The sequence below is a fragment of the Bufo bufo genome, chromosome 6 (assembly GCF_905171765.1).
Source record: "Bufo bufo chromosome 6, aBufBuf1.1, whole genome shotgun sequence".
Classification (NCBI taxonomy): Eukaryota; Metazoa; Chordata; class Amphibia; order Anura; family Bufonidae; genus Bufo; species Bufo bufo.
The window spans coordinates 125,840,530-126,128,887 of record NC_053394.1 but is presented as its reverse complement, the minus strand read 5'-3'; the positions used below and the strand labels follow the sequence as shown (position 1 = coordinate 126,128,887).

The window sequence follows — 288,358 nt, the reverse complement described above, 5'->3', positions numbered from 1 at the left end:
TGGCTTCACAGGCAAGGATATTGTGGCTACTAAGATTGCACCTCAATCAACAATTTATAGGATCATCAAGAACTTCAAGGAAAGAGGTTAAATTCTTTTTAAGAAGGCTTCAGGGCGTCCAAGAAAGTCCAGCAAGCACCAGGATCGTCTCCTAAAGAGGATTCAGCTGCAGGATCGGAGTGCCACCAGTGCAGAGCTTGCTCAGGAATGGCAGCAGGCAGGTGTGAGCGCATCTGCATGCACAGTGAGGCGAAGACTTTTGGAAGATGGCCTGGTGTCAAGAAGGGCAGCAAAGAAGCCACTTCTCTCCAAAAAACCCACCAGGGACAGATTGATCTTCTGCAGAAAGTTTGGTGAATGGACTGCTGAGGACTGGGGCAAAGTCATATTCTCCGATGAAGCCTCTTTCCGATTGTTTGGGGCATCTGGAAAAAGGCTTGTCCGGAGAAGAATAGGTGAGCGCTACCATCAGTCTTGTGTCATGCCAACAGTAAATCATCCTGAGACCATTCATGTGTGGGGTTGCTTCTCATCCAAGGGAGTGGGCTCACTCACAATTTTGCCCAAAAACACAGCCATGAATAAAGAATGGTACCAAAACATCCTCCAACAGCAACTTCTTCCAACAATCCAACAACAGTTTGGTGAAGAACAATGCATTTTCCAGCACGATGGAGCACCGTGCCATAAGGCAAAAGTGATAACTAAGTGGCTCGGGGACCAAAACGTTGACATTTTGGGTCCATGGCCTGGAAACTCCCCAGAGCTTAATCCCATTGAGAACTTGTGGTCAATCCTCAAGAGGCGGGTGGACAAACAAAAACCCACTAATTCTGACAAACTCCAAGAAGTGATTATGAAAGAATGGGTTGCTATCAGTCAGGAATTGGCCCAGAAGTTGATTGAGAGCATGCCCAGTCGAATTGCAGAGGTCCTGAAAAAGAAGGGCCTACACTGAAAATACTGACTCTTTGCATAAATGTCATGTAATTGTCGATAAAAGCCTTTGAAACGTATGAAGTGTGTAATTATATTTCACTACATCACAGAAACAACTGAAACAAAGATCTAAAAGCAGTTTAGCAGCAAACTTTGTGAAAACTAATATTTGTGTCATTCTCAAAACTTTTGGCCATGACTGTATAGATGTACACTAGCTATCAAAGCTATAAACGAGTCTACAGTAGAAGTCTCATATTCTTTCAGTCAGTGGCTATGCAGCTCATATAGCTGTGTGGTTACGTGCCTTGCCTCTGTTACAGAAGGTCGTGGGTTCGAGTCCCAGCAGAAACTTTTCTGAAATACACAAGCACTGACTCCATATATGGACATACAGCGCGGGACACAGGCCGGAAGAGGCTGCATCGCTGACATGGAGGTAAGTATAAGTGTTTTTTTTTTCTTTTTTCTAAATATCCGATTGCCAAATGGGGGGAGCGGGAGGCACTTGATACTGGCACATGGGGGGGGATTTGGCACCTGATTACTGGCACATGGAGGGGGGGGTTGGCACTATGATACTGGCACATGGGGGGGGAGAGAGGCACTTAATACTGGCACATTGGGGCGGAGAGAGGCATTTGATACTGGCACTTTTTGGGGGGGGAGATGGCACTATGAGACTGGCACATGGGGGGGAGAGAGGCACTATGATACTGGCACTTTTGGGGGGGTGATGGCACTATGATACTGGGACATGGGGGGAGGAGAGACGCACTTGATACTGGCACATGGGGGGGTTGGCACTATGATACTGGCACATTGGAGGGAGATGGCACTATGATACTGGCACATGGGGGGTGGGAAGGAGAGAGGCACTTAATACTGGCACATTGGGGGGAGATGGCACTATGATACTGGCACATGGGGGGGTGGTTAGGAAGGAGAGAGGCACTTCATAGTGGCACATTGGGGGGGGAGATGGCACTATGATACTGGCACATATGGGGGGAGGAGAGAGGCACTTAATACTGGCACATTGGGGGGGGGGGGATGGCACTATGATACTGCAACATATGGGGGGGAGGAGAGAAGCACTTAATACTGGCACATTGGGGGGGGAGATGGCACTATGATATTGGCACATTGGGGGGGAGGTGGCACTATGATACTGGCACATTGGGGGGGGAGAGGCACTTGATACTGGCACTTTGGGGGGAGGATATGGCACTATGATACTGGGACATGGGGGGGGGAGAGGCACTTGATACTGGCACATGGAGGGGTTTGGCACTATGATACTGGCACATGGGGAGGGTAGGTGGGAAGGAGAGAGGCACTTGATACTGGCACATTGGGGGGTTTGGCACTATGATACTGGCACATGGGGGGCTGGGAAGGAGAGAGGCACTTGATACTGGCACATGGGGGGTTGCACTATGATACTGGCACATGGGGGGTGGGAAGGAGAGAGGCACTTGATACTGGCACATTGGGGAGGGAGATGGCACTATGATACTGGCACATTGGGGGGAGAGATGGCACTATGATACTGGCACTTTGGGGGGGCGAGATGGCACTATGATACTGGGACATGTGGGGGGAGGAGAGAGGCACTTGATACTGGCACATGATGGGGGGCATCTATGGGGACACTTACTGGCACATTATTGGGGGGCATAATAGGGGTCTTTTATATGGGGGGCTCTGTGTGGTACTAGTATTATCAGGGGGTTTATCTGTTTCTGCAGTATTGTATTGGGGAGCACAGCGGCACAGTATTAGGGGTAGTAGGATGATTTGTCCAAAAGATGCGAGAATTATGGAAAAGTAGTAAACTAAGATTTTTTTTTTGTCAAACTGCAGAGACGAAAAATGGCTGGTCTGATCTGAAGGTCTGAAAGGAGAAGATGAGGAAAGAGAACATCTACGTCAAAAAGACGTCATTGGATGTAAGAGGTATGTGCGCTGTATTACCCTGTATTTCCAATTTGTTTTCTAATCCAAATCCGAATACTTTGTTAAAAAAGGACTCTATTTTTTCATATTGAAAGAATATTGAGTTTGGATCACTTTGTTTCTTACACCGTTCACACAATTCTTATGTACAGGATTCGTAGGATGAGAGATTCGAGAACCTTTTCGGATTTGGATTAAAAAAAAATTGGATTCGTCCCACCTCTACTTTAAAGTAAAGTTCTTTGATTATTCTTAGTTCTGACCCAATTGGATGGCATAATGGTCTACTGTAGTGTTTCCCTACCAAGATGCCTCCAGCTGTTGCAAAACTACATTTCCCAACATGCCCTGACAGCCAAACGCTGTCTGGGCATGCTGAAAGTTATAGTTTTGCAACAGCTGGAGGCATCCTGGTAGGGAAAAGCTGATCTACGGTGATAATATGAAAAATGGGGGTTCTAGAAAAGAGCTATTGTGGGGCAAAGTTCATATTCGTGTTTACACACGTGTTTTAAAATGAATGCTTTCCCCTTTTATAAACAAGTAAATAATGACGCAATGCTGTGGGGCTGGTATTCAACTTTTTCCAGGGCTGTTTTTTATCCCCAGTCCGGCCCTGGGTAGAGGTAACAACAGCCCAGGTGGTTTGATTCAGCAGACTTTATTTTGAGCACAGACGGTGCAGGCAGAGACATAATCGCGCACATCCTTGGACAATGTGGGCCACCAGTAGTGACGAGACACAAGTTCTGTGGTTTTTGCGGATCCCTGGGTGAACGGCCAGTTTGGAGTTGTGCCCCCAAGCTAAAATACGTCTCCTCTTGGCAGGTGGCACAAATGTCCTCCTGGGAGGGATGTCTTTTATCAAGACGGGAGCCACTGTGATCAATCAGGCAGGATCTACAATGTACTGAGGCTCCTCCTGCTGGTCGGAGAAGTCAAATGACCTAGACAGCACATCCGCCTTGATGTTCTTCTCAGCCGGGTGAAAGTGCAGCTCATAATCAAAACGGGAGAAGAAGAGAGACCATCTGGCTTGACAAGGGTTCAGACTGTCACAGTCGTTACCTCTGGCTGTGACCTTCCGTTCTTGCTCGTTCGGCACTCCTCGCTGAAGTTTCGTTTCTGTGTGTTATTTGTGGTTCTGTATGGGTTAACTCCCCTGTGTGCCTATTAGGAGTTAATCCTCTGTCTGCTCCATGGGTGTGGCCTCTCTGCTGCACCCATGGAACCTGTATATAAGGCTGAGGTTTCCTCAGTTCTGTGTCAGCTTTCCTGGTGTGTGTTGTCTTGTCCTGCTCCTTGTTTGTACTCACTCTCCCATGCTGCTGACCCATGGGATCTGTGTCTGTCTGTGCTCTGTGGGTTTCCTACTTGTTCATTGATGTCCTCTTTCCTGTGTTTCTGTTATCTGTTCTGCCAGTTATGTTTTAGTTACCTTGTGTGTATTCATGTCTCTGTTCAGCAAGCCCTTGCTGCACCTTTCTTTGCAGCAGAGTGCCATGGGTAAGGCCATGCAGTTTACTACTGGTGGAGCAAGTCCTTCTCTGCTCATTGTCACTCCTGTTTCCTTGCTATGTACTCCAGCTTGTGTTATTAGTTGCCCTGTTTGTATTTGCCTGTCTATGTTATGCTTGCCTATGTGCCGTCGGTACCTTCTGTTTTTTTTTTTTTTTTAAGTTTTGAAAATACTTTATTTTGAATCATGAGCAGAAAATACATCCGCCCCACAACGGGGTACTTGTTGCACATATCATACATCAGAGATGCAAACATATTTAAGTACTTACAATCATGGGAAAAGGGGTGGGGGTGGGGGGGAAGAAAGTAAAAGAGAGGAAAGAGAAGGGGAAGGGGGAGGGATAGGGATTTCCTACTTTCCCTAACTCGCTTGCTGAAGAGCCCTGTCTAATTCAGGAGGAGAAACCTCTATATTTTTTCCATGGGGACCACGTAGCCTCGAACAATTGTGTTTTCTTGGACTCCCACCCTGCAATCTGTTCCATTCTATACAGTGCATCACATTTCACAGTCCATTGGGAGATGGACGGGGCTCTACGACTCTTCCAATTGAATGCTATCAGAATTCTCGCAGCTGCTAACAGTTGGCCTAGCAAGGAGGTGATATGTCTATTACCTTTCGCCTCACCCAATAAGCCTTACAAACACCCTTTAGCTGAGGGGACAAACTTTACACCACTAATCTGTGAACAAATTGTGCAAATCTGTGTCCAGTAACTAGAAATAACAGGACAAGTCCACCATATGTGCAGTAGGGATCCTTCTGCATTAAGGCACCTCCAGCATCTTGAGTCACATTCCGGGTAAATGATATGTAATCTTTGGGGCGTGTAGTACCACCTAGTAATCAGTTTATACAGGTTTTCCTGCAATTTAACGCATCTGGATACCCTGGGTGCATTAGAGCAGATCTGCACAACCTCCCTGTCTGAGAAGTGAATATCTAAATCTTTTTCCCACCTACGGATGAAGCAATATGAGTCAGGTCTGGTCTGGGAAACGAGCACAGAATACAACTTCGCTACCTTTTTCCCAGGGGGTACCTTGGAAAGTGTCATTTTTTCAAATTGTGTCATAGAGGCAGTTGGAGAGATTTTCTTTTTTCCCAAGTATTGTTTAATATACAATTTGTGGATAAAGGATAACATTTGCAATTTAGGATGATTGTCCCATCCATCAACTAAATGACCCGATGGGTCTAATAAGTCAACTAACTGGAAGGACAGCTCTTTAAGATTCCCTGGCAGAGTAGAGCCGAAAGTTCCCCCAGAGCTCCCCAGAATGTCCCTCACCTGAAGCACAGGCGACACCTCGTGGCTTGAAAGTAGCACCTTAGACAAGTCAGAATGCTGTATCTTCAAAGTATTTTTTGTCATGAGGCTAAGTGGCTTGATCTGCTGAGGCATATCTCTAGGGGGCGAAAGAAGGAATGATCTCAGAGGGATCTTTGTATCACCTGATTCTGTCAGGATGTCCAGCCTATTTTCTGAACTCCTAATCCATTCCAGACATCTCATCCCCTGAATAGCCCTATAATACTCTGCCATATCAGGAAGACCCATCCCCCCTAGTCTGTTTGGCTGTATCATTGTTGAATGAGGGATACAGGGTTTGGATTTTTTCCAGAGAAATCTTGAAAAACATTGTCTCAGTTGAGCGAAAAAGGATTTTGGCAGGTGGATAGGCAATACCGACATGTAATACAGTATTTTGGGGACTAATACAGACTTGATCAATGTACGCCTTCCAAACCACGAGGTGAATGGGATGCTCCATGAGTCGATAGTGGCTGAAATTGACTTGTGTAGATTACTGAAATTGTCTTCAAATAGATCACATGGATCTGAGGTTATGTTTACCCCTAAAAATTTAATAGAGCGCGTTGTCCAGCTATATCCATAATGCTTTTCTAAGGTCGACTGTAACTCCTTACCTGCCGTGACATTTAAAGCTTGGGATTTCGTGGGGTTAATAAGGAAGTTGGACATTGACCCAAACTTCTGGAACAGGTCCTGTATAGCAGGAAGCGCCTCCGTTGGATTTGTTATGATAACCAAAAGATCATCGGCAAAAGCCGCCAACTGGTGATAGGTGCTTCCCACCCTCAGCCCCTGGATTTTATCCTCCTGACGTATTGCTTGGAACAAGCATTCTACTACAAGGATAAAGAGCAGAGGGGACAGGGGGCAACCCTGCCTTGTACCGTTGCCAATCGTAAAGCTGGGGGATAAAGTTCTGTTTACCATTACTCTAGCCGTGGGGGAAGCATACATAGCCATTGTCGCACTAATGAATTGAGGCGGAATCCCGAACTTAGCTAGGGCCAGAGGCATAAAAAGCCAGTCAATGCGATCAAAAGCCTTTTCTACGTCTGTCCCTAGGAGGACCAGAGGGATGGATTTTTCCCTAGCTTGGTGTATAATATTGACTATCCTAGCAATATTCATCCTTCCTTCCCTGCCGGTCACAAATCCCACCTGTTCCACATTGATCAGTTTAGGTAGAAAGGGTTGTAACCTGAGAGCAAGCATTTTGGCATACAACTTCAGGTCTGCATTTAAAAGCGAAATAGGCCGGTAACTGGCACAGGATGAAGGATCTTTGCCCTCCTTCGGCAGGATGGTAATTAGGGCAGACAACATATGTGTCGGAAGTGGGTTACCTTTATACACTTCATTGTATACTTTAAGCATTCTGGGTAACAGTATTGAGGAGAAGGTGGTATAATATCCCGCTGTTAATCCATCTGGTCCAGGACACTTGTGTCTAGGGACTGAGCTTAATGCCTTGTTCAATTATTGCAATGAAAAGGGCTTAGCTAGGGACTGAGCTTGATCCTGTGAAATAACCGGGAGTCGTAATCCTGAGAGCCACTTTTTAATGTCTTACAAGGAGTAATAAGCAGGTGGCTCACTCTGATTTATCACGGTAGGTGCACAGGTTCAGAGAAACACCCCCTAGTTCTGATTGATATAGATATATATTGGATAGAACCAGCACTCAGAACAATAAGAATTCACGTGGAACTAAAATAAAATATTTATTAAACAATATACACTGTGTGCACCAGGTTAAAATATATATAAAGGAGCATATATAAAACATATCGATAAAAACATATATCAAAAAAGAAAATATATCAAAAACACAAGAACACACACAGCCCGTGTAATTGACTGTGACACAGAAGGCTGCATCCGTATCTTCCCAATTGGGTATGACTAGTTGAATCACAGCCGTCTGTGGCAGAGCAAACCAGGACTGACCATATAGCATACAAATTTCATACAAATTTCATATATTCTTGGGTGTATACAAATACAGGGAGTGCAGAATTATTAGGCAAGTTGTATTTTTGAGGATTAATTTTATTATTGAACAACAACCATGTTCTCAATGAACCCAAAAAACTCATTAATATCAAAGCTGAATATTTTTGGAAGTAGTTTTTAGTTTGTTTTTAGTTTTAGCTATTTTAGGGGGATATCTGTGTGTGCAGGTGACTATTACTGTGCATAATTATTAGGCAACTTAACAAAAAACAAATATATACCCATTTCAATTATTTATTTTTACCAGTGAAACCAATATAACATCTCAACATTCACAAATATACATTTCTGACATTCAAAAACAAAACAAAAACAAATCAGTGACCAATATAGCCACCTTTCTTTGCAAGGACACTCAAAAGCCTGCCATCCATGGATTCTGTCACTGTTTTGATCTGTTCACCATCAACATTGCGTGCAGCAGCAACCACAGCCTCCCAGACACTGTTCAGAGAGGTGTACTGTTTTCCCTCCTTGTAAATCTCACATTTGATGATGGACCACAGGTTCTCAATGGGGTTCAGATCAGGTGAACAAGGAGGCCATGTCATTAGATTTTCTTCTTTTATACCCTTTCTTGCCAGCCATGCTGTGGAGTACTTGGACGCGTGTGATGGAGCATTGTCCTGCATGAAAATCATGTTTTTCTTGAAGGATGCAGACTTCTTCCTGTACCACTGCTTGAAGAAGGTGTCTTCCAGAAACTGGCAGTAGGACTGGGAGTTGAGCTTGACTCCATCCTCAACCTGAAAAGGCCCCACAAGCTCATCTTTGATGATACCAGCCCAAACCAGTACTCCACCTCCACCTTGCTGGCGTCTAAGTCGGACTGGAGCTCTCTGCCCTTTACCAATCCAGCCACGGGCCCATCCATCTGGCCCATCAAGACTCACTCTCATTTCATCAGTCCATAAAACCTTAGAAAAATCAGTCTTGAGATATTTCTTGGCCCAGTCTTGACGTTTCAGCTTGTGTGTCTTGTTCAGTGGTGGTCGTCTTTCAGCCTTTCTTACCTTGGCCATGTCTCTGAGTATTGCACACCTTGTGCTTTTGGGCACTCCAGTGATGTTGCAGCTCTGAAATATGGCCAAACTGGTGGCAAGTGGCATCTTGGCAGCTGCACGCTTGACTTTTCTCAGTTCATGGGCAGTTATTTTGCGCCTTGGTTTTTCCACACGCTTCTTGCGACCCTGTTGACTATTTTGAATGTAACGCTTGATTGTTCGATGATCACGCTTCAGAAGCTTTGCAATTTTAAGAGTGCTGCATCCCTCTGCAAGATATCTCACTATTTTTGACTTTTCTGAGCCTGTCAAGTCCTTCTTTTGACCCATTTTGCCAAAGGAAAGGAAGTTGCCTAATAATTATGCACACCTGATATAGGGTGTTGATGTCATTAGACCACACCCCTTCTCATTACAGAGATGCACATCACCTAATATGCTTAATTGGTAGTAGGCTTTCGAGCCTATACAGCTTGGAGTAAGACAACATGCATAAAGAGGATGATGTGGTCAAAATACTCATTTGCCTAATAATTCTGCACGCAGTGTAGAATATCATATGCCACCGTATAGGATGCAAGGTATAGAGTGTTCGGATGTGATCCGTAGTTCACACGATATGTGAATTGTCCATCTGCTATAGTCGTCTCAAAGGTCTGAGTACGCTATATGTGAAAAATCGACTGTCCAGCAAGTCTATTACAACCGCACTTGTGTCGCCTTTCGTTCAGCGATGCGGTGCAAATCCACTTAAGTTTATATTGTATGTTTACTCACTGTATCCCATGTAGGCTCACTACCGTTCATTCCGCGGGAGGATTACTGCCGTGGCGTCCCACGCTTCAACCTTTCTCCGCTGTAGTTGTATCAGATCCGGTTTTTGCTGGGATCTCGTCTCTACTCTCGCGAGAAACCTGTGTCGTATATTTCACTTTCGTGAGTCCTACACCAATTCTTTATCTTACGTGAGTAAAAATAGATGGATTTTTCGTCCTTCAGTACATGGCCATGCACCGCTGAGATGGTTGTTTCACAGGTAGTACGCCCAGACGCGTTTCGAAATGTCATATCTCTTCCTCAATGGGTAACCTGTGAACTGTGGTCTCTCGTTTTTTATGTTCTCCTCTTAATTGGCTGATTAATTTCACCTGTTCCGAGGATTATGTTGTGGAGTATAAACCTTACTCTCCGTTAGTCTTTTCTTTTTCCATACAACATTGTATTGTTTTTTCATCATCATCCTCATTCGGTTGCAATCTTGCGATACATTTGTAGCAATATCAAATGTCTCTGCATATACAGTACAGACCAAAAGTTTGGACACACCTTCTCATTCAAAGAGTTTTCTTTATTTTCATGACTATGAAGGCATCAAAACTATGAATTAACACATGTGGAATTATATACATAACAAACAAGTGTGAAACAACTGAAAATATGTCATATTCTAGGTTCTTCAAAGTAGCCACCTTTTGCTTTGATTACTGCTTTGCACACTCTTGGCATTCTCTTGATGAGCTTCAAGAGGTAGTCCACTGAAATGGTCTTGCAACAGTCTTGAAGGAGTTCCCAGAGATGCTTAGCACTTGTTGGCCCTTTTGCCTTCACTCTGCGATCCAGCTCACCCCAAACCATCTCGATTGGGTTCAGGTCCGGTGACTGTGGAGGCCAGGTCATCTGGCGCAGCACCCTATCACTCTCCTTCATGGTCAAATAGCCCTTACTTTCAAAGTTTTCCCAATTTTTCGGCTGACTGACTGACCTTCATTTCTTAAAGTAATGATGGCCACTCGTTTTTCTTTACTTAGCTGCTTTTTTCTTGCCATAATACAAATTCTAACAGTCTATTCAGTAGGACTATCAGCTGTGTATCCACCTGACTTCTCCTCAATGCCACTGATGGTCCCAACCCCATTTATAAGGCAAGAAATCCCACTTATTAAACCTGACAGGGCACACCTGTGAAGTGAAAACCATTTCAGGGGACTACCTCTTGAAGCTCATCAAGAGAATGCCAAGAGTGTGCAAAGCAGTAATGAAAGCAAAAGGTGGCTACTTTGAAGAACCTAGAACATGACATATTTTTAGTTGTTTCACACTTGTTTTTTATGTTTATAATTCCACATGTGTTAATTCATAGTTTTGATGCCTTCAATGTGAATCTACAATTTTCATAGTCATGAAAATAAAGAAAACTCTTTGAATGAGAAGGTGTGTCCAAACTTTTGGTCTGTACTGTATATATATATATATATATATATATATATATATATATATATAAACTATATAGACGAATAAAATATATATAAAAAAAATCAAAAAGACATTTCATTATTGTAATTTAAAATAATCTGAAGACAGTTTTGCCGAATAATTAGTATCTTACAGTATAGGGAAATGCTTCTATTTATCGCGTATTTGTGTATCGACATTGCCTGGTTCTATTTTATGTTCTGCTCGGATTTTGCGAACACTTTTACAAGTGTTTATCCACACATATATTCCGATATTATTATCAAATACCTTTTTTTTGGGATGTAATTATCAGTAATCATCTCAAGAAATATTTTTTATATAACAGCCTCGAAAAATATATCGATCAAGATCATCTTGAGGACAGATTGACTCAGTGTTGGAATAATATTAAGATTTTATACTTTCCAAAAAATTTTAAAAGATTTTTAAAGAGTGATAAGGGCCAGGGACTATTCATAGGATTCAGATATATTGGGCAGACTAGATGGGCCAAATGGTTCTTATCTGCCGACACATTCTATGTTTCTATGATAATAATCATTGTTTTTCACCCATCTCTCTTTCATGTGAGTGGTCTTCTATGGGTGATATATTTCAACACTGGTCCATCATTATTCTTCAATTTCAATGTTGTTTATATCAGCATTTATCATGCGGTTTATTTTTACTATTGCGTTTTTATTTTTTTTGGTTTTTTTTTATTGCATTTTTCAGGGATGTGTATAGGATGGTCTTATCTACCTTCTACTTGAGGGATTTTTTCGATTCATTGTGTTGCATTTAATCAGGGATTTTTTGTTTTCCGTTTTTATGGATATAGATCGGTACTTCCTTTCTCAACTTTATATCAGGTCTCTATTTTCCCATCTATACTGCTCTAAATAAATTTATGATTATGATTAATCTTGTTATTATTATATTTTCGTATGTTCCTCCAATGTTGTCTTTAAGTCTCATGATTTTATATTCCTATATTTTTTATATTTCAAATAAAACCAAAGATTTCCAAATCTGAATTTAACCGTGCGGGGAGAAGGCTGCCAAAATCGTAGATTCTTCTGGAATCAGCCCGTGACATTCTCATAATGTGATTGCCTCCTCTCCAGTGTATGTCCACCTTTTCCAGGGCCACGAACGAGAAACCTCTAGGGTCACTGTTGTGTGACACTTTAAAATGTTTAGATAGAGAGTGGTTTTCGTATCCTTTTCTGATATTGTTTAGATGTTCCGTAATTCTCACTCTCAGGGGTCTCTTGGTTCTGCCAATGTATTGTTTGTGGCAAGGGCACTGGAAAAGGTAGACAACACTGGAGGAATCACATGTTAGGCAACCCTTAATATCCAAAGTGAATTGATTTTGAGTAGATTGGACCCTACTAATCTTTTTCGGGAATGTCGAATTCTTACACCCCAAGCATCTCCCGCATCTGTAGAACCCATTCATATTCAGCCATTTTTGAAGTGTGGGTGCTTCTTTTTTCTTGTGATTAATTATCGAAGGTGCTATTTTTAAACCTAAATTTGGTGCCTTTGTGAAAGTGATTAAAGGGGAAGTGTGCACCATGGGTCCAATAACCTTATCTCTTAATAAAAAGTGCCAATGTTGATTTATAATGTGACGTATCTGTTTAGATAGTAAACTGTAGGGTAAAATTAACCTTAATTCGCATTCCTTATTTGTGTTTTTGTGGGTGTTTGGCTGAAAGAAGGTCTCTCTCTCTGTTTCTCTTATTTTTTCTAGAGCATCTGTCAGGACTTTTTCGGGGTAACCTTTACATTCGAATTGTTGTTTCATTTTTAGGGCCTCAATTTCAAAATCCACTTCATCGGTGCAGTTTCGCTTTATACGGTGGAACTGGCCCGAGGGAATATTTAACAGCCACTGGGGTAGGTGACAGCTCGTGAATGGTATATAACTATTTTTCGCTGTTGGCTTATAATGGGTATTGCACCTATATTTGTTGTCACGTTGTGTGATCTGAATGTCCAGGAATTCTATAGATTCCTCTTTTATTTTGGACAGAAAGATCAGGAAATTGTTGCAACTGATGCGTCGTTTTTCTCCAAACAAACAGGACGTCGTCAATGTAGCAACGCCATAGGGCCAGGTCCGTCCCCAGTTTGGGGGTGATGTTTTCATATTCCCACTGTGCCAAAAATAAATTTGCATAACTGGGGGCGAACCTGGTCCCCATGGCAGTCCCACATAGTTGTAAAAAATGATCGCCCTCAAAATAAAAATAATTATGATGGAGTATGAATTGGATCCCCTCCATCAGAAATTCTATTTGTTTGGTACATAGGGTGCCGTCCATTTCTAGTTGTGATTTTACTGCTGCCATACCTTGGTCATGTCTTATACTAGTATAGAGGGACTGGACATCCAAGGTGCCAATGATCCAGCCTGGCTCCACGTCAAGACCCTCTAACGTTCCAATAATATCCGTGGTGTCTCAGATATATGACTGGGTCTTCCTCACTACAGGCTGTAATAATACGTCGATGTACTGAGAAAGATTGGAGGTCATTGACCCTATGCCGGATATTATGGGACGTCCAGGCGGTTTCTCCAAGCACTTGTGGATTTTGGGCAGGCAGTAGAAGACAGGAAGTCTCCCCTGCGTGCCCAAAATAAAGTTGCGTTCTTGATCGGACAATATCTTGTCCCTTACAGCTCCATCACAATAGCTAGTGAGACTTTTTATTAAATTCCTGTCCTGGGTCTGCTTTTAATTTTTTATATGTAGTTGTGTCTCCCAGTTGTCTGAGACACTCATCAATATACTGTGTGGTATTCATGACCACTATGGCCCCCCCCCCTTGTCTGCGGGGCGTATTGTGATGTTTTCTTGTTTCTGCAGTTCTTTAATGGCACGGATTTCTCCCCCTGTTAGATTGTTCCTTTGGTTCTGTCTATCCTTGATCTTTCTCAGGTCATTCTCGACTGAGCTTTGAAATGTTGCCATATCATGACTAGGGATGAGCGAACCCGAACTGTATAGTTCGGGTTCGTACCGAATTTTGGGGTGTCTGTGATACGGACCCGAACCCGAACATTTTCGTAAAAGTCCGGGTTCGGGTTCGGTGTTCGGCGCTTTCTTGGTGCTTTTTGAAAAGCCAATCAACAAGCGTCATACTACTTGCCCCAAGAGGCCATCACAGCCTTGCCTACTATTGGCATGGCTGTGATTGGCCAGTGCAGCATGTGACCCAGCCTCTATATAAGCTTGGGTCACGTAGCGCTGCACGTCACTCTGCTGATTCAAGCATAGGGAGAGGTTGCTGCTGTGACGTTAGGGCGAGATTAGGCAGATTAACTCCTCCAAAAGACTTCATTCTGTGATCGATCTCCAGCTGTGGATCATTGAAGTGCTAATATCGACTTGCTCACTTTTTTTAGGCTGCCCAGAGCGTTTTTAGATCACTTTTTTCTGGGGTGATCGGCGGCCATTTTGTGGCTTGTGGTGCGCCAGCACAAGCTACCACCAAGTGCTTTTAACCATCAATAGTGTGGTTATTTTTTGCTATATCCTACATCAGCTGCAGGCTGAGCCTGTGTCACCGAAGTGCATTTAACCATCAACAGTCTGGTTATTTTTTGGCCATATACTACATCAGGTGCAGGCTGAGCCTGTGTCACCCAAGTGCATTTAACCATCAACAGTGTGGTTATTTTTTGGCCATATACTACATCAGGTGCAGGCTGAGCCTGTGTCACCCAAGTGCATTTAACCATCAACAGTGTGGTTAATTTTTGGCCATATACTACATCAAGTGCAGGCTGAGCCTGTGTCACCCAAGTGCATTTAACCATCAACAGTGTGGTTAATTTTTGGCCATATACTACATCAGGTGCAGGCTGAGCCTGTGTCACCCAAATGCATTTAACCATCAATAGTGTGGCTATTTTTTGGCCATATACTACATCAGGGGCAAGTTGAGCCTGTCACCCAGCGCCTAAAAAATAGACCTGACATTTCTATTCAACCAAATCTTTACTGTTTTAGCTGGTCAAGTTATTTGTAGTGACCGTAAAAGCACAGTTTTTGTTCTGGGTTGAAAAACTATTCCCAAATTTGCCATTCTCAAAATAACTAAGTATTTTATGCTATATGAGGCCTACTTGAAATCTATCGCAAAAAGGATATCTTAGATTCAAGGTGCTGATAGTGTCATTCAGAAAAACTTAACACACACGCTACCGTGCAGATACAAGTCTAATTCTGTGATTAAACGTATACCTGTCACACAGCGCAAAAAAAAATAGGTCTCACATTTCTATTCAACCAAATCTGTACTGTTTGAGCTGGTCAAGTTATTTGTAGTGACCGTAAAAGCACAGTTTTTGTTCTGGGTTGAAAAACTATTCCCAAATTTGCCATTCTCAAAATAACTAAGTATTTTATGCTATATGAGGCCTACTTGAAATCTATCGCAAAAAGGATATCTTAGATTCAAGGTGCTGATAGTGTCATTCAGAAAAACTTAACACACACGCTACCGTGCAGATACAAGTCTAATTCTGTGATTAAACGTATACCTGTCACACAGCGCAAAAAAAAATAGGTCTCACATTTCTATTCAACCAAATCTGTACTGTTTGAGCTGGTCAAGTTATTTGTAGTGACCGTAAAAGCACAGTTTTTGTTCTGGGGTGAAAAACTATTCCCAAATTTGCCATTCTCAAAATTGTGGTGAACGGGAACAATGAGGAAAACATCTAATAAGGGACGCGTACGCGGACGTGGACATGGTCGTGCTGGTGTTAGTGGACCCTCTGGTGCTGGGAGAGGACGTGGCCATTCTGCCACAGCCACACGTCCTAGTGAACCAACTACCTCAGGTCCCAGTAGCCAGCAGAATTTACAGTGATATTTGGTGGGGCCCAATGCCGTTCTAAGGATGGTAAGGCCTGAGCAGGTACAGGCATTAGTCAATTGGGTGTCCGACAGTGGATCCAGCACGTTCACATTATCTCCCACCCAGTCTTCTGCAGAAAGCGCACAGATGGCGCATGAAAACCAAGCCCATCGGTCTGTCACATCACCCCCATGCATATCAGGGAAACTGTCTGAGCCTCAAGTTATGCAGCAGTCTCTTATGCTGTTTGAAGACTCTGCTGCCAGAATGCACTAATGCACAACCACTTATTTTTCCTGATGATGAGGACATGGGAATACCACCTCAGCACGTCTCTGATGATGACGAAACACAGGTGCCAACTGCTGCGTCTTTCTGCAGTGTGCAGACTGAACAGGAGGTCAGGGAGGAAGACTGGGTGGAAGACGATGCAGGGGACGATGAGGTCCTAGACACCACATGGAATGAAGGTCGTGCCACTGACTTTCACAGTTCGGAGGAAGAGGCAGTGGTGAGACCGAGCCAACAGCGTAGCAAAAGAGGGAGCAGTGGGCAAAATCAGAACACCCGCCGCCAAGAGACTCCGCCTGCTACTGACCGCCGCCATCTGGGACCGAGCACCCCAAAGGCAGCTTCAAGGATTTCCATGGCATGGCACTTCTTCAAACAATGTGCTGACGACAAGACCCGAGTGGTTTGCACACTGTGCCATCAGAGCCTGAAGCGAGGCATTAACGTTCTGAACCTTAGCACAACCTGCATGACCAGGCACCTGCATGCAAAGCATGAACTGCAGTGGAGTAAACACCTTAAAAACAAAGAAGTCACTCAGGCTCCCCCTGCTACCTCTTCTGCTGCTGCCGCCTCGGCCTCTTCTGCTGCTGCCGCCGCCTCGGCCTCTTTCTCCGCCTCTGGAGGAACGTTGGCACCTGCCGCCCAGCAAACATGGGATGTACCACCAACACCACCACCTGCGTCACCAAGCATCTCAACCATGTCACACGGCAGCGTTCAGCTCTCCATCTCACAAACATTTGAGAGAAAGCGTAAATTCCCACCTAGCCACCCTCGATCCCTGGCCCTGAATGCCAGCATTTCTAAACTACTGGCCTATGAAATGCTGTCATTTAGGCTGGTGGACACACACAGCTTCAAACAGCTCATGTCGCTTGCTGTCCCACAGTATGTTGTTCCCAGCCGCCACTACTTCTCCAAGAGAGCCGTGCCTTCCCTGCACAACCAAGTGTCCGATAAAATCAAGTGTGCACTGCGCAACGCCATCTGTGGCAAGGTCCACCTAACCACAGATACGTGGACCAGTAAGCACGGCCAGGGACGCTATATCTCCCTAACTGCACACTGGGTAAATGTAGTGGCGGCTGGGCCCCAGGCGGAGAGCTGTTTGGCGCACGTCCTTCCGCCGCCAAGGATCGCAGGGCAACATTCTTTGCCTCCTGTCTCCTCCTCTTCCTACTCAGCTTCCTCCTCCTCTTCTTCCACCTGCTCATCCAGTCAGCCACACACCTTCACCACCAACTTCAGCACAGCCCGGGGTAAACGTCAGCAGGCCGTTCTGAAACTCATATGTTTGAGGGACAGGCCCCACACCGCACAGGAGTTGTGGCGGGGTATAGAACAACAGACCGACGAGTGGTTGCTGCCGGTGAGCCTCAAGCCCGGCCTGGTGGTGTGCGATAATGGGCGAAATCTCGTTGCAGCTCTGGGACTAGCCGGTTTGACGCACATCCCTTGCCTGGCGCATGTGCTGAATTTGGTGGTGCAGAAGTTCATTCGCAACTACCCCGACATGTCAGAGCTGCTGCATAAAGTGCGGGCCGTCTGTTCGCGCTTCCGGCGTTCACACCCTGCTGCTGCACGCCTGTCTGCGCTACAGCGTAACTTCGGCCTTCCCGCTCACCACCTCATATGCGACGTGCCCACCAGGTGGAACTCCACCTTGCATATGCTGGACAGACTGTGCGAGCAGCAGCAGGCCATAGTGGAGTTTCAGCTAAAGCACGCACGGGTCAGTCGCAATGCGGATCAGCCCCACTTCACCACCAATGACTGGGCCTCCATGCGAGACCTGTGTGGCCTGTTGGCCAGTGGCGATGACGCCGTTATCAGCGTTACAATACCACTTCTATGTCTCCTTGAGAAAACACTTAGGGCGATGATGGAAGAGGAGGTGGCAGAGGAGGAAGAGGGGTCATTTTTAGCACTTTCAGGCCAGTCTCTTCGAAGTGACTCAGAGGGAGGTTTTTTGAAACACCAGAGGCCAGGTACAAATGTGGCCAGACAGGGCCCACTACTGGAGGATGAGGAGGAGGTGGAGGAGGATGAGGAGGAAACATGTTCACAGCGGGGTGGCACCCAAAGCAGCTCGGGCCCATCACTGGTGCGTGGCTGGGGGGAAACACAGGACGATGACGATACGCCTCCCACAGAGGACAGCTTGTCCTTACCTCTGGGCAGCCTGGCACACATGAGCGACTACATGCTGCAGTGCCTGCGCAACGACAGCAGAGTTGCCCACATTTTAACGTGTGCGGACTACTGGGTTGCCACCCTGCTGGATCCCCGGTACAAAGACAATGTGCCCACCTTACTTCCTACACTGGAGCGTGATAGGAAAATGCGCGAGTACAAGCGCACGTTGGTAGACGCGCTACTGAGAGCATTCCCAAATGTCACAGGGGAACCAGTGGAAGCCCAAGGCGAAGGCAGAGGAGGAGCAAGAGGTCGCCAACGCAGCGGTGTCACGGCCAGCTCCTCTGAGGGCAGGGTTAGCATGGCAGAGATGTGGAAAAGTTTTGTCACCACGCCACAGCTAACTGCACCACCACCTGATACGGAACGTGTTAGCAGGAGGCAACATTTCACTAACATGGTGGAACAGTACCTGTGCACACCCCTCCACGTACTGACTGATGGTTCGGCCCCATTCAACTTCTGGGTCTCCAAATTGTCCACGTGGCCAGAGCTAGCCTTTTATGCCTTGGAGGTGCTGGCCTGCCCGGCGGCCAGCGTTTTGTCTGAACGTGTATTCAGCACGGCAGGGGGCGTCATTACAGACAAACGCAGCCGCCTGTCTACAGCCAATGTGGACAAGCTGACGTTCATAAAAATGAACCAGGCATGGATCCCACAGGACCTGTCCATCCCTTGTGCAGATTAGATATTAACTACCTCCCCTTAACAATATATTATTCTACTCCAGGGCACTTCCTCATTCAATCCTATTTTTATTTTCATTTTACCATTATATTGCGGGGCAACCCAAAGTTGAATGAACCTCTCCTCTGTCTGGGTGCCGGAGCCTAAATGTGTGACAGTGGCCTGTTCCAGTGGTGGGTGACGTGAAGCCTGATTCTCTGCTATGATATGAAGACTGATTCTTTGCTGACATAAGGCCAGATTCTCTGTTACGGGACCTCTCTCCTCTGCCTGGGTGCCTGGGCCTAAATATGTGACAGTGGCCTGTTCCAGTGGTGGGTGACGTGAAGCCTGATTCTCTGCTATGACATGAAGACTGATTCTGCGCTGACATAAGGCCAGATTCTCTGTTACGGGACCTCTCTCCTTTGTCTGGGTGCCGGGGCCTAAATGTGTGACAGTGGCCTGTTCCAGTGGTGGGTGACGTGAAGCCTTTTTCTCTGCTATGACATGAAGACTGATTCTGTGCTGACATAAGGCCAGATTCTTTGTTACGGGACCTCTCTCCTCTGTCTGGGTGCCGGGGCCTAAATATGTGACAGTGGCCTGTTCCAGTGGTGGGTGACGTGAAGCCTGATTCTCTGCTATGACATGAAGACTGATTCTGCGCTGACATAAGGCCAGATTCTCTGTTACGGGACCTCTCTCCTCTGCCTGAGTGCCTGGGCCTAAATATGTGACAGTGGCCTGTTCCAGTGGTGGGTGACCTGAAGCCTGATTCTCTGCTATGACATGAAGACTGATTCTGTGCTGACATAAGGCCAGATTCTCTGTTACGGGACCTCTCTCCTCTGCCTGGGTGCCTGGGCCTAAATATGTGACAGTGGCCTGTTCCAGTGGTGGGTGACGTGAAGCCTGATTCTCTGCTATGACATGAAGACTGATTCTGCGCTGACATAAGGCCAGATTTTCTGTTACGGGACCTCTCTCCTCTGTCTGGGTGCCGGGGCCTAAATGTGTGACAGTGGCCTGTTCCAGTGGTGGGTGACGTGAAGCCTGATTCTCTGCTATGACATGAAGACTGATTCTGTGCTGACATAAGGCCAGATTCTCTGTTACGGGACCTCTCTCCTCTGTCTGGGTGCCGGGGCCTAAATATGTGACAGTGGCCTGTTCCAGTGGTGGGTGACGTGAAGCCTGATTCTCTGCTATGACATGAAGAGACTGATTCTCTGCTGACATGAAGCCAGATTCTTTGCTATGGCATGAAGAGACTGATTCTCTGCTGACGTGAAGCCAGATTCTCTGCTATGGGACCTCTGTCCAATTGATATTGGTTAATTTTTATTTTTGTAATTTTTATTTTAATTAATTTCCCTATCCACATTTGTTTGCAGGGGATTTACCTACATGTTGCTGCCTTTTGCAGCCCTCTAGCTCTTTCCTGGGCTGTTTTACAGCCTTTTTAGTGCCCAAAAGTTCGGGTCCCCATTGACCTCAATGGAGTTCGGGTTCGGGACGAAGTTCGGATCCCGAACCAGAACATTTCCGGGAAGTTCGGCCGAACTTCTCGAACCCGAACATCCAGGTGTTCACTCAACTCTAATCATGACCAATCTCATTTTTTGGAAATTTTTTCGATTTGTTCCTTAAGTTTGTGTGTTGTACTCCTCCCCTACTCTCATTATCATCTCTCACTTGAGGTTCTACTATTATAGGGTTTTTTTGAAAATATTTTCTTAAACATAGTTTCCTCATAAATTTTTGCAGTCCTATGTATGTGTCAAACTTGTTGAGTTTAGATGTGGGTGCAAATTTCAGTCCTTTGTCTAGGAGTTTCATCTGTGTATTTGTGAGTACTGTGGAACTTATATTAACTATTGAATCTAGTGCAATTGTTAATTTCTCCTTCTGTCTCTGCCCCTTCTTTCTCTGTCCTCTTCTTGTTTTTCTGCCTCTATGGTCGCTTGTATGATTGTTGGTGATACATTGGGGATAGGTTCCGCTGTCTCAAATTGTACGGCTGAGCTGGTGGAGTTTGTCGTGCATGTTTCCTTAATGGTGTCTGTGGGTGTTGGATTGGTCTTGGTGAAGGTGATCTGTGTCTTATCCGTGGTTTGTGGTGTGGTGGGGTCGTGTCTAAAAAATACTTGTCTTGTAAAGTTTCATATCTATTGTGTGTTGGTATATTATATCCTCCCTGACTGTAGTTGTTGTTTCTCCCACCTCCAACCCTCTCTCCTGTGGATGTAATCCTCTCTCTGTATTTGATGTTACCACTTTTGTCTGTGGTGGATCAAATCCAGATCTGGGATAGTTCTTTTGTTTTTTTGTTCATTATTTCCAATTCTGTCCTATCTAGGCCTTTGCATAATTTTTCTTCCCATTCTTCGAATTCACTATCTTTGGGGAATTTTTCAAGTATCTGTTTGTATTTATCTATCTCAATATTTAAATTTTCTAATATTTCTATTCTCCTTTTGATTATTGTATGTATCAATGCGATAGATTGTGAGAATAGTAGATTCTCCCATTCTTTGTTGAATGAGTCACAGCAGAGATCTTGTGCTGGTGTTTTAGTGAGCATCAGGCCTCTAGGAATTTTCCCTTGTTCTATAAATTGTCTGAGTGATCGTACCTCCCAGTGTTGTCTTAACTGTTATTGTAACAAATACTCTAATTCCTTAAATGTTTCTGCTATTGTAGGTTTGTTGTGATGTTCCATATTATTGTTCCCTTCAAAGTTATAGGCTTCAGATGTCTGCCGTTTCAATTCCACGTGGTTCCAAAAGTCCATGATTAAATCAGAGGAGCTCTAACTGCTTAATTAGGGGTATAGAAATGTTTTACAAGGAGTAATAAGCACGTAAGATAAAGAATTGGTGTAGGACTCACGAAAGTGAAATATCCGACACAGGTCTCTCGCGAGAGTAGGGACGAGATCCCAGCAAAAAACGGATCTGATACAACTACAGCGGAGAAAGGTTGAAGCCTGGGACGCCACGGCAGTAATCCTCCCGCGGAATGAACGTAGTGAGCCTACATGGGACACAGTGAGTAAACATACAATATAAACTAAAGTGGATTTGCACCGCATCGCTGAACGAAAGGCGACACAAGTGCGGTTGTAATAGACTTGCTGGACAGTCGATTTTTCACATATAGCGTACTCAGACCTTTGAGACGACTATAGCAGATAGAACTACGGATCACATCCGAACACTCTATACCTTGCATCCTATACGGTGGCATATGATATTCTATTTGTATACACCCAAGAATATATGAAATTTGTATGCAATTAAATATATCTGGAGCGCAGCTATATGGTCAGTCCTGGTTTGCTCTGCCACAGACGGCTGTGATTCAACTAGTCATACCCAATTGGGAAAATACGGATGCAGCCTTCTGTGTCACAGTCAATTACACGGGCTGTGTGTGTTCTTGTGTTTTTGATATATTTTCTTTTTTGATATACACTTTTTAATGTCCTCTGACCTTATTTCAATTTCCGTCGCACTACTAGTCTCTCTAAGGTTATATAGCGAGCTGTAATAGGTACAGAACTGCTTTGCAATAAGGTCAGTTGACGTAAGTGATCTAGCAGATGCATCTTGAATAGAGTGTATATAAGATTTGACTCTGCGTTTTTTCAGACTAGACATCATAAACTTTGATGCCTTGTCCCCATGCGCATAGTATTTAAACTGCGCCGACAGATAAACGTGACGTGAAGCCTGATTTTGGCTACCCAGTTGTTCAGTATGTTCTTAAGCTCCGCCCTTAACCTATTCAGTTTATCTAATACTTCTGGTGAAATCTGTTTTTTTGTGCAGTAATTCCAATGCTTGTATCTGGTCCTGCAACAACACAATAGAGGCTTCCCTTTTTTCAGCGCCATAAAGTGCCCTCTCACAACCGCTTTGTGAGTTTCCCAGACCAGACCCGGGGACATATCCTCCGTCTCGTTGAGACTGAAGTATTCCTCCAGATGCTTACGAATACCTAGAACATAGTCATGTTTGCTCAGCAAAAATTCATCTAATCTCCAGGTAAACTGCGTTCTCGGAAGAGACCTAACCCTAATCGTCAAGTATACAGGGGCATGATCTGACAATAGAATACTACCTATTGACGCATGAGAGCAATCGCCCAGAGACCCTGAGGGGACAAACAGGTAGTCTAACCTCTGATACGACGCGTGCGCCACTGAATAAAATGAATAATCTTTCGAGGTAGGGTTCAAGGCCCTCCAAACATCCACTAGTCCCATATCGGCTAATTTTTTCTTAATTCTCCTAATAGTGACTTGGGATAATGAAGAAAAACCCGTTGATGTATCTAGTTGTGGATTCAATGCTGCATTGATGTCACCCCCTACTACTACTATACCCTCAGCAAAATCTTGCAGTTTAGCTAAAGTTTTTTCCATCCACACTGCTTGACCCGCATTGGGAGTGTACAGATTGCCTATTGTAATGTTCTGGTTACCTAATGACCCCTTCAAAAATAGGAATCGGCCCTCTTCATCTTGGAGGGTTGAATGCACCACCAGCGGAACATTTTTATGAATCGCTATAGAAACCCCTTTCGAGGCCCCAGATGGAGAAGTACTATGGAACCACTGGTTGTAAACCATGTGTGATAGACGTGGAACATGTTTTCTCTTGAAATGGGTCTCCTGCAAGAGAGCGATGCTCACTTTTTGTCTATTAAGAAGCTGGCAAATTTGAGTGCGCTTGGGTGGTGCATTCAATCCTCTCACATTATAAGTGCACAGTTTTAACTCCGCCATACTTTAGATATAGTAATCATTACTTGCCCGTAATACATCTTATCAATATTCCTTTGGGATATTGCTTCGGAAGTAGGAAGAAGGGATAGGAAAGGGAAAAAGGTGAAAAAGGGTGAAAAACATACTGAACATATAAACATCCTTGAGATTACCAAAGATAAAGCCTCAATGACCCACTGTCTGGTTTTAACAGTGCATTTGAAAACCTGAAATGCTACTGTGGTCATCAAGAGGGGGTAGAGAGGACCAGGGGAACGGGTCCTAAATGTGAAGAACGAGTATAGAAATGTTAATGGCAAGACATATTTATAAAATCGCATGACATTATAATCAGTTATGGATTCACTCTGCGGTTAGATGAAAGAGAACCCCAGGGGGTAATGCTGATACTAACGCCACACTGGGAACATGAATATAATCTACTGAAAGGGGTTGTGCATAGAAAACTTAGCTCCCTACAGTCCAAGGTGACTGACAACTCACGGGAATTCAGGCACAGATACAGGCTCTGACAAGCCCTTAGGAAAGTCCCACATCAGGTGAGGAACATAGCGAGACTCTTCACTCGATATCCATTCCTGGTGCCTCCTTCATGGGGTCTCCCGATCTCCTCCCCCTGCGGCGATCTTTCGGATGGTTTACCGGGATCCACGGCTTTACTCCATGTAAGTCCGGTAAATTGGTCAGGTCCCTCGCTGAGTGCCAATTAGGGATGTCCATAGAGTCCACTCCCAAAACATCGCATACTAATGGGATATCTGCCGGAGAACGCACCGTTAATTTTCGGCCTGGCGCATTAATCAGCAATCCGAAAGGATGGAGCCAGCGATAATTAATGCTCTTGCCTCTAAGAACATCCAGGAGCGGTTTCAACAACCTTCTTTTCTGAAGGGTGATCGGGGATAAATCTTGAAAGATCTGTACCTCTGCGTCTCCAAAAGGAATAGCTTTTTTGGATCTGGCTGCTCTCATTATCTGATCCTTAGATAAAAAGCTGGATAGCCGGCAAATCACGTCCCTTGGAGGTTCTCCCTGTTTTGGAGGGGGGCGCAAGGCTCTATGTATTCTATCCATGGTGAGATCCCCCACAAGATCGGGGCCCACCAGCGCTGTGAACATTTCAGTCACCGCACCCCGCAAGGCCTCAGGCCCTATATCTTCCGGTATACCTTTCAGTCTGAGATTATTGCGGCGACCTCGGTTGTCCTGATCCTCCACCATCTCATACAGGTGATTAATGTGTGCCTGTGTTCTATTTAGGCTACTAGTCACCGCCGCACTATGCAATATAATAGCCTCTTGCTGATTTTCCACCTCTTCCACCTTTTCCTTCACTTGCCTGAGATCCCGCTTAAAGTCCTGCAGGTCTTTACGGAGGGGGGAAATAGTGTCTGCCAGGAGATCCTTCATAAACCTCCGTGATATCGGCAGATTTTCTCCTTCTAGATCCTGCTCATGGTCACTTTCTCTGTCAGAGTCTGCCGAAACCTCAAACGCTGCAGAGGTTCCCGCTCTCGACGCCATCTTGGGAGCTTGCTTGCCTCCTGCCGTGCTATGTTTGCGGACATATTTGTCCATTTCCCCGTGCCCGGAGCTGGGTTTGATCGGTCCCAGGGTGTCCTTAGACCTTTCTCTCAAAGTCTTGCCCATTTTCTAGCTTGTAAACGCTCAGTAGAAACTCGTTTTAACAGGACCCAGAGCAGAGCTCACAGCGGCATGTGTGTCTCGCTCTGCTGCCAAGCTCCGCCCCCCCGTCGGTACCTTCTGGTACCTGTTGTCCATTTGTTCCTGCTGTCACTGTCTAGTTCATGCTCCAGAGTGGACCCTGGCAACTTCCTGCTGCAAAGCCCAACCCTACCATCTGTGGCCCTAGTGAATACCAGGAGTCGCTTAGTCACGCCCCTCTGGAGTATTACTAGACAGTGGCGCAGTGGGGGTTTTCTCCCACTGTGCTGACGGTACATAGAGCTCATGTTTTGTCTGTGCTGCCTTCCCTGGTTTTTGTTTGTGCAATAAACTCTTGTGTGTCTGTACCTGCTTTCCATTTGTTTATTGCTTGACGACGCGGAGGTCTCTCCTGGGACCTCCAACTCGTGACACAGACGCTGGGCAGACTGCAGATATGTGAGGTTCTTGTGATTGGTGAAGATTATCACTGGATTTTGGACCCCCTCTAATAGATAACACCACTCCTCCAAGGCAAGTTTTATGGCCAGAAGTTCTGTCTCCTATACAGTAATTCCTCTCAGCAGGTGAGAAGAGCTTGGAGAAGAACCCACATGTAAACATCTTGCCCTTGGAACCTTTCTGTAATAAAACAGCACCGGCTCCTATGGAGGAGGCGTCCACTTCTAAAAAGAATTGGCGGGAGACATCGTGATGACACAGAACAGGTGCAGAAGCAAAGGACCTCTTTAATTGGATGAAGGCAGCCTCTGCCTCGGGAATCCAGTCTTTGGCATTCACCCCTTTCTTAGTAAGAGTGGAGATCGAAGATGTAAGGGATGAAAAATTCATAATGAACTGACGGTAGAAATTAACGAATCCAAGTAAGCACTGTATAGCACGAAGGCCCTGTGGGCGGAGCCAGTCCATTACTGCGTTCAATTTTTCAGGATCCATCTGCAACTCAGCATCTGAGTTTAGTGAAGACCTTAGCCCCCTGGATCCTGTCAAAGAGTTCGGAGATAAGCGGAAGAGGGTGTTGATTTTTGACTGTGACCTTATTCAGACCACGATAGTCGATACCAGGCCGTAAGGATCCATCTTTTCTCTGCACAAAGAACAACCCAGCAGCGGCTGGAGAAGTAGATTTCCGGATAAACTCCATCTCGAGATTCTCCTTGATGTACTCTGACATCGCTTGGGTCTCTGGAAGTGAGAGTGGGTAGAGTTGACCACGAGGAGTGGCACCAGGCAGAAGGTTGATCGGACAATCATATGGACGATGCGGAGGCAGGGTCTCGCCTCTTTCTTACTGAATACATCTGCAAAACTGGCATACTAGTGCGGGAGTCCAGGCAGATCTACAGGTACAGTAAGCAAGGAAGCAGGACAGACCTCTGGTAAGCAGGTGGAGTGACAGGATGATCCCCAATGCAGAATCTGACTTGAGTGCCAGTCCACAACTGGAGTGTGCTGATTATTCTTAGTTCTGACCCAATTGGATGGTATAATGGTCTACTGTAGTGTTTCCCTACCAGGACGCCTCCAGCTGTTGCAAAACTACATTTCCCAACATGCCCTGACAGCCAAACGCTGGTTTGATTCAGCAGACTTTATTTTGAGCACAGACGGTGCAGGCAGAGACATAATCGCGCACATCCTTGGACAATGTGGGCCACCCGTAGTGACGAGACACAAGTTCTGTGGTTTTTGCAGATCCCTGGGTGAACGGCCAGTTTGGAGTTGTGCCCCTAAGCTAAAATACGTCTCCTCTTGGCAGGTGGCACAAATGTCCTCCTGGGAGGGATGTCTTTTATCAAGACGGGAGCCACTGTGATCAATCAGGCAGGATCTACAATGTACTGAGGCTCCTCCTGCTGGTCGGAAAAGTCAAATGACCTAGACAGCACATCTGCCTTGATGTTCTTCTCAGCCGGGTGAAAATATAGCTCATAATCAAAATGGGAGAAGAAGAGAGACCATCTGGCTTGACGAGGGTTCAGACGCTGGACCGACTGCAGATATGTGAGGTTCTTGTGATTGGTGAAGATTATCACTGGATTTTGGGCCCCCTCTAATAGATAACGCCACTCCTCCAAGGCAAGTTTTATGGCCAGAAGTTCTGTCTCCTATACAGTAATTCCTCTCAGCAGGTGAGAAGAGCTTGGAGAAGAACCCACATGTAAACATCTTGCCCTTGGAACCTTTCTGTAATAAAACAGCACCGGCTCCTATGGAGGAGGCGTCCAATTCTAAAAAGAATTGGCGGGAGACATCGTGATGACACAGAACAGGTGCAGAAGCAAAGGACCTCTTTAATTGGATGAAGGCAGCCTCTGCCTCGGGAATCCAGTCTTTGGCATTCACCCCTTTCTTAGTAAGAGTGGAGATCGAAGATGTAAGGGATGAAAAATTCATAATGAACTGATGGTAGAAATTAGCGAATCCAAGTAAGCACTGTATAGCACAAAGGCCCTGTGGGCGGAGCCAGTCCATTACTGCGTTCAATTTTTCAGGATCCATCTGCAACTCGGCATCTGAGATGATGTATCTGAGAAACAGTACAGTAGATTTTTCAAAGATGCATTTCTCGAGTTTGGCATAAAGTCGATTCTCTCTCAGCCGCTGTAAAACTAAATGTACATGCTTCCGGTGAGTGGTCAGATCTGGAGAGTAGACCAGTATATCGTCCAGGTAAACTATCACGCAGACATAGAGCAGATCCCGGAAGATATTGTTTACCAACTCCTGGAATACCGTGGAGCATTGCGCAAGCCGAAAGGCATGGCAAGGTACTTGTAGTGTCCATCACAAGTGTTGAAAGCAGTCTTTCACTCATCGCCCTTTCGGATGCGGATAAGTTTGTATGTGCCGTGCAGGTAGAGTTTAGTGAAGACCTTAGCCCCCCGGATCCTGTCAAAGAGTTCGGAGATAAGCGGAAGAGGGTATTGATTTTTGACTGTGACCTTATTCAGACCACGATAGTCGATACCAGGCCGTAAGGATCCATCTTTTTTCTGCACAAAGAACAACCCAGCAGCGGCTGGAGAAGTAGATTTCCGGATAAACTCCATCTCGAGATTCTCCTTGATGTACTCTGACATCGCTTGGTTCTCTGGAAGTGAGAGTGGGTACAGTTGACCACGAGGAGTGGCACCAGGCAGAAGGTTGATCGGACAATCATATGGACGATGCGGAGGCAGGGTCTCGCCTCTTTCTTACTGAATACATCTGCAAAACTGGCATACTAGTGCGGGAGTCCAGGCAGATCTACAGGTACAGTAAGCAAGGAAGCAGGACAGACCTCTGGTAAGCAGGTGGAGTGACAGGATGATCCCCAATGCAGAATCTGACTGGAGTGCCAGTCCACAACTGGAGTGTGCTAATGAAGCCAGGGAGACCAATGACCAAGGTTTCGGGAGTGGTAATACATTTACGGAAGCTACTGACAGAGGCCTTTCTAGACAGAGGGTATGAAGCCGGTACTGATTTACAAGAGCTTGCTGAATGAATTTACCGGCTGACCCAGAGTCCAGGAATTCAGGCACAGACAGTGTGACTAACTGGTGCGAGAGAGTCACCGGAACAGAAAGTTTCGGGGAGGACTTCTCCTTGTCTAGGACCACCTCTTCAACTGATCTTAGACATTGACGTTTCCCGGCCTCTGTGGGCACTTACGCACAAAGTGACCCTGGCCTCCACAATACAGACACAGGTTCTCTGCTTTGCAGTGTAAACGTTCCTGGTCAGACAATCAAAGGCGCTCTATTTTCATAGGCTCTTCAGATGGGGTGGACGCTAGAGGAAGGACTGACCTCTGGAAGGATGCAGCCAAACGAGGTGGTCTTCTGGTGTATGAGACTTCCTTAGATCGTATCCTGAATCGCATATCTATCCTTGTGGCCAAAGAGATCAGGTCATTCAGAGTAGACGGACGGTCGCGACCAGCTAATTAATCCTTAATCTGGTCAGAAAGGCCCTCCCAGAACACCTCCAGTTGAGCCTCATTGTTCCATGCAAGTTCGGCAGCCAGGGTACAAAACTGGATGGCGTACTGACCCACAGATGAGGAACCCTGTCGTAGACGCACCAGAGCTGATGCAGTGGAGGACGTGCGGCCGGGCTCTTCAAGGACCAGCTGGAAGGTAGCCAGGAAAGACTTCAGATGAACTGCATCATGACATCCTGATGTTCGCTCTGATGCCTCACTTCATGTAACAATTCCTGAATGACAGGCTTGGAGTGACCAGCGGGGTCCATGGCCTCAGTGTACTGTCACAAACAAGCGGGTGTGAACCCACTGTGCCACGTGTCCCACCTTCTCTAAGGGCGTTGTCTAAGTGTACCCCTCGAATCTTCACAGTACCCTTGATGGTGGGGATAGGCTTTCCCGAGGGGAACACAAGGTCGCTACCTCTTGAGGAGGGTAGGCACATGAGGCAGCTGGTCCAGGCAGACCAGGAGGTACCTGAGAAGGTACCAGAAGTACAAGCATAGTCAGGCAGGCGGGGTCGTTACCTGAAGCAACAGTGCAGGACCGAAGGATGAGGCAGAGGCGTAGTCATACAGGCAAAAGGTCAGGGCAGGCAGAACAGGAACATGTCAGTAAATCGATGTCGGCAACAGGAGAGTCAAGACAAGCAGACAGGGATCAGACGAGTAGCAGAATCCAGGTATAAGTCAGGAGCACACATGAGTATCAGGAGCTTAGTAAACACAAGGACCTTGACAATGAGGCATCTGGGAAGGGGGCTGAGCCACTTTAGTACCTGCAGGAGAGCTTGGGTTGGTCAGCGAGGTCACATGACCCAACCCATGCAGCCCAGGGAGTGATGTGTGCCGCCCCTAGGGCAGTGTAACAAGAGACCAGCAGCAAGCATGCTGTGGCCAGGGCTGAGTGGAACCTGTGGAGCAGAATCTTCAGCACAACAGCGACAGAGCCCAGGAATGCAGCGGTGGATGGAAGGATCACGGCGCCCAGGTACACGGCGGTAAGCGGGGGAACAGTGGCGTACAGCAGCCGCTGTTACACCCGCTAATCCATAGCCTCAGTCGTGATTCATCGGGAATGGAACACGACCACTGAGGAGATTGATTGGCCCCCCTCGGCGACTTTGTGTTGATGGGACATCACACTTCTGGTCCAGCAGGGAAAAGAAGCTGTAGAGACTGCAGTTTGGCGCTGTACCTGGAAAAGTTTGATGTTTTTTTTTTTATTTATTTTTTTATTTATTTTATTTTTTTATTTTACTCTGTGCTTGGCCCATGGAATTTATCTTCCACTCTTGGACAACTCCTTATAATGCACTGTTAAACTTTTTGCATTTGGATCAAAAACACACTTCTACTCTGCCTTTTCTTGTCATGAACCTGGGGCTGGTCTCTGGGTTGCGCTTCAATTTAGCATTTGCTTAAGGCCTCATGCACACGACAGTATTTTTTCACGGTCCGCAAAACGGGGTTCCGTTGTTCCGTGATCCGTGTCCGTTTTTTTTTTTCCGTGTGTCTTCCTTGATTTTTGGAGGATCACCAGTAATGAAAAGTGAAAAAAAAATCTAAGTCACGTTGAAAATGATAGGAAAAAAACGGACACGGATCACGGACGCGGATGACAATCTTGTGTGCCTCTGTGTTTTTTCACGGACCCATTGACTTGAATGGGTCCGCGAACCGTTGTCCGTCAAAAAAATAGGACAGGTTCTATTTTTTTGACGGACTGGAAACACGGATCACGGACGCGGATGACAAACAGTGCATTTTCCGAGTTTTCAACGGACCCATTGAAAGTCAATGGGTCCGCAGAAAATCACGGAACAACGGACACGGATGCACACAACGGTCGTGTGCATGAGGCCTTAGACTGGGGTCTAAAGGTGGCTATACATCTTAAATAAATGTTGGACAGTTTTGGCTGGACGGCTGACTACCTAATGTGTATGGAGGTGTCTTGATATGTATGACCAGCCTACCACAGAATAGTTGCACAGGACAATTTTTTCCTATAGTTTGAAGGAGTCTTTGTAAAACTTTATTCACTTGCACCAAACTGCCCTCAGTCACAGGATCTAGCACAGAAGATCTGCACAAGTTTTGTGTGAATTTAGATAATCCATTCTTCAACCTTAAAGGGGTTGTGCACGATCGGAGGAGTTTTTGTCGTCCCTGCAAAGGGAAGATGAGTTACCTGTCTCCCTCTGCTACGCTCCATCGATGTCAACATCCGGTTTGACATCCCTGCAGCCAATCATAGGCTGCAGTGGTGTTTGGCTCCCCTTGCATCATGACAAATGGATTGGTAACATGATGGAAGGGGAGACGGACAGTGCTGCTGCCTGTAATTCGCTGTGGCAATCTCAAACCAGATGTTGACATCGATGGGGCCCAGGCCTGCAGGAGAAGAAGGGGGGAGCTGGCACCAGGTAGCGGGTAAGCCATCTTCCCTTTAAACTGGGCATAATGATCATTTGGCCAACAGCTGTCTCTCCTTTCTCCCTAAGTTTACTTTCACACTCGCGTTTTGGCTTCCCGTTTGTGAGATCGGTTCAGGGCTCTCACAAGCGGTCCAAAACGGATCAGTTGGCATTCTAATGCATTCTGAAAGGAAAAGGATCCGCTCAGAATGCATCAGTTCAGTCTCCATTCCGCTTTGGAGACGGACACCAAAACGCTGCTTGCTGCTTGTCTGATGAAACTGAGCCAAACGGATCCGTCCTGGCACACAATGTAAGTCAATAGGGACTGATCCGTTTTCACTGACACAATCTGCACAATAGAAAACTGATCCGTCCTCTATTGACTTTCAATGGTGTTCAAAGACGGATCCGTCTTGGCTATGTTAAAGATAATAAAAAATGGATCCGTTCTGAACGGTTGCAGACGGCTGCATTATCTGAACGGATCCGTCCATGACGGATCCACACAAAATGCGAGTGTGAAAGTAGCCTAACAACTCCTTCATACACATGCACATTCAGCTTGACCGAATGTGTATATGTACTCTATGGGTAGAGAGAAGAAAGTCGCTACCACAAACCCCTGGCGGGGGCTTATCTCCTGGGAGAACAAAAGGTTTGGGTGAAAATATTAATTTCTCCCATGACATCATCTTTCTGAGGGAAGTCAGGAGATCCCCATACAGACTAGAGTATTGGTTTAACCCCTTCCCGACCCATGACGTACTACTACGTCATGGGAACCACTGCGTTCCCACAATTTGATTTAATTTACTCATGGTGATCGCGCGGGCACTGGAGCGGTGCGCGCGCTCACTGCAGGGGCCCGGCAGTACCTGGTAGCCGGACCCCTGCTGTATCCGCCGGCATTGCTGTAAAAGCCCATGCCGGCTGACCGCGACATAGAAGGGGTTTGTGTCGGGTGAGTGATCGCATCGAGTCCCCGTGCTGCTGTGGCGAGGACTCGATGCGTGACAAGGCAGCCCGATGCCGTGCAGAGGCTGCCCAATGCCTTGCACGGCATCGGGACCTGCCTTCTACGGGAGCCGAGGAGATCCAGCCTCAGGCTGGGTCTCCTAGGCAACCTGTTAGTGTATGACTCAGTGTCATACACTAACAGGCAATGGATCACAATACAGATGTATTGTAATGCATTGCAGAGGAGATCAGAGCCCCAAAAGTGAACATCAGAAATAAAGTAAAGTAAAAAAGTTTAAAAAAAAATGTGTTTTTAATAAAATTAATAAAGTAATAAAATTAATAAAGTAAAAAAAGAGAAAAAAAAAGCCCCTTTCCCCTTATTTTATAACAAAAAACAAAAACCCACACATATTAGGTATCGCCGCGTCCGTAATGACCTGCTCTATAAATATATGACATGATGTACCCTGTCAGATAAGCACCATAAAAAATAAAAACTTTTAAAAAAAGCAATTTTTGTCACCTTACATCACAAAAAGTGCAACACCAAGCGATCAAAAAGGTGTATGTCCCACAAAATGGTATCAATAAAACTCATCCCACAAAAAGTGAGCCCCTACCTAATACAATCACCCAAAAAATAAAAAAAACTATAGCTCTCAGAACATGGAGACACTAAAACATCTTTTTTTTTGTTTCAAAACTGCTATTATTGTGCTAAAGTGAAATACATTTTAAAAAAAATACATATTAGGTATCGCCACGTCCGTAACGACCAGCTCTATAAAAATATCACATGACCTAACCCCTCAGGTGAAAACCGTAAAAAATAAAAACTGTAAAAAAAACAACATTTTTGTCACATTACATCACAAAAATTGCAACAGCAAGTGATCAAAAAGGTGTATGCCCCCCAAAATAGTACCAATCAGACCATCACCTCATCCTACAAAAAATGAGTGCCTACCTAAGAGAATCGGTTAAAAAATGTAAAAGCTATCACTAATTTTTTGCTTCGAAACTGCTATTATTGTGCTAAAGTGAAATAAATTTAAAAAGTATACATATTAGGTATTACCACGTTCGTAACAACCAGCTCTATAAAAATATCACATGACCTAACCACTCAGATGAACCATTTTTGTCACATTACATCACAAAAATTGCAACAGCAAGTGATAAAAAAGGCATATGCCCCCAAAAATAGTACCAATCAGACTGTCACCTCATTCCACAAAAAAAGAGACCTACCTAAGAGAATCGGTCAAAAAATAAAAAAGCTATGGCTCTCAAACTATGGATACACTAAAATATCATTATTTTGGTTTCAAAAATGCTATTATTGTGTAAAACTTAAATAAATAAGCAAAATTTTACATATTAGGTATTGCCACGTACATAATGATCTGCTCTATAAAAAAGTCACATGACCTAATCCCTCAGGTAAACGCTGTAAAAATAAGTAAATAAAAACTGCTCAAAAACAACCAATTTTTTGGTCACCTTGCCCCATAAAGTGTAATAATGATTGATCAAAAAACCATATGTACCCAAAAATGGTACCAATAAAAATTTCAACTCTTCCTGCAAAAAACGAGCCCCTGCACAAGACGATAAATAAAACAATTAAAAAAATAGGGCGTTCAGAAAATGGAGATACAAAAATCTAATTTTTGTTTTAAAAAATGCTTTATTATGTACAACTGAAACAAACATCATAGAAAGTAGACATATTTGATATCATTGCGTCTGTAATAATCTGCTCTATAAAAATTGTGCATGATCTAACCTGTCAGATGAATGTTGTTAAAAATAAAAACGGTGCCAAAACATCAATTTTTTGGTTACCTTACCTCACAAAAAACATAATATAGAGCATTTCAAAATCATATGTACCCCAAAATAGTACCAATAAAACTGGACCTTATCCCGTAGTTTCCAGAATATGGTCACCTTTTTGAGTTTCTGCTGTAGGAGTGCATCACAGGGGCTTCAAATGGAACATGGCATCTAAAAACCAGTTCAGCTAAATCTGCCATCCAAAAACCATATGGCATTCCTACTGCGCCCTGCCGTGTGTCCGTACAGCAGTTTACGATCACATGTGGGGTGTTTCTGTAGACCGCAGAATCAGGGTAATAACTATTGAGTTTTATTTGGCTGATAACCCTTGCTTTCTACTGTAAAAAAATGATTAAAATGTAAAATCTGCCAAAACAGTGAAATTCGGAAATTTCATCTCCATTTTCCATTAATTCTTGTGGAACACCTAAAGAGTTAGCAAAGTTTGTAAAATCTGTTTTGTACACCTTGAGGGGTGTAGTTTCTAAAATGGGGTCATTTTTGGGTGGATTCTATTATGTAAGCCTCACAAAGTGCCTTTAGACCTGAACTGGTCCTTAAAAAGTGGGCTTTGGAAATTTTCCGAAAATTTCAAGATTTGCTTCTAAACTTCTAAACCTTCTAACGTCCCCAAAAATTAAAATGATCCAAACATGAAGTATACATATGGGGAATCTAAAGTAATTACTATTTTTGGAGGTATTACTATCTATTATAAAAGTAGAGAAATAGAAATTTAGAAATTAGTAAATTTGCTAATTTTTCCCAAATTTTAAAATAAAAAATATTTTTTTTTACTCATTTTTACCACTGTCATGAAGTACGATATGTGACAAGAAAACAATCTCAGAATGGCCTGTATAAGTAAAAGCGTTTTAAAGTTATTACCACATAAAGTGACACATGTCAGACTTGCAAAAAATGGCCTGGGCAGGAAGGTGAAAACAGGCCAGGGGTTGAAGGTGTTAACCCTCTGTTCTCAGACGGTTCAGTCAACAATACACTAATGTTTATCGGGGGCCTTTAGACTCCACCATAGGGTATAGTTTTTTCAAATAAAACCCAGTGGTAGCAGTTAACAGAAGGACGGGTTGGGGGAACAGAAGCAGTCAGACAAAGAAGAAGGTTGAGGCAAGAATTGTTTACTCAACAAACAATAGAAAAGGAACCGTGACAACAGCAAGGTCTGACATCAGTCAAGGTTAGTGTTGGCTAAGAAGACAAGTTATGCAGCACAAAGCCAACATTTCCAAATTTCATATGGAACAAAGAAATCTTTTGTTTGAAGGCGTTTACACAGGCTGATTATCATCCAAACAATTGTTTGTAGGAACATTCATTCCCAATTATTGCCCAGTGTAAAATGTTTTGAGATCGGGTTGTTTGTTGGTTGATCACATCTTTGTTTTCAGCTGTAAAAATGGTCATTTGTCAGTCGCACATTTCCCCTTGTAAACAGGGAATGTGCTGCCAACAGTAATGGAAACTAATGGGAATGTTAACAATCATGAGTTATAAATGATCGTTTGTGCTACTGGTCATCCACAAAAATTGCCAGTTGCAAAAGTTCCTTTCAATAAACGCCAAAGTGTCTTGAGCCAGAAGGTACAGGAAACCACTGACCTGTACATCGGGACTTCTTGTATATGGCTGAACACATGAGTGCCTAATTGAAACATAGTTTTTTTTCTGTCAGATTCTGTATGAATTAGTGGTATGTGAAAAAACATGGCACTTGCAATCAGATGCTATATGTACTGAGGTTTTCAGTCTAAAACATTTACTTCTGGCAAAGAACGTCTCCATACCTATGGCAGCATTCTGTATTGGTCACTTTATAGATGGGAATATTCCAATAACTGAACAGGGAAGCTGTGAGGAAACCAGTGCTTTGTCCACATGGCTGCATCCACAACAGCTTAGTAGGAAAGGAGTGATAGACTCATGACCAACCAACCATCCAAGTGGGAAACATGATTCATATACAAAACATTGGCTTCTGTTCAACAGGTATGGTAGTCCCTTGTCAGTCTATTTTGGTGGCTTTAAAGGGCATCTGTCAGCAGATTTGTACCTATAAAACTGGCCGACCTATTGCATGTGCGCTTGGTAGCTGAAGACATCTGTGTTGGTCCCATGATTGTTCATATGTGTCCGCGTTACTGAGAAAAATTAATATATCCAATCTTCATATATGCAAATTAGCCTCTAGGAGCAACGGGGGCATTGCCGTTACACCTACAGGTTCTGCTTTCTCTGCAATTGCTGTGTCATCTGCACTTTGACAGGACCAGACAGTGGAAACGTGATCACACCTGGTCCTGTCAATCAAAGTGCAGAGGGCGCGGCAGTTGCAGAAAGAGTAGAGCCTCTAGGTGTAATGGCAACACCCCCGTTGCTCCTAGAGGCTCATTTGCATATCTGAAAACATAGTTTTTGTCAGCAATGCAGTCACATATGAACATGGGACCAACACAGATGCCTTCAGCTGCCAAGGCCCTCTTCACGGGTTGGTGATTGTGCCAATTATCAGGAAGGAGAATTCTTAGGAACCCTTGTTGTAATTGCCCTGTGTGAAGACATGACCGATGACTGATAAACAATCTAATTCATCAAGTGAAAGCATTCTTGATCCAGACACCTAAAGCATTGTTTCTGGGCAGCAGATCATGCTGTCTATGAAGGATCTGCTGCCCAGAAGCAATGATTCTGTATGGGGATGGGTGATTGCAGCAGTGATGATTTATCCCTATTGCTGCATGTAAATGTAGTTGTCACTAATGGTTCTTTCCCCTTTATTTCCTGCTGATTTGGCTTGTGTCCAGGGACCTTAAGAGGTGGGGGGAAGTAAAGACCACTAAGCCACATTTTGTCAACCCACCAGAATTTTTCTTTGAGGGTTTTCCAGGACTTAAATATTCATGACGTATCCATCAATTTCAGACTGATCGGGGGCTAACCCTTAACAAATCAGTCAGCTGTTTAAAGGGGCCAAAACATTCAGACGACCACTGCAGTCTTTTTATAGTATATGGAGTACAGCGTCATGCATTGTAAAGGGTCTTTGCCTGGCGATGCAGTTCAATCCCAGACTGAGCTTTAGAAAGGCTATGTGAACAAGGGACCTGACCATACAGTCTGAGGAAGAGGCCATAGCACTAACCTGTCACCGCCGGCTCTGGGAGAGATCTTAGAAGTTCAGATAGACGGAAGACTCAGGAGTCGATCTGACAGATCTCTATTGTTTTCATTGTTACTGACAGGTTTCCACTCCTTTGCAGGTGTTGCTCATTATCATACAGCTGGCCCCTTTATATGTTCCGCCTTTCACTGGTTTCCCTGCGGCTAATAGTTCTTCTGAGGAGTGCTCTGCTTGTGTGGTCATTCTCCTGTTCCAATTGCTTCTCCAGCTAAGTCCTTTCCCTTTTCTTGTTGTGTCTGTCCTGACTAAGCCTCAGGGAGACACTGGCTCCTTCAAGTTGGAAGTAGCTGGTTGCCTCTTTCCCTGTTTCCTAAGCTGAGGGTTTGGTGCAGTGTGTCAGCAGTCTTAGGTTCCCGTGCATGTGTATTTCTAGCTTTGAGACTTGCACATGTGGTTAGCAGCTTAGGGAGAGAGTCAGAGTTTTCTAGGAGGTGACCTCTTTATTCCCTAGGCTTGGGGCCTAGTCTGTAGTTGTTTTGTTGTTGTTCCCTTTGGTTGTCTTTCCTTCCCCGTACTACCCGTGACATTATTAGCCGCCGAATACAGTTACTGTTTCCCCTGCTCTGTGTTGTCATCGATCCTGTCTCTGCACTGGTGGATCGCATACAGGGGTTGTCGCTGGAGGTAGCAGACCTCCGTGAAACAGTTGTAAGGTGTCAGGCGTCTGTCTCCGCCAGTGGGGTCCAGACCTGCTCTGAACCTAAGATCGCTCTCCCGGACCGATTTGCCGGAGGAAGTGACAACTTTGTTCGGTTCAGGGAGTCATGCAAACTTCATTTTCGCTTACGCCCTCACTCCTCTGGTGATGAGAGTCAAAAGGTGGGGATCGTTATTTCTTTATTGAAAGGTGATGCTCAATCCTGGGACTTTTCTTTGCCGACCGGATCCCAATCCCTCCGGTCGGTGGATAGTTTTTTTAGAGCCCTGGGACTTATTTATGACGACCCAGATCGAGTTTCTCTGGCTGAATCTATGTTGCGCGGCTTGCATCAGGGAAATCAGTCTGCTGAGTCCTACTGCTCTGAATTCAGGAGGTGGGCAACTGATCTGAGTGCAATGACCCTGCCCTCTGGAGTCAGTTCTGTCAGGGGCTGCCATGTCTCTTGCGGTGCGAATTGATAGACGTCCGAGGGAAAGGTGCAAGACTCTGTATTAGACGTATTACCTGAAGGGAGGTCGGTCTCCTCTGACACTCGGGGTACTGAGACACCTGAGCCCATGTTTGGAGATGAACCTATGCAATTGGGACAGGTCTCTCCAGACCCTGGTGATAAGAACTTCAGGGCTAGAAAGAGACTCTGTTTTTTTTGTGGTAAAGAGGGTCATTTTGTTAATGTTTGTCCCTATGTAAAATATCAAGGCGAGAATAAAAAAAAAGGAGTTACCAATAAGTTTTGTTCTCTAACTCTTGGCAGAGTAGTGGGGGAATCTGAGAACATGCTATTGTCTTTTACTGGTAGTACCCGTTTTCTCCTGCCTGCCAGGGTGGCGCTAGATTCCAAGAATATTGATGTGGAGGTATTTTTGGACAGCGGGGCAGGGGTAAACCTTGTGGATGACCAGTTTGTCCTGATGCATGGTTTTAAATCTAATGCACTGGACAAACAGATCTCAGTGTTTGCTATTGATTCTGCCCCCCTTTCTCAAAAATCTTTGACTCACATGGTGCAGGATATCCATTTAAAGGTGGGGGATTCTCATGTTGAGGGTATTTCTTGTTTTATAATGAAGGGTCTGCCGGTCCCTCTGGTTCCACGGTTGCCATGGTTGTCCAAACATAATCCTGTCATTGATTGGCAAGCGAGACAGATCAAGGGCTGGAGTGATAACTGTATGGACAACTGTCTTGTCACATCTCTTGCTGGGATATCCACTAAGATGTTGCCCCCGTTTCTCTCTGATTTCTCTGATGTGTTCGCTGAGGGTGTGGATCAGGAGTTACCCCCTCATAGAGAATATGATTGCCCTGTCAATCTGATTCCAGGAGCGAAGTTGCCAAAGTCTTGGTTGTATAACCTGTCTGAACCCGAAAGAGTTGCTATGCGAAAGTATATTACTGAGAGTTTGGCAAAGGGACACATCAGACCATCTAGTCACCTATGGCGGCAGGGTTATTTTTTGTAAAGAAAAAAGATGGGACATTGAGACCGTGTCTAGATTTCCGAGAGTTGAATCGCATCACTATCCGTGATCCTTATCCCCTTCCCCTGATCCCAGATTTGTTCAACCAGATTGTTGGAGCTAAGATGTTTTCCAAATTAGACCTAAGAGGGGCCTTTAATCTGGTCAGGATCAAGGAAGGGGTCATTTTGAGAACCTGGTCATGCCTTTTGGTTTGACCAATGCCCCGGCAGTATTTCAACATTTCATCAATGACATTTTTCATCATTTGGTGGGAAGGTTTGTTGTCAAATACCTGGATGACATATTGATTTATTCGCCCGACATGGAGAGTCATCAGGATCAGTTGAGACAAGTCTTGCTGATCCTCCGGGAGAATAAGTTATATGCCAAGATTGAAAAATGTGTGTTTGCTGTTCAAGAGATTCCTTTTCTGGGTTACCTGCTTTCCGCTTCGGGCTTTCGTATGGATCCCGAAAAAGTCAGTGCGGTCTTGGAATGGGATCTGCCCGAGAATCTGAAAGCGCTTATGAGGATTTTGGAGTTTACCAATTACTACAGAAAATGTATCTTGAATTATTCCACTGTTGTCAAACCTCTGACTGACATGACTAAGAAAGGGGTGGATTTCTCTGTCTGGTCGGAAGAGGCGTTACATGCTTTTTCCACTAAAAATAAATGTTTTTCTTCTGCTCCCATTTTGGTGCAGCCTGATGTGTCTCAGCCATTTATTGTTGAGGTGAACGCATCAGTAGTGGGAGTTGGTGCAGTTCTGTCACAGGGTCCTTCTCCTGGCAAATGGCGCCCTTGTGTTGTTTTTTTTTTGGAAAAAACTCTCTTCTGTCGAGCGAAATTATGATGTTGGCAATAGAGAGCTGCTGGCCTTTAAGTTGGCCTTTAAAGAATGGCGTCATTGGTTAGAAGGAGCGATTTATCCTATTACTGTATTTACCGATCATAAAAATCTGGCCTACCTGGAGTCGGCTAAACGTTTGAACCCAAGGGAGGCCAGATGGTCTTTGTTTTTTACCAGATTTAATTTCATTGTCACTTTTCGCCCTGGGGTCAAGAATGTCAAGGCGGATGCCTTGTCGCGTAGCTTCCCTGGCGGGGGGGGGGGGGGTTTGGGGTGATACTGAGGGGGGGGTTTGGGGTGATACTGAGGATCCTGGTCCGATTTTGGCTGATGGGGTGGTTGTATCCACCCTCTATCCTGAACTGGAGGTGGAGGTGTTAGAAGTTTAGAGAGAGGCACCTGATTCCTGTGCCCCAGGGAAGTTGTTTGTTCCTTCTAAGCTTCGTCACAAGGTGTTTAAGGAACATCATGATACTGTCCTTGCTGGACACCCTGGGAGCAGATCCACTGTTGATCTTATTTCTCGGAGATTCTGGTGGCCAGGTTTACGTAAGAGTGTTGAGGGCTATGTGGCAGCTTGTGAGACCTGTGCACGTGCCAAGGTGACTCATACTTGGCCCTCAGGATCACTTCTTCCTTTGTCCATCCCATCCTGTCTCTGGACGCATTTGTCCATGGACTTTATCACCGATTTGCCCAGTTCTTCTGAGATGACGGTGATTTTGGTGGTGGTCGACCGCTTTAGTCAGATGGCACACTTTATTCCATTTTCTGGTTTACCCAATGTCAAAACTCTGGCTCGGACATTTGTTGATAACATTGTAAATTTACACTGCATTCCCTCTGATGTGGTGTCTGATAGAGGGACTCAATTTGTTTCCAGATTCTGGAAGGCTTTCTTTACTCGCCTGGGGATTAGTTTGTCCTTCTCTTCAGCTTTTCACCCTCAGTCGAACGGACAAACTGAACGCACTAACCAGAATCTGGAGACATATTTGAGGTGTTTTGTCGCTGAGAATCAGGAGGGAGTGTTCCTCATTTTTGTCGTTGGCTGAATTTGCTTTGAATAACCGTCGTCAGGAGTCCACTGATAAGTCGCAATTTTTTGGTGCATATGGGTTTCACCCTCAGTTTGGTACGTTCTCTGGACATAATTCCTCTGGTATTCCTGATGAGGAGAGATTTGCTTCTTCCTTGTCATCTATGTGGTGGAAAATTCTAATCAATAAAAAAAAAATGGGTGATAGGTATAAACGTAAGGCCTGACAAAAAACGTGTGTCTGGTCTGGACCTGAATGTGGGTGATTTGATGTGGTGAGGGCTTCTGTCACTCCACTAAACTCATTTTTTTTTTTTGTCTCCTTAAAATCCTTATGCTGCGATTTCTCAATATATAGGGCTATTACTCAGTTTGGTTCAGTAGTTATATAAAAAAACTGACTTTTATAATATGCAAATTACCTCTCTAGCAGCAGGTAGGGCGGCTACCTGCTGCTAGCAGCCGCATCCTCCATTCATAATGACGCCCCCTCCTCATGTTGATTGACAGGACCAGCCAATGCGCTCGTCCTCTGACTGGCCCTGTCTGCGTTTTAAATGTCGCGCCGGTCTTCAGTTGGCGCAGGTGCACTGAGTGGAGGACGCTCGCTCGGCCGCTCCATCCTCAGTGCGCCTGCGCCGATGACGTCACATGTACACCCGGCGCAGGCGCACTGAGGATGGAGCGGCCGAGCGAGCGTCCTCCACTTAGTGCGCCTGCGCCAACTGAAGACCGGCGCGACATTTAAAACGCAGACAGGGCCAGTCAGAGGACGAGCGCATTGGCTGGTCCTGTCAATCAACATGAGGAGGGGGCGTCATTATGAATGGAGGATGCGGCTGCTAGCAGCAGGTAGCCGCCCTACCTGCCGCTAGAGAGGTAATTTGCATATTATAAAAGTCAGTTTTTTTATTTAACTACTGAACCAAACTGAGTAATAGCCCTATATATTGAGAAATCGCAGCATAAGGGTTTTAAGGAGACAAAAAAAAAAATTAGTTTAGTGGAGTGATAGAAGCCCTTTAAGTTGAAGGTGCCATCCTGGAAGTTAGGTCTAAGATTTATTGGTTCATACAAGATCTCTGCCATTATTAATCCAGTTTATTTTCGCCTTGAACTTACGCAGGCTTGGAAGATCCATAATGTCTTCCATAAATCTTTGTTAAAGAGTTATGTGGAACCTGCTGTACCATCTTCCTTGCCACCTCCTCCTGTCATGGTTGACGGTAATCTGGAGTTTCAAATTTCCAAAGTTATTCCCTTCAATACCTCGTTCATTTGAAGGGTTACGGAACGGAGGAGAGAATGTGGGTCCCGGTGACTGATGTGAATGCCATTCGGCTGCTGAAGGCTTTTCACAGAGCTTACCCTGATAAAGTTGGTCCTGGGTGCCCGGAGGTCACCCGTAGAAGGGGGGGTTACTGTCACCGCCGGCTCTGGGAGAGATCTTAGAAGTTCAGATAGACGGAAGACTCAGGAGTCGATCTGACAGATCTCTATTGTTTTCATTGTTGCTGACAAGTTTTCACCTCTTTGCAGGTGTTGCTCATTATCAGTCAGCTGGCCCCTTTATATGTTCCGCCTTTCACTGGTTTCCCTGCGGCTAATAGTTCTTCTGAGGAGTGCTCTGCTTGTGTGGTGATTCTCCTGTTCCAGTTGCTTCCTAAGCCAAGTCCTTTCCCTTTTCTTGTTGTGTCTGTCCTGACTAGGCCTCAGGGACACACTGGCTCCTTCAGGTTGGAAGGAGCTGGTTGCCTCTTTCCCTGTTTCCTAAGCTGAGGATTTAGTGCAGTGTGTCAGCAGTCTTAGGTTTCCGTGCATGTGTATTTCTACCTTTGAGACTTGCACATGTGGTTAGCAGCTTAGGGAGAGAGTCAGGGTTTGCTAGGAGGTGACCTCTTTATTTTCTAGGCTTGGGGCCTAGTCTGTAGTTGTTTTGTTGTTGTTCCCTTTGGTTGTCTTTCCTTCCCCGTACTACCCGTGACATAACCCAAACATCGGCAGGATTGTCAGGAGTCGGACCCCCCCTAGTTGATCGGATATTGATGATCTATTCTAAGGATCGATCAAAGGAAGAACGGACCGGCACTCGCTGTTAGTATATAATTTTGTGATTTATTGTCACATTCCAGTGACGGTGTTTCGGCATACAATCTGCCTTTATGAAACTGAGGCACATTTTGATAAAGGCAGATTGTATGCCGAAACGCCGTCACTGGAATGTGACAATAAATCACAAGATTATATACTGACAGCGAGTGCCGGTCTGTTCTTCCTTTGATCTACATGGGACTCCTGCCCTGGGACACGCACACCGCCACTCTATCTCCCGCAGTGCCGATCCATATATTGTACACTATTCTAAGGATGTCATAAACATTTAAGGCCCTGGAAACTCTTTTAGGCCTCCTGCACATGAACGTGCCGTATTGCGGACCGCATTTGCAGGTCCGCAATACACTGGTGCCGTTCCGTGGGCATTCCGCATCACTGATGCAGACCCATTCCCCTCATTGGGTCCGCAAATCCGGAGATGTGGAATGGAAGCACGGAACGTGGGGTTTCGTCCCGTACTTCCGTTCCCGAAAAAGATAGAACATGTACTATCTTTTTGCGGAATGGCCGGATCACAGACCCATTAAAGTGAATGGGTCCGCAATCCGCTGCCCCACAGACGGTGTTCGTGCATAACGGCCCGCAAATTGAGGCCTTAAAGAGGACCTTTCACTAGATTAAAAAATCTAAACTAACTATACAGACATGGAGAGCGGCGCCCAGGGATCCCCCTGCACTTACTATTATCCCTGGGGGCGCCGCTCCGTTCTCCCGGTATAGCCTCCGGTATCTTCACATGTTAGGCTCCACCCAGTGGAACCTGCCGGCGTCTCCTTCTCCCATGCTGTAGCGCTGGCCAATCGCAGCGCTCAGCTCATAGCCTGAGAGTTTTTTTTTTCTCTCAGGCTATGAGCTGAGCGCTGCGATTGGCCAGCGCTACAGCATGGGAGAAGGAGACGCCGGCAGGTTCCACTGGGTGAAGCCTAACATGTGAAGATACCGGAGGCTATACCGGGAGAACGGAGCGGCGCCCCCAGGGATAATAGTAAGTGCAGGGGGATCCCTGGGCGCCGCTCTCCATGTCTGTATAGTTAGTTTAGATTTTTTAATCTAGTGAAAGGTCCTCTTTAATGTGTAGATAACCCTATGTAATTTGCAGTAGTGTATGATGTGTCCTCATCAGTGACCTTAAAAATGATTTACATTTCATTATAATTTTTATAGTATACACAAGACATTTCTATAAATCTTTTGAACTGTGAGGACTGATGCACAAGTCTAAATAAGTCTAATTAAAATTAAGCTGTACAGGGCCACAATAGGCATTTCATAGAGGTGCATGAAGCCTCTATTGCACCTCCATATGATTTTATACTGAATTTTCTCTGTCTGATCCTGTACAGAAGCATGGCTTCTAGGAGGGACTCTCTCTGTAGACATGAAGTCCAATAAAGTCTGTGCCGCAGTGCACAGAGGCTGCAGGGCTCCAAACCCATTCAAGCTTTGTGCCAGGGTGCATTAGGTTCAGTGAAATGATTCCTAAATTAGGCAACTGAGAGCTGTCACACCACGGAGGGAGAAGTCAGGATTCTAGAAAAGTCCTAATAATCACTTGTATCGCTGGCAGTTCATCTCTTAGTATGAGTTTAATGTGTCCGAGGGCCTGTAAGATCTTGGACTGTTTCCAGTTGGCCTTTATAAAAGCTGGCTTTAACAAAGACTGTTTTTATTACTCTAATTATCTATTTTCATGTAATATTGGCACAAGTATTAACATTAGCGAGGTAATGTAACCATATAAGCTTAAAAAGTGTTTATACAAGGCAGGCGTCCAAATTCATAAAGCCTTTCATGTCTTTACCATTGTTGAATATTAGCTAAATGACATTGTGTTTCCAAGTTGGATAACATGGATCAGTCACAGGAGATACACTGAGACGGCACAACGCACTTCTGCAAAGAGCTAATTCTAATTATATAGCAATTAGTTATTTTTCTTTTGACACTGCAAATGACTCAACTGCAAGATTTATTGTTTTCCTGCAGCTCTCAGAATGAGTTGTGGATGGCATGTAATGCACCCTTCAGCTGTCATCTTCTTCACGTTATTATTACATATTGTGCCGAACTGTTTCTTAGTTATTACTGTTTGACAACCTGCACGACAAGCAATATGGTCTCCCATTCAACTAGCACAAGAGTTTTCGCTTTACTTGGCTCATGAATACCAGATCTGCTTAGTGATGCCGTAATACACTCACCCTGCTTCAATCTGATTGGACATTCAGGATGTTAAAGGGGTTTTCTGGGGAAAGGTGGGGGTTAACGTCGAAAATAATTCTCACCCACCTCACTGATCCACTGCTATTCTGATACTGTTCTAGTCGCCTCCTGGTCCTAGCTCACTACAGTACAAAGGAAATGACTGGAAATGCATGATCAGCCAATTATAGGTCACTGCTGATGCCAGTGATTGGTTGAGTGGGTAAGTTGTTTGAGTTGGTAAGCAACAAGTACCAGAACTGGAGCAGTGGGGATCTGTACGGTGGCTAATGATTATTTTCTATTTTTAACCCATACTCTCTTTTTTCTTAAAATCTCTCTGGAAAACATCTTTAAAGAGATTGTCCAGGATTTTGACATCGATGGCTGTATATCAAGGTATCTTAGTGGTTCCTTTCCCTTTAATTGCTTGTAATGTAGTTGGTTAGCGGTGCCTGATACCTGGCTGTGTTCCTGAAGTCTGAAGTAACTGTACGTGTGTACTGCACACTGAAGATCTTTAGGTGAGGCTAGGATGGATCAGAGACTAGAAAACATCTAGCTATGTAACAAATAGCCTACCTCCATAGAAGACATTATCAGGGGAAGATCTCTCTTTGTATCATATGGGTGTTACATAGTTACATAGTTAATACGGTTGTAAAAAGACTTAAGTCCATCAAGTCAACCAAGTCATTTACTTAAGAATTCATCGAAACCTTTTTTAAACTGTCCACTGTTCCTTCTGTGACCACGTCCGGAGGTATTCCATTCCACAGATTCACTGTTCTTACATTAAAGAAACTTTGACGCTTTTGGAGACTAAACTTTTTCTTCTCCAGATGGAGGCAGTACCCCCTTGTCTTTTGAAGGGATTTTACATGGAACAGCTTTTCACCATATTTTTTGTATGGCCCATTTATATATTTGTATAGGTTAATCATGTGCCCCCTTAGACGTCTTTTCTCAAGACTGAATAAATTTAATTATTTAAAACTTTTTTCATAACTAAGACCCTCCATGCCCCTTATCAGTTTAGTCGCTCTCCTTTGAACTTTTTCCAGTTCCAAAGCATCCTTTCTATGGACTGGTGCCCAGAAATTAACTGCATATTCCAGATGAGGCCGCACCAGCGCTTTGTAAAATGGTAATATTACATCCCTGTCCTGCAAGTCTATGCCTCATTTAATGCATGGCAATATCCTGGTAGAAGCAGCTAATTGACATTGTGTGCTGTTCTTTTAAGTTCTTTCACGTTCTAGTTGAAACGCTCCTTCAGCCGTCTAACCATTCTTTCCCCTAGGGCAGCTGCACCCTCCCCATTAAGGTGCAGCCCGTCCCTACTGTAGAACCTATAGCCAACAGAGAAGTCAGTCCAGTTCTCCATGAACCCACACCCTTCCTTCTTGCGCCAGCTTCTGAGCCATTTATTTAACTCCCTAAGCTTGAGCTATTTCTTTAGTGACACTTGTGGCACTGGTAGTATTTCTAAAAAAAACATTACCTTGGAGGTCCTGGACTTGAGCTTCTATCCAAGTTCCCTAAAATCATTTTTAAGGTGAAAAGTGGAATTTGATTGGTTGCTATGGGAAAATAAGCCAGTTCTACTTTACATTAGTTTGATAAATGACCTCAATAATACCTATTGGAATTGCCTTGTCAGCGGCAGGACTGAGTAGGCAACCATACATGGTAGGCCTACAGGCCCTGGCTGGCATAGCAACCCTTTGGCACCCAGCAATCGCATCAAAGGATATATATACAGTATCTCACAAAAGTGAATACATTTTTGTAAATATTTTATTATATCTTTTCATGGGACAACACTGAGGATATGACACTTAGATACAATGTAAAATAGTCAGTGTACAGCTTGTATAACAGTGTAAATTTGGTGTGCCCTCAAAATAACTCAACACACAGCCATTAATGTCTAAACCACTGGCAACAAAAGTGAGTACACCCCTACGTGAAAATGGACAATTTGTGCCCAATTAGCCATTTTCCCTCCCCGGTGTTTTGTTGACTCGTTAGTGTTACAAGATCTCAGGTGTGAATGGGGAACAGGTGTGTTAAATTTTGTGTTATCACTCTCACACTCTCCCATACTGGTCAGTGGAAGTTCAACATGGCTCCTCGTGACAAAGAACTGTCTGAGGATCTGAAAAAAAGAATTGTTGCTCCTTTCCTTTCTGTGAAGTTCTAAGAACAGCCAAGCAAGTGTGCATTTTTGGAGTTGTAGTTTTACCACAGCTGGAGTGCCGGAGGATAGCCATCACAGGCCTAGACTATAAGAAGATTGCCAACACCCTGAAACTGAGCTACAGCATGGTGGCCAAGACCATACAGCAGTGTAACAAGACTCAGAACAGGCCTCGCCATGGTCGACCAAAGAAGTTGAGTGCACTTGCTCAGCGTCTTATCCAGAGGTTGTTATTTCAAAATAGACGTATGAGTGCTGCCAATATTGCTGCAGAGGTTAAAGGGGTGGAAGGTCACCCTGTTAGTGCTCAGACCATACGCCGCACACTGCATGGCTGTCGTCCCAGAAGGAAGCCTCTTCTAAAGATGATGCACAAAAAAGCACGCAGTTTGCTGTAGACAAGCAGACTAAGGACATGGATTACTGGAACCATGTCCTGTGGTCTGATGAGACCAAGATAAACTTATTTGGTTCAGATGGTGTCAAGCATGTGTGGTGTCAACCAGGTGAGGGGTACAAAGACAAGTGTGTCTTGCCTACAGTCAAGAATGGTGGTGGGAGTGTCATGGTTTGGGGTTGCATGAGTGCTGCCAGCTGTGGGGAGCTACAGTTCATTGAGAGAAGCATGAATGCCAACATGTACTGTGACATACTGAAGCAGAGCATGATTTCCTCCCTTCGGAAACTGGGCCGCAGGGCAGTATTCAAACATGATAGCAACCCCAAAAGCACCTCTAAGATGATCACTGCCTTGCTAAAGCATGTCTCCAAACCTAAACCCTATTGAGCATCTGTGGGGCATCATCAAATGGAAGGTGGAGGAGCGCAAGGTTTCTAACATTCACCAGCTCCGTGATGTCATCATAGAGGAGTGGAAGAGGATTCCAGTGGCAACCTGTGAAGCTATAGAGAACTCCATGCCCAAGAGAGTTAAGGCAGTGCTGGAAAATAATGGTGCGATATACAAAAAGGTTTGGCAGCACTACTGTCCCACATAAGGGAAGGCCATTAGAAAAAATACCTTAAAGGTGATGGTGCACGCAGATGGGGACCCTGGATGGTGATCCCAACGTCAGAATAAGAATACAAAAAATCTGCAGCACTCGTCAGTGTGATAAATCCAAGGTGGTTTATTCCATATACAGCAAGGTGGTGCGACGTTTCGACCTAACCAGGTCTTTCTCAAGCAACAAAATGAATTTAGTCTGTGTGTGTTTTATACTATACAAAGTGGGTGGAGCCATCACTCCCCCAGGTGAGGTGATTTATCCAAATACGCATACATTCGTCATCATAATAATGAGGATCACTCCCGATCCAATATAGTGAACAATCTCAGTGACATATAGATATAAACACTCCTATATAATAGTAACATTGTCTCCTACCCTAAGGTGACGTCCCCGGGGTTTTACTCCATGTCCGCAATGTTCTTGCAGCGCGCTGAACCCAGCGTCTCAAAAGTTGTACTGCACATGTGTCCCCGCCTGTCGTCAGCCAATAGAAAATTTCCTAGGTATCGCGTCAACTGTTGTCAGCGTCCGCAAGCAGAAGTGCTTCCCGGCACTGCATCAGATGAACAACATCATGACGTAGGTAGTTACCATGGGGACGCGGCTATCAACACAACGAAATCATGGATAGTCCGCGTTACTCCACGTACTACCCCCTCATTATGTAGATGGCATAAGGGTAAATGGCGGTGGGTGAAAGGCCAATATCTTCAGTCCTTAGGCATTAACATTTCAAATTACCCTATTAAATCACGGGTTCGGATCCCTAAATATTATACGTGGTTCCTCCAGGTGGAGTACCGATTTTCATCAGTGCTCCCTCCTTCCTGAGGATACCACATACCCATTCATACTACTCCCTTTGAAAATGTCCATGTCCCCATCCAATGTATCAGATGAGACATGTATACACTTTTCAGGGTTATTTTCAGTCGCTAAGGGTACCACACGGATCGATCACTATAAAGTGACAACAGTCCAAGTGGTCCACCGCGGCTGTCCATTCGTACATCATTATATGTTCAAAGGCCACGGACCAGAATCGTGCACTTACCCCCACCAGTCAGACCCAAGCACCATAGAGCATCGAAAAATCAGGCTGAGCTAAAGCGGGGTCAGCATGGAAAAATTTTTTTGCGGATCAGGGAGAGTCCCGGTGAGGTCCATCCTATGGGGCGACAAGAATAAATATATAAAAAGAAGTGTTAAGTGAAACCCATACATAAAATCCTCACAACAATAACCTTTGTTGGGCACAAAACTTAGTTACTAAAAACAAAAAAAGTTTGTTCATCTATACTGTGAGAAAGAACCGTAGGAATCCTTTACAGGAAGACTCCCAAATTGAAGTCCCTGTTGAGTCCCCTCGGTTCCCGTGTATTTAGCCTATAGATCCACTTAAGTTCCAATTGTTTTAGAAGGGTTTCTCGATCTCCCCCCCTCCTAAGTGGTGGTATTCCATCTATTACCTGGAACCTTAATTGTGACACGTTGTGTCCCAATTTGTGGAAATGTTCTGGTACTGGAAGGTCCAAGGCTTCCTTGCGGATTTTGGACTTGTGCTGTGTAATCCTCTTTTTGACCTCCTGTGTGGTCTCCCCCACATAAAGGAGCCCACACGGGCACTGAAGGATATACACAACATGAGTTGAATTACAGGTATAGAACCGTCTGATCTCATATCTCTTTCCTGTGTGCGGATGTACAAATGTTTTACCCTTTGTCATGTTATTACAGTGGCAACAGCCTAGGCATGGATAACATCCTGTTTGTTTATGCTGTTGTGCATTCGGGGGTTTGTCTGCATGTACCAACTTATCCCTGACATTAGGGCCTCTTCTGTACGAAAACAAGGGAGGATTTTGGAATTCTGGGGTATCTGGAAATGCCTGAGTAAGCAAAGTCCAGTTTTTTCTGATCACCGTGGCAACCTGTCTGCTCACTGCTGTATATCTAGATACAAAAGGGATTCTAATTTGTATCTTTGTTTTATTTTCATTTTTCTTGAGCAACATTTCCCTTTCCATCCTACGTGCTCTATCCTGATGTTTGTTCGTCAGTTGTAGGGGATACCCTCTCCTGATAAATTTCTGATTCATTTCTTCTAATCTGACCTCCACCCTTTCTTCATCGCTAACAATTCTGCGGACTCGCAGAAATTGGCTGTATGGGAGCGATTTTATCATTGCCCGTGGGTGTGAGCTGTCATATTGTAGGATGTTATTCTTGTCAGTATTCTTTATGTGGATATCCGTGCCCAATGCATCCCCCTGTACACACACCAGTGTGTCCAGAAATTGCAATTGGGTCTTAGAGCTGACCCTAGTAAATTTCAGTGCTGGGTGGATGTTATTCAAATGCTCATTAAATGCCCCCAATTCAGATTCCGTACCTGTCCATATGAGAAAGATGTCGTCTATGTATCTCATCCAGCCCCTCACCAAACTGAAGAAGCTGGATGGATACACAGACGAGCTCTCCACATAGGACATATAGATATTAGCATACACCGGTGCAGCATTAGACCCCATCGCGGTCCCCCTGTTTTGCACAAAGAATTGATCCTTAAATTTAAAATAATTGCACGTTAGTATGATCTCTAGCAACGCCAGAATGAAATTCACCATAGCAGGTGTATACTCTGAGTTGCGTAAGACATACCTAACTGCTTCAAGTCCCTTGTCATGGTCAATGCTGGTATACAGACTAACCACATCGAATGAGACCAGTGTGTCCCCTGGCTGGAATGTCAACTCTTTTAACTTAAGTAAGAAATGGGTAGTATCCTTCACATAGGACGTTGCATTGATGGCATATTTTTGGAGTACTCCATCCAAGAAAATGGCCGATCGTGAAAGGACAGAGTTGATCCCAGACACAATCGGGCGCCCTGGTGGATCAACTCTGTCTTTATGAATCTTCGGCAGGGTATACAGAACCGGTGTCACGGGATGCATTACAATAAGATAGTCATGTAATGAATTATCTATGATATCCTCAGCGTATGCATCGTCGACCAGGAGCCTAATTTTACGAGAAATCTCAAATTTCGGGTCATGGTCGACGAGGCGATACACTGAGGTATCATCAAGTTGTCTCTGTATCTCCTGCTCATACTTTACCGTGTCCATAATAACAATCGCTCCGCCTTTATCGGCGGGCTTGATGGTTATTTCATCCCTATTGCTGAGTTTTTTAAGTGTTTCTCTTTCTGTCCTGGTTAAGTTAGATTTAAATTTAATCTGAGATTGTTCTCTTAATTTTTGCATACCTTTTTTGACCAATGCAATGTAGGCCTCAATAACATCTATATTTGGCGGGGGTTGGAACCTGCTTTTTAATGAGAGATTGAACTCTTTAAGGGTCATAATGTTGTCCCTATCACCCCTCCCCTCCTCAATGATATTGCCATCCTTCTCAGAAAAAAAACCTTTGAGCCTTAAACGTCTAAAAAACATATACAGGTCAACCTCATATTCAAACCAGTCTATGAACATAGTAGGGCAGTAGGATAAGCCCTTATTGAGCAAAGTCAGTTCGGGCTCGGTAAAGGTGAACGAAGATATATTTACCACAAGCATATCTATTTCGGTCTGTTCATGGCTTGTTCTTTCATTTTGTTCAAATGTCCCGTCCGGGTCTGGCCCACAGGAGGTTTCCTGGATCTGGTCATTACGGTGCTTCCTCCATCGCCTATGTTTTGTTCCTCCCCTCCTTTGTCGTCTTGTCTTTTCCGGTCGAGTCCTTGTCCTAAAAAAGGAAGTTCATCGCTGCAGTCCTCTGATGATTCTGTAGCAGTCATGTCCCGGTCTGATCTTTCATTATGTGGCTTGCGTCGAGGTTTTGATTTAAATTGCACGGTTTGATTCCTCTGTCGTCCCATGGTTTGCTTTCTATAGACATCTCCTCTCAAGTAATCATCCAGATCTCGATGCCATTTTTGTCGTTTGGTGGTTTCTATATTACTTCGGTATTTAGTCAAATCTGTGTCCAGTTTAGCTTTAATTGTTGATATTTCAGCTGCAGATAGTAGAGTATCTAACTGGCTCTCTAGCATATCGATACGTTTCTGATTAGCTTCTAGCTCTATCTGTAAATACTCCATGTTCAGGAGCATGATGTCCATGGAATATCGATTGGAAACCATTTCAAATTTTGCGCAAAATTCCTTATTATTAGGCAAAAGGATAGGTCTCAGGTGAGAGCGGAGGCCCCTAGGAATTCTCCCAACTTTGTAGTACTCCCGGAGAGTCGACAAATGGAGTTCATGGGAAACCCATATCTTTCTTTCCTGTTCCAATTTCCGCTTAATTAAATCTGACGTGGGTTTGTTCAGGAAGGAATCCTCTCCAGAGGTCTCCCCCAGGATCCTAATCACTTCCTCATCAGTATAGACTGAACTTCCCGCTGTTGCCATTATAACAAATATTTGTAGAAAAGTACTCAAAACAAATTGAATTGTCCGTTCTTCAGTGTGCACGCACAAAAATTGGCCACAAAATACGATATACAAAAAGGTTTGGCAGCACTACTGTCCCACATAAGGGAAGGCCATTAGAAAAAATACCTTAAAGGTGATGGTGCACGCAGATGGGGACCCTGGCTGGTGATCCCAACGTCAGAATAAGAATACAAAAAATCTGCAGCACTCGTCAGTGTGATAAATCCAAGGTGGTTTATTCCATATACAGCAAGGTGGTGCGACGTTTCGACCTAACCAGGTCTTTCTCAAGCAACAAAATGAATTTAGTCTGTGTGTGTTTTATACTATACAAAGTGGGTGGAGCCATCACTCCCCCAGGTGAGGTGATTTATCCAAATACGCATACATTCGTCATCATAATAATGAGGATCACTCCCGATCCAATATAGTGAACAATCTCAGTGACATATAGATATAAACACTCCTATATAATAGTAACATTGTCTCCTACCCTAAGGTGACGTCCCCGGGGTTTTACTCCATGTCCGCAATGTTCTTGCAGCGCGCTGAACCCAGCGTCTCAAAAGTTGTACTGCACATGTGTCCCCGCCTGTCGTCAGCCAATAGAAAATTTCCTAGGTATCGCGTCAACTGTTGTCAGCGTCCGCAAGCAGAAGTGCTTCCCGGCACTGCATTAGATGAACAACATCATGACGTAGGTAGTTACCATGGGGACGCGGCTATCAACACAACGAAATCATGGATAGTCCGCGTTACTCCACGTACTACCCCCTCATTATGTAGATGGCATAAGGGTAAATGGCGGTGGGTGAAAGGCCAATATCTTCAGTCCTTAGGCATTAACATTTCAAATTACCCTATTAAATCACGGGTTCGGATCCCTAAATATTGTACGTGGTTCCTCCAGGTGGAGTACCGATTTTCATCAGTGCTCCCTCCTTCCTGAGGATACCACATACCCATTCATACTACTCCCTTTGAAAATGTCCATGTCCCCATCCAATGTATCAGATGAGACATGTATACACTTTTCAGGGTTATTTTCAGTCGCTACTAAGGTTCCAGGTAATAGATGGAATACCACCACTTAGGAGGGGGGGAGATCGAGAAACCCTTATAAAACAATTGGAACTTAAGTGGATCTATAGGCTAAATACACGGGAACCGAGGGGACTCAACAGGGACTTCAATTTGGGAGTCTTCCTGTAAAGGATTCCTACGGTTCTTTCTCACAGTATAGATGAACAAACTTTTTTTGTTTTTAGTAACTAAGTTTTGTGCCCAACAAAGGTTATTGTTGTGAGGATTTTATGTATGGGTTTCACTTAACACTTCTTTTTATATATTTATTCTTGTCGCCCCATAGGATGGACCTCACCGGGACTCTCCCTGATCCGCAAAAATTTTTTTCCATGCTGACCCCGCTTTAGCTCAGCCTGATTTTTCGATGCTCTATGGTGCTTGGGTCTGACTGGTGGGGGTAAGTGCACGATTCTGGTCCGTGGCCTTTGAACATATAATGATGTACGAATGGACAGCCGCGGTGGACCACTTGGACTGTTGTCACTTTATAGTGATCGATCCGTGTGGTACCCTTAGCGACTGAAAATAACCCTGAAAAGTGTATACATGTCTCATCTGATACATTGGATGGGGACATGGACATTTTCAAAGGGAGTAGTATGAATGGGTATGTGGTATCCTCAGGAAGGAGGGAGCACTGATGAAAATCGGTACTCCACCTGGAGGAACCACGTATAATATTTAGGGATCCGAACCCGTGATTTAATAGGGTAATTTGAAATGTTAATGCCTAAGGACTGAAGATATTGGCCTTTCACCCACCGCCATTTACCCTTATGCCATCTACATAATGAGGGGGTAGTACGTGGAGTAACGCGGACTATCCATGATTTCGTTGTGTTGATAGCCGCGTCCCCATGGTAACTACCTACGTCATGATGTTGTTCATCTGATGCAGTGCCGGGAAGCACTTCTGCTTGCGGACGCTGACAACAGTTGACGCGATACCTAGGAAATTTTCTATTGGCTGACGACAGGCGGGGACACATGTGCAGTACAACTTTTGAGACGCTGGGTTCAGCGCGCTGCAAGAACATTGCGGACATGGAGTAAAACCCCGGGGACGTCACCTTAGGGTAGGAGACAATGTTACTATTATATAGGAGTGTTTATATCTATATGTCACTGAGATTGTTCACTATATTGGATCGGGAGTGATCCTCATTATTATGATGACGAATGTATGCGTATTTGGATAAATCACCTCACCTGGGGGAGTGATGGCTCCACCCACTTTGTATAGTATAAAACACACACAGACTAAATTCATTTTGTTGCTTGAGAAAGACCTGGTTAGGTCGAAACGTCGCACCACCTTGCTGTATATGGAATAAACCACCTTGGATTTATCACACTGACGAGTGCTGCAGATTTTTTGGAAAATAATGGTGGCCACACAAAATATTGACACTTTGGGCACAATTTGGCCTTTTTCACTTAGGGGTGTATTGAGTTTTGTTGCCAGCGGTTTAGACATTAATGGCTGTGTGTTGAGTTATTTTGAAGGCACATCAAATTTACACTGTTATACAAGCTGCACACTGACTACTTTACACTGTATCAAAGTGCCAAATCTTCAGTGTTGTCCCATGAAAAGATAGAATAAAATATTTTAAAAAATGTGATGGGTGTGGGTGTACTCACTGAGATATTGTGTGTGTATATATATATATATATATATATATATATATACATACATACTACAGTGGGGATAGTTTTCCCACCTACAAATTAAGGAGAGGTTGTAATTTTTTATCGTAGGTACACTTCAACTGTGAGAGACAGAATGTAAAATAAACTCCAGAAAATCACATTGTATGATTTTTAAATAATTAATTTGCACTTTATTGCATGAAATAAGTATTTGATCACCTACCAACCAGGAAGAATTCTTTCTCTCACAGACCTGTTAGTTTTTCTTTAAGAAGCCCTCCTACTCTGCACTCATTATCTGCAATAATTGCACCTGTTTGAACTGGTTACCTGTATAACAGACACCTGTCCACACACTCAATCACAATCCAACTTCTCTACCATGGCCAAGACCAAAGAGCTGTTAGTTTTTCTTTAACCCCTTAGGGACACATGACGTAGCGATACGGCATGTTTCCCGAGTCCTTAAGGACACATGACGTACCGGTACGTCATGTGTTGTTCCGATCACCGGTGGGCGGTGATCGGAACAAGGTGCCTGCTCAAATCATTGAGCAGGCACCTCGGCTAAATGCGCGGGGGGGTTCCGTAACCCCCCCCCCCCCCGTGTCGGCGATCGCCGCAAATCGCAGGTCAATTCAGACCTGCGGTTTGCGGCTTTTACCTGGTGCGGCGGTGGTGCCATCGGGTCCCCATGGGGCTGTGGGGGGGACCCGATGGCATGGAAGGCAGCGCGATGCCTTCCTGAGGCATCTGCGCTGCCTTCCGGTGAAGAGCCTGTGAGATCCAGCCCCCTGGATCTCACAGGCCCCGGAATCTGTATGAGTAATACACACAGTATTACTTATACAGCCAATGCATTCCAATACAGAAGTATTGGAATGCATTGTAAAGGAATATACCCCCAAAAGTTCAAGTCCCAAAGTGGAACCAAAAAAAAAGTGAAAAAAAAAGTTGACAAAATAAAGTTTTCCCCCCAAAAAATAAAAAATTTCAAGTAAAAATAAACAAAAACGTCATTTTCCCCGAATAAAGTAAAAAAAAATTGGTAAAGAATAGGGGGAAAAAAAAGTATACATATTAGGTATCGCCGCGTCCATATCGACCGGCTCTATAAACATATCACATGACCTAACCCATCAGATGAACACCGTAAAAAATAAAAAATAAAAACTGTGCTAAATAAACCATTTTTTGTCTCCTTACATCACAAAAAGTACAACAGCAAGCAATCAAAAAGGCGTTTGCCCACCAAAATAGTACCAATCTAACTGTCACCTCATCCCGCAAAAAATGAGCCCCTACCTGAGACAATCACCCAAAAAATAAAAAAACTATGGCTCAGAATATGGAGACACTAAAACATCATTTTTTTTTTTTTTTGAAAAAAGCTGTTATTGCGTAAAACTTACATAAATAAAAGAATTTTTATACATATTTGGTATCGCCGCGTTCGTATCGACCGGCTCTATAAAAATATCACATGACCTAACCCCTCAGATGAACACCGTAAAAAAATTAAAATAAAAACTGTGCTAAATAAACCATTTTTTGTCACCTTACATCACAAAAAGTATAATAGCAAGCGATCAAAAAGTCATATGCACCCCAAAATAGTGCCAATCAAACCGTCATCTCATCCCGCAAAAAATGAGACCCTACCTAAGATAATCGCCCAAAAACTGAAAAAACTATGGCTCTCAGAATATGGAGACACTAAAACATGATTTTCTTTTTGTTTCAAAAATTATATTATTGTGTAAAACATACATAAATAAAAAAAAAGTATGGAGGAGTGGGCCAAAATCACTGCTGCAGTGTGTGCAAACTTGGTCAAGAACTTCAGGAAACGTCTAATTGCAAACAAAGGTTTCTATACCAATATACCAATTTTTCTATTGTATCAAATACTTATTTTATGCAATAAAATGCAAATTCATTATTTAAAAATCATTCAAGGTGATTTTCAGTTTTTTTTTGTTATTTGTTTTTTTTTTTAGATTCTGTCTCTCACAGTTGAAGTGTACCTATGATAAAAATTACAGACCTCTCCATTCTTTGTAGGTGGGAACACTTGCAAAATCGAGTATCAAATACTTAGTTTCACCACTGTATATATATTGTGGCGATCAGCTCAAATGGTGACTTCAGATATAGTTCAAACAATAGTCTTTTTATTTTGTCCAAAACGGATTCAACAAATACTCTCTTACTTCAGCATGTAAACACACAAAAAACATAGTCCATGTGAAGTGGTCTGACTCACAGTCCTCTGTAGTTCCTGGTTTCAACCACCAGCTTAAGGGTCCATTCACACGTCTGCAAAATGGGTCCGCATCTGTTCCACAATTTTGCGGAACGGGTGCAGACCCATTCATTTTCAATGGGGCTGGAATGTGCTGTCCGCATCCGCATTTGCGGATCCGCACTTCCGCATCCGTGCTTATGTTTCCGCAAAAAAATATAACATGTCCTATTCTTGTTCGCAATTACGGACAAGATTAGGCATTTTCTATTATAGTGCCGGCGATGTGCGGTCCGCAAATTGTGGAATGCACATTGCCAGTGTCCGTGTTTTGCGGATCCGCAAAACACTTACGGACGTGTGAATGGACCCTGAGGGGGAAAAGACTTGGCAATAGCAGGCTTCTCCGCTGAAACACTCCACACAGCTGTACTCCCAGTCTATCACATATCCAGACTAGGAACCACACCCCCAGCTCTCCTGGGATTCCTAGCTTACCGTATATAGGCCAGCCAAAACCTGGTCTGGAGACGTGGGAGTAGTCATCCCACCCTGCTCTTTGACTACTCCAATGAAACCCGGCCTGGATCAGCTGCAGCCAGCAGCTAAACTACTACTAACAAGGGTCAGTAACCTAGGATTACTAACAAGTGGTTACCAGTTCATTTCACTGAGGCCAGGCACCTCGTCGACACGTATCTATCATCTACTATGGCACCTTGTGCCTTCTCACAATATATACATACATACACACACACACATGTATATACATATACAGCACCTGCAAGTGAATAGAGCTTGCACAACTCCTGTGCCGACGCCATCACAGCACTGTATTATTACATTGCTAAGTCAGAGCTGTTTCACATGAGCGAGTCCATTGCGGGAATCACGCTCCATGTGTGAACGTGAGCCCTCGTTCAGGACTTTCATGAGCGCACGGCATTATACTAATTTATAATGCTGTGTTCCTCTGCATGACCTTACTTCTACAGGATCATACTGACAGCTTTAAGTCACTATGATCCTGTAGGTCAGGAAGAGGCAAATGGTGTAATGCGGTGTGCTCCTGCAAGTCCAGAATGGAGGATTACGCTCACACACGGAGTGTGATTCCCGATATGGACTAGCTCGTGTGAAAAAGCCCTTAACTACCTACTTGCAGCTTATAGTATAACTGTCACTTCAACTTTCTTTTAATTTGTAAGGGAAGTGATTATAAGTACAGTATTTTAGTAACATACCTTCTTAACTCATTTTGTCTATTTTATCTGAAAAAAATAGAAGAAAAAAAGAAATTTTCCACTAGCAGTGCTCTAAATAAGCATTGAACCCATTGTCTACTGTGCACGTTGAGGAAGGCTTAGTGTTACATGCAGAGGTAAGCCCCTCAGCCTGCCTATAGTCTCCCTGCTGCTTCTTACATACATATATGTATATAACTGTCCCTATGATATATTATGTAAAATTCCTTCTCCAAGAAGGATATTATGTAAAATTCCTTCTCCAAGCTTTATGTAAAATTCCTTCTCCAAGCTTCTGCTCCGTGACTATTAGGGTCCATTCACGTCCGCAAAATGGGTCCGCATTCGTTCCGCAAATGCATTTCAATACCGGATCCGTCTTTCCAGTTTTCATCCGGAAAAACGGATCCGGTATTTTTTTAAAATTATTTTTAAAGGTCTGCGCATGCGCAGATCGGGAAACCAGATCCGGTTTTTCCGAAACACTTAGTACCAGACCCAACATTAATACATTTCAATGGAAATTAATGCCGGATTCAGCATTTCGGCAAGTGTTCAGGAATTTTGGCTGGAGAGAAAAATGCAGCATGCTGTGGTATTTTCTCCATCCAAAAAACGTAAGAGGGACTGAACTGATGTATACTGAACGGAATGCTCTCCATTCAGAATGCATTAGGATAAAACTGATCAGTTTTTTTTCCGGTATAGAGCCCCTAGGACGGAACTCAATACCGGAAAAGCAAAACGCTAGTGTGAAAGTACCCTTAGCCTGTCAGTACAGCAGAGTCAGAGAGAAACAGATATAGCAGAGTGGAGTTTGCCTGCCAGTTTCATGCTAAAGCCTACTGGGACCAAGACAAAGCTTGATGAACGTTTATTCAAGTAAAGCTGCTGTTCAACTACATACAAGGTCTGGACTCAATCTTTCTTTCAAATCCCTCAATTATTCCCCCTATTTATTACTTCGGAGCCAAAGCCTGTGGTCCAGCCGTATCCAGGTAGGAGCACCGTGACACACATAAAAAGACATTTTAGGCCGCACTATACCACCAGGCCTTCCTACACCTGGGTCGCCTAATAGTAGGGCCCTGGGAGGAGACGCCTGTTTCATTTACACATGGAGATGAGTTGCCCACAAACAATGATTTTAAGGGCCGCATGAAAGATGTGATCACCCAATCTGCGGCACCTTTATGCAGGGCAATTATCATAAATGAACGTTTCTACTCATCCCAGATAATTGTTCTGATCCTCGGCCAGTGTAAAAGGGCCCTTAGAAACGTTCCCTTATGCCTTATGCTTGTGGTTCTCCTGACTTATTTTGTCATCCTTTAGTACATGCACTGAGTAATTATTGCTATCTCTAATTCCATAGGTCAGTGGCTGATTGAAATAGTAATAGTTAATGTTTACCAAAGTTTATGGCAGAGCTTTTATGGGATAGTCATACAAACGTCACTAAATAGAGAATAAATTGCATTTTCACACATCGAGTAACTATGGTTCAAAAAGACATTTCAAGGTTTGTCTAACATACATGTTGTACTGTAAAAAAAAAAAAATTCTATAAGTTTAATGCATATGTCACTAAGGCCTCATGCACACGAACGTTTTTTTTTGCGGTCCGCAAAAACGGTTTCTGTTGTTCCGTGATCCGTGTCCGTTTTTTCATCCGTGGGTCTTCCTTGATTTTTGGAGGATCCACGGACATGAAAAGTGAAAAAAAAACTAAGTCAAGTTTGCATTGAAAATGATAGGAAAAACTGACATGGATTACGGATGCGGATGACTATCTTGTGTGCATCCGTGATTTTACACGGACCCATTGACTTGAATGGGTCCGTGAACCGTTGTCCGTGAAAAAAATAGGACAGGTCATATTTTTTTCACGGACTGGAAAAACGGATCACGGACGCGGAAGCCAAACGGTGCATTTTCCGATTTTTCCATGGACCCATTGAAAGTCAATGGGTCCGTGAAAAAAAACGGCACAACGGCCACGGATGCACACAACGGTCGTGTGCATGAGGCCTAAGTCTGCAGTAAGGCCTCATGCACACGGACGTTTTTTTTTTGCGGTCCGCAAAAACGGTTTCCGTTGTTCCGTGATCCGTGTCCGTTTTTTCATCCGTGGGTCTTCCTTGATTTTTGGAGGATCCACGGACATGAAAAGTGAAAAAAAAACTAAGTCAAGTTTGCATTGAAAATGATAGGAAAAACGGACACGGATCACGGACGCGGATGACTATCTTGTGTGCATCCGTGATTTTACACGGACCCATTGACTTGAAAATGCACAGTTTGGCTTCCGCGTCCGTGATCCGTTTTTCCAGTCCGTGAAAAAAATAGGACCTGTCCTATTTTTTTCACGGACAACGGTTCACGGACCGTGAACCGTTGTCCGTGAAAAAAATAGGACAGGTCCTATTTTTTTCACGGACTGGAAAAACGGATCACGGACGCGGAAGCCAAACTGTGCATTTTCCGATTTTTCCATGGACCCATTGAAAGTCAATGGGTCCGTGAAAAAAAACGGAAAACGGCACAACGGCCACGGATGCACACAACGGTCGTGTGCATGAGGCCTAAGTCTGTGGATAAATATATGATCGGTGGGGGTCCAACCACAGGGTTCTTATGTTCCCCCGTTTAAATAAAGCAGATGTCGCGGGGGGCGTGGCCTGCATGCTGATGGTGCCGGTCGCATAGCGCTTCTGCTCCGGGCTTAATCGCTAACAAGCAGCTCACAGCTACTACTCCTGCACTCTGCCGAAGCAATTTGAAGCCCTACACGGTGCTCCAGACATGGGGAAGGTCAGAAAGCGCCCTGCTCCAGCAAAATTGACCGAATTCTTAGGTAAAATGACGCCAGTAGAGTCCGGCCAGAGAGGGACTCCACCTCCAGCTTGTGCGTCGGCCTCTCCGGCGGGAACGCCATTGCCACCTACGCACGGCTCTGCAGACAGACGCGGGACTGAGCGGGAAACCCTCGAACCTACTCAGCTCACAGTGGACATTATGCGCTCCATGCTGGACAATCTACGCACTTCTATGAAAGAGGACATGCTAGGGCTTCTGAAAGACCTCCGAAAAGATATTCAGAGCATTGGTGAGCGCACGTCTCACCTGGAGGTCAAGATGGCATAGTTCGCCACCTCCCACAACACCCTTATTGATGCCCATGAGGCTATGGAGGATGATATTGCTAAAATAACAGCAAAGCTGCAGGACCTGGAGGACAGACATAGACGGAACAACGTTAGGATCCGCGGGATCCCTGAGTCTGTCGAAGCAAGCGAGCTGGAACCCCTCCTGCAACAGCTAATCAAAGCAGAGCTGCCTGAGTCCACAGAAAGGGACTTAATAATACAGTAGATCGCAGAGTGCCTAAGCCTAAGGGGCTTGATTCATCTCTCCCTCGTGATGTTATTGCCCGGATTCACTTCTATACCATCCTAAGGGTCCTGAGGCAAAATCCGACCCAAACGAAGGACTTTTCCGGCATAGCGGTCTACACAGATCTATCTGCAGCTACCCTTGTAAAAAGAAAAGAATTCGCTCCGATTACCGCTGTGTTAAGACAGCAGCAAATAAAGTATCGCTGGGGGTTCCCAGTGAAGCTTCTGGTCACCTACAATGGAGGCTTGCAGATCCTCAACTCACCACAAGTGGCGAATCGGCATCTGATCGAATGGGGCCTCATCAACGAAGATTCTCACCAGGCAAAGGAAACCGCCCCGCGACCAGACAAGATTCCTTCAGAATGGGACGTTGCCTGATACGTGAGTTTACTCCAGTCGGGAGTAGTCGATTGATTGACTGCAATCATTAGTGTTAGTCCGTAGCAGGGAGCTTTGGTTCTCTGTCCCAACTGGACTTTTTCTGTTTGGTCCCTTGACCGTTACTTACTTGGTCGGGCTAGTTAAGCCTTGATTACCATACTGCATTTAACTTTAACTTTTCTTTTTAATGTGTTTAATTTTCCTTTTTGGTTGGTTCCTGTGAGTACTATATATGTACTATGTGCTCTATGTGTTTCAGCTTTTGAGGGCTTATATGATGAAGCATGGCGATACGTGTTACAGGGTAATTCTATGTGTAAGAAATGGGGTTAAAAATCTTCTCACTTAATGTTCGCGGGCTAAACTCTCCATTCAGGCGCACGCAGCTCTGGTCAGAAGCCCTTAAAGAGGACCTTTCACTAGAATAAAACATCTAAACTAACTATACAGACATGTAGAGCGCCCAGGGATCTCCCTGCACTTACTGTTATCCCCGGGCGCCGCTCCGTTCTCCCGGTATAGCCTCCGGTATCTTCATAGTTAGGCTCCACCCAGTTGAGCCTGCCGGCGTCTCCTTCTCCCAGGCTGTAGCGCTGGCCAATCACAGCGCTCAGCTCATAGCCTGAGAGGCTTTTTCTTCTCTCAGGCTATGAGCTGAGCGCTGCAATTGGCCAGCGCTACAGCATGGGAGAATGAGACACAGGCAGGTTCCCCTGGGTGGAGCCTAACTATGAAGATACCGGAGGCTATAATGGGAGAACGGAGCGGCGCCCGGGGATAACAGTAAGTGCAGGGGGATCCCTGGGCGCCGCTCTACACGTCTGTATAGTTAGTTTAGATGTTTTATTCTAGTGAAAGGTCCTCTTTAAAGCTAAATGTGATGTGCTCTTCATTCAAGAATCACACCTGATGGAGAAAGATGCTTTTAGATGTAAACACAAGAATTTCCCTGTAATACATCATTCCCATACTAGAAAAAAGAGGAAAGCAGGGGTATTTATTGGAGTAAAATCTACAATCACCTTCTCCCTAAAGAAATGTATAACGGATTCAGCAGGGAGATATATTATTTTAATATGTACTCTAGATGGTAGACCATTTACGTTGGTGTCTGTATATGCCCCCAATGTCGGATAGGTGGCCTTCTGTAGGAGGCTATTCAACAAAGTGGAGAAATTAGCGAAAGGGGAGGTGATAGTGGGAGGAGATTTTAACATCCCGATTAATGCAGAGCTAGATTGTAAATCCGCGCAGGGGTGTCGCCGCGCAGAGCTGCAAACAACTCTGTATGAATCCGCCTTCCATGACATCTGGCGATATCAGCATAGTGATGAGCGAGATTACACATTTATATCAACTGCGCATCTATGTCAGTCCCGTATCGACTACATTCTAGTATCCAAAAGCCTTCTGCATAGGGTCACGAGGTCCGACATTGGGGGAGCGACGTGGTCAGACCACGCCCCAGTGAGTATTGTTATTGAGGATGGTCTCCCTAACCCTCCCTGTCCACAATGGAGAATGAATACTTACCTGCTTAAATGCCCTGAAAGAGTTAAAAAGATCACAGATACTTTGCAAGAGTTCCTGCAATTTAATGATTTACCTGACACTAGTATAAACACCCTATGGCTTACACATAAGGCATTCATGAGAGGGATCCTGTTACAGCTAGCGGAGAGAATGAATAAAAGTAGAAACAAAGCTTTACAGGATGCCCTAACCCGACTGCAAAATGCGAAAAAGAGTCATAAATTAATTAACAACCCTTCAACATTAGCCTCTCTCCAAGAATGTAGAACTTCACTCAGGACCCTCCTTTTATATCGCCAAGAACTAGGTCTGAAGCGAATGCAAACAAACTTTTATCACACAGGAGATAGAGCAGGAACGTTATTGGCGCGTAGATTCAAGAGCAGAACAGCTGCAGCCAGAATAACCAGACTAAAACACAATAACAAAGTGTATACACACCCTGAGGAAATAGCAGATGCCTTTGCGTCCTACTACTCCTCCTTATACAACTTACGGTTGGATAGTAATACCACACAGCCGTCTGTGGAGGCAATTTCGGCATATCTAGATTCCCTCAAGCTCCCCAAAGTGTCTTCAGATGATTTAAGCGTTCTGAATAGACCAATTACCTCTGCAGAAATTCTCACCGCTGTTAAAGCAACCCCATCTAATAAGGCCCCAGGGCCAGACGGACTTCCAGTGGAATATTATAAAACATTCCAAAATACGTTACTTCCCCATTTGACTAAAATGTACAACGCATTCCTGACTTCTGGAGATATCCCCACTGAAATGTTAAAGGCCACTGTAGTTACTTTACCCAAGCCAGGCAAAACTCCTGATGCCCCTGAGAATTTCAGGCCAATTTCCCTGTTGAATGCTGACCTCAAAATGTTCGCTAAAATACTGGCCTCCCGCCTTAATGAGGTATTACCTGCCCTGATAAATCCTGACCAAGTGGGCTTCGTGCCAGGAAGGCAGTGTAGAGATGGCACAAGAAAGATGATAAATTTAATTCAGATTGCAGGGTGGTCCAGGATCCCCACGATCTTTTTCTCCTTAGACGCTGAAAAAGCATTCGACAGAGTGCACTGGGGATTCCTGGATCAGACCCTCAGGAAATTTGGGTTTAATGGGCATATTTTACGGGCCATCTTAGGTTTGTACTCAGCACCTAAGGCGAATGTTTTGGCATCAGGATTCTTGTCTGCACCGTTCTCAAATACTAACGGGACTAGGCAGGGGTCCCCATTGTCGCCTCTGATATTCGCATTGGTGATGGAGCCATTGGCGGAAAAAATACGCAATTGTACTCAGATATCAGGGATCACAGTAGGGAAATGCTCGCACTCCATAGGTTTGTACGCTGATGATGTTATCCTGACACTCTCTAATCCCTTAACATCACTTCGGGCAGTCAATTAAATACTTGACCAATACTCCTCAATATCGTATTATAAGCTAAATATCAGTAAAACCAATGTACTTCCTATTAATGTACCAGAAAGCTTACATCATGACTTAAACAGAAGTTATCCTTACAACTGGGTCACTGAATCAATACAATACACTGCGTGCAGAATTATTAGGCAAATGAGTATTTTGACCACATCATCCTCTTTATGCATGTTGTCTTACTCCAAGCTGTATAGGCTCGAAAGCCTACTACCAATTAAGCATATTAGGTGATGTGCATCTCTGTAATGAGAAGGGGTGTGGTCTAATGACATCAACACCCTATATTAGGTGTGCATAATTATTAGGCAACTTCCTTTCCTTTGGCAAAATGGGTCAAAAGAAGGACTTGACAGGCTCAGAAAAGTAAAAAATAGTGAGATATCTTGCAGAGGGATGCAGCACTCTTAAAATTGCAAAGCTTCTGAAGCGTGATCATTGAACAATCAAGCGTTTCATTCAAAATAGTCAACAGGGTCGCAAGAAGCGTGTGGAAAAACCAAGGCGCAAAATAACTGCCCATGAACTAAGAAAAGTCAAGCGTGCAGCTGCCAAGATGCCACTTGCCACCAGTTTGGCCATATTTCAGAGCTGCAACATCACTGGAGTGCCCAAAAGCACAAGGTGTGCAATACTCAGAGACATGGCCAAGGTAAGAAAGGCTGAAAGACGACCACCACTGAACAAGACACACAAGCTGAAACGTCAAGACTGGGCCAAGAAATATCTCAAGACTGATTTTTCTAGGGTTTTATGGACTGATGAAATGAGAGTGAGTCTTGATGGGCCAGATGGATGGGCCCGTGGCTGGATTGGTAAAGGGCAGAGAGCTCCAGTCCGACTCAGACGCCAGCAAGGTGGAGGTGGAGTACTGGTTTGGGCTGGTATCATCAAAGATGAGCTTGTGGGGCATTTTCGGGTTGAGGATGGAGTCAAGCTCAACTCCCAGTCCTACTGCCAGTTTCTGGAAGACACCTTCTTCAAGCAGTGGTACAGGAAGAAGTCTGCATCCTTCAAGAAAAACATGATTTTCATGCAGGACAATGCTCCATCACATGCGTCCAAGTACTCCACAGCGTGGCTGGCAAGAAAGGGTGTAAAAGAAGAAAATCTAATGACATTGCCTCCTTGTTCACCTGATCTGAACCCCATTGAGAACCTGTGGTCCATCATCAAATGTGAGATTTACAAGGAGGGAAAACAGTACACCTCTCTGAACAGTGTCTGGGAGGCTGTGGTTGCTGCTGCACGCAATGTTGATGGTGAACAGATCAAAACACTGACAGAATCCATGGATGGCAGGCTTTTGAGTGTCCTTGCAAAGAAAGGTGGCTATATTGGTCACTGATTTGTTTTTGTTTTGTTTTTGAATGTCAGAAATGTATATTTGTGAATGTTGAGATGTTATATTGGTTTCACTGGTAAAAATAAATAATTGAAATGGGTATATATTAGTTTTTTGTTAAGTTGCCTAATAATTATGCACAGTAATAGTCACCTGCACACACAGATATCCCCCTAAAATAGCTAAAACTAAAAACAAACTAAAAACTACTTCCAAAAATATTCAGCTTTGATATTAATGAGTTTTTTGGGTTCATTGAGAACATGGTTGTTGTTCAATAATAAAATTAATCCTCAAAAATACAACTTGCCTAATAATTCTGCACTCCCTGTATCTGGGAGTTGAGTTGACTAGTTCATTGTCTGATATAGTGCCCCTTAACTTTAAAAAATTGAGAGCCGAATTGCAGAAAGATTACTCTAAGTATAACAAAACAACGCTCTCGTGGATAGCAAAAATTAACACAGTCAAGATGCTTATACTCCCAAAAATCCTGTATGTATTCAGATGTATACCTCTGAAAATCCCTAGAACCTGCATTAAGCAATTACAAAGTGACATGCTCAGTTTAATCTGGGGAGGAACCCATCCAAGGATTAATAAAAATGTGTTATACCCCTCCCTCCGTAAAGGTGGTTTAGGAGTCCCAGACTTATACAGTTATTACTTAGCTAATTTATTAGATCAGGCTATGGAGTGGTGGTCCCCCATTTCACCCCATAGGTGGCTTAGCATCGAAAAGAATTATGCTAGAAGGAGACCCCTAAAGTCACTACTGGCAGCTTATCTGTTAAAGCCCTTTACCTTTTTTATGCCCCTAGGCACAATGCAAGCCTCCATATTTGCATGGACCCATGTTTTCAAAACCAAAACACCTTTTCCTTTGGAGAAGAAACATTTTGCCATCTCGGCCATTGAATATCATATCCCTACACTCCAAATCACAAATTGGCTGAACTATGGGATAAATATATTGGGGAGCCTGTTTGACCATTCCATCCTTAAAACTTTTGAGATGTTGCACTCCACATATAACCTGCCTAATTCTCTCTTTTACCAGTACTTGCAGATTCGTCACTTTCTGTCCTCTCTCACATTAGATGCAGTAGTGAATGAGAGTTTATTTTTCATAGACCCTTTTGGACCCAGGATTTTGAAATTATATGGTTCAAATAGCCTAAGGCTACAAAGCTCCTGTTTCTGGTCAAGTAAAACGTAACGTTTATTTTTTATCAATAAAAACTAATACAGAACAGGAGAAAGAAAAGAAAGAAAATACTTTTAAAATGTAAAGGTGCTGTGATGATACTATCGGCAGTAAACTGGGATAATTCCCATAAGTGCGTCCTAAATTGCTTTGGGATGATTCCCTCTAACGCCGCCTAAATATCACTGCTGCCACAAAGAGTGTTCAAGGATAACCTCATGTATATCGCTGGGAAGAATTCCCTATTAGCGCCACTCTAAGTGCAGCTTCTGCCGCTAGTGTGTCCAAGTATGGTGAGTCTGCAGTTATCACCACTCAGACACAGTATCTATCACTCTCCTAATATTAAAAGATCAAACTAGAGCTCCCCCAACATGTTTCGCCACTAGATGTGGCTTCATCAGGGGATGGAGCTACTGTCAACACGAGCGCTTCATGCGTAGATGCTTATAACTGCTAGGGGTGGGCCGTTAGTCGTCCTCTGTCCAATCCCTGCTCAGAGCTCGTGTGGCAGCATGATCATCCAATCCGGTGCCTTAGGAGCTACACTTCCGTCATATATTCGCGTCACCTCCTCGAGTGCGCATGCGTCAGGACTTAGAAGTTTTCCTTATTCCTCAATATACCTTTTGCGCATCCGTGAAAACTTCTATTCGAATCCTATTCGGCAACATCTACTGCGCATGCCTCCATGCTTAGAGATATTTGTCTCTTGTTCTCCGGTGTAGTTCCCAATGTCTATTGGGCATGCGTGAATACTCTGCCTCCGATTCTTTTTCTTAAGTCACTGATACGCATGTCTTGGGACATAGGTTATTAACACTGCTTTATTCGCGTCACTCCCTCGAGTGCGCATGCGTCAGAACTTAGAAGTTTTTTCTTTATTCCTCCAACTCTCTTTAGCGCATGCGTTAAAACTTCTATTCGAGTTCTATTCGGCAAAATCTACTGCGCATGCCTCCATACTTAGAGATTTTTGTCTCTTATTCTCCGGTGTAGTTCCCAATTCGTTCGTCCCCTGTTTTTTGACATACCTTCTCTTTGATGTAAGGTTGCGCTTGCTCTCCACTTTTTTAATCTGGGCAGGGTCACCACGCATGCTCCAGTACCTTAAAAACCACACCTCTGTTATATTCATTAGCTGCAAGTACTAGCTTCAAGTACTACATTAAGTACTAGTAAAGAGATATTGCAGGAGACTGAAGAGATTCAAGAGATACTGCAAGAGATTGGCTTAGAGTCTCCAACTGGCTCATCTGTGTTGTTTTTGCTGATCATTGCTTGAGAAGAGGTAAGGAATTCGGTCAGCTGTTTGCTATTGTGCGTTTGCTAATGAGCCTAGCTCACTAAGGTGTTACATTTGTTGCTGGGGGAGGAGTTTGGGAAGGAGTGTGTGTATATATAGAGACAGACTCATTAGCTGGCCTAATTCATTAGCTGCAAGTACTAGCTTCAAGTACTACATTAAGTACTAGTAAAGAGATATTGCAGGAGACTGAAGAGATTCAAGAGATACTGCAAGAGATTGGCTTAGAGTCTCCAACTGGCTCATCTGTGTTGTTTTTGCTGATCATTGCTTGAGAAGAGGTAAGGAATTCGGTCAGCTGTTTGCTATTGTGCGTTTGCTAATGAGCCTAGCTCACTAAGGTGTTACATTTGTTGCTGGGGGAGGAGTTTGGGAAGGAGTGTGTGTATATATAGAGACAGACTCATTAGCTGGCCTAATTCATTAGCTGCAAGTACTAGCTTCAAGTACTACATTAAGTACTAGTAAAGAGATATTGCAGGAGACTGAAGAGATTCAAGAGATACTGCAAGAGATTGGCTTAGAGTCTCCAACTGGCTCATCTGTGTTGTTTTTGCTGATCATTGCTTGAGAAGAGGTAAGGAATTCGGTCAGCTGTTTGCTATTGTGCGTTTGCTAATGAGCCTAGCTCACTAAGGTGTTACATTTGTTGCTGGGGGAGGAGTTTGGGAAGGAGTGTGTGTATATATAGAGACAGACTCATTAGCTGGCCTAATTCATTAGCTGCAAGTACTAGCTTCAAGTACTACATTAAGTACTAGTAAAGAGATATTGCAGGAGATAGTCAGGAGGTAGGCTGGAAGGTGGAAACAATACAAAAAAAAAAAGGTAAGATTTGTTTGATTTGTTTGATTTAAAGTTACAAATTTTTTTTTTTTTTTTTTTCTCCTCTTTAAAATGGCAGACTTGGTTCAGTGCAGGAATTGTTGTGCATTTATTTCATGTTCCACTCTTTGGAGATTCGGATGCTGTCAGATCTGTAGACAGTTCTCCTTACTGCAGCAGGAAATTGCATTTTTGAAAGCTGAAATATTTAAATTATCTGTTAAACAAACTCCAGCTAGGACTGCTGCAATGCCACTGCCACAGAGGACCCCCAGAAATGGCAGATGGGTTAATGTAGGTTCTGGAAGTCTTAGAGTGGTGGATAGAAGACATGTCCCACAGTCGGTGGTTCTCCATAATTCATTTGCAGCACTCTCAGAATGTAAGGACAACATGGATATGGACTCAAGCACAGAGGGTGAGAAACCATCGACTCCTATGTCTAATGTATGCAACAAAAAAGATAAAGTGAAGTCTCAAAGGATGCAGCTGTTGCTGGGTGATTCAATCATAAGAAGTGTGGAGCTTAAAGAAAATGGTTTTGTGAGATGTCTCCCTGGGGCTACTGCTAGAAGAGATAGAAGACGTATTATTAATATTGTTAAGAAAGCAAAGCAGGAAGGGGACGTGGATGTTCTTGTCCATCTAGGGACAAATGACCTGGCTTGCAATGAAGTGTCAGAGGTGAAAAAATCTTTTATCACACTTGGTAATGACGTACAGGATTTTGCATCCACCATTTCATTTTCTGAAGTTCTGCCTGTGCATAATGTTCAGAATGATAGGCAGAGGCGCATAAAGGAGTTGAACATATGGCTTGGTAAATGGTGTCAAGAGCAAGGATTTGGCTTTGTTTCTCATAATAGCTCTACTTGGAATAGAAAGGAACTGTACAAAAAAGATGGTTTGCATCTTTCTCTCAAAGGAACAAATGTACTTAGTGAACAACTCCAAGAATTTGCGAAAGAGTATTTAAACTAGGAAGGGGGGGCAAAAGAGTGAAAATAAAAGAGTCCAATTGCCCCCCGAAACAATGCCAGAACAGGTCAGAAGCACAGAGGTTAAGAAATGATAAGCTCAGAGTCCTGTCTACAAATGCTCGCAGTTTAGGTAAAAAAATCAATGAACTTGGGTCAATAATGGCATCTGAGAATGTAGATTTAGTGGCTGTTACGGAGACATGGTTTAATGAAAGAAATGAATGGGACATAACCATACCAGGGTACTCTTTATACAGAAGAGACAGAGAAGGCAAGAAAGGAGGAGGAGTGGCCCTGTATGTGAAAGATAGCATTAAATCTAACCTAATACAAGTTGGTGAGGCCAACATAGAGTCAGTTTGGGTTACGTTGCAGTTTGCTAACCATGCAGTAACTCGTGTAGGTGTGATATATAGACCACCTGGTCAAGTTAAAGAACTAGATGATCTACTAGTTGAAGAAATAGCTAAAATGACAATGAAAGGAGAAGTTATCATTATGGGAGATTTCAATCTTCCAGATATAAACTAGAAAACCAAAATAGCAAGTTCTACCAGGAGTACAGATATTCTAAATTCCCTACTGGGGTTATCTCTACAACAAGTGGTTGAGGAGCCAACCCGGAGGGAGGCCATTTTGGATTTGGTATTCACAAACGGGGATTCGGTATATGATGTCATTGTAGGCGAAACCTTGGGATCTAGTGATCACCAGTCAGTGTGGTTTAATATAATAACTGTGAAAGAGTCCCACCACACAAAAACAAAAGTTTTAGATTTTAGAAAAACAGACTTTTCAAAAATGAAATTAGTCATAAATGAGTCCTTATCAGACTGGAACGGATTCCAGTCCAGGAGAAATGGGACTACTTAAAAGGTGCATTATTGAAGGCAACAGAAAATTGCATTAGACTTGTCAGTAAAAGCAAAAAAAGGAGGAGACCAATGTGGTACTCAGCAGAAGTGGCCCAAATCATTAAAAATAAAAAGCTAGCATTTTGTAATTATAAAAAAACCCAGAGCAATGAAGATAAGGAAATCTACAAGATTAGGCAGAGAGAGGCCAAGCAAGTTATAAGAACTTCTAAAGCGCAGGCAGAAGAAAAACTAGCTCAGTCTATGAAAAAAGGGGATAAGACATTCTTCAGATATATAAATGAAAAAAGGAAATTAAAACAAGGAATAACTAAATTAAAAACAAAGGACGGAAGGTATGTAGAAGAGAATAAAGGGCTAGCCGACTGCCTTAATGAATACTTCTGTTCAGTTTTTACAAAAGAAAAAGGAGAAGGACCTCCACTAGAAAGAATGACTATTAAATCGTTTGATGCATGTATCTTTACAGAGGAAGATGTTCTAAGTTTGCTGTCTAAGGTGAAGACAGATAAGTCACAGGGGCCTGATGAGATACACCCAAAATTATTAAAAGAGCTTAGTGGTGAGCTGGCAAAACCGTTAACAGATTTATTTAACCAATCATTAGTAACAGGAGTCGTCCCGGAAGATTGGAAATTGGCAAATGTCGTGCCCATTCACAAGAAAGGTAGTAGGGAGGAATCGAGCAACTATAGACCAGTGAGTCTGACATCAATAGTAGGCAAATTAATGGAAACCCTATTAAAGGATAGGATTGTGGAACATCTAAAATCCCATGGATTGCAAGATGAAAAACAACATGGGTTTACTTCAGGGAGATCATGTCAAACAAATCTTATAGATTTTTTTGACTGGGTGAATAAAATAATAGACGGTGGAGGTGCAGTAGACATCGCATATCTAGATTTTAGTAAGGCTTTTGACACTGTCCCACATAGAAGACTTATCAATAAACTGCAGTCATTGAGCATGGACTCCCATATTGTTGAGTGGATTAGGCAGTGGCTGAGTGACAGACAACAGAGGGTTGTAGTCAATGGAGAACATTCAAAACAAGGTAATGTTACCAGTGGGGTTCCACAGGGATCTGTACTGGGACCGATTTTGTTTAATATCTTCATAAGTGATATTGCAAAAGGCCTCGCTGGTAAGGTTTGTCTTTTTGCTGATGACACAAAGATATGTAACAGGGTTGATGTTCCTGGAGGGAAACGCCAAATGGAAAAGGATTTAGGAAAACTAGAAGAATGGTCAGAACTCTGGAAACTGAAATTTAATGTGGATAAGTGCAAGATAATGCACCTGGGGCGTAAAAACCCAAGGGCAGAATATAGAATATTTGACACAGTCCTGACCTCAGTATCTGAGGAAAGGGATTTAGGAGTAATTATTTCAGAAGACTTAAAGGTGGGAAGACAATGTAATAGAGCAGCACGAAATGCCAGCAGAATGCTTGGATGTATAGGGAGAGGTATAAGCAGTAGAAAGAGTGAAGTGCTTATGCCGCTGTACAGAACACTGGTGAGACCTCACTTGGAGTATTGTGCGCAGTACTGGAGGCCATATCTCCAGAAGGATATAGATACTCTAGAGAGAGTTCAGAGAAGAGCTACTAAACTAGTACATGGATTGCAGGATAAAACTTACCAGGAAAGGTTAAAGGACCTTAATATGTATAGCTTGGAAGAAAGAAGAGACAGAGGGGATATGATAGAAACTTTTAAATACATAAAGGGAATCAACTCGGTAAAGGAAGAGAGCATATTTAAAAGAAGAAAAACTACCACAAGAGGACACAGTTTTAAATTAGAGGGGCAAAGGTTTAAAAGTAATATAAGGAAGTATTACTTTACTGAGAGAGTAGTGGATGCATGGAATAGCCTTCCTGCAGAAGTGGTAGCTGCAAATACAGTGAAGGGGTTTAAGCATGCATGGGATAGGCATAAGGCCATCCTTCATATAAGATAGGGCCGGGGGCTATCCATAGTATTCAGTATATTGGGCAGACTAGATGGGCCAAATGGTTCTTATCTGCCGACACATTCTATGTTTCTATGTTTCTATGTTTCTATTTGCAGCAAGACTTGCCTGGCAGTTTGAATTTTGCCACCTTGTTCTTCTTCATTGTCCCTATCTCTTTAGGAAAAATGCACAGTCGTGGTGTAATATGCATACTACTTTTGATATTTTTTATGTATAGCTATACATCTTTTATATGGATTATTTTTACAAAATGGATTCTACACCATTTATAGTGCTAGATCGAATCACAATTCACAAGCACCACTATGTATGCTTCCAGGAGCCTGTATTGATGTCAAGCTATATCTAATAGTATCTCGATAGGGACACAATGTTATGGCTTGTCTGCTGTCCATATATGTTCTAGAGGCTTAGTTGTTACATATCTTTAGTTCTACAAATTAAAAATCTTCTTATTATATTAACTAAGGGATTATTGTGAGGTCTTTTGTTGGTATACTCTTTCCTTTTTACGCTTTGCGGAGAAAGAGTGGGAAAACATCAATTCCTATTTTTGTTTTCATCAAATAAAAGCCGTGAAGGAGAACCCTTCATTTAGTCCTTGTGGACTCATTGTATCCAATCTATGTATCCACCTAGCCTCACTCTGCAACAGTTTTTTATCAAGGCTACCTCCTCTTGGTCCTAGAGATAATTTCTCTATACCCCAAAAGCGCAGTACTGTACTCTTGTTGTTATGAAAGTACTTAATGTGTCTGGCTATTGCTGTGTCTTTACCTGTTTCTATGGTACTTAGATGGCCCGATATTCGACGTCTCAACTCCTGTGTGGTCTTACCCACATAGAGTTTTGGACAAGGGCAAGAGGCTAGGTAGATCACTCCTTGTGTTTTGCAGGTGATCAATTGCCTTATCTCATACTCTTTTTTATCCACAGGGTTAACATATTTCTTGATGCGTGGAACATACCTGCAAAAGGAACAGTCCCCGCATGGAGTTGATCCTCGGTATTTCTCATCTCTTCTGCCGGATTTGGCTCCTTCTTCCATGAGGTGGCTGTGAACCAGTTGGTCCTTAAGATTGGGACCTCGTCTGTATGTAACTGACGGATTCATGGTGAGTACCATATTAAGGTCTCTGTCTGATCTTATTATATGCCAATGTTTTTTTAGGATACTATAGATTTCATTATTGTATCCATCGAAGGTCCCTATGCATCTGATGGTGTCATTTCTTTTGGATGGTGTATCTTTTAAAAGATCTTCTCGCTTTGTTTTATTAGCTCGATTGTATGCATTTTTCAAAGATCTTTTAGGGTAACCCCTTTTGCTGAACCTTTGAAGCAGTTGTTGGCTTTCCCGGGAAAAGGAGGCTTCATCCGAGCAGTTGCGACGTGCTCTCAAATATTGGCCTATAGGAATCCCTTTCTTAAGGGAAACTGGATGCCAGCTGTTCCAATGCAGGTAACTGTTTGTCGATGTTGGTTTCCTAAAGACCTCTGTCACCAACTGTCCTCCCTCTGTTTTTCTTATTTTTAAGTCCAGAAACACTATCTCATGATCTTGAATTTCATGTGTATATTTCATACCTATATTATTTCGGTTTAGCGTCTGGACAAACTCCTGAAACAGTGTACGGTCACCATCCCACAGAATCAAGATTTCGTCTATATATCTGCCCCAAAATATAATGTGGCAGACATACGACGACATCTCCTCCGTGAAGACGTGACAGTTCTCCCACCACCCTAAAAATAAATTTGCGTAGGTTGGGGCGCAAGACGTCCCCATCGCAGTGCCATTGATTTGTTTATAATATTGTCCTTGAAAGACAAAAAAATTGTGCTCTAATATAAATTTAAGTGATAATAATACAAAATTATTGTGCCTATTAAAGTTTTGACTGCGGGTGCTCAAATAATATTCAACTGTGTGTATCCCCAGTGAGTGTTGAATGTTGCTATAAAGTGATTCGACATCAAGACTGGCTAAATAGGTGCCTTCTGTGATTGTGATGTCGTTTATTTTAAGAAGGAGGTCTTTGGTGTCTCTTATGTAAGAGGGTAGGGTTGTAACGAAAGGTCGTAGGATTTGATCGATATATTCACTTAAAGCTTGTGTTAAGTTGTCATTGCCAGACACAATGGGTCTACCTGGTACTGGTTTTCTATTCTTATGCACCTTCGGTAATGAGTAGAAGGTAGAAATCATAGGGTTTTTATTAAAGAGGTATTGATATTCTTCCTTGGTTATTACATTAGTCTGGAGGGCTTCCTGTAATAGATTTTTCAGGTCATTCAGATATTCCCTTGTAGGGTCATTAGACAGTAATTGGTACGTCTGCTTATCTCCTAGGAGTTTTAATACCATATCTATATAGTCATTTCGGTCTTGGATAACTGTTCTGTATTAGTTTTTATTGATAGAAATAAACGTTACGTTTTACTTGACCAGAAACAGGAGCTTTGTAGCCTTAGGCTATTTGAACCATATAAGTGAATGAGAGTGACACAATCAACAGGATACTTAGAGCTGACACCAATTCCCATTCCAGCCTCTCATTCTGGTATGCATCTCTGCTGTCAATAGACAAAGAATGTAAAAAGCCTTTTATGGTTAGTTGGGAGGCTGAAATGGGGAAAGAATTTCCACTGGACAAACGGACAGATGCTATGCACTGGTCCATGAAATGTTCAAAGTGTATAAACCACACAGAGCAGAACAGGAAAATTCAATTAAGGTGGTATCTTACGCCAAATAGATTGGCTCATACTATTCCGAACTATTCTCCATTGTGTTGGAGGGGCTGTGGTCAAATAGGCTCTCAGTATCTGTGGTGGGCGTGTCCTACACTAACTCACTTTTGGGCTTCAGTTTAAAGGGTTTTAGAAGAGATAACTGGGATCAAAAGAATATTAAACCCGGATCTAGCAATTCTTAGCACTGGCTTGGTGGAAATTCCCTATGACAGTAGAGTTATATTAGCGCATATCCTTTTTGCATCAAAAAAAGTGATTGCTCGCCAATGGAAAGGTTTACAGTCTCCGCTAGTTAGTGAAGTTTTCAAATTGGTAAACTACCATATGCAATGTGAATTTACATTCGCCTCCTCGTTGAAAGATAGAATAGCATTGCATAACATGTGGTTACTATGGTTGTCCAGTTCGTACGCGGACCCACTTCCACACTGCCTCCTATAAGTGTAACACTCTGGGGGAATCTATCTATCTAGCTTCTAGTCTTCTGGATGCTAGTACACGGCCTAATTGCACATGAATGACGCCAACGTATGCTGCATACGTTTACTGCAAACTGTAAAGTACAACTGTTTAGCATATATTCCCTATGGTTAATGCAACATCTTCAACTTGACAAATCTTTTGTACTCATATATGGAACCCTTTTATCTATTATTTATTATTATTTGTTATTTTCCTGTATGTATAATATGTCTATTTTGTTAATTGACTCAAGCACAAAACCATTTTTTCTCTAAAAATTTTATTGATGAAAAAAATAAAAAAATAAAGCAGAGGTCGCATATGTCTGCTGCCGCTCCATTTGATTTTATGAGACTACCTGAGATAGACAAGATCAGCTTTCCTCCGCAGTCTCAAAGAGTTGAATAGAGCATCAGCAGACATGTTCAACCACCACTCCATTCAAATGGGGGATTATGGGACCCCCCATTTTTCATTTAGAGGTGTGGCTTAACCTATGTGTGCACCACATTTATGTAGCCGAAATACGCCTATATTAGGCTTCTCCCTGCTCACGCCAGGTCTAAAAAAGTGGGTGTGGAAGGGCTGGCAGGCCCGTCTGATTTACCATTTTCTACTCTTGTTTCAGGCGTAGAAAAAAGTTTAAATGTAAGACAGCTCGGACGCTGTCTTACATTTTGAACTGGCAGAGGATCCATCGAAGTTATGTAGAGGCTGGCGCCTCTTCATAACTTCTGTGGATGCACCGCCAGCTACAATGGGCCTTTATTTAGACCGGCGTCTAAAAATGCCAATAAGTGTGCCCCTAAGTCAGGGGTGTACATAGAAATCACTGGGCCCCATAGCAAGAATCTAAATTGGGCCCCCTAACCCCGCCCACCTCCTGGCCCATCCCACCTCCTGTCCTGACTCCTCCCCTGCCACACCCTCATTTGCCAATAAAGAAATGTATAGGGGGTCAATATGGTGATGTAAAAAAGTAAATAAAAACATTTTTTCAAAGTTTCAATTTATTTTTACACTATTTAGACATAAAAAAATACTATACATATGTGGTATCATTGTAATCGTACTGGCCCAGAGAATGAAGGGCACAGGTCAGTTTTGCCACAAAGGGAATGCAAAACCTGTAAAACAGTGGAGAAATTTTCAAATTCCTCCCCATTTTGAATTTTTTTTGCCCGCTTCACACTACATTGTGAGCCATATTAAAGTACAACTTCTCCCGCAAAAAATAAGGCCTCATACATCTATGTGAATGGAAAAATAAAAAAGTTATGGCTCAAGGAAGATAGAGAAGAAAAAAGAAAATGCAAAAATGAAAAAAACCTCTGGTATCCTGTGGGTTAAAGGGGCAATCTAACCCCTTTTATGCCCCCTAAAATGCCCAGGGACCGCATACAGATAATTTTGGGGAGCATTATAGGGGTTGGATAACCCCTTTAACTCCTTGCTGCTGAGCCACCAATCATATCACCCCCCCCCCCTTCCCCCCCAAAGGTGACTGATGTGTTAGGGGCTGGGGGGGAATATGATTGGTGGCTATGTGCACACTCAGCATCAGCAGCAAGGAGTTAAAGGGTTTATCCAACCCCTAATGCCCCCCTAATTGCCTGGAGGGGGGTTGAGGAGTAGGAGGAAAGCACACTGTCCTCCTGAGTCCTCTATGATCCTCTAGTAGCCCCCCCCCCCCCAAAAAAAAAACTCCACTGCTTGCTTCTGCCCTCAAGAATACCCATATCCAACCAAGTACCATAAAGACCGGTCCGGAGCGGACGGTTCTGCAGTCCGGGGGAGGGGGGGCTGCACTCACTGCCACTGGCTGATCACTTCACTTCAGGCAGACAGGGAGCTGTCGCGTCCACCAAGGGGGGGGTGGGGGGAGAATACAAGTGGGAAGGCCCGCCTCAATGCCCCATAATGATTCTATGAATGAGCAAACGGTGGGGGCGGGGCCTTCCGTGCACTCCGGGCACCCCTGTGCCGCGGGCCCCATAGCAATGGCGTGGTCTGCCTATATTGGCAGTACGCCACTGCCCTCAGTGTCTTTTGGAAGGCATACTGCGACTGAGCATAATGTGAAATCAGAGATAGCTAAACCTGGGGCATGTAAGCCCCTCCACAGGATTGCGCAAATCCACACAGGGATGGCCACTTATGAGGGGGGTTTACAATAGCTTTGCCTATTTTCGTTCCCGGACAGCCCACATTTGTGAGGACTGTCTCTGAAAATTAAGAACTGTCCCTGCCAATTCGGGACAGCTGGCAACTATGAGAAAGCAGTGCTGATAAGTACACATACAGCCATCATCTTTATTGCTTTTGTTCTGACAAGAGCAAAAGCAGAGTGTTCATGCCTAAGGAGCAGAGTGCAATGCAAGTCAAGGGAGAGAGCGAGTTGCTATCTCTTAAAGGGACAGTGCTATATTTGGTTCCACTTAAAGAGACAATGTGACAAAGTGACAAACTAACTTGTTGCCTCTGATGCCAATGCCTTAATTGAGAAACTATAACCACTAAGCAGATTGCAAGTAACGTTGCCTTGTTTAAGTTACAGATGTGTCTGCCTGATTCTTTCCACCATCCAAGAATGGGAAGATAAGCATACCACTCAGGGCCCAAAAGATCTGTTCTGTAACATCTGCCCCCATTATATGCTTATGTAGTTCGTTATCCTTTCTTGTGCTACTTTTACATCTGCGTTTTGCTGTACGGTTCTGAGATCTGTCACAGAATCTCAAAACTGGAGTAAAACGCTTTAAGTTTTCTCCCCATTCATTTTTAATGGGGACAAAACTGAACGAACCTGAACGGAGTACACCAGAATACATTCCGTTCCGTTTGGTTGCCTTCCCAAGCAGCATTTTTTTGTGTGTCATGGGATGCGAAGCAAAACAGATCCGGCATAAAACACAATGCAAGTCAATGGTGCCGGATTTGTTCTTTCGGACACAAAGAAAACTGATCCGGCGCCCATTGACTTACAATGGTTTTAGTGCGAGATCCATCGCGATCATTTTGAAGATAATACAACCAGATCCATTCTGAACGGATGCAGACGGTTGTATTATTGAACGGATGCATTTTAGCTGATCCTCTGCCGAATACAGCAAAAAGACAGATGTGAAAGTAGCCTTAGGAAGCCATCACATACAACAATAGAATAGAACTGAAGAATTACCCTGGTTTAAGGAGAGCTAAGCTAAGAGATTGGCGTGTACTCCTTACATAAATACTGCATGCACCACTCACCCAGGCCATGCACTAGTCATAACACAGTGGCCCAAATTTACTAGTCCTAAAGATGGTGTAAGCTTAGTCAGGCTGTCTAGACTTGCACCAGATTTATTACAGGGGCTCAGGCTGGATGATAAATCTGGTGCAGGAACAGGCACTTTTCTCTGACTCTTTACCAACTATTTGGTTTACTTAGAGACCAATTTTTATTACAGAATTGTGCGCACTTTTGTGCAAAATGGTGCCTATTAGGCCCACGCCTTTCCTGTGAAGTGCTACCCCTACACACTAAGCCCCATCCCCTTCTTGCGCATGTTGGGAAAAAAGTGTCTAGAAAGCCTAGAGGAGTCAAATTGCACCACTTTTCAGACAGATTTTTGGCACAGACGCATTAGTAAATCTGAGCCAGAATGATAATTTAGCCTGGAGTGTTTCTTTAATATACCATGCAACCCAGCCCTTTAAGAAATACATTTCCAAGTAATATGAAAAACATTTGAATACTTAATACTGTAATTATATGCCATGGACCCAAAGACCATTCACAAAGGGAGTTGCCACCCTTGCAACAAGTCAGATATTCCAGGATCAACTGTGAGTGATATTATTGCAAAGTGAAAGTGTTCAGGAACCACAGCAACTCAACCGCAAAGTAGAAGATCACGTAAAGTTATGTAGCGGGGTCACGAGTGCTGAGGTGCATAATACATAAAAGTTGCCAATGCTCTGCTGACAGTACCTGCCGAGCACCAAACCTCATCTGGCATTAACATGAATGTAGGATACTACCTGTGGGTCTACCATGTTGTCTTAGTTGGACATTGTGAATTTCTATCTTGTATTTCTACCTCAAAGTTCATCAGAGAGTTAAAGTAAAGAAATAGCTTGGTTACTGAATAACTCTGTACTAGAAAATAGAGGTTCCCAGGTGATCAATTAAAACATAGGTTTTCTGATTAGGACTAACTAGCCATGGATTTTTAGGCTGGGTTCACATCACGTTTTTGCCATGCGTTTAACAGATACAAAAACTATATACGTTAACAGATCCCACAGACAGATACCATACAGTGGCATCCGTCACCATAGAGTTCCATTGTAAAAAAACTTATACGTTAACATATATGTATGTTACACAGTATACATATATATTAATGTTTTTGCCAGAGTCTGCAGGAGGGAAAAACGCGGTGTGCTACGCTTTTGTATCCCTTTTTCCCCCCCAACCTATACATTAAACAGATGGCAAAAACATGATGTGAACCCGCCCTTAGTGACATATTTATGTACCCAATAGGTTCTTCTAGATATGTGATTATTGGACACTTGTCAGCTTCTTTAGTTTATGGCAGACACTTTTAATGACAATGAGATCAGCGGAAGATGGCTCAAAGGCTAAAATACATTAGATATTCATTCTCATACACGCTAGAAAACTTTTGGCCAATTAACTGAAGTATAAAGAGTCGAAAGTTTCCTTATGCATATTGATGTCACATAACAAGGATTTTTAACCAATCAAGAACTGAGAAGGGTACAGGAGTTCCTATTCTTATGCATGGTAATGTTCTAATGTTCAGAGAAATTCATATTAATGTATCAATGATGTATTATGATGTGAAACATTGGTGTCTGTGGACTGCGATAAACTTGAATTATACCAATGATTTTCCTTTGTTCTCTGGGGTATAAAAGTTGGTGCAGAGCGAGATAGGGTACTATTGCCATTGTCATTACTACCTCATTACCGTGTTCTGCCTACCACCTATGTTTCCTGTTACCTGCCTTGCTGCTCTGTCTTTAAGAAACATGTAAGATCTTTCCCAAGAACAATTTGTCTTAAGAATTTCGGATAGCTGTGGATGATTTCCAACAATCAGCTCAAAGACTGTCCACCAGGAGTTTCATAGCATGGGTTTCGATGGCCAAGCCAGGTTCATGCAAGGCTTATATCACCAAGCAAAATCCCAAGCATCAGATGAACTCTGGAGCAGTGTAAACTACAGAATGATGACTCTGTTTGGCAGTATGATGGATAAGTCTGGGTTTGGTGAATGCCAGGAGAACATTACCTGCCTGAATGCATTTTGCCAGCTGTAAGGTTTACTGAAAAAAGAATAATGCTATGGGGTCGTTTTTCCAGGGTTGGCCTAGACCCCCTAGTTCCAGCGAAAAGATATCTTAACGCTTTAACATACCCATACATTTTGGACAATTGTATGCATCAACTTTGTAGGAACAGTTTCGGAAAGGCCCTCCAACATGATAATGTCCCAGTGCACAAAGTAATGGTTGGGATGAGAATTGTCTGGTAGAACTTGACTGGCCTACACAGAGCCCTGACCTCAACCTCATTGAACACTTTTAGGATGAACTAGAATGGAAATTGCAAGCTAGACCCACAAGTCCCACAAACAAATGTGCTACAGGGAACAGGCTGAAAGGCATGCTGCGCCCAGGGCTGGCATAAAACTGTTTTCGGGAGGACGGCGCCTACAAGATCAGAGCCCAGGACTGTGGCGGAAAACAGGGAGCCACCAGCAGCTGACCACCACCACTACCTGCCCCGCAATGTAGCTGGATGCGGACAATGACGGAGGAGGCCTGTGCATAAATTAAAATAAAAAGACAAACGGAATGCTGTGTGTCTAGACTTTGCTTTCCAGAGCCCAGGAAAAAAATGCAGAGATGGGGTAATACAGAACTGCCATCTGATGTCCTCTGCATGCTCCCAGCCTCTGGTAAGCAACAGACCTAAAGCAGCATGTTGCTTACCCTAATAAACAGCTGGACAGAGAGTCAATGAACCCCCTTACCCAATGGGCACATTGGCAGTTACACTCCCTGCTGCTGCGATTGTTACAGCACTGCCTATGAAGGCACACAAATTAAATCTGAGTTGAGTGTGAATTCAATGTGTTAATGATTCTTGTGCTAACCCCATACCAGTTTACTAGGGACATCTAGTGCCTGCTAAGTGAAAACACATTTCACAACTACCTGCAAACAGTAATGACCCCTTAAATGCTCTCACCGCTATATAGGGGCTCAAGAGACATTTCCGAAAATACTCATGTGTGCCAGCAGTAAAAATGCATACCTTAGAAAAATATATTTGGCAATTCCTCCGCATGCGGTCCGCAGACAACGGCAATCCCCAGCAAAAAATGCGTATAATGCAGGATGCCGATGCGGACCGCATGCTCCACAAGAACATCTAAGGCTACTTTCACACTTGCGTTCGGGGTTCCGCTTGTGAGTTCCGTTTGAAGGCTCTCACAAGCGGCCCCGAACGGATCCGTATAGCCCCAATGCATTCTGAGTGGATGCGGATCCGCTCAGAATGCATCAGTTTGGCACCGTTTGGCCTCCGTTCCGCTCAGCAGGCGGACACCCGAACGCAGCTTGCAGCGTTTTCGTGTTCGCCTGGCCGTGCGGAGCCAAACTGATCCGTCCAGACTTACAATGCAAGTCAATGGGGACGGATCCGTTTGACGTTGACACAATATGGTGCAATTGCAAACGGATCCGTCCCCCATTGACTTTCAATGTAAAGTCAGGAGTCCCTATTAATATACCATCAGATCGGAGTTTTCTCCAATCCGATGGTATATTTTAACTTGAAGTGTCCCCATCACCATGGGAACGCCTCTGTGTTAGAATATACTGTCGGATCTGAGTTTTCACGAAGTGAAAAATCAGATCTGAAAAAAACAGTTATGCAGACGGATCCGTTCTGAACGGATGCAAGTGTTCGCATTATAGGAGCGGATCAGTCTGTACAGACACCAGACGGATCCGCTCCGAACGCAAGTGTGAAAGTAGCCTTACAAAAAATTATACATTGTGCAGATGAAAAAACATACACAATTCACTGAAAAAAATGCACCAAAATGATACGCAACTGACAATACTAGCTAATTCCTCAGGCCGATGTTAAAAGCTGACTGAGATGTATGTATGTTTTTTCATCTGCACAATGTATCATTGTATTTGAGCTCTTTGAAGGGCCATAGTTATTGGTCGCATTGCTCTTCATTTTTACAGTGTGACCGGAGCCAGATCAGCAAACAGTTATAGAGAAGAGTCAACCCCCAGAAGAGCTTGTAAAGTGCGAGCCACCACTAGAAGCTGGTCTCTCATCTCAGGGTAGTGCAGCTTTAATATTATGTCTCGAGGAACATTAGGATTCCTTGGACGTCCCAGAGCTCTGTGAACACGATTCCATTCTAAACATATTAGATTCCACTTGGGGCAGTAGTGCTTGGAGCAAATTAAGAACTGTGGGATGTAATGCTGTTATGGTCTCTGGCATACCTGCTATCCTAACATTGGCTCTGCGATTACAGTTTTCTAAATCTTCCAATTTATATTCCAGCTCCTCCAGTCTATGTACATGGTTGTCCAGGCAGGATTTCTCCACTTCCATGGCATCCACCACCTCATCTACCTAGTTCCTGAATTTGTACATAAAGAAGAAGCCATAGTGGTACATTGATTAATGTCAAAAAATATTCAATACTGCAAAATATGACCTATAGGTGGAGCTCTAAGTCCCAGAAAATAGCAGAGATGATAACCATGCAGTTGAAATAAAAATGGAGACGTGGATACCACTTTATCGCGAATATCGCCACTTTGAAAATTCGCGAATATTTAGAATATAGAGCTATATATTCGTTATATCGAATATTCAACATTTTTTCCATCTGAACACATGATTCCTCTCTGCTTCTTGCTTGTGGGCCAATGAGAAGGAAGCAATGTCAAGTTCACAACAATACTTAGTGCAGCAATCAGTAATCTGTAGTCAGACCCGCTAAAATGTAAAGTTGCACGTAGTGAGAAAAAATATTTTAATCACTGCCGATTAGCGCAATCGCGAATATATTGGAGACCTTGACTCTATCTGCAAATAAAGCTATTGTAATGTTCTGCCGTGCCAACCATTTTCTCCAGTCTCCGGAAACTTATACCAGCTTAAAAAATTTAGCCAAAGTGACCCACGCCTGTATTTCGCTTTACGAATTCGCATTACACGATTTTTACATTGCCGATTTATCGCATTCAATAAAATAATCTCGAATCCTCGAAATTCGCGAATATATGACGAATATTCTACAAATTATTCATGAAATATTGCGAATTCGAATATAGCCCCTGCCGCTCATCACTAGTACTAATCAAGCTGCAAAGAAAAAGGGGGTCAGTCAGCACATCCCAATGCGCAGGGGCACGTTGCTATGGCTTAAAACAACACTGTAAAACAAGACATGCAATGCAACAGCTCTCTGCAAACCAAATAAAGTACAAAAATGCATTATAATTGCTAATGCTATACTTCTAAATTAGAGATCCTTGGCAAATACATTTTGTACAAAATTATTTGAGCCCGTCTGCCGCACATCAAGGCGATCTCTGTAAGACGGGTGCCTAGCACTAGTGAGTGCTTGTACAAAATGTATTTGCCAAGCATCTCTAATTTAGAAGTATAGCATTAGCAATTATTATGCATTTTTGTACTTTCAAGGACGGCAGGTCCGGACAAACTGGGATCCCAAAAGTGGCAGGCCGAGACTGTGCACGATGTGATGCGGCCAGGCCTGGAATATGCAAGAGGCCACATCACTACACCAGGGAGGTGCCTCTCCACACCGCTAGGCCTCACCTCAACAAGGGCCAAAAATGAAGGACCGATGGTCATAGGAGGCTCCCAGAGGTCAGCACACCAGGAGGGATCTGGATGAGCATGGATATGAACTGGTAGCACGGAGTTCTCATTAATCTGCGTCCTGCTGCCATGCCCGCTAGCTCTTATTTTGTAACATTTTAAAAAAAGATGCATATTTCAAGTTTTTGAGAGAAGCCTATGGGAGAAAATCCCAGAAAAAAACGCTATACCCAGGGCATAGGGTGTTTTGATGAAAAAAATGCCAAAAACAGCAAAAACACAGGACCATATTTACAACAAGGCACATGAGGGCATGTGCCTCGGGTGTCAAGAAGGAGGGGGTTGGCTACTGTGTACCCTCAAGTCAATAGGCAGCTTCAGCTAAACTTAATGAGGACCTTTCACCGATTCTTACCCTATGAACTAACTATACAGATATGTAGAGCGGCGCCCGGGGATCTCACTGCACTTACTATTATCCCCGGGCGCCGCTCCGTTCTCCTGCTAGGCCCTCCGGTATCTCCGCTCACTAAGTTATAGTAGGCGGAGATACCAGTCCCTAAGTTATGGTAGGCGGAGTCTGCCCTAGCGCTGGCCAATCGCAGCGCAGAGCTCACAGCCTGGGAGGTTATTTTCTCCCAGGCTGTGAGCTCTGCAATGCGATTGGCCAGCGCTAGGGCAGACTCCGCCTACCATAACTTAGGGAACGGAGATACCGGAGGACATAGCAGGAGAACGGAGCGGCGCCCGGGGATAATAGTAAGTGCAGAGAGATCCCCGGGCGCCGCTCCACATGTATGTATACTTAGTTCATAGGGTAAGAATCGGTGAAAGGTCCTCTTTAATATAGGGCGTGAGCACAAAATGGGCCTTGGGCAACATAAACTCTAAATACGGCCCTGTGAACATCTCAATAATATGATATAGAATTTAAAATAACATCTGGCTAAAACTTACTATTAGAACACCACGACAAATACTGCAAAATGCTGTTTGTGAATCCACACACCCATCATCATATTTTTTTTAAAACACAGATAAAACTATCAAAGACCATTTTGGATTTTTAAAGAAAAACACTACTGTCGCTAAAAATTGCACAAACCAACGCCAATTAAATACCTTGAAAAACGCAGTAAAACATTGGCCTAGATTTACAAATATGTCGACACCTAGAGTCTTTCTAGAAAGTGGCCCAAATTGGTGCAATTTGCCACAACTTCTTTCCAACTTGATTTAAAAAATATGGGGCTTGGTGAAAAGGTGCAGGACCTAGGATGCAATGTTTTATGGCAAAATTGCACAAACAATTCTGGCGTAAAAATTCTTTCTCAAGTTAAGCCAACCAATCGTTGGTGTCGGAGAAAAGGTTGAATCCCCGCACCACATTTATCATCCAGTCTAAGCCCCTGTGATAAATTTGGTGCAGGTCTAGACAGCCTGTCTAAAGAGTTTATTACATATTGCCTGATGTGGCAGACGATTGTCTGGAGAAAAGTGTTCCCTCTTGGCAATCGCCTGTGCAGCACGCCAGACCCGCAGGGTATTGCGATAGTGAGGTCACGGTTATGGGCAATCGAGGGTTACTCACTATTGGAAGGAGAACCCTGGGCAGGCATGCTGCAGTGAAGGAGAGGTAGACACATGTTCCTCTGGGGCACACTCTGTATGTAGAGACCTGGCCTGATGGTGTGTGAGGTGCCCTGGATGTTGCAGGTGTTTTGAGTGCCTGAGGCAAGGTCCCTTTAAGGATCGTGACGCCAGTGCCTGTAACGGTGGCACACCGGTTTTCTAGTAGCAGTAATTGAGGTACACAGGTGGTGTAGTGAACCAAACGTTTCTTTACTTTGGAAAACAGTCCAACTTTGTACAGACAGTTTACAGTTGATAATGATGCAGTCCCTTATATCACAAATGCCACAGCAGGTTTACTTCTCAATATGGCAGGTATAAATCTTGCAAGATACTTGGAGGGTAAACAGTTAATACTTAGCAGACCTATGCTGCACTATCCCCTTCAGCTATTCTAGCTGGCTGGATCCCAAGGCCCGGATGCCTAAATGCTGGCTTTAATCCTTGGTAAATGAATCCTTCCTCCAGTATTGGCTCTTGCTTTATATTAAAGTCCCTCTGCTCATCAAGTTACTTATCTGAACTTGTTGTATTGTCCTTGCTTGGTAGGGAAGCTGCAGGTTTCTCCCAGGAGGTAGATTCTTCTTCTGGGGTGACTCTACTGAGCTAACTTAGCCTCAGGAGCTTCAGGCTGACTAGGTTACTCTTCTAGCCACCTGGAATGAACTAACTCACCCCTGTCTGGGCCTACCTATATATACTTAGGGCTCTCTAGCTCCCTCTAACGTCTAGGAGGCTAAACTACACCCTAACAGGCCTGACACCCAGATAACACAGGGAAATGCATATTAAACATCACATTAATGCAAAAGACATGTTAACCCTTGTGTAGCACCCACCTTTACCTAGTGGGACAGTACACCTGCCCACTAGCGGAGGAGGCCGCTGCTATTACATGCAGCGTTCTCCTCCGCAGCATGAGGAGGAGTGATCACTATGCCATCGCTCGTCCCCATGCTGTATAGTGGTTTGCCAGCAGCAGATCGTTATTAGACATCACGATTTGCCATCTGCAGATTATTTTTTAACATGTAAAAAGATTTGGATTGCTCGATGATCTAGCATTTGCTCGTTCATCAGGCATTCGTCAGCAGTATTACACTGCCAGATGATTACTAACGAGTGTTCATACGAACGCTCATTAGCGATCATCTGCCAAAAAACAGCAGGTGTAATACAGGCTACCATGAATGGAGCTTTGTATAAGGGCTCATGCACACGACCCTATGTATTTTACGGTCCGCAAAAAATATGGATGATGTCTGTGTGCAATCCGTATTTTCCGGAACGGAACAGCAGGCCCCTAATAGAACAGTACTTTTCTTGTCCATGATGCGGACAATAATAAGACATGTTCTATTTTTTTGCGGAATGGAGATACGGACATACGGAAACGGAATGCACACGGAGTAACTTCTGTTTTTTTCAAAGACCCATTGAAATAAATGGTTCTGCATACAGTCCGCAAAAAAACAAACGGAACGGACACGAAAGAAAATACATTTGTGTGCATGAGCCCTAAGAAGGGACCTGGGTTCTAATCGTTTTTTTCACATATTTTTTTAGAAAGCCCCTTCATGTGCTGCCACAAATCCCACACAATTTTAATCCAGATTGCGGCAGTTCAGCAATGCAATTGCAAGTACACATGACACACATGAAACCCATGGGGCACATACACTGCTCAAAAAAATTAAGGGAACACAAAAATAACATATCCTAGATCTGAATTAATTTAAAATTCTTCTGAAATACTTTGTTCTTTACATAGTTGAATGTGCTGACAACAAAATCACACAAAAATAAAAAAAATGGAAATCAAATTTTTCAACCCATGGAGGTCTGGATTTGGAGTCACACTCAAAATTAAAGTGGAAAAACACACTACAGGCTGATCCAACTTTGATGTAATGTCCTTAAAACAAGTCAAAATGAGGCTCAGTAGTGTGTGTGGCCTCCACGTGCCTGTATGACCTCCCTACAACGCCTGTGCATGCTCCTGATGAGGTGGCGGACGGTCTCCTGAGGGATCTCCTCCCAGACCTGGACTAAAGCATCTGCCAACTCCTGGACAGTCTGTGGTGCAACTTGACGTTGGTGGATAGAGCGAGACATGATGTCCCAGATGTGCTCAATTGGATTCAGGTCTGGGGAACGGGCGGGCCAGTCCATAGCATCAATGCCTTCGTCTTGCAGGAACTGCTGACACACTCCAGCCACATGAGGTCTAGCATTGTCTTGCATTAGGAGGAACCCAGGGCCAACCGCACCAGCATATGGTCTCACAAGGGGTCTGAGGATCTCATCTCGGTACCTAATGGCAGTCAGGCTACCTCTGGCGAGCACATGGAGGGCTGTGCGGCCCTCCAAAGAAATGCCACCCCACACCATTACTGACGCAATGCCAAACAGGTCATGCTGGAGGATGTTGCAGGCAGCAGAACGTTCTCCACGGCATCTCAAGACTCTGTCACATCTGTCACATGTGCTCAGTGTGAACCTGCTTTCATCTGTGAAGAGCACAGGGCGCCAGTGGCAAATTTGCCAATCTTGGTGTTCTCTGGCAAATGCCAAACGTCCTGCACGGTGTTGGGCTGTAAGCACAACCCCCACCTGTGGACGTCGGGCCCTCATATCACCCTCATGGAGTCTGTTTCTGACCGTTTGAGCAGACACATGCACATTTGTGGCCTGCTGGATGTTATTTTGCAGGGCTCTGGCAGTGCTCCTCCTGTTCCTCCTTGCACAAAGGCGGAGGTAGCGGTCCTGCTGCTGGGTTGTTGCCCTCCTACGGCCTCCTCCACGTCTCCTGATGTACTGGCCTGTCTCCTGGTAGCGCCTCCATGCTCTGGACACTACGCTGACAGACACAGCAAACCTTCTTGCCACAGCTCGCATTGATGTGCCATCCTGGATAAGCTGCACTACCTGAGCCACTTGTGTGGGTTGTAGACTCCGTCTCATGCTACCACTAGAGTGAAAGCACCGCCAGCATTCAAAAATGACCAAAACATCAGCCAGGAAGCATAGGAACTGAGAAGTGGTCTGTGGTCACCACCTGCAGAACCATTATTTTTATTGGGGGTGTCTTGCTAATTACCTATAATTTCCCATTTGCACAACAGCATGTGAAATTGATTGTCACTCAGTGTTGCTTCCTAAGTGGACAGTTTGATTTCACAGAAGTGTGATTGACTTGGAGTTACATTGTGTTGTTTAAGTGTTCCCTTTATTTTTTTGAGCAGTGTATATTAAGACCAGCTTTTTACACCAGTCTTATTTTACTCCTTGTGCTGCCATTAGATTTGTCTAATTTAAATTGGGTGCATCTGTGGCAGTCCTTACGCCTGGCATAGTTTTTAACTAACAATTACTTCTGTTTCCCGACACTTCCCACCCCCATCATGCCCAACTGGCGGACACGACGTACAACCATCCGTACGACTAAATCTTATTGCACGGCCAGTTAAAAGGGGGCACTTGAAACTATTTGAGGCCTAAAATAGTCACAAGTTCCTTAGTAAACGTGCACCCATGTTCTTCACTTGCATTTACTGCGTGGCTAAAAACCGTATTGTAAAACCATGAGCCATGAAATACGTGTAAGCCGGGTGCATTACACTTGGTTAAGCACAAATGTCAACCCTTGGAATTGCCAGAGCTTTACTGTTTTACACTAGCAATACTTTGTTTCCCCTGCAGGGGGTGCTCATGATATAACCAGCTTGGTGCAGTAAGACAGAAAAACAGAAAATGCAGGTTGCTTATTTGTTTCAACTTAGTTGGAGAAGCTCATAGGGTCAATGTATAGTAAAAGATTTACATCTAGAAGACTAGCCCCAAAATGAGTGATGAGCGAAGTTTTCAAAAATACGATTTGGCTGCTTCGACGAACTTTTACAATAAATTCAATTTGTTACAAAGTAATTTGTCACGAATGGCATTCCATTGTATGTAGCAGGCGCAATGATGGGGAACAGCGATGGTGCTGCCCCCTGTCATTGAACCACTGAAATGCTGCGTTCAATGCTGATCATGGTATCTGAGAGACACATTGAGGCCTTTCAGGGGTTAATCAAGGGTAAAAAAAATACATATTCACCTCATCCATTTAAGTGTGGAGAGGCTGTTGCGGCCATCTTGATTGAAGAAAACGTGTCAAATCTCGCACTCGGTGAGGTTTTGACAGCACCACGTCATCACTCTGGGTGGATGCGGTGACGTCATCACTGATGTCACCGCACTGACGCGGTGAAATCACACATCAGCGCGTGCAAGATTTGGCATGTTTTCTTCAATCAGGATGGTTGTAATGGACTCTTCGCGATCAAATGGATGAGGTGAGTATGATTATTTTTTTTTACTGCCATTTCAGGAAAAATTGATTTGTTACCACGAATAAACAAATAAATTACCCAAGCTTCACCGGCACACATGAGACTGACGGGGGACCGGAAACACTGGCTGTCCAAAAAAAAAGTCGCCACCAAAAAAAAAAGGTCACACACTCTACTTTGTTGGACCGCCTTTAGCTTTGATTACAGCACACATTCGCTGTGGCATTGTTTCGGTAAGCTTCTGCAATGTCACAAGATTTATTTCCATCCAGTGTTGCATACATTTTTAACCAAGATCTTGCATTGATGATGGTAGAGTCTGACCGCTGCGCAAAGCCTTCTCCAGCACATCCCAAAGATTCTCAATGGGGTTAAGGTCTGGACTCTGTGGTGGCCAATCCATCTGTGAAAATGATGTCTCATGCTCCATGGACCACTCTATCACAATTTGAGCCAGATGAATCCTGGCATTGTCGTCTTGGAATATGCCCGTGCCATCAGGGAAGAAAATATCCATTGATGGAATAACCTGGTCATTCAGTATGTTCAGGTAGTCAGCTGACCTCATTCTTGGAGCACATACTGTTGTGAACCTAGACCTGACCAACTGCAGCAACCCCAGATCATAGTACTGCCCCCACAGGCTTGTACAGTAGGCACTAGGCATGATGGGTGCATCACTTCATATGTCTCTCTTCCTACCCTGATGCGCCCATCACTCTGGTACAGGGTAAATCTAGACTCATCAGACCCGATGACCTTCTTCCATTGCTCCAGAGTCCAATCTTTATGCTCCCTAGCAAATTGAAGCCTTTTTTTCTGGTTTGCCTCACTGATTAGTGGTTTTCTTATGGCTACACAGCTGTTCAGTCCCAATCCCTTGAGTTCCCTTCGCATTGTGCGTGTGGAAATGCTCTTACTTTCACTATTAAACATAGCCCTTGTTTTTCTTCGATTTGATTTCACCAAAGTTTAAGTAATCGCCGATCACGATCATTCAGGATTTTTTTTCCTGCCACATTTCTTCCTCGAATGCGATGGGTCCCCACTATCCTTCCAGTTTTTAATAATGTGTTGGACAGTTCTTAACCCAATTTTAGTAGTTTCTGCAATCTCCTTAGATGTTTTCTCTGCTTGATGCATGCCAATGAGTTGACCCTACTGAAACAGACTAACATCTTTTCCATGACCATGAGATGTGTCTTTTGACATGGTTGTTTAAGAAATGAGAAGCAACTCATTGCACCAGTTGGGGTTAAATAACTTGTTGCCAGCTGAAAGATAATCGCCCATGCATTAATTATCCAATAGGAGGCTCATAACTATTCGCTTAGTTAAATCCAGGTGGCAACTATTTTTTGGGACAGGCAGTGTATAAATGAAAGCAGAAGACTCCATACACTGTGTAGTTTCGGGGGAAGGCGTATTGAAGTTCAGCTTGCATTCAGTTGAATGGGAGCTGAGCTGCAGTACCCCAGCACGGCCACTACACAGTGATTGGAGCTGTCTGCATTTAGCTCCGATATACAAGGCAGCCCAAAACAGCTGATCGTGGGAGGGCCGGGTGTTGGAAACCCCCGATGATATTGATGACTGGGCCATTAATATGTGTAACCTGGAGAACCCCTTTAATGTAAAATACTGGAAAATCCCTTTCACTCGGAAACAGGCTCTTTTTTTGTATCTCTGTGGACTGCTCTGTGTAGAGATTAGTGTACAGGTGTTGTATATCTTTCCTGCAAGCTGATTCCCTTTCTTTACTTCTATAAGGAAGGAAAAATAAAACCTAACACAGAGAGAATATCTCCACAACCAGGGGACTTCCAGCCCAATTCTGCAAATATTCATTTGTTTTAAACATTCTCCTTTAAAACAGTATTTATGAAGCAATATAAAACATAAGCGTAAAACATTGGTTTCTACTAATAAACAAAAAGAACTCAAGATGCCCATAGCTATTACCATAGAACCTACTGTATATCATTCTTCTACTATGCTGTCACAGTAAGAAATACTGTATGTCCATTGTTGCATTATTCAGAGGATGACCTTCTAGATACAAAGTGAATTTCTAATAGCTTAACGGGATATTCCGGTAATATTACGAATGGAGGATAACTATTAGATTGCTGGGGGTCTGCTCCATTGACTTCTATAAGGCCAGATGGAAATAGATAAGCGCTGTACTTGGCTTTCCCCAAGCAGTCCTGTAGAGATGAATGGAGTGGCAGTGCACATGTGGCCCTCCTTCTCATGATCGGTGGGGGTCCTAACACCCATCTAATAGTTATCACCTATCCTGTGGACAGAGGATAACTTCAGAATGCCGGAATTCCCTCTTAAAGGGGTTTTCTCAGCTACAATAAGTATAGGTAATTAACTTTAAGGCGTGTAGAATGAGGAAAAGCAAATCAATTCATATGAATCTATTCGTTCATCTGAATTAATTTTATGTCCCCCTACAGACAATTCTCTAAAGGGTAGATTAACATGGCCGCACATCTCGCTCGGCCATGATATTTTCGCACGTGCTTCTCTACTGTAGGTATTGGCACATGTGCAAATGATCTGCCAGGTAAACTGAATTGGCGATTGTGCATTTAGCAGTACATGCAAATTTCTTGATGCGGATTCGTTTTGATCTGATTGGGTATGTGCTGATACTCTCAGTACTGGTGCATACGCAAGATTACTAAGGCCGTGCAAGATGTGCAGTCATTTTAATCTTCCGGCAGAGGGAGCGTCCATAGCTGTGGGGACTCTCTCTCACTAGCGTAAATTCATCCAAATGAACAAATCCATTCTTATCAATCAATTGGCTCATCTCTCGTAAAGAACAGTCCAATAGTAATATACTTTAGTTACTTGTTTTGTCACTGTCTCAAGAGTATAACTCTGGTCACATGACCCCATTAACCAAACAAGATGGTGCTTTCACCAATGTCACGTCCATTTCTTCTCTTCTGTCTTCTGGTCCAGAGTATGTTCCCGCCATGGGCAATCAGTAGGCAGTGCCATAATTCTTCCTCCAGTCATGGCTATGGACCCTTGTTAAAGAACATATGTGCCTTGACTAGGGAAAGGATTCCCCCACTGCCTACATATTGGCCATGGTGGTGATGCACTCTATACTGATTGAACTGTGTAGTTTAGAGGATATCTTGGATACATCTTCAGCCTAAGTGCTGTATGTGCTCATCTGACATTGGTATCATTAAGGGTGGGTTCACATCAGCGTTATGCATTCCGTTATGGCTTTCCGTTATAACATGGTTATAAGGGAAAATAACGGAATCCATAAGACGGAAGTCAAAACGGAAGCCTTTAAGAGGCATTCCGTTTTGATCCTTCATAATACAAGTCTATGGGCAGCATAACGGATCCATTATGCAGGAGTCCAGTCCTGCATAACGGAAACTAGGACGGATCCGTTATACTGCCCATAGACTTGTATTATGACGGAATGCCTTTAAAAGGCTTTCCGTCATAATAGAAGTCTATGGGAATCATAACGGATCCGTCCTGGTTACAGTTATGCAGAACGGACAACAAAGTCCTGTCGACAGGACTTTGTTTTCCGTCTTGCATAACGGGAACCAGACGGATCTGTTATGATTCCCATAGATTTCTATTTTGACGGATCAAAACGGAATGCCTCTTAAAGGCTTCCATTTTGACTTCCGTCTTATGGATTCCGTTATTTTCCGTTATAACCATGTTATAACGGAAAGCCATAACGGAATACATAACGCTGATGTGAACCCACCCTAAGTTGCAATGGACCATACAGCAATAAAGTCAATCAGCCTATGGGGCAAATTGCCAGCTTGACTTTGATCTGGCCATATATAACTCATAATTGGCTCGACTTAAAGGGATTGTCCAATATGGATATTTATGGCATATCTACAGTCCAATTCAAACCTCTGGAACACACTTCTGTCTCTAGAATGGGGCCTTATCTCTCTCCTCCGCGAATAGAGAGGCGGCTGCACAGGTGTAGCTACGTCCATCCTTTTCTATTGGAACTTATGAAAAAGGCTAAGTAAAAGTGTTTGGCTGTTTTTGACTATTTTTATCTTTTTCCTATTGGCCCGCAAACACCTTCATTCAACTTGGTTAATAATTGTTTCTAAGTAGGGAAGGAAACTTCTGTGAACGTGAGGTTAACATGCAAATAACCTAACATGGTCATCCTGCTCACTTGCAGTTGCCTATAGCTGCTCTCATACTATATACAGCATTTATACTGTTTCCACTTCAACGTCATACAATTATTGCAGATAATGTCTAATCTAGGAGAAACATCTAAATTATGCTATATGAAAAAAATTTCCTTTTAAAATACTATGGGAGGAATATACTAAAATCAACCAAGCATTAATTTTAAACAGAAAAGCTCTAGATTAAAATGATACACGAGCTCATGCCTCAGTACATTTGACTCTTCTGCTCCTGTCCATAGATTTAAATCTACATCTGCCATGAGTAAGAGTGGATTTCCACTAGAATGTATACTCATTGTTAATCTGTAAATCAAGCGTGTAAAAAATTGTAGAGAACAGACAGTGCCAGCTTGGTGCAGGGTTATCGTGAGACCTTTTTTATCCTGGTAGGAAATCAAGAGTCGATAGTATACAATATATATAACATTCAGTCAGGTTTCATAATTTAAAGTGTATTATCTGATATACAAAACAAGAAGTGAAAATTGAGAAATTATTTTCTCAAATTTGCAATGTACGTGCGATAAAGCAACAGTCAATATTAATGAAATTGCCTTATTCATGGACACGTAAAAGGGCTACTTCACATTAACCCCTCGCCCCCACCAACTGTTTTCAATTTAGGAATTAGAGATAAGAAATAAAAATCCAGCACAAATCTTAACACAATACAAATGAAACTAATTAGAAAGACGACATGATGAAGTAGATGAACCAACCAGTAACATTTTGGATTCTCTACGGTGGCATAGGGGTGCATAATGTTTTCTGGTCTCAGGGCCACATTATAATACTGAACAACTGCAATAAAACTTAAAAGGGTATCATCATCTGACACATTTATGGCATATCAAAAGTATATGCCATTAAAGACTGAGAGGTGCTGGTTCTACTTCCATGATACCCACTTATTGTGATAGACCAGGGATGCCCAACCTGCGGCCCTCCAGCTGTTGCAAAACTACAGCTCCCAACATGACCTAATAGCTGTAGGCTGTCCAGGCATGCTGGGAGTTGTAGTTTTGCAACAGCTCGAGGACCGCAGGTTGGGCATCCCTGTGATAGACAGTGAGTGTGGACCCAATGTGCCAACTAAACGGTTTGGTTTTGTGCTAAGCCTGAAGCGTGGTCCCCTTGTATTCACCCAATAAGGGCTCATGCATATGACCGCTGGATGTTTTGCGGTCTGAAAATTGCAGTTCCGGCCATGTGCATTCTGCATTTTGAGGAACAAAACGGACAGTCCATAATAGAACATTCCTATCCTTGTCCATAATGCGGACTTAATGAGTAATTTCCATTTTTTTTGTGGCCCCATTAAAGTGAATGGTTCCGAATACAGGCTGCAAAAAAAAAAAATATATAAATAAGTTTGTGTGCATGAGTCCAAAGCTCTATACAGGGATCGGGACTTTGCTGCAGGGAACCAACCAGGCCACTACCTCCTGGAGTAAACCCGGTGTAGTTGGCAGCTGACTGACAAGGATCAGACACACCAGTGCAAAGGACCAAGGAGTCAGGCAGGCAGCATACTAGTGTATACAAGAAAGCAATCTGAGGTTAGGGCAGGCAGCGTTCTTATGCATCTGAGAAAGCAATCTGAAGTCAGGCAGCGAAGAATCGAGTCCAATAACAGGCAGGGTTCATACACAGACTTCACTAGGACTAGCAAACTCAGGCAATGAGGTGGAGGAACCAGCCCAGCTAAATAACAGTGATGAGCGGCAGGGGCAATATTCGAATTTGCGATATTTCGCAAATATTTGGGCGAATATGTCATATATTCGCGAATTGGACAATTTGTGACCTCCAGTCATTATTTTCTTGATTGCGAAAATCGGCAATTGGGAAATTCACGATACAAATTAGCGATACGAAAATTCGCGATCAACACTACTCCTTAAGTCAAAGATATTGCAGCCTTCTCATTGGCCCACAAGCAAGAGGCAGTGAGGGATCATGGGTACTGATGAAAAAAAATCTAGAATATTTGCGATTACGAAGATAAAGCACTATATTCTAGATATTCGCAAATTTCCGAAGTGCCAATATTCGCGATAAAAATTCGCGATTACAATATTCGAGATCAACACTACTAAATAAGAGGCTGATCAGCACCTTAGCCAGCAGCTGGACAGAAAGCAAGGTGAAAGGATTAACCCTAACTGCGCTGAAGAGAAGTTCATTGAGCAGTATTCCCAATACACACAAGGAGAGTGGAGCGACGCCTGCGCCTGCCTGGGAAAGAGGGACCGTAGCAGACACAGGCCACCAGCGTAACACCTATCGGGAGAATGGAAGCCCCTTCTCCCTCATTTAGCACTGCAGAGAAGAGGAGAACCTGCATTTGGCTTTCTCCACTGAGGAGATTGTGGTATTGGTATTGTGTCTCTTTATGTGTCATGGGGCTCCTACCTGGATACTGCTGGACCCCAGACTTTGGCTCTGAAGAAAAATAAAGGGGGAATAATTGAGGGAGGAAAGAAAAATAGCTTGAGTCCAGAACTTGTGGTGAAATTCAATGGCAGCTTTACTAGATAAACGTTCTTCCAAACGATTGGCAGGCTTTGTCTTGGTTCCAGCAGGCTTTAGCATAAACTGGCAGGCAAACTCAACTCTGCTTTCTCTCTTTCTCTGCTGTACTGATGTAACACCCCACAGTGGTGTTACCACTCCTGCACCCGGCTTCTATCTGTGTTTGCTAATATTAATGTCATCTATGCATTTTATTCCTGGTCATCCACACTGTGCATTCCTAATCTGTTTGCAACTGTTATGTTCAAATGTAATGTACCTGGTTCACAAGCAGGTGGCAGAAAATATGGCAGAGCTGCAGTTAGATAGAATGTTCCATTTAGGAGGAGTGGGCTAGTCCCAGTTCCTGCAGGAAGGGTGGGGACCAGTGAGAGTTAGTCTAGCTTACCCCCTGCTTGGGGAAGGTGTGCAGGGCACATCTCTGCTGGACGTGCCGAAGCCAGCCGGAGCACCCTCAGCTCTGCTGGCCATGGAGGCCAAAAGCATGGAGCCTCATGAGCCAGACGGAAAGTTCCCTGGCCTAGTATAGAGACAGACCATAAAAAGAGAAGTGCAGCATACAAGAAGAAGCAAAGTCATACAGTCAGCCTGTCAGTACAACAGAGCTGGAGAGAAACAAATATAGCTGAGTCGAGTTTGCCTGCCAGTTTCATGCTAAAGCCTGCTGGGACCAAGACAAAGTCTGTAAACCGTTTTGGATAATCTTTATGCAAAGTAAAGCTGCTGTTCAACTACATACAAGGCCTGGACTCAATCTTTCTCTCAAATCCCTCAATTATTCCCCCTATTTATTGCTTCAGAACCAAAGCCTGTGGTCCAGCAGTATTCAGGTAGGAGCACCGTGACAAAATAAGAGACGTTTTAGGCCGCACTACACCACCCATCATTCCTATACCTGGGCTGCATTACATAGAGGGCCCTAGGGGGAGGTGCACGTTGCACTGACAGGCTTGCTTAAAAACTTTGTTTTCCTTCTTTATGAGCACTAAACTTTACTTTAGTCTGGTTTATGTAGTTCTGATCTGCTCTGGTATCCTTGAATGGGGTGTCGTTGACTGTTATTCCCTCCTGACACTCAGTAAACAACTTATTTTCAGCCAAAGAACTCTTCTTATTGCTGATTTCTTATATGGTGGCCGAAGAACTATTCCTCTGGCTCCTATGGTTTTCAGACCTCTTTCTTTATGGAAAGAGGCATAAGTGAAAAAAAGTGACTTGTTAAAAATACCTTTAATAAATGATCAAGTGGGTATAGGTATAAATATACCAACTGTGAACAAGCTACGTTGGCCGAGAGGACTCAGTAAGGGAGTAGCAATCCCTTGGACAAAAAAACAAACATAAAGACACCGTCAGCACAGGGGTTATAAAAATAGGTAAACAGAGAAAAAAGGAATGAATAATTACTTATAGCCCGGAGATGCGGGGCTAAAATTAGGCACTAGCTACCCCTAGAGTCCCTAGAGGTCTGCTGTGCCCAGGGCGACCCCCTAAAGGTGGAGGTTCCCTGTCCCCGTACCTAGTGCTAACAGGTCCCTGGAATTCCCTAGTTACAAACAGTTCCAGGAAATAATAACTTTAAATACAATGACGAATAAATGGTGCTCTATATGGATGTATGTCACCATTATTCTCAGGTGAGCAAAATCCGCTGGTCACTAAATTGTTCCCAACAGAAAGGTGGTCACCAATAAACCCCGACGCGTTTCGCCCAAAGCTAATTAGGCTCATCAGGGGGTACAATGAAGTATGGTACTTAGCTTTTGCAACCGGATGTTTAAGACCATGATACTTTATTCCGCTGCCGGTCCCCAAGAGGAGGAAAGTGACCCTCTTTCCGCTCAAAGGTGCCTAAAAACGAGTAAATAAAAGTGTAACTGATATGATAGCCTCGCAGAGGTACGTCACTAAGGCAGATCACACGGCCATGCACGTGATGCCCACACAGAACTCACAGCTGGCCATCAACCAGAAGAAGGCCACATAGTTACATGTATTATAGAGTTACAGAGGTAGACAGAACAGGGGAAAGACTATGTAAAATTCCCAATATTCCTGATCTATAGAAGAGGGATAAGGCCCAGTGAAACTTACAGGCGGTAGAGATGAGGATTCATCCAGGCAGAGGTCGATCTATAAGGGTCCAAAGCTGACCCCTGCTATGGTGAAGTCAATTATTTGAAGACTAGCGCCGGTACAGCAGCGCTTCCGGACGCTCAGACACGATTTCCGGTCTTTGGAGCGCATACTGGAACGCAGGTGATTGCGCGTCACTTCCGGGATCGTGGAACGCAAGGTGGAACGCATGACGAAACCGGAAGTGACATCGCATCAGCTGCCAGAACCCGGTGGAACGCATCAGTGGAGCGCAAATGCTCCACCTAGGACCACAAGCGCTGCTGGAGCCCTATTAGGAGATCCCTCAGGTGGGACCCACTCAGGAAACAGCAGCTATTAGGGGGGAACAAAATAAAGTCTCCCTAACCTTAGACAATGGTCCAAGAAAAAGGGGGCTAAGGGACCATTGTGGGAGTACCTCTAGTACGGAAAAACGAGCACAGGTCACATCACCCCTGTGGACGTTGTTAAAATGATGGGCCACTGGGGTATCTTTTTGCTTCCTAATATCGTTTAGGTGCTCACAGACCCTTCTCCTGAACTCTCTTTTGGTTTTACCAATGTAGTCAAGAGGACAGCTACACTGACAGATGTACACGACTCCTTTGGTTCTGCAGTTAGCAAAGTCCCGGATGGTAAAGGGACGTTGTGTCACAGAACAGATAATTGTTTTTGAGGTATTGATGGAGCTACAGGCTTTACACGATCCACACCTGAAGACACCCAAGGGCTTTCGATCCAGCCAGGTGCCTACTTTCTTGGGGCCCTCGTAATGACTCTGAACCAGGCGGTCCCGCAGGCTTCTCCCTTTGCGGTAGGTCACCTGGGGGTATGCCCTGATTGCCTGCGTTAGGTCTGGGTCCATTGCGAGTACTGGCCAATGTTTTTTTAAGATGGATATTATTTCTTTATTGCTGGAATCAAAGGTGGAAATCAGACGAATCTGACCCTCACCCAGGGTTTCTTTTTGTCTAGGTAGTAGTAGATCCTCCCTTTTTATTGATTCCGCATGATGGAAAGATTCTTTAAGGAGTGGCAAGGGGTAGCCTCTCTGCAATAATCTGTTTTTCAGCTTATTCGATTCAAAGTAAAAGTTACTTCCTGAAGAGCAGTTTCTGCGAACCCACAAATATTGGCCCCTGGGAATACCCCTCTTAACAGCCAAGGGGTGATGACTCTCCCAGTGCAGAATGCTGTTGGTTGCCGTTGGTTTACGGAATACTGAGGTGATCAAAGTCCCCTCAGACTTCGTCACTACTACATCGAGGAAAGTAATCTGTTCCATCTGTGTCTCAAAAGTAAAGCTCAAACCGATATCATTTTGGTTAAGGGTATTTAGAAACTTATGAAACGCAGGTATACTGCCCTCCCAGATCAGAAATACATCGTCGATGAAGCGAGTCCAAAAGGTAATGTTCTCGCTCCACCAACGATGCTGATCTGGGAAGACAAAATGGTCCTCCCACCAACCCAGGAGGAGATTGGCATAGGTGGGGGCACATGAGTTCCCCATTGCCGTCCCCCTGAGTTGGTGGTAAAAGGAGCCATTGAACAGAAAAAAATTGTGTGTCAAAGTGTAATCAAGTAGCCTCAGAATAAAGTCATTGTGCTGATTAAACTGAGTGCCCCTGGTAGACAAAAACGAAGAAACAGCCTCTAACCCTCGCTCATGTGGAATAGATGTATAGAGAGACTCTACGTCTATGCTTGCCAAGATACTGTTAGGGTTGATGGATAACGTCTCGATTTTTCGAAGGAAATCCATCGAATCCCTAGTATAGGACGGTAAAGTTGTTACAAAATCGCGAAGTACTTTATCAAGGTAGATACCAGTATGATGTGTTAAGGAATCAATACCTGAGACGATGGGTCGTCCCCTCAGGGGCTGTAACCCCTTATGTATCTTTGGCAAGCAATAGAACGTAGCAGTCTGGGGAGCCTTGGGGAGCAGAAAGTCAAATTCAGTTTATGGCCATCAGAGCTTAGGGTGCTCTGGTTGGCATAGGCAGGCCTCAGCATGCCCCTGCTCACACTCCTCCTGTCTAGCTTAGAACTAGAACTAACTGGAAACTTCTGCCCTACCCTTCCGACAGGAAGCAGGACGGGCCCACTTCTACCCAGAGGGGAAAGAATGAAATGGTGAGTTTCATTCTCTCTAACTATAACTCTGCCATTTGCACTGCCACCTGCTGGTGAACCAGGCACATTACATGTAATAAACAGTTGCATAACAAGATTAGGAATGCACAGTATAGGACCTGTACAAAAATACATAAGATGGCATTTAGGTTAGACCATTAAAGATAGCAGCAGGGTGTAGGAGTGGTAACACCACTCCCGGGTGTTACACAAGTGTGAAACTTGCCTTAGATAAAATATGCTGCTAAAAAAACGCCATAAAAACTTCATGCGATATGAAAAAAATGCAAACAGTTTCTTTTTTGAGTGAACAATGCTCCAGAGCGATTTTATGAGGCCTTAGTGATACTGTAGTGTTACAGTTCTAGATATGCAAGTCTGGCACAAATGTTACTTCGTAACTGGCAACTGTAGAAGGCAGATGCAAGACTATAGTGAAAAGTCAGCATTTATTAAATGCTTTTCCATCAGTTCTGAGATGACAACGTGCTGCTGACTCTAGATACATAATTACTGAGCACTTCTCGTTCCCTACAGCCATTTTCAATAGGAAATGCTGGGAAGTGGCTAGATCATAAGTTGCATAACGGAAATTAAAGGGGAAGTCCTATGACAAATGTCAAAAATAAAAATCAGACATCATATAGTACATGACTATTTCTTTCTAACAAAGCTAGAACCAATCCTGTACCGCTCATGGATCCAGGGATCGCCCCACTCATTGCTCCAATTATTTAGGGGGCATGTCCTTTCTGCCACAGCTGGTGGCAGATGAAGGATGGAACTGAGTATGTACATCCACCTCTGTGACGCGGACAAAGAAATTATAAAAAGAAGAAACAGCAGGTGGCGCTATATAGATAGATTTCACTCAGTGGCTATACTAAATTACATGCAATAAAAAAAAGGTAATCTAGGTGCTGATTTGCAAACCGCTGAATATTTTTAATGGGACAACCCCTTTAAGGGATGCCAAGTGTTCAGACAGTACTTTGTGTTTCCACGACATTAGTTGGCATTACTGTTATGCTGGGGCCACAGAGCACTGTGATGCCTGGCTATGGTTATTACATCTTTCAAACACTTATTGTAGCAGGAACTAGGAAGCTTGTCTGATTGGGCATGCAAAGTGAGAGAGAGTGCTTTGTCTCAATTTTGCACCATTTTCAATATCTCTGCTTGCAGTCAGTGCATGAAAACATTTATTAAGAGAGATTTGATAATCCTGCCTCAAAATAAATTTGGTGCCCAGCTAGACACTTCTGTTCAATGTTACAACACCTATTTTTTGGTCTAATTTGTGCCACTATTTTGGAGCAATTTTAGTGCATGTTGTTGCATTTTAAGCCACTCCCCTTTACAGTTAAGCCATGCCCCTCATAGTTTGAGGCACATTGGATTATTATTTTTATGCCACATGCTTCATAAATAGGTTGAAAGCTAGAAGCACCAAGTTTTGGCACATTTTATGACAAGGTCTAGGTGCAATCACTATAGTAAATTTGCCTCATTGTTAACATTCGGAGGCCAGAATTCTGTCCTGACCTGGTCTTGCCCTCCTAGATTATAATTTGTAACACCGAACCTCCTCCAGGTGTCATTTTGGACATAAAGACCCACATTTACTAATGTGAGTGTATGTAAATTTTGGTGGAAATTGCAGCAAAACATGGCGCAATTTTGTGCTTCTAGGTTTAGAGAAACTTTCTGCGCCTAGTCTAAAAAGGAGCGTGACTGAAAGGGAATCTGTCAGCTAGGTTTGGCCTATAGAGCTGAGGACATGTGCTGTTAGATTGCCATTAGCACATCCACAATATACATTTTCCATAGCTCTTAGTACTTTTATTCAGTAAAATTTTTTTTTTATATATATATGCAAATGAGGCTAGTAAGGAGCCCAAGAGGCTGTTTCTAACATTTCAGGAGCCCAGCCACGCCCACTGTGAAGGAGCCCAGCTCCTCTCCGCATCCTTCGAATCTCCTCATTGCTACCGCAACGTCACACAGTTAGAGCGCCGTAATCTAGTGCCGGCATAGTATTCCTTCCCTGTGCTGGCATCAGCCTCAGGGAATGAACTGCGCATGCGCGAGATTACAGTGCTCTAACTGTGTGATGTCGGGGGAGCAAGGAGGAGATTCGGAGGATGCAGGGCGGAGCTGGACTCCTTCACAGTGGGCGTGGCTGGGATTCTTACTAGCCTCATTTGCAAATATATATATATAAAATCGTTTTTTTTACTGAATAAAAGCACTCACATCTATGGGAAATGTATATTGTAGATGTGCTAGTGGCAGTCTAACATATGTCCTTAGCTCTATAGGCTAAACCTAGCTGACAGAATCCCTTTAAAGGGGTTGGCCCATCTCGAACTTTGGTGGCACATTGTTAGGATATGCTACCAATGTCCAATAGGTGCAGGTCCTATCTCTGAAACCTGCACTTAACTCTAAAACGGCCCCCAGAAGTGAAAGAGAGTGCACCACGCATGTGCGGCACACTCTCCATGCACTTCTATGGGAGTTCCAAAAAAAGACAAGCAAGAGTGTTCAGATTTTTCCACAACTCCCATAAAAGTGAGTGGAAAGTGTGTAGAGCAACCACGGCCACCTCTCCGTTCACCTCTGTGGGAGTTTTGGAAATAGCCGAGACAACACTCCCCTAGAAGTGAATGGAGGGTGGCTGTGCTTGTGCAGTGCTTCCTTGTTCATTTTGGGTCCCTCGTTCTAGAGATTGATACAGATCCCAGAGGTGGGACCCGCACCCATTGGATATAGCATATCCTAGCAATGTGCCTCTGAAGTGTGAGATGGGTCAAACCCCTAATGGAGAGTGGCATGGTTTAGCTGGAAAGGAGCATGGGTTTGGCTCTGCAGAATTTGATGGAGTTGGCTTCCTCTCCCTCTGTTGCTCACCATATGCAACAGGGGCCTCCGCCAGGCTCTCTGTCTCCTAATAATTTCCTGGGGTAAAAAAGTATACAGTTTACCAGAGAGTCAAAACTGCATTCAGTACCTATGGCTGCACCATCAGCTTAGGTATACACTTGTTCCACCTCCGATTTACTAGACCTTGTGGAGCACTGTTAATGGACTATTTTGCTTTTCTTTTTTTAAATTTAGATTCAACTTTATTGTCATTGTGCAAGTACTAGCACAACAGCAATGAAACACAGCTAGCATCCCTATACAAGTTGTCACATACGGGAAATGCCCGGTCACGTGACCCGGGTGCGAATGTCAATGGTCGATCTATTTCACTCACTCAATCTCTTGATCCCCTACACACAGGCCTCAGATTGAGCCTCGATCACACCCCGACACAGCCTTTCATGCACCCCAGCACTCTGCCACCATCTATGACATTTATATCGATACAACGATTAATTTAGGGCTCATAGAAAAGCCCACAGCGCCCCACTCGCAAGCAGGCTCAAAGTAGCACAGGCCACACTTATAGCAAATACACAGTAACGTAAACCGCACTCATACACTTAAAAAATGGAGGTTACTGGGCTCGTTCAGGGCACAAGGCAAAACCGTTAAAGAAGTGCTTTAATGTACTAAAAGGGTACAGTACTTAGTTACAAAAAGTTACAAGAAATAAGACATACATAAACGTGCACAAAACACTATAAAATAAAAGGATAAAAAGCAGAAAAGCTCTTACTCAACGAATTGTGCTGTCAGAGTGTAACTGGCCAGCTAAAACCTGTCCTAGGTTGCTAATATAGCTTATATGTTTATACAGCTAGACCTGCCAATAACCTATAGTTCCTATGTTTATATGTTAAAGACAAAAGCAGAGTTAAGTACTGTGACTTCATGTTTTTGGATGTCATATAACAGTTATATATTGTGTTCACAGAACCAGAAAAGATAATATGCCTTTAACCCCTTAAGGACACAGCCTTTTTACACCTTAGGACCAGGCCATTTTTTGCAAATCTGACCAGAGTCCCTTTAAGTGCTGATAACTTTAAAACACTTTGACTTATCCAGGCCGTTCTGAGATTGTTTTTTCGTCACATATTGTACTTCATGACACTGGTAAAATGAAGTCCAAAATTTATTTATTTTTGCACGAAAAAATACCTAATTTAACAAAAATTTGGAAAAATTAGCAAATTTCAAAGTTTCAGTTTCTCTACTTCTGTAATACATAGTAATACCACCAAAAATTGTGATGACTTTACATTCCCCATATGTCTACTTCATGTTTGAATTGTTTTAGGAATGATATTTTATTTTTTGGGGATGTTATAAGGCTTAGAAGTTTAGAAGCAAATCTTGAAATTTTTCAGAAATTTACAAAAACTCAATTTTTAGGGACCAGTTCAGGTCTCAAGTCACTTTGCGAGGCTTACATAATAGAAACCACCGAAAAATGACCCCATCTAAGAAACTACACCCCTCAAGGTATTCAAAACTGATTTTGCATACGTTGTTAACCCTTTAGGTGTTGCACAAGAGTTATTGGCAAATGGGGAGGAAATTTGAGAATTTCATTTTTTTGTCTAATTTTTCATTTTAACCCATTTTTTCCACTAACAAAGCAAGGGTTAACAGCCAAACAAGACTGTATCTTTATTGCCCTGACTCTGCCGTTTACAGAAACACCCAATATGTGGCCATAAACTACTGTACGGCCACACAGCAGGGCGTAGAGTGAAAGGTGCGCCGTTTGGTTTTTGGAAGGCTGATTTTTATGGACTGTTTTTTTGACACCATGTCCCATTTGAAGCCCCCTGATGCACCCCTAGAGGAGAAACTCCATAAAAGTGACCCCATCTAAGAAACTACACCCCTCAAGGTATTCAAAACTGATTTTACATACGTCGTTAACCCTTTAGGTGTTGCACAAGAGTTATTGGCAAATGGGGATGAAATTTGAGAATTTCATTTTTTTGCCTAATTTTCCATTTCAACCCATTTTTTCCACTAACAAAGCAAGGGTTAACAGCCAAACAAGACTGTATCTTTATTGCCCTGACTCTGCTGTTTACAGAAACACCCCATATGTAGCCGTAACTACTTTACGGCCACACAGCGGGGCGTAGAGTGAAAGGTGCGCCGTTTGGTTTTTGGAGGGCTGATTTTGCTGGACTGTTTTTTTTACACCATGTCCCATTTGAAGCCCCCCTGATGCACCCCTAGATTATAAACTCCATAAAAGTGACCCCATCTAAGAAACTACACCCCTCAAGGTATTCAAAACTGATTTTACAAACTTTGTTAACCCTTTAGGTGTTGCACAAGATTTAATGGAAAATAGAGATACAATTTCAAAATTTCACATTTTTGGCAGATTTTCCATTTTAATATTTTTTTTCCAGTTACAAAGCAAGGGTTAACAGCCAAACAAAACTCATTATTTATGGCCCTGATTCTGTAGTTTACAGAAACACCCCATATGTGGTTGTAAACTGCTGTACGGGCACACGGCAAGGCGCAGAAGGAAAGGAATGCCATACGGTTTTTGGAAGGCAGATTTTGCTGGACTGGTTTTTTTGACACCATGTCCCATTTGAAGCCCCCCTGATGCACCCCTAGAGTAGAAACTCCAAAAAAGTGACCCCATTTTAGAAACTACAGGATAGGTTGGCAGTTTTGTTGGTACAAGTTTAGGGTACATATGATTTTTGATTGCTCTATATTACACTTTTTGTGCGGCAAGGTAACAAGAAATAGCTTTTTTGGCACTGTTTTTTTTTTTGTTATTTACAACATTCATCTGACAGGTTAGATAATGTGGTAATTTTATATAGCAGGTTGTCATGGACGCGGCGATACCTAATATGTATACAATTTTTTTTATTTATGTAAGTTTTACACAATGATTTCATTTTTAAAACAAAAAAAATATTTTAGTGTCTCCATAGTCTAAGAGCCATAGTTTTTTCAGTTTTTGGGCGATTATCTTAAGTAGGGTCTCATTTTTTGCAGGATGAGATGACGGTTTGATTGGCACTATTTTGGGGTGCATATGACTTTTTGATCGCATGCTATTACACTTTTTGTGACGTAAGATGACAAAAAATGGCTTTTTTTACACCGTTTTTATTTTTAATTTTTTACGGTGGTCATCTGAGGGGTTAGATCATGTGATATTTTTATAGAGCCGGTCGATACGGACGCGGCGATACCTAATATGTATACTTTTTTTTAATTTATGTAAGTTTTACACAAAGATTAAATTTTTGAAACAAAAAAAAACATGTTTTAGTGTTTCCATAGTCTAAGAGCCATAGTTTTTTCAGTTTTGGGGCGATTATCTTGGGTAGGGTATGATTTTTGTGGGATGAGATGACGGTTTGATTGTTACAATTTTGGCGTACATGCGACTTTTTTGATCACTTTTATTACCTTTTTTTGGGAAGTAAGGTGGGCAAAATTTCAATTTCATCATAGTTTTAAATTTTTTATTTTTATGGCGTTCACCGTTCGGGTAAAGTAACATGACCGTTTTATAGATCAGGTCGTTACGGACGCGGCGATACCAAACATGTGTAGGGAATTTTATTTTTTTCATTTTTAATCAGTGATAAATGTGTTTTTTGATTTTTACTTTTTTTCACTTTTTTTCACTTTTTTTTGACCCAGACCCACTTGGTTCTTGAAGATCCAGTGGGTCTGATGTCTGTATAATACAGTACAGAACAATATATCTTGTACTGTACTGTATTTTACACTTGTCTGAACAAATCTATGCCTTTTAGCACAGATCTGTTCAGCACCATGGACAGCAGGACGCCTGAGAGGCGTCCTGTTGCCATGGGAACCTTCCCCGTCTGCTCAGTACTGGTCAGAACTGCGCAGACGGGGAAGGGTAAGCACAGGGCTGAGGGGGGCTCTCTGGGGGCTCTCTCCCTTTCCCATCGGGGGGCTGCAAAGGCACAGCAGCCCCCCGATGGGAGAGGGAGGGAGCTCCCTGCGCTGTTAACCTTTTCCATACAGCGGTCCGTACGGACCGCTGTATGGAAAGGGTTAAACGGCTGACATCGCATCGCAGATACCCACACCCTGGTATACCCACTGAACACCAACGATCATTCAAGGGGAGGCGGGCGGGGGATCGCGATCCCGCCTGCCGCACCGCCCGCCTCCCGCACCGCCCGCACCGCCCGCAACCCTCCCCCTGCACCTCCCACCGGGCTAAAGTCACTCACGGGTGCAGGGGGGGGGGGATACAGATATATTTTGGACATTATAAAGTTTCTGATCCTTGCGGTCAGGGACCGCGGGGATCAGAAACTGCAAAAAGCGCATCAAACCGCAGGTCTGAATTGACCTGCGGTTTGTTGCGATCGCCGACATGGGGGGGTCACGGGACGCCCCCGCGCATTTAGCCAAGGTGCCTGCTCAATGATTTGAGCAGGCACCTTGTTCCGATCACTGCCGGCCGGGCGGCAGTGATCGGAACAACACATGACGTACCGGTACGTCATGTGTCCTTAAGTACCAGGACATCATGACGTACCGGTACGTCATGTGTCCTTAAGAGGTTAAGATTCATTATATGAATGTAAGGTAAGGTCAATGACACAACAGAAGACACAACAGAAAGCATAGCCATAGAGTTAAACTGTTGTCACAGAAGCAGGAGTCTTGACCAATCACAGCCAGCCTCACACTGAGCATGAGTCTTGACCAATCACAGCCAGTCTAACACTCAGCCTGTGTGGGAAATTCCCCTAACTGGAATCATTATACACCAGAGGAGAGGAGCTGAACAGACATTCACTCCACTAAGAGCTGTGTTTTATGGAAGCAAGAGGCCAAAATAAGTATTTAGAACAGTTATATAATGTTCCTATAGTTAATGTAGTGATTAGAACTGTATATTGAACCAGTATATGTTTACTTACAGTTCCACCAAATTGCATACAAATTGCAAATTGCATGCAAACTGCGAACTGCTCATACCAGATCATAAGCAATTGTATAGAGCAAACTGCAAACCAAGTTGAGCAAGTGAACTATTGGTTAACCTCAGATATACCTCTCAGAGAGATCATAAAGTGCTTAAATAACTTAAAGTGAGAGTACAGATACTGAAGAGAGAAATATATCCACCATTTTATGTTAAATGACAAAATTGAACAGTTGAACCACCATCTTATGCATACCGCCATTTTGTGATACTTTATTCAACACGTGCTATGTACATGGACTATCTGCTGCGGAGGTAGCAGTGTTATAGATGAAGAAAAGTTGAAGTTAATAAAGAAGTTATTTCAAGCATTTGTTGTGCTCTTTAAACCTACTGTTTCCATAGAACGGCGCTAGAAGAATTACAGAGTAACAAACAGTCTGGTTAGACTAAAAAGTTAGAGATATAAAAATTCTTCTAATGCCACAGCGCAAAAGGCACTTCATAGTGCTGCGCCTGCCACACAGAGTCCATTCTGGATTTTCCGGGGACAGGAGGAAAGTGGAGCACAACCCAATGTTGATCAGATCCCCAAATTGTATCAAAGAAATGTTCCCAATAGTTAGTTTTTATCCCCATTCGGCAGAGGGTGGAGCTGAGAGGAGTCTCCCTCCTATTCTGTCCCAGCCTTCTGGGATGGCCCTCATTACCTGTGCATGCTCCACCTCTCTTACTCAGCTGGCAGACATGAAAAATTAAAAAAACATGGCTTCCCGTCCACACTAATGGATATTCGGGACCCGACATGTTTTACTAATGTATATTATATCCGGCTAATCATTTTGATACCACACATGACCGTTGTGGTTGTCCCAGAAGGTGAGATACTGGTTATGTGGGAATGCTGGCTGTCAGGGATGGGATGTTAAGACCCGCTACGATGCCCACATCACGTGGAATGCAATGATCACAATTATTAATATGTGAATTATAGCAGAGATGAGTTATTGCTTATGAGATATTTTCTTCATCCTCTGGCACTGTATTTGAAAAGCTTCTGGACCCCTGCAGGGTGAGGTTCCAGGCTGTCTGAGTGTCTGCATTTCCAGAAACCACCTTCATTACTACTTGCAAAGGGCCAGTTTTTTAACATTCAGGTGATGAACTGATTTCCTCCAAGGGCAGTGCGTATTCCATCTGCACACCCAGACGGAACGGTATCCGTTCTGAACAGATACAGATCTAAACTGTAATCCATATGCTGCAGTAACTTTACGTTTAAATCAGGATTCAGCGGCCGCTCATCTCTACTAGTACCTTAACCTTACACCACTCAGCTAGCTTTGGTAACAGGGCCAGGCTACAGCCTACAGGCACTGCCTGTTAGTTGTTACCGAGCGAGCACTGATTTCTGCAGGTCAGAGGATACGGATTACAGTTTAGAAGAAATGTACACTCCTGTGAGCGGTCACAGTGGGGATCAAGAGTCTGGTCTCGGGAGGGGGACTTCCAGATTATTTTCTGTCCGCCGCCACAAAACAATGGTGTTTATAGAACAGACTACACAGTGTAGAGGTATACTGTATATTGTGTGGCACAGTATATGCTATATGTGTATGACATAAACATATTTCACATGAAAACTTGGCTTGGCCCTTGGGGATCTCGGACACCACTTCAGCACTTGGCTGGGGGGCTCGGTGGAGCGGATGTTGTGTTTTATCCTAATGAGAAAGATTTCATAATAAGGATTTGGAAAAGGGGCAGTGGGGTCGCAGAGCAGGGAGAGGCTGGTGCTGCTACTAGGGGCTCATACTATGGGGGGAGTAATATCATGTGCCAGTAATAAGTTCCCCAAATAATGTGCCAGTAATAAGTGCCCCCAATCATGTGCCAGTAACAAGAGCCCCCCCATCATGTGCCAGTAATAACAGCCCCCCATCATGTGCCAGTAACAAGAGCCCCCCATCATGTGCCAGTAACAAGAGCCCCCTATCATGTGCCAGTAATAAGAGCCCCCCCCCCATCATGTGGCAGTAACAAGAGCCCCCCCATCATGTGGCAGTAATAAGAGCCCCCCATCATGTGTCAGTAACAAGAGCCTCTCCATCAAGTGCCAGTAACAAGAGCCCCCCATCACGTGCCAGTAACAAGAGCCCCCCCATCACGTGCCAGTAACAAGAGCCCCCCATCACGTGCCAGTAACTAGAGCCCCCCCATCATGTGCCAGTAACAAGAGGCCCCATCACGTGCCAGTAATAAGAACCCCTCCATCATGTGCCAGTAATGAGAGCCCCCATCACGTGCCAGTAACAAGAGCCCCCCATCATGTTCAGTAACAAGAGCCCCCATCATGTGCCAGTAACAAGAGCCCCCCATCACGTGCCAGTAACAAGAGCCCCCCATCACGTGCCAGTAACAAGAGCCCCCATCACGTGCCAGTAATAAGAGCCCCCCATCACGTGCCAGTGGACCGTGAAAGTCAAGTGAGCGTGTGGACACAACCAGGTGTTGAATATATAGATAAGGTTTATTGGGAGACAATGCGTTTCAGGGTACTACGGACCCCTTTATCAAGTCTAAAAGGGAGTATAAGTGAAAATAATAAAAATATTTTTGTGGTAATAAAACCAGAGTGAAAGTTGCAACAAACCAAATTTGGAGTGGTGCTCAAATATAAGACATAATAAATAAGAATAAAAAAATGGACAGCTTAAAGATGGACAGCAATTTTTTTTATAAATAAAAATAAAATACTAATATATACATATATACAGTATATATATATATATATATATATAGTAGGAAGGCGCAAGGGTCCGTCATTAACTGAAGGTACGTGTCACCGAGGTTCCTGGCCTCGGTGAGATAGGAACCGGTAATTTTGTGTGTCAGCGGCAGCTAGTGCTCGCTGACACTGTTTATACTTAGTGTGGCTGTAAAGCCGATCCGGGCCGGTCCTTATTGGGAGCAGCCAAAGTGCAGGGTGGGTGGCTGTTCCCCACGTTCCAGGCCAGGATTTGGGCTGGGATTTAAAAACCCAGCCAGCAGCTCAGCTGGGTGTGGAATGATCCTCCAAGTGATAGTGGAGATGTGGGAGCTCTGTGTTCGAGAGCTGAGGAGTTCCGCCATGCTGCAAGGCTGAGAGCTGCATGATGCAGGTGCCATAAAGCCTGCTGTGGTCTGCCAGGTGACATGTTTTGTTCTGTGGACTCTTGCTATGTGAATTAACACCAGGACCCTGCAAAGTATTGTTTTTCTTTTCTGCCTGTTTGTGTTGAATAAACACTGAACTTTTGCTTTTCAACCGTGGTCTTGCCTCTGTATTGCGACCGCTTACCCTGCCTACCAGAGCAAATCCCTACAATATATACACACATCTATATGAAAGGAATAAAAATGTGTGCCGCAGTCCAAATGTAGGTGAACAGTCCATGAATACTTAATAATACTTACCGTGTTTTTCGCCCTATAAGATGCACTTTTCCCCCCCAAAAGTGGGAGGAAAATGGCAATGTGTCTTATGGGGCGAAGGCTGCCATTTTTACACTGATACACCACTGACCGCAAGCTGCACAGCGCGGCCGGTGTGTGTATCAGCAAGGAGGGACTGGGGGCCGGCCTTTAGTTTTGTAATGGCAGCGGGGCCCAGTGCAGTCACTGTATTCTATTGCACCGGGCCCCGCTCACTGTACTAATGGTATCTACTGTAACTGCAGGCAGGCAATGGTTAACTATAGATATGTTTGATCCAGCAGCCTGTACTTACGATCATAGCAGGCTGAAGGCAGGAGGGTGGGCGGGCGGCCACTGGCAGCGTAACTTCCTATGTCACGTGCCTGCTCCGCCCCCACTTTATGAATCTAGCAAGCTAGATAATCTCAATAAAAGTGTGTGGTTCATTGGAGCAATACATAATTCAAAACAGCTGTTGAATCAATGAATAAATAATTAAATAAATAATAGATGTTTGAAAAAACAAATGGAAGCGCCCTCCATAAAAAGCCTGGTCCCTCTGGTAATAGTTGGGACTAAAGCACTTATTAGGATCAAGAAAGAAAGTCTCTGTTAAGGAGGCAGGGAACGGTGGAGGTCACAGTTAAGGGGACGGTCCACTATTGAGGTCAGTAAGGGGGGCGGGGTGTTGTGTAGGTCACATTTTATTGGAACGGAGCTCTGTGGAGGTCACTGTTAAGGGGGCAGGTTATTGTGGAAATCACTGATAATGATACGGGTTACTGTGGAGGTCACTAATAAAGGGGTGGCCGCTGTAGAGGTTATTGTTAAAGGGGACGGTGCTGTGGATGTTACTGTTAAGAGGGCAGGCCACTGTGGAGGTTAATGTTAAAGGAGCGGGCACTGTGGAGGTCACTGTTAAGGGAGGAGGGGACAGTGGAGGCCACTATTAAAGGGGAAGTGGGGAACTGTGAGGTCACTGTTAAGGCAGAGGGGTAGTGTGGCAGTCACTGTTAAAGGGGCAGTAGCTGAGGAGGTCTTTGTTAAGGGGGAAGGGAATGGTGAAGGTTACAGTTAAGGGGATTGTAACCTATGGTCAGTGTTAAGGGGCAGGTGCTGTAGAGGTCACTGTTAAGGGGATCGGACCCCTGTAGAGGTCACTGTCAAGGGGGTGGGGTTCTGTGGAACTCACTGTTAAAGGGGCAGGCTGCTGTGAAGGTCAAAGTTAAGGGGGTGGGCTGCTGTGGACGTCCCATTTTAAGGAGATGCGGCACTGTGGGTGTTAAGGGGTGAGGGGGTTGTGGAGGTCACTGTTAAGGGGGTGGGGTACTCTAGATGTCACTGTTATAGTGGATACTGTCAATATCTTTTAACGACACACACACACATTAAATTAAATAGATGAAATATACCCGTGCAAAGCTGGGTCCTTCAGCTAGTCTAATATATAAGGCTAAGTGTATGTGTCTATGTATGTCTGCTAAAGGAATCTGCACCGTCGCATTTACAATCATGAAATTTGGTACACAGGTATATAAGGTGTTCAGGAAGGTTTTAGACCGGTTCTCAGCTCTCTAGGATGTACCGTTCCTGAGATATTCCCCAAAAAATGCAAATATGGCATATCACATGGCATATCACATGACCTACATTAGCCAATAGAAGTAGCCTGCAGGTCTTTCTCCTCATATCCCAACTGCCATACAGGTTACATGACCCTTATCAGCCAATAGAAGCTCGCAGGCCCTTAGTCTCCACATACACATAGTTTTACACCAGGTTTCCATAACAACCCAGCTATTTTTCTTAATTGCTGTAGGTCAGCTTTAAAGGGGAAGGGCGCTGTGGTTGAGACTTTTAACGGAGCGGAGTGCTCTGGAGGTCACAGTTATGGGGGTAGGTAGGGTGGCAATTTAGGCCACCCTCAAAAGACGGACTTAAACCCCCCCCCCAGGTCCCGCTGAACCACTCACCCGACTCCGTTAGGCCATGCCCCCTCCCACTCCGCAGACAACGGGGATTGAAAAAATGAAGATAAAAATCAACTTCTGTCAGCTGTAGGGGTGGGAGGGAGGGTGACGTTCTCCCTGTAGCTCATGCTTAGACAGCACAGTGCTGCTGTCTGAGAGTGAGCTGTTCAAAAGGACATCCCTGTGTCTGTCCAGGCCCTGCGCCGGATGGAGTACAAGGAGTCCGAAAGCTGGACTGTCCAGCCTAAAATTGGACCTCTGGCCACCCTAGGGGCAGGCTGCTGTGGAGGTCACAGTTAAAGGGACGGTCTGCTATGGAGGTCAGTGTTAAGGGGGCAAGATGCTGTGGAGGTTACTGTTAAAGGGGCGGGTGCTATGGAGGTCTCTGTTAAGGGGGCAGGGAACGGTGGAGGTCACAGTTAAGGGAGGATGCGACTGTGGAGGCCACTATTAAAGGAGGAGCGGGGTACTGTGAGGTCACTGTTAAGGCAGCGGAATGCTGTGAGGTCACTGTTAAGGGAGCGGGGTACTGTGGCAGTTACTGTTAAAGGGGCAGTCGCTGTGGAAGTCTCTGTTAAGGGGGCTAGGAATGATGGAGGTCAGTTAAGGGGACTGTAACCTATGGTCAGTGTTAAGGGGCAGGTGCTGTAGAGGTCACTGTTAATGTGGCGGGCCCCTGTGGAGGTCACTGTCAAGGGGGTGGGGTGCTGTAGAACTCACTGTTAAAGGGGCAGGCTGCTGTGAAGGTCAAAGTTAAGGGGGTGGGCTGCTGTGGAGATCCCATTTTAAGGAGAGAGGGCACTGTGGGGGGGGGTGAGTGTTAAGGGGTGGAGGGCTGTGGAGGTCACTGTTAAGGGAGGCGGTACTGTAGATGTCACTGTTATAGTAGATACTGTCGATATCTTTTAACGACATACACAAACATTAAATGAAATAGATTAAATATACCCGTGCAAAGCCGGGTCCTTCTGCTAGTATATATATATATATACAAAATGATACATCTAAAAATTAATCTTTGAGTTTAGTATTACCACCGATTCTGGAAAAAAGCTTTTGCCGTTGTCGGATGGCAACAAATGTTCCTATACCGTTTCCCTGATGAAGTAAAAATAATGATTCCAGTGAAAACCATCCTCTAGGATTCTTCTCGTCCTACTCAAACTGTGTGATACATAGATACTTTCACATGATGGTAATTCAGTACCAATAATCCGCTGGGAAGATTTTACAACCCTCTGAAGAGTTTTACGGTCAGACACGGAGCCATTTGATTTTGCCCTACAGATGAAGATTTTTTTTGTATGATCTTTATAGTAAGTTAATCATTCTTGCAAGAAAGTCTTTGGATTTTTACACAGCGCCTGACTGGAGCCTATATAACGATGCTAATAGTGATACTGTTTTTTTTTTTTCTTCATGTGAACTAATGAAACTTGGCCAACCACAGTAGCTGAAACTCCAGCTCTCTTGGTGAGGGGGCTGTGCTTAGAATTTGTCTGTCACCACTAAGTCTCAACACAGGAAGTACTGGAGGAGAGAAAATCAGGAAGTGTACGATGTACAGTATTACAGTAACTATCGGCTCCCACCGAGCAACAGCTGTCTGCTCTCGGTCATTTTAATACCTGCTTCTTCTGACTCTGCTACAGTGAGGCTCTTGGTTCTGCACATCTCTGTGCTTGGTACTGGGCTGGGATGATACGAGGAGGCAAAAGTAAGAGTTTCACAGAAGATGCAGAATGACAGCATTCCAACATGAGGCTATGACAAGGATAATGATGATATCCCCTTGAAGGCTATTGAACTTAAATGTAATTTTTTTACGATTTCCAAAATGGCATCCAGAGGTACGTACTCTATTTCATTTACTGTAAATCTTTCTCTAAAAAAACAAACATATTTCCTCCTTTGAAAGTTCCCCTTTCTTCATTTAGCTCAGTGCATCTGAGAGTGCGCTAAAAAGCTTGCTTCTTGCTGAAAAACTGAATCTACGGTACTAATAAGATGTTGGGTGTGTAAGGACATAATTTGTTCGATTAAATAAAGTGTTTTTAATATAGAGAAATTATATAAATATCTGAACTGTATTGCAATTAACTTGGCTACTAACAGTATCTTAAAGGGGTTCTCTAAAGCCCCTCATCATTTAATTAGTGGAGCCATTGTCAGACTAGGTTGCTTAGGGCCCACCAGTAAAATGTATTTTGGGGGCCCATCGTAAGGATACATTCGCATATTACCTGCTCACACAGCAGCAAGATGCTACCAGGTGATTGAATATGGGGGTCCCTGCAGCAACTATAAGGTAGGTAGATCCTGGGGAGAAGAGGACACTGGCAGCTTTCCTCTATAGCTAGAAGTCATCTCAGCTCTGATCGTGTCTATAATAATCTACCATGTTTTTTATATGAACACAGGAGGTGCTGTACATTGAATATATGTATGTAGTGCAGTAAGTCTACTGTGTTATGTGCCACTTGTGCTGGGGGTGGGAGAGTAGGGGCCCACCTTGCACAGGGGCCAGTCCGCGTCTGACGGGGTTCCAAATGTACCTGGCACGGCAGCTCTGATCCATTTACATCAGTGGGAGTAAGCTGCGATACCAGCCACAGAAAACCGTATAGATGAGCTTCTGTTTGATCAAGAGGTCCCATCATTCTGCTGACTGATCTGAGTCGGGTCTCCACTGATCAAAAACAGATGGCCCATCTTTAGGATACTATAGGAAATCAATATTTAAAGTTCTGGAATTGATCACATTGCAGTATCCTAAAAAGCCACTTAAGATGGGCGAACACGGCAGGCAATTATCAGGAATGATCCGTTCATTCTTAATAATTGCCTGTTCTTCAGCATAGCTGAGAGCAGCATTTCCTTACAGCAATCACCTCTGCTGTATGTTGAAGTTCAATTGCTGCTGCGATCACTTAACCCTATAGACCAGTGATGGTGAACCTTTTAGAGATCTAGTCCCCAAACTGCAACTCAAAACCCACTTATCGCAAAGTGCCAGCGCGGCAATTTACCCTGAATACTACAGTCCAATATAGTGTATCTTCCATGTACTTTATCATTCAGCTATAATAGCCTGCCTACAGTCAGTGCGCTGCCTGTGCCGTTCATAGTGCACACTGCGCTGATGATGGCAGGAAACGTCTAAGGCATATTGGTACACCATAGACTTTTTCCAGGGTGCGGGTGCCCACAGAGAGGGCTCTGAGTGCCGCCTCTAGCACCCGTGCCATAGGTTCGCCACCACTGCTATAGATCATAGGTACGCAGCTGGTGACTCAGGGATGCCTTGATTTCAAATGTACGCAGATACAGTTGCATATAATGGTGTGCTCGCTGCTTCACCATTCCCCTGACATTGGTGGTTCACTTAACCCCTTCACGACTGCCTACTGGATATATACGTCCTACCTGCACATACCCCATGCAGATAGCACGTATATAAACATTCCAGCACTTATCAGCGCTGGGATTAAAGCTCCTGATCCTGCAATATAGCAGGAGCAGGTCGGGTCTCGGCTGTCAGACACAGCAGGGACCCTGAGGAGAAGACAGGAGCGGTTTATTACCTCTTCTGCCTTCTCCTGTGCTTGCAGGAGATCGTGGAGTAGCGCAGGGAGGGAGAGCAGGAAGCGTCTCGAGTCCCGGCGTTCACGTGACAGCTGGGTGTCTTGGCCAGGAGCAGAATTGCAGGGTCTAAGGAAACAGTGATCAGCTCAGCTTGTGTGTAATGCCCCCACAGGGGGCTGTTTTCCCCTATAACTGGGGCTCCTGGAAACAGTGAAAAAGAAAAGTAAAAAAAAAATCTGTGTCCTCCAGAGGTCTTTAATGACCTCCTGGGGGATATATTATGTGCCAAAAATAAATTAAATTACAAGTAAAAAAAAAAAAAGAAAAAAGTAAAAAAAAAATATTCAAATGCCAACAGAAACCGTCGCCATAGTCACCCGCTTCACAGAAACCTATACATGTTATATATCAAAACGGTTGTCTCAAAATAGGAAACCCATTGCAATAATTAATTTTTGTGTCAGTTTTAATATTTAAGAAATAAAAAGGTATAATTAAAAAACAACTTTTTAATAAGAATTTGTGGTTTTCCCCCAAATTAGACCTAAAAAAAGGAAAAACTAAAAAAAACATGCTAATAAAAAGTAAAATACATTGCTAAAATTATTTTGGTAGTTAAACAAATACCAAATTTAGGGTCACCAAACCAGCAGGTGCACAAAATCACAAAAAGTTTCCTGGACATTCAGACCTTTTTTAAGCCCAGTCCTGAAAGGGTTAAGGGTGCATCAATGTGTGTTGGGGGCCACTTAAGAGGACATCATATTGTGTACGGGGCACTTAAAGGGGTTATCCGAGACTAAAAAATGTCCCTCACACTGAATATACTTATCTGGCTCCCCGTTCCTGGTCCCCGCACCACCGCTGCAGCTTCTCCCCATGCGCGAATGAAAACATCCGGTGTCGGGGGTGGGGAGAGCAGCCAATGGCAGGCAGGAACGGGGAAGAGCCTCCCTAGCGTCACCCGCAGACTCTCAGTTGACAGTTTTATCCCCACACCTGTAGAAATCTGGTTGTGTCACTGGCACTATTATTGTGCAGTCAGGTATATATATTTGCCCCACCAGGACTTCCTGATATCGGTGGCCCAGTGAAGAGGATGCACTCTGGTCCCTAATACTAGAACATAGTTTGCTTAGTAACTACATAGCATGGGCTCCTGGCTGATGTATTTCCCTACACTGATACACTGATAGATTTGGTGCACTCTAGGTTTGCCTGCACTGGACGCACCTGGATCTGCTTCTCAATAATCATGAGGTTTTTAGCCTCTGTCAGTGCTGAAACATGCGTTATTCATTAACTGCTAAAACCAATAATATTACGTTAAGTAACTTTTCACTATATAATGCTAAAGCTTTATTTACGTAAAAACCAGGATTCCCTGAAGCTGATGGTACCAGTCTTGAAAACTTAACTCCTTATCTACTGAATTCATGCCAGCCAGCAGTGAAAATGAAATGCTGGCTAAAGACTTCTGCAGTTTGTCAAATTAAAGGAGTTGTCCTACAAAACATATTCAACATTTTTCCAAACCAACACCTAGATCTGAATACTTTTATAACTGCATGCAATAAAACATTTTGTATAGCCACTGAGTGAAATTTATCTGTATGGCGGCATTTGCTGTTTGCTCTTTTTCTAGTTTCTCTGTCCATCTCACTGAGGTGGACGCACATGCTCAGCTCCATCCTTCAATTTCCACCAGCTGAACCAGATAGGACACATCACCTGAGAAAGGAACCCCCCATCCCCACACACACTCCTGAGCTTCCAGATTGAAATAAATCTAGCAGAGCAATTGGAGCAATGAATGGGGAGATCTCTGGATCCATGTGAGGAACAGGGCTGGTTCTAGCTTTGTTAGAAAGAGATGTCTATGTACTAGATTATGTCTGATTTTTATTTTTACATTGATTGTGGGATAACCCCTTATATAATCTAAAGGCTACTATAAGCCCTGTAATATGATGGGTATTTCCATCTTGATACAGATCCTCCTCCAACCTCGTCCTCCCTGGATGCTGTGGGCATTGGTCATAGGAACTACAGGAAAAGCAGAGCCAGTTGTGCTACTTTGTTTCTGTAGCTCCCATACACGTGAATGGTCACCACTGGAACAAAATGGCTACGTTGTTTCCGTAACTTGTGATATGCAGAAACATACAAACCCAGATTGGCTGAGCATGCATGTGTGCTGACATAGGGAGGTATCTCATATATAAAAAATAGGCAAGATTCTTTAGTCACCCATATGTGCGACATTTCAGCCCAAACCTATAAAGACTGTTTTAACCAGAACACTGCTTTTTCTATTAAATCACTTTTAGATCTTTTTTTATTGCACCCAGTTCTCCATATTGACCTGTTACGTGATCTTTTGTAGACCTTTTATGAGAATAGACAATGTTGCTTCCTCTTGCAGTAGACATTGGTCTGTCACGTGCTGCAAAAATAGTTTTAAAGTCATGCATGAAATGTAGATCTGGTTAAACCAGTGAGGGCAGCCATGAATAGAGGAAAAAGGTAAAAGCTCTTTTGTGTGAAAGAAGAACTATGAGTAAAAAGTATTCATGACAGATAGTGAAACGAAAATATGAAGTGCCGTTCCACAGTTAGTGCACAATGTGAACGCCTTCTTATTCCTATGGAGATTTATTCAAAGGAAGAATTTTAGAGGGTATTTGTCTGCCGATTCTGTCTAAAGGGGTGTTCCAGGATGTTAATTTTGATGGTCTGTCCTCAGGATAGGACATCAATATCAGTTCGGTGGGGGGTGCAGGGTGTCGGACCCCGGCTGATAAAATATTGATGGCCTGTTATATCCCAATTCAAAGCAGTGTTAGTGGCTGCATCTGTTTGAGTTACTTATAATGAAGCCTAGGCCCTTTCAGTAATGAGCAAGTCTATGTGATTTATTTACTCTAGAATTAAAGGATCCGTCTGGTGAAAGATATCCTTTAGTCTCTTCTCAGCCTTTCCACTTCATGATCCCAGACTCAAAGACTCAATAGTAAATTAAAAGGGTTTTCTGAGAGTTTTTTTTACGGATGATCTACCCGCTGGATAGGTCATCAGTATCTGATCAGTGGGGGTCCGACACTCTGACCCCGCCGATCAGCTTTTTGAGAAGTCACTAGCGCTCACAGTAGTACTGTGGCCTTCTCACAGTTTTCCCTATGCCGAGTGATGTCACTTTTTTTGGTCATTTGGCCTAGATGCAGCTCAGCCCCATTGAAGTGAATGGGGCAGAGGTGCTCACACAGTTGCTATCAAATGGACGGTGCTGTGCTTGGTGGGCAGAGAGAAAGTCACAGCACTAATGAGAGTGCCAATGCCTTCTCAAACAGCTAATCGACAGGATCCGGGGTGTCGGACCCCCACTGATTAGTTACCAATAAAAAAAAAGTTTAAAAAAACTCTTGGAAAACTGCTTGAAGACCCCAAGAGACTCCACAGCTCCACCTCTCAATAGTGTGCCCATCTCTGAAAGCTACTTGGAGCGGGTTCCATGAAAACTATGGGACCACCCATCCAACATAGTACTTTCTGGGTACGAGCCTTGTATCAGTGTCACGGCTGTGTCATGGTCTGGAGGTAGTGGACCATGACATTTTAGCAGTGCATGCTTGTTGCCGGTGGCAATGTGTAGTTTTGAGCATGTTTTCACCCTTTCCCTTTAAGGGTGTTGTCCCTTACCATTCTGGTGGGTATGGGGTTAAAGTGTGAGCAAGGTGGAGGTGAGTGTTGGCTCTTATAGTACTTGGACTTGGAGCCTGAGGTTAGTGGGACTTCAGCTTCTTGTGGAGCTGGAGTTATGCTCCCATCCTGGACCTTACCATCTGTCCAGTTTGAGGGCCACCTTGCTGGACATAGATTGTCATTCCTTATGTATCCTCCATGTTCCCTACCTTACCTGTGTTAATGTTTGGTGTGGGTTTATGTTCAGAGTGTGGTGTACGTCTTGTTGTAGTTTCATGTCTGGTCTTTTGGTATTGTTCGTCCAGACATGTATGCAAGGCGTTTCCCTGTGTGTTGTGCCTCCGGTGAGGGGGCTCCTGGGTTCCTCGGAGGGGGAACCGTGTTGACCACCTGCCTGCGGAAATGGGCTCCAGGGTTTCTACTAGTCAGTAGCAGTTGTGGTTTCATTCAGTTGTTGTGGCAGGTAAGTGCTGTTGTTCCAGTGTGTGTTGTTTGTGCTGGGTGCTTACCTGCCAATCTGGTTTATGCTACTGTCTGTTCCTTTCTTGTTGCTAGGCCTGCTGGAGATTCTGGTTCATCCTTGTCGTGGATGAACAGGTCGTCTCCTAGCCCTGACATTATTACCAGGGATCTCTAGGGTTAGTAGGGCCCGAGGTTCCGGGTATGAGCCCTCCCACCATTAGGGTTCGCTCATACAGTTAGAAGGTCAGGGCTAGGATTTAGGGATGTGTTAGAGGTTGACCTGCTCCCTTTATTTCTTGTTTCCAGGCCTACATTGTACGGTGTGGCGTTTCCCCCCACTCCCCACTGTGACAATCAGGTTGTAACAATGAAAGGGAATGCAGCGTCTTCAGCCTGTCCTTGACATAGGTTGGTGGCTACCAAGGAGGTGAAAGGTCATGGCGTTTAAGAAACCCCTGTGACCACCCCTTAAAGAAAGGTTTTATAATTGTGTAGCTCATACTAACTAAAAAGATTACATACCATTGTACATAACAGACAAGTCTGGCGCCTGATTTTTTTAAAATTAATTTTCATAATGTGTTGGTGAATTTCCTGGTTATAAGGTGAACACCGGTGTTGTATTCCTACCATTGATTTGACATAACAGAAAACAATTAAAACTTGACTGCTTAGCATATTGAAAGCCAAGTAATTACATGTCTGTTTTAGTAACTACTTGCATTTCTCATGTAATAACAATTCTGGAGCATCTATTCGTATGACTCTAATATTCCTGCTAGACGTTATGTATGACTTGCTAGCAGCTTGCAATGAAGGTCTAGATGGGTGTTACCAGTTAGGGCGTTTTCCTGCACAGTATAACAATGGTTGGATAATATCAGACTGTGCAGGGACACCCCCCCCAAATGAGTCATAAGAATAGATGCTCTAGAATTCTTTTTACACGGGGTATACAAGTAGTTGCTAAAATAGACATGTCAGGAGAGAGATTACAGGTCCTATTTAAAGGGCATCTGTCAGCAGATTTGTACTTAAGAAACTCGCTGACCTATCGCATATGCATTTGGCAGCTGAAGGCATCTGTGTTGGTCCCATGTTCATATGTGCCCGCATTGCTGAGAAAAATTAAGTTTTAATATATGCAAATGAGCCTCTAGGAGTAACGGGGGCGTTACCATTGCAGAGAGAGCTGAGCTCATTGCTCCTAGAGGCTCATTTGCATATAATAAAACTACATTTTTATCAGCAATGCGGGCACTTATGAACATTGGACCAACACAGATGCCTTCACCTGCCAAGCGCACATGCAACAGGTCTGCCAGTTTCATAAATACAAATCTGCTGACAGATTTAAGTACTCTAACTACTACAGGTACTTGAAAATACTTCGCTAAGGGTACTTTCACACTAGCGTTTTTGCTGGATCCGGCAGGGTCCAGTAAAAATGCTTCCGCTACTGATAATACAACCATCTCTATCTGTTATGAACGGATCCGGTTGTATTATCTTTAACATTGCCAAGACGGATCCGTCATGAACTCCATTGAAAGTCAATTGGGGACGGATCAGTTTTCTATTGTGGCAGATTGTGGCAGAGAAAACAAATCCGTCCCCATTGACTTGCATTGGGGGTCATGACGGATCCGTCTTGATCAGTTTCCCAGAACGTAAAGCAAAATACAATACAACATGTTGCGGTTTGCTCTCCGGTCTGGGAAAGCAACTAAACGGAACGGAATGCATTTTGGAGCACTCCGTTCAGTTCAGTTCAGTTTTGTCCCCATTGACAATGAATGGGGACAAAACTGAAGCGTTTTTTTCCAGTATTGAGCCCCTATGACGGAACTCAATACCGGAAAACTTAAACGCTAGTGTGAAAGTACCCTTAAGTACAGCAATACTCAAAAAAGCAATAGGCAGCACAACAGCTCTAGTAGTTAGCACTGATGTTTTGTAGTGCTGGGGTTCTAGTTTGAAATCCAACAAGCTCTGCATGTTTGGCCTCATGCACACGACCGTTGTGTGCATCCGTGTCCGTTCCGTCATTTCTCACAGTTTAGCTGAGGTCCCATTCATTTCTATGGAGCTGTGAAAAAAAACTGATAGTCCTCCGTTTTTTCTCCGGGTCCTTTATCCGTGATTCCAGTCCGTCAAAAAAATATAACCTGTCCTATTCTTGTCAGTGGAAAACGGAGGATGGACCCATTCAAGTCAATTGGTCCATCCAAAAAAATGGATGCACAACTGGTATGTCATCCGTGTCCGCGTCCGTTTTTTTCTACAAGACCTTGGTGCAATAAAATTACACTTTTCATTAACCTTCCTTTTTTTCCCCCTGTCAGACAATAAAAAAGGAAGACACAAGGAAACACAACTGAAGCAAAATCGGACACTGACCACTGAAGCCAAATCACTGACAGTGAAAAAACACTGTCGTGTGCATGGGGCCTAAGTGTGTGTGGGTTTCTCTTGTGTACTATGCTTTCTGATATTCCTAAAAAGGCATATTATGTGACATCCATGCCCGTGTTGTGGACTGCAAACTGCGGATCTGCAAAACACAGGCACCGGCAGTGGCACTCTGCATCACAGTGCGGACCCATTGACTTCAATTGGCCCGTGAATAGCAAGATGCAGGTGAAAGATAGGACATGTCCTATCTTTTGTGTCACAGAAGCATAGACCCAAAAGCACACAGAAGTATTTCCTTGTGTTACCGTGTGCTTCTGGGTTCATGCTTCCATGCTGCAAAAGGACAACGGATCCACACCGCAATGCATAGTGTACCCTGCCAGTGCCCATGTTTTACGGATCCGCGGTTTGCAGTCCGCAACACGGGCACAGCCATCGCATGATCGTAGGAAGGATGCCTTAGTTTGTGTTTGAGATATAGTAGGAAATTTAGACTGTGAGGTTAACTGGAGACATGGACTAATGGTGGTGATGACCTCTGTACAGCATTTTGAAATATGTTGGCACTATATATCCAACTGGAAAAAAGTTTTGCCCTTGTTTGTTTAATGTAGTGTTATAAAGATTACATGTTTTAATTCACTGTTGAACAAAAAAAACTGCAAAAAAACTTAATTTGTGTTCTGTAAGATTTGTGTTAATTTGTGTTCTGTAAGATTTGCACTGTTCCACCAAACATCTCCTACATAACAATGTGGCCTCTCAAAAAATAAAATTATAATGTAATCAAGAAATCTTATGTAACCTAAATGGCACTGATAAAAACTAAAGCCCATCCTACAAATAAAACAGCCCTCACAAAGCTCTGTCAGTGGAAAAACAAAAAAGTTATGGCTCTTAGACTATGACAACACAAAATAAAAAATATTCATTTTATAGTTCTATAAATTTAGAATCACTGTAATTGTATCAACCCAAAAAATAAAATTAACGTCATTTATACCACATAAAACCCCATAAAAATACAAAACAAACTGCCAAAAATGCAATTTTTTTGGTCACTCAAAACAAAAAAATTTTTTTTCCCTCAGGTTCCCCAGTTTACAGAAACCCCAGGCATAAACATTAAATATTTTCAGATCTTTATTACCAATGAGCTTTTACAGTTATTTGGGACCAGACTAACCTCTGTGCACGGCAAACCAGCGTCCTCTTGTGCAAGGTCTGGGCTCCCACAAGGCCCTGTGAAATTAAAAAGTTTTTAGGGTTCATCTAGACGCATGGACATTGTAAAAAAGCCATCCACCCGTGCCTACTGGGCCACAAGAGCAACCCATGCAACCCCAGTTTTTGGTTTGAAAATAGTAAGGGGTCGATTCGAAACATTAATTCGGTTCCTACATTTTAATAACAATCTAGAAAATACTCCAAGGAGCGATTCAGGGCACAATTACCTTTAAAAACTAAGGGCCATTGCACTAAAAGGCATATTTCTGAAATCCTACACTCCTGATGTGGGATGAATCCCTTGTAAGTTTTAAGGGACGACATTGTCATTTAGACAGTATATCCCATCAAAGAGAGCCAGGGTATGGCGTAAAAATATACAAAGTTTGTGAGAGTAGCACAGGTTACATGTGTGGCTACAATGTTTATGAGGGCAAGGACCATCCCCCAGGATGCCCAAAAAACTTTTGTGTCAGTGGAAAAATTGTCTGGGACCTAATGCAGTATTTTCTACACAGAGGCTATGGACTGTACACGGACAACTTTTTTTTTTTTTGTGTATCTCTATTCAAAAGCCTTTATGTTGCTAAAACAGGGGCTTGTGGACTGTTCACAGAAACTGAAAGAGACTGCCACCACAGTTTCTCTCAATGTGCCTAGCAAAGGGTAAATCCTTGATCAAATAATGAAATCTTTGAATTTAAGTGCAATGACAGGTGACTTTCATCCGGAATTCATCTCGTGTTTTGTGTTGGAGGGTCTCCCTGCTCCGTTGGTTCTGGGTTTACCCTGGTTAAGCAAGCACAATCCAACCATTGATTGGCAAACTAGACAGATTTTGGATTGAAGTGATTATTGCATTGACAATTGTCTGAATACATATTTTTTCTCTTTAACCACTAAAACGTTGCCCTCTTTAATATCTGATTTTGCCGATGTATTTTCTGAAAGTGGATGCATCGGGAATATGATTGTCCTATCAACCTTATTCCCGGAGCTATATTGCCCAAATCTAGGTTGTATAACCTTTCTGGACCCAAAAGAACGGCCATGAGAGAGTATATTACCGAGTTTGGCTAAAGGACACATAAGACCTTCCAAATCTTCAGTGGCAGCAGGGTTTTTCTTTGATAAAAAAAAGGACGGAACTCTTAGGCCATGTCTGGATTTCCGTGAGCTCAATCGGATTACTGTCCGTGATACTTACCGCCTTCCTTTGATTCCTGATTTGTTTAAACAGATTGTTGATGCCAAGGTGTTCTCCAAGTTGGACTTAAGGCGGGCATATAATCTGGTCAGGATCAAGGAAGGGGGTGAATGGAAAACAGCTTTTAATACCCCAGAGGGTCACTTTGAGAACCTGGTCATGCCTGTTGGGTTGACCAATGCTCCTGCGGTTTTCTTGCACTTTGTTAATTACATTTTTCATCACCTGGTGGGGTGGTTTGTTGTCGTGTATTTGGATGACATACTACATTTTTTTTTAGACGTGTACATGAAGCAGTTCTTGGGCTACCGGCTGTCATCTTCAGGTTTTCGAATGGATCCAGAGAAAGTTCGTGCTGTATTGGACTGGGATCGATCCGAAAATCTGAAGGCTCTTATGCGGTTTTTGGGGTTCACCAACTATTACCGAAAATGTATTCAGAACTATTCAACAGTGGTGAAAACCTTAACTGACATAACTAAGAAAGGGACGGATGTTTCAGTGTGGTCTGATTCGGCGTTGCAAGTCTTTTCTGCAGTTAAGGAGTGCTTCGCTTCTGCTCCTATATTGGTGCAGCCGGATGTATCACAACCTTCATTGTAGAAGTTGACGCATCCAAGGTGGGGGTACGAGCAGTCTTATCGCAGGGCCCCGTCACCTGGTAAATGGCGCCTATGTGCATTTTTCTCAAAAAAACTCTCTGCCACAGAGAGAAATTACAATGTGGGTAACAGAGAGTTGCTGGTCATTAAGTTGGTTTTTGAGGAGTGGCATCATTGGTTGGAAGGGGCTATTCATCCGAGCACTGTATACACAGATCACGTAGTTTTCCTGGAGGTGGTGATTTTGAAAATCCAAGTCCGATACTTTCGGAGGGGGTGGTGATATCCGCTCTTTACCCTGACCTAGAGGTGAAGGTGTTAGAGGCTCAGGGAGACACACCGGAGTCTTAACCCTCTGGGAAATTGTTTGTTCCATCAGAATTGCATTATAAGGTGTTTGAGGAACATCACTGTACGGTTCTTAAGGAACACCCTGGAAGTAGATCGTAGATTCTGGTGGCCGGGGTTGCGTAAGTGTGTTGAGGACTATGTGTCGGCCTGTAGTATCTGTGCACGCGCTAAGGTGACACATACTCAACCTTCTGGATCTCTACTTTCGTTGCCCAGACCGTCCAGACGATGGACTGACTTGTCTATGGATTTTATTACTGATCTGCCTAATTCGTCTGGAAAGACAGTTATTCTGGTGGTAGTTGATCGTTTTAGTAAAATGGTGCACTTTATAGCATTGCCTGGCATACCTAATGCATACAACACTTGCGCAAGTGTTTGTTGACAACATTATGAAACTTCATGGTATTCCCTCTGACGTGGTTTCGGATCATGGGACTCAGTTTTTGTCCAGATTCATTGTCTTCTATATGGCGGAAAATTCAAAATAACTTGATGAATATGGGCGACAAGTATAGACATGTGGCTGACAGGAAATGTATGAATGGTCAGTAAGTGTGGGTGATTTTGTGTGGCTGCCCACAAGAAATATTAAGTTGAAGGTTCCTTCTTGGGAGTTGGGTCCAAGGTTTATTGGTCCATATATGATCATGGCCATTATTAATTCTGTAGCTTTTCGTCTTGAACTTCCTCAGGCTTTGAAAATTCATAATGTGTTTCACAAATCTTTGTTGAAGAGATATGTTGAACCTTTGGAGTCGTCCCCCTTGCCACCCGCTCCTGTCATGGTGGACGGCAGTTTGGAATTCCAGATCGCCAAGATTATTGACTCTCGAGTTCTTCGTAGATCTCATCAGTATCTTGTTCACTGGATGGACCAGAGGAGAGGATGTAGGTACCGGCATCTGATGTGAATGCCAGTCGTTTGGTGAAAGCCTTTCACAGGTCTCATTCGGGTAAGGTTGGTCCTGGGTGCCCGGAAGTCACACATAGAAGGGGCGGGTACTGTCACGGATGTTCCTGCGACTGGTGGCAGGAGATCAGTGTCACCCAAACGTGAGACCTTCATTACATTAGGTTTTTCTAGGTTTTACTCTGGAACCCTGCCAGGCAATGAACCGAGCACAGGAAAAAGTTTCCACTGGGCTGTTTTCTGCGATCTTCTTCCCACCTGACACAGCTTGACTGACAGGTTCGTATCTGTTAAATCAGAAGACACCTATACAGGTCAGCATCCCTTAAATCAGAAGACACCTATCTATGAGGTTTACTAAACCTAGGTAATTGGAATGAGAGAACCTGTCAGTATTTCATACTGCCCATACTTAGCGTAGCCTGGATCTTCTATTAAGTTCCCTAAAGTATCTTTCAATAAAATGCAATTTTTTATCCTCACTGTATCCCTAGATGAATACCTTGCACAGTATCATATTACTCGGTAGCTCAACAGTAAGTATTAAAATAAATGTTAGTTCATCAAGTTCAACCTAAGCTTCTACTGTGTGGAAAAAATAAGAAAAAAATAACTATACCCATAGATAAGTACTCTGTAGGGTCTTCTTTCCCAGTGGGAGTCATTTTAGGAATATTTTTTATGATTTGACACCACAGAGCCTTAGCAAAGGCTATGTGAAGATGGAAAATCAGCTGTGGAAACAAAGTCGTCCTATTCCAAAAATAGGCACCTTCCATTCTAGGCCATGCCCAGTAGGAAAAAAAGATACCTGTTTGGTATCATCGAGTACAGGTGATTTAGGAGTATCTTTTTTAGGTTGTTTAGTCCAGTAAATTATGCTCTGTAAAACATAAGATTGCTTGATTTGATTGCACATATATATATATATATATATATATATAAACAAACTAGAGGGTCAGAGGGCAAACTACACCCATTGGCGTGTGGATTTGGGTGTTTGGTCATGCAGATAGTGGGCTTTACAGAGGTTTATTATTCTGCTTTTATGCTTTTGTCAGCAGAGTAGTATCAGCCCATATCCTGTTTTTGAAAATATAATTTATGGTACAGTCTAAATTTAAAATGTAACAATGTATTTTAACATAGAAACATAGAAACATAGAATGTGTCGGCAGATAAGAACCATTTGGCCCATCTAGTATGCCCAATATATCTGAATCCTATTAATAGTCCCTGGCCCTATCTTATATGAAGGATGGCCTTATGCCTATCCCATGCATGCTTAAACTCCTTCACTGTATTTGCAGCTACCACTTCTGCAGGAAGGCTATTCCACGCATCCACTACTCTCTCAGTAAAGTAATACTTGCTGATATTACTTTTAAACCTTTGCCCCTTTAATTTAAAACTATGTCCTCTTGTAGCAGTTTTTGTTCTTTTAAATATTCTCTCCTCTTTTACCGTGGTGATTCCCTTTATGTATTTAAAAGTTCCTATCATATCCCCTCTGTCTCGTCTTTCTTCCAAGCTATACATGTTAAGGTCCTTTAATCCTGCAATCCATGTACTAGTTTAGTAGCTCTTCTCTGAACTGGTTTTACAATTTTAAATTGTACACCAGCTTCAAAATAACATACATCAACATACGTATTTGGTATCCATGTAATCAGAACCAACATAGAAATAAATCTAGAGGCATTCAGAAGTAAAAACTCAATGTATTTTAAAAACGTCACATGTGAAATTGGAGAAAATAGCATTTCTAGCAATAGCAATAGCAATTTTTTACCTTCTTATAAGATTTAGAAAAAATACAATTAAGGATACCCATAATATACACCACTAAATGAAACCCATGTTTCTCCGGAAAAACACAATACCAAACTCATGAGGATACATAAAATTGTCACAAAAATATAGCATGTTAAAGGCTTAGCAAAACTGCAAATGTTACCTTGGTCATTAAGGCCCAAAATACATACAGGAGGAAGGGGTTAATAACATGACATGCAGGTTACATCATATTAGAGCCAAGAAAACAATACCTTCTTTCAATATATGCAGTAGAAGAACAGACATTAGACAATGACCTCTTCTCATTAATTCCTGAGATAGGGATAATCATAACTACTTCTGAAAACATTGAGAAATAAAAAAAATCCCAATGATAAGCTTGGGGCAAACTGTAACACCCCAGAGTGGTGTTACCACTCCTGCACCCTGCTACTGTCTTTATTGGGCTAAAACAACATCATCTTATGTATTTTTTTCAGGTCCTCCACAATGTGCATTCATAATCTTGTTATGTAACTATTTATTACATGTAATGTGCCTACGGTGGCCAGACGTCCGGTTTTAGGCTGGACAGTCCGGTTTTCTGCCTCTCTGTCCTCCGTCCAGCGCAGGACCCGGACGGACATAGGTATGTCCACCCTTGCAGTAGCTCACGCTCACACAGCAGCACTGCGCTGTCTGAGTGTGAGCTGCAGCAACTGACTGAGGCTTCTCTCACCCCCAGTCAGTCACTAGAGCCACAGACATGGCTTCCCCAGCTCACCTTCTATTCAGAAACTTCTTCCCTCTCCTCCCTCCGTTTTTTTTCCTGGCCGGCGATGGTGTGTGTGTGGCTTCACAGAGGTGGGGCGTGACTTCACTGAAGTGGGCGTGGTTTATCGGTTTGGGGCTGTGGTCGGTGAAGTCCGGCTTTCTGAGGTGAAGCCAGTGGCCACCCTAAATGTGCCTGTTTCACCAGCAGGTGGCAGCGTAAATGGCAGAGCTATCCTTAGAGAGAACGGAACTTACCATTCCCTTCTCCTTTTGGACAGAAGTGGGCCGGTCCTGCTTGCTACCAGAAGGAGGTGGGGCAGTTATGGTTTGTTCTGGTTGAGACTCCATGTTGGAGCTGCCAGGATTCTAACCTACTTTTTGGCCGACCACCCCCTATTCCCTACTACTTCCCTATTTATTGCTTCGGAGCCAAAGCCTGGGGTCCAGCTGTATCCAGGTAGGAGCACCATGACACACATAAAGAGACATTTAACAGTTCTGGTTTGTTCTGGTTGAGACTCCATGTTGGAGCTGCCCGGATTCTAACCTACTTTTTGGCTGAACATAAGTCCGACTACAAGAGTGAAGTACAGCATAAAGAGGAAACAAAGACACCAAGTTAGCTTGTCAGTACAGCAGAGTGAGAGAAAGATATAGCAGAGTTGAGTTTGCCTGCCAGTTTAATACTAAAGTCTGCTGAAACCAAGACAAAGCCTGAAACTGTTTGGAGAAACGTTTATTCAAGTAAAGCGGCCATTGAACTTCATCTTAAGGTCTGGACTCAAGTTATTTCTTCAAATCCCTCAATTATTCCCCTTATTTATTGATTCGGAGCCAAAGCCTGGGGTCCAGCCGTATCCAGGTAGGAGCACCGTGACACACATAAAGAGACATAGAGGGCCCTGGGGGGAGGCCGCCCGTTGCAAAACTATCCTAGCTTTTGTCACTTAGGTAAGTTAAAGGGAGTCTGTCACCAGAGATTTCACTGTTAAACTGGGCACAAAACAAATCAAATGATTTCCTCTCTTCTCTACTGAAGTAATAAAACTCATACTAATTTATCTGCAATAGCTAGATAGCAAAACTAATGAATATCTTTGACGTTTGCATATGATTTGCTTTAGCAAATCCACAAATTCTTCTTGTGGTATTTTATTTGCATTATGATACAAAGTACTCTTAGTATGCAGAAAACTGTACCATTCCTCAATCTAGCTTCAGCTTACAGTATATGCATTACTATTAACCAGTATGACAATCATATTCTACTGTATATTCACATAGGTTTGGCCTGCAGCTTATTATTACTTTAGAATGTTTTTATTGAAATTTAATACAAGAACAAAACAGAACATGAGAGAAACCTTTATGGACAATGCATTCGGACCATATAACCATACTATCGGTATGGAATATAACTTTCTTCAGATTCAGGGCTCAATGGAGCTTAATATAGTCCAAACTGGTCACCCCAGCATATGCAGCAGAGTCCATCAACAGTTTGGTCCAGTCCCACAGGGTGAATACAAACGCTAGATGCCAAAGCCTAAGTTGGCCCGAGATAGTGTCCAGAGGGCAAAAATAGGGGCTGAGAAGGAAAAGGGAAAAAATGGGGGGAAGGGTCAACCATGAAACCAGAACAATCTCTGTGTCATGTCAAGTCAACAATCTATCTCTGCAGAAAAAAAGAAACCCTTTGGAGAACCAATAAAGCTCCCCATAGCATGCGAATGTCCCAGCTCAAAGTATGATGGAGGATCTAACAGTAAACATGATGCTCTTCTTCTTGATCGACCGGGCCAGGTTTCTACATAGTCATCTCCCCTAGCTAAAAAAAAAGCAAGCAAACAGCTCCATTGAGGGGAAAATAAAAAATATTATAGGTTTCAGAATAAGGTAGCACAAAGTAATTTTTTTAGGAAGAGTTTAATTTTTTTTAAGTACTAAGACTTGTTATTGCTGTAAGTGTACTGATTTGTAGAACAGTTATATGGGTTGAGCTGGGGTTAATATTGATAACCTTATCTAAGGATAGGTCATCAATATCAGATCAGCAGAGGTCTGACACCTGGCATCCTCACAGAGGGGAGGCGACGCTCCATGCATCGTCTCCCCTGTAGCGGCGGCGTATTGTAATTACAACTACTCATTCCATTCAAGTGAAAGGATCGAGTACTTGTAATTACACTGCACTTCTGAGACGTTGGGCAGTTTAATGAAGAGGAAGTGGGGTTCACATGGAGCCACTGCATCCTATTCAAACAGCTGATTGTCAGGGGTGCCGGGTGTCGGACTCCCACCTATCAGATATTGATGACTTATCCTGAGGATAGGTCATCAGTATAAAACCACTGCAAAACCCCTTTAATATGCCTTAAAAAAAAATGAATTGTGGATTTTTTTTCCACCCCACAAATTATTTTTTTTATAGTTTCTCAGCACATTATGTAGAACATTAAAGGGCTTCTGTCACTCCACTAAACTCATTATTCTTTTTTTGTCTCCTTAAAATCCTTATGCTGCGATTTCTCAATATATAGGGCTATTACTCAGTTTGGTTCAGTAGTTACATCAAAAAACTGACTTTTATAATATGCAAATTACCTCTCTAGCAGCAGGTAGGGCGGCTACCTGCTGCTAGCAGCCGCATCCTCCATTCATAATGACGTCCCCTCCTCATGTTGATTGACAGGACCAGCCAATGCGCTCGTCCTCTGACTGGCCCTGTCTGCGTTTTAAATCTCGCGCCGGTCTTCAGTTGGCGCAGGCGCACTGAGTGGAGGACGCTCGCTCGGCCGCTCCATCCTCAGTGCGCCTGCGCCGATGACGTCACATGTACACCCGGCGTAGGTGCACTGAGGATGGAGTGGCCGAGCGAGCGTCCTCCACTCAGTGCGCCTGCGCCAACTGAAGACCGGTGTGAGATTTAAAACGCAGACAGGGCCAGTCAGAGGACGAGCGCATTGGCTGGTCCTGTCAATCAACATGAGGAGGGGACGTCATTATGAATGGAGGATGCGGCTGCTAGCTGCAGGTAGCCGCCCTACCTGCTGCTAGAGAGGTAATTTGCATATTATAAAAGTCAGTTTTTTTATATAACTAATGAACCAAACTGAGTAATAGCCCTATATATTGAGAAATCGCAGCATAAGGATTTTAAGGAGACAAAAAAATAATAATAAGTTTAGTGGAGTGACAGAAGCCCTTTAAAGAGTATCTAACCTTTAAAGGAAACCTGTCATCACTTTCTGAACCTATTTATCCACTTACTTTTCTAAAAAATACTTTTTAATACATTAATAATGATATTAAAATCAATACTGAACGAACTATCAGTTCAGAGAAACACCTAAAATAAATGTTCCCGACATATATGTAAATGAACCTTAGATGAGTCCTGTCTCCTCCATGCTTCAGAGATGAGTCCAACGTTCTCTGACACTATGCTGATACTGCGCATGCGCTAGCTCGCACATCGTGAGATTACGGCACTCTAGCTTTGTGAAGTCGGGGAGCAAGGAGGAGATTCGGAGGATGCGGGGCGGTGCTGGGCTCCTTTACAGTGGGTGTGGCTGGGCTCCTGAAACGTTAGTAACAGCTCCTTGGGCTTCTTACTTGCCTCATTTACATTTATATAAAATCGTTTTTTTTGACACAATAAAAATACAGAGAGCTATGGGGAATGGATATTGCGGATATGCTAGCGGCGATCTAGCAGCCCATGTCCTCAGCTCTATACCCAAAATCCAGGTGACAGGTTCCCTTTAAACAAACAATGCATTTATCAAGAGTACAGTATATGTACATGAGAAATAAGACAATTTCTGGTCATTATATGACTTGTATCATGCTGGTACAAGTTTTAACTGTTTTGCCTTGTACATGCTGAATGTCTAGTTTTTGATGTCTCCTAGATCTGGTTAGTGGAGACTAGCTCCCATCTACTGCACACAGAAAGCAGAGGAGAATCTGCTTCCTAACCTTCGCTTACTTTCTTAGAAGTAGCCTCAGGATCATGGAGGACATTACAAAGAAGTACTGATCTGTATGGTTGTGAATAACACTTGTGCTGAGATATAAACTTGCTACTTAACTGTGCAGTCTCTTTGTGTGTGGTGTTCCTGTTCACTCCTTCCCCCTCCCCTCCATTCCCCAAAGACTTGTATTGACATGTGTGATCCTTCTGTTGAGTGTTGAGATCATCTGTCCTCAACTGGTTTAAGACATTTTTCAAAGTGAAAAGCAATTAGCAATGGGAGAGAGAGGTAAACAGCTGAGAACATGTTACATAGTTAATAGTTAATACGGTTGAAAAAAGACATACGTCCATCAAGTTCAACCAAGGGATAGGTAGGGAGGCGAATCCCAGAAGGAAGTGAGACTCAGATTTCTACATGTTTTCATAAGCATTAATGTTGTTTACTTTTAAGAATTCGTCTAAACCCTTTTTGAAACTGTCCAATGTTCCTGCTGTGACCACGTCCTGAGGAAGTCTATTCCACAGATTCACAGTTCTCACAGTAAAGAAGCTTTGACGCTTCTGGAGACTGAACTTTTTCTTCTCCAGTCAGAGGCAGTGCCCCCTTGTCTTTTGAGCACATTTTACATGGAACAGCTTTTCGCCGTATTTTTTGTATGGCCCATTTATATACTTGTATAGGTTAATCATGTCCCCCCTTAGACGTCTCTTCTCAAGACTAAATAAATTTAATTCTTTTAATCTTTCTTCATAACTAACACCCTCCATGACCCTTATCATTTTAGTCACTCTCCTCTGTACTTTTCCAGCTGCAGTGCATCCTTTTTATGTACTGGTGCCCAGAACTGGACTCCATATTCCAGATGAGGACGCACCAGCGCTTTGTAAAGTGGTAGTATTACATCCCTGCCCTGCGAGTCCATGCTTCGTTTAATGCATGACAATATCCTGGTGACCTTAGAAGCAGCTGATTGACATTGTATGCTGTAATTTAATCTACCATCCACAAGGACACCCAAATCCTTCTCTATAAGTGACTCTCCTAGTGCTACATCACCTATGACATATGAAGCACAGAGATTATTACTACCAAGATGCATAACTTAACATTTGTCCACATCGAACCTCATTTGCCAAGTTGATGCCCAATCACTCAGAGTGTTCAAGTCAGCTTGTAGTGTGTGGACATCTTCCATAGACTGTACAGTTCTACACAGCTTAGTTTAATCTGCAAAAATAGTTATGGTGCTATTAATCCCGTCCTCAATATCATTAATAAATAAATTAAATAATAAAGGGCCCAGCACTGAACCTTGGGGTACACCACTTATAACCTGGGACCATTCTGAATAGGAATCATTGACCACAACTCTCTGGACACGGTCCTTCAGCCAGTTTTCAATCCAATTACAAACTACACTTTCTAAGCCAATAGACCTTACTTTACTTTTTAAACGTCTATGAGGGACAGTATCAAAAGCCTTTGCAAAATCCAGAAACACTACATCCACAGCCGCCCCTCTGTCCAGGCTACTACTCACCTCCTCATAAAAACAAATCAGGTTAGTCTGACAACTTCTGTCCTTGGTAAACCCATGCTGGTTATCACTTATAATATTATTTATAGTCACATACTCCTGTATATAGTCCCTTAAGAGTCCTTCAAACATTTTTCCCACAACAGAAGTTAAACTAACTGGTCTATAATTACCTCTGGAGGACTTTGATCCTTTTTTCAATATGGGCACCACGTTTGCCTTGCGCCAATCATTTGGCACTGTATCAGTCCCTAGAGAATCCTTAAAAATTATAAACAGGGGCACAGCAATGACTGAACTAAGCTCTTTTAGCACTCTTGGGTGTACTCCATCTGGACCCGGAGCTTTATTCACATTTACCCTATTTAACTTCTCTTGGACCATATCTACAGTTAGCCAATTGAGTATATCACTGGATGTACTAACAGCCCCGGTGCCACAGATATCAGCTCCTTTCTCTTATTTTGTATATACATAGTTAAAAAAAACTATTTAGGAACTCTGCCTTTTCCTTATCTTTAGTGACTACCCCCCCCCCCCCCCCCTTACCGTTATTTAGGGGACTTGCCTGCTCAGACCTAGGTTTTTTAGTACATTTTACAGCATTAGAGATTTTATAATAGGATAAATTGTCACCAAAGTTTTGTAGAAAGAGGCATAAGAGAAAAAAGTGACTTGTTAAAAATACCTTTAATAAATGATCAAGTGGGTATAGGTATAAATATACCAACTGTGAAAAAGCTACGTTGGCCGAGAGAACTCAGTAAGGGAGTAGCAATCCCTTGGACAAAAAAACAAACATAAAGACACCGTAAGCACAGGGGAAAAATAGGTAAACAGAGAAAAAGGGATAAATAATTACTTATAGCCCGGAGATGCAGGGCTAAAATTAGGCACTAGCTACCCCTAGAGTCCCTAGAGGTCTGCTGTGCCCAGGGCGACCCCCTAAAGGTGGAGGTTCCCTGTCCCCGTACCTAGTGCTAACAGGTCCCTGGAATTCCCTAGTTACAAAAAGTTCCAGGAAACACTTAAAATACAATGACGAATAAATGGTGCTCTATATGGATGTATGTCACCATTATTCTCAGGTGAGCAAAATCCGCTGGTCACTAAAATGTTCCCAACAGAAAGGTGGTCACCACAAAAACCCTGACGCGTTTCGCCCAATGCTAATTAGGCTCATCAGGGGGTATGATGAAATATGGTACTTAGCTTTTGCAACCGGATGTTAAAGACCATGATACTTTATTCCGCTGCCGGTCCCCAAGAGGAGGAAAGTGACCCTCCTTCCGCTCAAAGGTGCCTAAGAACGAGTAAATAAAAGTGTAACTGATAAGATAGCCTCGCAATGGTAAGTCACTAAGACAGGTCACACGGCCATGCACGTGATGCCCACACAGGACTCACAGCTGGCCATCAACCAAAAGAAGGCCACATGATTACATGTATTATAGAATTACAGAGGTAAACAAAGCAGGGGAAAGACTACGTAAAATTCCCAATATTCCTGATCTAGGCCCATAGAAAAGATGGATATGGCCCAGTGAAACTTACAGGCGGTAGAGATGAGGATTCATCCAGGCAGGGGTCGAGCTATAAGGGTCCAAAGCTGACCCCTGCTACAGTGAAGTCAATTATTTAAAGACTGGCGCCGGTACAGCAGCACTTCCGGACGCTCAGACACGATTTCCGGTCTTTTGGAGCGCATACTGGAACGCAGGTGATTGCGCGTCACTTCCGGGATCGTGGAACGCAAGGTGGAACGCATGACGAAACCGGAAGTGACATCGCATCAGCCGCCAGAACCCGGTGGAACGCATCAGTGGAACGCAAATGCTCCACCCAGGTCCACAAGCGCTGCTGGAGCCCTATTAGGAGATCCCTCAGGTGGGAACCACTCAGGAAACAGCAGCTATTAGGGGGGAACAAAATAAGGTCTCCCTAACCCTAAACAATGGTCCAAAAAAGGGACTAAAGGACCTTATGGAAGTTTTAATTATACCAGAAGATACAAATAAGGATAGGTCTAAATTATAATAATACTCTGTGTGGTCTCTTAATCATTGGAACGGAGACCGCACAGAGTTTTTCACAAGGATAAGGGAATCAGATAATAAGATCACCTATATAGTAAGATGCTTTACGCATCGATTAGGACAGTTAAGGGGGCAACATACCTAAATAATAAATACTAGACACCGACTGAAGAAACATATTAAGGACAGGGAATAACTAGATGAAACATGTAAAATTTAATCTTTCGTTAAGGCCCCGAGGGGATTGGGACTGGAACCGGTAGATCCATGAAGCCTCTTTCTTCAGAATCTTTTTGTCCCAGTCCCCTTTTCTTTCCGGTAGTGGGAGTACCTCTAGTACGGAAAAACGAGCACAGGTCAAATCACCCCTGTGGATGTTGTTAAAATGATGGGCCACTGGGGTATCTTTTTGCTTCCTAATATCGTTTAGGTGCTCACAGACCCTTCTCCTGAACTCTCTTTTGGTTTTACCAATGTAGTCAAGAGGACAACTACACTGACAGATGTACACGACTCCTTTGGTTCTGCAGTTAGCAAAGTCCCGGATGGTAAAGGGACGTTGTGTCGCAGAACAGATAATTGTTTTTGAGGTATTGATGGAGCTACAGGCTTTACACGATCCACACCTGAAGACACCCAGGGGCTTTCGGTCCAGCCAGGTGCCTTCTTTCTTGGGGCCCTCGTAATGACTCTGAACCAGGCGGTCCCGCAGGCTTCTCCCTTTGCGGTAGGTCACCTGGGGGTATGTCCTGATTGCCTGCGTTAGGTCTGGGTCCATTGCGAGTACTGGCCAATGTTTTTTTAGAATGGATATTATTTCTTTATTGCTGGAATCAAAAGTGGAAATCAGACGAATCTGACCCTCACCCAGGGTTTCTTTTTGTCTAGGTAAAAGTAGATCTTCCCTTTTTATTGATTCCGCATGATGGAAAGATTCTTTAAGGAGTGGCAAGGGGTAGCCTCTCTGCAATAATCTGTTTTTCAGCTTATTTGATTCAAAGTAGAAGTTACTTCCTGAAGAGCAGTTTCTGCGAACCCGCAAATATTGGCCCCTGGGAATACCCCTCTTAACAGCCAAGGGGTGATGACTCTCCCAGTGCAGAATGCTGTTGGTTGCCGTTGGTTTACGGAATACTGAGGTGATCAAGGTCCCCTCAGACTTCGTCACTACTACATCGAGGAAAGTAATCTGTTCCCTATGCGTCTCAAAAGTAAAGCTTAAACCGATATCATTTTGGTTAAGAGTATTTAAAAACTCATGAAACGCAGGTATACTGCCCTCCCAGATCAGGAAAACATCGTCGATGAAGCGAGTCCAAAAGGTAATGTTCTCGCTCCACCAACGATGCTGATCTGGGAAGACAAACCGGTCCTCCCACCAACCCAGGAGGAGGTTGGCATAGGTGGGGGCACATGAGTTCCCCATTGCCGTCCCCCTGAGTTGGTGGTAGAAGGAGCCATTGAACAGAAAAAAATTATGTGTCAAAGTGTAATCAAGGAGCCTCAGAATAAAGTCATTATGCTGATTAAACTGAGTGCCCCTGGTAGACAGGAACGAAGAAACCGCCTCTAACCCTCGATCATGTGGAATGGATGTATAGAGAGACTCTACGTCTATGCTTGCCAAGATACTGTTAGGGTTGATAGATAGCGTCTCGATCTTTCGAAGGAAATCCATCGAATCCCTAGTATACGATGGTAAAGTTATTACAAAATCGCGGAGTACTTTATCGAGGTAGATACCAGTATGATGTGTTAAGGAATCGATACCTGAGACGATGGGTCGTCCCCTCAGGGGCTGTAACCCCTTATGTATCTTTGGCAAGCAATAGAACGTAGCAGTCTGGGGAGCCTTGGGGAGCAGAAAGTCAAATTCAGTTTTATTTACAAGGCCTTGTTGAAGACCCTGGACCAGGATCCTGGTAAGATCAGCCAGAAAGACTTCTGTCGGGTCAGACGACATTTTTTTATAACTTTTTTTTGTCATTCAACAATGTAAGACACATTTTTTGATACTTTACATGATCCAATAGTACCAGGTTGCCACCTTTGTCCGACTGTTTTATGATTACATTTTTGTTCTCTTCCAAATTACGTAGTGCCTTAAATTCAGGCCCAGATAAATTGGAGTGAGACGGAACAGTCATTTTAAGCTGCTCAATCTCAGAGATCACTAGCCGCAGGAAGATGTCAATGTGCTCAGTACTGACTACAGGTGGCGATCTAGTGCTCCGAGACCGTAACTCCGTGAAAGGGCCTTTACCCGGTATTTTAGTGCCCTCCTCACAGAGTTCCATTAGATTTTGGAAATCAGAAAAGTCTTCTGGATTGATCCCAAGGTCCATACATGTTTTACTGTTACAGTTTTTGAAAAACTTGTGCCACTTTAGTTTTCTCCCAAAGAGGCTCAGGTCTTTTATCCAGGTGAAGGTGTCGTGTTTTGTCGTAGGTACAAATGATAAACCCTTTTGTAAGAGGGTCATCTCAGTGGGAGTCAGATTATGGTCAGACAAATTAATTACCTGGAGCTTGTCACTTACAGTAGTTGTTCCTGTTGCGGTCCCTTAGTTGATAGGAGGCCGCACCTTTGGCTAAAAAAGAGAAGAAGGTTTTTTAGCATTTATATATTTAAAAAACTTTTTGGGATTTGTTTTGCTTTCTTTTGCTACATGCTGTTCATTTTGTATCTTTGCAAATTTTATCTCCTTTTTGCAGATTTTATTAAGCCCTTCGTAATCTTCAAACGCTACAGCTGACCCCTCAGATTAGTATTTTTTAAATGCCCTCTTTTTGTCTTTTATTGCTCTTTTTACAGTAGCTGTAAGCCATGGGGGTGGGGGGTGGGTGGAGGTGTTAATTTTAGCTGTTTTTACTTGTTACCTAAAGGGATACATTTTTTTGTGCAATTACTCAATGTGGATTTGAAGCTCTCCCATTTATCCTCAGTATTATTATGTGACAGTAGCTGCTACCAGTCTAGGCCCTGAAATGCTGCCCTCAATCCAGGGAAATTAGCCTTTTTGAAATTCAGTGTCTTTGCTCTGCCTGACTGGGTTTGCTTTTTATAGTTTAGGGGAAATATAATTATATTGTGGTCACTATTACCTAGTGTTTCTCGAACAGTAACATTACCAACAAGCTCTGCATCATTAGAAATTACCAGATCCAACAGAGCTTTGCCCCTAGTGGGAGCTTCTACAAACTGGCCCATAAAGTGTGAACTAGACATTTCCCTCTGATAAAACATATTACAAAGTTTCTTATGGTCACTTATACTATTGATTTGATTCCATACCTGCACTAAATCTCTCCATTCATATTCATGACGTGAAAGATATAAAACAGGAAATTTTAGCACCATTGATTTGTGTGATCCATTATGGGAAAATGAGAATAGTGAAACTGTGAGAACTGAAACTCAGAAGGGGAAACTATGGGGAATTTTATGAACATGAATCTCAATTGAAAAACACTGTCATTCCTGCTAAAAAAAGGCATACTTTTTACAGTAGCTCAGCATATATACTAATAGCTACAATGTATGAAGCAGGGAACTTTAGCCATGCAGTATGACATACACTCACCTAAAGAATTATTAGGAACACCATACTAATACAGTGTTGGACCCCCTTTTGCCTTCAGAACTGCCTTAATTCTACGTGGCATTGATTCAACAAGGTGCTGATAGCATTCTTTAGAAATGTTGGCCCATATTAATAGGATAGCATCTTGCAGTTGATGGAGATTTGAGGGATGCACATCCAGGGCACGAAGCTCCCGTTCCACCACATCCCAAAGATGCTCTATTGGGTTGAGATCTGGTGACTGTGGAGGCCATTTTAGTACAGTGAACTCATTGTCATGTTCAAGAAACCAATTTGAAATGATTCGAGCTTTGTGACATGGTGCATTATACTGCTGGAAGTAGCCATCAGAGGATGGGTACATGGTGGTCATGAAGGGATGGACATGGTCAGAAACAATGCTCAGGTAGCCCGTGGAATTTTAACAATGCCCAATTGGCACTAAGGGGCCTAAAGTGTGCCCAGAAAACATCCCCCACACCATTACACCACCACCACCAGCCTGCACAGTGGTAACAAGGCATGATGGATACATGTTCTCATTCTGTTTACGCCAAATTCGGACTCTACCATTTGAATGTCTCAACAGAAATCGAGACTCATCAGACCAGGCAACATTTTTCCAGTCTTCAACAGTCCAATTTTGGTGAGCTCGTGCAAATTGTAGCCTCTTTTTCCTATTTATAGTGGAGATGAGTGGTACCCGGTGGGGTCTACTGCTGTTGTAGCCCATCCGCCTCAAGGTTGTGCGTGTTGTGGCTTCACAAATGCTTTGCTGCATACCTCGGTTGTAACGAGGGGTTATTTCAGTCAACGTTGCTCTTCTATCAGCTTGAATCAGTTGGCCCATTCTCCTCTGACCTCTAGCATCAACAAGGCATTTTTGCCCACAGGACTGCCGCATACTGGATGTTTTTCCCTTTTCACACCATTCTTTGTAAACCCTAGAAATGGTTGTGCGTGAAAATCCCAGTAACTGAGCAGATTGTGAAATACTAAGACCGGCCTGTCTGGCACCAACAACCATGCCATGCAATTTTATGTTCTGTTTCTGTAATGGTCATTTTTATATATGGAATGTGTGGGTTATAGTCGGGCTGGTGTGTGTAGTATGTCTTTATTCTTTTATTTGTTCCCCCATAAGATTATACATGACCTTTGGGGGACATTTAACACTACTTTTTTATTGATGATTTCTCCTGTAACTGGAGCTGACATAGTAGCCCCAGTTACAGGGTGAATACAGCCATCAGAGAGGTTGTACAAGGCTGTACAGCCTCACTACTCAGCTAATATGGGTCTGCTAAGATCTAACTACTTGCGCAAATGCCTGGCCCTCAGTGATCACGTGATTCTAGGGCTATTAAGTACTCTGTATAGAGTGATGGGGAAGGCAGGGATGGTAAAAATGTATGGGCAGTCTGTGTTTATCTCTTGTAGAGTCTGCAGCTGCTTGGAGAACATAGAGTTTAAGGAGCATGGTGATGGTTGTCAGTGACAACTGGGTTCCCCATAAAGAAGGCAGAAATGTTTACCATATTTTTCAGACTTATTTTCCCCAAAAAATGGGGAAAAGTGGCAGTGCATCTTATAGTCTGAATGCTAATGACAGCTTCCATTATGGAAGTGGTCATTAACATGCTGAAAGGCAATCGGAGGTGAGGGCACCTTCCCTGGTCTTCTTCCAGGTCCCGCTGGGGTGTCCTGACCACGCACAGTGGCAGGACGTAGTGCACCTAGGTGCGCTCTATGACTTGGCACTGTGTGCCGTCAGGTCACCATACACAGCGGGACCCGGAAGAAGCGATAGAGCAGTGAGTCCTGGATCTGTGGCACCGTCTGGAGCAAGAGAGGTACAGTTAGGTCCATATATATTTGGACAGAGACAACATTTTTCAAATTTTTGTTCTGTACATTACCACAATGGATTTTTAACAAAATAATTCAGATGCAGTTAAAGTTCAGACTTTCAGCTTTAATTCAGTGGCTTGAACAAAATGATTGCATAAAAATGTGAAGAACTAAAGCATTTTTTAAACTCAATCCCTTCATTTCAGGTGTTTAAAAGGTAATAGACAAATTTAATAATTGTAAATAAAATGTTAATTTCTAATACTTGGTTGAAAACTCTTTGTTGGCAATGACTGACTGAAGTCTTGAACTCATGGACATCACTCATGTTTCCTGCTTTTTAATGCTCTGCCAGGCCTTTACTGCAGCAGTTTTCAATTGCTGTTTGTTTGTGGGCCTTTCTGTCTGAAGTTTAGTCTTTAACAAGTGAAATGCATGCTCTATTGGGTTCAGATCAAGTGACTGACTTGGCCATTCAAGAATATTCCACTTCTTTGCTTTAATAAACTCCTAGGTTGCTTTGGCTTTATGTTTTGGGTCACTGTCCGTCTGTTTTACGAAACGCCGACCAATCAGTCTGGCTGGATTTGAGTACACAGTATGTCTCTGACAACCCCAGAATTCATCCGGCTGCTTCTGTCCTGTCACATCATAAATAAACACTAGGGACCCAGTGCCACTGACAGCCATGCATGCCCCCGCCGTGTTTTACAGATGATGTGGTGTGCTTTGGATCATGAGCTGTACCATGCCTTCGCCATACTTTTTCTTTCTATCATTCTGGTAGAGATTGATCTTGGTTTTATCTGTCCAAAGAATGTTCTTCCAGAAGTGTGCTGGTTTTTAAAGATGTTTTTCTTTAGCAAAGTCCAATCTATCCTTCTTATTCTTGAGGCTTATGAGTGGCTTGCATCGTGCAGTGAACCTTCTGTATTTACCCGTACTTTTATGCAGTCTTCTCTTTAAGGTAGATTTGGATATTGATACGCTTATATCCTGGAGAGTGTTGTTCACTTGGTTGGTTGTAGTGAAGGGGTTTCTTATCACCATGGAAATTATTCTGTAATCATCCACCACTGTTATCTTCCGTGGGCGTCCAGGTCTTTTTGCATTGTTGAGGTTACCAGTGCTTTCTTTCTCAGGATGCTTTCTTTCTCTTTCGGTGACGTCATCGGCGTAGGCGCACTGAGGAGGCCCACTCCTGTGGCTAGTCAAGATCGCTCGCTCAGACCAGGCCCGGCAGCCGCTACATCTGTTTCCTATATGTACGGTATATACTGTATGTCATGTCACTGTATATACTGTCACTGTATACACTGTCATTGTACAATACTGTTTAGGCACTAAAATCTTTTAGTCCTCCTCCTGGGTGGCCCCCTTCTGAATTTGGGCCCCAAAGCAGCCGCTTCCCCTGCTTCTCCTATAGCTACGCCCCTGTAAACCAGACATGTCTGGAGAGGCTACAGCGACTGGTGCTGAACTGCGATGCCAAGCACAGCTGCTAAACAATGTGCGGCACTGTGCTTGGTGAGCTCAGAGAAGACTGCAGCGCTACAGCTGATCTGCGGGGGTCCTGGGTGTCGGACCCCCACTGATCAGTTATTATTCAGGGGATAGGTCATCAGTAGAGATGAGTGAATTATTGAAAAATTAAAATGGGATACTTCACCGAATGAAAAAAAAAAAATTGCTTTGTGACGCATTTCTTTGTAAGTAGTGGGTGCAATGCCAGGGAGAGGCGATTGCGCCGCTCCCTGTCATTGTACCCCGATACCACGTTTCTACTTGATCGCGGCATTTGATATAAATAACAGAGTGTAAAACAAACAAACAAACAAAAAATCATACTTACCTCATCCGTTTGCATGCGACGGACCATCCCACGGCATCTTACTTAAAGACGTCACCACGCACAGGATTTCGTGCAAAATCCGATGGCGGCCGGCCCGTCGCGAGTAAATGGATGATGAACGTACTGTATAATGTTTTTGTTTTTTACACCGTTTCAGGAAAAAGCTATTCGCTACCACGAAGCATGAGGAAATTCGGCTTTGTGGCAAATCACATTTATTCTGAAATTCGGATCGAAGTTTTGCTTCGATACGAAGATTTGCTGAACACTAGTCATTAGTATAAAAGTCTCAAAAAACCCTTTAAATTTCAACAAAACTGAATGCAGTATAAAAGAGTGAGAGAATAAGATAAAACATAAAACCGCGAACACATACTCTATTAAACAATGAACTGGCGTATCTTTGGCGGCGAATGACATAATTTTAGCGTAGATTACAGGTTTTATCAATTTCATGTACTTTAACTCATCCGACCTCTGTTGCGTAAAAATGAATTGAGATCGGAAATTGACCTATTTCCTGAAACCTGAGGCATTTATTATTGCGGAAATAAAAGTGGGAACACTATAGTTTTTTATATTCTTGCATAAAAATGGAAATACAAAGTGCTGTTGTGTAATGGTTTGTGGCTGATTATACAGTATCACTCAAATGCTTTCATTGCATTTATTTAAAATGTTGACAACTTCAGAATCTCTACATTTTCTTGATATCCCTGTTATTATTTATAGACACATAGATTTAAACATTTATGATTTTTATAAGGACAGTGTTTGAAAAATAAGAATTACAAGTGCAGAAATGTGAACTGGTTTACCATCTTTGATGTTGGCAAATCAAATTTCACAACTGAAAAATTGCTTCACCCATAGCCTGTAATGAGTAAAGGCTTGTGGATTTTGAAGTTGTCAAATCAACTTAATAAACCTTAGGATACATTCACATGGACGTTAAAAAAGGCAAAATGGTTCATTTTTAACGGCAGTTTTTTCACAGATGCCTTTCTAAAACAACATCCATCAACAAATGCCCCTTGAATTGTATGGGGGCTGTCGGTTCATGAAAACGGACAAAATAGGAAGTCTTGTTTTTTGATGGCCATCATTCATGGTCCATAAAAAAATGGTCATGTGAATAGAACCATTGGCTGCAATGGTTTTGAAAACAGCTATTTGACGGCTGAAAAAATGCTGTCACACGTTTTTCTATTTAGACATTAAAAATTTATAGTGGGTTAAATATTTTCTTATTTTTATAAAGTATTTAAATATTCGATCATTTTCACCACATGGCTTAAATGGGTTATCCTATAATCACCCCCCCCCCCCCCAATGCTCGGGCCCCTCATATAGATTATACTTACCCTGCTCCCCGACACCCCTGTCACTCTTGATTCCTGCACGGCCGCCGATGCATCTTCCTAGTGTCACCCACGATTCTATGGAGGCTCGTCCCCGTTGTGGCCTGCTATTGGCTGACCCCCCCTCCCCGTCGCTGGATGTTTTCATCCGCGTGATGGGGAGATGCAGTGACGGCTGTGCAGGGATTGGGCCGACACAGGTGCCGGGGAGCAGGGTAAGTATAATCTATATCAGGTGCCTGGACATTGCAGGAGGGGTCATTATAGGGGTTGATAGCCCCTTTAAAGAGGTTTTCCAGGATTATAATAATGATGGGCTATGCTCTAGATGCAGATGCTCTCCGGGCTCTTAAAGGGCCAGCACACACATATTGTAACGGTCGCATACACACACACACAGGGGGGAGGGAAGTGACCACTGCGCTCCACCCTTACCCCTGGCCCTGCCTACTTGCCTCGCGAGTCCTAATGACAGGGCACAACTGGATGGCAATCCCTAACTTGGAATAAGTGCAGGGATGACAGACAGACAAACAACAGGACGTGAACGGACCGAGTCAATACCAGGAAAGCTACAAAGTACAAATGGAGCAAGCAGAGAATTGTCAGGAGAAGCCGGGGTCATAAATACCAGGAGAGACGTGAAGTACCAAAGGAGTCAGCAGAGGAACGTCAGGAGGAGGCCGGGGTCGGAATACCAGGATAGCAGCAAAGTACACAAGGAGCAGGCAAAGGATCGTCAGGAATTCAGCAGGAGGTAAGTACGCCAGGAAAGACCAAATCACAGGTGGAACCTAAATTAACAGGCAACCTGTGGCCAGCAGGCTGCCTGTATTTATAGTGGGGAGTGAGGGTCATGTGACGTGGCCAGCGTCACATGACCGACAGATCAACCAGTCGAGCACCGAGTGATCAGCTCGGAGCTCAAGGCAGACTTAGGAGCAGGGAGCCACCCAGCTAGTAAAGCCACCCTGGGAATGAGGTCAAACACAGATCCTCATTCCCAAAGCTAAGCAACAGGTCTGCGGGTAATGGGGGACCGAGTGCACCTTCGGAACCCCGTTGCACATATATCTTCACCAGCCAATGACCTGGCTGCCCTGGGTACTTAAAGGGGTTGTCCGGGATCAAAGTAATTTTAAAAAATGTGAATAATCACCTTGACATGCCGCAGTAAAGTCCTCCTGATGCTTTGTGTATTTGTTTATTTTTTTCATCTCCGTTGCTTCTACGAGTCCCTGACGCTGCTGTCGGTATTGTTTACATATAAGCTCCTGCTCTATGTCATTTCTGGCTGCACTGCCTTATGGGTCCCACAAGGCTGCGTGACTCTGCAGCTGGACCTCACGAGCTTTACCACTCCCACTAATCAGAATTCTGCCTCCTGCCACTCATACTCCTCATCAGTATTCCTCCCCTAAAACCGCCTTTTTCTAAGCCAGCTGAATCCCTCCCTGCTTCCATGTATCTGCTCTGTTCTAGCATTGCATAAAGACAATACTGGCAGGGAGCGATCGGACTAGCATATAGGGACATGGGAGGCATGGTTAGCACCCATACTGTAGCACATCCCATTCATTGTAAATGACCATGGGAGCATGCACTATTCTAAATAGCATAGTTTGCTGCCTCCGATACAACCTCCTTCTACTTCAAATAACGCTCCTCTATGGCCGATGATGTCATCGGCAGAGAGGGGCATTCCTTAGTGAGGCGAGTTCCCTCCTCCAAATACTGCCTCCTTCTTCCCAGACTAACACCCTCTGTGCCCGATGATGTCACAGAGGGGCGTGGTTTAACTCTGACATTTCCCTCCTGTCAGCCTCCTTGCTAGATCCAGAAGGCCCCTGTGTGCTGGTTACATCACCTGGCTCCTTGCTAAGCGGAAGAAGAGGCTTAGCACACCAGTAAAGAACTCGGTACGTCACTTGCTGGGCAAAAAATAACTCACTTCCGGTCCTTGATTGCAGCATGAGGAATGTGGGCATCAAAGGCAAAGCAATGAAGGTAAAAGACACATGGATGTATGCTATTAGGGAAATGTATCCTATTAACAAATAATCACCAAACCTGGACAATCTCTTTAAGGCACCTTCCGCTATGGGAGGATGCCTGAGCAATAGGTGTTTTAGGTTGCTGAATTCCTGATAGGTGTGTCTTGTTGTCTGCCAATGTACCGACTTCTACCTGTTTACCCTAATTTGGCCCTTTGCTATTTAACCTGATCTGTGCCTGTTAACTGGATTGAACCTGTGCTGACCTTGGACCTGTTACCTTATTGCGCGTACTCCATCAGCTCTGACCTCGGCTTGTCTCTGACTACAATTCTACCTGAGCCCTCAGTGCGCTGCATCAGTGTCTCTGACCCCTGTGGGTCAGCTATTATTCATACGCAGACAATTCAGGAGGTATTGGCCTGTGGGCTCCCCTGCAATAAAGTTCATATACTTATATAGGGGTTAAAGTGTGATTACTAGGGACTGCCAGGATAATGTCCTTAGGTTTAGCCCTAAGCGAAATATGTTGGTTAATGCAGTGGTTCCACTGCTGAACTAATTCACTTGGTACAATATTATAAGACTCATATCCTTAATACTTGTCTACATATATTAAAAGAATTGTATGGGACTTAAATATTGATGACCTTTACTGAAGATAGGTTATTAGTATCTGATTGTGGTGACATGAACCTGGTCATGAAAAACAAAGAGGGATACGCTGGAAAAAGTAGGAGGAGAAAGGGTGCACAGAGTGACGTGGACCCACCATCAGTGCACTTAGCTTCTCACTTGCATATGAATAAGGGCTCTTTCACACTTGCGTTATTGTCTTCCGGCATAGAGTTCCGTCGTCGGGGCTCTATGCCGGAAGAATCCTGATCAGTTTTATCCTAATGCATTCTGAATGGAGAGTAATCCGTTCAGGATGCATCAGGATGTCTTCAATTCCGGAACGGAACGTTTGTTGGCCGGAGAAAATACCGCAGCATGCTGCGCTTTTTGCTCCGGCCAAAAAGCCCGGAACACTTGCCGCAAGGCCGGATCCGGAATTAATGCCCATTGGAAGGCATTGATCCGGATCCGGCCTTAAGCTAAACGTCGTTTCGGCGCATTGCCGGAGCCGACATTTAGCTTTTTCTGAATGGTTACCATGGCTGCCGGGACGCTAAAGTCCTGACAGCCATGGTAAAGTGTAGCGGGGAGCGGGGGAGCAGCATACTTACCGTCCGTGCGGCTCCCCGGGCGCTCCAGAGTGACGTCAGGGCGCCCCAAGCGCATGGATCACGTGATCGCATGGATCACGTCATATGGGTGCCATAGTAACACTGAAAGCATTTGGAAGACGGTTCCGTCTTCAAATGCTTTCAGTACACTTGCGTTTTTCCGGATCCGGCGGGCACCTCCGGCAACGGAAGTGCATGCCGGATCCCAACAACGCAAGTGTGAAAGAGGCCTAACAAGTATTTTTTTGCATAATGAAGCAACAGATCGCTAAGTGAAAGGTATTACCTTCAGCTCAGCTAACCCTTTAAAGCATTGTGCTTGGTTTAACAGCATATTTCCTAGCGGAAGATTTCCTTTCAACACTTCTTCCTGTGAATTATCTCAGTGGACAATAACAGGGCAAGAGCATAAAAAGTCATACACCAAGTCTACCTACATTGGATGCAATTCTTTCCTTCCTTCTTTTTTCTTTGATCGTAGTGGTGAGTCTGGAGAGAGATCATTGACAATCATCCCTTTGATACTTGAAAACTTATATAGTTTCTGTGACTTTAAGGACTTGTATGTATAAGGCTACTTTCACATCTGCATTTTCCTTTCTGGTTTAGAGATCCGGCAGAGTATCTCAAAACCAGAGGAAAACACATCCGTTTAAATGAATACAGCCGGCTGCATCTGTTCAGAACTGATCCGATTGTATTATATCGAAAATGAACATGCCGGATGTGGCATCAAATACCGTTGTAAGTCAATGGGCGCTGGATCCGTTTTCTTTGTGTCTGAAAAAAATGTATCTGGCATAAAAAAACATGTAAGTCAGACACAAAACCCCCCCCAAAAAAAACGGCATGTTCAGTTTCCGAGGGTTTTGTGTCCGGCATGGGAACGCAACAAAATGGAACGGAATGCATTCTGGTGCACTCTATTCCGGTTTGTTCAGTTTTGTTCCTATTAACAATGAATGGGGACAAAACTGAAGCGTTTTCCTCCGGTTTTGAGATCCTCTGCCGGATCTCAATACTGGAAAGAAAAACACAGATGTGAGTAGCCTAATCCTCTTTATCTTTCTCTCTGGTGAAATTATAAATTGTAAGGGTGATTGGACTGTCTTTATTATGTTTTGGATCCAGCACAAGAACATGAAAAGGCAGTAAATTGTAATGAAAACTCTCCAAAAGTGCAAATAAAAACTTCAGTAATGGGTGCAGTTACTCTTAAAAAGCAAATGAAAGCTCCAATGTGCCCTATTTGCCAATAAAGTGCCCCCCACTTTTCAATAAGCTTTCGAGTTCAGCTGGAAGCAATGAATGGACTCATCTGACATTTTGAGACTAGTGTCTGTATGTTTGCCTAGCATAACAATATTATATAAGCACTACCTCTTGGTATTTTACAGGGATCTGTGACTTATTGATACTTCATGGACCTGATGCAAGCGAGTGGTGCCAATATCTTGTCAGCCTCTTTGGAACAAATCATCATGTCCAACATCTTGATGTTGAATCTTACAAACTCTGTGAGGATATCCCTATACCAAAGAAAAGCATGAAGACATTTCGGACCTGTAGATGTATTCTCTTTCTTCTTTCTGGAGATATAGAGAACACTTTAGACAATTCAGAGGTTTTGGAAAGCCTAAGGAAAGTTTTAAGGCCACCAAATAAAGTGATTGTCTTATTTTGTGGGGTAATAGACAAAGACGATTTTGCTATTTTTTTTCAAGACTCTTCAAAATGGAAGACTATGTCCTGTGAAGATGACCCTGAATTGTACATTACCACTGTTATGGACACCATCTCAGAAGGTATGTACCATTCTGGTTTATACATGGAGGTTGTGATACTTTATGTAAAAATGTACTAAACTATCTCACATTGTGACACAGGCCTGTCTATTGTTCAAGTTTTTATGCTAAGCATGTTTTTAAAGCTTTTTTGGTGATTATTTCTTAATTTCCATGACCTGTTCGATATTTCAAATCATCCTGAAATCTTTAAGTTTTCATTATGGCCACTAAGCCTAATAATAAGCTGACATATCCTGTTCTGCAGAGATCACATTTCAGCAGTCATCTCCATCAGGCAGGATTACAATGAAAGATAATACCTCTGTACAGATAACACATGATTTATCATTCACAATAGGTGATGATCACAGCTTATCTACTCCTCCTCCTTGCACAATGACCTCTAGAAAACTATCCCATAGAAGTGAACGAACACCTCCAGACTACAGGTTCTTATGGTTCATGTGATTGCAGTAAAGCATATCTCTGAATGTGGCTGACCCTCTAATAAATAGAATAAAAAAATCTACCATCAGGAAATAAAACAGATTACAGAAAAAGAATAATTAGCAGTATCTAGTTTTAAAAGGAGTTATCTGCTTTTCTTATATTGATGACCTACCCTCAGGATAGGTAATCAATATCAGATCGGCAGGGGATGGCTTGCAGCACCCCTACCAATCAACTGTTCTATTCAAGTGAATAGGAAGGAGCCCCCTCATTGAAGTGAATGGGATGGCATAGTTGTAATTACACCTGCTTACCCCTGCAGTTGCAACGGCGAACAGGGACACAGTGAAGAGAAGACAGCGCATGTACAAGCGCTGCTTTCTCTTCAAATGGCTGATTGGCAGGGGATTGGTGTATCTTTAAGTCTAACACTTCTGTCCTGAGATGTTACTCCACTTTATACACCACCAACCCTTTACTGAAATAAGATTGTGACAATTTTTGCAACTTTTTAAGTTGCAGTTGATAAATCTGACTTAAAGGGGTTGTTGGAGATTTTAGGAACTGTAGACTGAAAATAAAACCAAACAAAAGAAAATAATTCTCTAAAAACATATTAAAGAATTTGCCTAGAATTAGAAAACACATGGCTGCTTTCTTCCAAAAATAGTACCACACCTGTCCATGGTTATATCTGGTATTGCAGCTCAGCTCTATTGAGCTGCAGGACCACATACAGCCTGTGGACAGTAGTAGTGCCCTATGTAAAAAAAAATAAAAAATCCCGAAAATTGTTTTTTGGCCCAACAAATAAATCATTTAGGGCTGCTAAACCACCATGTATACAAAAATCGCAAAAAAAAAAGTGGCTGGTCATTAAGGCCTGGTCATTACATGGTTAAAAATGTTAAAAATGTTTTTATATTGTTTATATAATTTTACATTATTTATAAATGTTATATTATTATTCATATGCTGAGAGAATAAGGTCTGTAAGAGAAGTTGTACGGCCTTAGGGTTTGGGCCGGTAACTTTAAAGTGACCTATTGTTTAAATCATGTTTTTATGTTTAACATATTTTAAAGAATATTTGATTATATTATTTATAATTTTCCATTTCAATATCTGTATTTAAACTAAAACCATAAAATCCTGCAGTTTCTCCACTGGCCACCAAGCCTACTAATAGGCACCACGTCGTGGTCTGTAAAGCTCACTTTACTTTTCTTAATGCTTTCTAAATGCTGTTAAAGGAAATGTGTCGATTATAAAATGATCGATTGTTTAAATAAAGTTAAATCATGTTTTTATGGTTAACACATTTTTTAAGAATTTTTTGTGATGTTGTTTTCAGTTTTCCATGCCAATATCTATAAACAAAAACCATAAAATCCTGCAGTTTTCCCACTGACCACTAAGAATAATAATAAGCACTGCGACATGTAACGCCAACTGTCTGTAAATTGATTTTTTGGGAGCTGGAGCAGGTTGTGAAGGTTATTGTGAATGTAACCGTCATCAATTTACAGTTCACAGTAAGAGTGGCTTCACATGCAACAGATTTTTGCGACTGAAAATCAGTTCCGTTCATTCGAAAGGGGCTTTAAAAAATCCATGCTTTCAAATATCCATACAGATATTGAGATGGAAAATTATAAATAATATAATCAAATATTCTCCATAACAACTCCATTCAGATGAATGGAAGTAATTTTCTGCAACAAAATCTACTGCGTGTGAAAACGCCCTAAGGGAATGTTCGCAAGGTGGCTTTGTAAGAGGAATTTTGGAGCCGAGAGCTGTGCTGAAATTTAGCCGAAAACCTGCCAATGGCCGTGTCCTTTCTGCCTTCTATACATCTCAATGGGAGGCAGCGCTGAGGCGACATGCCCCTTCTTGGCGTGGCCACTCCTTTAAGCCGCCGCTCCACGATCCTCAGCGCTGCCTCCCATTGAGATTGTCCGCCCCAAAATTCTGCTAAAAAAGCCATCGTGTGAACCTTCTCTAAACACTGTCAATGCGTTCACATCAGTTCTCAGCTATAGACAGATGTCGCTTTATAGTTTATGATGTTTTTCCAATGTGTAAAAATGCATGTAATATACAGTATGTAAAAAATATTGGCTGCCAATGGTGGGTGAAGATTTTGATCTTCTTGTAACTTTCAGTTCACTTATAACATACTGATGGGTGGACACTACAATTGGGAACAATACAATTGGGAAGTGCAACTTCTTGAAACTGAGCAGTAATTTTGGAGTCTGTTCATTTACATATGTGCTCTCCTTATGACTCATGGCACTCAATATACACACAAGACTTGACTACATCATGCAGCTGAGTCAATAATACTGCCTTAAAACAGTATCGTCCTTGTCTTAATTCTGAGGGTAAGACCACGCGATCAAGTTTCCTGATTCAGTTTTGGAAGCCAAAACCAGGAGTGAATTTAAAAAAGAGAAGTGGTATCTGTCCTTTATGCTTTCTCTCCTTTTATGATCCACTCCTGATTCTAGTTTCCAAAAACTGCATCAGGAAACCTGACCATGTGGTCGTACCCTTATACTATTTGCAAACAGTAAATCATAAGCATTCATGGTCCATAATCAAACCATACAGCTTAAAAGAATATTGCAGGCTCCTGAGAATAGGTCATTAATATCCAATCAGTGAGAACCTGATTCTCTGCATCCCCACAATCAGCCGTTCACTGTAGCCTCCAGTGCTGGTACTTGCCCTTGAATGGAACAGAAAGCACAGTTTTGGGTTACTGCAGCTCAGCTACCATTGAGATGAATGGAAGCTAAGCTGCAGTAACCTGGTACCGCCACTACACTTTGAATAGAGCTGTGCTTCCTGTTCCTTTCAAAGTGCTGGTACCAGCACTGGAGGCTACAATGAACGGCTGAACGGGGGGAGGCAGGGTAGTTGGACCCTCACCGATTGGATATTAATGACCTAAGGAAAGGCCATTAAAGGGGTAATCGAAGACAAAAGTTTTTTTTAGCAGACCCATTCAAAGTGACTGGACCTGTGGTGGATTCAGAGAGAGCTATGAAAATGCTGGGGTTCCATCATGACCACTCTGTGTCGTCATATTCTAAAAATACTTTTTAAATGTTACAAAATAAAAAGTGCCACTAAAATGTTTGTAAAGAGAGAGCTATGATATACTATATTATATATATAATACTTGAAACTCATGGGGGTACGTTTACTATCACAAATATGCCAGAATTCTGATTAAAACTGAGCTCCAATTTTGGCAAAGAAGCACTTTTTTTCTTCAGCCGGCGAGGGGAGGGAAAAAGGTGTGTATAATAATGGTGGTGGGGCTTGGCTTTAGATGCACCCAAATTGAGACAAAATTCAGAAGCATGAATCTGACACAAAGTAAAACCCAGGGGGAGATTTATTATGAGGAGTATTTTTAAATTAGATATTGGAGGAGTCTGAATTGCCGAACTTTGTGCCTAATGTATCAAATGTCGTACTACATTTGCTAAACTGTTATGTGATTATATTGTGAAGACTCGGTGGGCAGTGTGAAAACGGCAAAATTTCCATTATTGGGATTTTGGGGGGTGGGGGACAAATATCAGACCCCTTCATGATCTGATATTTATCTCCTGTCCTGTGGATAGATGATAAATCATTTTCTTGGGATACCTACTGTAATCTTATGTTGGATTTGAGCATGCTGGATACTTTTGTTCTCAAGGGAGATAAATTTCCCCCAGAGTTGTCTGATTGTGGCTTGTTCTCTTCTCCCTATTAAGAAGACATGCAAGTTTGGCAGTGCTGAGTATGCATGTGTATGGGAGGGGTCGAAAAGAATAGTTCAGGTCAGGAGAAAGCTATCTGAGGTGTCAGGAGACAAATATCTAAAATGTCCTCTGATGACAAATACTCTGTGTCAAGAGTCTACTGGTGATTATAAGACAATGCAAAGCTGGAAATGGATCCAGCATAAGGGAGATATACAATACAAGTCTCTCCTTTATATTTCTTGTTCCATGCCAATCCACCTATGGCTTTGATGCAAAAAGTGCCATAAAAAGCTGTGTGTGACCAAACCCGTAAAGTGGAACTGTACTTTCAAAAATCTTTTGAAAGTTCTCATAGTGAACGAAGAGATAGAAGCATTCAGACAAAGTGCTGTCTCTTCTTGCTACCAAAGGTGGACTGTAGAGGGTCTCATTGACTTTCTACTGAGCCCATGTTTAGCAGCGCCTCTAACTTCTTGATTTAGCACTATCACTATGACATATAAAAACGCTCGTTCATCGGGTAATAGATCGTTGGTGAGATCACCTAAATCAGGGATGCCCAATCTGCGGCCCTCCGGCTGTTGCAAAACTACAACTCTGAGCATGCCGGGACAGCCTACAGCTATTAGCCTACAGCAAGGCATGATGGGAATTGTAGTTTTACAACAGCTGGAGGGCTGCAGGTTGAGCATCCCTGATCTAAATCATCCTTTGCCGGCAGCAGATCGTGCCATCTAAACAACACTGAGGCCGGCAAACAATGATTCTGCATGGGGACAAGGGCTGGCAGGGACATAGCTATAGGGGGTGCAGAGATAGCAGTCGCTACCGGGCCCAGGAGCCTGAGGGGTCCCAAAGACCCTTGTGCCACATAAGAAGACACCGGTATTATAGAAAGTGCATGCAGGTCAAGTTACACCACTGGCTGGAGGCAAGGAGTTAGGTCAAGAATTTGGCATGGGGGGTGCCATTTCAATTTTTGCCTCAGGCAGCACGAAGACTATGTGTTCCCCTGCCCCTGGTCACAAAGCACTGAGGGAAGGAGGGGGGGAGCCAAGCTGAACTCTTGCACTAGGGCCCATAAGCCTTTAGCTACGCCCTTGAGGGATAACATTAGTGACCACTCCTCCCCATGCTGTGGAGGTGTCACTGCATGTAAATGCAGTGGTCTCCTTCACTGAGTAGATAGTAATAATCTAATCATAGTAAAAATATGATTATTTCAAACATTCAACATTCAAGTAATTCCTGGTCATCGTGTTCTGTGAATGTGGCAATCATTTATATATCTGATTAGATATAGCCCTTCATTTTTACCTGTTTTTTATGTTTTGTTTTACTTGGTTATATCATTATTAGACCAAGTAAAACATGTTTTTATGATGCCCAATGTACTAATATTTATATGTTGTAATGTCTATGTTCTTACAAATAATTTTGGTAATAGGTCTTGATTTTATAGCAATTTTAGGTTACATACTGTGGTTTACATATGTTAAGCCAGGGTACCTCAAGATATTTGAGGACTATGGTACCATGCTTAGAATTCTCATGTAACCTGTCACATACACACTATCCAAGCACATGGCAGGGGCACGATTGAATACTTTAATTTATCTTCACTCACTAATCAATCTTACACTGACTTTCCACTCAAGCTGAAAACGTAGCATAAATCACACCCAAAACACAGCCAATCCCAAATACATGCAGCCACCATCCTTCATTACAGATAACATAATGCCTCTCCGCTAACACACAAGCACACAAAAAAAATGTAAACATGTAAATGCTAAAAGACCAAGGTCAGAGCAGGAAGGTCCCCTAAATAATGGTAAAGGGGGGATATTCCCTGAAGATAAGCAAACGGCAGAGTTACTAAATTATTATTTTTTTAGCTCTGTATATACAAAGGAAGATAAAGGAGCTGATATCAGTGGTACCAGGGATGTTAGTACATCCAGAAATATACTTAACTGGCTAACTGTAGATATAGTCCAAGCTAAGTTAAATAAGATAAATGTGAACAAGGCTCTGGGTCCAGATGAATTACACCCAAGAGTTCTTAAAGAGCTCAGTTCAGTTATTTCTGTGCTCCTGTTTATAATTTTTAAAGAATCTCTAGGGACTGGTAGAGTGCCAAGTGACTGGTGCAAGTCAAATGTGGTGCCCATATTTAAAAAGGGATCTACATGTAGGTCCTCCACAGGTAATTAGAGACCAGTAAGTTTAACTTCTGTTGATGGAAAAATGTTTGAAGGACTCTTAAGGGACTATATACAAAAGTATGCCACCGTTAATATCATAAGTAATAACCAGCATGGGTTTACCAAGGTCAGAAGTTGTGAGACTTACCTGATTTGTTTTTATAAGAAGGTGAATAGAAGCATGGACAGAGGGGCAGCTGTGGCTGTAGTGTTTCTGGTTTTTGCAAAGGCTTTTGATACTGTCCCTCATAGATGTTTAATAGGTAAAATAAGGTCTATAGGCTTGGAAAGTATAGTTTGTAATTGGATTGAAAAGTTGTGGTCAATGATTCTTATTCAGAATGGTCCCAGGTTATAAGTGATTTACCCCAAGGTTCAGTGCTGGGTCCTCTATTATTTAATTTATTTATTAATGATATTGAGGACGGGATTAATAGCACCATTTCTATTTTTGCAGATGACACCAAGCTATGTAGTACTGTGCACTCTAAGGAAGATGTCCAAAAACTACAAGCTGACTTGGACGCTCTGAGTGATTGGGCATCAACTCGGCAAATGAGGTTCAATGTTGATAAATGTAAAGTTCTGCCTCTTGGTAGTAATAATCTCTGTGCTTCATATGTCCTAGGGCAGTGATGGCGAACCTTTTATAGACCGAGTGCCCAAACTGCAACATAAACCCACTTATTTATTGCAAAGTGCCAACACAGCAATTTACCTTGAATACTACAGTCCAATATAGATATCTTCCATGTAATTTATCATTTATTTACAATATCCTGCCTACATTCAGTGCGCTGCCTGTGCTGTTCATAGTGCGCCCTGCGCTGCTGAATGGTAGGAAAAGTCTAAGGCATATTGGTACATCATAGACTTTTTCCAGGGTGTGGGTGCCCACAGAGAGGGCTCTGAGTGCCGCCTCTGGCACCCGTGCCATAGGTTCGCCATCACTGTCCTAGGGGATGTAACACTGTGGGAGTCACTTATAGAGAATGATTTGGGTGTACTTGTAGATCATAGATTAAATAACAGCATACAATGTCAATCAGCTGCTTCTAAGGCTACCAAGATACTGTCATGTATTAAGTGAGGCACGGACTCGCGGGACAGGGGTGTAATACCACCACTTTACAAATCGTTGGTGCGGCCTTATCTGGAATATGCAGTTCAGTTCTGGGCACCAGTCCATAGAAAGGATGCACTGCAGCTGGAAAAAGTACAGAGGAGAGTGACTAAACTGAGGCATGGAGGGTCTTAGTAATGAAGAAAGATTAAAGAATTGCATTTTTTTAGTCTTGAGAAGAGACAAAAAATGTTGTAAAAAGCTGTTCCATGCAAAATGCCCTCAAAAGATAAGAGATTACTGCCTCTGACTGGAGAAGAAAAAGTTCAGTCTCCAGAAGCGTCAAAGCTTCTTTACTGTAAGAACTGTGAATTTGTGGAATAGTCTACCTCCGGACATGGTCACAGCAGGAACGGTGGGCAGTTTTAAAAAGGGCTTAGATGAATTCTTAAAAGTAAATGACATTAATGCTTATGAAAATGTGTAGAAATCTGAGTCTGATCTCCTTTCTGGGATCCACTTCCCCATCCACCCCTTGGTTGAACTTGATGGACTTATGTCTTTTTGCAACCGTATTAATTATGTAACTATGTAACACATAGGCACATTCTGCTCTTAGGTATCAAACAGGATAGACACTATAAAAGGCTATGGATTCTTACAGCATACAAGAACTAAACCTATCAAAGATTTAAGCTTTATTACAAAAAGGTGCAGTACTTACAAAATACAAAAAGAGACAAAATAAAGAAATGACATACAAAATAAGCAAAACAGTTATAAATGGGAGAATGTTAACAGGAAACCTGAACACAAGTCTTTCTGTTTTCTTGACCTTGACATTTAAAGGAGCAATGGATTCACATTTAGTTTTAGCTTCCCTCCAAATGTAAACGCTGTATTGTTCCAAACATGTTTCATACCTTCATCCCTTGTTTCAGAAGCAACCATTGATTTAGTAGGAAAAAGCATGGATTATCACCTTTTATTATAATAGTTAATTGTCCTATAACACCTATAGAAGTTAGGGGATGTTTAGCTTAGACAAATAGTTGCCAATTTGTCTGACCTTTGACGCCTTGACAAACCAGGCCTACATGTGACATCTCGAACTTTGTATTGGTCAGGAAACAAACCCCCTCAGCTCAGGCCTCATGGTCCAGCACACACACACAAAGGCTTAATGCCATTCTCCAGAATTTAACTATGTTGTGGCCAGTGACATACAGAAATACCACCATTTAATTACATCATATCTAAGTGCTCATCTCTTTGCATCAATGTCTTGCAGATTCTGGATGTGGCTCTGTCAGTGATACAGACCCTGAAAGTGGTAAAAATCAGTCGGCTGTGCCTATGACTACTGGAAACCTATTGACTGTACAGCCAGAACGGATACGCTGTGGGGTTTGTACAATTACTTTTGTTATATTTGTGGATTTTGGAATAAAAAAAGCAAGTTATTTATTACAGATTCTATCTGAACAATGTATCATTTGCGCTTTGACAGTTTCCTGATATTGATTTAATAATTAATCAGCAGGGAACTAAGGCCTCTTTCACACTTGCGTTGTTGGGATCCGGCGTGCACTTCCGTTGCCGGAGGTGCCCGCCGGATCCGGAAAAACGCAAGTGTACTGAAAGCATTTGAAGACGGAACCGTCTTCCAAATGCTTTCAGTGTTACTATGGCACCCAGGACGCTATTAAGGTCCTGGTTGCCATAGTAGTAGTGGGGAGCGGGGGAGCGGTATACTTACAGTCCGTGCGGCTCCCGGGGCGCTCCAGAATGACGTCAGAGCGCCCCATGCGCATGGATGACGTGATCCATGTGATCACATGATCCATGCGCTTGGGGCTCCCTGACGTCACTCTGAAGCGCCCGGGGAGCCGCACGGACTGTAAGTATACTGCTCCCCCGCTCCCCACTACACTTTACCATGGCTGCCAGGACTTTAGCATCCCGGCAGCCATGGTAACCATTCAGAAAAAGCTAAATGTCGGCTCCGGCAATGCGCCGAAACGACGTTTAGCTTAAGGCCGGATCCGGATCAATGCCTTCCAATGGGCATTAATTCCGGATCCGGCCTTGCGGCAAGTGTTCCGGATTTTTGGCCGAAGCAAAAAGCGCAGCATGCTGCGGTATTTTCTCCGGCCAAAAAACGTTCCGTTCCGGAACTGAAGACATCCTGATGCATCCTGAACGGATTTCTCTCCATTCAGAATGCATTAGGATAATCCTGATCAGGATTCTTCCGGCATAGAGCCCCGACGACGGAACTCTATGCCGGAAGACAAGAACGCAGGTGTGAAAGAGCCCTAAGATACAAAAAGACTGAATCAAATTTTATTATAAAACAGAACAAAGCATACTTCTTCTGATTGATTACATATTACTTTTCTTTTCCCTTATGGTCTTGATATTTGTGCATTACAGGTGAATACACAATTATACCTAATTTTTAAGTGCAAACTGGACTGTCGGATTAAAAATGAGGTTCTTTTTGCCCCTAAGAATGGTTTATCTGCACGGGTACCTGCAACTTTGCAAAATGAATACATGTTATCAGTGGATGCTCCAGGTAAGACTTAGTCCCGTTTATAAATTAACTTTTATCAATGTGTAATGAATGTCCCCTGGACCTTTGTAAAGTGCTTGAAAAGAGAAGAAAAAAGTCACATTGCAGTTCTTTGTATTGACCACACATATATTCAAAGTAGGGCTAGGCAATTAATCAAATTAATTTGATTAATTTGTCTTTGATGCCTCTTATGATTCTGCTAAAATTGAATTTTGCCGCCCCGCCGTCGCCTCCTCCTCATATGCCCGCCTTGTTTCTGAATAAAGATTAGTGTTGAGCACGAATATTCGAATTACGAATTTTAATCGCGAATATCGGCACTTCGAGAATTCGCGAATATAGTGCTATATATTCGTTTTTCGAATATTCGTCATTTTTTCCATCTGAACACATGATTCCTCCATGCTTCTTGCTTGTGGGCCAATGAGTCATTGGCCCTCAAGCAACTTAAGTAGGGAGGAATCATGACTTCAGATGGAAAAAAATGACGAATATTCTAAAATACGAATATATAGCACTATTTTGAATATAGTGCTATATATTAGTTTTTTAGAATATTCGTCATTTTTTTCCATCTAAAGTTATGATTCCTCCCTGCTTAAGTTGCTTGTTGCTTGTTGCTTAACGAATATTCTAAAAACGAATATATAGCACTATATTCTATAGTGCTATATATTCGTTTTTGACCGACGTCTGTATTGATCGTGTAATATTCGCATATTACACGATCATTACCTTGCCGATTTTTGAGTAAAAAAAAAGAATGTAGAATATAATGAATATTCGAATTCGCGAATATTCGACGAATATTCTACAAAATATTCGCAAAATATTGCAAATTCGAATATGACCCCTGACGCTCATCACTAATAAAGATTAGTGAAGAGACTGCCGGGGAGGGAGAGCAGGGGCTGGAGAGGAGGCACAGACAGAAGGTGGGAGAGACTGCAGCAGCAAGGTGAGGGGAGAGACAGACAGGAAGCGTTGCAGGGGGACACACAGCCCTCGGGGCAATCCACTTGGAGACTGCCAGTGACAGCTCCGGCTGCGTTGTCTCACACATCGCAACTGAGGTAATGCCACCGGCTGAGGAGTAGGGTTGTCATTCCTGGAATGCTGGGCTTGGCCTGGGAGACAGGTGAGTGCTGCCGTGCCTAGAGCTGGGAGCGCAGGTATGGGAACATGTTCGCATCACTCCCCTGACACTGCGGCAGGTGGTCTGGGATGACCCGCGCTCCATTTTATTATTGAGAGACAACCCCGGCAGGTGGACACCCCCTTTGTAGCTCCTCCCCCTGTGGCCACTGCAGGGCTTCCCCATAAAAATGACTGTCTCTCAGGCCATAGTGTATGTGATAAGAGCACTGGAGGGCCACTCCTCTTTATTTGCCCTCTGCCAGCCTTTCTGCGCCTGGTATTTTGCTGAGGACCAGGTGACCCACAAGTGTGACTCCATATTGGTGTAACCAGGTCATTTGGTTCTGATGCCCAGGCTTGCCTATAATAGAAAGCTTTTTTCTTTGCATAAGGGTCATATTGTCAGATTGTAGGAGCACATTAAAACCTAGAGGCCTTACCATAATTTTAAGTGGGAGGGGTTCCACTTATTAAACTCCCCGACTGCTGAGAAAATTGGGTCCCGTGTTTTATCCACTGGCATTACTAAGAGTAGAAGCTGTCTATGGCTTTAACTGAGCGTTTCTCTACTGTATATCCACCACTACCTCCATTTCCTCTCTAGAGTGGCAAACATGAGGTCAGGCTCATCTAGATGGTACCTCTGCCCATCTCCCCTTATACTCTATGGCAAACAAGGGACTGGACTGCTGAGGCAGTATTTTGTGCTGCACTGTGGTATTTGGCTCTGCTGGGGTGGTATTTTGTGCTGCACTGTGGTATTTGGTTCTGCTGGGGGCTGTACTTTGTGCTGCACTATGTTATTGCTGCCCCCGCCTACTCCTGTTGTCTCTGCCTACTTTTGTTCCCCTGCTTCTGTCAGTTTGGATCTACAACTTTTAGGATTTTCCTAGGGCCACTTTAAGTTCCCAGTCCGCTCCTATTTCCATTCAGTATATAATATCTGGTGCCAGAAGCTTCCAGGAAACAGCTGATTGGTGGGAGTACCCAGTGTATGACCACATCAATCTGATATTGATGACCCATCCCGAGTACTGAAAAAACCCTTTACTTTTGGTTGGTGTAAACAATGACCTGTCAAGAAATGCAGGTGACCAGCACATGTTGGTGGCCTGCACTGTACTGTCTTGGTATTTTTTTTTTTTCAGTTTAATTACCAAAAATAAGAAAATGGAGATTTAAATAAAAAATAATCCATAGGGTTGAAAAAAAATGGAGATTTTATTTTTTGGTAAAATCGCCCAGCCTTAACTTAAAGGCTATGGACACCTTCGGGGGATTTTTTTTTAAAAATGATTGCATTTTACTCATTTTGGGCTAAATTTTTTTTTTTCAATTAGTCTTTATTAAAAATGTTCAGCTGTTTCTGTGATACAGAATTTACTGGTAAGAATTGAGCTATAATGAGTGTTTATGAGGTTATGAGATCAAAGATAAGAGCTACACAGGAGCCGTCAGATGACAAGTTTCAGAGAAAACAGAAAGTGACAGCTTGCAAATAGATTTATTTTTAATCCTTGTAGCTCAGAAACGGCTGAATATTTTTAATAAAGGCCAATTAAAAAAAAAAAATTTTAGCCCAAAATCAGTAAAATGCAATCATAAACAAATGCTCCTGAAGGTGTACATAGCCTTTAAACATGTAAATGAGATCACTGCCCTTTTTCCAAGCTGAAGACCCTTGATTTTTCAAGCCACCCAGCTGTTTGTGAATGAGTACAAGCACAAGGTGACTTGTAGCAATGAGTTCTGTTCTAGCACTTGTGACTTGCATCACTGATACTAAGGCCAATGTTTGGCTACAGAGACCATAGGACCAAGCCACTTCCTTTCCAGCAGGGACTAGAAATGGCCGGGAAACAGGGCAGCAGTGTGTAAAAACCAGGAATGCGGACAGGTGAGTGGATTATTATTATTTTTTAAATTTGGACTAAGATTCTGACCATTAGGGTTATCAGCGCCAAATTCTTTAAGCTGGCCATGCACATTAGAAAGCTTGGGAAAAAGTAGAACTGTCACGCAACTCAGGCAGGGGCTTATCTAAAGGATTGGGCAGTGGAATTCCAACTACATGACCCTTATTTACCACCACAATATCTTATGTTCATGGAAAATCCGGAGCCTACCATACATATTAAATGGTTGCTCGGTCCTGCCAAATGTATTTATCTGATGTGTATGGCCATCTACAGAGCTACTTTCACAAGCAATGCATTGTCTTTCAGTGCCAATGAAATCCTGCAACAAATATGGTAGACATGAACCTCGTTCAAAACTGTTACCCTTCTGACTATGGGAGCACATGAGAAAAAAAACCTAAAATAAAAATATTTATAATAAAATAACCATCATTGTTACATTGTGCTATCATATTATAAAATGAACAAAATGTGATTATTTTCTCGGTGACCACATGTGGAATTTCTGAATTTTTTATATTTTTAATGATTTTTTATTTATTTTTTTACTTCTAGTCATACAGTACCGAAAATGTTATCAAGCTTGGATAACTTTGTGTGTACTTTTAGATAATAAACAGAAAACATAATATTGCACGAGAAAAATCATAGTAGTGTGTTGCATACCTTAACCAGTAAATTTGTAGTGACCCTCCCTCCTGCCGATAATTGACAGGTCATCTCCCTAATATTGTGGGTAGAGAGAAAGGTGTCAGTCATCGGCAGGAGGGCGGGGTGGGCAGAGCTATCCCCACAACTTAGAAATGTGAGTACTTCATTCACATAGCAGGATTCTAGCACCGCAGCGCTGTAAAGGTCCATTTCTTAAAAATTACTTACACACATAACAGAGGCAGAGTGCCTGTCACAACATCAAGGAGACAAGTATAAAGGTAGAGGCAGACCCCTTTAAACATTTGAAGACGACACTTTTGTAGGCCCTTGAGAAAGGATATTTTTGAAGACACTTGTCTGCAGCAAAGTATTAACAGGAAGAGGAAACTGTGGTGATAGGTTGTTAACACAGAATATCTCCAAGCTTAAACATTTGGCATGCTTATAAACTGATAAAGGTATAAATGTAGAGGTTTTTTTTTCAATTTTCTTGAGACTTTACAACCATTCAAAATCTTTTTTGTCTTTCACTATTTAAACAAGTTTGAGATTATGTTTAGTTTAATCTGAAATTGAACTTTTTTTCCAATACAGAATACAGTATGGTATAATAGACGCTGGTAACAAATGGGTGAATGAAATTGACTTTGCCTCCACATATCACTGTGTGCCAAGTGATGCTCATTTTATTTGTCTGACTTTATAATACATTATTTAGTCTGGACCCACTTCACATTGATTCCTAAAAATTTTTGCTATCCATATCTTGTGTAAGACACCATTTTAAAAAAAAAAAGAAAACTGTTTTTCATTCCTGTTAGACCCTTTCTATTAGATAGCAGATGTTACTTCACACTGTGTTTGCAGTGCATGTTAGAGGTACACGGAGGATCTCCAGCTGTATACCAGATGTATACCTCTGATGGATGCCACTGTATATGTCATCCTTCATCCATAGGCTTCTATGTTAAAGGGCATATACTACATGGTATACATCTTTTACTAGATGCCTCTCTATGGACTAGCATAATCAACTCCACTATTCCACTTTTTAAGTTCTTCTCGACATCCCCTATACATTGGTCTTTAAAGATGGCACACACTCAGCTTCTCTTTTACACAGAAGCCACTTGCTGGCAATGTCTCAGAAAACATACATTAACCCTTCAGATTACATGGTCAATTGTAACCAAGGCATCTGAGCAGTCATTTACCAGGAGTGATTGCTGGGGACCTAATGCCTCCCCTTCCTGTAACGACAGAGTGGAAGCCATTCAGTTGTTATGGCAAAGTAAAGTTGCTATTAAGCCCTGCCTTTGACAGCCAATTTCCCATAGATTACAATGGTAAACCATTGCAGTTTAGGGTTTAAACAATCCAACAATTGCTTGTTCAAGTCCTCTAGGGGGAGCTAAAAAAAAGTTTATAAAAAGTTTAACAATAAAAAAAAAAAATTCTAATTAAAATCACTACCTTTCCCCAAATTACATATAAAAATAAACAATACAAAATAAACATCTTTGGTATTGCTGCAAGTAAAAGTGTCCAATCTATTAAAATAGAATTGAACCTATACAGTAAACTCCGTTACAGAAAAAAAACAAAATGGCCAAATTGCCCTTTTTTTTGGTCACTTCGCCTCCAAAATGCAAAGTGATCAAAAAGTCCTCCATACACCATGGTATCTATAAAAACTACAGATCACCCCCCCCCCTCCCCCCACCAAAAAAAAAAAAAGGCATCACACAGCTCCTTAGACAGAGATATATTTGAAAAAAGTTATGTGTGTCACAATATGGCAATGCAGAGAGTTTTCAGAGTTTATTTTTTTAAATGTATTTAAACATGATAAAAAGGTAAGAAATTTGGTATTGACCTGAGAAAAAAAGGTAACGTCATTATTACTGACTAGAATGTTGTAAAAACAAAACAATGGCATAATTGCATTTTTTTCCAATTCCACACCATTAGTAATTTTTTCCAGCTTCCCAATACATCATATGGAATATTAAATGGTGCCATTAGAAAGTACAACTTTTCCTGTAAAAAAAGGCATCATGCATCTATGTGAACTGAAAAATAATATCTGATAATATCCAGATGCAAGATCAACGGTAATAAGTCCATACTGACGATTCGTATTACAGACGTTTACCAGCAGCTTGTGTGAAACAGGCCGTACCGTATGCTTGTTACATTTATAGGATATCCCACAGTTTTTATATTTATTTGGAATGAATTCTGTATTTATGTTCCTGATCTTTAATAAATATACTATTGTTCTTCATAGATCTCCCATCTGGATTGGTATTTTTGAAAGTTTTTTCTGGAGATCTATTACTATGTGAAGCCAAAATATCGTACTTCACCGACATGGAAGAAATTTGTAATTTACTGGACAGTGCAACTAATCCCATTGAATTTATGTGTCAGGTGAGAAAATAATTGATTAAATGCATTATCAAAATGATTGTGTTAGGTGTAGCTCACTTTCATACTGCCATGGTGTATACAAGGGGTGTTCAATAAGTTATCTGCCTGAATATGAAAACAAATTTTTCTGAGAATATTGAACTTACTACTTTTCAATGTAATCCTCCTCGACTTCAACACACTTATTCCACTTCGCCTCAGAATAGGAGACTTCTTGCTGCTGCAGGAACCCTGTTATCACCTCTCTGGGTTTTCTCAAATTCTCTTGGCTAAATTGCTGGCGACTAGTTTCTTGCTCAGGCGTCAACATTTGTGGCACCCACCAGGAACTGACCTTTGACATCAAAACATCATGAATGACACTGGAAATTGTGCCAACTGAAATGCCTAATTCATGAGCTATAACACTGACTTTGACCCGACGAGCTTCCAAAATCATTGCCTCCACTTTATGGCACATTTCCTCTGAAGATGCTTCGACAGGTCACCCTGAACGAGGTTATCTTCAATTGATTTCCAACACCATTTTAACTGCTTAGCCTAAAACTTTACTTGGTATTAGGAACGTGCTTTATCACCTTAAACAGCAATCATCCTTTCATGGATTTCTTCAGGCTTCTTTTCGTCCTTTGTAAGGAATTTAATCACGGAACAAAGCTCCAAATCCTTCTCTTTCTTTGTATTCCCGCACTGTACAGCACTTGTCATCCTGTCACTTCCAGTGCTTTCCTCAGACTGATTTGCTACTGTGTGGGTGGTCCAGACTTGTCTCAACCTGCACAGACAAGCTCAGCTCTCTAACGCTGACAGAACATGCTGGGGTAGATAACTTATTGAACACCCCTCGTATACTTGAAACATGTATGCAGTTTTTTGTCACATATTTTCATCAGCAATTTCTGTAACTATTTTGTAATCATTTTTTTTTAGAACCCCTGCCATAAATATTCCAGGCTTTAAACACGCCATTGTAAATGTACTGTACGGATTTATAGTTCCTGTTTCCTGTTTCTGCACTCTAGCAGTCGGGTCCCTATCTGCCTCTGTCACTTTGTAACCACATTTGTCTTCTCACTTGCAGTCTACCTAGTCAGAAATGAACACTATATAGCGAATAGAGGAAGTGGCTGCATCCCTGCCTAGACCTATTAGTGTAAATTTGCAAATTAAAAGAATAAACAACTGTAAATGAAAACACCATAAACACCAATAAGAAAAGTAAAAAAGCAAAGTATTTATGTTAAAAATAATTAAACTACAACCCTGTGTTGCAAAAAAGGGCACAAACATTATTTTGCTAGTACAGTAAAAAGTTATGGTTATTAAACTTTTATGATCGCTAAAAAGTGCCTGGTCATTCATTAATGAGTTAAGAAAAATGCTGCGTTCAATCCACGATTGCGCAAATCACTGGAAAAAAATTACATAAAAATAGTGTCATGTATTGTAAATACACCCTCATTCAGACAAATTGTTGTCAAATGATTATGTAATACTAGTTCCGTAAGACCATGGGTGCTATGGGCATTGCGGCCATAATATAGATATTAACCTGATGACCAAGTGCTGTACATATATGATGCCTTGTGCTGATCTTTAATCTGGAGTGCAGTACAAGTACAGCGCAGGATTAAATCTCCTGCTCTTGCAGCTGAGCAGGTCGGGTCTACAGACACCCGGTGACCCCGAGGGGAAAACAGGACCACTCAATGTGCTATGTTGTGAATAAAGGAAGTAACTACACCATGATTGCAGGTTGTCTCAGGCACAGCAGAGCTGCTGGATCTTAGCAGACCCAAATTAGCTCTGCATGTATAAAATGCCCTAATTACAGCTGCTCCTGCAGCTGAGCAGGTCAGATACACAACTGTCACAGACAGCCAGGGACCCCGAGGAGAAAGCAGGACCACTCAATGAGTGATATGTTGTGAATAGAGGAAGTAACTATGCTATGATTGCTGGTTGTCTCAGAGACATCAGAGTTGCTAGATCTTAGCAGACCCAGATTAGCTCTGCATGTGTAAAAAGCTCTTCTCTTCTCTTAAATAAAATGTAAAAAATATAATAAAATACAAATAAGAGAAAAAAAAAAATATCCACACCCCAAAAGAAACTGTAGCTTTAGTCACCATGTTCACTCAAAAATATACATATTACATATCAAGATGCCCAACACAAAATTCGGAAACCCATTTTAATAATTCATTTTGGTATGAATTTACATATATAAAGAATAATTTTTTTTGCACAATTTTCCCTAAGACTAAATAAAAAATATCTAAAAGACACATTAAAAGAGCCTTAAAAACAATTTAAAAAAATGCACTAATAAAGAGCCCTATGTGTCACACAAAAAATCTAGTTACAATTATTTTGGCAGTCCAACAAATAAAAAAGTTAGGGACCTTAAACAACGATTTGCGCTAAATCACCAAAATTGTCTGGGTTTTAAGACCTTTTCAGGCGGACACACAATATTTTCCATTGTCTTTTTAACAGCATTGAAATCTTTTGCTTAAATAATATTTGCACCATAATATATTTTACAGGCATTTAAAATTATGCCATATGACAGAGATGTTCTTGACAAGACATTGACAGAATCACTAAAGAACAACATTCCTGCAAGTGGCCTTCACCTCTTTGGAATTAACCAAATAGAAGAAGAGAACATTAGTGCAAGTGAGTAAACTTTTATCTTCTGTGTTAGTCTCTTTATTATAATGCATGCCATGTCTAGATATTCTGACACCACCAACATTACATAGGACCAGCTCACCCCAGCACCTGATCTAGATATGGAGTATTGTGCAATGTTTAGGGGTATGTATACACCATGGGGGGAAATTTATCATAGACCAGCATTTTACGCCCCTCCCTACCACCACCACGCTCTTTTCGGGAAAGTGGTGAGGGAGGCAGAGAAATACAGTGTTTGTGACTGTATGCCAGAAAACTGACATAGTAACATAGTAACATAGTTTATAAGGCCGAAAAAAGACATTTGTCCATCCAGTTCGGCCTGTTATTCTGCAAGTTGATCCAGGGGAAGGCAAAAAATACCCCCTGTGAGGTAGAAGCCAATTTTCCCCACTTAAGGGGAAAAAAATTCCTTCCTGACTCCCAATCAGGCAATCAGAACAACTCCCTGGATCAACGACCCCTCTCTAGTAGCTATAGCCTGTAATATTATTACACTCTAGAAATACATCCAGGCCCCTCTTGAACTCTTTTAGTGAACTCACCATCACCACCTCCTCAGGCAGAGAGTTCCATAGTTTCACTGCTCTTACCATAAAGAATCCTCTTCTATGTTTGTGCACAAACCTTCTTTTCTCCAGACGCAGAGGATGTCCCCTCGTCAGAGTTACAGTCCTGGGGATAAATAGATGGTATTAGATAGTTATTAGATCTCAGTCGTCTTTTTTTAAAGTGAATAAACCTAAGTTTGATAATCTTTCAGGGTACTGTACTACACCCATTCCAGTTATTACTTTAGTTGCCCTCCTCTGAACCCTCTCCAGCTGTCACGGATGGTGTACAGGAAACAAGACAATGCAATATAATCAATGACTCACTGGATCCACAACTAAGGAACAAAAGGGAGACCCCTGCATGAGACCTGCCACTCTCCCTTACTGCTCAGCCTATGCGAACACCCCAAAGGTGGATGGGCGCATATCCACGTACCTCGGCTATCTAATACCTGAAGACCCTACAATAGTGAGGGGACACGACCACCGGCTCCCTACACTAGACACGGAGGGAGTCAGGGTCTCCTGAAATCCAGCAGACAGAAAATCACAAATAAAGGAACAGCACTTATCTTGCAGAGGACTGGGAAATAGGAACAGCATGCACACACACTCCAGGAAGTTGTATAAGCCGCACACTACTGCATTATGGGGAGGAACTTAAAGGGAAGCAATCAGTCCAATTGCATGACAGCTGAGATAGACTAACGAGATGAGGAACTGAAACCAAAACAAAGAAACTCAAGGAGGAGGATCTGGAAGGCTCCTGTCAGAGCTTCTCAGCTGTCTGGTTGTGACACCAGCTCTGCTATGTCTGCCTTGTTAACAGGAGCCCAGAACTGCACACAGTACTCCATGTGTGGTCTGACTAGTGATTTGTAAAGTGGTAGACTATGTTCTTATCATGGGCCTCTATGCCCCTTTTGATGCAACCCATAATCTTATTGGCCTTGGCAGCAGCTGCCTGACACTGGTTTCTACAGCTTAGTTTGCTGTTCACTAAAATTCCTAGGTCCTTTTCCATGTCAGCGTTACCCAGGGGAGTTGCTAGGGTCTCAAAAGATCCGGGGTCCAAGCACTAATGCATATGGCCCAATTCTCTTGAACAACCGCATCCCCCCCCCCCCCCCAGCAAACACTATCACTGAAGACATTTTACTGTACTTGCTATACAGCAGCACGTACCTGTCACATCCAGGGCCTCCAGGTGACGTCTCCTCTGATGTAGATCTTCTATGTCATCATCTTCTCCATTTGGTCCGGGCACTTCTCTCAGCCGCCTCGTCTCTGCAGAGTGTGACACACGGACATCTTAGCTGCCTAACTTTTCTGTACCCCCAAATACTATCCTGAAGAAAAATGAGTGCCCCCCATAGTAACAGTACTCCTCATAGTCCCACCAATAGTAAATCCCTTCTAGAATGCTCTCATTAGTAATACTGCCCCCTACAGTGCCTCCAACCATGATAACGCTCCCTAAGAGTGCCTCTATTAGTAGAAGAGCCCTCCAGTATTAATAATACCCTCACAGAGCCCCAGTAGAAATAAGGCCCCCCTATTGTCCCCCCAGTGGTAATAAAGCTCCCTGCAGACTTCAGTAGTAATAAGGACCCCCATAGTGCTCTTAGTAGAAATAAGGCGAATCTATAAGTCCCTCCTATAGAGCCCCCAGTAGTAATAAGAACGCCTAATGTCCCCTGGATTTAAAATGCCCCCACAGTGCCCCCAGTATTTATATCGCCCCCTACTGTTATAATGCTTGCCCTGAAGCGCCCCAAGTATTTATAATGCTGCCTGCAGTGCCCCCTGTAGTTATATTTCTCCATTTAGTGTCCTCAGAAATTATAATTCCTCAGCACCTTCGCCATACAGTCCCATGTAAATAACACTATTTCCCTCCCTCCGCCATAGAGTCCCATATAAATACCATCACACCATCTATCCAGCCCCTTCATCCCATGTAAATAACATTGCTCTCTATCTACATCCCCCTCTAAAATACAGTCCCATGTAAATAACTCACACCATCTCTCCTGCCTCTTCCAATATACAGTCCCATGTATATAACATCACCCCTCCCCAGCCGCCTTAAACATACAGTCCCATGTAAATAACATCACCTCCTCAATATTCAGTCCCATATAAATAACATCACTCTCTCCCCCAGACACCTTAAACATACAGTCCCATGTAAATAAAATCACCCCCTCCCCAGCCACCTCCAACATGCAGTCCTATGTAAATAACATTACCCCTTAACATTCAATACCATGTAAATAATATCACTCCCTCCCACAGCTGCCTTCAACATGCAGTCCCATATAAATAACATTACCCCTCAACATACAGTCCCATGTAAATAACATCACCCTACCCCAGCCACTTCCAAATTTCAGTCCCATGTAATTAACATCACCCCGCCTCACTGTCCCATGTAAATAACTTCCCTCCCTTCAGCCCTAACATACAGTCCCAGTTAAATTACTACAACTCCCAACATTGCTCTGCCTCTTACACTGAGTAATCCTCACTTACCTCTCCTCATGTAGCAGACCTCAGCACAGCTTCTTCCCAGGACTTCTCTTCACTGCTGAGCCGTCCTCTCCTGCAGTGGTCACATGATGGTGACATCATCCCAGGTCCTTTTCAGATACTGCATTTAGAACTGATCACATGACCTGTGATGTCATCACAGGTCCTTCAGCTGTTGCAGTGCATTAAATTCAATTGTATTGCTGAGGACGGCAATACAGTTATATCTAACAGGCAGGCTCCTGATGTTTTGTCCCAGGCCCCGAATGTTTTGACCTAACAACGCCCCTGGTTTTACCATTTAGTATGTACGGGTGGCTTGCATTATTCCTTCCAATGTGCATAACCTTACATTTTTCAGCGTTAAACCTCATCTGCCACTTCTCTGCCCAAGCCTCCAATCTATTCAGATCCATCTGTAGCAGTATACTGTCCTCTTCCATGTTAATTACTTTATACAGTTTAGTGTCATCTGCAAAAATTGATATTTTACTGTGCAAGCCTTTTACAAGATCATTAATAAATATATTGAAGGGAATAGGGCCCAATACTGACCCCTGAGGTACTCCACTAGTGACAGTGACCCAATCTGAGTCTGTACCGTTAATAACCACCCTTTTTTTTTTATCACTGAGACAGTTACTTACCCACATACAGACATTTTCTCCCAGTGTAAGCATTCTCATTTTATATACTAACCTTTTATGCGGTACAGTGTCAAATGCTTTGGAGAAGTCCAGATATACGACATCCATTAATTCGCCGCTGTCAAGTCTAGAACTTACCTCCTCATAGAAACATGACCAATCCCTCATGAAGCCATGCTGATATGGCGTTATTTGCTTATTTTCATTGAGGTACTCCAAGACAGCATCGCTTAGAAAACCTTTAAACAGTTTACCCATGAAAGATGTTAAACTTACTGGCCTATAGATATTGCCACCATATTTGCTATGCGCCAATCCTGTGGAACACTCCCTGTCAGTATAGAGTCCTTAAATATCAGAAATAAGGGTCGGGCTATGACATTACTTAATTCTCTTAGCAAATGGGATTGTATGCCATCTGGTCCTGGCGATTTGTCTATTTTAATCTTTTTAAGACGCTGCTATACTTCTTCCTGGTTCAGACAGGGCACTTTTAATGAGGAATTAACTTTTACATTCTGCATTTCATCTGCCAGTTTATTTTCCTCAGTGAATACAGTGGAGAAAAAAATATTTAATAGCTTTGCTCTCTCCTCATTGCTCTCTGTAACTCCCCCCTCATTACTCTGTAAAGGATCGACACCTTCAGATTTATACTTTTTACCATTTACCGTATATAATTAAAGAACATTTTAGGGTTAGTTTTGCTCTCTTTGGCAATTAATCTCTCGATCTCTAGTTTGGCTGCTTTTATTTTTAGCTTTCTTTTTGTCATTCATTGCTTTCGTTACAGTATTATTTATCCACATAGTTTTTTTCTTGTTCCCTAACCTTTTATTCCCATAAGGTGTACCTCTCACAATTAGATTTTAGGATGCTTTTAAAAATATCCCATTTTGTGGCTGTATTTTTTATTTTTGAGGACTATGTCCCAGTTAGTTAGGCCTATGGCCTCTCTTAGTTGGCTAAATTTAGCTTTTTTGAAGTTTGGTATTGCTATTCCTCCCTGAAGAAACAATCTTTTGAATGACAATTGGAAGGTTATTACTTTATTGTCACTATTTCCCAGGTGTCCCCGACCTGCACATCTGTTGTTCTGTCAGGTATATTGGTTAATACTAAGTCCAGTATGGCCGTCCCTCTAGTCGGGTCCTGAACCAGTTGGGAAAGGTAATTGTCTTTGGTTATTGCCAAGAACCTGTTTCCTTTATGAGATGTACAGATTTCAGTTTCCCAGTCTATATCTGGGTAGTTGAAGTCCCCGATAATAACAACCTCATTATGATTTGCCGCCTCGTCTATCTCGTTTAGTAGTAGATTTTCTGTGGACTCTGGTATATTAGGTGGTTTATGTTCTTCAATTGTTTTTATAGAATTTTTAAAAAAGGTAAGACAGATACAAGCTTGGGAGTACCCAAGAAAGACAAGGTACAGAAAGGAACGAGCAATAATAAAGTTAAAATAAATAAATCTCACATAAAAAGGTACAGTAATTCCTGCATGACTATAACAGTCCTACAGGCTCACCTGAGTCAGAGGACCGCTTGCTGGAGGTAGGAGTGGAGCCCAGTGGCAAGGACCGCAGGCAGGTAGTAGGTGCAGGAAGTCTGGCAGAGGCGTAGTCGGTAGGCAGGCGGTGGGTCAGGGCAGGCGGCAGTAAGCGTGGTCAGACAATCCGGATCGTAATGGTGGAAGCAGTTCAGTAGGTAGGGACAAAGCAGAAGAGTAGTCAGCAGACAGGCGGTGGGTCAGGGCAGGCGGCAGTAAGCGTGGTCAGACAATCCGGATGGCAACGGTGGTAGCAGTTCAGTAGGTAGGGACAAAGCAGAAGAGTAGTCGGTAGGCAATTCCTGGTCAGCAGTGGACTTCCAGTAGTAGCAAGAGCAGCAGATGAGGAGAAGCTTGATCAAGGCTCAGGAGCTCAATAATCAGCAAACTGGAGTGCAAGGGGCTGGACTTATATAGGGAAGTACCAGGTGTGGGGAATCAAGGGTAATGAGCAAGGCTTGGCAAGACTGAGGTTAACTAATAGGCTTCAGGGAGGAATGTCCAGAGAGGACGGTAGCCTAGTAAGCAGGGCCACCACCTGGGATGTGGCTGGTCACAGGTTCGAATCCCGACAGTACTCCCCCCCCTTCCAAGGTGACCTCCGGGCACCGCAGGGGCAGGCTTACCGGGGTGCCGTTGGTGGAACTCTTTTACCAGTCTGGGGGCATGGACATTTTCTTCTGGCTCCCAGGAGTTATCCTCGGGAGGGTAACCCTCCCACCCAATTAGGTATTGTAGTCTTCCCCGGTGGATCCTGGAGTCGAGAATCTTTGCGACAACGTATTCTTCTTCACCCTGTACCCTCACGGGTGGTGGAGGGGGCAAGTGGCGGCCTGTGAAGGTGTTCTCCACATATGGATTGAGGAGAGAGCAATGGAAGACAGGGTGCACCCTAATGGAGTCCGGAAGGTCGAGCCGGAACGTGACCTCGTTGATTTGTGCGGTGATCCGGAACGGACCCATGTATCTTTGGGCCAATTTTTTGGAGGGGACCTTCAATCTGAGGTTCCTGGTGGACAGCCACACCTTGTCTCCCACATGGAAGCCCAGGGTGGGTTTGCGACGTCTGTCTGCTCCCTGTTTAAAGCGCCTCTGGGCAAGCTGGAGGTTGTCTATAATGTTCTTTTGTGCCTCCTGTAGGGTTGTTAGGCGTTCGGCCACTGCTGGGAGGGTGAAGGCGACGGGTAGGTGGGGAATGAACACCGGGTGCGAGCCTGTGTTAGCAAAGAAGGGGCTGTGCTTGGTTGAGCTGTGCTCAGCATTGTTGTAGGCGAACTCGGCCATGGGGAGATGATCAAGCCAGTCATCCTGCAGGTGGGAGCTGAAACAGCGTAGGTATTGCTCTAGGGTCTGATTAGTTCTCTCCGTCTGCCCGTTTGACTGAGGGTGGAAAGCAGAGGACAGGTTCACTTTAACCCCGAGCGCCAGGCAGAAGTTCTTCCAGAACTTTGAGGCAAATTGTACGCCTCGGTCGGAGACCACGTCGTCCGGGATCCCATGCAGCCTGAAGACCTCTCTGAGAATAAGATCGGCCGTCTGTTTGGCGGTGGGTAGGCCTTTGTAGGGGATGAAATGGGCCATCTTGGTGAGACGGTCGACCACGACCAGGATGGTGTTCATCCCTTTTGAAGGAGGAAGGTCTACCACAAAGTCCATGGAGATCGAGCCCCAGGGGCGGGAGGGAATCGGGAGGGGTTGTAACAGACCCACGGGAGAGGAACGAGGAGTCTTATTGTGGGCACAGACCGTGCACGAGGAGATGTACCTCTTGATGTCCTCCTTGTATGTTGGCCACCAGAAGGAGCGGGAGAGAAGCTCCTGGGTCTTTCTTGTACCAAAATGGCCGGCCACCTTGGAGTCATGGTTGAGTTTGAGCACTTCGAGCCGTGCAATTTCTGGTACATATAGTTGTAGGTCCTGATGAAACCAATGACTGTTCTTAAACGTAAGGCTGACATTCCCTGTAGGGTGGGAGAGGAAGGGGTCATTTTCATATCCTTCTTTGATTGTGCCCAGGAGTTCTTTAGAGTAGGTGGCCCCTACGACCCTTCTCTCGGGTAGGATGTTATTTTGGCCCTTGTTACTCTGTGAGGGCTCGGAAAAGATTCTGGAGAGGGCGTCAGCCTTGCCGTTTTTTGATCCGGGGCGATAGGTGATAAGAAAGTTGAAGCGGGAAAAGAATAGGCTCCATCTGGCCTGTCTGGCTGAGAGTCTCTTAGCGCTGCGGATGAACTCGAGGTTCTTGTGGTCAGTTAGTACGATTATGGGGTTGGTGGCTCCCTCCAGCAGGTGTCTCCACTCGGAGAAGGCATCCTTGATCGCCAGTAGTTCTTTGTTCCCGATGTCATCGTTCTTCTCGGAGGGGGACATCTGGCGGGAGAAATATGCGCACGGGTGTAATGGCATCCTCTCCCCTGTCCGTTGTGACAAAACTGCCCCCACCGCGGAGTCTGATGCATCCACTTCGACTGTAAATGGCAGCTCGGGGTTCGGGTGGATTAGGATTGGAGCAGAAGTGAAGAGGAGTTTCAACTCGGTGAAGGCCTCTTGGGCCTTGAGTGTCCAGGAGAAGGGGACTGCCTTCTTGGTGAGTTGGGTGATTGGTGCTATGACCTTGGAGAAGTTCCGGATAAACTTCCGATAGAAGTTGGCGAAGCCAATGAATCTTTGTATCTCCTTCTCGTTTCTCGGAACGGGCCAGTTCATCACAGCTTGGACCTACCCCGGGTCCATACTTAGTCCCTCAGGGGAGATGATGTATCCGAGGAACTGAGTGGTGGTTCGCTCAAACTCGCATTTCTCTAGCTTGATATAGAGAGAGTTCTGTTGGAGTCTCTGCAGTATCCTGCGGACGTGTTCGCCGTGCTGCTCGAGGTCTTCAGAGAAGATCAAGATGTCGCCCAGGTAAACGACTACAAACAGATCCAGCATGTCCCTGAGGACGTCATTAATGAAGTGCTGGAAGGTGGCAGGAGCATTGCAGAGTCCGAAAGGCATGACCAGGTACTCGAAATGACCATAACGTGTCCGGAAGGCGGTCTTCCATTCGTCCCCAGGGCGGATTCGGACGAGGTTGTAGGCCCCTCGAAGGTCGAGTTTAGTGAAGATCTTCGCTGCCCGGAGTCTCGAGGAGTTCTGAAATTAGTGGGAGCGGGTACCGTTTTTTTACGGTTATGTTGTTAAGCTTTCTGTAGTCTATGCAGGGACGCAGGGAGGAGTCTTTTTTCTCTACGAAGAAAAAGGGGGCTCCCGCTGGGGAGGTAGAGGGCCGGATGAACCCCTTCCTCAGGTCCTCGTCCATGTACTCTTTCAGAGCCTTGAGTTCAGGCTCTGAGAGGGGGTAGATACTGCCAAAGGGTATTTCGGCCCCGGGCAACAGTTCTATAGGGCAGTCGTAGGGTCGGTGTGGTGGCAGCTTGTCTGCGTTTTTCTTGTCGACATCCTGGAACTCGCTGTATTGAGGGGGTAGCAGATCCTTGACGGATAGTTTTGAGATGGTGGTGTCTTCGGGTGGAAGGACGGGTTTGTGGGAGCAATTTAGCGAGCAGAACTCGGACGGGAATCGTATGCAGCGGGTTTCCCAGTCCACCGAGGGGTTGTGGGTGGCCAACCATGGGATGCCCAAGATCACCGGGAACTTCGGGGAAGCGATCAGTGAGAAGTGGATCTTTTTTCGCGGTGATCGGGTTCTATGAGGAGTTGTAGTTCGGTGGTCTCATGAGTGGCCGGCCCCGAGGAGAGTGGGGATCAGTCGACGGTTTCCAGGTCAACGGGGGCTGCCTTGATTGTCAGTGGAATGTTCTTTTCGCGGGCGAAGGTTAGGTCCATAAAGTTGCCTCCCGCCCCGGAGTCTAACATCGCTGAACAGGGGAGTTGTCGCCCCTCAATGTCGATGAGGATGGGAACGATGAAGTGGGATCCATGAGCCGCCGTGTTGTTATTTTCCGGGGCTGCTGGCGGGGTTGGAGTCTGTGGTTGCTCCTTTAGTTCCGTGACGGCAATAGTCTTTCCGATCGTATGAAGACATTTGATGGCAAAATGACCCGGCTCCCCACAGTAGAGGCAGAGGTTTTAGGTCAGCCGTCTCTCCTTCTCAGCTGTGGATAGAGACCTACGTAGAGCGTCGACCTGCATAGGTTCAGTTGCTGATTGGGGGTCGCGCTGGGCGGTGGAAGAGAAGGAGTAAGTGGGTCTGTGGTTCGAGGACAGAGTCTTTCTTTCTTCCTCTCGGAGAGTCTTTGATCTATCCGGATGCATAACTGAATGAAGTCATCCAGATCGTCCGGGGCCTCAACTCTGGCGAGTTCGTCCTTTATTAATTCTGACAGGCCTCGCCGGAATTGGCTCCTCTGTGCCGCTGGGTTCCAGGTGGTGTCCGTGACCCAACGGCGAAACTCGGCGGTGTATTCGGCGACGGAGCGTCTCCCTTGCCGCAGACCATGTAGTCGCGCCTCAGCTGTCGCACAGCGGTTGGGGTCGTCGAAGACTTGGCTCATGGCAGTGATGAAGTTGTTTAGGTTGTCCAGAAGCTGACACGTAAGGTGATGCCCATGCTAATGCTTCTTCCGTCAGGAGATTGACAATGAATAGCACCTTCTTTTTCTCGGTGGTGAAGGGGGCCGGGTACATCTGAAAATAGATGCGGCATTGGTTTAGAAACCCCCGATACTGGCGTCTGTCGCCACCAAATCTTGATGGGAGTGGCATGCGGGTGTCTGCGGCCATGCCGCAGACGTCCAGGTGTTGCCTCTGTAGTTCAATAATCTCCCTTTGCTGGCTTTGGACTACGACTTGGAGCTGGGCAAATTTCTCCTGATATGTAGTACCAAATTCTTGAAGTTCGGAGACCTGCTTACGCAGAGTGGCCATTGCGGACTCCATAGTGTGGCTGATTATTCTGTAACAGTCCTACAGGCTCACCTGAGTCAGAGGACCGCTTGCTGGAGGTAGGAGTGGAGCCCAGTGGCAAGGACCGCAGGCAGGTAGTAGGTGCAGGAAGTCTGGCAGAGGCGTAGTCGGTAGGCAGGCGGTGGGTCAGGGCAGGCGGCAGTAAGCGTGGTCAGACAATCCGGATGGCAACGGTGGAAGCAGTTCAGTAGGTAGGGACAAAGCAGAAGAGTAGTCAGCAGGCAGGCGGTGGGTCAGGGCAGGCGGCAGTAAGCGTGGTCAGACAATCCGGATGGCAACGGTGGTAGCAGTTCAGTAGGTAGGGACAAAGCAGAAGAGTAGTCGGTATACAATTCCTGGTCAGCAGTGGACTTCCAGTAGTAGCAAGAGCAGCAGATGAGGAGAAGCTTGATCAAGGCTCAGGAGCTCAATAACCAGCAAACTGGAGTGCAAGGGGCTGGACTTATATAGGGAAGTACCAGGTGTGGGGAATCAAGGGTAATGAGCAAGGCTTGGCAAGACTGAGGTTAACTAATAGGCTTTAGGGAGGAATGTCTAGAGAGGACGGTAGCCTAGTAAGCAGGGCTACCACCTGGGATGGGGCTGGTCACGGGTTCGAATCCTGACAATGACATTACACCTGCAGAATGATGGGTCTGGAATACACTACTCATCTAATGGCCATAAGCATATATAGTTTCAAGGGGACAGCGGTAGTAGATGAACTACCTGATATATCATAACAATATCTCTGGTAGTGGTGTTGCGTAGGAGCTGGAAAGCCAAGGCATCCATTGATTTATTGCCTTTGTCCTGGATTGCAGAGATGGTGAGAAAATAATCTCAGAATGCATATGTTGATTCACCATATGTTGAACCTGTGTGATTAGTGGTGTAATATTTTGTTTCCAGTGACGGGCAATTATTGTGCGTGTGGCGGTTAGAATATGGGCTACTACCCATCTTTGATCAGAGGGGACATCAGAAAGCCCTAAGCATAGTAATGCTAGTTCTGGGGCTATATTAAAGGAGGACCCAATAACCTCCGATATGAGGGAAGCGATATTTTGTCACAGTGGTAAAGTAAGAGGACAAAATCACCACATGTGGGCTGGGGTACCTCTTTGACCACACCCACGCCAACAAGAGGGAGAATAATCAGGTTTAATATGTGCTATCCTATCAGGAGTTAGATACCACCTCAGTTGTAGCTTTCTGTTTTGTTCAGCGTGGTTAATGCAGTTCGAAGGCTTAATTGCCCAATATAACGCCTTATGCCAATCTTCCACCTCAAATGTAGCATTAAGCTCTTTTTCCCATCTATACACATATAGGGTGATTTAACTTGAGGGTTTGGTGTAGCAAGAGAATGGTATAGGATTGACAGGCTCTTTTTTGAATCAGAAGAGGGGCTGAATAGTTTAGCCAACGGTAGGTTTGGAATGAGGGGGAAGTTAGTCAGTGCTTCTAGTGAATCTAGGAAATGCCGAATCTGTAGGTATTGGTAGAAAAATTGGTTGGGAAGGCCATACGTGGTATATAGCGTTTCGAACTGAAGTAGCCCCTTGTCCTTGAACATTTTCCCAATCTTATCAATTCCCCTTAGGAGCCAGGGGGACAAGGCAAGGTCAGGGATGTGAAACTCTAGCGATTGTAGTGGGAACTGTAGTTTGTCAAGCAGAGACATGTGGCATGAGGAGGAGACCAAATGCCTCCAAGCCATTGATATGGCTTTCATGGTATCAATTAGTAAGTCATAGTGAAATTGCTTAACCCCTTAAGGACTCGGCCCTATTTCACCTTACGGACTTGGCCATTTTTTGCAAATCTGACCAGTGTCACTTTAAGTGCTGATAACTTTAAAACGCTTTAACTTATCCAGGCCATTCTAAAAAAATACCAAATTTATCAAAAATTTGTCAAAAATTGCAAATTTCCAAGTTTCAATTTCTCTACTTCTATAATACATAGTAATACCTCCAAAAATAGTTATTACTTTACATTCCCCATATGTCTACTTCATGTTTGGATCATTTTGGGAATGATATTTTATTTTTTGGGGATGTTACAAGGCTTAGAAGTTTAGAAGCAAATCTTGAAATTTTTCAGAAATTTTCAAAAACCCAATTTTTAGGGATGAGTTCAGGTCTGAAGTCCCTTTGCGAGGCTTACATAATAGAAACCACCCAAAAATGACCCCATTCTATAAACTACCCCCCTCAAGGTATTCAAAACTGATTTTACAAACTTTGTTAACCCTTAATATTTTTTTTCCAGTTACAAAGCAAGGGTTAACAGCCAAACCAAACTCAATATTTATGGCCCTGATTCTGTAGTTTACAGAAACACCCCATATATGGTCGTAAACTACTGTACGGGCACACGGCAGGGCGCAGAAGGAAAGGAATGCCATACAGTTTTTGGAAGGCAGATTTTGCTAGACTGTTTTTTTTGACACCATGTCCCATTTGAAGCCCCCCTGATGCACCCCTAGAGTAGAAACTCCATAAAAGTTACCCCATCTAAGAAATTAAACCCCTCAAGGTATTCAAAACAGATTTTACAAACGTTGGTAACCCTTTAGGTGTTCCACAAGAATTAATGGAAAATAGAGATACAATTTCAAAATGTCACTTTTTTTGCAGATTTTCCATTTTAATAATTTTTTTCCAGTTACAAAGCAAGGGTTAACAGCTAAACCAAACTCAATATTTATTGCCCTGATTCTGTAGTTTACAGAAACACCCCATATGTGGTCGTAAACTACTTTACGGGCACACAGCAGGGCGCAGAAGGAAAGGAATGCCATACAGTTTTTGGAAGGCAGATTTTGCTGGAGTTTTTTTTGAAACCATGTCCCATTTGAAGCCCCCCTGATGCACCCCTAGAGTATAAACTCCATAAAAGTGACCCCATCTAAGAAACTACACCGCTCAAGGTATTCAAAACTGATTTTACAAACGTCGGTAACCCTTTAGGTGTTCCACAAGAATTAATGGAAAATAGAGATACAATTTCAAAATTTCACTTTTTTGGCAGATTTTCCATTTTAATAATTTTTTTCCAGTTACAAAGCAAGGGTTAACAGCCAAACCGAACTCAATATTTATTGCCCTGATTCTGTAGTTTACAGAAACACCCCATATGTGGTCGTAAACTACTTTACGGGCACACGGCAGGGCGCAGAAGGAAAGGAATGCCATACAGTTTTTGGAAGGCATATTTTGCAGGACTGTTTTTTTTGACACCATGTCCCATTTGAAGCCCCCCTGATGTACCCCTAGATTAGAAACTCCATAAAAGTGACCTCATTTTAGAAACTTTGGGATAGGGTGGCAGTATTGTTGGTACTAGTTTAGGGTACATATGATTTTTGGTTGCTCTATATTACACTTTTTGTGAGGCAAGATAACAAGAAATAGCTGTTTTGGCACCGTTTTTTTTATAGGTTAGATCATGTGATATTTTTATAGACCAGGTTGTCACGGATGCGGCGATACCTAATATGTGTACTTTTTTTTATTTATGTAAGTTTTACACAATGATTTCATTTTTGAAGCAAAAAAAATCATGTTTTAGTGTTTCCATAGTCTGAGAGCCATAATTTTTTCAGTTTTTGGGCGATTACCTTGGTGAGGGTATGATTTTTGCGGGATGAGATGACGGTTTTATTGGCACTATTTTGGGGTGCATGTGACTTTTTGATCGCTTGCTATTACACTTTTTGTGATGTAAGGTGACAAAAAATTGTTTATTTAGCACAGTTTTTATTTTACATTTTTCACGGTGTTCATCTGAGGGGTTAGGTCATGTGATTTTTTTATAGAGCCGGTTGATACGAACGCGGCAATACCAAATATGTATACTTTTTTTTTAATTATGTAAGTTTTACACAATAACAGCTTTTTTAAAACAAAAAAAATGATGTTTTAGTGTCTCCATATTCTGAGCCATAGTTTTTTTATTTTTTGAGTGATTGTCTCAGGTAGGGGTTCATTTTTTGCGGAATGAGGTGACGGTTAGATTGGTACTATTTTGGTGGGCAAACGCCTTTTCGATCGCTTGCTGTTGTACTTTTTGTGATGTAAGGTGACAAAAAAATGGCTTATTTAGCAGTCTTTATTTTTTACGGTGTTAATCTGAGGGGTTAGGTCATGTGATATGTTTATAGAGCCGGTCGATACGGACGCGGCGATACCTAATATGTATACTTTTTTTTTTTCCTATTTTTTACCAATTTTTTTTTACTTTATTTGGGGAAAATGACGTTTTTGTTTATTTTTACTTGAAACTTTAAATTTTTTGGGGGAAAACTTTTTTTTTCAACATTTTTTTTCACTTTATTTTTTGTCCCACTTTGGGACTTGAACTTTTGGGGGTCTAATCCTTTACAATGCATTCCAATACTTCTGTATTGGAATGCATTGGCTGTATGAGCAATACTGTGTATATTACTCATACAGCTTCCAGCCTGTGAGATCCAGGGGGCTGGATCTCACAGGCTCGTCACCGGAAGGCAGCGCGATGCCTTCCTTAGACATCGCGCTGCCTTCCATGCCATCGGGTCTCCCCCATAGCCGCATGGGGACCCGATGGCACTGCCCGCCGCCGCCGCAACCGCAGGTAAAAGCCGCAAATCGCACGTCTGAATTGACCTGCGGTTTGCGCCGATACGGGGGGGGTCACATGAATGATTTCAGCGGGCATCCTGTTCCTATTAACCCTATTAACCCCCGCCGTGCCGCAATGTATTTTTAAACTTAGAACGTACTGGTACGTCCTGAGTCCTTAAGGACTCGGCAAACATGGCGTACCGGTACGTCCTAAGTCCTTAAGGGGTTAAGGACTTGGGCAGCTAGATAGCTTCTGAGAGAAGATTTCTTAATAAGGGCTTCTTCCAGTTGTAGCCATCTTTGCGGGTTTGACTGTTGCCACCATTCTTTTGCATGCGAGAGGAGCGCAGCCCAATAGTAATTTTTTACATTCGGAACACCCATGCCTCCTTTTCTCAAGAGGGGGAAAGAGGGCTGACTTGCATATTCTTGCTTTAGTAGGGCCCCAAATATACTTTAGCATACTTGCCTGGAGTTGATTGATTATGCCCATAGGAATTTGCAGGGGTAGGCACTGGAAGGTATATCAAATTTTAGGCAATATTAACATTTTAGCAACATTAATTGTAGCAATCCAGAACAAATGGTCTCTCCCTAAGGACTCATATTCTTTTTTGAGAGTATTCATCAGTGCAGACATATTTACAGATACAAGTTGTTTAACCTTAGGCGTCAACAGAATACCTAGATAAGTGATATGATCAGATACCCAGTTAAATTGGAATCTGCTCTGAATCTGCTGCTTACGCCTTTCATCAATATGTAAAGACAGTATGTTAGATTTGGATACATTTACTTTGTAGTAGGAGACCCTGGAGAACCTCTGTAGGGAATCCCACACCTCTTTCAATGATTTCTCAGGGTTGGTTAGGGACAAGATTACATCATCTGCGTACAGGGTAATTACGTGATGTTGTTTACCCACTGTTATACCAGAGATATCTCTTGTATTTCTGATGGTTTCAGCTAGTGGCTCCATCATTAGTGCAAAAATTAGAGGGGACAGTGGGCACCCCTGCCTAGTTCCATTTGTTATGTGGAATGTCCTAGAGAGGAACCCCGAGGCCAACACCTTGGCACAGGGATTTGAATAGAGACCCATTATTCCCTTAACAATCGAGCCCTAAAAGCTGAATTTGTATAGAACCCTTTCTAGGTACCCCCAATGCACCCTGTCGAGCGCTTTTTTTGCGTCCAGGGACAGGAACATAGTGGGGGACCCAGAAAGTTCTGCCACATGCAGAAGATCAATAACTCGCCTGGTGCCATCCTTACACTGTCTACCTGCCACAAAACCTACTTGGTCTATATCCACTATATCCACAATTTTGTGAAGTCGGGTGGATGCATGCTACATCCACCCGACTGCATGCTACAGTACCCACAAAACAGAAAAAGGAAAGGGGAAATGAAAAATAAAAGTTGCATCTCGCAAGCCTGAGAACTAACAGTTGAACAGGAGCTCTCGGCAAAAAAGAGAGCAAACAGTTTAGAGATTTAGTCTGTAAGGGTTAAGAGATGTAGGGGACAGTTAACCCGTTGTAACATAGCACCACATATTACCCTACAGTTCCGCTCAGGCCGGGTTCCATTCTTGGGGAACTTTTTGCCGCTTGCGATTGTTGGAATGGGGCTGTATCATGGATTCTGTGAGTAACCCCCAAGCACTCAACTTCTGCGCCGCTGACGACGGGATGTTGCACACTTGTAAGGCGCCATCATTGGAAATTATGAGTTTAACCGGGAAACCCCATCTGTACCGGATTTGCTTCTCCCTTAGCACTCTGGTTAAAGGGCTGAATTCCTTTCTCCTAGCTAAGGTTGCTGCTGATAGATCCGGAAAAATTGCAATACCGGAGAGGGAAGCAGTGGGAGACGGATTATTCCTTAGTGCCTTCAGGAAAGCTTCTTTCACTTGGAAGAAATGGATTCTAGCAAGCGTGTCACGCGGTAAGGATGGGTCTATGCCGGCTGGCTTGGGGATCCTATGGATCCGATCAATGGTTAGGTCCATTTCTGAAAGGCCTGGTACCGCTTCCCGAAGCAGGTTTTGCAGGAGAGGTTTCAGCTCTTCAGGACCAGCCGACTCAGGTATCCCACGTATGCGCACATTATTTCGTCGGTTGCGGTCTTCAAAATCATGGAGCTTAGAGGCAAGTTCGCCTACTTCCTCTTCAAGCGCTTCGTTGGCATCTATTAGTATGTTGTGGGAAGCGGTGAGCTCCGCCATCTTATTCTCCAGATGAGAGGTGCGGTCACCCAGCTGCGCCACCTCTGTTTGTACCTCTTTCAGAATGTACTGTAATGGAGGTCTTCTTTCAGTGAAGAGCGTAGAGATTCTAGCATGCCATGGAGTGAAACCTCCGTTATAAATGGTGACTCTCCCGTAGTTTGCCTTAGAGTTTCAGGCGTTTCTTTTGGAGAGGAAGGAGCGGAGCTAGCCCCAGGAGGAGAAGGCGCCATTTTCGGGCTCCCACTATTCGGCGGCGACTTGTGGAAAAACTCTGTCAGCTTTGCCGGAGCTTGTCTTTTCTTAATGCGCCCCATAGTAAGGGAGGATCGTGACAAAGCCTCTGACATAGGGTAAGGCGCTGAATTAGCCGAAGTTAGCTGGTTTTAGGTGCCATGTGAGGAGCTCATGGATTAAGCAGCCATCGCTCTCAGTGTCCAGGCCACGCCCCCTCATATTAGGTGGTTTATAATAAACTCCTATTAGTATTTTATTATTGTTTTTGCCTCCATGTATTTCTACCCACAGTGAATCCACATGTTCATGTCCCTCACTTATATCTTCTCGGAGTGTGGGCTTTAGACAGGACTTTACATAAAGGCAAACCCCTCCCCCTCTCCGGTTTTGGCGATTCTTTCTAAACAGACTGTAACTGTAACGGTCGCGTACACACACACACAGGGGGGAGGGAAGTGACCACTGCGCTCCACCCTTACCCCTGGCCCTGCCTACTTGCCTCGCGAGTCCTAATGACAGGGGACAACTGGACGGCAATCCCAAACTTGGAGTAAGTGCAGGGATGACAGACAGACAAACAACAGGACGTGAACGGACCGAGTCAATACCAGGAAAGCTGCAAAGTACAAATGGAGCAAGCAGAGAATTGTCAGGAGAAGCCGGGGTCATAAATACCAGGAGAGCAGAGAAGTACAAGAGGAGTCCTAAGAGAGTAGTCAGGTGGGAGCCGAGGTCACAATACCAGGACGGATGCGCAGTACAGGAGGATCAGGCAAAAGGATGGTCAAGGAACAGGATCAGGTAAGTATTCAGTAGTCCAACAAATAGCCAGGAACCTAGAAATTAACAGGCAACCTGTAGCCAGCAGGCTGCCTGTATTTATAGTGGGGAGTGAGGGTCATGTGACGTGGCCAGCGTCACATGACCGACAGACCAACCAGTCGAGCACCGAGTGATCAGCTCGGCGCTCAAGGCAGACTTAGGAGCAAGGAGCCACCCAGCTAGTAAAGCCGCCCTGGGAATGAGGTCAAACACAGAACCTCATTCCAAAAGCTAAGCAACAGTTCTGCGGGCAATGGGGGACCGAGTGCACCTTCGGAACCCCGTGACAGTACCCCCCCTTTTACGAGGGGCCACCGGACCCAAGACTTCAGGCGATGGCTTTTCAGGGTGATCTAAATGAAATTTACGAACAAGTCTAGGAGCATGAACCTCCCTGGCAGGTACCCAAGATCTCTCTTCAGGTCCATACCCCTTCCAGTGAATCAGGTACTGCAAGGAATTACGCACCTTCCTGACATCCACTATTTTAGACACCACATACTCGACAGCATCATTAACAAGAACTGGCGGAGGCGAGGCTTTTGATAGTACTACCGGTTCAAAATATTTTTTAAGCAGAGATTTATGGAACACATTATGAATGTGGAATGACTCAGGCAGCTCCAACCTAAAAGATACCGGGTTAATCACTTCTGTGATCTTATATGGTCCAATAAAACGAGGAGCAAATTTTTTAGAAGTTACCTTGAGAGATAGATTCTTGGAGGACAACCATACTTTATCCCCAACCTGAAAGTTTACCCCCCTTGAACGTCTCCTATCGGCCTTGAGTTTTTGAGAACATTGAGCCTTTTCTAGGTTTGATTGAACCTGGGCCCAAACTGTGCACAGTTCGGAGGAGAGTTTATCAGCTTCAGGGTTAGAGGAGGAGACGGACGACCCAGAATGAAAACGGGGATGAAAACCATGGTTACAAAAGAAAGGGGAGACCCCAGCAGAAGAATTGACACGGTTATTCAGAGCAAATTCAGCCAACGGAATGAATTTGACCCATAATTGCTGGTCATCAGCAACATACAACCTCAGGAATTGTTCCACAGACTGATTAAGGCGTTCAGTCTGCCCATTACTCTCAGGATGGTAGGCGGAAGAAAAAGACAACGAAATTTTACATCTTTGACAGAAGGCCCTCCAGAATTTGGACACAAACTGCACACCCCTGTCCGAAACAATATTTTCCGGGATACCATGCAATCGAACAATTTCTTTCACAAAAATAGACGCCAGGGTTTTGGCATTCGGGAGTTTAGACAGGGGAATGAAATGGACCATCTTGCTAAACCTATCCACCACTACCCACACTACAGTCTTACCCTCCGCCAGCGGTAGGTCAGTTATAAAGTCCATCGAGGTATGGGACCAGGGTCTACTGGGAATGGGTAGGGGTCGTAGGTTACCAGCAGGGCGAGTCCTAGGTGTCTTGGACCTGGCACAAACCTCACAGGCTGACACATAGGACTTGACATCCCTAGTTAGAGTGGGCCACCAATAAGATCTAGAAACCAGATCCTTAGTGCCCTCAACACCCGGATGTCCACAAAAGGCAGAATCGTGACACTCACCCAACAGCTGGAGACGAAATTGTACGGGAACAAACAACTTATCTGTTGGGGTGGATACCGGTGCCAGATGTTGTTCCGACCTAATGCGAGCCGAGATATCCTGGGTAAGAGCTGCTAAGAAGATTTTTGCTGGTAGGATGGATTCAGGTGGTACCTCAGTAGGTTGAAAAGCCTGGAAGCTCCGAGATAATGCGTCCGCCTTCACATTTTTACTTCCTGGCCTGAACGTGATGGAAAAATCAAAACGAGTAAAAAACAGAGCCCATCTGGCTTGACGGGGATTCAACCTCTTAGCAGACTCGAGAAACATAAGGTTTTTATGGTCAGTGACAACAGTTACACAATGCCTTGCCCCCTCCAGAAAATGCCTCCACTCCTCAAATGCCCATTTAATGGCCAGCAGCTCCCTATTCCCTATGTCGTAGTTTCTCTCCGTGGGAGAGAATTTCCTGGAGAAGAAGGCACATGGTCTCAGATTAGTGAGGCTGGCAGGACCTTGTGAAAGGACTGCTCCTGCGCCATCCTCGGACGCATCCACCTCCACAATAAAAGGTTTCTCCTGATCAGGCTGGATCAGAATGGGAGCGCTACTGAATGCCTTTTTTAATTTTTCAAATGAAGAAATGGCCTCAGTAGACCAATTCTCCAAATCCGCCCCTTTCTTAGTAAGGTCGGTCAACGGTTTAGCAATTACGGAAAAATTCATAATAAATTTACGATAGTAATTGGCGAAACCTAAGAACCGTTGTAAGACCTTTAAGGATGAAGGTCTTACCCATTCCTTAATTGCTAGTACCTTACCAGGATCCATCTTGAAGGCGTGAGGAGTCAGAACATGCCCTAGAAACAGAATCTCCTGCACACCAAAGACACATTTCTCTTGTTTAGCGGATAGCTGATTCTCCCTCAACACCTCTAATACTTGTCTAACATGAGACACATGGGATTCGAAGTCAGGAGAGAATATCAAAATGTCGTCAAGATAGACAATAACAAATTTACCTAAGAACTCCCTAAGAATGTCATTCATGAAGTTTTGGAACACAGCTGGGGCATTGCTGAGTCCAAAAGGCATCACCTGATATTCAAAGTGTCCTACCGGAGTATTGAACGCCGTCTTCCATTCGTCTCCCTCCTTGATTCGGATTAGATTGTATGCCCCTTTCAGGTCAATTTTGGAAAACCAGGTTGCCCCCAGGACCTGGTTAAATAAATCCGGAATCAATGGGAGGGAGTATCTATTCTGGACAGTGATTTTATTTAATCTCCGGTAATCGATACATGGCCTAAGACCACCATCTTTTTTCTTAACAAAGAAAAACCCCGCCCCCATAGGAGAGACAGAAGGTCTAATATGCCCTTTACCAAGGCTCTCCTTAATATAATCTTCCATGTCCTTGCGTTCGGGCATAGAAAGATTATAAATTCGTCCTTTAGGAAACTTGGCCCCCTCTACTAGCTCTATGGTACAATCATAAGGTCTATGGGGGGGTAGAACCTCCGGGGTTGGTGATGAGAATACATCAGAATATTCTCTAACAACAGAGGGTAAAGTATCAGACTTTACTGAGACCCCAGCCTGTACCACGGACAGGCACGAGTCACACTTAGGCCCCCATCTCACCAACTCCCCATTGGACCAATCTATAGTGGGGTTATGTAGTCGGAGCCAAGGCAACCCTAGTACCACCTCAGCAGGTAGGTTCTCCAGGACTAGAAGCGAACATCTCTCTGAGTGGCACACACCCACGGTTAGAGAAATCTCCGAGGTACATAAGCTCATCGTACCACCAATAAGAGGAGTAGCATCAATAGCCATGACATGGATAGGAGTTGGTAAGGCAAACATAGGAATACCCAATCTTACAGCATACTCAGAGTCAATAAAGCTAGCCGCTGAGCCAGAATCAATAAAGGCCTTAACCGGCCATTTATCTACTCCCAGAGAAATCGTAATGGGTACCGAAAGCTTACATTTAGAAAATTCAGGGTGTACCTGGTCTTTAGGTTGCCTTGCCTTAGGAGACTTGACAGAGAGGACCTTCTTAGGACACTGGTTGATCCAATGGTCAGAATCTCCACAGTAAAAGCATTCTCCACGTCTGCGGCGAAGATTCCCTCGGGTCATGCCAACCTGCATGGGTTCCTCGGTGGAGACCTCAGCATTGTCTCTGGGATAGGCCTCTGGCTGGACCACCATCTGGGAAGAGAACTGTTGTTCCTGTCGTCTCTCTCTAACCCGTCGGTCAAGTCGGACAACAAGGGTCATCATCTCCTCTAAGGTCTCTGGAAGTTGATAACTGACCAGAAGATCCTTTAATTTATCAGACAGACCTGACCTGAACTGACTCTTCAGGGCTGGTTCGTTCCATCCTGAGGGGACACACCACCTTCTGAATTGGGTGCAATAATCCTCCGCTGGTAAATTGCCCTGAACCAGTGCCTTTAGAGCCGTCTCGGCTACTAGAGTCCTGTCTGGTTCATCATAGAGGGTACCTAGGGCCTGAAAGAACCCCTCCACAGAATATAAACAACTGGCGCCAGCAGGTAAAGAGAACGCCCAGTCCTGGGGATCACCCTGTAATCGGGAAATGATAATGCCCACGCGTTGACTCTCGGGGGCCAGAGGACACGGGGCGCAAACGGAAGTAAAGTTTGCAACTCTCCTTAAAAGAGAGAAACTTCTTCCGGTCTCCAGAAAAGGTTTCTGGGAGCTTAATCTGGGGCTCAAAATGCGGACTGGAGGCCTGAGGAGTGGAAGAGCCTTGCCCTAACTCAAAAGAGCTGAGTTTTTCCCCTAACTCCTGCACCATCTGCGTCAGATTAGAGACATAGTCAGTCAGGGTCACCAGAGGATTCATAATACAATGGTTATTGGGCCTGTTAATCTGTAACGGTCGCGTACACACTTACCCCTGGCCCTGCCTACTTGCCTCGCGAGTCCTAATGACAGGGGACAACTGGACGGCAATCCCAAACTTGGAGTAAGTGCAGGGATGACAGACAGGCAAACAACAGGACATGAACGGACCGAGTCAATACCAGGAAAGCTGCAAAGTACAAATGGAGCAAGCAGAGAATTGTCAGGAGAAGCCGGGGTCTTAAATACCAGGAGAGCAGAGAAGTACAAGAGGAGTCCTAAGAGAGTAGTCAGGTGGGAGTCGAGGTCACAATACCAGGATGGATGCGCAGTACAGGAGGATCAGGCAAAAGGATGGTCAAGTAACAGGATCAGGTAAGTATTCAGCAGTCCAACAAATAGCCAGGAACCTAGAAATTAACAGGCAACCTGTAGCCAGCAGGCTGCCTGTATTTATAGTGGGGAGTGAGGGTCATGTGACGTGGCCAGCGTCACATGACCGACAGACCAACCAGTCGAGCACCGAGTGATCAGCTCGGCGCTCAAGGCAGACTTAGGAGCAAGGAGCCACCCAGCTAGTAAAGCCGCCCTGGGAATAAGGTCAAACACAGAACCTCATTCCAAAAGCTAAGCAACAGTTCTGCGGGCAATGGGGGACCGAGTGCACCTTCGGAACCCTGTGACAGTAACCCTGTACATTAACCGCCCAGTCATAGCTATCATCCAGCCATTTCTCAGTTATTCCCACTATGTCATAGTCCTCCTCACACATCACTAATTCCAGTTTTATTAGTCAGGCTTCTGGCATTAGTATACATACAGTACAGACCAAAAGTTTGGACACACTTTCTCATTCAAAGCGTTTTCTTTATTTTCATGACTATGAAGGCATCAAAACTATGAATTTACACATGTGGAATTATATACATAACAAACAAGTGTGAAACAACTGAAAATATGTCATATTCTAGGTTCTTCAAAGTAGCCACCTTTTGCTTTGATTACTGCTTTGCACACTCTTGGCATTCTCTTGATGAGCTTCAAGAGGTAGTTACCTGAAATGGTCTTCCAACAGTCTTGAAGGAGTTCCCAGAGATGCTTAGCACTTGTTGGCCCTTTTGCCTTCACTCTGCGGTCCAGCTCACCCCAAACCATCTCGATTGGGTTCAGGTCCGGTGACTGTGGAGGCCAGGTCATCTGGCGCAGCACCCCATCAGTGGCGTCTCTAGCTTTCAAATTTTGGGTGGGCACACTGGGGGCCAGGACAAAAGTAGGGGGGGCAGCTATAACAACGATACATTTACACAAGTACGCTTAGAAATGCTGCAATACTTTACCCAATACCTAAAACCGCAACAGGGAAGAAAAGTCCAGCTGTCTGTGGATGACACTTTTATAGAGAGGGGGATCTGTGGATGACACTGATATGGGGGGGATCTGTGGATGCCACATACCGTATATAGCATCTTATGCTATATGTGTCATCCACAGATCCACCCCATGACAGTGTCATCCCCATTTCCCCCTCCATAACAGTGTCATCCACAGATCTCCCTCCCCGCCTCTCACAGGAGTTTACATATCTAAAATAAAATAAACATATTTCACATGAAAACTTAGTTACTTGGCTTGGCCCTTGGGGATCTCGGACGCCACTTCAACACTTTGGCCGGGGGGCTCGGCGGAGCTGATGTTGTGCTTTATCCTAATGAGAAAGATTTCATAATAAGGATTTGGAGAAGGGGCAGAAGGATAGCAGAGCAGAGAGAGGCTGGTGCTGCTACTAGGGGGCTCATACCATGGGGGAGTAATAAAGCCCCCCCCCCCAGTAGAAATAATTCTCCTTATAATGTGCAAAACATACCCCCTTATGCCCCCAGTTGAGCTAATGTCCCCCATAATGTGCCAGTATAAAATACCCCTATATAGTGCCCCAGTAAATGCCTCCATAGTGCACGTCTCCCCCCTTCCTGCTAGTGCCCCCCATAATGTACCAGTATAAAATGCCCCATATATCGTGCCCCAGTAGATGCCCTCAGTGTCCCCCATAATTTGCAAGTATAAAATACCCCTTTATAGTGCCCCCCGTAGATGACTCCATAGTACTCCTGTCTCCCCTTCTCCATAGTACCCGCCATAATGTGTCCCAGTATAAAATGCTACTGTACAGAGCCCTCCATATAAAACACCCCTTCTTTGTGGCCTCAGTAAATGCCCCTATAGTGCCCACCAATAATGTGCCAGTAATAAGTGCCCTCAATAACGTGCCACTGCCAGTAACAAGAGCCCCCCAATGTGCCAGTAATAAGCCCCCATCACGTGCCAGTAACAAGAGCCCCCATCACGTGCCAGTAACAAGAGCCCCCATCACGTGCCAGTAATAAGCCCCCCATTACGTGCTAGTAATAAGCCCCCCATCACGTGCCAGTAATAAGCTCCCCATCACGTGCCAGTAATAAGCCCCTCAATGTGCCAGTAATAAGCCCCCCATCACGTGCCAGTAATAAGCCCCCATTACGTGCTAGTAATAAGCCCCCCCATTACGTGCCAGTAATAAGCCCCCCATTACGTGCCAGTATTAAGCCCCCCCATCATGTGCCAGTATTAAGCCCCCCCATGTTCCAGTATTAAGCCCCCCCATCATGTGCCAGTATTAAGCCCCCCATCGTGCCAGTATTAGGCCCCCCCCCATCATGTGCCAGTATTAAGTCCCCCCCATCATCATGTGCCAGTATTAAGTCCCCCCCCATTGTAATAAGCCCCCCCATTGTAATAAGCCCCCCCATTCTAATAAGTACCCCAATGTGCCAGTAACACTATTGTAAAAAAAATAAAAATAAAACACTTATACTTACCTCAGTGTCAGCGATGCGATGCAGACTCTTCCTGTGTCCCGCACTGTAAGGCTCAGGCGGCGCGATGACGTCATCGCTCCGCCTGCGCCGGCCTCTGATAGGCTGCCGGCCTAGTGCCTGCAGCCTATCAGAGGAAGGGGAAGGGACATGCCTCTCCCTCCCCTGCACCTCCGCTGGCACAGGCACAGATTACAATGGAGATGAGCGCAATGGAAGCGCTCATCTCCTTGTGCCCGGCGGCGGCAGCGGCTCACTTAGGAGGGGGGGGGCATTTTAGTTGGGGGGCACATGGGGGGGCACAGCATGATGTAGGGGGGGCCGTGGCCCCCTCTGCCCCCCCCCCCCTGGCGACACCACTGCACCCCATCACTCTCCTTCATGGTCAAATAGCCCTTACTTTCAAAGTTTTCCCAATTTTTCGGCTGACTGACTGACCTTCATTTCTTAAAGTAATGATGGCCACTCATTTTTCTTTACTTAGCTGCTTTCTTCTTGTCATAATACAAATTCTAACAGTCTATTCAGTAGGACTATCAGCTGTGTATCCACCTGACTTCTCCTCAACGCAACTGATGGTCCCAACCCCATTTATAAGGCAAGAAATCCCACTTATTAAACCTGTGATTAAATGGCCAAAGAGAAAAGGGGAGAAGGCGCTCATAGGTGGTGGTAGACAAGATATGTTGTTATTTGTTCCTAGCCAGGGTGAGTGGTTGCTACTCACCTTGGTTAGGCTGTACTTTTGGTAGTGCAGTTCTGGTGGAGGTAAAATCGTGGGGTGATGTGGGTGGGTGCAGCCGGTTGTCGTCCAAGTTGACCATGGGCGGGAGCCAAGCCGCCACTTTGGTGCGAATTGTGGTGTATGGGGAGGGGGCTCGTCTGCACTGGGTTCATGCAGTGAGCGGGTGGACACAAGGCGCAGTTCACAACCCAGTTGAGGATACGAAGTATTTTTTCATTTTTTGATTAGCAAAGACGACGCGTTTCGGGGTACGCAGACCCATTTATCAAGTCTAAAAAGAACAACACAAAATTTGATGGTATAATATGTATAAAAATACAATTAAAAATTAAAATGAGTGTAAATATATATATATAAAAATATGAATGAACGGGTCCATAAGTATAAATGGACGAATCAGTGGGTAAAATAATTTTGTTTGGTTAAAACAAAGACGAGAAAGTTGTATATGCATAAATATAAATATAAATAGATATAAGCTTGCGTATAGAGCGTGTAAAATGATATAATAATAATATAATAATAAGGGATAAATACATATATGCAAACGGATGTGAATTTCTTCAAATCTAAAAGACAAATGTATTTCCGGATGGGTATGTGAGTATGTCAGAGATACTGTGTATGGGTCATATATTGTATAATAAGTACCTGTATCCTTGTCACCGTAGGCTAATTGGAGGTCACTCTTGTTGGAGATCCCTTATTTGGGGGGTGTACGGCGGTCCGCACTGCTGTGATGGGTAATAAAGTGATGTTTAGTAGGGTGGCGTTTACATATAGAAATGGGAGGGACAGAGTCAGCAAGGGGTTCCTGTATAGGAGAGGGTGGATGAGAGAATGTAATTCTACTGGTTGGACTATGTTTCATGGTTGGTTGGATGGTTCAGGTGGGAATTAGTTCCTGGGGGACGTGGATGGGTCTCAGGTATGGGGAGAGTTACTGTGGGTGATGTAAGGCATGGATCCGGGTTTGGTGCAGAATGCAGATAGGCACTGGGCAGTGAATGGCTAACAGTGATGGTCTGTTTGGGATGTGGGGGGTGGCAGTGGTTGCTGGGTGGCGGTGACGTGATGTATAGAGATGGAAGGGACAGGATCAGCAAGAGGTTCCTATACAGTGAAGGGTTGGTGAGAGAAAGTGATTCTACTGGTTGGGCTGTGTAGCATGGTATGTATGATGCAGGTGGGAGTAGTAAGCTGGGGTGCGTGAATGGGTAGCAGGTTGGGGAGAGTAACTGTGAGTGATACAAGGCTAGGATCCGGGCTGGGTGCAGATTGCAATAGGCAATGAGCAGTGGACAATAATGTGGGGGATAGCAGTAGTTACCTTGGTAATGCGGCCGGTGAGTGTCCTCCAGTGGTAGCGCTTCTGCACGTGTAGCCAGTGGTGTGCAGAAGCGCGCTCTATCCAGTGGTTATGAGGGCGGGGGGGGGCGTGGCCGGGGCGTGTGTGGTGGGCGGTGATCACTGTTGGTGGAGGGAGGACTGTGTACGCTGGAGCGGGGGGCGGGGCTTGGCACGGTGGGCGGAGCGGTGGACGTGGTGGGGAGCCGGACCTGAGTGCCTGGGTATGTGTTGTGGTGGTGGGCGGGGCGGCGTTGCGGTGCAACAGCGGGCTGGAGGGGGTGTGGCTGAGGTCCATAGGAGCCGGTGGTGGGGGCAGGCGTGGAGGGCATGGGAGGAGCGGGGCATGTTGCTAGGGACGCAGCCGGGTTGTTCAGACTATGGAATGGGTGTATGGCCTGCCGTGTGAGGGGCTGGTGGATGCCGATGTTGGGGTGTGTATATGTCCTGGGGGAGGGAGGGGGGGGGGGAAATTCGGCTGGTGTATAGGTGGATGGGGGTAGGAGTCTGTGTGACTGGCCGGCCATAGGTGGGCGTGATGGGGGTACTGGAGTGGTGGGAGGGGACTTGTGTAAGGAGGATGGCTAGGGGTGGTGGTGGGTGCTGTAGGGTGTGGAGGGGAGGTAAGGGGGTGTGGATGTGGATGAAATGTGTGGTGTGATGAGCGTATTGGGGTATTGCTTGGATGTGTTGGAGTGACTGGAACGGGGATGGGGACGCGGACCAATTGGTTGGTGTGGGGGGGCTGTGTACAAGGTGGACTGGAAGTCCGGATGGAGGGTCCCGCTGGGAAGGAAGTTGGATGAGGGGCCGAGTGTCAGCAGGACGGTGGGTCCTGGGGTCAGACCGAGTGTCTAGTTGTGTTATGGAGGCGTGGGAGAGTGTGGAACTGGAGTAGAGGGGGGCGGGGTGGGACATGATAGCGTGGGTGCTAAAAACACTGTGTTTCTATGCTCTCGTTTAGTCCATTGGGTTCAAGTGTGTGGAGCTTGAATATCCAAAACATCTCACGTCTTTGGAGGGTCCTGTATCTGTCTGGACAATGGGCCTCAATGTGTTCTATGGGGGTGATGGATAGTTTGGAGGGGTCCTGGTTGTGAGTAGCCAGGAAGTGTCTGGAGACGCTATGTTTTAGGTATCCCTTGGTGATGTTGGATCTATGTTTGTTGATACGTTCCCTTAGGGCCTGGATTGTCCTGCCAACGTACTGTAAACCGCAATCGCACTCCAATAAGTAAATCACGTATGATGTTGCACAGTTGATGAAATTCTTTATTTTGAAGTCTTCGCCAGTAGTTTTGCTCCTAAAGGTCTGTGTTTTGTTAGAAATGTTGGTACAGCATTTACACAGAGTGTGGCCACATCTGAAGCTGCCAACAGGGGCAGGGGTCCCACTGATAGTATTGAGTGAGGCTGTTTTTTTCTTTTTCAGTTTGCTTGGGGCCAGGATGTTTTTTAGCGACTTTGCTTTTCTGAATGTGATTTGTGGTCTCTGTGGTATGTTGGGTTTGAGGTATGGATCATTAGTTAAAATGTGCCAGTGCTTCATCAGGATCTTCCTTAAGGTTTCGTGGTTAGTGTTGTAGGTGGTGATCAGTGATGTTTTGTACGGATTTGTAGTTTCTGTTTCTTTTGGTTTGGTTTTGATCATCAGGCATTCGTCTTGACTTAGGTTGTTTGCCTGGGAGAAAGCGTTCTCAACGATCTTACTCGGGTATCCTTTGTTCATAAATCTGTTCTGTAGGATCTTGCTTTGGGTAATGAAGTCCTCTTTGGTAGAACAGTTCCTCCTTATTCGTTTAAATTGGCTGTATGGAATGTTGTTCTTCCATTTTCTGTAGTGCGCGCTCCTAAAGTCCAGATAGTTGTTTCCGTCCACTTTTTTGAAGAAGGTTTTGGTTTGGATATTTTCATTGCAGGGGAATAGGAGTAGATCCAGGTATTCGATTGAAGTGGTTGAGATGTTGGCTGTGAAGGTGAGGTTCCAGGTGTTGGTGTTGAGGTGTGTAATGAATGCTTCTGCCTCTTTATTGCTTCCTCCCCAGATTATGATGAGGTCGTCGATGTATCGTTTGTAGAAGATGATCATGTCGTTCCAGTTGTGATTATTGTAGATTAGTTGTTCTTCAAAACGTCCCATGTAGAGGTTAGCGTAACTCGGCGCGAAACGCGTCCCCATAGCAGTCCCCTTCTGCTGTTTATACAGACAGTTTTCGAAGTTGAACACATTGTGGGTTAGGATGAAACGGATGGCGTCTGTGATGAATGTCTTATGTTCTGAAGAGAGTTGGTTATCCGTATCTAGATAATATTGAGATGTAGTGATACCTGCTTCGTGCGGAATGTTTGAGTATAGGGATGCTACGTCTAGTGTCATCCAGCGGTACGAGGGGTTCCATTTGATATCCTTTAGTAAGGAAATAAGTTGGGCGGAATCTCTAAGGTGTGAACGGAGGTTAGTGACATGCTTCTGTAAGAAAAGGTCGACGTAGTGTGAGAGGTTACTAGTCAGGGAGTTGATCCCTGATATGATGGGTCTTCCTGGCGGGTTTTTGATGTTTTTGTGGACTTTTGGTAAGTGGTAAAATGTTGTATCATTTTACACGCTCTATACGCAAGCTTATATCTATTTATATTTATATTTATGCATATACAACTTTCTCGTCTTTGTTTTAACCAAACAAAATTATTTTACCCACTGATTCGTCCATTTATACTTATGGACCCGTTCATTCATATTTTTATATATATATTTACACTCATTTTAATTTTTAATTGTATTTTTATACATATTATACCATCAAATTTTGTGTTGTTCTTTTTAGACTTGATAAAGGGGTCTGAGTACCCCGAAACGCGTCGTCTTTGCTAATCAAAAAATAAAAAATACTTCGTATCCTCAACTGGGTTGTGAACTGCGCCTTGTGTCCACCCGCTCACTGCATGAACCCAGTGCAGACGAGCCCCCTCCCCATACACCACTTATTAAACCTGACAGGGCACACCTGTGAAGTGAAAACCATTTCAGGGGACTACTTCTTGAAGCTCATCAAGAGAATGCCAAGAGTGTGCAAAGCAGTAATCAAAGCAAAAGGTGGCTACTTTGAAGAACCTAGAATATGACATATTTTCAGTTGTTTCACACTTGTTTGTTATGTATATAATTCCACATGTGTTAATTCATAGTTTTGATGCCTTCATAGTCATGAAAATAAAGAAAACTCTTTGAATGAGAAGGTGTGTCCAAACTTTTGGTCTGTACTGTATGTATACTAATGCCAGAAGCCTGACTAATAAAACTGGAATTAGTGATGTGTGAGGAGGACTATGACATAGTGGGAATAACTGAGAAATGGCTGGATGATAGCTATGACTGGGCGGTTAATGTACAGGGTTACAGTCTGTTTAGAAAGAATCGCCAAAACCGGAAAGGGGGAGGGGTCTGCCTTTATGTAAAGTCCTGTCTAAAGCCCACACTTCAGTGTGAATCTACAATTTTTTATAGTCATGAAAATAAAGAAAACTCTTTGAATGAGAAGGTGTGTCCAAACTTTTGGTCTGTACTGTACATTTAAGAGGTTTATGTATATTTTTTACCCTACACATTTCCTTCTGAACTGTTCTAGTCCCTCCTTCAATTTCTCCCCCAGTCCCACTACCTTGCCCCTGGTCTCTATCTGCACTATCTTCCCATCCTATAACGTAATTACCCTCCCCCCAGTCCCTAGTTTAAACACTCCTCCAACCTTCTAGCCTTCTTTCTCCCCCAACACAGCTGACCCTTCCCTATTGAGGTGCAGCCCATCCCTACGATAGAGCCTGTAGCCAACAGAGAAGTTGGCCCCGTTCTCCAGGAACCCAAACCCCTCCTTCCTACACCAGTTCTTGAGCCACTTGTTTACCTCCCTAATCTCCCGCTGCCTTTCTTGTGTGGCTCGTGGTACAGGTAGCATTTTGGAAAACACTACCTTGCCCTAAGCTTGTGACCTAAATCTTTAAAATCATTTTTAAGGACGCTCCACCTACCTCTAAATTCTTCCGCCATGTCTAAATATGGCCTAAAGGGAGCAAGTTCAGTCTCAGTGCCTAGGGCAGCAGGGGTTGTAAATATGGCCTTGCTGAGGCCTATGCATGGATGGACTGGGAATTTAAAGTGGCCCCGTTTTGTAGTTGGGTCCAAACTCATGGAAGGCAGGGCCGACACAACTAGGCAAGGCCAGCGATACCATATTGCAGCATTTTTTACCACCCAAACAAAGCCAAATACCACAGTCCATCACAAAATACTGCCCCAGCAGCACAAAAACTTCCACTGGCGGCTGTGAGGAGGGTTAAGGCGGCGCCCTGGGCATCGCCCCAGCAGGAAATTTCCCTCTAAGATCTATGGCCAATCCGCCCCTGGGCCTATGATATCTTATATGAAGCATAGCAATCACAATTATGAATAGTAAAAATGTCATCTCTAAGAGCTGAGTGCTCCAGATAAACAGATATCAATCTACCTGACCTATCCACCAGGTTTCTTCTATGCTGAGTACTGGCTTCTGTGCATTGGGACTGAAGCATATTTCGTGGCTCTTTCTTTATCCTGGCTCATTGATTTACTGCGCATCTCAGAACAATATGATATTTCATGATGCTAGAGTCTGCATAGAGGACATGACAGATGGAGCTGTTCCATATGCATGATGATCTTTATGCTCAGTTTGGAAAAAAAGATAAATGATCCATGTTATTCATGTATGTCAGACATGCAGAAGAATTACAAGTGTAATAACTCTAACCTGCATAAAGGACTTTTGTGGCACAGTATACTGATGGTAGCCTTAACATATATGTTGTCAGACTTGATCTAATGACATAGTATTAATGTTTCATCAGAGCTGCCCTCCAGTTACTAGAAGTCAATAGGGGTCATACATTTTATGCCCATTTAAACAGTGGAAACTTTCCCTTTGGTTCCACCAAATACAATTCCAGATAAGCTGCTTTGTGACATTGTAGGCTATGTTCCATTTATTTTCCATAGATTATAGCACATACATATTCATATACATATCCTGCAGTGCATTAGCATGGTTATATGCATCGCTCCGGCCAATGACTGGCTTCAGCGGAGATGTGGCGACAAGAACAACGTCCCCTCTGAAGGCAGTTATTGGCTGGAGAGGTTTATGAGACTATGCTCATACACTGTCGTAATAAAACAGTGCGGAGACAGGAGAATGGACACAACAGAGGCAGTGCGGGGAACCAGTGCAGCATGCAGCAGGTAAGTACGAATCTTTGGTTTCGGGTGTCAGGCTAAAAAATCATTATTACTGGAAAAGCCATTTAAAGGGATTGTCTGGTGGGATAATATTTTTTTATAATTTGAGTAGAACATTACTGGCTGACGTGGATCACTAAAATGCCCAGTGATTGGCCGAGCAGGCATTTCCTTCTTTTCTTGTGTGTCAAACTGGGCTCAGGAAGCAGAGACCAGCTGAATGGCGCGGCGAGGTGACTAATGCTTATCTTTTTAACCCCTTCTTCCCATTATATAAAGAAATGTATCGCCTTTAACATCACCCAGCATGCTAGAGAAACTTTAACCATTCACCGCCCCCAGTTGGGTTGACTATCTTATTTCCTATGCTAAGGTCAGTTTTTATAGGCAACCAATAAATTTTTTGTATGCTTTTTAGATTTTGGGAGGAAACCCAAACAAGCATGGGGAGAACATAGAATCTCCTTTCAGGTGTTAAGTCTGTTACAGAAAAAAATAACCTGTTTTATTTCAGACCAGCGAGATGAAGAATTGCCAACACTTCTGCACTTCTCTGCAAAATATGGGTTGAAAAAATTGACAGCTCTCCTTCTCACTTGCCCCGGAGCTTTACAGGCATACAGCGTGGCTAATAAAGACGGCCACTTCCCAAACAACATTGCAGAAAAATATGGCTACGTGGACCTGCGGCAATTTATAGATGAATATGTGGTGAGTATTCTCTACATTAAAGCATTAGTTTAGTTTTTTTTTTATTGTGAGCTTCATATTTCGAATATCGCTGTCTAGCTAAATCAGATGTTGCATCTCATATGACTTCAACAGTTTGGCAAAGATGAGACATTATTATGCAGGAGTCAGATTCATTGGGTAATATACATATGTTCCCGGGAAACATTCAGTGTCACTTACTCCTACGCACGTATTGATATGGCTATGACTGATACATCATGCAGCCTGGAGCCTACATTTACAAAAGGCATACCACTTTCCAAGTTTTCTCTGTTAGGCCTCATGGACACAACCGTGTCCACATTGCGGTCCTCAAGATATGGATCTGCACAATATGGACACCTCCTGTGTGCAATGCACATTTTTTTCACTCCCATTACTAGAAATTACGATTCTTGTCGGCAATATAGACAAGAATAGGATATGTTTGTAGTTTTTTTTGCGGACCCATAGAATAAAGGTGCCCTGATGAGACACAAAATACAATGTGCATGAGGCCTTAAACTGTAATCTAATAGTGGAGGCTGGGAATGGAGACATATATGGCCTTATCTTTACATTTGACATAATGATGCAATAGATATCATAACCCAGAACATACAGATCTGAGCGTCAGGACTGTTTAGTGCTTTAGCAATAGTCCCTCAAAGTAAATCTGTCACTAAATACCTCTCAATGGGAGACCCTTGTCAGCTGAATCGAATGGTTTGTGGCCGGATTACAGAGAAAACAGAATTTTAATAATATGCAAATTCGCCCCCTGGGTGCAAAAGGGGAGTTACTGTTGCACCCAGAGGCTCCGCTTACTTTCCTACAGGCCAAGCCCTCAACCCTTTGACTGACAAGACCAGACGGTGAATACGTAATCACGCCTGGCCATGAAGTCTCACGCTGCGCTTCAGTGTTTCGCACAGTACAGAAGTGCCCCGGCCGGTGGAATATTCAGTACTGGACCCCACATCAACCATGGTTGTACTGCGCTGTCTGTAGGAGTGTCAGTTATTTAGTGACTGATCCCCTTTAATGCAAGCCTGATGTATAACACACTGTGTAACGAGATACGTACCATATCCTACAATTAGGGATTGATTTCAAACATATAAAATGTAACCTGAATTTTGTAAAAATTTGTGTTGCATTGGAATCAGAATTTTGGAGATTCGATTGATTTTTGGGTTTTGGTGAATGGGAAAAAGGTAGAAGAGAGTGACGGAGATGGGCAGAGAGAGAGAGAGAATAATAAAGAGATCCAAGATAGAAATATATAAGTCATAGAGTGTCATACACACGTTTTCAGCCCAATTGGAGCACGTTCAATTCCTGTACAATCTATTCGCACCTGAATCTAACCAACCTGAGCAATTCACCTTTCGTTACCAATAATTTTTATCAGAGATACCATAGAGAGATTTCAGCCACAAAACCTTCCTCACTTGCTTATCATGTAGGACGAGTCCTTACCTGACCTTCCCCATCTCAGCTTAGAACAAGTCCCATGCAATATGATCAAGCTGTACGTTGGGTTGCCTAGGTTGTATGCTATCAAATTACAGTATGTAAGATTACATTTCTCCTGCGTCATGCAGGTGCTGCTTGGAATGTGTATTATAAAGCCCCATTCACAGTTGCTTTTGGAATTAGCCGGATCAGGCTACTGGAGCTCACTGTATCTGCATTGCCGGATACAACCATGTGCCCCCAGATCCCCATTGGCTTTAATGGGATCTGGCATAGATTTCGACGCTTTCCAGCATATATGCTGGGAATTGGCCAGGCAAAAATGTTGTGTGCAGCATTTTTTGTCTGGCCAAATCCCAGCATGTTTGCCGCGGAGCATCCAGATTTCCGCCGGATACCATTATAGTCAAAGGGGATCCAGTGGTGCATGGTCTTATCCGGCAATGCGGATATGGTGAGCTCCCAAGATTGGACATCAGCATCTGAGCGGTGGGGATCTGACACCCGGGACCACGCGATCAGTTGTTTGAGAAGGCTCCGGTGCTCCTTTGGGCCTTCTCAAACATCAACTCAATAGGTCAATAGGTCATCAGTTACTAAAAGTTGGATAACTCCATTAAGGACATATACTACCTGAAAACATGGCAGAACCCTTAGGGTGCCTTCACATGTGGAGAAAAATCCACCAGAAAATCCACAGGTGCAAATTTGTGCAGATTTTGCAAATTTTTATGCACGTATTAAATGCTTTAGAAAAGCCGCAACAATTATTTATGCGGCAGAATGTTATTCTGCAGTGGAACAGGCATGGGGGACATGTTTATGCTGTGTATTTTCTGGCTGATTTTTACACCACGTGCAAATGGGTCCTTAGTGAAAGGTTTCATTACATTCAGTTGAGCTACCTACCTACAAGGCATTGTGCTTGGTTTAACTGGAAATTTCCTGGTGACACACCGCCTTAGACAACCTAACTTTTGGAAGTAAATATAAATGTATTGCATTTTATATTTTATATAATAAAGGAAACAGCTGACATGCTGAGAAGCCATATCAAAGAGGAACTAATGTATGGGGAGGAAGATGAAAGTATATATGAGCCGATGGCGAACCTGTCCACTGATATCCTAATGAAATACATGCTGCAGCCTGATATGGAGCTATATTTACCTATGAAAGGTGCAGAGAGTCCACATGACACTGAAACGTGTAAGTGATTATTATGTTGGTTTGCTTGACATTATACATTTTCATGGTAAAAAAAAATTCACTGTATAACACAAAATACAAGTAACACAGGCAGATAAGATTAAAAACCTAGAAACAGAAGAATGCAGTAAAAGACCACATAGCCCATCTGGTCTGCTCTTATACAGAATAAGGTCCCAACTTCTGGTTAAAGAGGACCTTTCACCACTTCTGACATGCATGTTCTAATAGCTTCATGCATTCATGTAGTAACAATTCTGGAGCATCTATTCTTATGGCTCTATGTTATACCATAAGGACAATCACAATACATTAGGAAGTGTAGGTCAGATTGGGAACTTAAAGTGTCCCTGGAAAAAAAACTAAAAGTGGCCCCAAGTTGTAGGCGAGTCTAAATTGATAGAAGGCAGGGCAACAATAGTAGGCAGGGCCAACACAAGCCACAAGTAGGCAGGGCCAACAGAAGTAGGTGTGGCCTGCAATACTGTAGTGCAGCACAAAATATACCCTAGCAAAACCGAATAGCACAGTGCAACATAAAATACCGCCTTGTCACCATACTGAGGACAGTGATACAGTTGAATTCTAGAGGGCACCTGTGTCTGCGGGTCAAGTGCACAAGTATCTGATGCTCCCAAATTAATTAAAGTTAAAAGGGTTATCCCATGATTAATGTAAAAAATAAAAATCAGACATCCTATAGCCCTGTACTAAACACTAAACCCCTTTAACTGAACTTTATTTTTACCACCGAGATGTGGCTGCTATGGTCTTGTTACATTCCACAAGCAAATGGCAAACACTTTATGGTTACCAGTAGCTCATCAGCCAGGGAAAATCTATCATTTTAGACAGTACAATATTGTATGTTCCTTGTCCTCTTTGTTCTAGCGTCTGGTTCAGAGACTCGTGCTAGAGATGTTTACTTTGAATCTGGTCCATTCGGTCAGTGTTTGTAGACTGAAAGTGGTAGAATAAATGCCCAGGGCCAGGATTGTGCTTGAGATGCCAGTTATGCCTACTGCTGCCTTTAATAACAACTGTGACTCAAAGCCTAATCGTCTGAATGAGTCACTTATTTATTTGCCGTTAGCAATGTTTTCCTATGTACTACTTGAAAGACCACACCTGTACCGCAATAGCAGTGGTGCTACACTATACGGTAATATATTAGGGTGGGGTGCACAGAAACAGTAGGGGAAATTTATCAAAACTGGTGCCAAGGAAAACTGGCTTAGTTGCCTCTATCAACCAATCAGATTCCACCTTTCATTCTTCAAAGATAATTTGGAAGATGAGAGCATTAATCTGGTTGGATGCTATGGGCAACTAAGTCAGTTTCCCATTGCACCAGTTTTGATAAATCTCCCCCAGTGTGTTTGAAAACCTGGTACTTTTAATGGCATTTTTATGCAGGGCTTGCGTTTCTACATAGTAAAGTATGAACCCCTCTGACGTCGCTTCCTCTTTAAAGGGTTATGGGAAAAATACAATGGTACAAAAAATGCCATTTAAAAAAGCCTCACACATCCCAAATGGATGTCTTTTGGACAAAAACTGTGAAAAGCTATTGGAAAATACCACACCCACATCATGATGCAATTTTTTTTAAAAAAAGGCCACTACCTATGTAATATTCCCTATAGAATTCCATGCAACATTGGGTGCTGAGGATTTTTTTTGCCTATAAGTACTCAAAAAAAAAAAAAAAGCCACAAACATCTCAGAAACACCCCCCAAAAAATATGTGTGACCAGCCTGTTTCCTATTTAATTATGATGTATGTGACTCAAGTTAAATAAGACACTAAACCTATAAATGAATGATAAAAGCAAAGAGAAGACAAAGTTACCATCATTTGTCAGTCTGCAGGGTTTTCTCCATGTTCCTGAAATTGTCTTGTAGAAATGAATCTGTTGTTGATTTTTTGGGCTGGTAAATGGACTTAAAGGGCATCTGTCAGCAGATTTGTACCTATGACACTGGCTGACCTGTTACATGGGCACTTGGCAGCTAAAGGCATCTGTGTTGGTCCCGTGTTCATATTTGCCTGCATTGCTGAGAAACATAATGTTTTAATATATGCAAATGAGCCTCTAGGTGCAATGGGGGTGTTGCCATTACACCTATAGGCTCAGCTCTCTCTGAAACTGCCGCGTCCCCTCCACTTTGATTGGCAGGGCCAGGCATGATCTCGATTTCACTGCCTGGTCCTGTCAATCAAAATGGAGAGGGCACGGCAGTTGCAGAGAGAGCAGCGCCCCCATTGCTTGTAGAGGCTCATTTGCATATAATAAAACTTAATTTTTCTCAGCAATGCAGACACATTTTAACATGGGACCAGCACTGATGCCTTTAGCTGCCAAGCACGTATGTAACAGGTCAGCCAGTGTCATGGGTGCAAATCTGCTGGTCAGGGCTAAAAGAAGCCCTGTAAATCATTACAGAGCAAAGAGCATGATGGGATTGGTTAGCAAACCCAGCAGGAAGTTGATAAAAACAGGAAGTTCTGCATGTAAACATCCTGCCAGAATTCAGTGAAGCTGAGAAAAGGGGATTTCCTATTGACATGAAACACAGCTTTATGGGGCAAAAATGTGCAATTTTGGGATAATCTGCGCAGATAATTTTTTTTCCGGATTGCGGAACCGTTCAAGTGGCAATCCGGGCACGGCCAAGCAATGGCCGTGTGAATCAGCCCTAAATGAGAGGAAGAGATAAAGGAAGGAATAGCTAGCAATAGCTTCTTTTTATGTTTATGCATTTTTTTATGTCTAGTGTTCCTTTAAATCCTTCCAGATACTGAAATGCTACAAATTAGTAAAGATAATATTATGTCAACGGAAACCCAGTCTCCTCAAGAGACAGACTCAGCACTACGTAGAATCCTAGAAGGTAAGCTATAGAAAAGTTATGTTTTTTTCTTTTTGTCTACCCCTGTGGAATCTTATGCCCATCATTCACGATTCTTAATTGAAGGTTACCCCTCTGCCCATTATTAGACTCACATTCAGACATAACAGAATTTAAGATAGCACATTTCTGCGATGCGGCGATATATTGGAGAGCTGCATGATATGAATGTACAGTAGATGTAGTTTGTAATTGCATTCTATTAATTTGTAGCTTACATTTTAAAGGGGTTGTCCTATCTGAACATGTAAGGCATATTCCTAGGATATAACTGTGGCTCTCAACTCTGGGATCCATGACTACGGTATGTCAAGAATGGGGCCCCGCCATGAATGCAGAGTTGGCTGCGCATATAAAGCATCCTCTCCATTCTCCAGCAGTGAATAGTGTCCCAGATAGTAATGCCCCCTTAATGCCCTGATTGTATCCATGCACAGTACTAAATTAAGAGGGCTGTAAAAATAAATCCACCAAATGACACTCACATATCACATATATTAATTATTTTTATTTTATTTTTTTGTGCTAATCCTATCCTTCTCCAGGAAGCAGCTTGGCCAATTATGGTGACGAAGATGATGATCATAGTGAAGGGAAAGGTGTATATGATACATGTCTGGGGGAATCAGTTTACGACATAGTTTGTGGAGGAACTCAACACTCATCAGCAGCAACAACTCGCCCTCCTGTACCTTTTCCAAGACCTGAGCAACTACCAGATACAGAGCCGTACATCACACAGTGTAAGGTCAAGCTGCAATTTTAAAGGGGTTTTCCATTGTGCATCAACATCTTTTAAAATAATAATTTATGAAAGTCCTTGTAATTTTGTAATGTATTTATTTTACCTCTATTGCTCCTATCTCCTGTTCTGGGCTGTGGTCACATGACCATGTCCATGCTGCTCCTTCTTATTTCCTGTGATGTCATGTCCATGGGCAGAGCAGTGATAGGGGAGTCTCTATGTATCTAGCTGGTGGGAGGAGCTATAAACTAGCTGGGAGTTGTTAGGGGCAGTGATAGGGGAGTGTCTATGTATTTAGCTGGTGGGAGGAGCTATAAACTAGCTGGGAGTTGTTAGGGGCAGTGCTAGGGGAGTGTCTATCTAACTAGCTGGGTGGGAGGAGCTATTAACGAGTGGGGTGTTGTGAGCGGGAGTGATAGGGGAGTGTCTATGTATCTAGCTGTGGGAGGAGCTATAAACTAGCTGGGAGTTGTTAGGGGCAGTGCTAGGGGAGTGTCTATCTAACTAGCTGGGTGGGAGGAGCTATTAACGAGCGGGGTGTTGTGAGCGGCAGTGATAGGGGAGTGTCTATGTATCTAGCTGGTGGGAGGAGCTATACACTAGCTGGGAGTTGTTAGGGGTGGTGCTGGAGCTGTGGCAGAGTGCATCATGGGTTTGGGTTGGATACTACTTGGGAGCAGTGCTGCAGTGACAAGCTCCGTTCATTATAAAGTATATGGAGCTGCCTGGTTCTGGCGCCGGTGAAATTGCTGAATAGCTGATCGCCAGGGCGCAGGGTGTTGGATTCTTGCTGATCAGCTAGTGATTATTAAGGATAGGCCATCACTTAATATAAGGTGGATAACCCCTTTAAGTCATTTACATGTTTGATCCATTGCAAATGTGTTTTCCCACTCCTTACATGATTATACACCTTAAAGGGACACTGACAGGCCCAATAAGCATATTTAGGTATATATATGACAGTACAGGTCTTATCAAGTGTATTAAAATCATCTAAGTATCCCCCCTGTCCACCTTATAAATACCGAAAACCAAAGTTTTATAACCTGCTTGTCTTGTCTCCAATCTGCCCAAGGGGCGGCTTTTTCATCTGAAAATGCGCCCAGCCAGCCGCTCCCAACTGCATCAATATTCACTTCGCTGGGCGGCGGCTACAACTCTCCCCGACTCAAGATCCTGCGCATGGCCAATTCAATCCTCTGGGCACGTCCTCCGTCTAATCTTCAGCGCATGTGAAGTCGGGGAGAGTTGTAGCCGCCGCCCAGCGAAGTGAATATTGATGAGCTGGGCGGGGCTTCAGAACGGCAGTTGGGAGCGGCTGGCTGGGCGCATTTTGAGATGAAACGCCGCCCCTTGGGCAGATTGTAGACGAGACAAGCAGGTTATAAAACTTTAGTTTTCGGTATTTATAAGGTGGACAGGGGGGATACTTAGATGATTTTAATACACTTGATAAGACCTGTACTGTCATATATATACCTAAATATGCTTATTGGGCCTGTCAGTGTCCCTTTAAATAAAAAAAAGAGAAAAGAAAAAAAAATTAAAAAGTAGTTCCCTTAAAATGCATGGGTCAAGCTAGCGGTAATGAAAACATACATTCAAATATACTTCCTCATTTAAAGACGGGTTCACTGACCAGCACAGGCAGCTATAACATCATATCAATATTAATTCATTAAAGGGGCTGTCTCACTTCCGAAAATGGCATTTATCATGTAGATAAAGTAAATACAAGGCACTTACTAATGTATTGTGATTCTCCATATTGCCTCCTTGGCTTGATTTATTTTTTCAGCACATTATGCACTTCTCGTATCCAAGGGTTAGGTGCACCACTGCAGTGCAGATACAAGGTGGCCAAGACAGGATCTGCTGCGCATGGTTTCCTATGCGCACTCCCGCTGTCCTGACCATTAGAGAGACCCGTGCTTTTCCCTATAGTGGTCAAGCACAACCACCACTGGTGGATTGCAGGGTGGTCATATAACCGCTGGAAACATCAGTGTATAATGTGATGGAAAAATGAATCAAGCCAGCAGAGGAGACAATATGGACAGTCACAATACATTAGTAAGTGCCTTGTATTAACTTTGTCTACATGATGAATGCCTTTTGCTGAAGTCAGACAACCCCTTTAAGGCCTCATGCACACGGCCATTGAGCGGCCATTCCGTGCATTGGGGACCGTACGGCGACCAGGACGGATCGAGACTCATTCAACTTGAATGGGTCAGTGAACTGTCCGCATCGCAAAAAAAGTGTTGCGGACCCACTAAAAAAAAGCGTAAAAAGTGGTAAATTTGTTGAGTTGCTTAGGCCTCCACCCATGCCCCTCTCACTTTTCACAAAAGTGCCAAGTGGGTCGAAGAAGAGACAAAAAGTCGCAAATGTATTCATGCATCAGTGAATCACAGACAGCACTTATATCTATTGATCTTAATGCGTTCATTCACACATCCTTGTTTTTCCAATGGAAGCATGCACTACTTTGGTCCATGCTGCAGACCAAACACGCCCCTTGAAGTCTATGGGTCCATAAAATCCACTGACAAAATATGGTCTGTCAGTAGTTTTTACTGACTATGGCCTCATGCACACGGCCGTTGTTTGGGTCACTTCAATGGGGCCGCAAAAGATGCGGACCGCACTCCGTGTGCTGTCCGAATCCGTTGCTCTGTTCCGTGGCCCCGCTAAAAAAATATAACATGCCCTATTCTTGTCTGCGCTTTGCGGACAAGAATAGGCATTTATATTGAAGGCTGTCCGTGCCGTTCAGCAAATTGCGGAACGCGCACGGACACCATCCGTGTTTTGCGGATCCGCGATTTGCGGACGGCAAAACTCACCACGGTCGTGTGCATGAGGCCTATTGGTAAGAGATGTCCTGGAAGTACTCTTTTTCATGCTAGCAGTGCATGTGGAACACAGTTGCAACACAGGTGGCACAAAATGTGCCTTCCTGTAAATAATGATAATTAGAAAATATTTTTTTTTCTATTCTAGTTGTTACAAAGTCAACGAGGAAAGAGAATATGTATGTGGAATCTTCCATCCCTTCAAAAGGTGCGTGTATTCAGAATGATTTATAACTCTCAAATGATGCCTGCGAATCCCAGAAGTGATATATAGATGTGGATTTACAGAAGTGGAACTCAAACTATAGCTCGTTCCTTTAGTTTGATCAGGTTAGATAAGGCTCTGTTCACATCATGACACCCTCTATCATATACGCTAGGAGTTTAGCCTTTCGACTGAAGGTTCCAACATAGGACGCTGTATATCGAGGCTAGAGTAACATATTCTGCTCGGTACAGATTTTTGTAGAGTACCATTTTTTACTGTATGGAAAAGCATAGTCAACTGTGTTTTTCTATGCAGTAAAAAACAGAATTCTGATGTATATGATGTATGATCCATGTATGATTGTATATCAGCAGAATGGGGGCCAAAAAACTAACCAAAGTGAATGAAGCCCTGTGGATATGCTTGGTGTATACTTTTATTGACCAGAAAGGTTTTGCCTTATATGATATTTTTAGGCCTCTCAACCCAGGAGATCCCACTGCTCTCATTTTCAGTGCAGAATTAGAAGTGAAAGAAATGATGTGATGTTCCTATGGGAAACCCAGAAACCGTTGCATGGGGTGCACTAAATAATCTTATTCACGGTGGGTGGAAACGTGCACTAAATAATCCCCTCAACAATTTGATGCAGAGCAAGTAGTGTCACTTTCACCAATGCTGAAGTTTGGGTTCCCATCAATTAATGGTCTAGAAGCTTAAAAATGGCAACTGTTTCAGTGGCTATTTATATTACCCAAAGGGAGCTTTTCACTCCTCATCTTCCATAGTGATAAATAATTAGATATTCTAGCCTGTCAGGATCTGCCCCATGAATTAATCCATCTGCAATATGACATAATGGTACAGAAGCTGAACCTAACAGCAGTTGAACCCGATTATGATTTACAGCCAGACTCCCCTTAAAGGGGTATTTCCATCACAATGATCACTGTTAAATCTCTTAATGATTTGACAGTGACCATTTTTCTAAATACATTTTATTACCCAATTCCCACCCTTTTTGAGAAAATAAGTCCCCTCTTACCTGATTGTTGTCTTTCTTCTCCCCTGGTTACGACCACCTCTCCTGTCGAATCCCGCCGGGCCGCGCTTGCGCAGAAGACTGAAGATTCACTCCCGGGCGCGCAATGTCCTAAACGCGCATGCCGCCGAGCATGCGCCGTGATGACTTTTTCCTGGACACGCCGGCTCTGTACTATACAGGCCAGGAATCAGGGCCGGCGCAACCTGTAAAAAACATTTTTTTTTAAGGGGGGGGGGGGCGGCAATTTTTATCTTGCCTAGGGCGGCAAAAATCCTTGCATCGGCGCTGCCAGGAATAAGTCACCAAGGGGCATGCGCGGCGGCGTGCGCGTTCAGGACACTGCGCGGCCCGGAGAAAAACTTCAGTTTTCTGCGCAAGCATGGCCTGGACGGGAGAATACGTCAATCAAGCACCGCCGTATCCAGGAAGTGAACGTCGCGCTGGACGAAGGTAAGTATGAAAACTGAAGATGGGAATACCCCTTTAATCTTTACCTTTTAATTATCTCAATAGCAACAACATTGGCACTTCAGGAGTTTGACAAAGGCTGTCCTCTCTGTCACCCCATAAGCTCTAAAATGCAATTGTTTGATGCCTATTGGTTATCACATAGCAATTGAGAACCTTAAAAGTCCCCCATGTCTGCAATAAGTATAACCACCAATTAACTGTGCCAGAGATTGTCCATCAGTGTTAGGCCTTTTTTTTCTGTTTATGTTCCGTATACGGACCGTAGACGGAACCATTCATTTCAATGGATCTGCAAAAAAAAACGGAAGGTGCTCCGTATGCGTTCCATTTCTGTATTTTTCTGTCCCATTCAAAGATACAACATGTCCTATTATTGTCCGCATAACGGACAAGGATAGTACTGTTTTATCAGGGGCCAGCTGTTCCTTTCAACAAAAACGGAATGCACACGGACGTCATCCATATTTTTTGCGGATCCGTTTTTTTGCGGCCTGCAAAATACAGAAAAAGCCATACGGTCGTGTGCAAGAGGCCTTACACTGACAGGCTGTAATGTTTTTAATTACTAAGTGTTCCTGTTCAACATGTAAAAGATCAAACAATCATAGCCTCAAGTTCACTAGTGGGGCTAAAAAATAATGCTTATCTGCCTCTTCCTGGTGGGCATTATCACTGGATGTCACGGACGTTCCCGCGACCGGTGGCAGGAGATCGGTGAGACTAGCAACACGTGGTTTGATCAGACATGTTTTCCGTTAGGATCAAATGACGTCTGTGTTGTTTCTGGTGCTTGCCACATCTTCTTTCCCCAGATGTGGCTATTAGGGTAATTTAACCTTCTCTATTTATAGTTGCTTCTCCCACAATGCTGTGCGGTTTATAGCTTCTGTTTGGATCTTTGGATAGATTGTGGTTGGATCTCAGCTGAGTTCCTGTTGCTTCAATTGCTAATTTGAAGTTAAGTCTTTCCTTTCCCTTTTGTATTTTGTTTCGGTTCTGTGTGTTGCGTTTCTCTATTGTTTGTATTAGGCCTCTTCGTCCTTCCTGTTGGAGGAACAGGTAGTCTCGTCCCTGCCATTAGTACCAGGTATTCCTGCGTATGAACTCACCTACCTTTGGGGTCTGTTCATACTGCTAGTCAGTCAGGATTTTGGTTAGGGTTTTCACTAGGTGTCCATTTTCCTTCCCTAGTTCTCAGGCCTGATTCCCTGTTCCCCCCTTCCCTCCTATGCTCGGTGTGGTGTTTCCCTCCCACACCGAAGCGTGACACTGGAGTACTGCTGCCTATTCACTCCATGCTCACTGTGGCCTTCTCTTCTGCCTGCTGTGCCTCCTGTAGGGCACACATGCACTCTCCCTGGCTCTTAAAGCGCCATCGTGCACACCCAAATCTTTTGCTGCCTATGACTCACCTCCTTAGGGTATTAAAGGGCCTTCCCCTGTGGGAGGGTGCCTTAGAAATACTGTTTATAGCTTTCTAGTTCCCTCCAATCCTTTGCTATACTATGTATTTCCCATGTCCCACCTCTGCCTGATTACCAGATCTGACCCTTTTCAATCACAACCTGACCTTTTCCTGACCCTGACCCATCTTTTATTGACCCTGTACTGCCTGCCCCGGCCTTTGGCCTGATTACCGAAATGAGTGTACTCTGCCTGCCCTGACGTTGGCTCATCCCCAGACTACAGTTTGGCCTGATCTCTTGATGTTATGCACCAGTATCTCTTGACCCCGTGCGTCAGTGATCACTGATCAGAGGCTGCTCCAAGAGGAAGCTGCCAGGTAAACCCTCTGCAGCTGTGTCTAGATCCCTGTATAGAAAATAAAGAGCAGCCTTAAGTCAAATATGTTCAGTAGCTCAGCAGATACATATCCGCTTTTGTTACACATGGTCTGTTTACAACAAAAGCCCTCCACTCCAAAAAAGAAACAAAAAAAACAACAATTGCCCAATTACTGTAACCTTTCCCCCACCAAATTTTTTTATAAATTATAGGTATCCAAAAATAATGGCATTGAAAAATGTAAATTGTCCCTCAAAAAAAGCCAGCCTTAAGGGGGTGTGCTAGCATGTTGATTGTGAAAATATTTTGCATTAAGTTGCATTTTTGGCATTTAAGTTACATTCCTGCTTGGTTTATGCAATATGTAAAATATTTTGTTTCGCAATTCATATAAACTGATTGAAACAAAGGGAAAAATCCAGCTTAAGCTAAATTCACATCTGCAGTGCTTTTCTGTTTTTCTGCTCCTGTATAGGAACAGTAAGATGAAAACCTAAATAGAAGCTTATCCATATGCCAGAAACCAATGGCCAGCTGCTGACAGCAAGTTTTATTCTGCTGGATTCTGCTCTTGCAACTGGTCTGGGCGGAACTTAGGCCGGGTTCATATCAACGTTATGCATTCCGTTATTGCTTTCCGTTATAACAGAAAATAACGGAATCCATAAGACAGAAATCAAAACGGAAGCCTTTAAGAGGCATTCCGTTTTCATCCGTCATAATAGAAGTCTATGGGCAAGCATAACGAATCTGCCTGGTTCCCGTCCTGCATAACGGAAACCAGTTGGATCCGTTATGCTTGCCCATAGACTTCTATTATGTCGGACAAAACAGAATGCCTCTTAAAGGCTTCCGTTTTTAATTTCGATCTTATGGATTTCGTTATTTTACGTTATAACCATGTTATAACGGAAATCAATAACGGAATGCATAACAGTGATGTGAACCTGGCCTTAACTGTGAAGTGCTCTTTGCATCACAACCCCTTCCCACTGGTCTGAGTGGCAGCTGAAGAATCCAACATGGAGACCACCATAGTTGTCACTCAGAGCAGAGGGGAGGGGCTGTGAAGCAGCTTAATGCAGAGAGCACTTTACAGGGAAGCCCCACCGTGGGCACTTGCAGGAACAGAATCTAGCAGAATACAAGTTCATATTCTCACTACTTCAAGTTCTGATGTTAAGAGCTCCACAAAAGACATGTCTCTACTGCTCTCCCCAAGCCTTACCTAGGGATGTAAAGAGTTTAGCAGGCTCAAAACTGCTAACACACTCCTTTAAAGACAATGAAGGCAGAAATGTATTAAAGCAGACTGTTATCAATGTAGTTATTTTGCTGTTTTTTATGTATTATAGATGGTGTGGGCCTTTGCCTTTTTTGTATTTAAATGACTAATTATAAGTGTAAATTACATGTAAACATGCAGAAGTGACACTTGTAATAATAAACTATATAAGGGGAATTTATCATTAGGAGAATATTTGAAGTCCTTTTTTGCTTCAGTCTGTGTTGGAGTACTTTGTGCCACGTTTATCAAATGGTGCATGTTGTTTGATAAATTTGGCTTGTCCTTAAACCTAACACTTCTGTCTAGAGAAGCTACTCCAGTTTTCTTACTCCACCCTGCTCCTGGAGTGAGATTGCAACTTATTTGCGACTTTAAAAAAAAGTCTCAATGATAAATCAGGAGTGAAACTCATTAACATAGCTCACCAGACCCACTTTCCCACCCATATTACAAAACTGGAGTGAGCGATGTACACATGCAAAAAGTCGCACAATTTTGCGCAAGTGAGTGTAAAAAGTCACACATTTTTGAGCAATCGCATAAATTATGTGCAAGCGAGTGCAAAAAAGTTGCAAAAGCCCTATTTTGCGACTTTTTGATGCCAGAATTCTGGAGTGAAGGTATGATAAATCAGGGCCTATGTCTTTTGCTAATTATTCCTAGTTTAGATTCTGAAACCACTATGTCATCTGTCATCCATAACCATTCTGGAGCATCTATTCTTATGTCCCTATGACATAACCCTTATGTGTCATTCCTTCATTATTTCTACTAGAAATGATGAATGAACTGTCTGCAGTTTGCAATGAAGATCCAACTGGGTGTTACCGGTTGGGGGGCGGGTGTCCCTGCACAGAGTGATACTGACAGCACTGATTGGATAATATCAGACTGTGCAGGGACACACCCCCAACTGAAAACAACCAGCTGGACTTTCAATACAAACTGCTAGTAATTAATTCATAACTTGTACATGGAATGAAAAAGAAATAACAAAACAGTCAAAGTCATAACACTTTATAAGTTGGTCCAGAATTGTTATTACACGGGAAATGCAAGAACTGCTAAAACAGACATGTCAGGAGAGGTGATAGGTCCTCTTTAACAGAAGGGGACCCCCTCTCCATGACGTCAAACATGGAAGGTGAAAAATGCCACCCCACTGGGATAAGATTTTTAAGCCATCAAATAGTATCTTCATAACAGTGCTTGTGTTTTCTATTTAAAGGAGCAGGTGGCAGTCTGAGAAGAGACCGACAGCAGTCAAGTGTCTATGACCCATTTGTCGGCATGAAAACCCCAGGCCAACGAGAACTAATCACATTACAAGAACGTGTAAAACTTGGAATGATCACCGTAGATGAAGCTGTACTTGAGTTCAAAGAATGGCAATTGAATCAAAAGAAAAGATCAGATTCATTCAGATACCAGCAGGCAAGTAGTTTGCATTGAAACAGGAGACACCTACGTCAAATATTTGGGACAAAAAAGATACCATTTAATTGAGACTCGGGAGTAGCAGAATAAAGATGAAATGTATTTTCTCTGGCTATTAAAATTAAGCTATACTTTGAAGCTAGACAGCAAATGTCATAACCTGCCTGGGAACGTGTATGGGGAATGACTGATACAGTAAGTTACACCTTTACAAGTACCCATGTGAGCTGTGAGAACCATTGTCAGGCAGATTGCAGGAGCAGCCTGCTATAAGGCGTCTGTTGATTTCCGGATCAGCATAGGTGGGACTTTGGGGACTTTCACAAAAGTTGGATTTTCAGTTTAGGGCTCATGCACATGACCGATGTCTGCAGCCGACGCAGACAGATGTAGACAGAACACCGTGTGCACCTGCAAAAAAATAGAACATGTCCTATTCTTGTCCGCATTACGTACAAGGATTAGACAGTTCTACTATGGGCCAGACACTCTGTTACCCAAAATGCAGAACGCACAGGCAAGGGCGTAACTAGAAGTGACTGGGCCCCACAGCAAATATTTGTAAGGGCCCCCCCAGCGCGCTTCGCTCCTCCCTCCTCCTGTGTAAACCCCACTCCTTTGGCACAGTGTAGCGGTATACTGTATATTGTGTGGCACAGTGTAGGCTATATGTGTATAACATAAACATATTTCATATGAAAACTTACAGTTACTTGACTTGACCCTTGGGGATCTCGGACACCACTTCCACACTTTGGTCGGGGGCTCGGTGGAGCTGATGTTGTGCTTTATCCTAATGAGAAAGATTTCATAATAAGGATTTGGAGAAGGGGCAGAGGGATAGCAGAGCAGGGAGAGGATGGTGCTGCTACTAGGGGGTCATACCATGGGGGAGTAATAAAGCCCACCATAATGCCCCCCCAGTAGAAATAATTCTCCTTATAATGTGACAGTGCAAAAATACCCCCTTGTAATGCCCCCAGTTGAGCTAATGTCCCCATAGTGCCCCCATAATGTCCCAGTATAAAATACCCCTATATAGTGCCCCCAGTAAATTCCCCCATAGTGCTCCTCTCCCCCCTTCCTGCTAGTGCCCCCCATAATGTACCAGTATAAAATGCCCCAGTAGATGCCCCTCAGTGTCCGGCCTCTGATAGGCTGCCGGCCTAGTGTCCCCCATAATGCCCCCCAATAATGTGCCAGTAAGTGTCCCCATAGATGCCCCCCCATCATGTGCCAGTATCAAGTGCCTCTCTCCCCCCCCCCACATGTCCCAGTATCATAGTGCCATCTCCCATCCCCCCAATGTGCCAGTATCAAGGGCTTCTCTCCTTCCCACCCCCCATGTGCCAGTATCATAGTGCCAAACCCCCCCATGTGCCAGTATGAAGTGCCCCTCTCTCCCCCCCATGTCCCAGTATCATAGTGCCATCTCCCCCCCAAAAAAAGTGGCAGTATCAAGTGCCTCTCCCCCCCATGTGCCAGTATCATAGTGCTAAACCCACCCATGTGCAAGTATCAAGTGCCAAACCCCCCCCATGTCCCAGTATCATAGTGCCATCTCCCCCCCAAAAAAGTGCCAGTATCAAGTGCCTCCCCCCCATGTGCCAGTATCATAGTGCCAAACCCACCCATGTGCCAGTATCAAGTGCCAAACCCCCCCTCCCACGTGCCAGTATCAAGTGCCTCTCTCCTCCCCCCATGTCCCAGTATCATAGTGCCATCTCCCCCCCACCAAAAAAAGTGCCAGTATCAAGTGCCTCCCCCCCCATGTGCCAGTATCAGGTGCCAGTCAACCCCTCTCCCCCCCATGTGCCAGTATCAGGTGCCTCTCTCCCCCCCATGTGCCAGTATCAGGCGCCAACCCACCTCCCCCCCATGTGCCAGTATCAGGTGCCAACCCCCCTCCCCCCATGTGCCAGTATCAAGTGCCTCCCGCTCCCCCCATGGCAGTAACAGTCGGGTATTAAAAAAATAAAAATAAACACTTATACTTACCTCCATGTCAGCGATGCGATGCAGTCTCTTCCTGTGTCCCGCCCTGTATGTCCATATATAGAGTCAGTGCTTGTATTTCAGAAAAGTTTCTGCTGGGATTCAAACCCACGACCTTCTGTATCAGAGGCAAAGCACCTAACCACACGACCATAAGAGCTGCCTTGCTGCTGACTGAAAAAATATGAGACTTCTACTGTTATAGCTGGCTAAGTCTACATCTATACACAACACACCCAGCTGCCCCAACACACCAAGCACTGCTATATCTCTATATGACAGCTGTCCCAGCACACTCGGCTCTGCTATATCTCTATATATGATAGCTGCCCCAGCACACTCAGCTCTGCTACATCTAATATACATGACAGCTACACCAGCACACTCAGCTCTACTATATCTCTATATATGACAGCTGCCCCAGCACACCCAGCTCTGCTACATCTATATATCTCTAAGTATTGCTATACAGTAGATAGATATATAGAGATATAGCAAAGCTGAGTGTGCTGGGGCAGCTGTCATGTGTATAGATGTAGCAGAGCTGGGTTTGCTGGGGCAGCTGTCATATATAGAGATATAGTAGGGCTTAGTGTGCTGGTGCAGCTGTCATGTGTATTAGATGTAGCAGAGCAGCCACTTCCCCTGCTTCCCCGGTAGTTACGCCACTGCGCACAGGGCTGGTATCCGTGTATCCTGCAATTTGTGGTCCACAAAACAGCTACAGCCGTGTGCAAGTACCCTTATTGTGGAGTTTGGAAGCTCAATAAAATTTTTTATTTTGTATAGAATACAAAGCTAGAAGAAGAAAAAAAATAACTTTCATTATAATTCTCTTTTAGGAAAACTTAAAAAAATTACGTGATAGTATTAACCGAAGACGTAATGAAGATAAAAATTTAAGAAAATCTACAGGTAATTATGCTTTAAATGGTTAGCAACTAAACACGTGTTCCTAGGATTCTATAACAGTATGCAAAGGAGTTGTGGAAATGAGAGGGATTCTCAGACTGAGATGATTTGTGGTGAAAGCCAGATGGCCATTTATTTTACTTTTATGACCTTTTACTGATGTATTTAGAACTAAAGGGTGTATTAGACTGACAGATTTTCTCGCAGATGATCACTAATGAGTGTTCCTATGAATGCTTGTTAGTGATCATCTGGCAGTCTAAAGCATGCTTAAAAATCCCAATGGTGCTGGAGGCAGATTGCGCTGTGTACTCATGATCTGCTGCCGACACACTGCATGGGGACAAGCGATGGAATAGCAATCACTCCTCCCCAAGACATGGAGGACATCACTGCATGTAATAGCAGCGGTGTTGTCTGCTAGCTATCTGCCTATCTGCGACATCAGGGTGTCTAAAGTCCTTATCACATGGGCCAATGATCAGCCGAACGAAGGCTCGAATTAACATTCTTTCCCCATTATTGCCCTGTATTAATATGTCCAGCGATCAACCTTCGATAGTTTGCCATTGATCGCATCTTACATGTGGGCATAAAAATCTTTTGTCGGTAGCGCATTCTGTGAACAGATCACAAGAATAATCATTTGTTCAAACTCCCCTGATAATTGTCCTGTGAAAATAAAAGGAAAAAGAAACTATCGCTAATCGATTTCCTGTGTATAAAGACCCTTAGACTTGATACAATTGTATGCATAGTATGTCAGTTTCTACATGTAAAAAACATGTTTTTATTGTACGGATCTGTGTGTCTACGTCACTGGGTTCAGCACTCGTAAAAGTCCAAACTTAGTTTATTTTGTATCTAGAACAAAACAATTCAAGTAACACAAGCACTTGGGGTGAAGGCACCGTACCAAAAAACATATAAGTATTAAATCAAAGTCCTGGCCTGTCTGGGCGCTAACTAAACAGAGGTTTCTACTTCACCTACGTACAAATCCCATGCAGATCAGACTTTTCACAGGAGACAAGTCTACCAGCTTCAAGGCTCTGACCCAGACTGAGCCACTGAGGGATCTATTTATTTCCCAGTAACAACACCAATGACTACATCTGGGAACACCTCAGTCTAGTGGGAGTAGCTATACTGGAGTGGGGTGGAATGGTAGATCCCTCTACCAATCCTACCTACCATTCCAAAAAAATCCAACCCATATACAAAGTCTGAAAAAAACAGCTCCAGCAAACCATACTTTGCTAAAACCATACAACCTTCTGGATTCCTTTTATCTCACCCATTTGAGTAATCTGGGTGAGATATAAACCTTCTCCATTACTTTACCTAAGACCTTGTTACACCATCAATTGACAGAGAGCTTAAAGAGGACCTTTCAAGAGTCCGGACATTATCATATAACTAGCGAGTTGTGTAGGGCATAGTGAAGTCATGTTATAATGCTTATTAGTTTCTCTATGCACCAGTCCGTTCGCCCGTTGTGCCCCCATATTGGTTTTCCGCCTTGTATGTAAATTCATACCATCGGTACAGGGAGGAGGAAACAGCCCTGTTTCTCAATGGGAGAATGTGAGCTGTTTTTTCTCCCTGGCTGTGACGCTCTCTGCTGCGGAGTTCAGACGACAGATGCCCGTGTATTGCGGACCTGCTGTTTGCGGTCTATAACACGGGCACTGCGACTGTACGGTCATGTGAATGAGCCCTTAGTGATATGTTCACTTCTATATTATACATACTTTTAAATAATTTGGCCAAAGATCTTCCTAATAAGTAGAGCCACCTGAGGACCCTATGCTGAGTACTGAGAAGCAGAAAAGCAGCTCTTCACTTATCACATTAATTATTATTTTTTGTTTAAAGACTTAGAGATCACAAAGCCCATTCGACGTGGTCAGAATTTAGAAATGAAGCATGACATTGGAGTTTATGAATCAACTTTTTGCCTACTTCCTCCAAAAAAGGAAATTAAACGAAGAAACTGGAAGACGGATAGCACCTCGAGCACAGCAAGTAGGTAACCCTGCACTGCATTCTACACAATGTCTGCTTGAAGGATACAACTACAATAGCATATTTATCATCAGCAGAAAACGTGGTTAAAATGCTAGGTAACGTGTTTTATTCCCTTTTTACAGGATGTAAAAAGGGATGTTTATACTTAAAGAGGACCTGTGACTATGAAACGCAGTGCAGCACATTATAGAGCAGGAGGAGCTGAGCAGACTAATGTATAGTTTGGTGGGAAAAGATTCAGTAAAACTTGTAATTTATTTATTTAAATATCTTCTCCTTTTGAGCACAGTAGCCAAGTGGGATGTCTTATCAGAGACTGACAGCCTTCCCTGTATAAGGCCCCTTTCACACAAGCCTGTTTTCTGTGCGTCACGTGAACGCATAGCACCTGCACTGAATCCTGACCCATTCATCTCAAAGGGTCTGTGTACATGAACGTTTTTTTTTTTCCACGCATCATTTCTGCATTGCGTGAGAATCGCAGCATGTTTTATATTGTTTGATTTTCACACAGCCCCGACCCCATAGAAGTGAATGTGGCTTCAGTGAAAAACCCATCGCATCCGGATGTAATCCAGGTGCAATGCGTTTTTTAACTGATGGTTGCTAGTAGTGTTGATCGAGCACCAAAGTGCTCGGGTGCTCGAGTAGAACACTTTGGGATGCTCGGGTGCTCTACAGAGCACCAGAGCACAATGGAAGTCAATGGGAGAACCAGAACATTAAACCAGGCACCCCCTGCTCTGAAGAGGGGAGGGTGTCTGGTTCACAAGAAAGGGTCAGAAATTGATGGAAACACCACTGAAATGGTTCGGGAACAGCATGGGGAAGATGTCTGGATGCATCTTGGACTCCCAGGTCGCTGCTGGGAACGATATTGTCTGAGTAGTACGGCACTTTTACAGACTGACAATAATACGCACAAAACCAAAGATAAAATCGATTTTAGAGGAAAAATTGTTAGGAAACATTCTTTCCTGTATATTTACTTGTATATAAAGTGCAAGTGCTGCCAAAAATTACAAGGAAGAGGCACTCCGATACAACCTGTATATCACATAAAGGAGGTCCTCATTCACATTGTGGTACAATTGTTCAGGTAGTGGGACTCCTACACTCATAAAGCCTATGCACTAAGTGAAAGGGCTGCCACAAATTACAGGGAACCGGCACTACAATACACCCTTTATTACACATAAAGGAGGGCATCATACACACCCTTGAAAAATTATGATTGATGGCCTGCTAGTGACCCTCTAAAACATTAGGGGCGAGGGCCCGCCTGCTGATCTGACCATCTAAAAAATTAGGGGTGAGGGTCTGCTGCTGAGCCGGCTCTTCTAAAACATTAGGAGCGAGGGCCTGCTGCTGATCTGACCATCTAAAAAATTAGGGGTGAGGGTCTGCTGCTGATCTGACCATCTAAAACATTAGGGGTTGAGGGTCTGCTGCTGAGCTGACCATCTAAAACATTAGGGGTGAGGGTCTGCTGGTGATCTGACTTCTAAAACATTAGAGGTGAGGGTCTGCTGCTGAGCTGACCCTCTAAAACATTAGGGGCGAGGGCCTGCTGCTGATCTGACCATCTAAAAAATTAGGGGTGAGGGTCTGCTGCTGAGCTGACCCTCTAAAACATTTGAGTCGCGGGCCTGCTGCTGATCTGACCATCTAAAACATTATGGGCGAGGGCCTGCTGGTGACCCTCTAAAACATTAGGAGTGAGGGCATCCTAATAAGCATGTTGATATGATGGAGAAGGACGAGAAAAGGAAGATTGAACCATATACGCTTTTTTGTGGTGGAAGGGGTGCCTGGGAATACAGCGTATTCAATACACCATAAAAGACACATTTAAAGTGCCTTTATGTTCAGCCGCTTTCCTCTGGTGGAGTAGAGAAGTCAGGGGCAATCCAGGCCATGTTCATTTTGATAAGAGTCAACCTGTCAGCATTTTCAGTTGACAGGCTGATGTGCTTATCAGTTATTATGCCCCCAGCAGCACTAAATACACGCTCTGACAAAACGCTGGTTGCAGGGCAGGCCAGAACCTCCAAGGCGTAGAGCACCAGTTCGTGCCACTTGTCCAGCTTGGACAACCAATAGTTGTAAGGCACACAGGGATCACTGAGGATGCTGACACGGTCTGCTACGTACTCCTTCACCATCTTCCAAAACTTTTCCCTCCTTGTGACACTAGGCCGTGCATCAGGTTGAGGATGCTGGCGGGGTGTCATAAAACTGTCCCAGGCCTTGGAGAGTGTTGCCCTGCCTCTGTTGGAACTGCTGTGTGTTCCCCTCGTCTCCCCTCCTCGGTTGCCCAAGGAACTACGTACTCTGTCGCCAGCGTTGTCAGCTGGAAATTTTTGGAGAAATTTTTCCACAAGGACCTTCTGGTATTGCACCATTTTGCTAGTCCTCTCCACCACAGGAATGAGAGATGAGAAGTTCTCTTTGTAGCAGGGGTTGAGAAGGGTGAACAACCAGTAATCGATATTGGCCAAAAGGCGTATAACGCGAGGGTCACGGGAAAAGCAGCATAACATAAAGTCAGCCATGTGTGCCAGAGTCCCAACAGACAAGACTTCACTGTCCTCATCAGGAGGATGACACTCAATCTCCTCATCCTCTTCGGCCCATCCACGCTGAACAGATGGAATAAAATTGCAATGTGTACTACCATCTGTAGCGAAGGCAACCATCTCCTGCTCCTCATCCTCCTCATCATCATCATCATCATCCAATTTGTGCTGAGAAGACAAACGGAGGGTGGTCTGGCTACCACCCTGTGTACTGTCTTCCCCCATTTCCACCTCTTTCACATGCAAAGCGCCGCCTTCATTGTTAGCAGCGAGCGTTCAGTAGACACAGAAGTGGGATGGTTATGCTGATAATAGCGGCATTGCCACTCACCATCTCTGTTGATTCCTTAAAGTTGCGTAAAACCTCACAGAGGTCAGACATTCATGCCCACTCGTCGCTTGTGAAGAGCGGAAGCTGACTGGAAAGGCAATGACCATGTTACAGCTGGTATTCCACTACTGCCCTCTGCTGCTCACAAAGCCTGGCCAACATGTGGAACGTGGAGTTCCAGCGCGTGCTCACAATGCACAACAGTCGGTGAGCTGGCAATTGCAAGCGCTGCTGCAGTGTTGCCAGACCGGCGGCAGCTGTAGATGACTTTACACCATAACAGGGTACGACTTGCTCCCGGCCTCCACAACGTTTAGCCAGTGTGCCGTAAGGGAAATGTAGCGTCCCTGGCCAAAAGCACTTGTCCATGTTTCAGTCGTTAAGTGGACCTTCCCAATAACTGCGTTGGTCAGTGCACGGGTGATGTTACGGGACACATGCTGGTGTAAGGCTGGGACTGCACACCATGAAAAATATTGGCGGCTGGGGACAGAGTAACGCGGGACGGCCACTGCCATCAGGCTGCAGAAAGCTTCAGTGACCACAAGCCTAAATGGCAACATTTCCAGGGCCAGCAATTTTGAAAGGTGCACATTTAGTGCTATGACCTGGGTTGGGTGGCTGAGTATTTGCGCTTTTGTTCAAAGACCTGGGGTATAAACTGTGCGTTGGGACACAGAAGTGGGTGTGTTAGCTGATGGTGCTTGCGAAGGTCCAGGTGCATGGCGGGAGGCACCCGGGCCTGCCTCTTGGACAGGGCATTGGCCAGCACGTAACACAGGGGAAGAGGAGGCAGTGGTGTGACCCGCAGACACAGATTGTGGACCCAGGTGTTCGGCCCACCTACTAGGGTGCTTTGATGCCATGTTGCAGATCATGCTGGTGGTGGTGAGGTTGCTAGTGTTCATGCCCCTGCTTTTTTTGGTACGGCACAGGTTGAAATTCTTTTATCGTCCGCACTTTCCTCAAAAAAGCGCCAGAATGCGGAAAACCTACCCCTTGGCAAGGGAAATTGCCGCAAGGGAGTGCTCGGTGAAACAGTTGTGGGCCTGTTTGGTGTGGCCCGCCTTCTCCCTTTTGCCACCCTACTGCCTCTTCCAGCCTATAGCGGTGCTGCAGATCCCTCCCCCTCTGTACTGCTGTCCTTGCTTGGCTTGCCACCTTCCCAGGTTGGGTCAGTGATTTCATCGTCCACCACCTCCTCTTCCACTTCCTTACTCTTGTCATCCTCCTGACTTGTTGACTTAATAAGAACCTCACTTGTTGACAACTGTGTCTCATCATCATCATCCACCTCGTGAAGCACTAATTGCCATTCCCCACCGCCATCTTTTTCTGACTGTGGATGCTCAAGAGTTTGGGAATCAGGGCACAAGATCTCCTCATGTCCCTCTTCAAGCGGGCTTGGCGGCAGGGCCAAATCAAGGAATGGCCATGAAAACAGCTCCTCGGAATATCCGAGTGTGGGATCACTTGTTTGCCAAGACTCTCCATGGTGGGAGGAAGGAGTATCAGGGTGAGGATTCTGTTGACCAGACTCTTGGCTACTGAGACTGGACTTTGTGGAAGACAAGGTGGTGCTTAACCGACTGAAAGCGTTATCTGCTGCAATCCAACCGACCACCTGGTCGCACTGGTGTGACTTCGAGAGTGGTGTGCTGCACCTCCCTGCAAACTGGGACATGAAGCTAGATATCGTGGATCAGGTTGTTTCTTGTGCTTTGGCTGCAGGCACAGTTTCACCGCACCCAGGGCCACGGCCTCTGCGTGCCCCATCAGCAGCACGTCCACTTCCCCGTCCCTTACTGCTCGCCTTGAGCATATTAAATGGTATATATGCTAGCGCAGGTTTTGTAAGTGTATGTACAAATAAATTAAACTGAATGTCATAGATATTTAGGATGCGCAAACGTTATACAGGAGATGTAGCGCAGGTAATGTCGCTGTCCCCAGCGGCGAAAAAATTTAAATGAATGTCACTGATATTTAGGATGTGCAAACGTTATACAGGAGATGTAGCACAGGTAATGTCGCTTTTAGCGAAAAAATTACACTAAATGTCACTGATATTTCGAATGCGCTAACGATATACTGGAGATGTAGCATAATGTTGCTGTCACCAGCGGCCAAACAATTGCGCTGAATTTAACAGTGCAAATGTAACACAACAGATGTAGCAGAGGTTGTGTCACTGTCAGCAGCGGCCAAACAATTGCACAAAATTTAGCGCAGGTTGCGCTTATAATATATATATGGTAGCCAGAAAAAACAATAATCCTTAAAAGGACTTTTGGGTCTCTAACACCTTTCACTAGTAAACCCTGTCTAAAAAAAAAAAAAAAATTCCTGTCCCTACACTATCTATCCCTTCTGCTGCAGCTCTCCTTGACTAAGACTGAGCCGAACCATGTGTCATCGGGTGCTAGGGCATTACAGCTAGTGCCAGTACCTCCGCACACGTTTATTGGCTGCGTAGCAGCCAACAAACGTGCGGGGAGTAGACTCGAGCATCGAGCTGCTCGAGTAAAAAAACTGTTCGGCCGAGCATGCTCGCCCTACACTAGTTGCTAGGAGATGTTGCTTGTAAACCCTCAGTTTTTTTTTCACGTGTGTGAAAAATGCATCAAAACTGATTGCAGCCAGGCAGAAAAACTGAAACACTGAACTCAAATGCAGACAAAACTGACTGAACTTGCTTGCAAAATGATGCGAGTTTCACTGAACAGACCCTGAAGCCATCCTGAACCAATCCGTATCGTTCGAGTGAAAGAGGCCTTACTGTGTATACATAGTGTGTCTCCTAAGACTGTCCACCTGGCTACTGAGCTCTGAAAGACTTTTCCCACAAAACTGTATATCAGTCTGCTCAGCTCCTCCTGCTCTATAACATGCTGTCTGTAGAGTGCACTGCACTTTAATGGTGACAGGTTCTCTTTAAGGGTACTTTCACACTAGCGTTTTAAGAATCCGGCAGGCAGTTCCGGCAACAGAACTGCCTGGCGGATCCGGAAATCTGTAATACAAATGGAAAGCAATTTTTTCCGGATACGTTAGAGGGATCTAGTGAAATACTGGATCCGTCTCACCCGGAATAACGGATCCGGTATAATTTTTTTTTAAAAGATCAAAAGAGAAACCCGCTCCTCCTATGTCCCGGCGCATGCGCAGACCGGGAAACCGTATCCGGCAATGCGGCAATTTCCGGAACACATGGTACCGTATCCGGTATTAATACATCTCTATGGAAATAAATGCCAGATCCGGCAAGTGCGGTACTGTTCCGGGATTTTGGGCAGAAAAAAAACACAGCATGCTGCGGTATTTTGTCCGGTCAAATACCGTACAAGGAATGGAACGGAAAACATCCTGATGCATACTGAACGGATTGCTTTCCATTCAGAAAGCTTTAGGACAAAACTGATGCGTTGAGACCCTTTACCGGATTTCAGTACCGGGAAAGAATAACGCTAGCGTGAAAGTACCCTAGCTTGATTGAAGTTTTTTTTAACTATATTCTAAAAGTCGGTACTCTAAGGGTGGATTCACACATCTTGTACTTGCTACACAATCCCCAACAAAGTATAATACAATGTTATTTTATGTTGTTACTTATGTTACAATGTTGCTCTTATCAAACCTCATTCTCTCACAGTATAAAAAATTTACCACTTTTCCTCCTTATTTTTCCACCTAAAACACACAAATAGCAATACAATGTTTGTTTACGACTATGTCCATAACTTTTCTTTCTTTCCTATTGTCTTTAATAATTTTATGCAAACTAGGTAGTGCAAGTAACCGATCCAGTACCCGGAGTACACTGAGCATGAGCAGTGGCATGGAAGGAGATAATGAGGTAATTATAAGTATAGGGGAACAAGTTACATCAACTGGATGTAAGTATTGGTTGTTGGACAATAAAGGAGAAGATGTACTAATCCTACAGATGGCGTAAGCTTAGACCCGCTATCTAGACCTGCACATGACTTATCAGAGGCTCTCAGGCTGGATGATAAATCTGGTGGAGGGACAGACACGTAGGGCTAGACACTTTTCTCTAGCTCTATACCAACTATTGGTTGGCTTACTTTGAGATAGAATTTTAAGCCAGAATTGTGGCACAATTTTGGTATAAAATATCATATCTTAGGCCCACCCATTTCCCACAAAGCCACACCCCTTCCTTCCAAGCCTGTCCCCTTTTCACTCCAAAATTGGAGGAGCTCTAGCTGCAATTTTATTTTTTATATACAGGGTGGGCCATTTATATGGATACACCTTAATAAAATGGGAATGGTTGGTGATATTAACTTTCTGTTTGTGGCACATTAGTATATGTGAGGGGGGGAAACTTTTCAAGATGGGTGGTGACCATGGCGGCCATTTTGAAGTCGGCCATTTTGAATCCAACTTTTGTTTTTTCAATAGGAAGAGGGTCATGTGACACATCAAACTTATTGGGAATTTCACAAGAAAAACAATGGTGTGGTTGGTTTTAATGTAACTTTATTCTTTCATGAGTTATTTACAAGTTTCTGACCACTTATAAAATGTGTTCAATGTGCTGCCCATTGTGTTGGATTGTCAATGCAACCCTGATAGCAACACCGCAGGAGAAATGCTAGCACAGGCTTCCAGTATCCGTAGTTTCAGGTGCTGCACATCTCGTATCTTCACAGCATAGACGATTGCCTTCAGATGATACGAGATTTGCAGCACCTGAAACTACGGATACTGGAAGCCTGTGCTAGCATTTGTCCTGCGGTGTTGCTATCAGTGTGTGAAAAGTGGAAAAAGAGGGTTGCATTGACAATCCAACACAATGGGCAGCACATTGAACACATTTTATAAGTGGTCATAAACTTGTAAATAACTCATGAAAGAATAAAGTTACGTTAAAACCAAGCACACCATTGTTTTTCTCGTGAAATTCACAATAAGTTTGATGTGTCACATGACCCTCCTATTGAAAAAACAAAAGTTGGATTCAAAATGTCCGACTTCAAAATGGCCGCCATGGTCACCACCCATCTTGAAAAGTTTCCCCCCTCACATATACTAATGTGCCACAAACAGGAAGTTAATATCACCAACCATTCCCATTTTATTAAGGTGTATCCATATAAATGGCCCACCCTGTATATTCGAGGTGCAGACACAATAGTTATTCTGGGTCAAAGTCTTTTTTTCTGGTTTTCCCAAATCAGATATATGTGCCATCCACACAAGATATTCATTCCATAAATGTCTGATAGATGCAGGTCCTGTGGACATCCGGAGAATAGGGATCCTCCAAAGTCTAGCCTACCTGGAGAGCAGGCCATTGTATCCAGGTACAAAATAAAAGGAGAGCTGGCTGCACATGTCCTACATGTAGGTGTAAGTCCCAGAGGTAGAACCCCTGTCTATCAGATATTTATGGCAAGTGGTATATTCTGCTCCATTCACATCTAATGGTGCTGTCATTCTTCAAGCTTCCTTACTGGTCAGGTTGCATGGCTTCACATCGTTCTGCAGTCCTGCTTCCAACCAAGCACTGTGTATGTAAGGCCACATGCACACGGCCGTTGTGAGGCCGTTCCGTGCATTTCGGTCCCCAATGCACGGGCAACATCCATGCAGCAGGCCGGACCCATTCAACTTGAATGGGTCCGTGGTCTGTCCGCACCGCAAAAAAATATGACATGTCATATTTATTTGCGGTGCAGAACAATGAAAAAAACACCACGGAAGCACTCCGTAGTGCTTCCGGTGTTCCGTGACTCTGTTCCGCATCTTCAGAATTGCGGACCCATTCAAGTGAATGCGTCCGCATCTGTGATGCATGGTGCGCACGGCCGGTGGCCTTGGATTGCCGACCTGCCGTTTGCGGGCGGCAATACGGCCACGGCCGCCCAACGGCTGTGTGCATGAGGCCTAAAAGACTAAGTTGCAGTTCCTGCACACCATCCCGAGTTGCACTGTGCAAGGTAAAAATCTGAAGCAACAGTTCTGCTCTTGGAACCTTTTATGGTTGGATCCCTGGTGACAGCATATCCAACAAGATGCTATAACTTGCATACCTTTGAAAACTCTTTACATATTTGTGTTAGTTCAGTGGTAGCATGCAAGGTTTTTAATTCAGCTTTAAACATTACTGGGAAAGAGGGCATGATGTCCCTCAAGATTTGTTACAATGTGTTAGTATTTGCAATTTTACTGAACATAAAATATAAAGAAATAGCACTGATATTAAAAATGGAGGTACAATTTATGCTCTGTTCACACTTATGCTAAAACTTTTCCATCGCAGGAGCAGAAAAACAAAAATAATGGAGTCCTGCATCCATCCTATGATGGACAGTAGTGTTGAGTGAATCGAAGTTAACAAAGTGGACTTCGATCTGAATTTCAGGAAAAATTCGATTTGTCACGAAGTCGAATTTCCTCGTGCTTCGTGGAAATAATTCAGTTCCAGAAAATACATACTCATTTCATCCATTTGGTCGCGAAGAGGCCGCTGCGGCCATCTTGATTGAGGAAATGCGTCAAATCTCATGTGCTACGTCATCACGCTGGCCGGGTGCGGTGACGTCTTCAGTATTGACGTCACTGCGTCTGCCCACCGTGGTGACGTCATCGTGTCAGCTCGGGTGAGATTTGGCGCATTTTCTTCAATCAAGATGGCCGCGACAGCCTTTCCGCAAGCAAATGGATGAGGTGAGTATATATATACAGTGGGGGAAATAATTATTTGACCCCTCACTGATTTTGTAAGTTTGTCCAATGACAAAGAAATGAAAAGTCTCAGAACAGTATCATTTCAATGGTAGGTTTATTGTAACAGTGGCAGATAGCACATCAAAAGGAAAATCGAAAAAATAACTTTAAATAAAAGATAGCAACTGATTTGCATTTCATTGAGTGAAATAAGTATTTGAACCCTCTAACAAAAAAAGACTTAATACTTGGTGGAAAAACCCTTGTTTGCAAGCACAGAGGTCAAACGTTTCGTGTAATTGATGACCAAGTTTGCGCACATTTTAGGAGGAATGTTGGTCCACTCCTCTTTGCAGATCATCTCTAAATCCCTAAGGTTTCGAGGCTGTCTCTGTGCAACTCTGAGCTTGAGCTCCCTCCATAGGTTTTCGATTGGATTAAGGTCCGGAGACTGACTAGGCCACTCCATGACCTTAATGTGCTTCTTCTTGAGCCACTCCTTTGTTGCCTTTGCTGTATGTTTTGGGTCATTGTCGTGCTGGAACACCCATCCACGACCCATTTTCAGTTTCCTGGCAGAGGGAAGGAGGTTGTCGCTCAGGATTTCACGATACATGGCTCCGTCCATTTTCCCGTTTATGCGAATAAGTTGTCCTGTGCCCTTAGCAGAAAAACACCCCCAAAGCAAAATGTTTCCACCCCCATGCTTGACGGTGGGGACGGTGTTTTGGGGGTCATAGGCAGCATTTTTCTTCCTCCAAACACAGCGAGTTGAGTTAATGCCAAAGAGCTCTATTTTGGTCTCATCAGACCACAGCACCTTCTCCCAGTCACTCTCTGAATCATTCAGGTGTTCATTGGCAAACTTCAGACGGGCCTGCACATGTGCCTTCCTGAGCAGGGGGACCTTGCGAGCCCTGCAGGATTTTAATCCATTGCGGTGTAATGTGTTTCCAATGGTTTTCTTGGTGACTGTGGTCCCTGCTAATTTGAGGTCATTAACTAACTCCTCCCGTGTAGTTCTAGGATGCTTTTTCACCTTTCTCAGAACCATTGACACCCCACGAGGTGAGATCTTGCGTGGAGCCCCAGAGCGAGGTCGATTGATGGTCATTTTGTGCTCCTTCCATTTTCGAACAATCGCACCAACAGTTGTCACCTTCTCTCCCAGCTTCTTGCTAATGGTTTTGTAGCCCATTCCAGCCTTGTGCAGGTCTACAATTTTGTCTCTGACATCCTTGGACAGCTCTTTGGTCTTTCCCATGTTGGAGAGTTTGGAGTCTGCTTGATTGATTGATTCTGTGGACAGGTGTCTTTTATACAGGTGACTAGTTAAGACAGGTGTCCTTAACCACCTCCGGACCGCCTAACGCAGGATCGCGTTCCGGAGGTGGCAGCGCTGCGCACAGTCACGCATATACGCGTCATCTCGCGAGACGCGAGACTTCCTGTGAACGCGCGCACACAGGCGCGCGCGCTCACAGGAACGGAAGGTAAGAGAGTTGATCTCCAGCCTGCCAGCGGCGATCGTTCGCTGGCAGGCTGGAGATGTGTTTTTTTTAACCCCTAACAGGTATATTAGACGCTGTTTTGATAACAGCGTCTAATATACCTGCTACCTGGTCCTCTGGTGGTCCCCTTTGTTTGGATCGACCACCAGAGGACACAGGTAGCTCAGTAAAGTAGCACCAAGCACCACTACACTACACTACACCCCCCCCCCGTCACTTATTAACCCCTTATTAGCCCCTGATCACCCCTAATCACCCCTGATCACCCCATATAAACTCCCTGATCACCCCCCTGTCATTGATTACCCCCCTGTCATTGATCAACCCCCTGTAAAGCTCCATTCAGACGTCCGCATGATTTTTACGGATCCACTGATAGATGGATCGGATCCGCAAAACGCATCCGGACGTCTGAATGAAGCCTTACAGGGGCGTGATCAATGACTGTGGTGATCACCCCATATAGACTCCCTGATCACCCCCCTGTCATTGATTACCCCCCTGTAAAGCTCCATTCAGATGTCCGCATGATTTTTACGGATGCACTGATACATGGATCGGATCCGCAAAACGCATCCGGTCGTCTGAATGAAGCCTTACAGGGGCATGATCAATGACTGTGGTGATCACCCCCCTGTCATTGATTACCCCCCTGTAAAGCTCCATTCAGATGTCCGCATGATTTTTACGGATGCACTGATAGATGGATCGGATCCGCAAAACGCATCCGGACGTCTGAATGAAGCCTTACAGGGGCATGATCAATGACTGTGGTGATCACCCCATATAGACTCCCTGATCACCCCCCTGTCATTGATTACCCCCCTGTCATTGATTACCCCCCTGTAAAGCTCCATTCAGATGTCCGCATGATTTTTACGGATGCACTGATACATGGATCGGATCCGCAAAACGCATCCGGTCGTCTGAATGAAGCCTTACAGGGGCATGATCAATGACTGTGGTGATCACCCCCCTGTCATTGATTACCCCCCTGTAAAGCTCCATTCAGATGTCCGCATGATTTTTACGGATGCACTGATAGATGGATCGGATCCGCAAAACGCATCCGGACGTCTGAATGAAGCCTTACAGGGGCATGATCAATGACTGTGGTGATCACCCCATATAGACTCCCTGATCACCCCCCTGTCATTGATTACCCCCCTGTCATTGATTACCCCCCTGTAAAGCTCCATTCAGATGTCTGCATGATTTTTACGGATGCACTGATAGATGGATCGGATCCGCAAAACGCATCCGGACGTCTGAATGAAGCCTTACACGGGCGTGATCAATGACTGTGGTTATCACCCCATATAGACTCCCTGATCACCCCCCTGTCATTGATCACCCCCCTGTCATTGATCACCCCCCTGTCATTGATCACCCCCCTGTCATTGATCACCCCTCTGTAAGGCTCCATTCAGATATTTTTTTGGCCCAAGTTAGCGGAATTTATTTTTTTTTTTCTTACAAAGTCTCATATTCCACTAACTTGTGTCAAAAAATAAAATCTCACATGAACTCACCATACCCCTCACGGAATCCAAATGCGTAAAATTTTTTAGACATTTATATTCCAGACTTCTTCTCACGCTTTAGGGCCCCTAGAATGCCAGGGCAGTATAAATACCCCACATGTGACCCCATTTCGGAAAGAAGACACCCCCAGGTATTCCGTGAGGGGCATATTGAGTCCATGAAAGATTGAAATTTTTGTCCCAAGTTAGCGGAACGGGAGACTTTGTGAGAAAAAAATTAAAAATATCAATTTCCGCTAACTTGTGCCAAAAAAAAAAAATTTCAATGAACTCGCCATGCCCCTCATTGAATACCTTGGGGTGTCTTCTTTCCAAAATGGGGTCACATGTGGGGTATTTATACTGCCCTGGCATTCTAGGGGCCCCAAAGCGTGAGAAGAAGTCTGGTATCCAAATGTCTAAAAATGCCCTCCTAAAAGGAATTTGGGCACCTTTGCGCATCTAGGCTGCAAAAAAGTGTCACACATCTGGTATCGCCGTACTCAGGAGAAGTTGGGGAATGTGTTTTGGGGTGTCATTTTACATATACCCATGCTGGGTGAGAGAAATATCTTGGTCAAATGCCAACTTTGTATAAAAAAATGGGAAAAGTTGTCTTTTGCCAAGATATTTCTCTCACCCAGCATGGGTATATGTAAAATGACACCCCAAAACACATTCCCCAACTTCTCCTGAATACGGCGATACCACATGTGTGACACTTCTTTGCAGCCTAGGTGGGCAAAGGGGCCCATATTCCAAAGAGCACCTTTAGGATTTCACAGGTCATTTACCTACTTACCACACATTAGGGCCCCTGGAAAATGCCAGGGCAGTATAACTACCCCACAAGTGACCCCATTTTGGAAAGAAGACACCCCAAGGTATTCCGTGAGGGGCATGGCGAGTTCCTAGAATTTATTTTTTGTCACAAGTTAGTGGAAAATGCTTATTTTTTTTTTTATTTTTTTTTTCATACAAAGTCTCATATTCCACTAACTTGTGACAAAAAATAAAAACTTCCATGAACTCACTATGCCCATCAGCGAATACCTTGGGGTCTCTTCTTTCCAAAATGGGGTCACTTGTGGGGTAGTTATACTGCCCTGGCATTCTAGGGGCCCAAATGTGTGGTAAGGAGTTTGAAATCAAATTCTGTAAAAAATGACCTGTGAAATCCGAAAGGTGCTCTTTTGAATATGGGACCCTTTGCCCACCTCGGCTGCAAAAAAGTGTCACACATCTGGTATCTCCGTAATCGGGAGAAGTTGGGGAATGTGTTTTGGGGTGTCATTTTACATATACCCATGCTGGGTGAGAGAAATATCTTGGCAAAAGACAACTTTTCCCATTTTTTTATACAAAGTTGGCATTTGACCAAGATATTTATCTCACCCAGCATGGGTATATGTAAAAAGACACCCCAAAACACATTCCTCAACTTCTCCTGAATACAGAGATACCAGATGTGTGACACTTTTTTGCAGCCTAGGTGGGCAAAGGGGCCCACATTCCAAAGAGCACCTTTCGGATTTCACAGGTCATTTACCTACTTACCACACATTTGGGCCCCTAGAATGCCAGGGCAGTATAACTACCCCACAAGTGACCCCATTTTGGAAAGAAGAGACCCCAAGGTATTCGCTGATGGGCATAGTGAGTTCATGGAAGTTTTTATTTTTTGTCACAAGTTTGTGGAATATGAGACTTTGTATGAAAAAAAAAAAAAAAAAAAAAAAATCATCATTTTCCACTAACTTGTGACAAAAAAAAAAAAATTCTAGGAACTCGCCATGCCCCTCACGGAATACCTTGGGGTGTCTTCTTTCCAAAATGGGGTCACTTGTGGGGTAGTTATACTGCCCTGGCATTCTAGGGGCCCAAATGTGTGGTAAGGAGTTTGAAATCAAATTCAGGAAAAAATGAGGAGTGAAATCCGAAAGGTGCTCTTTGGAATATGGGCCCCTTTGCCCACCTAGGCTGCAAAAAAGTGTCACACATCTGGTATCCCCGTACTCAGGAGAAGTTGAGGAATGTGTTTTGGGGTGTCTTTTTACATATACCCATGCTGGGTGAGATAAATATCTTGGTCAAATGACAACTTTGTATAAAAAAATGGGAAAAGTTGTCTTTTGCCAAGATATTTCTCTCACCCAGCATGGGTATATATAAAATGACACCCCAAAACACATTCCCCAACTTCTCCTGAGTACGGAGATACCAGATGTGTGACACTTTTTTGCAGCCTAGGTGGGCAAAGGGGCCCATATTCCAAAGAGCACCTTTCGGATTTCACAGGTCATTTTTTACAGAATCTGATTTCAAACTCCTTACCACACATTTGGGCCCCTAGAATGCCAGGGCAGTATAACTACCCCACAAGTGACCCCATTTTGGAAAGAAGAGACCCCAAGGTATTCGCTGATGGGCATAGTGAGTTCATAGAACTTTTTATTTTTTGTCACAAGTTAGTGGAATATGAGACTTTGTAAGAAAAGAAAAAAAAAAAAAAAAATCATCATTTTCCGCTAACTTGTGACAAAAAATAAAAAGTTCTATGAACTCACTATGCCCATCAGCGAATACCTTAGGGTGTGTACTTTCAGAAATGGGGTCATTTGTGGGGTGTTTGTACTGTCTGGGCATTGTAGAACCTCAGGAAACATGACAGGTGCTCAGAAAGTCAGAGCTGCTTCAAAAAGCGGAAATTCACATTTTTGTACCATAGTTTGTAAACGCTATAACTTTTACCCAAACCATTTTTTTTTTACCCAAACATTTTTTTTTTATCAAAGACATGTAGTACTATAAATTTAGAGCAAAATTTCTATATGGATGTCGTTTTTTTTGCAAAATTTTACAACTGAAAGTGAAAAATGTCATTTTTTTGCAAAAAAATCGTTAAATTTCGATTAATAACAAAAAAAGTAAAAATGTCAGCAGCAATGAAATACCACCAAATGAAAGCTCTATTAGTGAGAAGAAAAGGAGGTAAAATTCATTTGGGTGGTAAGTTGCATGACCGAGCAATAAACGGTGAAAGTAGTGTAGGTCAGAAGTGTAAAAGGTGGCCTGGTCTTTCAGGGTGTTTAAGCACTGGGGGCTGAGGTGGTTAATGAGGGTGACTAATTGAGTAGAAGTGTCTAACCACTCTGTGGGAGCCAGAACTCTTAATGGTTGGTAGGGGTTCAAATACTTATTTCACTCAATGAAATGCAAATCAGTTGCTATCTTTTATTTAAAGTTATTTTTTCGATTTTCCTTTTGATGTGCTATCTGCCACTGTTACAATAAACCTACCATTGAAATGATACTGTTCTGAGACTTTTCATTTCTTTGTCATTGGACAAACTTACAAAATCAGTGAGGGGTCAAATAATTATTTCCCCCACTGTATATATATATATATATATATATATATATATATATTTTATTTTTTTTAACCCCAGATTAATCCCCTGATAGGCTGAATGTGACCCTCAGATGCCGCCATCAGTGTTGAATCCAGCATCTGAGGGGCTCAATGACGTGGCACAATTGCCATTCTGTCATTCTGCCCGCTACATACAATGGAATGCGATTCGTCACAAACTGAATTTCTTTGTGAAGCAGCCGAATCAAATTTTGACAGACCCCACAGACTTATAATGGGTCTGTCATTTAGACATTAAGAATAACGAAGCATGCTGCGCTATATTCTCCATCCGATATGATGGAATTTCCAACAGAGCCTCCGATGGAAATGTGAAAAGAGCTCAAATGCTGAATAGACATTGTAGTATAAATATATGTATGGAATTCAATGCTTATTAGAAATACGGGGTAAAAAAAATATGTTTTGTTAATGATATAGGATAATGAGGTTTCAGAACATCCTCCACCATACAAACCTAGGCATTCCCTACCAGAAGAAACACCTCCACCAAGACCACCCAGGATACAAACCAGAAGCACTAGAAGGTAAATTGGCAAGATAAAATGGATCATAACCTACTGAACGTATTCTAATTATGAAGTCAGTACTTTATCATTGGAAGAGTAGGAGGGAATTTCACCTAATATATCTTCTGAAATGTCATAAAAATAGCAATCATGGAGTTTGGCTCCTCAGCAATCCCGAGACACGAGGTCTGTAGTGCTCCTTAGGCTATCTTCACACTTGCGTTTGGGGTTCCGCTTGTGAGATCCGTTTGAGGGATCTCACAAGCGGCCCCGAACGGAACCGTTCATCCCCAATGCATTCTGAATGGATAAGGATCCGTTCAGAATGCATCAGTTTGGCTCCATTCCGCCTCCATTCTGCTCTGGAGGCAGACACCAAAACGCTGCTTGCAGCGTTTTGGTGTCCGCCTGGTGGTGCGGAGCCAGACGGATCCGTCCAGACTTACAATGCAAGTCAATGGTGACGGATCCGTTTGACGTTGACACAATATGGTGCAATTGCAAACGGATCCGTCCCCCATTGACTTTCAATGTAAAGTCAGGACGGATCCGTCTGACTAACAATTAGACTTAAACTTTTTTTTTACATGGAATGCAGATGGATCCGTTCTGAACGGATACCATCGTTTGCATTTATAGGTGCGGATCCGTCTGCAGATACCAGACGGATCCGCACCTAACGCAAGTGTGAAAGTAGCCTTAGGCCCCTTTCACACGGGCGAGTATTCCGCGCGGATGCGATGCGGGAGGTGAACGCATTGCACCCGCACTGAATACCGACCCATTCATTTCTATGGGGCTGTTCACATGAGCGGTGATTTTCACGCATCACTTGTGCGTTGCGTGAAAATCGCAGCATGCTCCTCTTTGTGCATTTTTCACATAACGCAGGCCCCATAGAAATGAATGGGGTTGCGTGAAAATCGCAAGAATCCGCAAGCAAGTGCGGATGCGGTGCGATTTTCACGCACGGTTGCTAGGAAACGATCGGGATGGAGACCCGATCATTATTATTTTCCCTTATAACATGGTTATAAGGGAAAATAATAGCATTCTGAATACAGAATGCATAGTAAAACATCGCTGGAGGGGTTAAAAAAAAATAAAAAATAATTTAACTCACCTTAGTCCACTTCACGTCACTCCGGTCATCACATGATCCATTACATGATCTTTTACCATGGTGATGGATCATGTGATGACCAGAATGACGTCACCACAGGTCCTGTTGCTCCACAGAGCTAAGATGAAGACAGAAGAGATGCCGGGCTACGCGATCAAGTGGACTAAGGTGAGTTAAATTATTTTTTCTTTTTTTTTTAACCCCTCCAGCGATGTTTTACTATGCATTCTGTATTCGGAATGCTATTATTTTCCCTTATAACCATATTATAAGGGAAAATAATACAATCTACAGAACACCGATCCCAAGCCCGAACTTCTGTGAAGAAGTTCGGGTTTGGGTACCAAACACGCTCGATTTTTCTCACGCGAGTGCAAAACGCATTACAATGTTTTGCACTCGTGCGGAAAAATCGTGCGTGTTCCCGCAACGCACCCGCACATTTTCCCGCAATGCCCGTGTGAAAGAGGCCTTAGAGATCCAAATATTTTTGGTGCTGCTCACTTGGCCCACTAACATTATTATTGCAGGTGGCCAGATAAGTTGGGAATGTCATCTGCAGCTTGTTGCAAAAAGTAACCGAATAATTCATGTCCTTGGTCCTATAGAAAGAAGCCAATGGAATTGGGTTTTACTGTCAATCACCAAGGATATGATCATATGTAAAGCCTCATGCACACGTCCGTGGAACTGAGACTGACTGTGGAAACATGAACAAAGGATCACCAGCGGATTTGCACAATTTGCATAGCAAAATGCTTAAGCCTCATGCACAGATCCGTGCAACACGGACCGTGAGATACCGGCCTGGATTCCTGCTGAGTGCCGGAGCGCACGGCGTCATTGGTTGCTATGACGCCGTGCGCTTCGTGCCGCCGCTGCTGTACAGTACAGTACAACAGCGGCGGCACGAAGCGCATGGAGTCATAGAGACCAATGACGCCGTGCGCTCCGGCACTCAGCAGGAATCCAGGCCGGTATCTCACGGTCCGTGTTCCACGGCCGTGTGCATGAGGCTTAAGCATTTTGCTATGCAAATTGTGTAAATTTTGCAAATCCGCAGGTGATCCTACGGTATGTTCATGTTTCCACAGTCAGTCTCTGTTTCCCAGTCTCCAGTGGTGATATGTGGACTGATGCATGACCACTGCAGCTTCTGATTGGTTGCAATTGTCGACATGCCGTGTGCATGAGGCCTGAGTGTTTGATCAGTGATTTCCATCAGTGATTGTGAGTCATAACCAGGTGCAGATCTAAACACAGAACTGGTGCAGATCCTTCCATTAGACCTCTCTGTATTGTCATTTGTGGTTTTGGCTCACAATTACTGATAGAAATCACCGACCATAACACTGACTTGTGAATCAGGCCTTATTGATGGCAGGAATAACACTATTCTTGCTGACAAGAACACAAGAAACAGTAAAGGGGTTGTCCGGGCTCAGAGCTGAACCCGGACATACACCCCCTTCACACATTTGGCCTGTATCTGTGGCGCATTGCAGCATTTCTAGCTCCCATGCTCCCTCTTGTCCTGTCCTGCATAGAGCAGGACAAGGGCTTTTTCTTCACTACCGGTGACATACCAGGCATCTCATGGGCATGCAAGGCGGAGGCTTCCACCTAGCAGTGAGCCCAGTGACGTCACTGACACAAATGGATGGGCTTTAGCGCTGCCCTAGACTGTTTTACAGGTTAGGGCAGCGCTAATGACCACCCATTAGTGCCGGTGACGTCACCAGGTTTACTGCTAGGTGGAAGCCTCTGCCTAGCATACTGAAAAAAAGTCGGGTACGTCACCAGTAGTAAACAAACAGCCCTTATCCGGCGCTAAGCAGAGCATGACAAGGGGGAGCATCGGAGCTAGAAATGCAACGATGCTCCACTGATACAGGCTGAAGGTGTGAATGGGAGCTTATGTCCAGGTTCCGCTCTGAACCTGGACAACCCCTTTAAGGCTCTGTTCACACTGAAGTTTTTCCATTCCATTAGAGGTTCCAGTATTTTTAAGGACAATAGTAGCACAGTTTCCAGCAATAGTCTTAGCAAAAATACTGGATACTTGATAGAAACTGTCCAGACCCATTATAAGTCAGTACAAGTTGTCAGGATTCACTGGGATCTGTTTAGAAATGGATCCAGTATAGCTTTTGTTATACATATAAGAGATTATGCTAGTGTGAACAGAGTCTTCATATATTATATAACAAAACCTTTATTCTTTGGTTCAACTAAGTTATTATTTTTCATCATTCTAGATCTCAAAGAACCTCTGGCTACAGTAATGCCCCACCAGTGCCACCTAGAGGCCGAAATGAGAAGTAAAGATGACAGAGAGAAGAATATATCTTTTTCTAATAACGAATAGCAAATGAACCACAGGATTTTTTTACAGTTGTGTCTGAAAGGGCAAAATATGTCAACTCGATGACTGACCAATAAAATGGACTCTGTTGGAGCTTTATGGCCAGCTCACTCCTTTATTGGTTCCCTTCAAATATGGATTAAATCAACCAGCCAGAAGAGAGTGAAGGACCAGTAATCTAGTATTCAGTAATGGACATCCGTACGATAAAGACTTAAACCCCACAGGACATTGTGAGGACAAGATTCTACAATTAAACCGATGTTTCAAAGCAAAACTAACTTGACTTTTTGGGTTGAATTCGCACAGATAAAACCTCTGGCTGCTTCATCTAGATAACATTTCCATCCTTTTGTTAAGGACACATTGCTTCCATGATTTTATTTTGTTACAGATAGTTTACAGATCCAGCCAACATGTTTCATATATCAGATTGTCTTCATCTATGTGTATATGTAAACTAATGTTAACTGATGTTTTCAGATATCAGTAAGGAGTCATGGGGGAGGAGCCGCTCTCCCAAGGAGTCATAGTGGCCGATCCCCATCCCACAGGCCTCCTAAAGTGGCATTTGGTGCATATGCAGTTGAAGGTGAGCCCGGTACACCTTTCTTTACTGTGCATGTGCCTGCCACCATAACAGATAAAGGCTGGTGGAGGTTTTAGGGGTAACAGGTTCCCTTTAAGCTTTTTGGGCAGCCAATATGGTGAGTTTCTAAGTTGCTGCAGTTCCCTGTTAATAGGGCATCATCTTGTTAAAATCCATATAAAAAATCTGCTCATCTTAATAAAACCATACTGCTAACATGAATTTGTTTGTCCTGGATGATATATAGGTGACCAGTGAGTAAATCACTGCAAAATGGTAGTGAATATAAAGGAGCAGTCACCTAAAGCTAGTAGACTATTAAAGAAGGGTTACATACAGATGTGGGACCCCAATGAGATCAATACTATATCGATGTTGTGAAGGTTGGTCTTAGGTGACTTTTACGCACATGTAAAAGGGTACATTTTTGTGTGTGGCCTTTGACCCTGACTTGACACTTGAATTCCACAACAAATGAGGCAATAGGGTTCAGAGCGACAGAACTTTACTCTGATTGGGGCAACAGGTATCATGGTCATAAACAGTGGCCTGGACCTTGCCGGTTGCAGACACAATTTGGCACACAGTTTGACCATTGCAAGTATTGGCACAAAATGTTGCTATTACAGTTTCTCTTAGGCACACAGCTTTAAAGTTGCATTCTTTGATGGGAACACGGCTTAGTGGTTGCAGTCTTAAATGGTTACACAGGTTGGTGGTTACAGTTTATAGTGGGCCCTCTGCTTGGCACTTCCAAGTAATGGACACAATGGTCACATCTCTAATAAGCACACAACTTGGCAACACAGTCTCCTCTACACTCATAGTGGAACTCACTTTACAAAGCCATGTCGTCTGTAACAACTTACAAGATACACAGGGCATTCTGTTCACTGGTCTTAAAGGGCGCTGTAGACCAAAGCAACTGGAAGCACTCTGAAACTGCTCAGCCAGATACTCAGAACCTCATCTCTTCAGCGGTGATATTCAGAACCCCACCTCTTCAGCGGTGTTACTGTAGGACCGTGAACCGGGGAGGGACCCCCAGGATACAGCGAAGCCACGGAACAGGGAAAACGACACAGGCACCAGCTATTATGCAAAAACAGAAACTTTATTATAACAGTAGTATAACCGCAATAATACAAACATGCACCGAAAAATGCTATATACCAAACTCACAGTCACTGTCCCTTCCCACTGGACAGGCCTAGCCGATGGCGGACACAGCAGAGCCTGCAAAGTCAATACTGTGCTGCAAAATATGACAAACCTAGCCGATGGCGGACACAGCAGAGCCTGCAAAGTCAATACTGCACCGCAGAACAGTTCTATACAGCCTTGCAATCACACAACCCTGACTATCTATCTAATTTCAGGCCTAGGCTTAGTCTCTGTTGCTTCAGGGGCCAATAGTATAAAGCACAGAGTAAACGGGTGTACCGACCTGCATCCGTTCTGGGCCCTAGGATGCCACTTACCTGGGATGGCCACCAAGCTCTCAGCAACCGTGCGGCCTTGCTTGATGATAAGGCTTCTTGCCCACACACTGGAAATGGTCTTCCTGGTGCAACCTCTCTTTCAAAGAGCTGGATCCAGTAAGGGGGCAACAGCTACTCTCCTTCCTTTGAGTGTCCATTCACTGCCGGATAGCCACAAGCCAGGATGGAATCGGATTCAGTCTCTCACAGCACAATCCTTCCATCATGCCAGATTAACACTTCCTGGTTCACTCAGAAGCAGCCAGCATGAGTCATCACCTGCTTTATATATGCAAATCCCAGAGTGTGCTGGTTGTAGCTGCAAAACAGTGGCCTCTAGTGCCTGGAATGCCAAATGACAGTTTAAGTACAATTTAGGCACAAAGATTATGCAGGAATAGCTGTTCCACAATCTCACATGCCACCCCACTAGAGGTTGCATCCTCAGCAACTCTCCCCATACAAATTCATCCTGTGCATAGCGCTGTGGAGGCACACCAGCATTGGGCCTCGCTGACCTTCTCAGATTGAGGGGCTCAGAAATACTGGGGACATCAGGCATATCTGACAAGAGAGGAGCTGTTGACTGTTCAGCATTGCACCTGGGTGGCAAACCTGTCACAGCCGGAACCTCTGTGGACACCTGGGCAGGGACAACCCACCATTCCTCCTCTTGCTCATCTGAGGGACTTTCCTCCATACTCAGAGCATGAGGAGGCACCCCCTCCATGCACACCGGCTCATCAAAATTGCAACATCTCAACATATTATGATGTAAGTCCCGTGAGGGCCCCCCTGTCCCTACTGGCTCTACCTCATAGACCGGAATAGTGGTGTCTACCCTTCTCTTCACCGTGAATGGAACTGCCTCCCACCGTCCATCCAACTTCCCAGATGGCCGTTTGGCTTTGACCATCACTCGATCTCCTGGGACATACCCATCTTTCTGCACTGGTCTTGGGTTAGGGTGTACCACCTGTCCCAGGCGCTCCCCCACAACCTTGTGGACCGCTCTCAATTGGCGTTGGTGCTCATGCACCCATGCGGTGGTACTTCTCGGTGGGGGCTCCATCGGGTTAGGCATGTGGAGATCTTCAATCTTCCGTCTGGCTCGTCCAAACATGAGCATATGTGGGGAGTATCCGGTGGTACTGTGTACTCTGTTGTTATAGGCCCACAACAACTCAGGTAGGTATACGGGCCACTGGGCTTTTTGACTGTCTTCCAGAGTCCGCAGCATCTGAAGCAAGGTGCGATTGAAGCGTTTGCACGCCCCGTTTCCTTGTGGGTGATACGGATTGGTGCGGGAGCGTTCAATCCCATACAATTGGTACAGTTCATTCATTAGAGTACTCTGAAAGCATGCTCCCTGGTCAGAATGTATCCTCTGTGGACACCCAAACACCTGCATAAAGTGTTTACAGACAGCTTCGGCGGCCGACTCTACGGTTTGGTCTCTGGTGGGCACAGCCACTGCATACTTGGTAAAGTGATCTGTCATGACTAGACAGTACGAATGTCCCGAGGCAGAGTATCCAATCTGTACATAATCGATCATCAGTAGTTATAGGGGCGCTGAGGTGCGGATGGTCTACACAGTTGCCCGCTGTTCAGTACTCTTACTAAACCCACAGGATCGACGCTTAAGACATTCCAGCCGTTGAAGCCACTTTAACATTTTGTCGCTCCCAAAATGAGCTCCTTTTTCATGAGCTTCCATGGCGGCCTCCGGTCCCAACGACATGGGAATGACAATCTGTTGCCGGTACTGCAGCTCTGACTGTAAGTATATGATCTGGAACAGGAGGTCCTGGGTAATTGTCCGCTTGTACCACTTCCTCAACAACTTCTGACCCTCTGGTGACAGTCAGGCTCGTTCTTCTGGCCGAGGCCAGATCTTGCTCCGAACCCATTCTTTCACTTTCCACAAATCCCGGCAGCTATTCTGGACTCTCTCCCAATCAGTCAACGTTTTCCCCAGCACCAGCATCATTCCAGACGCCACCCCACTTGAATGTGCCACATCCGGGAACAGAGGTAAGCGACCAAGGTCAGGAGTTTCAGTATCCTCTAACTCCTCATTGGCTCTCTGAGTCGACTGTCCTACTGGAACTCAAGAGAGTGCATCGGCGTTGCCGTTCTCCCTACCGGACCGGAACTTGATGCGGTATTGGTACTTGAGGCGGGCCAACCATCTTTGCTCGAGTGCACCGAGCTTGGCATTCTCCAGGTGTGCCAACGGGTTGTTGTCCGTCATTTCGGTCACTTCTGCACCAGTCAGGTATTCTGGAAACGTTTCGGTAATGGCCCACACCAGTGCCAGTAGTTCCAGTTTAAAGGAGCTATAGTTATTAGGGTTGCGTTCTGACTCTCTTAGGGACCGGCTCCCATAGGCGATGACTCTCTCCCATCCATCCTGGACTTGGGACAATACGGCCCCCAGACCATGTAGGCTTCCATCAGTATACAGCAGGAAAGGGGGATCAAACCGCGCGTAAGCCAGGATTGGGGCATTGGTCAGCGCCTCTTTCACCGCTTCAAAGGCCTCTTGTTGCCGGGGCCCCCAGTCGATGGGGTGTTTCTTCGGGCCCCCAGCTGTGCCTCTTAGCAACTAGTTTAACGGGCCCACCAGATGAACGTATTTGGGTATAAACCTTCTGTAGTAGCCGGCCAGTCCCACGAACGCCCATACCTCCCGTAGCGTACTTGGCCGGGGCCACTTCTGAATGGCCTCCACCTTGCTGGGGGCCAGTTTTACCCCCTCCTGGGTGACCACATGTTCTAAGTACTCTATCTGCTGTCGGAACAGCTGGCATATTTTTGGCTTGATCTTGAGCCCAAGGTCTCGTAGCCGTCCCAAGACTTGTCGCAGCTTCTGGAGGTGATCTTCAAAGGAAGCACATGAACACTACTACAGTGGGATGCGAAAGTTTGGGCAACCTTTTTAATCGTCATGATTTTCCTGTATAAATCGTTGGTTGTTACGATAAAAAATGTCAGTTAAATATATCATATAGGAGACACACACAGTGATATTTGAGAAGTGAAATTAAGTTTATTGGATTTACAGAAAGTGTGCTATAATTGTTTAAACAAAATTAGGCAGGTGCATAAATTTGGGCACCACAAAAAAGAAATGAAAACAATATTTAGTAGATCCTCCTTTTGCAGAAATTACAGCCTCTAAACGCTTCCTGTAGGTTCCAATGACAGTCTGGATTCTGGTTGAAGTTATTTTGGACCATTCCTCTTTACAAAACATCTTTAGTTCATTCAGGTTTGATGGCTTTCGAGCATGGACAGCTCTCTTTAAGTCACACCACTGATTTTCAATTATATTCAGGTCTGGGGACTGAGATGGCCATTCCAGAACGTTGTACTTGTTCCTCTGCATATATGCCTTAGTGGATTTTGAGCAGTGTTTGGTGTCGTTGTCTTGTTGAAAGATCCAACCCCTGCGCAGCTTCAGCTTTGTCACTGATTCCTGGACATTGGTCTCCAGAATCTGCTGATACTGAGTTGAATCCATGCATCCCTCAACTTTGACAAGTTTCCCAGTCCCTGCACTGGCCACACAGCCCCACAGCATGATGGAACCACCACCATATTTTACTGTAGGTAGCAGGTGTTTTTCTTGGAATGCTGTGTTCTTTTTCCTCCATGCATAACGACCCTTGTTATGGCCAAATAACTCAATTTTAGTTTCATCAGTCCACAGCACCTTATTCCAAAATGAAGCTGGCTTGTCCAAATGTGCTTTAGCCCACCTCAAGCGGCACTTTTTGTGCTGTGGGCGGAGAAAAGGCTTCCTCTGCATCACTCTCGCATACAGCATCTCCTTGTGTAAAGTGCGCCGAATGGTTGAACGATGCACAGTGACTCCATCTGCAGCAAGATGATGTTGTAGGTCTTTAGTGCTGGTCTGTGGGTTGACTCTGACTGTTCTCACCATTCGTCACTTCTGTCTATCCGAGATTTTTCTTGGTCTGCCACTTCGAGCCTTAACTTGAACTGAGCCTGTGGTCTTCAATTTCCTTAATATGTTCCTAACTGTGGAAACAGACAGCTGAAATCTCTGAGACAGCTTTCTGTATCCTTCCCTTAAACCATGATGGTGAACAATCTTTGTCTTCAGGTCATTTGAGAGTTGTTTTGAGACCCCCATGTTGCTACTCTTCAGAGAAAATTAAAAGAGGAGGGAAACTTACAATTGACCCCCTTAAATACTCTTTCTCATAATTGGATTCACCTGTGTATGTAGGTCAGAGGTCACTGAGCTTATCAAGCCAATTTGAGTTCCAATAATTTGTTCTAAAGGTTTTGGAATCAATAAAATGACAACAGTGCCCAAATTTATGCACCTGCCTAATTTTGTTTAAACAATTATAGCACACTTTCTGTAAATCCAATAAACTTCATTTCACTTCTCAAATATCACTGTGTGTGTCTCCTATATGATATATTTAACTGAAATTTTTTATCGTAACAACCAACGATTTATACAGGAAAATCAGGACGATTAACAAGGTTGCCCAAACTTTCGCATCCCACTGTATATCATCCAGGTATATCAATACTGATTTGATGTTGAGGTCCCCCAGACAGTGTTCTATCAATCGCTGGAATGTCCCCGGAGCATTGGAGAGACCGAAGGGCATCCGGTTTAACTCGTAGAGTCCCATAGGTAGAATGAAGGCCATCTTGGCTTTGTCCTTCTTGGCCACCGGCACCTGCCAGTACCCACTAGCCAGATCAAGAGTGGAGAAGAACTTTGCTTGGCTTAGAGCTGATAATGACTCCTCAATTCTCGGAAGGGGGTAGGCATCCCGGACGGTCTGAGCATTAAGCTTCTGATAATCCACGCAGAACTGGAGACTCCCGTCTTTCTTCCGCACCAATACTACCGGAGCAGCCCACGGACTTTGACTCTCCTGGATCACCCGGTTCTCCAACATGCTGGCCACCATATCTTTCACCTCCTGATACATCTTAGGCGGGATCTTCCGGTAACGTTCCCTGATCGGTGCAGCATCGCCGGTTGGGATTTCATGTTCGATGGCATTAGCACACCCAAAGTCCTCATCATGTCTTGCGAAGGCCTCCTGAAATTCCCAGAGGGTGTCTTCCAGCAGCTTTTGTTCCCCCGGGGTCAGGGTTCTGCAGTCCACCCCCATACGGGCCATGATCACTCGACCGTTCCACTCCACTGTCTGGGTTTCCCTTGAATGGATCTCCACAGCATAGGTCCAGGCTGATCTCCTATCCAGCTGCAGTGTAAAGCCCCTTCGTCGAGCGATACCCCCTTCGGACACATAAACTTTGGCCAGCAGGGTGTTTGCGAGGATGGTTAACTCGGTTAAGTCACATTACAGCAGCGTATAGGCACACATCCGTCCTTTACAATAGCGAGGGCCTAGGCTACCAGTGGGCGAATCTGCGTTTCTTCTTGATAAGCTGGCTCGATTAGGACCTCCAGTCCATTCAGTCATCGTCCAGCCCCCACTGGCAGCATCAATATTCGCTCTTGTCGAGGTGGGATCTTCAGCGGGGTCCTCCGGAGCACCCTCATGTCTCCAATGGCCCGATCGGATAGGTTACTCTTTTGCAGGCTACAGCTCCTCACCATCTGTTGTAAGACCTTCTGGGTAGGCCGGTGTGCGGTGGCCCTTCCTTGGCATAGAGTTGATGGTCTAGATCTCTCAGTATATTTATGCCCAGGGTCACGTCCATTGTTTCCGGGACGAATGGTCCACCAGCACGACCCCTTTCTTGCCGATGTCTTGCCCAAACAGTCGGACCCGCATCCAGACTATCCCTCGAACATCCATCTCTCTATTATCGGCAGCCGTCAGCCTGATGACGCTCCCGTCTTCAGCTCCATTATATACCCGAAGTGCCTCTCGAAGAACTCCAGAGGCATTAGGGTGCACTCTGACCCTGTATCAACTAGGCAGCAGACCTTTCGGCCTTCCAACTCGGCTTCTAATACGGGGCTGCTGGCATACAGATCACGTTCTTCACGCAGAGGGCTTAAAGGGCTTCTGTCGACCCCACTAAAGTCATTTTTTTTTTGTTGGGCTAGTTAAATTACTTATCCTGCGATATATGAAAATATAATGGTGTTACTTACTTTGATTCAGCAGTTTCTTCTAAAAACGAACTTTTATAATATGTAAATTAGGTCTCTACCAGCAAGTAGGGCGGCTACTTGCTGGTAGCAGCTGCAGAAAACCGCCCCCTCGTCGCGTTGATTGACAGGGCCAGCCGGGATCTCCTCCTCCGGCCAGCCCTGTCGGCATTTTAAAAATCGCGCGCCTGTGTTCATTCTGCGCAGGCGCTCTGAGATGAGGAGGCTCGCCTCCTCAGAACTCCCTCAGTGCGCCTGCGCCGATGACGTCTTCTATTTCGGTGATGTCATCAGCGCAGGCGCACTGAGGGAGTTCTGAGGAGGCGAGCCTCCTCATCTCAGAGCGCCTGCGCAGAATGAACACAGGCGCGCGATTTTTAAAATGCCGACAGGGCTGGCCGGAGGAGGAGATCCCGGCTGGCCCTGTCAATCAACGCGACGAGGAGGCGGTTTTCTGCAGCTGCTACCAGCAAGTAGCCGCCCTACTTGCTGGTAGAGACCTAATTTACATATTATAAAAGTTCGTTTTTAGAAGAAACTGCTGAATCAAAGTAAGTAACACCATTATATTTTCATATATCGCAGGATAAGTAATTTAACTAGCCCAAAAAAAAAAAGAAGACTTTAGTGGGGTGACAGAAGCCTTCTGGTGCACCGCCACAGGATGCCCAGCTACTGCAGAGGTCGGAAGTTTAACGTCGGCTCAGATGCTACCTGTTCTGGGCACTCTCTGGCCATATGGCCGTACTTTCGGCAAGTACAACAGAGGGGCCCTCTTCTGACCGGCCCCCTCACCGGTGTTGTTCTGGGTGGAGTGGCACTAGATGCGGGGACTGTTTCCAGAGGCCAGGACGGTTCTGCCTTCATCTGGGACACTTCCAGCTGAAGCTCTTTCAATTCCGCCCGCAGGGCCTGGACCACATCCTTTAAGGACTCTGATTCTTCAGACCCCGGCCGGTCCCTTGTAACATGCGTGCTATTCACCACTCTCGCTGCCGTAGGTATGGGCTCTTCCTCTCTCTCTACGGCGGCTAAGTAGATGCTGTAGAATGTCATATCGGCCATTGTTCGGGTCATCTCTTGTAATTTATCTTGTAAAAATTTATTGGAGAGCCCCACTATGAACTGATCTCGTAGAAGCCGGTCCACCTCCCGGGAGGCGCCCATGGCCTCAGGGTCTCGTCGTTGTATCTCATTCAGCGTCTCCTGTAGAGCATTGGAATATTGCATCAGGGTTTCGCCCTCTCGCTGGGGTCGGTTAAAGAAGTGACTCCGTAACTGTACCACTTTGGCCTGCCCCCCTTGGGCTCTCTCTAGCAGGGAGAATATCTTCTCTAGGGTATCTCTCTCAGAGTCAGGCCTTACCATCACTGTCCCCCTGATGTCACACTCTAGGGCTCCCAATGCAACCTCGGCCCGCAGTTCGGGGGTCAGGTTACACAATGTCATGTTTCTACCGTCATACTTTGGCAGATGACGCAGCAGTGCCCCTACAGGAATGTATCCTACTGGGGTAGCCATATTGTTGGGGGCAAGCTGGACTTGCGCCTGTGCACCCTGGGCTGGGTTCTGATCCGGCACCACTGATGCGGGTGACGATCTCCCGCCGCATTCCCGTTCATAACGTTCGCTGTATCCTGCCGACTACGCCAAGTTGTAGGACCGTGAACCGGGGAGGGACCCCCAGTATACAGTGAAGCCACGGAACAGTGAAAACAACACAGACACCAGCTATTGTGCAAAAACAGAAACTTTACTATAACAGTAGTTTAACCGCAATAATACAAACATGCACCGAAAAATGCTATATACCGGACTCACAGTCACTGTCCCTTCCCACTGGACAGGCCTAGCCGATGGCGGACACAGCAGAGCCTGCAAAGTCAATACTGTGCCGCAAAATATGACAAATCTAGCCGATGGCGGACACAGCAGAGCCTGCAAAGTCAATACTGTGCCGCAGAACAGTTCTATACAGCCTGGCAATAACACAACCCTGACTATCTATCTAATCTCAGGCCTAGGCTTAGTCTCTGTTGCTTCAGGCGCCACTAGTATAAAGCACGAAGTAAACAGGTGTACTGACCTGCGTCCGTTCTGGGCCCCAGGATGCCGCTTACCCGGGATGGCCACCAAGCTCTCAGCAACAGTGCGGCTTGCTTGATGATAAGGCTTCTTGTCCACACACTGGAAATGGTCTTCCTGGTGTAACCTCTCTTTCAAAGAGCTGGATCCAGTAAGGGGGCAACAGCTACTCTCCTTCCTTTGAGTGTCCATTCATTGCCGGATATCCACAAGCCAGGATGGAATCGGATTCAGTCTCTCACAGCACAATCCTTCCATCATGCCAGATCAACACTTCCTGGTTTATTCAGAAGCAGCCAGCATGAGTCTTTACCTGCTTTACATATGCAAATCCCAGAGTGTGCTGGTTGTAGCTGCAAAACAGTGGCCTCTAGTGCCCGGAATTCCAAATGACAGTTTATGTACAATTTAAGGTGTAAGCAATGTGAAGGGGCACACTCAGAAGGGAAACACAATAGTTGCAAAGGATAATGGACTTTATTGGTCTAAACACAATGGTAGATAATATAGTACTTTAATACTTTAAAAACACCCCTAAAAATAATATAAAACATACATAAAAACGCACATATACCGTGTTATTAACGTTGTATACACACTCCTGCACAATAATAAAAATGAAATGGACACGTGCTATATAGCAGTTACTGAGCTAGTTTGCCAGCATAGCAGAGAGAAAAAGATAAAGCAGAGTTGAGTTTGCCTGCCAGTTCATGCTAAAGCCTGCTGGAACCAAGACAAAGCCTGAAAACAGTTTTGGAGAAACGATTATTCAAGTAAAGCTGCTATTGAGGTTTTTCCTCCCTGGCTGTGACGCTCTCCAATGTGATTGTAACGCGGCACAGCCATGGTAAAGGAGACGCCCATTGAGAAACCCTGGCATCTCCTCCTCCCTGTCCCGATGCTCAGTATTAGCATACTGAACGCGAAAACTTCATGAGGGCGCAGGGGGGCGTTGGGGTGATGTTTAAAAAAAAAAAGGGTGGCAGCATCTCCGGGGGGTACCCCGCAAGTAGTGATGGACGAACATTGGCCGGGACGGTTCGCGATCCGCAAGTTTGCGGCGGAACCCATTCACTTTAATGGCAGGCGAACCTGAAAAACCTTCAGCTCATATTTGCAGCCACCAAATATTTAATATAAATGTGCAATTAGTCCCACAACATGGACAGTGACATACTAGAGGGGGATCAATGACAAAAATTCCAACAAAAAATTTGTATCTTAATCAGGGACATTTTAGTGCGTCTTAAAGGGAAATTCTCTGAAATGTGCCCTGTTGGAGCCTAGAAATTTTTTATTTTAAGACACAGGAGTACAGGTTTTAAAAATGAGGCATTCACCTGACATTAAAGAAATTCTGATTATGTGGCTCGAGGTACATTATGCGGTCAATGGATAAAAATTTTACTGCAGGCCACTGGACTACAGGCCCCAAACATTAGGCATTCACATGACAGAAAATATCAAGTGATTATGTGGCTGGAGGTATACCACACGGTCAATGGAAATCAATTTTACTGCAGGCCAGTACAAATACAGGTCAAATACATATGCTTAGAAAAACAAAAATATAAAATTGAAATTCGATAACACGTGGTCTTGACTGGTGTTGAAGTATGTGGCTGGAGGTAAATTACATGGTCATTGGATATAAATTTTCCAGCAGGCCAGTGTACTACAGGCCCCAAAAATTATGCATTCAGCGTACATAAAAGAACAATTAAGTATGTTGCTGGAGGTCTATTAGATGGTCAAAGGATATCAATTTTACTGAAGGCCAGTATAAATAAAGGTCAAATACATACACTGCGTGCAGAATATTTAGGCAAATGAGTATTTTGACCACATCATCCTCTTTATGCATGTTGTCTTACTCCAAGCTGTATAGGCTCGAAAGCCTACTACCAATTAAGCATATTAGGTGATGTGCATCTCTGTAATGAGAAGGGGTGTGGTCTAATGACATCAACACCCTATATTAGGTGTGCATAATTATTAGGCAACTTCCTTTCCTTTGGCAAAATGGGTCAAAAGAAGGACTTGACAGGCTCAGAAAAGTCAAAAATAGTGAGATATCTTGCAGAGGGATGCAGCACTCTTAAAATTGCAAAGCTTCTGAAGCATGATCATCGAACAATCAAGCGTTTCATTCAAAATAGTCAACAGGGTCGCAAGAAGCGTGTGGAAAAACCAAGGCGCAAAATAACTGCCCATGAACTGAGAAAAGTCAAGCGTGCAGCTGCCAAGATGCCACTTGCCACCAGTTTGGCCATATTTCAGAGCTGCAACATCACTGGAGTGCCCAAAAGCACAAGGTGTGCAATACTCAGAGACATGGCCAAGGTAAGAAAGGCTGAAAGACGACCACCAATGAACAAGACACACAAGCTGAAACGTCAAGACTGGGCCAAGAAATATCTCAAGACTGATTTTTCTAAGGTTTTATGGACTGATGAAATGAGAGTGAGTCTTGATGGGCCAGATGGATGGGCCCGTGGCTGGATTGGTAAAGGGCAGAGAGCTCCAGTCCGACTCAGACGCCAGCAAGGTGGAGGTGGAGTACTGGTTTGGGCTGGTATCATCAAAGATGAGCTTGTGGGGCCTTTTTGGGTTGAGGATGGAGTCAAGCTCAACTCCCAGTCCTACTGCCAGTTTCTGGAAGACACCTTCTTCAAGCAGTGGTACAGGAAGAAGTCTGCATCCTTCAAGAAAAACATGATTTTCATGCAGGACAATGCTCCATCACACGCGTCCAAGTACTCCACAGCGTGGCTGGCAAGAAAGGGTATAAAAGAAGAAAATCTAATGACATGGCCTCCTTGTTCATCTGATCTGAACCCCATTGAGAACCTGTGGTCCATCATCAAATGTGAGATTTACAAGGAGGGAAAACAGAACACCTCTCTGAACAGTGTCTGGAAGGCTGTGGTTGCTGCTGCACGCAATGTTGATGGTGAACAGATCAAAACACTGACAGAATCCATGGATGGCAGGCTTTTGAGTGTCCTTGCAAAGAAAGGTGGCTATATTGGTCACTGATTTGTTTTTGTTTGGTTTTTGAATGTCAGAAATGTATATTTGTGAATGTTGAGATGTTATATTGGTTTCACTGGTAAAAATAAATAATTAAAATGGGTATATATTTGTTTTTTGTTAAGTTGCCTAATAATTATGCACAGTAATAGTCACCTGCACACACAGATATCCCCCTAAAATAGCTAAAACTAAAAACAAACTAAAAACTACTTCCACAAATATTCAGCTTTGATATTAATGAGTTTTTTGGGTTCATTGAGAACATGGTTGTTGTTCAATAATAAAATTAATCCTCAAAAATACAACTTGCCTAATAATTCTGCACTCCCTGTATGTTTAAAAGAACTAAAAATATAAAATTGGATTAAAAAGATGGCTAACAAAATATCCCCTCTAGAACAAACCCCTAATGATAATAATTGAAACATGTGGTCGTCACAGGTGTTGAATTCCTCCAAGGCCCAAAACATTAGGCATTCAACGGACAGAAAAGGCCTTTTATGTCGCTCTGTTTACCTAAGACAGGGACTAATATTTGTTCTGGGTGGTGGCGGATATTTGAGGGATGGAATGAGGAAATTCAATTAAACCTGTTCTTCACAGGTGTCGAATTCCTCCGAGATCCATACCTCATTCATTTTTAGAAATGTGAGGTAGTCCACACTGTCGTGAGCTAGGCAAGTGCGCTTATCGGTCACGATCCCCCTTGCTGCGCTGAACGTCCTTTCGGACAGGACACTGGACGAGGGGCAAGCCAACAGTTCCATGGCAAATTGTGCCAGCTCTGGTCACAGGTCAAGCCTGTACACCCAGTAGTCCAGGGCTTTCTCGCTTCTCAGATCGTCCACATCGGCCGTTAACCTGATGTATTCCGACACCTGTCGGTCTAGGGGTTCCGTGAGGCTGGATCCGGAGGGCGGCTGTCGATGGGTTTATGCAAGAATGATCTCATGTCCGAAGTGACTAACACATCTTCGAACCGCCCTCTTCTTGCATGCGCTGTTGGATTGGTACCCGCAACTGTTTCTCTGTGAGTGAAAATTCCTCTGCAAGCGCCTGCCAAACAGGCCTGGAAGTGCTGCATTTTGACAGCCCTCTGTGATGGTGGTAACATGTCCGCCATTTTGTGTTTGTAGCGGGGGTCTAAAAACGTTGCCACCCAGTACTGGTCCTTGGCCTTTATGCTTTTTATACAGGGGTCCCTCTTAAAACACTGGAGCATGAAGGCCACCATTTACACTAAACTGGAAGCGGTGCAGTTGCCTGGCTCCTGCTCATCGTCTAGGATAATGTCGTCCTCGGTCTCCTCCCGCCAGCCACGGACAACACCAGGGATCCCAGAAACGTTTAAAGCATGCTCTTCTTGCTCCTCCTCCGCCCTGGCACCATCCTCCTCTGACTCCTCTTCAGACTCCTGTTGACTTGTCTCAGATGCAGTAGCCCCCCCTGGGAATTCATCCAGCATTGCGACTTCCTCATCTTCCTGCTCCTGCTCCTCGACGGCATGATCAATGACACGACGCAATGTACGCTCTAGAAAGGTGTAAGGTATGATGTCACTGATGGCACCCTGGCTGCGACTGACCAGTTGGGTGATCTCATCAAATGGCTGCACAAGTCTGAGCAGCCACTGGCGTAGTGAAAAAAACAAACAAGCTCCCCAGAACCTGTCCTGCCGCAGAGTTCGTTCAGGTAGTCGTTAACTGCACGTTTATGCTGAAGCAGCCTATCAAGCATATACAAGGTAGAGTTCCAGCGCATCGGACAGTCACAAATCAGACGTCTGACGGGCAGGTGGTGTCGCCACTGAAAGTCAGCAAGGCGAGCCATGGCTGTTTAAGATCTTTTAAAATGGGCAGAGATTTTCCTGGCCTGCCGCAAGACGTTCTGGACCCCGAGGTATTTGGCAACAAATCGCTGCACGACTTAGTTCAGGACATGTGCCATGCACGGCACGTGTGTCATTTTGCCCTCTTTCAGCGTGCTTAGTAGCAGATTGGCACCGTTGTCGCATACCACTTTATCAACTGTCAAATTGAGCGGGGTTAGCCACTCATCAGTCTGTGAACGCAAAGCTAAAAGGAGTGCAGGACCAGTGTGGCTCTTGGCTTCCAGGCACAACAGCCGCAGCACAGCATGCCAACGTCTCACCTGGCACATCAAATAGGTTCTGGGGAGCTTGGGGGGCGCAGTGGAAGAGGAAAAGGAGGAGTCAGCCGAAGAGGAGACGGAGAATGGAGTAGAAGGAGGAGAAGAGGCAGGCCTGTATGCAATCCGTGGCGATAACACCAAATCCACATGGGTGCCACGGGTTGCATGCTTGACAGCCATCAGAAGGTTCACCCAGTGGGCAGCAAGAGTTATGTACCTTACCTGCCCGTGTTTGCTAGACCACGTGTCTGTGGTCAGATGTATCTTGGCACTGACACTGTGTGCCAGAGATAAATTCACTTGCCGCTGAACGTGGCCATATAGCTCCGGGATGCCCTTCTGGGAGAAATATTTCCTTCCGGGTACCTTCCATTGCAGTGTGCCAATGGCCACAAATTTTCTAAAGGCCTCCGAGTCCACCAATTTATATGGCAGTAGTTGGCGGGCTGGCAGTTCCAACAAGCCGGCGGTTAGCTGTTGGGCAAGAGGGTTATCTGGCGTCATCATCTTTTTACACTCAAACATTTGGGCCACGGACGCCTGCTATTTGCCAGATGAACGGGGCGACGGCACGGTGGAAGGTGGAGTGGAGGACAAATGAGAGGAGAGAGGAGAAGGGAAAGGAGAATAGGCAGGACATGGAGCACCAGGAGTGTGTCTTTGAGAGTTCTGATGGTGTTGCTCCCACTGGGCTCCTTGATGGGAGGCCACGTGCCTTCTTAAGGCGGTCGTCCCTAGGTGAGTGTTGGGCTTACCGCGACTTGACAGCACAGGCTGCAGATGGCAACACTATTGTCAGCAGCGGACACGTTTAAAAAAGCCCACACTGCAGGGCCATGTGCCAGCATCCTGGGAGCGCCACATATGACCTTGCATGGTGGATGGCTCGTTCCAGATACATTAGCAGTCTCCTTTTTGCCTCCTGTGCACTTTAAGTTCTGCCTGCTTCTCCTTCTTCTCCTCCCTATCTGCTGCTCCGTCTCTCCCTCTAAACTCCCCTCCTCGTCCTCTCTTGTGGGCCCCCACGTGACATCCATAGACACATCATCATCGTCCCCTTCACCACCACTGACATTAGAGATCTCAGAGTAGGCAGCAACAGCGGGGATCACCCTCCTTGGGCTGATCTGGGTACTGTTGTCAGACTGCTGGGTGGCGACCGTTGCTACCTCCTTTTCCTGATCCGATGCCAAGAATGGATGCACATCGGTAAGGTCTTGTAATGGATGGCAAAATAATTCCTCTGACTTGAGCAGAGGGGATATGGTGGTGGTGTCTTTGGAGGTGCACACAGCAGAGAGTGAAGAGGGTGCAGATAGAGAGGATGAGGAGGGTGCAGAAGCGGAAGGCTAAGTGAGCCACTCAACCAAGTCTGGTGCGTGTTTTGACGTAATCGCACGCACCTTCGGCAACTTCAGGTCTCCAGGTTTTGGTTAGTGCTCTCAGTTTGACCATTTGACTGAGGATGAAAAGCCAAAGAGAAAGACAACTGAATACCCAGACGAGAACAAAACGCCCTCCAAAACCTGGAAACAAATTGCGTCCCCCTATCATACACTACGTCAGAGGGAATGCCATGTAATTTCACAATGTTATCAATAAAAACCTGAGCGAGAGTTTTCGCATTGGGCAAACCTGATAATGGTACAAAGTGAGCCATCTTGCTGAAGCGGTCCACTACCACCAAAATCACAGTTTTCCCAGAGAAACTCGGCAAATCAGTAATGAAGTCCACGGACAAATGCGTCCAAGGACAAGATGGGATGGACAAAGGAAGAAGAGATCCTGATGGCCGAGTGTGAGCCACCTTCGCGTGTGCACAGGTCTCACAAGCTGCTACATAACCCTCAACACTTTTACGCAACCCTGGCCACCAGAATCTCTGGGAAATAAGATCTACAGTGGATCTACTTCCAGGATGTCCCGCAAGGACAGTATCTTGATGTTCCTTGAACACCTTGTATCGCAGTTCAGAAAGATCAAACAACTTGCCTGGAGGACAAGAATCAGGTGCTTCCTCTTGAGCCCCCAACACTTCTGTCTCCAGCTCGGGGTAAAGAGTGGAAACCACCACCCCATCAGCCAAAATCGGAGCAGGATCCTCCGAATCCCCCCCCCTGGAAAGCTACATGACAACGCATCAACTTTGATGTTTTTAATCCCAGGGCGATAGGTGACCGCAAAATTGAACCTGATAAAAAAACAATGACCATCTAGCCTGCCTAGGATTTAAACGCTTTGCAGATTGCAGGTAAGCCAGATTATTATTGTCAGTAAATACCGTAATCGGATGGGTAGCCCCTTCTAGCCAATGACGCCACTCTTCAAAGGCCAATTTAATGGCCAACAACTCTCTATTCCCAACATCATAATTTCTCTCAGCGGCCGAGAGTTTCTAGGAGAAAAAAGCACACAGGCGCCATTTGCTAGGAGAGGGACCCTGCGACAAGACTGCTCCGACTCCCACTTCTGACGCGTCAACCTCTACAATGAAGGGTTGAGACACATCAGGTTGCATCAAAATGGGAGCAGAATCAAAACATTTCTTAATAGCAGAAAAAGCCTGGAATGCCTCATCTGACCAGACAGAGAAGTCAGCGCCCTTCCTAGTCATATCTGTCACAGGTTTGACAATGGTGGAATAATTCAGGATGAATTTTCTGTAGTAATTAGTAAATCCTAAAAACCGCATCAGGGCTTTCTGATTCTCCGGCCAGTCCCATTCCAGTACCGCATGGACCTTTTTGGGATCCATACGAAAACCGGAGGCAGAAAGCAAGTACCCCAAAAACGGCAGCTCCTAAATAGCAAACACACATTTTTCATACTTAGCATACAATTTATTCTCCCGTAGGATCAATAACACTTGTCTCAAATGATCCAGATGAGTCTTCATATCGGGTGAGTAAATTAGTATGTCATCGAGCTAAATAACAACGAACCTCCCACCAAATGATGAAAAATGTCATTGATTGAGCGCTGAAAGAATGCTGGAGCATTAGTTAAACCAAAGGGCATGACTAGGTTCTCAAAGTGACCCTCGGGGGTATTGAAGGCCGTTTTCCATTCTTCTCCTTCCCTGATTCTGATCAGATTATAAGTTCCTCTTAAATCCAACTTAGAAAACACCTTGGCACCAACAATCTGATCAAATAACCATGCAGTAACTCGTGTAGGTGTGATATATAGACCACCTGGTCAAGTTAAAGAACTAGATGATCTACTAGTTGAAGAAATAGCTAAAATGACAATGAAAGGAGAAGTTATCATTATGGGAGATTTCAATCTTCCAGATATAAACTGGAAAACCAAAATAGCAAGTTCTACCAGGAGTACAGATATTCTAAATTCCCTACTGGGGTTATCTCTACAACAAGTGGTTGAGGAGCCAACCCGGAGGGAGGCCATTTTGGATTTGGTATCCACAAACGGGGATTCGGTATATGATGTCATTGTAGGCGAAACCTTGGGATCTAGTGATCACCAGTCAGTGTGGTTTAATATAAGAACTGTGAAAGAGTCCCACCACACAAAAACAAAAGTTTTAGATTTTAGAAAAACAGACTTTTCAAAAATGAAATTAGTCATAAATGAGTCCTTATCAGACTGGAACGGATTACATGGAGTCCAGGAGAAATGGGACTACTTAAAAGGTGCATTATTGAAGGCAACAGAAAATTGCATTAGACTTGTCAGTAAAAGCAAAAAAAGGAGGAGACCAATGTGGTACTCAGCAGAAGTGGCCCAAATCATTAAAAATAAAAAGCTAGCATTTTGTAATTATGAAAAAACCCAGAGCAATGAAGATAAGGAAATCTACAAGATTAGGCAGAGAGAGGCCAAGCAAGTTATAAGAACTTCTAAAGCGCAGGCAGAAGAAAAACTAGCTCAGTCTATGAAAAAAGGGGATAAGACATTCTTCAGATATATAAATGAAAAAAGGAAATTAAAACAAGGAATAACTAAATTAAAAACAAAGGACGGAAGGTATGTAGAAGAGAATAAAGGGCTAGCCGACTGCCTTAATGAATACTTCTGTTCAGTTTTTACAAAAGAAAAAGGAGAAGGACCTCCACTAGAAAGAATGACTATTAAATCGTTTGATGCATGTATCTTTACAGAGGAAGATGTTCTAAGTTTGCTGTCTAAGGTGAAGACAGATAAATCACAGGGGCCTGATGAGATACACCCAAAATTATTAAAAGAGCTTAGTGGTGAGCTGGCAAAACCGTTAACAGATTTATTTAACCAATCATTAGTAACAGGAGTCGTCCCGGAAGATTGGAAATTGGCAAATGTCGTGCCCATTCACAAGAAAGGTAGTAGGGAGGAATCGAGCAACTATAGACCAGTGAGTCTGACATCAATAGTAGGCAAATTAATGGAAACCCTATTAAAGGATAGGATTGTGGAACATCTAAAATCCCATGGATTGCAAGATGAAAAACAACATGGGTTTACTTCAGGGAGATCATGTCAAACAAATCTTATAGATTTTTTTGACTGGGTGAATAAAATAATAGACGGTGGAGGTGCAGTAGACATCGCATATCTAGATTTTAGTAAGGCTTTTGACACTGTCCCACATAGAAGACTTATCAATAAACTGCAGTCATTGAGCATGGACTCCCATATTGTTGAGTGGATTAGGCAGTGGCTGAGTGACAGACAACAGAGGGTTGTAGTCAATGGAGAACATTCAAAACAAGGTAATGTTACCAGTGGGGTTCCACAGGGATCTGTACTGGGACCGATTTTGTTTAATATCTTCATAAGTGATATTGCAAAAGGCCTCGCTGGTAAGGTTTGTCTTTTTGCTGATGACACAAAGATATGTAACAGGGTTGATGTTCCTGGAGGGAAACGCCAAATGGAAAAGGATTTAGGAAAACTAGAAGAATGGTCAGAACTCTGGAAACTGAAATTTAATGTGGATAAGTGCAAGATAATGCACCTGGGGCGTAAAAACCCAAGGGCAGAATATAGAATATTTGACACAGTCCTGACCTCAGTATCTGAGGAAAGGGATTTAGGAGTAATTATTTCAGAAGACTTAAAGGTGGGAAGACAATGTAATAGAGCAGCACGAAATCCCAGCAGAAGGCTTGGATGTATAGCAGTAGAAAGAGTGAAGTGCTTATGCCGCTGTACAGAACACTGGTGAGACCTCACTTGGAGTATTGTGCGCAGTACTGGAGGCCATATCTCCAGAAGGATATAGATACTCTAGAGAGAGTTCAGAGAAGAGCTACTAAACTAGTACATGGATTGCAGGATAAAACTTACCAGGAAAGGTTAAAGGACCTTAATATGTATAGCTTGGAAGAAAGAAGAGACAGAGGGGATATGATAGAAACTTTTAAATACATAAAGGGAATCAACTCGGTAAAGGAAGAGAGAATATTTAAAAGAAGAAAAACTACCACAAGAGGACACAGTTTTAAATTAGAGGGGCAAAGGTTTAAAAGTAATATAAGGAAGTATTACTTTACTGAGAGAGTAGTGGATGCATGGAATAGCCTTCCTGCAGAAGTGGTAGCTGCAAATACAGTGAAGGGGTTTAAGCATGCATGGGATAGGCATAAGGCCATCCTTCATATAAGATAGGGCCGGGGGCTATCCATAGTATTCAGTATATTGGGCAGACTAGATGGGCCAAATGGTTCTTATCTGCCGACACATTCTATGTTTCTATGTTTCTAGATCAGGAATCAAGGGAAGGGGGATAAGGATCACTGACAGTAATGAGATTCAGTTCCCGGAAATCTAGGAACGGTCTAAGGGGTCTGTCCTTCTTCTTTACGAAAAAGAAGCCAGCGGCCAAAGGAGACTTAGATGGTCTAATTTGTCCCTTTGCCAAACTCTCGGCAATATACTCCCGCATAGCTGCTCTTTCGGGTTGAGAAAGATTATATAACCAAGATTTTGGCAATTTTGGTCCGGGGATAAGATTGACTGGACAATTATACTCTCGCCGCTCCGTTCTCCCGCTATGCCCTCCGGTATCTTCGTTCACAAAGTTATGGTAGGCGGAGTCTGCCCTTGTTCTGCTGTAGCGCTGGCCAATCGCATTGCAGAACTCACAGCCTGGGAGAAAAGAACCTCCCAGGTTGTGAGCTCTGCGCTGCGATTGGCCAGCGCTACAGCAGAACAAGGGCTGACTCCGCCTACCATAACTTAGTGACTGAAATCTCCGCCTACCATAACTTAGTGAGCGAAGATACCGGAGGGCATAGCGGGAGAACGGAGCGGCGCCCAGGGATAATAGTAAGTGCAGTGAGATCCCCGGGCGCCGCTCTCCATGTATGTATACTTAGTTCACATTGTCATAATGGGTGAAAGGTCCTCTTTAAATGCAAAATGTAATTAACTTGTGGGTTTTTTCATTTTTACCCGGCAAATAATTTTTTTCTCATTTTCCAATAGAATGGGAAAATCCATGATAACAGAAGCTACAGATTTTATTGCAATGGTTGCCCGGGAGGAAAAAATGGAGGATGGGAGTTGCAGTGGTCTAAAAAAGTGAGCATGGCGCTGGTGGAGAAGGGAAAGGGCTCATTCATAATTTTCTATGTCTGTTTAAGGCATACAAAATGGTCTAAATGTAAGCCACTAAAGAAGCTGGCATACATTTAGACTGCCGCTGGATACCCCGAAATTATGTTGTAGCCGGTGCTTCTTCATAACTTCGGCAGATCCACCGTCAGCTAGAGGAGTTATTAGTAAATAATGAATGACATCCTATGTGTAGTGTTGGGCGAGCATGCTCGGCCCAACACCATTTTGACTCGCAGCCAATAAACATGCAGGGAAGTACTGGCACTCACTGTAATACTGTAGCCATGTTGGTTACTAGCATTACAGTGATTGGCTGGCCGAAACGCGTCATGTATTTTTTAGGCAGGGTTTAGTGTTGAAAGGTGTTAGAAACCCAAAAGTCATTTTAAGGACTATTGTTTTATCTGTCTGCAATATATATCATTAGCTCAACCTGCGCTAAATTGCGTGCAATTGTTTGGCCGCTGCTGACAGCGACATTACCTGCGCTACATCTCCTGTATAACGTTTGCGCATCCTAAATATCTGTGACATTCAGTGTCATTTTTTCTTAGCCGCTGGTGACAGCGACATTACCTGCGCTACATCTCCTGTATAACGTTTGCGCATCCTAAATATCTGTGACATTCTGTGACATTCATTTGCGCATACACTTACAAAACCTGCGCTACTGTACGTGTGACATACTTGCAAGCATATATACCATTTAATATGCGCAAGGCGAGCAGTAAGGGACGGGGAAGTGGCCGTGCTGCTGATGGGGAACTGTGCCTACTGCCAGAGCACAAGAAACACACTCATCCACGATCCCTAGCTCATTGCCAAGTTTGCAGGGCGGCACAGGAAACCACTCTTGTAGTCAGACCAGTGCGACCAGGTGGTCGGTTGCATTGCAGCAAATAATGCTTCCAGTCAGTTAAGCCCTACCCTGTCTTCCACAAAGTCCAGTCTCAGTAGCCAAGAGTCTGGTCAACAGAATCCTAACCCTGATACTACTTCCTCCCACCATGGAGAGTCTTGGCAATCAAGTGCTCCCACACTCGGATATTCCGAGGAGCTCTTTTCATCGCCATTCCTTGATTTGGGCCTCTCGACAAGCCCGCTTGAAGAGGGACATGAGGAGATATTGTGCCCTGATTCCCAAACTCTTGAGCATCCACAGTCACAAGAAGATGACGGTGGGGAACGGCAATTAGTGTTTCATGAGGTGGATGATGATGATGAGACACAGTTGCCAAAAGGTCAACGGCAATTAGTGTCTCAAGAGGTTGATGATGAGGATGAGACACAGTTGTCAATAACAGAGGTTGTTGTTAGGTTAACAAGTCAGGAGGATAACCAGAGTGAGGAAGTGGAAGAAAAGGCGGTGGAAGTCACTGACCCTTACTGGGAAGGTGGCAAGCCGAGCGAGGACAGCAGTACAGTGGGGGAGGGATCCGCAGCATCGCAACAGGCAAAAGGGATAAGGCAAGCCACACCAAACAGGCCCGCAACTGTTCCCTGGAGCACCCCCTTGCGGCAATCTCCCTTGCCAAGGGGTAGGTGTTCCGCAGCCTGGCGCTTTTTTGAGGTAAGTGTGGACGATAAAAGAATTGTCATTTACAACCTGTGCCGAACCAAAATTAGCAGGGGCGTGAACACTAGCAACCTCACCACCACCAGCATGATCTGCCACATGCATCAAAGCACCCTAATAGGTGGGCTGAACGCCTGGGTCCACAATCAGTGACTGCGGGTCACACCACTGCCTCCTCTTCCCCTGTGTTACGTGCTGGCCAATCCCCTGTCCAAGACGCAGGCCCGGATGCCTCCCGCCATGCACCTGGACCTTCGCAAACACCATCAGCTAACACATCCACTTCTGCGTCCCAGCGCAGCATACAGATGTCTATACACCAGGCCTTTGAACGAAAGCGCAAATATTCAGCCACCCACCCACAGGCCATAGCACTAAATGTGCACCTTTCCAAATTGCTGGCCCTGGAAATGTTGGCATCTTGGCTTGTGGACACTGAAGCTTTCCGCAGCCTGATGTCGGTGGATGTCCCGCCGCCAATATTTTTCACGGTGTGCAGTCCCAGCCTTACACCAGCATTTGTCCTGTAACATCACCCGTGCCCTGACCAACGCAGTTACTGGGAAGGTCCACTTAACGACTGAAACATGGACAAGTGCTTTTGGCCAGGGATGCTACATTTCCTTGACGGCACACTGGGTGAACATTTTGGAGGCCGGGAGCGAGTCGTACCCTGGGATGGCACAGGTACTGACGCCAAGGATTGCGGGCCCAACTTCCATCAGGGTTTCCGCCACCACCTATGTTAGTGGCTGCAACCCCCCCTTCTCCTCCTCCACTTCCACCTCTGAATTATTATCTTGCAGCACCAGTCAGACATCAGTCAGTAGCTGGAAGCAGTGTAGCACTGCAGTGGGGAAGCGGCATCAGGCCGTGATTAAACTGATCTGCTTAGGTGACAAACAGCACACTGCCGCATTGCTGTGGCAGGGGATAAGGGACCAGACTGAGCTGTGGCTCTCGCCACTCAACCTACAACCAGGCATGGTTGTGTCTGATAATGGCTGTAACTTGGTGGCGGCTTTGGAGCTCGGCAAGCTCACACACATACCATGCCTAGCCCACGTGTTCAACCTAGTGGTTCAGCGGTTTCTCAAAACCTACCCCAATTTGCCTGAGCTAATGGTGAAGGTGCGCTGCGTGTGTGCCCATTTCCGCAAGTCATCAACAGCTTCCGCCGGTCTGGCAACGCTGCAGCAGCACTTGCAATTCCCAGCTCACTAACTTTTGTACATTGTGAGCACGCGCTGGAACTCCACATTCCACATGTTGGCCAGGCTTCGTGAGCAGCAGAGGGCAGTAGTGGAATACCAGCTGCAACATGGTCATCGCCTTTCCAGTCAGCTTCCGCTCTTCACAAGCGATGAGTGGGCATTGATGTCTGATTTTACGCAACTTTGAGGAATCAACACAGATGGTGAGCGGCAATAACGCTATTATCAGCATAACCATCCCCACTTCTGTGTCTACTCAAACACTCGCTGCTCACAATTAAGGCGGACGCTTTGCATGTGGAAGAGGTGGAAATGGGGGAAGACAGTACACAGAGTGATAGCCAGACCACCCTCAGTTTATCTTCTCAGAGCGAATTGGATGATGAGGAGGAGGAGCAGGAGACAGTTGCCTCCGCTACAAAGGGTAGTACCCATGGAAGTTTTATTCCATCTGTTCCGCATGGATGGGTAGAAGAGGAGGAAGAAGATGAGGAGATTGAGGGTCATCCTCCTGATAAGGACAGAGAAGTCTTCTCTGTTGGGACTCTGGCACACATGGCTGACTTTATATTAAGCTGCCTTTCCTGTGACCCTCGCGTTCTATGCATTTTGGCCAACACCGATCACTGGTTGTTCACCCTTCTCAACTCCTGCTACCAAGAGAAGTTCTCATCTCTGATTCCTGTGGTGGAGAGGACAAGCAAAATGGTGTAATACAAGAAGGTCCTTGTGCAAAAATTGCTCCAAAAATTTTTCAGCTTACAACACTGGCTGCAGAGTACATAGTTCCTTGGCCAACTGAGGAGGGGAAAGGAGGGGAACACACAGTAGTTCAAATAGAGGCAGGGCAACACTCTCCAAGGCCTGGGACAGTTTTATGACACCCCGCCAGCACCCTCAACTTAATGCGCGGTCTAGTGTCACAAGGAAGGAAAGATTTTGGAAGATAGTGAAGGAGTATGTAGAAGATCATGTCAGCGTCCTCAGTGATCCCTGTGTGCCTTACAACTATTGGGTGTCCAAGCTGGACATGTGGCATGAACTGGCCCTCAACGCCTTGGAAGTGCTGGCCATCCCTGCCGCCAGCGTTTTGTCAGAGCGTGTATTTAGTGCTGCTGGGGGAATAATAACTGATAAGCGCATCCGCCTGTCAACTGAAAATGCTGACCGATTGACTCTTATAAAAATGAACAAGGCCTGGATTGCCCCTGACTTCTCTACTCCACCAGAGGAAAGCGACTGAACATAAAGGCACTCTAAATGTGGCTTTTATGGTGTATTGAATACGCTGTATTCCCATGCACCCCTTCCACCACTAAAAAGGGTACATGGTTCAATCTCCCTTTTCTCGTCCTCCTCCTCCAACATATCAACCTTCTTATGTATTATGATGCCCTCGCTCCTAATGTTTTAGAGGGTCAGCTCAGCAGCAGGCACTCGCCCCTAATGTTTTAGAGGGTCAGATCAGCAGGCCCTTGCTTCAATAGTTTTTGAGGGTCACCAGCAGGCCACCCATCATAATTTTTCAAGGGTGTGTATGATGCCCTCCTTTATGTGTAATAAAGAGTGTATTGGAGTGCTGATTCCTTGTAATTTTTGGCAGCCCTTTCACTTAGTGCATAGGCTTTATGAGTATAGGAGTCCCACTACCTGAACAATTGTACCACAATGTGAATGAGGCCCTCCTTTATGTGATATACAGGTTGTATCGGAGTGCCTCTTCCTTGTAATTTTTGGCAGCACTTGCACTTTATATACAAGTAAATATACAGGAAAGAATGTTTCCTAAAGAAATTTCCGATTTTATATTCGGTTTTGTGCGTATTATTGTCAGTCTGTAAAAGTGGCGCACTACTCGTATAACATAGTTTCCAGCAGCGACCTGGGAGTCCAAGATGCATCCAGACATCCCCCCCCCTTGCTGTTCCCGAACCATTTCAGTGGTGTTTCCATCAATTTCTGACCTTTTTCTGTGAACCGGACACCCTCCCCTCTTCAGAGCAGGGGGTGCCTGGTTTAATGCTCTGGTTCTCCCATTAACTTCCACTGTGCTCTGATGCTTTGTATAGCACCCGAGCATCCCAAAGGGTTCTACTCAAGCACCAGAGCACCTGAGTACTTTGGTGCTCGATTAATACTACATAACTGTCTGACCACTTGTCCCCTATCCTGTGGCTGTCATGGGAAAACCCCTTTACAGTGTGGTGTTCTATTAACAAACTTTTGATATGTATTAATGACATAACAAGGATGTTGATTAGTGGGGGTCTGAGTGCTGATCAAAACTTTTGATATATCATGACAAATCAGTCAAAGTTTGTTAAAAGTGCAGGCAGACTCAGCATCGGACTGTAGTCCCTTGGGCCCAGCATATGAAACGATTCTGAGGGCCCACTCTCTGTGTACATTGATCCCTCAAGATACAATGGCCTCAGGATACAATATTTTCTACATACAATAGTCTTTTCTGACCCATGGTAAGTTGAAGCTAGACTCCACATACAATGCCCCAGACTCCAACCAATCAAGGCCACTTCTCTGGTAAATTAGCTGTATTAGTTGCTAGTTGGCAGCTATTCCTGACTGTTATATGTAAGGACTCGTTTTATCTGTCTTAGTTATCTGCTTATTTTTCTTAAATCTTCATTTTCTCTTATCTTGGATGACATTTTGGGATTTTGGAACCGATTACTCAACTTACAGTGTTTTCAACTTACAATGGTCGTCTTGGAACCAATTAATATTGTAACTTGAGGGACCACTGTATATTGGACCTTAAGGGCCTTGTTTTATTAGGGGTCCATTATTGTCAGAGCTTGGGAAGTTGGGCCCACCAGAGTATCCTCTGATACTCTGGTGGGCCAGTCCAACCCTGGGAACATTGTAATACACTGTTATTAAAAAGTGGTGTATTTTTTCATTTTAAATTCTTTATTTAATTTTTACAGGCAGACTCTTTTTAGTGGTCCACAGTTTTGCAGTAGAAAAATGTCTACATCCAAGAAGACGCCGTCATCAGGACCTGCTGAGGTAATTCAGACTTGGGCACACATAAGCTCTTTCTTGTGCTTTTGCATCTATGCGGCCATGCTGCAAAAGATACTGTAGGACATATCCTATACTTTGCTACAACATGCAGACAAAAAACGCATTGAATTCAATGGGTCTGCACCGTGATGCAACTTGCACACTGCCAGTATCCATGTTTTGCAGATCTGCGGTTTGTGGACTGAAAAAAATATGGCTGTCTGAATGTATCCTAAGGCCAAGTTCATACACCGTGGATTCTGTCAGGATTTGGTGGAAAAACAGATATGCTGACACTTACTGGCCTGGCATATGCTCACAAGACCCCTGAACTTGGTTCACAAGCAAGGTTCGAGCACAGTTTTTATACACTGCAGGGAGGAGATACCGGCACTCCGCATGCATGCTGAGTCAGTATTAACAGAGCTCCCCATAAAGGGGTGATATTTTGTTGGACCACTGCGGGTAGGGACGGATATACTAAGTTTTGTCATGGGACCTTATAATCTTTATGTACATCCATGGGGTGTGGCAGAGTTATACACCACCAGAAGGAGCCCAATGTTCATCCTTGCCATAAGGCCCTCTCACATATATGGACACCGCTGCCACTGAGATTACTTGAATCGCACTCATAAGATGCTCTGTAGAAACAGAAACTGCTCTTTTCATCTTAAACAATATTGGACAGAATTGTAAATGTCTGTGTGTTATATCTTGGCAAAATGAAAGTTTTCTCTTGAATGTGATTGGTCAGTTGCTGGTCACATGACCAGGGCAATTGTGATGATTACATGTGAATGTCAGTGAGTGACAGTTAGAAGTGACAGTTAGAAGTGACCGACGACGGAGGAGGATATGTCTGCTGGACGTAAGCAGAGCGACAAAATGGATGCGGAGGAAGAAAAGGAGAAGGGAGGAGTGAAGAGAAGAAGACTGACCGTGGACTCATCGGCTGATGGGAGGAAGTCTTCAGTCAAGAGGACCAAAGGACCGGTCCAGAAGAAAGAAGAGGAGATCCAGAAGATGGGAGCCAAGAAGAGAGCAGCCATCTTCAGCTCAGGAAGTGGGGCCAAGAAGTACAAGAAAGGTGAAGAAGGCCAGAAGAAAGAAGATGCAGAGGACCAGCAGGGAGGCTCAGGTAGATAATGTACATGTGATCAGTATGGGGAGCCATACAATGATACCCACTGGACACACAGCTCATGTCTAATGCTGCTCTGTCACCTGAAATGATTATATCCTGGGAAATGGCCGAACACTGATGGAAATGACGTCTTCTCCTCTTATGTTGTCCTGTAAAAAGCTGGGGATACACAGGGGTGGGGGGCGGGAGTCATGTGTTTTTAAGCATATTGGAAAAACTGAATGGGGGAGATTTATCAAACTGGTGTAAAGGAAAACTGGCTTTGCTGCCCATAGCAACTAATCAGATTCCAACTTTCATTTTCCAAAGGAGCTCTGCAAAATGAAAGATGGAATCTGATTGGTTGCTATGGGCAACTAAGCCAGTTTTCCTTTACACCAGATTTGATAAATCTTCCCCAATGTGTTTTTACAGCTGCATTACCTGCAAACACACTTTAGGGAGACTTTTCAAAACTGGTACAAATGGAAATTGTCTTAGTTGTCCATAGCAACCAGTCAGATTGATCCTTTCATTTTCACAAGGGGCTCTGCAAAATGAAAAGTGGAAACTGATTGGTTGCTATGGACAACCAAGTCAGTTTTCCTTTGCACCAATTTTTTCATAGTAAATTTTTATTGAGTATTTTCATATTTTAGGGTAACAAACATTAAGTAAGTTTGTCACATATAATACAAATTGTATGTTTTTGGATCTCGTACAATAAAGGATTTTCTTTCTTTGTGTGGTGGTTATTATTAGTGTAAAGTATATATAGAGAGAAGTATAAGTAAGATATAGTAACAGATGGAATAACAAGTAGTAGTTATTATGTATTTATTTGTATAGGTCTTTGGGAGTAAAATTGTGAGTCCCAGAGCATGCTAAAATGTTAAAAAGACGTCTTTGACCCCAAAAAAACGGGTGAAAAAAACATTATTACAAAAATAAGAAACACAATATGAATTTGTTAAGTCTGTTTTCACCACGGTAAACTGTTAAGGCTACTTTCACACTTGCGTTCGGGGTTCTGCTTGTGAGTTCCGTTTGAAGGCTCTCACAAGCGGCCCCGAACGGATCCATACAGCCCCAATGCATTCTGAGTGGATGCGGATCCGCTCAGAATGCATCAGTTTGGCACCGTTTGGCCTCCGTTCCGCTCAGCAGGCGGACACCCGAATGCAGCTTGCAGCGTTTTGTTGTCCGCCTGGCTGTGTGGAGCCAAACGGATCCGTCCAGACTTACAATGCAAGTCAATGGGGACGGATCCGTTTCACGTTGACACAATATGGTGCAATTTCAAACGGATCCGTCCCCCATTGACTTTCAATGTAAAGTCAGGAGTCCCTATTAATATACCATCAGATCGGAGTTTTCTCCAATCCGATGGTATATTTTAACTTGAAGCGTCCCCATCACCATGGGAACGCCTCTATGTTAGAATATACCATCGGATTTGAGTAAGATCGTGAAACTCAGATCCGACAGTATATTCTAACACAGAGGCGTTCCCATGGTGATGGGGACGCTTCACCATCATTGGTGGCCAGTGCGGCTGGCCCCCCCTCCCTCCCCCCCTGTTTTTAACTCATTGGTGGCCAGTGCGGTCGGCCCCCCCCTCCCTACCCCCCTGTTTTTAACTCATTGGTGGCCAGTGCGGCCGGCCATGGTTACTTAGCAATTTTAGAAGCATTATACTTACCTGCGATGTCTGTGACCGGCCCGGCTCTCCTCCTACTGGTAAGTAAAAGGTCTGTGCGGCGCATTGCTTATAGCACAGACCTTTCACTTACCAGTAGGAGGAGCGCCCGGCCGGTCACAGACATCGCAGGTAAGTATAATGCTTCTAAAATTGCTAAGTAACCATGGCAACCAAGACTGCAGTAGCGTCCTGGTTGCCATGGTTACCGATCGGAGTCCCAGCAATTAAACTGGGACTCCGATCGGAACTCTCCGCTCCCACCAATGATGGGGGTCGGTCATTTTAATTAGGGGGGGAGGGGGGGCCGGCCGCACTGGCCACCAATGAGTTAAAAACAGGGGGGGGAGGGGGGGCCGGCCGCACTGGCCACCAATGAGTTAAAAACAGGAGGGGGAAGGGGGGGCCGGCCGCACTGGCCACCATTGAGTTAAATGTAGGGGAGGGAGGGAGGGGGGGTCTGCCCCCTGCTGCCTGGCAGCACCTGCCAGGCAGCAGGGGGCAGTCATGTACACAGTTCTTTTAGTATATTCTAACTTGAAGCATCCCCATCACCATGGGAACGCCGCTGTGTTAGAATATACTGTCGGATCTGAGTTTTCACGAAGTGAAAAATCAGATCTGAAAAAAACTGTTATGCAAACGGATCCGTTCTGAACGGATGCAAGCGTTTGCATTATAGGAGCGTATCCGTCTGTACAGACACCAGACGGATCCGCTCCGAACGCAAGTGTGAAAGTAGCCTAACCGAGATAAATAAAAAGCACTGGGGACAGCAGGATAAACATAACTTTTGTGGAGCTTTAATCATCAGGAGTAGTGTTAATATGAGCACTGGAGGCAGAGTGCACTGGAGGCGGAGCCTAACTAGGAAGTGCACCCTGCATTTAGCTGCTTCACAGCCTCTCTGAGTGATAGCTGTAGTAGTCTCCTGGTTGGATGCTACAGCTGTCACTCAGAACAGAGGGGAGGGGCTATAAAATGGCTTAATGCAGAGAGCACTTCACAGTCAATCTCCGTCTCCAATCTACTTAAAGGGGTTGTGTCATCTGAGACACTGGTGGCATATCACTAGTATATACCACCAATGTCAGATAGGTGTAGGTCTTACCCAGGGCCGGCTCCAGGTTCATGTGGGCCCTTGGGCAATAAATCCCAGTGGGCCCCCTTGAGGCATTTTTTTACATTTACATGTCACCCTGTGGCTCTCACACGGTATAATGACCCCCAGTGGCCCCACACACAGTATAATGACCCCACAGTGGCCCTCTATTCAGAATAATAACCCCCAGTCATCCCCCATTCAGAATAATGACCCCCAGTAGCCCCCACACTGGGGGTTATACTGTATGGAGGGGGCATTGGGGGTCATTATATTGAATGGGTGCTCTGGTGTTCATTATACTAAACGGAGGGTCAATGGGGATCCTTATACTAAATGGGGCCCACTAGGGGTCATTATATTGTGTAAGGGGTCCTCACAGTGTAATGACCCCCCAGCGGCCCCCTCACATACCCCTCATTGCTGGAGCGCAGGGGAGCCGGCGGTCCTGTCATTCACTAACCGCAGCTCCCTGCGCACACGTCATGACGTCAGGCCTGGAGGAGAGAAGGAGATGTGCAGGGATGTAGCTTGAACTGACTGGGCCCCACAGCAAATTTTAGTACCCCCCCCCCCACGTCACCCCTGGCCCAGGCCTGGAGGAGAGAAGGAGATGTGCAGGGATCTAGCTAGAACTGACTGGGCCCCACAGCAAATTTTAGTACCCCCCCCCAGTGGGTTTACATGATGTTTTTCCTACCAGTTTGATGTATACAAATGTGCAGCAGTCCCCTTTTTTGTATCCTGCAGATATTGCCAGCCAGTTTTTGGATACCACTGCCATACAGTGATAACACCGCCATAACATGATAAAACCACCATACAGTGACCAGTTAAAAGGGTATAAGAGGGCACAGTACAGGGAAAGACTAGGGGCACTGCACAGGGTGTGGTAAGAGGGCACAGTGCAGAGTATAAAGGGGCACAGTACGGGCTGAGGGCCACAGTACTGGGTGGGGGGCACAGTACAGGGTGGGGGCACAGTTACATGACCCTGTGACGTTAGAAGGTTCTTATGGTGAAGTGGGTTCAGATGCCACCATAATGAGAGGCAGAGGAGTGAGACAGGGGCCCGGGGCCCTGGATGGACAGGAGTGGTGGACACAGCAATTAGGTTGGAAAAGGCTCTGAGGGGGATTCATACAACAAGTAGTGGCAGGAGGTCTGTGCAGGGCAGCAATAGGAGATAGGAGGGTGGAACAGGAGCTCTGGATACATGAGGGAGGAAAGGAGACAGCAGGGGCTCCATGAGGATGCGAAAGGACAGGATATGGGGGGGGGGGCAGGTGTCATGGAGGCAAACTGCTTAATGAAACAGTAAAACAACTAAATAGAATGAAGCAGCATCCAGCAGCAGATCGAAGAGTCCCCCCCCCCCTTCCTCCCCCTCTCCTCCTGTCCCACAGAGGAGAGACAGTCACTGTGCAGACTCACTGACAACCTGTGTTCACACTCTTGCTCCAGCCCTTCACAGTGCAGACTCACTGATAACCTGTGTTCACACTTCTGCTCCAGCCCTTCACAGTGCAGACTCACTGACAACATGTGTTCACACTTCTGCTCCAGTCCTGCCGGTCTCTCTCCTCAGGCAGCATGTCCTGTGTTGAAGGGGTGTGTCTGAGTCTCTGCAGCAGCAGGCCTCATGTCACTCAGAGGGCCCATCAAAGGGGTACTGTGTAAGTGAAATGACAGCAATGAGAGCTTCCATCTGTATTGATGGAAGTGCTCATAGCAGCTCAGTGGGCCCCCCCAGGAGCATTGGGCCCTGGCACTTGCCCGGGTTTGCCGGGTTATGACGCATTAAGGCAATCTGAAGATGTACTGATTTAGAAAAAAAATCTTGAATATTCGTTATATTGCTATATATTCTTGTTTTAGAATATTACTAATATTTTAAAAAACTAATATATAGCACTATATCGAATATATTCGTTTTTTAGAATATTTATCTTTTTTTTCATCACTCATGATTCCTCCCTGCTTAAGTTAAGCAGGGAGGAATCATGACTTCAGATGGAAAAAAAGACGAATATTCAAAAAAACTGATATATTAAATTTTTTGAATATTCGTAATATTTAGCACTATATTAGCTAAATTGTTCTACATTCATTTTTTTTCGAATATTCGCTATATTGCTATATATTCTTGTTTTAGAATATTACGAATATTCTAAGAAACTTATATACAGTATTTGTATTTTAGAATATTCTTTTTTTTTTATTAAATCTGTAAAAGTTGTTCCACTTTGGCATACTCCTCCCCGACAAGCGTCCCCGTCACCATGGGAATGCCTGGGGGTTAGAATATACTATCAGATCTGAGTTTTCACGATCTCATTGATTCTCATTCCGAAAATTCGCATTACGAATATTCTCATTATAAAAATTTGCATTACGAAAATTCACAATCAACACTACTCCTAACGAATATTCGTGAAATATTGCGAATTCGAATATGACCCCTGCCGCTCATCACTAGAGGACACCCCCCATTCCCTTCTATGGTGATCCGAAAAAAGCCGAGCGCGCTTTTATGGAAAACACACCGGACAATGCAGAGCACACCGTGCATGTGCAGTGACTCTTGTTCACTTTAGGGGCCCCATTCTAGAGATAGATACAGGTCCCAGAGTTGAGATCTGCACCTATCAGACATTAGGGGTATACCCTAGCAATATGACATCAATGCCTCAAGTAAGCCAACTAATAGGTGGTTTAAAATAAGACCAATGTGTCTAGCCATGCAACTGAGATATCATCCAGTCTGAATCACTGTGATTAAATTGGCGCATCTTCAGATTGCCTTAATCTGTCCACATTAGAGCCAGAATTAGTAAATCTGCCCCGTGTAATTCCTCTATTTATTCTCCTCCTAGGAAGCAGCGGTGTTCGGCCAACCGGCTCCAGCAGCACAGTCTCCGATAACATCAAAAGGAGATTATTATTCCATCATGTGCTCGGCCGGGGAAGTTTTGGAACGGTCCTGCTGGCGGAAGATCCATCTACCCGCAAAAACTTTGCTGTTAAGATCATCAGCAAAAGAGCCCTGCTTGCTGAAAGTTATGATGAGTCTGTGATGGTGGAGCGACGAGTTTTCCAGCTGGCATCTGGGAGTCCCTTCCTTGTCCACGCAGACTTTGCATTTCAGACCAAGGTAGAGTATGGACTACAGGATATTAGGAAATGCTATTATATGTACCACGTTCTTCACTGCCTCATGGGCCCCACTGATCTCATCTTCTGACAACATATCATACGGGTACCTCAGTCTATTACGTACATGTCATGTAAATGGGATAATGTACCCCTACTGTAAAAAAATATTACCAGTCACCTAAGGTGTGCCATGGCCTAAAGTGACTACTGATATTATTAATATAGTCGGGGCCACATTGGGCCTCTTTTACCAAAATGTCTAATACAAAAATTGGCCTTGCCACCTATAGCAGTGGTTCTCAACCTTTTCACACCAAGTAACCCCTTTTGAAAAGAAGTTGAAGAATTTGTGGTGTCAGTTAGGGGTGAGTGAATCAAGCTTCGGATCCACTTCGTTTTAATGCTGTACCGGGACCTGTCTCCGTACAGCATAAAAATGTATGTGATTTGATGAGGCAAAGATGGTTAAGTCCAAAGTTGCGTGAGACTTTGGTGAATAACATCGGGCTTTGATTCTAGGACTATAAAAACATTTTAAAACAGGAATTCAGTATCAACATTATAAAACTACCAGAAAGTGCATGAACTGTAGAAATTCCTATGCAGCAATGAGCTCCCCCTAGTGGTGGTTGCAAGATTACAGTTTTGAATTATATTCACTGTATGAAGGGAAACTGGACAGAACAGTTTGGGGTAAAGAAGATCACTGTATTTATGTCAGGATACTTGAGAAATATGGTTTTCAGAATGAGCACCGTATTTATGAAGAACCGCTTCCCTTATTTCTGAAGTGAGGGCAAAGATCAATTTGTTTCTTTGTATTAATAAAACATGGTGCATGGAAAAATGGGTCAATGAGTCTGTGAAAAAATGTGAACAGCAACACGGACACTATTTATATTTTGTGGATCTACAATTTGCGAACCGCAAAATACATATGGTTGTGTGAATGTAGCCTTATACTTCCTGCAAAAATAACTTATGGCAGGAGACTTCTATAGGAAGATATATGTGGTGACTATAGAGCTCCACTGATCTCTGTATAATGGTCAGTTTTGACATCAGTATGTAAAGTTATATATATATATATATATACATATTTATGTGGTTAAGTGTTATATGTAATCATATATGTAAATGATCATACAGAAGGGCATCGCTTTCAAGTCCAATGTCTCGTATGGTCACCAACTAGAACTTAACTAATAAAGAGTACAGTTATACTGCCCTATAGTACCATGTGTAGCAATATACCTGTATGTCTGTTCTGTGTAACAGCTGCATGTGCTGCTTGGCCTGGAGTACATGAGCTGCGGGGACTTTTACACCTACCTACTGATGAAGGACCAGCTTGACATCCCCAGTGCAAGGTAAAGGTTTCTATTAACTACAAATCTGATCAGAACTGTATATGAGATATAAGATCGGCTCTCTTTATATCTGTGTTGTTTTATGTGCATTTAGGGTTCTAGTATTTTCTGTGGTAACAATAGTGTAGACTGCGGCCATATTCTAGTCACCAGAACCTCATCAGAAGCCTGACTGACCCATTATTGGTCACTGGGGTCTGACAGGATTTGTTGTGTGTTCTGTGGACAATCATCTATGGACCAGAAGAAATATCTTAGCACTTCTTATGTTATCCCAGGATGTTACACTCGTTCATTGTCTTTCTGTCAGATTCTATGCCGCTGAACTCGTCTGTGGAATCCAATTCCTGCACTCAAAGGGCGTCATCCACAGGTAATTACACTTTAATTGTCTGTTCCAGGGTTCACCGTAAAGTCTAATCAGCCATTTGTCAAATATATCAAATTGTAGGATCAACTCTCCAACAAATAGTTTTTTTTATATTAAACAGAGACCTGAAGCCCGAGAACATCTTGGTGGCTGAAACGGGCCATGTAAAGATCACTGATTTTGGTCTCGCACTTGTCAACATGCATGGAGACCGAACAGCCACTTCATACGCTGGAACAATCGGCTACATAGCTCCTGAGGTGAGCAGAATAGAGACTTTCCATATTGTAATTGTATAAGTCATCATGGATCATACACATGGCCCGACATATGCCCATTACAGTTCTTCTTCAGGGAATGAGACATTCTGACAACAGAGTTAGAGATCCAAGAGTCAGAAACAAAGAAGCACAGTCTCAGAGAGGGATTGGTGGTAGTCACAGGGTAGAGACCCTCACCCGTTATAGGTCATAAAGATATGTAAAGCTTAACATCATCTCAAATTCAGGCTGCATGCAGCCATAACTAGAGATCATCAAATCTCAGTGTATTACATAATCACCCAGATTATTATAGTGATAACTCAGTATGGTGACCTCAGTTGTAGAACATGTTGACCAATTCAGCATCTACTCTCTTCCTCCTGATAGATGCTGGCTAGGAAGGAGTATAACGCCGGAGTAGACTGGTATTCTTTCGGTGTCATCTTGAAAGAAATGGTTACCAGTGATTGTGCGTACCATCAGACAATCGATGATGCATCCTCCGGCATTAAGAACATCATTAGAAAGGTCAGTAGTCATACAAGGTATTAGTACTACGGTTTATACAGTGATGGCTGTGAGCATGGTTTATTGGCTGTATCTCTTCTATTTACGGGTTTTTATTTGATCATTTAGCTCCTTCGGAAAGATCCTGCCAGACGCTTAGGAGTGAATGGTAACATCAGAAAGCACCGATTCTTTCAGCGTATGGACTGGGTCTCTGTGGAAGCCCTAGAGTTGCCTCCACCATACACACCTGAGGTAAGTACATAACCAAATGTTGTTCCAGCACCTCTTCTATTACAGGTTACAGAACTGATTCTTTATAAGAGAAGCACTGATAGGAAGAGGATATTCATTGTAATCTTGAAGTTGTTGAGTATTACTGGTGGCACTAATACTGGAAAGATAATAACATCTAGAGCTGCTGTCCCACCCAAGGCGTACTCTACATGGAGGCAGACCACACCAGTGCTATAGGACTAGTAGTGGGGGGGCTCTTTTGCTGCCAACATAAAACCACTGCATTTCCCTGCAGTTACCACTGGGGGGTTAAAATAGATTTTTACAGTTTCTGTTGCTGCAGGCATCCACTTTTATCATGTACCATGTGAAGAGAGGAAGGAGATCATTGATCATGAGGCTAATATTGAAGTCAGTTTATCTTGAGTCTACACTAGCATATTTTTCGCCAAATAAGTCAAATGTCACATATTGTTTGATAAATTTGGTAAGTTTTTAAACCTAGCACTGTTGTGTAGAAATGCTGCTCCGGGTTTTATACGCCACCCTGCTATAGGTGTGAGTTTGAGATTATTTTTGCGACTTTCTAAAGTTCAAAGTATGGAGTAAAACTATTCCACAAAACTAACCACTGTCCTAACCCCTTTTCAAAACTGGAGTGAGCAGTGTAAAGACGCAAAAAGCCACAATTTATGTTCACAAAAGCCCCAAAAAATTGCAAGCTCGAATTTTGGAGTGCAGGGTGTAATAAATTCTCTCCATTTTGTTTAAAAAGAGCACCATATTTATGAAGTACATGTTCCCCTTTTTTGTGGCATAGTAGTCAGGTAAAGTAGATGAAGTGCAGTTGTTTTTTCTTTTTTAAAACATTTCTTAACTTTTCATAAACTCAAAATTTGTGTGACAGAAAAAATCAAACCTATGCCTACTCATACACCAGTTTAGTGAGAAAGTTGCATTTTATAGAGAAAAATAATGGTGCAAAGGTGCCTCATTATTTGCACCATTTTTACACCATAAAAGGCTAAAGACATTGATAATTCTGCCCTAATTTTAAAAGAGGACTGTTATCGAAAGACATAATCCTAATATTATAATTCTGTCTTGTTATAGCCAACTGAACCTCATCATCGTCCTAAACCATTCCATCTGGACAAACTGAGGCAGCAGAGGTCAGAACACCTATTTCAGCAGCGGACCAGGCCTTGTTCGAGGGATTTTCTTTTGTCAACTTGGAAACCCTTGATGAAACACCAGCTCCATAGTCATCAGAGCAAGCTGCCCCCTGAGCCTCTGGAAGAGGAAGATCAAGTGAAGAGAAGAAGACTGGACACCACTGCAGTGATCTACAAGCAAGTCCTGCAGGAATGAAGAGAAGGAGAATGAAGCACCTTGCTGCGTCTGGCCCCACATTCCAGAAGAAAGAAGAACAAAGACAAGGATCGCCTCCTTAATATAATCATATAAGTTATGGTAAGTAAGGTAAGTATAGGTAAGTATAGTTTAGAAATATTTATAGTTAATAGAATTGAAAAAAACAAAAAAACAAACAAAAAAAATATAGAGTATTATAGTTTTTTATTAGGATTTAGACTAAGTGTAGTTGAAAAATCTAATTGAATGAATATTACACTTAACAATATTTAGTCTTTGATAATTTGGCGCCCTACTGCACAAGACAGAGAGAAGGTAGATAAAGAGGTCTGAGCAGCCTAGATATAAAAATGGGTTAGACATTAGATAGATATTAGATGAATAAGTTAGATATAATGTGTACCTGCAGGTTTTCAAAACTTTTGATATGTCATAGTGACATAGTGATCGCTGGGGTCTTAGTGCTGAGACCCC

At 44.1% G+C, this 288,358-nt stretch overlaps 1 protein-coding gene across 4 annotated transcripts; it reads left to right on the top strand.

Annotated features, from left to right (window-relative positions):
• Nucleotides 1-119,355: 119,355 nt before the first annotated feature.
• PIK3AP1 (phosphoinositide-3-kinase adaptor protein 1) lies at nt 119,356-249,644 on the top strand. Of its 4 annotated transcripts, none has more exons than XM_040437484.1 (17): nt 119,356-119,655; nt 155,641-156,048; nt 164,812-164,927; nt 165,957-166,101; nt 172,102-172,244; nt 174,794-174,926; nt 208,185-208,381; nt 210,886-211,069; nt 213,869-213,964; nt 214,528-214,725; nt 217,740-217,796; nt 223,614-223,819; nt 226,660-226,732; nt 228,608-228,757; nt 235,456-235,526; nt 245,257-245,363; nt 248,727-249,644. In XM_040437484.1, exons 1-17 carry the CDS (start codon nt 119,643-119,645, stop codon nt 248,791-248,793), a joined length of 2,364 nt encoding a protein of 787 aa, XP_040293418.1. In that variant the 5' UTR covers nt 119,356-119,642; the 3' UTR covers nt 248,794-249,644. The 4 variants fall into 4 exon arrangements, with proteins under 4 accessions (XP_040293418.1, XP_040293417.1, XP_040293419.1 ...); XM_040437483.1 differs by having other exon boundaries at nt 217,737-217,796; XM_040437485.1 differs by lacking the exon at nt 228,608-228,757 and having other exon boundaries at nt 217,737-217,796.
• Nucleotides 249,645-288,358: the final 38,714 nt, after the last annotated feature.

What these genes read in the sequence shown, in the direction of transcription:
- PIK3AP1 (XM_040437483.1), top strand. An exon ending in TCCACATGACACTGAAACGT is followed by an intron (nt 211,070 to 213,868) that starts GTAAGTGATTAT and finishes AAATCCTTCCAG; the next exon opens with ATACTGAAATGCTACAAATT. An exon ending in AAATTTAAGAAAATCTACAG is followed by an intron (nt 226,733 to 228,607) that starts GTAATTATGCTT and finishes TTTTGTTTAAAG; the next exon opens with ACTTAGAGATCACAAAGCCC.